Here is a 265,438-nt window from a genome sequence, read left to right as displayed (position 1 = left end):
ATTATAAGTCAGAACAAACATCAAAAGAAAAATTGCTGCAGAAAACCAGTAGTACAATATGAAGATTGCATTTATGGTAGCGTCACTGTTTTGTTGTTGCCATTAAAAATGTTAGAGTGTGATTTTATAATAAATATGCAGCGCTGTTTCTTTGATGGAGCAACATGCTAATATCTTTCCATCACAATTTCTCCAACATCTCTTTGATATTAACGTTGTAGCGACATGGGGCGTGAGCCGAAAGGGATGTCAGATAATCAGCTGATCGGAAGGCGCATGTCAATAGGGTTCGCGCTATGACCGCCAGGAGCGCTGTGAGACGCCTTCTCTGTGTTGCAGCGCGCGCTCAATGAATTTAATAATTTCCTTTGACTTTTTTTAGCATCCGTGTTACTGTTACCCTCACTTAGTTAGCAAATTCCGGTAATACTGGTTGCACTGGAAATGTTTCATAATGTTTCTCCTGCTGTTACGTGAGCATAAAATAAACTTCTCGTCTGAATAGTGTTGAACAGAATTGTCGCGCGTATCTTATTCTCGCTGCCGACAAGAACACGATAACGATATCGCTAGCATAACACACACAACTTGCGACAGTGGTGACCCCGACGTGATCGCAGCTAGAGGGGCAATAAATCAGCAGCACAAAAGGCTAGCACCGAACTTCACGAATCAGAAACTGGTGCGGGGACGGACCTACCAACCATATCAAGAGCGGTCGTGCTCCTACCGCCGTTTTGGTCCCACAACCCAGCATTATAGTTTGCACAGGTGGAAGCGAGTTTCCTCTACGCTAGAGTGACCGCCGACTCCACTAAGTTCGCACTGTTGGGCAGTTAGCTGGACCACCGCTTCGCAGTTGAGGTTCACGATTTTATACCTTCACCCCCGAACACGGAATCATAGGGGAAATTAAAGACTGAATTAATACGAAGTGTGCCTGCTTGACAGGCAGGTTCTCACACAAGAGGATGTCTGTGACAGAAAACCATCACAGTAATTTCTTTCATTTCAGAAGCAAGGTTGATGCACGCACGGTGCACACGTTGTGGAGCAGCCGTCTGCCGGAACAGGCGAAGGCCATTATAGCATCACAAACGGACATGTCACTTGGTGCTGTTGTGGACCTGGCGGATCGAATTCGAGATGCCATCGTACCGACCTCCTGCCCCGAAATTACGACGGGCGTGAAAATACCACGTCGGTGATAACGCGAGCGGATTACGACAGTCTCGCGAGCAAGGTCGACGCGCTGAGTAAGCAGATGGGTAACTACTTTCCGACAGGTACAATAGAGGACGATTCTGCAGAGGTTCTAGAAGTCGTTCCTCGGCGACCTCGGCCGTGGCTGAAGATTCAACCCGGGCAGACATGTGTTGGTACCACAGGAAATTCTGAGATCAGGCGCACAAGTGTACTTCGTCGTGTACCTTTCTCAGTTGTAAGCGACAGGCAGAAGTAATCGTTCCGGACTGCCGGTCGCCGTCCTTGCGTCTCTTTATGACAGATCACAAGACAGGGCGCATGCTTTTGGTTGACACGGGTTCCAACTTAAGTATTTTGCCACGGATCCAGTTACACAAGTATCGGCCAGACACCTTGTTTTGCCTCTCCGCGGCTAATAATTCAACCATCCCAACGTATGGAATGCAGCATACCGAGTTGGACCTGGGATTATGTCGCGCCTTGAAGTCGAATTTCACCGTGGCGGACGTAATCGAGACTATAATCGGAGCCGATTTCTTAGCGCATTATCAACTGCTGCCGGCCGTCGCCAACGTCCGCCTAATACACGTCAGGCGACCACCTGCCTATGGATTCCGACATAGCGTGGTAGTATACAACGCCAAATTGATCCAGTCGAAGAGCGACGAGTATACAGTACTTCTACAATAATTCCCGGCTATCACGAGGCATCCTGTGGCCCCATAAAAGGTATGTCAAAACACTGTACATTATATCAATACTACCACAGGCAGGACAGCTTCTTGTTGCGTCCCTTCGTCCGATTTTAGCAGGGTGATTTGTCGGCGCATCTTATCTCTGTGGCATGCCGATTGGGCTGCACTTACCGACAACAAGCTTCGGGCCTTAAAACCTCTTCCCGTGGCTTGGACGTCCTCCTCACGCCCTTCTCGGCGGGAGGAGGTCGTTTTAGCCCGGTTAAGAATTGGACACTGCCGGTTCAGCCATCGCCATCTGCTGACGGCTGCGCCGGCGCCGTTCTGCCCATGTGGGCACTTGCTGACGGTTCGACACATTTTAATGTCCTGTCCAGATCTTAACACACTGCGCCTCGATCTTAACCTGCCAGATACTTTCGATGCCATTTTAGCGGATGACCCACGAGCAGCTGCTCGTGTTCTTCGTTTTATCAATTTGACAAACCTCGCTAAAGACATTTGATGATGATGTTTTTTAATCCTATGCCTGTCAGTCTGTCTTTTATCGTGTTTTCCCATTTAGTTGTTGTGGTCAACTTGTGCCTCGCGGTGCATTCTTAGAGTAGTCAGGGCGCTAATGACCATTGAAGTTGTGCGCCCTAAAACCACAAAAAAAAAAAAAAAAAAAAAAAAAAAAAAAAAAAAAAAAAAAAAAAAACAGGCCCTCCGATTTCGTGTAGACCCAGGCGTCTTACTCCTTATCGATACGCTGTTGCCGAGGAGGAATTTAATACAATGTTGAAGGAAGGTCTCATTCACGAGTCTGGTGGGCTTTGGTAGTCACCCCTCCAATTAGTGACAAAAAAGAACGGTGCCTGGCGTCCTTGTAAGTATTACCGAGTATAGCATCCCCGGTGAAATAATAAGAAAAGACTTAAAAAAAACAGTATTTATAAAGAAGAGACATTTAAAAATTGAATAATATACATTTATCTCATGTATCCGTATTATAATAATTTCTCTGTGTAAGTTTCGAGGGCAAAGAAATATAACAAAATGATCTAAAGAGACGACAAGATACGCTCTTTTGTTAATTTTTTAGTTGTCTTCACTTCTTCTCTTGTCTTGGTTGCGTGTAGACGGACATGTTGCGAGGACTGGCAAATGTACTAATTAAGCAGATAATATATTGATTTAATATTATTGCTCACTTTTAATTTGTAAGGGGTGATCCCGATTTCATGTCCACCTTCCTTGAATTAACCTGCATTCGAGCAATTTACAGTGCAACAATCGCAGCGGCCGATGCAGCCGACGACGCCATTACTTGGCGATATTAACTTATAAAAATTAGCGGAAGCGAAAAACTCGCCCGCTATTAACATAATACACATTTTTCTCCACAGCCGCCCGACGTTGCAGAAAATACGTAGCTTTAAGATTCTTATTTTCAGTACCACAGCCGAGAGCCAGAACCAGGTCTCCGACTACAATGCAATGATTAACGGAGGTAAGAAGAAATACTCTCGCGCGTGTGTGGGTCGCAATTGTAATTAATAACTAAAGATTTTTGCTTTAAAGTGAACTGACTACCTGAGGAAATTAATATGAAAAGTTTATTCTATTGTTCAGCTTATATGTTCATGCTTTAAGATTCAGTGAGTCTAACGTTCATTAACGTAAAACATAATTTCCACCCAAGTTTAGTATTGTTAAAAAAAGAGATCTTCACAAAAGCATTTAATTGTAAATCAAAATTGAATGAAATATCGTTTTGATTAAGGCCCACCACGTAAGTCGGCAACAATCAACATTACCAATAAATAATATATTAAATTACGACGGCCGACGGACGTAAGAAGAGCCTTGAATACTAGGACAGTACCGGATCGGTACCCTGTTCCTCTCGAAAGATTATAATTACACATTATGTGGGAAAAAGGTGTTAGCGTATTAGACTGCGCAAAGGCATATTCACAGATTCCTGTTGGCGAAAGAGACATTCCGAAAACGGCTATTATAACGCCGTTTGGGCTGTTCGAAAGCCTGTTTATGACGTTCGGATTGAGAAATGCTGCCCAGACATGACAAAGATTTATAAATTCCTTTTTGCAACGCTTGCAGTGTTGTTGTGCATATCTTGATACTACACTCATCTTTTCAGCGGCCCCAGAAGAACACAAACACCATCTGATTGAGGTATTGAAATGCCTTGACGAATATGGAGTAGTGTTGAACACCCCAATGTGTGTTTTTGGCCAGACAGCGGTTACCTTTTTAGTCCACCGAATTTCATCGAAGGGTCCACTGCCATTACCGGAGAAAGTAGAGACTATATTGAGTATTCCACGGCCAAAAAACTGCTGACGATCTGCGACAATTCTTGGGAGCCTTCATTTCTACCGACATGACCTACCTCGTGCGGCAGAACTCCAAGAGCCTCTTACTGCAGCTTTAACTGGTCCTTAGGTTAGAGGCAAAACGTCGGTATTGTGGACAGAGTCGATGAAAAACGCGTTCGAAGCGGCCGAGAAAAGCATAGCAGACTTCTGGAGCACCTCTCACGCTGGTAGTAGACGCTAGCCAGATGGCAGCCTCTCGCATTCTTTTGACGAAAGCCATCTCCTGCGCAGCAACAATGGAGCGCCGACGACCGCGAATTGTTGGCGATTTATGAGCCCACGAAATATTTCCGTACACTGTTGGAAGCCAAAATTTTTGTCATTTTTACAGACCACAAACCCCTCACCTATGCCTTTCAGCAGAATAATGACAAATGTTCTCCGAGACAATGTAATCAACTGGAGTTCACTGTACAATTCACTACTGATGTACGGCATATATCGGGAATCGACAATGTCGTTGCACTGCTGGCTATCCTGGGTGAGCAGTATCACGAGGACTGTAGATTTTGCACAGCTAGCCCAAGCACAGGAGTCTGACCTGGAACTTCGAGATTGTTTACAAGATGCCACGTATGCCCTTCAAGTTCAGCCAGTCATCATTCCAGCAACAAACGCAAAGCTATATCGTGAGGTTTCAACTGGGAAAACTCGTCCGTTCGTTCCTACGGCGCTACGCAAGCAAGCCTGCGAAAGTCTACATAATTTATGTCACCCCAGCGTGAAGGCAACAATTAGACTAATAGCTAGCCATTTTGTTTGGCTTGGAATAAAAAAAAAAAAGATGTCGCACATGGTCTCGCGCATGCGTGCAGTGCCAGCGAAACAAGATTTCTCGCCATGTCTCTGCGCCGGAGGGCAAAATTCCAGACACAACAGCATGGTTTGCCCATGTTCATATTGATGTAGCAGGTCTGCTCTCCCCTTCAGAAGGACAATGTTACCCACTGACAGTAATAGACTGATTCACGCACTGGCCAGAAACCATTCCGGTAGATAACATTTCTATTGAGACGCTAGCCACTGCATTTGTGTCACACTGGATTGTCTGTTTCGGTTGTGCGCTTCGTATAACCACGAACGGAGGATGGCAGTTCTAATCTGACCTATTTGCCCAACTAAGTAAATTTTGCCGTGCATTGCATCACACAACAAGTTATCATCCTGCCAGTAATGGCAAGATTGAACACTGGCACTGATCACTTAAAGCGCCTTAATGTGCCGTGGGATTGACGGAGGACATCGAAAGGGTGCAAAAAGGGCAGCTCGTTTTGTATTATCACGTAATAGGGGAGAGAGTGTGGCAGATATGATACGCGAGTTGGGATGGAAGTCATGAAAGCAAAGACATTTTTCGTCGCGGCGAGATCTAGGCTATTTACGAAATTTCAGTCACCAACTTTCTCTTCCGAATGCGAGAATATTTTGTTGAGCCTACATAGGTAGGAATGATCATCAAAATAAAATAAGAGAAACCAGAGCTCGAACTTTTCCCGCGTGCTTTTCAGGAGTGGAATTGTAGAGAGATAGTATGACTGTGGTTCGATGAACCCTCTGCCAAGCACTTAAATGTGAATTGCGGAGTAATCATGTAGATGTAGATGAATCACAATGGACTTACACCTTACCACTAGTTTTGCTCGGCCTACGTAACATGTATAAAGCGGATCTACACACCTTACTGGCAGAACTGGTATATGGAGAAGTCCTACGGCTTCCTGGTGAGTTCATGGACCCACATGCGATTTTGTTGGATGACAATAATGCACCAGTATTTGTCGCCCACCTCAGAGAAAGGCTGACACAGATCTGATGGCGACAAGCATCACACAGTGGTACATCGCAAACATTCGTACCCCAAGAGTTACGATCCTGCATACACGTAATGTTGTGCGTAGAGGGCGTCAAACCGCCACTCGTACCACCATACAGGTGGTCCGCAAAATGTCGTCATTAGAGGTGACAAAGCATTTGCTATCATCGTCAATGGCACGATGAATACTGTTTCCATTGATAGAGCGAAACCAGCGTTCGTCTTTCTAGACTCTTCACATTCACATCTGCATTGCAATCAGGCGAAACCTCCACCGGCACCAATTGAACGGCAAGTGCGTTCCGGTCGACGGGTACACTCAGCACCCCCTCTATAGAGGGTGCTGGTACACTTCCTGGCACGCTTCAGTGATGTCACTTCTGGCTTCATCCAAGGACGGCGCTCTGCTTTCCCGACGGTGTCAGCTGAAACAGATGTCAGTTATAAGCTGATCGGCCGGTGCCTGTCAAGAGGGTTCGTGCACTGACCGCCAGGTGTGCTGTGAGAAGCTTTCTCCTTGCTGCAGTGCGCGCTCTATGAATTTAATCATTTCCTTTGACTTTTTTAGTATTACTGTTACTGTTTCCCTCACTTAGTTACCAAAACTGGTACTATTGGTTGCACTGGAAATGTTTCATAATGTTTTTACTGCTGTTATGTGAGGTTAAAATAAACTTATCATCTAAATAAAGTGTTGAACAGAATTATACGTCGCTTGTATCTTATTCTCGCTGCCGACAAGAACACAATAACGGTATCGCTAGTACAACATACACAGCTTGCGACAATGTTGTACATTATCACATATGCATTGTTCCCGCAATATTTGCACATGATATATTTCCCGTGAACAACCTCAGTATGTTAACCCCGCACTAGTATCATCTGGTTTTAAAACCATCTTTAGGCGGTTGTGAACTTGTCTTAGTAACACTAGTCAATCCGGCAGGTGTGATTCCAAAGCAAAACTCACCCAATGTACACTTGTTGATCAGCTGTTCCACATAAAGACAGGCAATTGCTGATAATGAGTATTGAAAACATATTTTATTCATCCAAGTCTTGTGTACAGAGGTGTATACCCGTAAGTTTCGAAATTTGGAAATTTGTGTTAATTTCCTATGGGACCAAACTGCTGCGGACATCAGTCTCTGGACTTAAACAAAACTAATATAACTTAAACCAACTTCTGCTAAGAACGACCCATACACTGATGCCCGATGATGATGATGATGTTTGGTTTGTGGGGTGCTCAACTGCATGGTTATCAGTGCCTGTATAAATTCCCAACCCTTGCTCAGTCCAATCTCGCCACTTTCAGGAGTGATGATGAAATGATGAAGACAACACAAACACCCAGTCATCTCGAGGCAGGTGAAAATCTCTAACCCCACCGGGAATTGAACCCAGGACCCCGTGCTCGGGAAGCGGGAAGTAGACTTCTCGATTCACCTTATCAGCGAGAAATTCGGTCCCGAGTTGACACAACTGTTCAGGCATGTACTTACATCCACCAACTTCGTCTTCAACGGCCAATACTATGAGTAAAGCGACGTGTAGCTATGGGGAGCCCTCTCTCACCAGTGGTAGCCAACTTATTTATGGAGAGTTTCGAAGAGGAGGCACTTCAAGCGGCCAAACGGAAAGCCATGTGTTTTTAATTATACGTGGACAACACGTTTGTCATCTGGCCCCATGGACCTGATCATCTATACACGTTTTTAGAACATCTAAATTTCGTCCACGACAACATACGGTTCACCATGGAGATCAAGAAGGAAGGGAAATTACCCTTTCTTGATGTACTCGTAGAGCGGAGATCAAATGGCAAACTGGGTCATAGCATGTACCGCAAGCCTACACATACGGACCTATATCTACATGCCTCGAGTTGCCACCATCCTGCGCAACCCAACGGGATGCTCAACACATTGGTTCATAGGGGATACTCGATATCGGATGAAAAAAGTCTGCACAAAGAGCTCAAACACCTAGAAAATGTGTTTCACAAGAATGGATACAGCAAACGACAGATTCAGACAGCCCTCAGACGACGGAAACACTGCAGAAACCCAGATGAAGAACAGTCTAAAGATGAGGAAACAAGCCTTGACTTTCTACCGTATGCGGGCAATGCGACATCAAAAATTGGGAGACTGTTAAAACAAAACAAAACTGACACAGTCTTCTGACCACCATCCGAGATACGGGCCCTACTGGGGACAGTGAAAGACGGATTTGGCCTCAAGAAAGCGGGTGTATATAGTATTCCATGTGGTTGCAGCAAATCCTATATCGGTCAAACAATCCAAACAGTCGAAGACTGCTGCAAAGAACACCAATGCCACACACGCCTAGGCCAGCCCACCATATTGGCACTGGCAGAACACTGCTTGGAAACTGTACACAATGCAAAATATGAAGAGACCGAGATTCTGGCTCCTACCAGTTTCTACTGGGGCAGCACCTTCAAGGAGGCCATTGAAATTCGTGTAACGGACAATCTCATAAACTGAGACACAGGTTTTCAACTAAGCAAGGCATGGCAACCATAACTTAACTCCATCAAGGAGTCACGCCACAAGCGGACACAAGACCCTTCTGTGACGCCCGCAGAGGACACTCGATGGGATTCTGCATCTTCCACCACCCGGCGTGACACCTGGGTGGGCGTGGACCTGGGTCGGCGCCCGCAAACGGATTGTCGGCGGCCACAATCGAAGCACCGGCGCTCGCAAACGGAATGTCGGCGGCCGCAACCGGACCGTCGGTACAGGGAATTGAAGCCCAGCTGACGGACATAAAAAACACTGACAATGATCAGACAGACCATTCCGTCAGAACCACCTAATGATGGCGGAAAGGTTATTCACCGAAATATCGTGCAACTTCAACGATCGTGTCCGGCTGGACACCCGAGAGCCCTGGAAACAGCATTAACTGTACCTATATTGACTGACCAAGTTCAACAAGCATGGATGGAACAATGCCATCCCACAAACTAGCATCTGGCACCTGAACAACACATGCATGCATGTTTGCATTCAACATTCTGGCCATTACACTGATTATTAATATACTAGCATTTCACACTTGCAGTGGCTTATCTCCGACTTACATTAATCTGTGATGTTGCAATGTTAATCACTTAAATAAGTTACACATACAAATAATTCCTGAAATTAAATTCCTATACATTAATTATGTTTGGTTGCAATTTTTTTCCATCAGTGTATTACATTAAGAGAGCCTAACACACTTTGTACTGTGTTTGTTGTATGAACATGAATAAGAACTATATATGAATTCTTAGTCTCTGAAAACTCAGGTCACTTGTGTTCAATGAGTAGGTTCTATAACACAGTTTGTTCTTACTTTATTTCTCTGGTTCTATCTTCTCCTTCTCAGCTGCTGGAAAATGCTATTTCCTAGTATTAATGTTATATGAACATGCAATGAGGGAAAGCACTTTCTTTACTCTTACGAGAGCAAAGGATAGATATAGTGTGTGTACAGCGTTCAATGGAAGGTGGACAACAGCTGTAGATATTAGCTGTATTGTGGTAAAAAGAATATTCTGGATGAAAGAATCTTATTTCCTGATGGAATTAAGAAAAGGCTTGCAGGTTCTAGCTGTCATCCACTATCTATTGTTCATATGTGATCTTAATGTAAGCCAAAGTGAAATGTTCATGTACACAGAATGACATTGATTAAGAGATGTATATCTTTTGTAAACAATGATATATTCTGCAGTATTTACAGCACAGATTCTGTATTTTACTTTCATGAGATACTGAATTCTCTGTCCGCAGAGGCAGGTTACCATATAACGTAATTCACTTTTTTTTACGGTTTGGTGCTTATACAACAATTACCCTATCCATGCTGGACTTCATATTTACTTTCAGCATGTCACTTGTTAATGAGTCACTTTTTTGTGTTGTTAAAAGAAGACCCCATCCATAATATGGAAATGCCAATAACATCAGCATTGTAATTTCTCTATCAGGATGTTATAGTCTTCATAACGAAATACTGTGGGAACGCTGGAACGAGGCAAACAGAATTATTTATCTTGCTTAATTCTACTAGAATTGATTTATGAGATTAAACATTGCTTTCTTTGCAGCAAGTGCCTTACAGAAGCTCAACTAGCTGCTATAAAAGGTTGTTATCAGAAAGGTGGTTGAATACCATTATAATCTCTTGTCTCAGAACTGACAATATAGGGTCTATAATTGTAGATCACAGTTTATCTGTTTTATAAGACATTTGTTACTAATGGATTAAATACCAATCAGTTTCATCTTGAGAGTGAAAATGTATCTCAAAATAGGGAGCAAGGAAAGGGACAACTGTGGGTTGGGACAGAAGGAATCAAAGGGGGGAAGAGGAGAGAAGATTGACAAAAACAGAGCAGATAAATTAATCTTTACAACAAAATATATATTGTAAAAAGTGAGTATTCCATAACAATACAATTCAACAATACAAAAATATTATTCAATAAATAAAAAATATATTCACATAGTTCACTAACATTACACAGTGATACTCTACACTGAATCAACTAATGTGTTAACCACAATTTCAATCTTAAAATATCAAACACATGTTGCAATGAAGGTGTAATAGTTTCAGTCCCCACAAGTCAGCATTTACTGACTCACTGATGTACATATCTAATGTTACTCTGCCTGTGAAATGTTGCTCTTTTTTCATATGAGCCTTTCTACGACATGTGAAATATCACATTCTTATGAGATGGGAGGTATGGGTTTCTTGTTGTAGTAGGAAAGAATAACTATTTGGGGTGTGGGGTGGAAAGTGTGGTGGGAGGTAACTCGGAAACCAGGAGGCTAAACGGGTCACTGCTTGCCATGAGCAGGAGAGGAGAAGGAGCAAAGCTAATACAGCAGCACTATGTCAGATTGAGTTTAAAAGATGGTAGACAGGACATGTTGAGAAACAAGGGAATGTATGAGTTTAAGAAAATGCAAAGTGGAATGAACAAAGTAAACATAGAAAAGATAGAATAGGTGGAAATGGGTTGCCTTCTCAGGGGGGAATAAATACGATCACACCGCTTAACCAAAATTTCTAACATATACCATGTAGGACAGGGAGTTACAGATGATGGGTTAATGGAGATTAAGTTCAGGAAGGTTAAAGTCGGGAAGGATATGTTGTTGGGAATTTTTGTCTCCAGGGTTCAGAGCTTAGAGGAAAGATTCAACTCATTCATGTGGTGTAACAGATAATTAAGTCTATTGAATCAAGCTGGTGATCATGTTCAGCAACTGTGTACCCAAAGCCGGTAGTTTCCTCTGTGACCACTCAAGTACTTGACCAGGATGGATGGGCAGAGGGTGTTGATCTTATACTATAGCCATCATTTAGTAAGGGCTTGTTTGGAATTCCACCCATAAGGAGGTGAAGAATGGGATGAAAGGTATTTTGAAAATATTCACTATTAAGGAAATTTTGGTATTCAAGTTCTCTTTCAGAAATTAAAGTATATGCTTCAGCATTTTTGGAAATTCAACCACTAATGGGAACAATGGTGAGTGACACCTTTTTTTTGGAAATAATCATTACTAAAGTTCTAATAAAACATTTTTTAAAGCTACATCTATGAAAATTTGTTTTAACTTCTAAGTAAATGTGTGTTAGCAGATGAAAATTTCTGTGGAAATATCATGACAAGAACTCAAAAGGCCGGATTAACAACGATCTCTGACTCTAGAAGTTGCTCTGCCTTTAGTATACTGGAGTATGTGTGTGTTGTGGGGAAGGTAATAGATGAGCTGATCTCATTTTGAGCATAACTTGAAATTGCATCCCTGGCAGAGTAATAAATTTTACGTATTAAACTGAGTGGGAAAATGGAAGACAAGACTGCCCCAGAGATTGGTTTGTAGGGAAGATCAGAGGGTTAACTGTGGTAGATGTGCCATTTTCTGGCTGGCACTTATACAAGTAATTCAGCGCAATTAAGTTTAAGAAATCTATACATTTCAGTTTTATGAAAATGCTTGTGCTCACTGGCTTTACAAAAATATACATTAACATGATAACAATAATCACAGCCAATATGAAGCTTCAGTTATAACACTGGGGTGAACATTACATGTTACTACTAACAGAGACCAGTTATGGGACACACAACAACAATTTGTAGCTTTCATAAACCCGTCCCTACTGCAGTAGCAACATTAAAAGTGATTGCCACATACTTTGTGATAAATAAGTAAATAAACAAAATGGCTGTGAATGTCCAACACCCATGCATGCTACAGATACTGTCGTCTGGACATACATGCACCGTTTAGTTTGACTCAAAACATTTTTACTATTAACAAGCGACAACTATACAGGTTCAGAGCCCTTTTGATGTTGCTAACATCTGTGATGTATTCATGCAGACTGAAGTAATGTATTAAAACTTATATCAAGACTGGGATTTGAATGCGGATCTCCTACTCAGTAGGCAGATGTGCTAATTGCTAATCCAACTCGGCACAGTAGCTTTGCACGACTTCACAGATTACCCTATCCCACCTCCCTCCCCAAGCCAGTTCGTCCATCTGCCCAGTGAGCAGGAGACCTGGGTTTGAATCCCAGCCTAGGTATAAATTTTCATTCATCACTTCAGTCTGCATGCATACATAATTTTTACTGGACATTTCACAGCTAACAACTAAATTTCATTTTTAATGATAGCTTCAGCTTTTCCTGGACAGTCACTATTAACATGACAAGATGGTGAATACTGGGGCAACACTGGCTAACTGAATAAATAACCTCAATTCTACATAAATTAGCCCCATCACAGCATCACCTGGATACCGAAGTCCCACTAGTATTATGAAATGTACAAATGACTTCTAAACACACATCACACAACAGGATAACAGCTGTCAAATTTATGAGTTGCAACATTTTATGCAAAAAAGTAAATTAACTTTCAACAGTGAATTTTCATTTTACAGCGGAGATCTGACAAGGAGTTTCAAAGTAAATTAAGCTCACCACTTTGTACTTAATATCCCTTTATCTGTAGCATTATTTTAGCATTATTTATTGCATTTACAGGCCTTTAAGGCCTACAGCAGAATAAAAAGGACACAAACCACAATATAAAAAGAATACAACAAACTGCATATTATAAAGATTTGCAAAGGTACACACTACAAAAAACAAAAAAGAAAAAAAAAAAAGACAGACAGTCACAATCTCAGCATAGGACACATGCATTGCAGATGGTGGTCCATCGCTGTCGGTCCCCGGCCTCATCATCTATCGCTGTCGGTTCCACTTGTTTGAGTATTGCCAGTACCCAATCCTTCCATCACATCCTCGGTTGTCCCTTTGGGTATCTCCCAGCAGGTTGGGAATGGAGAATGCGGTTAGGGAGTGATCCACTGGCTCAGAAGACGTAGCCTCTCCTGCCCCAATATTCGGCCAATGTGTGGCTTTACATACCACTAGTAAAGGTCTTCTTTTATTCTTCATTCCCATTTACCTTCCATGGTATTGTGGACAGGTCCATATATGTTTTGAAGTACTTTCCTCTCCAATGCACAAATTGCTTCTTCAGTTGTTCTGAAGTTGCCCAGGTTTCACAGTCATATAAAAGTACCGGCAGTACTAAAGTCATGTACAGTCGAATCTTGTTTTTTAGTGATATCAACCAGGATTTGAATAGAATGTTTAGGCTGAAGAAAATGCAATGAGCATTTGTTATTCCTCTGTAGCATGCTGCATAAAGTCAAAGCAAGAAAAAAATAACTATCACGAACACATTACTTCACAAAAGAAACAGCAGTAGCAACAAAACTAGGCTGTATATACGGATGAGGAAAAAAAAACAGATTTTCTGGTTAAAAAACCTCAGGTGAAAATACACAATCCCCAGATGAAAGTACATTTTTTTCTGTGTTAAGTGACAATATACTCTCCCTTGGAGCTATGAAACTTACAAATCCTTTGAATGGTGACGGTTTCATAAGATGGCGTAAAACTTGCTAGCACTTTAGGGGGGGAAAAAAAACAGCCAGCAAAAAACATGTTTGAGAAAGTGCTTTGATGTGCGGCGACATCTACACCGCATATTTTTGTACTACGACAGTATAAAAACCAAATTCCACCAAATACAGAACGGCAGCTTCCGAACCACTGAAATCAAGATTGCGATGCACTTTTGTTGGACAATCATAGCGCATGTCATTTGATCTTACCAACCAATGACAGCATATATTCAAAGCACAGAACATTTGATGTAGTTACCCAATAGTAACATCGCTACCAAGTAGCGCAAACACACAAATAGAAAAAGTTAATGGTTTAAATTAATACACATACACTGTAGCTACAAGGAAAGCTAAGCTTTCACTTTTAATATTGGTTGTCAAAAAAAATTTTCCCCCATTTCCAATGGCGTAGTTAGACAGAATCCTAAGAGCAAAGCTTAAATCGTAGCAGCCGAATATTTCCAAAATGCATGATTATTAATTTCACTGCTGTATACCAAACATTTCTTAGGTTACCTGGCTGAATAAATGTTCAATCTAGCTCTGCAACTTTTCCATAGAAAAGCCAATTACATGTGAAATTGCTCAAGAATTCACCGCAGACTTTTTTTCAAGTATAATTATACTTTTTGCCATCATTATTCCATAATTTGTAATATATGAAAGAAATAAAATAAATATGAAAAACTAGCCTTGGAGCTTAGCCTTTTTTAGTGTGTGTTACCCTTTAACATACATCAAAGGTGTGTCATTATTCTTTTAAATGCTGTCATAAATGGCTGGCGTTCTGGGCCCAAATTTTTCTAAGTGGCTGGTCCTCAAAGTGTTAGTTTTGAATGAGATAGTCTTCCTTCAGGGACTCACACCTAGTGAGTACGTGGCTGGCGACCACGGGGTCCCGAGCTGAGTCCTGGCATTGCTTCCACTTACTTATGCCAGGCTCCTCACTTTTATCTTTCCTATTTGGCCACCATCGACCAACTCTTGTTCTTTTCCGACCCTGACGCTATTAGGTTTCGAGGGCTAGGGGTCTTCCATTACCAACCTATACTTCTACTGAGCCGAATATCTCCCGGGATAAGGAGATTACCTTCTATCAAGTGCCAACGGCCTTCTAGGAGGGCGGATGAGCGGCTAGAAGGAAGGGCACTCTCTTGCCCTTGGGGTGGGAAACTGCTCCTAAAGGCGGAGGAGCCACAGGGTGGCCAACGGCATATAATGGAGAAGGCAACGGGAAACCACTCCATTAAAGACCCGGGCAGGTATCCCAAGTATCAACAGCTTATGATGGAAAGCTCTTTGGTTAAATTCTCCGGAGGTAAAATAGTCCCCCATTCGGATCTCCGGGCGGGGACAACTAAAGAGATACCAAAACCCAAAAGCATTAATGTAAGAAGGATAGCAACATGGAACGTCAACTCACTTCTTAAATGTGGTAAACTGGAAAACTTGAAAATGGAAATGAAACGAATGGATGTTGATGTACTGGGAGTCTCAGAAATGAGATGGCCAAATGCTGGCGACTTTTGGTCTGGGGATTACAGAATCATACACACTGGAACAGCACAAGACAGTCCCGGGATTGCAGGAGTGGGAATTATTCTCAATAAAGAGATGGGGTTAAGAGTAAAAGGATTTGTTCAACATAGTGAGAGAATAATTTATGTCCGACTGGAAACTAAACGAAGAGACACAATCATAATCCAAGTATACATGCCAACTACGAGGCACGAGGACGATGAAATCGACATGATGTATGACCACCTTGAAGAAGTAATTGGCAGAATTAAAGGAGCTAAAAACCTTGTCATCCTGGGAGATATGAATGCCGTTGTTGGGGAAGGTAAAGAAGAGGATGTGGCAGGGAATTTTGGATTAGGATTAAGAAATGAAAGAGGGGATAAACTTGTAGAATTCTGCCAAAGAAATAAACTTTGCATTACAAATACCTTCTTTAATCATCATCCAAGAAGAAGATATACTTGGAAAATGCCTGGTGACATTAACAGATACCAAATTGACTTCATATTAGTGAAGCAAAGATTTAAAAACCAAGTTAAGGACAGCATATCATATCCAGGCTGTGATGTGGAAAGTGACCACATACTCGTTATGACGACGACTGAACTAAAATTCAAGAACATTAAAAGAAGAAGTACATGTAAATGGGATTTGACAAACCTGAAAAACGAAAATACACTGAAGCACTATCAACTAGAAACAGACAAGAAAACAAATACAAAGGGCTGCAATGACATCCAAAGCAGCTGGGAAAAAATAAAAACTGGTTTTTTAGAAGCGGCAGAAAAAGTAATAGGAAAAGAAAGGACAGAGAAAAGAAAGGAACGGATCACTAATGACCTACTACATATGATGGAAGAAAGAAGGAAATTAAAAAATTCTGTGAAGAAGGAAGACCAAGAGAAATACAAGAGTCTGAAAAACAGAATCAACAGAGAGGCAAAACAAGCAAGAGAAAAATACCTTGATGATCTCTGTATTTCAGTTGAGGACAACATGAGCAAGGGAAATATCAACAAGGCCTATAAATGTGTGAGACATTGCTTTGGAGACAGAAGAAACAAGTGTAGGGCTGTGATGGATGAAAATGGCAATATGTTGGATGACGATGATGAAGTTGCAAGAAGATGGAAACAATATATAGGAAAACTGTACAGCGGACCAGACCTGTCTGAAAACATCATGGAAGAAGAAACAGAAGTAGATGCACACAACATAGGTGAACCTATATTAAAGGTAGAGTTTGAACTAGCTCTGAAAAAATTGAAAAACAACAAATCGCCTGGTATAGACAATATCCCAGCCGAACTTCTGAAATCTGGAGGAGCAAAACTGAATCAGGAGTTGTATAATCTTGTTTTCAACATGTACGAGCAGGGTAAAATTCCTACAGACTTTGAGAAAAACATTATGATCCCCATTCCAAAGAAGGCAAATGCTACAAGATGTGAAAATTATAGGACACTCAGCCTAGTTACTCACGCCTCTAAAATATTAACCTCAATTATCCTAAAACGCATAGAACAAAAAGTCGAAGCTACACTCTCCGAAGACCAATTTGGATTCCGGAAAGATAGAGGAATGAGAGAAGCAATATTTGCTCTAAAACTAATAATAGAGAAATGACTAGATAAGAACCTGAAAACATACATAGCTTTCGTAGATGTAGAGAAAGCCTTTGATAATGTTAAATGGGATAAGATGTTTGAGGTACTCAAAAAAGTAGGAATAGACCATAAAGATAGAAAAATGATATGGAACCTGTACAAAAACGAGACAGCAGTTATCCGTGGACGGACAAAACAAGAAGAGGTGCAGATATGGAAAGGTGTCCGACAAGGTTGCGCACTATCCCCTGTTATCTTTAACGTATACATTGAAGAGGCGCTGAAAAAAGTAAGGGAAAATTCACAGACAGGTGTAGTAGTTCATGGCCAACAGATAGATATGATAAGATATGCCGATGATATAGCTGTCCTGGCTGAAAGTGAAGAAGATCTTGTCGTCCTACTGAATAGAATGGATAAAGTTATGGGTGAAGAATATAATATGAGAATTAATAAAGCAAAAACAAAAGTAATGGCATGCGACAAAGAAGATCAAGTGAAAGTCCAAGTTCACGTAGGCAATGAACTGCTTGATCAAGTTGATAAATTTACTTATCTGGGCAGTAATATTACCAGGGATGGAAGGAGCAAGGCAGAAGTGAGAAGTAGAATAGCTCAAGCAAAGGCTGCTTTTAACAAGAAGAAAAACATATTAACATCTAAGAGCATCAGCCTTGAAAGCAGGAAAAGATTTTTGAAATCATATGTGTGGAGTGTGGCATGCTATGGGTGTGAAACATGGACTCTCGGGACAGAGGAACAGCAGAAGCTAAATTCTTTTGAAATGTGGTGCTATAGACGCATGCTCAAAATAAAATGGATTGACAAGGTCACAAACGAAGTGGTTCTGGAAAGAGCAGGTGAGAAGAGAAGCTTCTGGAGTTTCATTGTTAAAAGAAGAGTGCAATTTACAGGCCATCTATTAAGACATAAAGGACTCCTGAACACAATCATAGAGGGATATGTCGAGGGAGAAAGACCAAGAGGAAGACCACGACTGAGGTACATGGATCAAATCGTGAAAGATGTGGGATGTGACACCTATAAAGAAATGAAGAGAAAAGCTGAAAGACGCACAGAATGGAGAAAAGCTGCCATTGTAGCTGTTGCAAACCAATCCTTGGATTGACCACTACAGAAGAAGAGACAAACAGTCTGTGATTTCAAAAATTCATTGCACCGGTCAAAAAAATTTCAGCAATATCTTTTGGCACCTTTCAAAAGGAAACTTGGCAGGGTTTTTTTCTGATGATACTCTCTTCATTTCATTTCCCAACCCCCCCCTTTTTTTTGTCGAATGTAACTGTAGGACTATGACTTGGATGCGAATTGTCGTCCATCCATCCATCCATCCATCATACCACCACCACCACCACCACCACCACCACCACCACCACCACTATATCATCATCTCTTCCTCCTCCTCCTCCTCCTCCTCCTCCTCCTCCTCCTCATCATCATCATCTTCTTCTTCTTCTTCTTCTTCTTCTTCTTCTAGGAGCGTATTGGGGCAACTTGTGTAGAGGGTAGAGCTGCTGACGACAGATGACCTTGTCTTCTTCAAATGGGCTCAAGCAGTGAACAATGATAGCAAACAACAATAGTATAAGACTGGCCGAACCAATACATAGCTATTCAGCTGTGCCCCACATGGCAAGAAAATAATGTTCACAAATCACATATATAGTTGGTATCTGAGAAATCAAGTTCATTCGAGAACAAAAATGAGACATGTGTTGGCGGTTTTCTGAACCAGCTCCAGCTGCTAAAACTGTTCAGGAAAATGTGGCTCAATGGCATGGCATGACCTTCTGATCACACCGGATAGCGGTCCCAGACTGTAGCGCTTAGAACTGCTCGGCCACCCTGACCGGCTCAGCACTGGGACCTCAAGTAAAAATTACAGTAAGATCCTCTTCCCACAAAATTTCGTTATAGTTCCTAATGAAACCAACAAGCATATTCAGTGGATAAAGCACTTCGTTTTTCTTTCTCTTTATTTTACCATTCTTAAGTGTATGTCCTTCCATACTTATTTTATCACTAAGCTCTATTCTCGACATAACATTATTTCCTTTCTTTATTGTTATAATATCAAATAGCTTTGCCACATAATTATCAAATAATTTTTTATTACATTTTTCCATCATAAGTTGGATAATCTGTACCATCAGCTACAATAATACTGAAGCTCATGTAAAACTGAGTATGATTAGGATGAAGCCATCCATCTCCTATACTTATGTTAATTTCTGTATCCTTGTCAGAAATATTTAGATTATCTTTTGAGTTCTCATACACAGGGAATAAGTAGAACTGACAGCTCTCTATTTTGTTCATTGTTTATTAAAGATAAAAATTTATCAAGCCATTTCTAAAATAACTGTTACAGCAGCACCATTGAAGTCAACAAATACTCATTTTAATGAGTTAAAGTTATTTCTAATTCCTGTATAGTATCAAAAATTGGAATATATACAGGCTAATGTGGTTCATGAATTATTGGTCCACCAAATCTAACATCAGGCTCAGATGAAGCTATAATATTCGTTTCTCGATGAAAATGATCATTATGTTTCACAAACATTCCAACGGCAACATTAAAATTAATTCAAATGGAATACATTTAGGAACATCATTAACAATTGCCTTTTCATTAGCTTCAAAAGTCTGACCACTAAATGCAAACACACTTCCAATACTATCTTTTATATCCATACAATTTAACATCACTCTCAATAACACTTATATTTAAAATTTCATCTGCTTTAATGTGTACATTAGGCTTTTTGGAATGAATAGATATTTCCAAGCTTTTCAAACTACATTGGCCAACAGGAATTTCTATCGTTTCTTCATCACAATACAATTTATTATTGTTTTGTGTAATGTTTGGAGTTACTAATGTTGTCTAAAGACCAACTAGTGCAACATTGCTATAACTTTCTCGTACAGGTACAGTCAATCTTTTTTTGAGAACAGGTGACTTACCACTCAAATGAAATAGGTGACATTTCATATTAATAAAAATTTATGTAATTAAATGAAAATTGATAGAGATAAAAATTCCGGAGAAGAGATCAAAACATAAACAAGGTAAGCTTTTACCAAATTCTATTTGATGTGCTCTACATAATAGATCCAAGTAGTTGTGGAGAAACAACATTAATGATTGACAGTTATATTCTAGCTCTAGGATGATCAAACTGGATTAAGATAAATCACTTGTAAGTTTATTCAAAAAGTTTAGACCAACTGAAATATCAGGAATTTATAAAAATCAGTAAACAAGTTGAAGACAAAAATAATGAGAAGATTACTACGTTTATTGAAAACAGAGAGGAAATTACACCATTAGATCAATGCAAAGATAACTCGCTTCTGGTATTCGATGATTTCAGTCTTGAAATCAAGATGCAGTTACAAAATATTTTATTAGAGGAAGACATAAAGGAATAGATGGTCTTTATTTAGCCCAGACATATTCAAAAATACCAAAACAATTAGTAAGGGATAATCCAAATTTATAAAATATTTTTAGATAAGATAATACAAATTTAAATCATATCTACCATAAGTTTGTTGGTGGTGATTTAAAATTTGATGATTTTAAAGATATTTAGTAAATGTTGGAATGCTCAGTTTGGATTTTTTACAATATATATGACTAGAAAAACCTAATAAAGGGAAACACAGATATTGTATAATATATTTCCTTATTAAATGAGTTCTTTAAAAGATAATATTGCATATCTGTTAGACCATGATGATGGTATTTTACTTGAACATATAAATGAATTTAAAGAAGATCTTGAATATATAAAAGAACATGAAAAGTCAGAAAAAATAGGTCAACATCGTACTAACTGTTCATGGGCTAGGGAAATGCTAAATGTAAGCCAGATACAAGTGGTTGCTATTTTTTTTTATAAGTGTAAATGCAGAATGCATTATCTTATTAATTTTTATATATCCATACATAAAAAACATGGAAATTATAAAAAAAAGATCAACCTGCTATTGATGGAAATGAAAAAGTTGAAGAAGGAATCCGTCGTTCAGGTAATAATGTACTGAAAGTCATTGAAGATAATGAAGAAGTTGCAAACAAAGGGTTCCATATCATACACATTTAGAAGAATTTGTAGATGTACCAAGATATGCAAGTCCAAAATATGAATCCTCTGACGATCATCCTCTTAAGTATGACTATACTTTAAGTCAATCAGAAATACAAGATGCACTGAAGAAGAGATTAAAAACAGAAAAAAGATAGCTCAAGCTAAAAGTGTGAATAGAAAAATAAATATAAGTGAAAGACTGTTAAAGTATATTAATCATAGTGAAGATAAAGTTTATAGATTGAAACCTATTGGTATGTTTAAATACGCTGGCAATTTACCAGCAAAATTTAACGTAGATAAAGTAACTGTTAGTGGTAAAGAATATGAAGGTGCAGATGGATTAATGAATATGTTAACTAAAACACATATTACTGTAAAACGAAAACAATCAATTATTGACAAAATTATTTAATTTGACAGATAAAAAACCTACTCACCAAGCAGCGGCAGAACACACACATAAAAGATGGCTGTATTTGGCAATCTTTCGGAGCCAGTGGCTCCTTCTTCAGGCAGAAGGGTCAAAGGAAAAGGACTGGGGAGGTCTCGGAAAAGGGGTAGATTTTAAAAAAGTCACTCAGAATGATGGGTCAGGGGAGACTTAACGCACAGGATCAGAAGGAAAGACTTTCCCTCTCATCTGGTAGAGTAAATCTCTCCTGATCCGCAGTTCTGGGTGACTTTCCCGAAACCAACCCCTTGAGGGAAAAGTTCGGATCAGTTACACCAAACAATACTCCCATTTTGCAATAGTTCATTTATTCACCTCTTTACACAAGCAAGGCTTACAAAGAACTGGCATGGCGGTTTCGTTAAAAAATAATCTTAGTTTAGTTCAGACGATACTCAGATCGATGCTGGGGTCAACCTCATCGGTGCCACATAGCCCACCCCCCCTCCCCCTCAGTACGGAGTACTATTGAGAGGCCGGGGGGGGGGGGGGTGACCGGAGTACTATTGAAAGGCCAGGGGGGGGGGGGGTGACTATGGTGTCGACAGTGTCGTCGGGGAGCTGTGACGGTAGATGTCATGAAGGAATGTTCGGCCACCGAACCTGGAAGTCGAAGCGCACCAGGCGTTGTACTGGGCATGCTGGTTGTGCAGCGACAGGGACGCTGGCGGTTTGAGGGTGGAACGGAGCGACGATGACGATGTCTCCGGTGGGTGTGGCAAACACACAAAACATGTCCAGGTCAACGTCGGGCAAGAGGGGAATACATTCACCAGGTGGCAGGGAATGGCGGAGGTTGTGTCATGAGCACCGGATGAAGGGAAACACACGACGAACAGTGTGTCATCACGTAGTATTATAGAGGTGTCGTGGATTATGTCCGGGGGGGACAGGCACAAACACCTCGAGCGAGGGCACGTTCAAGATGGAGGGGTGTGAGAAACCTCGACAGAGCAAGTCAGGCGACAGGGGAGAGGTCGAAAGGACCGGCTAAGGGCCTGGCGGCGAGGGTGTGATCGCGGGTAAGCTAGATGTGGGGAGCATGTGATCACTCGACGGAGTGCGTGAGATCAGAGTAGAGGGCGAGCTTGGAGAAGAGTTTGACGAGTGGAGCTGGAACTCACTCAACCGAGTGTGTAAGTCCGACGAGGGCATGGTCGGAGCGTCATGAGCCACGACAGTGAGTGGCGTGGTCATGGCCTGAAGGAGGTCAGAAGCGGGCTAGATATGAGCAGGCTTAAGTCTGTTGAGAGAGACTGTAACAGCTGAATCTTTTATCTGGATGTCATAGGTGTTGACTGAGCGCCGGAGAACTCGGTACGGGCCGGTATATGGAGGTTGGAGGGGAGCACGGACAGTGTCATCTCGGAGCATGCCATATTCACAATTGTACAGAGATTTTGGGATGTGGACCTTAGGGTGGGAGTGGCTGGCAGGCAGAGGGATATGGAGGTTGGTGAAGTGGCGTATGACACGGTCCACGAAGGAAGGTAGGTCAGACTGCGGGAGAGAAGCGGAAGGGCTCACAAGTTCGCCAGGGAGAACAAAGTTCCGGCCGTATACGAACTCGGCTATTGTGCCTTTGAGGTCTTCCTTATAGATAGCACGAATGCCGAGTAGCATAAGGGGAAGAGCCTCCGTCCATAGAGAGTCGTGGCATCGAAGAGCCACTTTGGAAGTGTGGTGCCAACGCTGAACTAGCCCGTTACTTTGCGGGTGATATGCTGTGGTATGGATGTGCCGGATGCCACAAATGTTACAAATCTCGTAGAACAGGGCCGACTCAAATTGTCTGCCCTGGTCAGTCATGATGATAGTTGGACATCCGAAACGCGATACCCATGACTTGACAAAAGCTCGAGCAACAGTTTCTGCCGTAATATTGGGGAGGGGGGAGAGCCTGGACCCAGCGAGTTGTTCGGTTGATAGACGAGAGAACATAATGAAAGCCATTGGAGGGGGGGGGGGGGGGGGCGAGGGCCGACATTGTCAATATGAATATGCTGGAAATGCCCAGGAGGGATCGAAAAGGTGCCAAGGGGGGGGGGGGGGGGAGTGTGCTTGTGTACTTTGCAGCGCTGGCACGCGACGCAGGAGAGTGCCCATTGCTGGCAGTCCTTGTTGACATTTCTCCACACAAAGCGCTCCGCTATGAGGCGGGCGGATGCACGAACACCGGGGTGGGTTAAATTATGCAGTGCGTTGAAGACAGCTCAATGGAGCGTGGTTGGGATGAAGGGGCGTAACGTGCCCGTACTGTTGTCGCACCAGATCTCACCAGAAATGCCAGGGATGGTGGTGCGGATGAAGTTCAGTAAAGAGGTAGAGTCTGAAATCAGGTTTTGTGCGTCCTCGTCGGCAGGTTGGAGGTTAGGCAGTTCAGAGAGGTCTAACAGCAAGTGAACGGCGTCGACTCATGAAAGGAAATCAGCAACTATATTGTCAGCAGCCTTTGTGTGTCTGACATCAGTGGTGAACTGAGATACGAAGTCCATGTATCTGAAGCGGCGAGGAGGTGGGTCAGCTGGCGGGTTTGTAATGGCCGCAGCCAGGGGTTTGTGGTATGTTAAAACATAGAAAGGGCGTCCCTCAACGTCAGTCTTAAAATGCTTGATTGCTTCATAGACCGTGAGCAACTCCCTGTCAAACGCGGAATATTTCTGTTGTGCATTGGTGAGCTTGTGCGAGGAGAACTGCAGAGGCGAAGTTTGTCTGTCGACTGTCTGGTTAAGGTCAGCGCCGATGGCAGTATCGCTCGCATCTGTGGTGATGAAAAGTAGCTCATTGGGATGAGGACGCGCGATGGTGCAAGCCTTGGCAAGAAGATTTTTGAGGGCAGTGAAAGAGGCAGTCATAGTAGGGGTCCATGGAACGGGCTTAGATCCAGTAATGTTGGTGCCTGCCAAGGCATCCGTCAGTGGAGCCTGAATCTCCACAGCCCGAGGTAGATGTCGTCGATAATAATTAACCATCCCAAGAAAGCACTGGAGCTCTTTGAATGATGAAGTGGTAAGTGTAGTATTGTTTGTACTTTCTCAGGGAGCGGTGAAATGCAGTCTGCAGAGACCCGAAAACCAAGAAAAGTGACAGCGGGTTGATGTAGCTGCAATTTATCCTGGTTAGTTTCGATGCCTGCTGCCGTGAGAGTGTTCATAACAGTTTGCACATGTCGAATGTTGTCCTCGACGGAGGAGCTGAACACAAGAATGTCATCAAGATATGCAAAGCAGAATTTTAGTTCGAATAGCACTTCGTTGGTGAAGCGTTGCCAGGTCTGGGTTGTGTTTTTCAGACTGAAGGGCATGAATCAAAACTGAAATAACCCAGTCGGGGTGGTGATTGCTGTCTTCTCGGTGTCTTCAGGTGCCATGGGGATCTGGGGGTAGGCCCGTTTGCAATCAATGACAGAGAATGTGGTTGCACCTGCGAGGGAACTGGTAAAGTCGGCAATGTTGGGTATGGGGTAGGTGTCCATGATTGTTCGTGCGTTTAGTCGACGGTAGTCTCCGCACATGCGCCATGACCGGTCTTTCTTGGGTGTCATGTGTATGGGCGTAGACCAGCTACTGGCAGAGGGTTCAATGACGCTGGAGCTTAGTAGTTCAGAAATCTGTTTTTTAAGGTCGGAGAGGCGCTCGGGACAAAGCCGACATGGTTTACTGGAGATCAGGGGGCATGGCATGAGGTGAAGCTTGTGAACCACGCCGTTGGTGACGATGGAAATGTTGCCTGCGGCACGGGAGGCGGTTTGTTTACAATGTGTGGCAGGAGGGGCAGGCGAAGTGTGGTCATGGTGTTCAGAGCCACTCGGCGGATCCAACGGGAGCCGAGGCAGCGAAGTGTCCCAGGAGTCAACATGGCAAGATGGTCACCAGCCCGAAGCAGTGGCACCGTGGTTGGGTGGGCTCGGTAGAGCTCGTGAAGCGATAGTGAGTCCATTGTCCGAGGGCGCGCAGCCTGTGGCAGCACAGTCGTGGGCAAAACGCTTGGCGCGAGTGCACTGTTTGTGTTGTCAGTGGCGTTCGCATCTCGTGGTCGTGCGGTAGCATTCTCGCTTCCCACGCCCGGGTTTGATTCCCGGCGGGGTCAGGGATTTTCTCTGCCTTGTGATGACTGGGTGTTGTGTGCTGTCCTTAGGTTAGTTAGGTTTAAGTAGTTCTAAGTTCTAGGGGACTGATGACCATAGATGTTAAGTCCCATAGTGCTCAGAGCCATTTTGTTGTCAGTGGCGGTCGCATGGTGGCATGCAGGAGCCGAAGTTGCATTGTTTGAGGTGCGGTCCGCGAGGGGTGGGGTAGGAGCTGTCAGTTCGGGAACACATGACACTCATCGCGCACGCACACTTGTGTCCGTCCAAGTGCCAAACGCTGTCGTGTTAGGAGGGTGAGGCCCTGCGGAACCATCAGTACATGTTATGGCAGTCTTGATAACACAGTTGCGAGGGGTAGCGGGAGGTAAACACATGGAGGCTTGATTGCTGGGATTGCAACCAGATTCAGCACACTTACTGACCTTGCTTTGTCCTTGCTGTAGTGTCTGTAATTCCTTTGCTGCATTGGAGAGCTGGAGCTGTGTTTTGTGGAGTCGGAGGGAGAGCTCGAAGTTTTCCTTGTATAGGCAAGCACCGTGCTCGAACTCAACAAGGCACTTATATGTGGTTTCTTGTAACGTCGTCGAGAGAGACGAGCATGTACAGATCAGACGAGCCCAGATCGATTTGTCACGGGGGGTGGGGGCGGGGGGGGGGGATGGGGGGGGGGTTTGCTCGACAGAGCACAGGGGAAGCGAGTCTTGGAAGGGTGATGAAACAGTGTTTTTCACTAGGTCCGGTGAAAGTTTGTGGTGTCGCAAGAAGTCAATGCATAGTACAATTTCGTCAATTTCGCACACTAAAAAAAAAATCCACTCAAGTTTGCAGTTTGCGGAGAGTGAGACGACGTGTGAAGTTGAACCCGAGCATTGTAGTTTAGTTGAATTCACGGCTTGCAGTGAAGTATGATGAGGGCGTATGTTCGACGACGCTAAGGACGTGGGCAGCAGTGAAACATCGACGCCTGTGTTCACTAGGAAAAGGTATCCCGACAAAATGTCTTTAATGTGAAGTCGTCCACAATTATCCGGTCATTCCCGGACAGAATGTAGCACTGGGGAGTGCCTGTCATGTTGTGCACAGGAGACCTTTGAGAAGTAGCAGGGAGGTCTGCAGTTCCGTGCCGCCGCACCAAACTGTGTGTGGAAGTAACAGTGCGGTTGCATTTCCTGCGGAACGTTTTTTGTCAGTGGTGGTGGCTGAGGTTCGGTGGCCGCCACATGCTCAGTTGCAGGAGGGGGCGTGACCATGTGCGGAGCCGGTGACGTCCCAGTAGCTTGTTTACTGCTTCCCGGAGCGAGCAGAACGGTCGGCACAGTGCGGCCCCAGCCGCGTCTGGCCACAGGATGAGAGCCTGAACCTGAGACTTGTCAGGTAGGCAGTGGCTGGCGAAATAGAGCAGTGATGCATCGTCTAGCTCGTCAGCAATTGTCACTGTTTGTTCGACAGGTTCGGGAGACCTCTGAGCCAGAGCAAAGCGGATGTGAGGAGATAGTTTATCTGACCAGATGGCGAGGAGAGCTGTGTCAGAGAGTAGATCAGCGCTGACCAGGGCACGTAGCCGTCTCCAGAGCTGTGAAGGTTTGTCGTTGCCTAGTTGCTCGACGTGGAGCACTTACCGTATTGCTGCCTCAGTTGAATGTGCAAGCCGACGTAGAACTGTCTCTTTGGCTAGAGTGTACCAGGTAGACGAGTCCGGAGCGTCGACCAGGTCAGCAATCAAGTCCTCCTGGTCGTTCAGGTGGGTGATGATGCACAGAAACCTGGTTGACTCGTCAAGTTTGTAATGGTTGTCGTGGTCACCAGTGAGGGAGAGGTTTGGGTCAGTTACACCAAACAATACTCCCATTTTGCAATCGTTCATTCATTCACCTCTTTACACAAGCAAGGCTTACAAAGAACTGGCATGGAGGTTTCGTCCAAAGATAATCTTAGTTTAGTTCAAAGACGATACTCAGATCGATGCTGGGGTCAAACTCATCAGCGCCACACCCATTTCCTAGGCCTCTCCAGTACCTTTCCTTCGTCCCTATTTCTTCCCCTTCAACCCTTCTACCTAAAGAAGGAGCCATTGGTTCCGAAAGCTTGCAAATTACTACCACCTTTTATGTGTGTGTTCTACTGCGACTTGGCAAGTAGATTTTCTATCTATCCACTTAATTCAACATATTTCTATGGATTATATGGATGAAAAATTTGATGCTATTGATTTGTCAAATTATGCAGAATTATTATTATTCAACTCAGAAACATTATATTCTGATAATAATCCAAACAAAATAAGATCAAGTAAAGGTCAAAAATATAAAAGTTCGAGGAAATAAATTGCCGATGATTTTCCAAAAAATAAGACAACCACTTTCAAGTTCAGATTTTTCAGATGAAAAAAAGGTGAAGGCTTAATAGAGAAATATACAGGAAAACCCAACTGAATATATTTGAATGAATGATATTAGAGATTTAATCTATAGTTATCAGTTATTCATGGAGAAGAATTAACTGGAAATAAAACTTGTCACAACAAATAAGTCGTAATAACAAAAATGCGAACAAATACATTTTGTGATTTTAATATCAACAATCAAAAAGCAATTCCATATTTGATCAGATTTTTTAATAACTTGCCACACACATTCCGGCAAATTGAAAATTATGGAAGAGAATTAGTTAACACAAAACTTAATAATTACCTTTTGAAATGCTTCTAGCTGGCTACATAAAAGATTAGATAGAGGAGATCAAGGAACAAAATCACTAGATGAAGCTTTGAAAAAACACAATATTGCATAGAGCAACAATAAAGATTTAGAGAAAAGACATGAAGCAGATAAACAACTTCTGTTGGCTGCAAAAGAAAGAATGTATGCTTCTGATGCAGCAACTGGATAGTTAGCCACTAGAGCAGTTGGAGGAATAATGTCTGGAAAGAGAAAATTAGGAATGAGGATTGAACTTTATGATAATGGTTGGAGTCTATAAAAAGTATTCACTCTTATAAAATTTTTAATTACACTGAAGCGCCAAAGAAATTGATACAGGCATGAGCATTCAAATACAGAGATATGTAAACAGACAGAATACAGCTCTGCAGTTGGCAGTGCCTATATAAGACAACAAGTGTCTGGTGCAGTTATTATATCGGTTTCTGCTGCTATAATGGCAGGTTATCAAAATTTAAATGAGTTTGAACGTGGTGTTATAGTCGGTGCACGAGCGATGGGACACAGCATTTCCGGGATAGCTATGAAGCACGGATTTTCCCGTACGACCATTTCACGAGTGTACCGTGAATATCAGGAATCTGGTAAAACATCAAATCTCCAACTCACTGTGGCCGGAAAAAGGCCCTGCAAGAATGTCACCAATGATGCCTGAAGAGAATCGTTCAACATGACAGAAGTGGAACCCTTCCGCAAATTTCTGCACATTTCAATGGTTGGCCATCAACAAGTGCCAGCGTGTGAACCATTCAACGAAACATCATCGATATGGGCTTTTGAGCCGAAGGCCACTCATGTACCATTTATGACTATACAACACAAAGCTTTACGCTCCGCCTGGGCCTCATCGACACCAACATTGGACTGTTGATGACTGGAAACATGTTGCCTGATCAGACAAGTCTTGTCTCAAATTGTATTGAGTGAGTGGACGTGTATGGGTATGGAGACAGCCTAATGAATCCATGGACCCTGCATGTCAGAAGAGGACTGTTCAAGTTGGTGGAGGTTCTGTAATGAGTTTAAACACATCCACTGGTCATCAACGTCCCCAGTCATGAAAAATGCCTTGTAATGTGCTGTTCAGATGATATCTCTGCCCCCTCATACTCTTACGGATTTATGGATAGCCCTGCAGGATTCATGGTGTTGGTTCCCTCCAGTACTACTTCAGACATTAGTTGAGTCCGTGACACACCATGTTGCAGCACTTCTGTGGCTCGCTGGGGTGCTACACGATATAAGGCAATTGTACCAGTTTCTTTGGCTCTTCAATGTATATAAATGAATAATTTCAGCATTGATCATACTGTGCAACCTAGTGGCAAAACTAAACCAAAATCAGTTAAAATTAAACTCAATAATCAACAACTAAACAGTACTGACAACTTTTTTTAACTGATGCTTAACAGAGAGAGAGAGAGAGAGAGAGAGAGAGAGAGAGAGAGAGAGAGAGAGAGAGAGATTTTACAACACTGGGAAGAATTCTTTCTTTCTTGGCAGGAACTGTTGGTTCACTAGCTGGTAGAGCAGCTGGTATTGCAAAAGCAGTAATGGACAAGAAATAGGTGATACAGTATTAAAAGATCAAAAAAGACATAATTTAGCAATGGGGAAGAAAGCTGGGACTGGAATAAGAAAACTGCCAAAAGTAATTCATATGTATCCTAATGCATTAAGTAATTTTGACATACAAAGACTTGCTACACAATTAAAAATCAAATACTTTTGTGGTGTTTTTATGAGTGATGAACTATCTAGCCATCCTAGAGAATATGAATCTGCAATAGTTAATTTATATAAGTCTTATCACACTGGCTCACATTGGAAAAATAAACATATACAAATCTGTGTTTGATTCATTTGGAGGAAATATTTCTAAAGAAGTGGTTAAATATCATTGCACAGGCAACAAATAGAAAAATTTAATGAAGTAATTTTTGGCTATTTGTGTATAATTGTTTAAAAACTGAGTCAGATAATTACAATTTTAATGAAATTATAAATATAGTAAATGGACACTTTTGGAAATAAAAAAAAACTTAATGAATTTGGTAACATTGATCCAAAAATAGATAATTTCAGAAAGAATTATGTAAAGTTTTTTTAAAGCAACTAAAGGTTATATTGATTTTAAAGAATGGAGGTTAGTAGATTTAAAAGATCCAATAGGTGGTTATGGCGCAGTTACCAAACAATACTCAGAAAAAAATATGTTACGAAACCTGAATATACACATATTCTACAACAACTTAATAACTGTGTCACTACAACACATCTTATTGAAAAAATTAACCAACTTCGTAGTTATAACGCTATAATAAATTATTTTACAAAAAAGGAAGTAGAAAAAGCTTTTATAGATTATTTCTCAAACTCAGATATAACACCATACTTAAACCAGTTAAATAATCTTCAAGCAAGAATGTGTGACAAACAAACTGAAACATAAGTTTGCTACCGGTGTCAAAGTATGAAAATACACATTTAGGTATGATGTGAAAATCAAGAGAATTATTTTATTTGGAGCAATTGTAAATGGTGACCTGGCACCTACTAATTTTCAAGTAGAGATAAAAATATATAATGATGATGAACTACAAATCTTATATCCACCACAATTCAATAAACCATCACTTGAAATGAAAATGAAAGAAAAAATATTTATACCTTTAAATCAAACTGTTAAATCTGTAACTGTTTCAGGCGAATTACTCTTGTTGAACTGTTTTTAGAATCAAATAATGATAATATAATAGAGCAATAAATTTAAATCATTTTAAATTTTTTATCTACATGAATGGACAATCACATATGGTGCTTTAACTGTAGAAAATTTACTGAAACACAGAATCCTCAAAGACTAACAACTAAAAATGGAAGTCAAATGATTGAAGAAATCTGTACGGTTTGTAAAACTAAAAAAAGTACATTGGTTAAAATTTGTTTATAGGTATAGGGGTGAGTGATTCATCCAGACCAGAATTATTAATGAGTTACATAAACGAATGAGAAAAAAATTAAAAAAAGAAATGTTGTTTCTTTTGGACTAAAGAACTTATGGCAAGCGGATTTAACAGAAATGGATTCAGTTAATTTGAAAGGAATTTAAAAAATAAATAAACATAAATATTTAATAACTGCAGTCAATGGTTTTTTTTCAAAATTTGCTTGGTCTATTTCAGTTAAAGATAAAACAGGTAGAAATGTAGTAGATGCCTTTGAAAAAATATTTAGAGGGAGAGAACCGCACGAAAATTTACAAACTGATAATGCTAAATAATTCTATAATTAAGAATTTCTAGAATTTATGCAGAAATATAATATTAATCATTATTCAACTTTTACTGAATTAGAAGCATCTGTTGTAGAAAAATTTAATAGAATGCTTAAAGAAAAGATGTGGAAAAAATTTGGCTTAAAAGGAAATCATAAATGGATTGAACTAGTTGAAAAATAGGTTGATGAACACAATAACACAAACATTGAATAATAAAAATGAAGCAAGTAAAAGTTTATGACAAAAATTATAAAGCAGATGTCAGTGTATCTAATGCTAAACCTAAATATAAAGTCAGTGATAAAGTTAGAATTAATAAACTTTAAGGAATTTCTGAAAAAAGTTGTACAGCTAATTTCTAAGCAGAAATGACTTGGGATGGAGAAAAGGTAAAAGCAAATTTTTATGAGTGTGAAATACAGAACTTAAAATATCCAGATGTATATCTTCTTTAGAGAGTTTTAAGAATGAAAGGAGATAAAGTATTGTTAAGTGGTTGTGATATGATAATTCACATAATAGGTAGTTGAGTAAGTAAGGACAATGTCATTTTTATAATTTTTTATTTTAGAATTAAAGAGTATAGTCCAGACATAGTCTAAAGACTGCTTTAACTGTCACAGATTCATTAACATAAATTGCTTTTTTATTTTCATTATAACTTACATACAGTGAATCACTGGGCCTAAAATTATTTTCTATTAATTTTGTCTTTGTAGGCAATGTTAATTGGGGGGGGGGGGGGGGGGGGGGGAGGGGGTTGGGAGAGAGATGATTTGTCCTCCTTGAAGTTTCTCTATGTTTAGACCAGATTCATTGATAAATATTATTTATTTTTCATTACAAGTTAAACCTGGTGTTTTACTGAATCTAAAATTTTTTCATTAATATTCCAGTGGTGTTTTTCCCATCTATTTCTCAGTTATTCTTCTTCACTTGTTTTAAAATATCTTTATGCAATCTGTTATCATAAATATTTCACTTTTCTTCATCAAGATTAAAGTGATAAATTTACACTTCAATTGCTTTTCTATTAATTTTTGTCTTTTAATTTCTTCTGTTATATTTTGATCATTATGACAATTTTCATCACACTCAACTGCAGTTCTATATTTTGTGAAGTATAGATCAATTCTATATTTACCAATAGAGATCTATGTTTCACACTTTTCATTCTTGAAGCAAATGATGATGATTCTGCTAAATTCTTGTTCCTTTGTCTTTGTGACTAAATTAAGATTCAAATCAAACTTATTAGTAAGATTTTCTGTCATTTTTTTGCTGTTGTCCTGTGTTTATACACCAGCAGAGTAATTACATTTTTGTTGGTGCATACAGTGTGATGTTATATATTTTTAGACACACTTTAAGTCAATTAACACACTAAGTTTTCTTGTCTTCATAATTTACGTGGTCACCAATTGTCGTTTGAGGATTTTCATGTTCCTTCTTTTCTGCAACATCTTTAGCTTTAAACCATAGATTATTCTCTTTATCAATGATCACAGGAACTTCTTTATTGATTATTGGAATTTTAAAAAACTGCAGGAATACTATGAAATTGACACCTTTTTTCTGGATTTTTCCAGGATGAAAAAATTCCTGGTTATTTCCAGATCTGCAGGTTGTCCTGTGGCATATACGCCCTCAAAACACATGAGGCTCAATATTGTGCCTTTTTTCCCTTTTCTTTTAACTGACAGACCTGCAGCAATAAAGATGGTGCCACACTACCAGGGAAGTAACAGTTACACATTCACTGAGCAAAATGCAAATCAAAATAAACAAAAGTTACAAGCAATGACTTTAGGAAGTGTGATATTGAGGAAAATTGAGTGCAATTTTCTGCCACTACCTCCCCCTATTCCATTCTGAGACCACATGTTCTGGTGTCAGCTGGTGCACATAATGGGGTTTTCATGGTAGAAAGTTTAATTCTTTATGCCACACCTAACACACCGTATGCCTTGCAAGTCTGCTCTCACGAGCTACCCGGCATGTCGATTTCCCCAGGCTATGATTGAACACATTCTGCACAATCGCCACATTCTCAGGACACCAAGATGTAGATGGACGATCTGATTTTGTTGCATCCCTCACCGAACCTGTGGTCATTAGCTTTGCGTGACAATTTCTTTATTGTCTCCAGGCAAACTGTGGCATTCCTTCCCCTCACCATACACCACCATCTCTGCACAACAATGGTCAAATTCCACACCTCACAGTATAAAGTGCTCCGTGTTCATTCTCTAACTGTAGGGCAATCGGCCATCTTTGTTGTTGTGAAGTATATTGCCCCTCGCAGCCACTGTTGGTACTACACAGCATTAAAAAATCACTATCCTATTTAATGTTATTTCCAATATTATTCCATAAAATTTCGAACTTAACAGCCATTTAATGGTACCTAGTTACTTCCCACCCAACCTATACATCATACGAAAAAACTTTCTGAAATGTACTTTTCTCTAATGTAATCTAATTCTAGAAACTTCAAAAATACAGAATATTCAAGCAACAATTTAGACACTGGAGAGAATAAATACAGAAGACAACAACTTGGTGCAGTTAGTGTTGCAGTGCTCAATGCCACATCATGCCCAGCACGGCAAGCACCACTGCATTGAGCGTCCCGAGTGCAATGCACACTGATGCGTGCACTGTTATGGCGCATGCAGCAGTGAAAGAGTTAAAGGCCTAAATCACGCTTCCAATGTTTAAAATTTTCTGCCCCCCCCCCCCCCTTTCCCAATGCGATAACAGACAGTCTTTTCCCAAGGTTGGCAGCTATGCATCTCTAGAATAATTTATAATTATCTTACTTCAAAACACTTTTCGCCATTGTTAACATGACATTACAGGAAAGTCAATTTAAGGAGGAGGAGGAGGAGGAGATTAGTGTTTAACGTCCCGTTGACATCGAGGTCATTAGAGACGGAGCGCAAGCTCGGGTGAGGGATGGATGGGGAAGGAAATCGGCCGTGCCCTTTCAAAGGAACCATCCCGGCATTTGCCTGAAGCGATTTAGGGAAATCACGGAAAACCTGAATCAGGATGGCCGGAGATGGGATTGAACCGTCGTCCTCCCGAATGCGAGTCCAGTGTGCTAACCACTGCGCCACCTCGCTCGGTAAAGTCAATTTAATGATAATGTTACAAAGGCCACTAGTTTTAGTCTGACAGCATTTAGCTGTCCATTATGATGCTATGCTCAATCCAATAATGGCAGTTAATTTGATCCAGTTATACTGCTCCAGATGAAATACAATCAGTACTGTGTAAAAATCACACCACTTTTATATATCCTCTAAAAAGAGAACAGATATACTACTTTCATCCCAAATAATGTTATTACTTTCACTGTCACTGCTACTGCTGCTATCATCGTTACTATCTTTGTCATTCTCCCAACTGCCATCCTGCGATTCATCTGCATCGCCAGGCCCTGCATTCTCTTCATCTTCTTCCTCTGCGACTTGTGCGTCACTCTCCTGACCCTCTGTGTTGTAAGCTGGTATCTCCTCTTCAAAGCTGCTGTGGATTTCAAGGCTAGGCATCTGCTCAGTCAGCAGATTTGTGACATTAGGGTCACCTCTACACCACTGGATTCTCAGCTCCCTGTGATAAGAATGAAAACACTGCTGTTACTGTTACAATGTGAAGACCCAACTGAGATATTTTAATTATGTACATGTGAGCTCATACACTGACAGAAAAAAAAATTGCAGCACCAAAAAGGAGTTGTGCAACATAAATGCAAGCTGGTACGCATGTTTCTACATCTGAAACATGACGTACATACAAATTTCGTGCCAATCACATAAGAGTGGCATTATTAGCATCATTATAAGGATGCAAATCAGGTTTGCTCTAAATACACACTGTAACAGCTGTGAGCAGTAGTTAACTTTGAGATTGGATGTAGTGAGCTTGCATTTGAGGACTTTACCAACACCTCACAGAGTTTGAACAAGTTGTGTAATAGGAGTATGAGAAGCTGGAAGTTCCTTATGCAATACTGCAGAAAGATTTGTCAGGAATGTAGCCACCGTACACGATTGCTGGCAGCGGTAATCACAAGAATGTACAGTCGCAAGAAGACTGGCCTTCGGACGGCCATGTGGCACTATGAAGAGGGAATACTATGTTCGGTATATTGCTCTGGCACATTGTACTGCATTGGCAGCAGCAATTTGAGCTGCAGTTGGCACCACAGTGACACAATGAACTGCTACAAATCGGTTACTTGAAGGACAGCTCCGAGACAGACATCCTGCAATGTGCATTCCACTGACCCCAAATGACCGCCACTTGCTACTTCATTGGCGTCGTGTGAAAGCTCATTGGAGGGAAGGGTGGAGGTCTGTTGCATTTTCAGAAGAAAGCTGGTTCTGCCCCGGTGCCAGTGATGGTTGCGTGTTGGTCAGGAGGAGGCCAGTTGGGTAGGTCACTCTTGAGATTTTGAACTTTTTAGAAGGCAAGGATCGAGTGGCAAGAGGAAATTTATTAAAAATTTTGAGGGGATTTATTTTATGGGAGTTTCCTGTAATTGCTAGCCTGTGCCTTGGAATGTCAATGTTTGCCTTATTTCTAGTATCGTGTTTGTGAATTGTTTCCCTGACAATACATTCTTTAATGTTATTCCTGACAAAGTGCAGTGTTCTACAGCATCACACATTATACAAACAATTTTTTTTTGGACTTTTCAGATATTACTAATATGAGGAGAATGTCTCCATATTAGTAGGCCATATGATATATGTGATTGAAAGAGTCAAAAATATGCTATATGGAAATAATTGTTATTGACCATATCTCTCAGTTTCCATATGAGGTAGGTCACTCTTGACATTTTTTTGCAGATTTGGCTTATATGCTCTTCCCAAGTTAGTTTGGCATCAATATGTATTCCAAAGAGCTTGACATTTTTATTTCCTATATTCTCTAAGTACTCCCAAGTGAAAGTAATGCACAAAACAAAATATTTCTGTCATGTGGAGGTTTTAATAGTGGTTTGAAACACTACTGACAAACCATGTGAGCTCCAATTAAAATAAATGAAAATGTTATATCAGCTCTCAAGCACATTTTTTGTAAATATAAAAAAATTAATAATATCCAATTTAAGTCATTAACAAAGATTGCTGCATTAGTGAAGCCCAGTTACTAACAGGAAATCTGAAGTCCAGAAGGAAAGACATAATTAAAAAAATAATGTAATAATGAAAGTGATACTATGAAATGTTTGTTGCTTTTCATAAAACACTGCTTGAACATTACATTTCCATTGAAACCAAGGAAACCTGGAAACAAATGTAGAAGTAGATGAGTAACTAAAGGAATAAAATATCTCTAGCCAGAAAAAATGGTACCTAATGAATATGCAAAGCATTATGAAGTAAGTTTAAACTTACTGAAGATTTTCCTGTGCAAGCTACAAAAACTTAATACAACCAGCTAAGAAGTTATGTAACCAAATACTTATTGAGGTATGTAATAAGACAATGAAAGACATCTGGAACATTGCAAAAATGAAACAAAGAACAATGCACTAAAAAAAATTTTAATGATGTGATGACCTCAGATCCTGAAAAAAATAGTAAATGCTTTCAATGACTGTTTCAATAATCTAGCTGAAGATCTATCAAGAATGAACTACCACAGAGCTAATACAGTCACAATTTGTAAGTAGCAACCATCACGTGTGTCCACAGCAATGGAATATACAGGGTGATTATAATTAAAGTTAAACTTTCAAACTGATGTAAAGATAACACCACTGTTCAGAATGATGTCAAACTGCAATGGAATATTTTCGGAAAAGGGGGAAAACTTATGGCAAAAGAAAAATAAACAGTTACAAAATGTAGCAACAGATGGAGCTGTAAGCATCATAATTTAATAGTGGTCAACTCCAAATGACAAATGAATCATACGACAATGACTAAGGTGTACTGTTGACGTTAAACAAACTGTATTACTCAGTGTGCATGGGTGTACAGGTGTGATACTGTTAGTTACGTAAGCCCATCCACCACGGCATGGTCATATCACATCTGATGGGAAAAATAGGTTTTTAATTGTCCTGAGGCCAAAAACCCCATAAAAAGCATCACTCACATCAGTTTTTGATTGTCCTGAGGCCGAAAACCACATAAAAAGCATCAATCAAAATCAAATCAGATTATTAATTTTTGTGGGACATGTTCAATGCACTGTCCACCATTTTCTGCAACAACCTGAAATCGAGAAACAGCATGTTCCACAACTGATTGAAGTGTTTCTGGCGTCACATTCAGAATGTGTTGCACAATGCGTGACTTCAGTGCAGCTAAGTCTGCAATCGGAACACTGAACACAACATCTTTCAGATAGCCCCACAGCCAGAAGTCACACAGATTAAGATCACATGATTGGGAGGGCCAGGCTGTATGGAAATGGCAGCTGAAAATCCTAGCGTTTCCGAAATGGTGCTTCAGTGGCTGCTTAGCTGGAATTGCAATGTGCAGAGGTGTGCCATCTTGCATAAAAATGATCCCATCCACATATCCCCGCTGTTGGAAAGCTGGAATGACGTGGTTGACCAAAAGACACTCATAGCGCTTACTAATGATGGTACATGAGCGGAAGCACCTGTCTCTTCGATAAAATATGGCCCTATGATAAATGATGCCGTAAACCCACACCACACAGTGACCTTTTCAGGATTAAGTAGTACTGGTTGATTTGCATGTGGATTTTCTGTTGCCCATATTTGACAATCCTGTGTATTGACATATCCTGTCAGATGGAAGTGAGCTTCATCTGCCCACAAAATCTTCCACGGCCAATCACTGTCCACTTCCATGTGAGCAAGATATTCTAAAGCAAAGGTCTCTCTTGCCGGCAGGTCAACAGGAAGCAACTCGTGCACATGGCTAATTCTGAATGGATCACAAAGAAGGATGTTTCGTAGGATTTCACACACCGCGCTCATGGGTATGTCCAGTGTTCTGGCAATTCTCTGTGCACTACACTTTTGCATGCCACCACTTGTCTCCTCCTGTATTGCTGTGCTCATTGCTTTCACTGACATCGAATCAATTCGTTTCCTCCCTCTACCAGGTTGCACACCAAAAAACCCATCTTTTCAAATTTCTAAATCATTTTCTCCAGACCCATGGCAGTTATCGGACCAACGCCTTTTTTTAAACCTCTGCAGAGCGACATGTGCACAGTCATCATTCTTTTAAAACAGCTTTACAAGCAGAGCACAATCATGCATTGAGACAGTCACGGTGAACGTCGCAGACACGAAAGGAAGAAAAGCCATGCATCCAGAGGGTTTATACCAACTTCAATGGGTTGTGCGCATGACAGGTGTTTTCATTTACGTATTTTGACAAAGCACTATCTACTGATCAATTTTCACACCTTTTTTTCCCTTCTGCCATATGTTTTCCCCCTTCTCTGATAATATTCCATTACAAGTTGATGTCATTCTGACCAGTGGTGTTATTTCTACAGCATTCTGAAAGTTTAGCTTTAATTATATCCTGTATATGAAAAAAAAGGCTGAAGATGTGGTTAAGTTGCTCTACTTCAGTATGATAGTGGGTAATAATGGTCGGTTGGTTGGTTGGAGGGGGAGGTTACCGAACATCGAGGTCATCGGTCCCATGATTTAAGATGGCAGAAATCAAGGGAGGAACAACACAAACACTACAGTCGACCAAGGGGATAACGGGCGAACAAAGAGGAAAAAAGGAATGTCATGGCAGGAGGAAGAGCAGGTGTGCCCCAGAAACACTACATGTTGTGGGGCATCAGCACTACCACTGACCAGTCCTGATACCCACACTATACCATTATCACGACAGAATGGGGAAAGCACAAAACAAGGGGAAACAGAACAGCACAACAGATCAGCCAAAATGTAGGGAAAAAACTGAGGAGAACCTGCCTGTTGTGGAGGCAAGGTGAAGGCCTCCATAACCAATGCCTAAAGCTAACTGAGGGACTCAAATTCCAAAGGAAAATTCAAATTCCAAACCTGAGAGGACGAACCACTTTCATGAAGAAAACTGAGGACAGATGTAAGCATGCAAGGAGTGTCCACTAACATCTGAAAGAAGGAAGGTGGAAAGGTATATTTAGTATGAAGAGCCAAATGGCAGTGGCAGTCCAGCAAAATATGCATTACTGTGAAGGAAGCCCTTCAAAGGAAGGGGTCAACCTAGTATGGCCAATAGGAAGATGGCAGAGGATGGAGATTCCCGCCAAGAGAGGCGAAGGGAAGAAAGCCACGTGGTGGGAGTATCCTCAATTGCACAAAATTTATTTGACAGGGGGTAGATCCCCAAGAAGCTTCCCACATTGGAGCAGAAAGGGATTTAATATAAAGCCGCAAATCCATCGCCAGAGGAGTCACAGAGAATGGGAGGGGTTAAGATGCCATTACCAGCCAAACAATCAGCAAACTTATTACCCAGGATCCCTACATGGCTGGGAACCTAAAGGAAATCAACCAAACAAACAGCATCACAAAGATGAGTGAGAAGGTTGTGGATGGCAGAGACCAAGGAGTGGTGGGAAAAACTCCGGGTGTTAGCCTGAAGGCCACTCATTGCATCCATACACATCAAAACTCTGGTGAGAGAGGACTATTTAATGAAGCAGAGGGACCAATAGGGGGCCATCAATTCCACAGCAAACACCCCACATGTGATAGGCAAGAGAGAGTGTTCCGTACCAACAGAAGACGTGTAGGTATATCCCACATGATTGGCAGATTTGGAGCCATCGGTATAAAAAAACAACCGCAACCTGAAACTATCATGAGAGAATCTGGAACGAACAGTGGAACACCATGGAGGCTTCCAGGTTCCAGAAAATCCGGGGCTAAGGATCTAACCAAGGAAGGCTGTTTGGGAAAGAACGTGAGGAAGAGGCCAAGGAGGGGAGATGGAAATCATGGCAGAGAGAAGTGGGCAGAGCCCAACTATTAAACCCACTCAAAGGAGGACAGTGGATGAGTGACAGCCCGAAGCCACAAAAAGAATGCAGTAGGAAATGGTGAGCATGGGAAGAGGAGATAGTGATGGCACAGGAAACCAGGAGCTGGGACCGCGAAATCAAAAGGGGAGGGATCCCAGCTTCACCCGAAGACTACTGGCATGGCTAGTGCGAAAGGCACCAGTGGCTAAATGGATACCACGTTGGTGAACCAGGTCCAAGAGGAGCAGTGTGGACGAGACAGCTGATCCATAAACTTGACAACCACAGGCCACACAAGACAGAACTAATAGTCGGTAAAGGCAGAAAAGGGTCAAACCATCTACGCCCCAACAGATGTGGGCAAGGAAGTAAAAGACACTGAGTTTATGGGAACAGCCAACCTTCAGATGATTGATATGGGGCAACCAAACACGCTTGTTGTTAAAAAGAAGACCCAAGAAATGGAAACGCGGAATGGAATTATCAAATGACAGATAAACAAGATTTAAGTGTTTGAAAGAGTGCAGAAGGGATGTGCAAAATGATATAAAACAAAAATGTAGAGACGAAAGTTGAGTCAATAAATTGTGCAATGCATGAATATAGAGCTAAATGGAAGGACCATGAGGAAAGACAATCAAAATGGTGATTACCATTGCAAGCCACTAATCATGTAACACATGTAAAAAACAAGTCTCTGAAGACAAGTCATTCCAAATCAAGTGCTCAAAAAAAAAAAAAAAAAAAAAAAAAAAAAAAAAAAAAAAAAAAAAAAAAAATTGGTAGTGTGACCATCTCAGAAAAATTTGATATTCACTGGGTAAATTCCGTAATGTTTAGTGGGCTCAAAAACATTTTCTTTAAATTTTTTATTGTTTATCACTCAGAAACAGCGACCATTTTTGTTTCAGGCTGCAAACGGTTTTTTGCATTTACAAGCTTCTACAGTTTTTTAAATTATTCAGCAATGGGTTGTCCCAGACCTATCAAATAAGAAGTATTTAGTGCAGCACACACTGGACTACAAATTAAAACCATGATCGTCTAGCTGAATGTATTTCTTAGTATGTTTTAATGGCTCAAAGTTATTGGTCACAAATTAAAAAAACTCCATTTTTGAACAGTACTTTTCCAAAGAAGGAGTAATTTCTCAGCCTTAATGTCTTTTGTGCTCTTACATTACACAGTATAGTTACTTTTTATACAGTACCAATGGTGACAAGCTAGCACTTAAAAACATACGCTACTTAAAAAAACAAATTTTTTGTAGTTTTTTATCCTAAGTCTGCAGTATCTTTATTAGGGGACCAGATAAAAATCTGAAAATTACACACTTAATAGACCTTTATGGTATCAAACTTCAGTATAAAGGAAAGTTATGAAAAAAATTACAAATATGAGTAAAAAAATACTTTTTTTAATATCTGAAACAGAATTAATTATATAATTTAAACACACAAAAAACACATGAATTAAAGTAATAAATGATTATTTGTTGAAACAATCCTCTGCAGAAAGTTTCAGCAGGCTAGAAGATAGCGTCTGCAAGTCTGTACAGGCTCACAGACAAGCCTGTACAAATCTGTGTGTTGTCTTTCCTCTTCTGTTCATTCGGCTCAGTTAACAATGAACTCTTGAAGTGGGCAGTTTAACAATGGAGTCTCTGTGTTCTATTCATGTTATAATTAGTGAAGCATACCATAGGAGTGTGTATGGGGTGTTTCCTAAAGATATACTTTAATTGAAGATTACAGTGAAGGAACGTGTTGTTTAACTTACAAGTTGGCTCAGGGGTTAACTCAACTTCCAAGTACCATGAAATTAAATACTTAAAGAAATTTCATCACTCTTCTGGCCAGTCTTTCTTGGACACAGTTAAGAAACTTAAGAAGCCTATAACAAAAGGTCTGAGAGAAATAATGTTAGATTATTACTCTAAAAACGAATGCCCTTTTCTCAACATAATGTCAGGAAATTCATTGTGACCAACATGTTATTCTACAATATTTGTCATTAACAAAGAAAGAGAGAAAGAGTGATAATTCAGGTAAACAAATTTGTGACTCACCAGAAAATATAAAAAAAGTAAATTTAACTTGTGAAATCTTAGGTGCATCACCTGCTAGTAAAATTAGAAAAATAAGCAAAGAAAAAATATCTTTTACATTGAATGCAACAATTAAGAAAGTGGCAACTACTGTGAAAAAAAAATTTCGAAGTTCCATTTCAAAAGAAAATTTGCACTAAACCAGATGGAAGTCTGAAAATTCTCTGACCGAATATGACGACTTGAGAGAAAAGCTAAAAACTAAATGACATATTTTTTTTAAAAAAAAGAGGATAAAGTTACGATTATCAGTTTACTACCAAATTCTTGGAGAGGAGAAAAAGTTAATGGTGAATTTAATGTGTCAGAACATTTGGTTAAATTAACAAGGCAGTTAGTGAAAGAGCAGAGAATTCTACTTGCACTTAAAAAGAAAAATGAAGCTAATGAAAAGGTTGTTAGCTTTTATGAAGATGACAATAACTGTTGTTTGATGCCTGCCAAAAAATATTCTGTGTCTGTGAAAGAAAATGGTACTAAGGTTCAGAGACATGAAAGGGTAACATTGTGTAATTTAAAAGAATTATTCACTAAATTCAAAAAAGAAAACCCTGACATTAAAATTGGAAGGTTGAAATTTTTGTGAGTTGAGACCAAAATGATGTGTTGTTGCAAGAGTATCTGTCACCCATACAGTTTTGTTTGTTTTCATCACCAGAATGTAAAGTGAAAGAATGTAAAGTTGATGATGGATGGGGCCAATCTTAGAGTTGACTATAAAGACCATTTGGACAGTTACAATTATATGATAATGAGATAACTTCACGACTGTCCAGGCAAGCAAGCTTTACTTGGCATAGTTGAAGAATGAGAAGAAGGTGGTTTGATACCTGACAATACAGAATACAAACAATGGGTGACGCAGGGCAGAATGGAAATGGCAACAATTACAAAACCACGAGAAGAGTTTTTTGAAGTGTTGGTAGCTAACCTTGAAAACCTGAAAATGCATCCTTTTACTGCCCAAGTTAAGGGTAAATTTCTGGAAGACAAAAAGCAAATCTTGACAGTTGACGACTGCTTAGTTCTTGCCAACTGTTCTTGGAACTATTCGTTTGTTGTTCAAGAGGAAGTACGAAGAAACCACTGGGTAAACAAACAGGGCACAGTTCATCCGTTTGTATTCTATTATAAAGATTAACATAAACTAAAGAGTCACCGTTTTTATGTCATATGTGATCACCTTGGACACAACACTACAGCAGTGCTTTTCAACTACAATTAACAAACTACATAAAACAGCACCACCCTTAAATAAACAAACTGATCTTCTTTCCTGATGGTGCTGCAAGGCAATATAGAAACAAAACTTATTAACATCTCCTTCCTCAAAGAAGACCATGGACTTTATGCAGTATGGCACTTTTTGCATCATGCTATGGGAAAAATGTGTGTGATGGGGTCGAGGGTACAACAGAGCGAGTTGTCACAAAAGCTAGTCTGCAGCGGACCTATGAGAACCAGATCTTGACAACTCAAGAAATGTTTAAATTCTGTAAAGAATGGGTAAAGGGATTACCTGTGTTTTTGTAAAATGTGAGGAAATACAAGAACTCTATGCCAATGTCTTGGAGGAAAGATTCAACACTTGTCAGAAGATTAAAGGCACCCAATATGTTTTCATTGTTTTATACCTGAATTACACAACTTTCTCAAGTGTAAGTTCACATCAACATCCGCCAATAGTGGTAAACTTTTACCATTGATACTTTAAAATAAGGATATAGCGGCTCATGTTTAAGGCAAAAAGTGGTGGATTGCCGAAGTCGATAATATTGATTGTGAAAACCAAGATGCGCATGCTACATTTTACTACTCACCAGGGCCAAGGGACCCGTTTAAAAAAAAGTTGAAAAGGGTATAATCAGGATGCCTGTTAAGAATGTACTGAAGAAGCTGTCTCCTATCAAATTTATAACTGCAACTGGGCAAATTTTTAATCTAATGCCCAAACTGTGTGAACTCTGTTCAATGAAGAGAGTAGCAAAAACAAATAAGGTGTGAACAGGATAATGTAAGTATGTGGCTCATTTTTTTTAAAAAAAAAGTGACCATAGAAATGTTTAAATTATGTAACTTATACACACTACCATTAGTCCAAATATTGCAGATATTAAGACAGTACGACTCATATTGGTAATTTTTGTTCATAACTTCTGCTTCAATCTCACAGTTGAAATATGTACTGAAGTTTGATACCACATAGATCTATTAAATGTTTAGTTTTAAGATTTTTATGTGGTCCTCTAAGGATGTTATCACAGGCCAAAGAATGAAAAAATTCAAAAACTCCTTTTTTAAAATAGTTTATTTTTTCAAGTGCATTTTTCTCACCATTGATAGTGTCCACCCTGATAGCTGAGTGGTCAGCATGATGGATTGCCGCCCTATGGGCCCGGGTTCGATTCCCGGCTGGGTCGAAGATTTTCTTCACTCAGGGATTGGGTGGTGTGTTGTCTTCATCATTATTTCATCCCCATGCGGCGCACAGTGTGGTGTCGAAAGTAATAAGAACTGCACCACGGCGACCAGACCTGCCCCACAAGGGGCCTCCCTGCCAATGACACCAAACGCTCATATCCACTTACCATTGATAGTCTATAAAAAGTAACTACAGGATGTGGCACTTAAGATCAATTTGAGTTTTCCACCATATCATATTTCTGCCAGAGGTCGTGATTGGCATTCTTGAAAGCCATAGGCATCTGGTAAACAGTCAGAACCTCAAAATGGCTGAGCTGTTACACACAAGTGTAGAGTACAACCGAAGAGCTGCGATTATCTAAAGTCTTCGTGCTGGTCATTCGCCCACTGAAATAGTTTGATACTTTGGGTACCCAAGATCAAATGTTTATGATATTGTTGCCAAGTATAATGCTTTGGAGAAGTCTGGGGAAGGTTCCACCAACCCAGTGAGGAAACCTCATTCAAGGAAATGCATGTCACAAATTGCAGAAGTGATCAAAAAGGCTCAGGTGCTGATTTCGAAGAACCCGTGGCAATCATTGAGGAAATTGGCATCAGTAGTGAATGTCATGAGCCATTTAGTCCAAAACTGGCTCTCTGATAACATTGAAATGTTCTGGTCAAAGGAATTTTGGCTCCTGAATAGTCCACATTTGAACCCTCTAGAAAACTATTTTTGGAGTGTACTCGAAAGAGGTACCAATAATATGAGGCACGCTAATGTCACATCTCTATGCACTGCTATCAAAGCAGCATTCTCAAATATGAACAGCATTGTTTTAAAGAGTGTATGCAATTGCTTCAGGACAAGACTGGAATGCGGTCACTGTGGCCGAGGATTACATCGAATAATGTTACTCCTGAAAGATACCACTACTTACATGTAAAAGTATTTTCATTTTGATTTTGTGTTAATTTCTCTGGATTTAAGCAATGCAACCTGTACACTGTGAAGTGCAACAGCACAAAAAATATTAAGGCTGAGAAATTACTCCTCCTTTGGAAAAATACTGTTCAAAAATTAAGTTTTTTTTAAATTTGTGACCAATAACTTTGAGCCATTAAAAATATATTAAGGAATACATTCAACTAGGTGATCAGGGTTTTAGTTTACAGTCCAATGTGTGTGGAACTAAACCCTTGTTATTTGAAAGGTCAAGGGCAACCCATTACAAAATAATTTAAAAAATCATAGATGCTTGTAAATGCAAAAGAATGCTTATGGCCTGAAAGAAAAATGGCTGCTGTTTCTAAATGAGAACCAATAATTTTTTTTAAAAAAATGGAGCTATTCTACTGCGCAAAGCTGTAGTTGGGTGGCCTCTTAAATGCTTGATCCATGACACCAATTGTGGCTCAACTCAGAGGGTGCCGGTCGGCATTGCTGCCGAAACACAGCAGAACCTCTGTACCCGGAATGATTCCCCCGCTTTGTGGTGCCACATACTATGATACCACACTGATCCTTTAAGAAAGAACAAGCCTCATTCCTGAAAGTGAAGAAAATGATAATGTAATTGAACAGCAGTTAGCAGCAATTAAATTGCAGGGGAGGTTTTCAGATTCCGCTAAAAGATGGTCAAATGTTTTCCAACGTGGAAACATAAAATGCATTATCTATGCTATTGCATTTTAATTAACAGATAATCAGGCCATTTACCACTCTCCTTTTATGTGCTTGGGAGGAAGGTGGATGAGAAGTAGATGCAGGCATGGATCTGGTGTATAGGGGTGGAGAGTTGTGGGGTTATGACCCCCCCCCCCCCCCCCCTCCATATTTCATGGACGACAAGGAGCTCTAGAAATTACACGTTATGTTCGATTCTGATTTTGATCACAAGAATTTTCTTTCCATTCCAGTCATCTTCCAGGAGAAAAACCCTGTAACTGCTGGGAATCAAACTCCGGTCCAAGACTCAGCAAGTTGTTTGACGTCCCCTGCAGAAATATTGAGCCACACTGCTTCTACAGTCTTCCAATAATTAAATAGTGTTGCCAGTGCAAGATTTTGTGCAAAAACTGGTCTCTCTATTATGTCCCATTAATGTTTGATGGGATTCATGTAGGGCAATCTGGGTGGCCTAATCGTTTGCCTGAACTGTCTAGAATCTTCCTCAAATCAATCGCAAATAATTGTGACCCGGTGAAATGGTGCATTGTCATCCATAAAAATTCGTATTGTTGTTTGGGGCATGAAGACCATGAAGGGCTGCAAATGGCCTCCAAGTAGCAGAACACAACCATTTCCACTCAGTGATCAGATTATATAGCTGCTGCCGCCAGCTTGTACAGTTCCTTGTTGACAACTTTGGTCCATGGCTCTGTGAGGTCTGCACCACATTCTCTTACCAACTGAAATTGGGACTCGGCTGACCAGACCACAGTGTCCCAGTCATCCAGGGTACAACCGATACAGTCTCGAGCAAAGGAGAGGTGTTGTAGGCAATGTTGTGCTGTTAGAAAAGGCACTTGTGAAAATTCCTGGCAGATTAAAACTGTGTGCCGGACCAAGACTCGAACTCAGGACCTTTGCCAAGGAAGTTTCATATCAGCGCACACTCCGCTGCAAAGTGAAAATCTCATTCTGGAAAAGGCACTTGTGTCGGTCATCTGCTGCCATTGCCCATTAACGCCAAATTTTGCCGTGCTGTCCTAATAGATATGTTTCTTATACATCCCACACTGATTTCTCTGGTTATTTCACACAATGACATAGTGTTGCTTGCCTGTTAGCACTGACCACTCCACACAAATGCTGCTGTTCTCTGTCATTAAGTGAAGGTCATCGGCCACTGTGTTGTCTGTGGTGAGAAATAATGCCCAAAATTTGGTATTCTTGGCATACTCTTGACACTTCGGATTTCAGAATATTGAATTCCTTAACGATTTCAGACAAGGAGATCTATCTCCAACTACCATTCTGTGTTCAAAGTCCGTTAATTTCCACTGTGTGACCATAATCATGTCGGAAACATTCACATGAATCACCTGGGTGCAAATGACAGCTCCACCTATCACTGCCCTTTTAAATATTGTGTACACGACACTAGCGCCATCTGTACATGAGCATATCGTTATCCCATGACTTGTCACCACAATGTATAAATACATTCAAATCATCAGTCACACTTCTCACAGGTACAATAAATAAGTTAGGGTGGTAATTTTTGTTATGACAAAGGGATATCTTGCTGCAGCAATATCTCTTCACAAAATTATAATCATTAACTTTCTCCTCTGAAAACCAAAATATTTTGTTGACTCTGACCTATATAGCGAGAAATGACCAATACGATAAGACAAGAGAACAAAGAGCTTGAAGGAAAAGATTAAGGTGTTCATTTTTCCTACATGTTATCAGAGTGGAACGGTAGGGTAAGTGTGAAAGTCATTGAATGACTCTTCTACTTGGAACTTGAGAGTGAATTGCAGAGTAATCATGCAGTTTTAGATCTTTCCTTACCTGAGACTGACAAGCCTTCCTGGAAACTTATCAAAGGGCACTCCTGTAATGTTGGAAAAGTTGAGTATCAGGCATTGGATACCCGGCAACTGGAGGATACTGCTCAGACCTGGCTGCAAATTGGGAAACTCTATTTCCTCCATGACCAATTTGTGAAGTCGTGGCAGCCTGGCAAGGTAGGGAATCAGGGCTCCACCGAGCCCTGTGCAATATCACACGTCCAGTCTGGAACAAACCACAAGTGTCCTATCATTTGTATGGGAACAAGAGGGGAGGGGGAAACATAATGAATTTTACTTCTGGTAGTCATATATCACCCAGAGCATCTTTGATGTAAATCATAAAATTATGAACAACAACTAGAAAAGGTATCACAAAATTAAACTGCAATATAATATAGATTTCGGTGTCGAGGGGGTGAGGGTTCAGAAGAGCGTGCCAGACCAGAATTTGAACCCAGGACCTTTGCCTTACCAACAGAGCTATCTGAGCACAACCCACTCTCAAAGCTTTACTTCCACCAGTACGTCATCTCCTACCTTTCAAACTTCAAAGCTCTCCTGTATAACTTGCAGTACTAGCACTCCTGGAACGACTAGGCACTGCATCACCAATGACACCCTAAGACACCTTAAGACCAGGGCAATTCAGCTTTAGCAATCACTACCCAACAACACAACAACTCCTCCGCATAGTCGAACATCCTAACACATGGCTACAAAATGAACAAAGCCACAGTGGTCGTGTTCCTGGACATCAAGAAAGCTTTCGACCATCTCTAGTACAATGGCCTTATATGCAAACTAAGTGATGCTGGCTTCCTGATGGACTCGTATGGCTCATACTCATATCTCACAAACTGATGTTTCAACACTGACGTGCAGGGCAAACAATCGACACAACATGGTATCTAAGTTGGGGTACCCCAGGGAAGCATTCTGGAGCCCTTCTTGTTCAACCTCTACATTAATGACTTTCCAGCAACACAAAACACGACATTAGCCATCTATGTGGATGGCACAGCCATCCTTGTGCAAGACTGGAAACCATCAAATGTAAATTCATGAATACAGGTAGCTCTCAGAACTGCTGAGCCTTGGCTGGAACAATGGCGTATTAAAGTAAACGTTGACAAGTGTGCAGCAGTTCTGTTCACATGCAGACCGAAGCTACTGCACAAGCAGCAACACTGTAGACAGGAAACACTACATGCATGCCCAATATGTTTCCGAGAGAAAGCCAGATGCCTCTGTGTCTGGCTGGTCTGGAAATTTATATTGGGTGACCACATAGAATACATTGCCAACAGAATGCATGTGACACTCAAACAACTGTACGGAATGCTCAACAGGGACTTACACTGAATAGGAAGGTGTGTAGGTTCATAGACAAGGCACTGATTACACCTCTGATGATGTACACAGCTCACATCCGGAGATACACGGTTCCTACATGCCTGCAATCTTGCAGAACAAATTGCTAGGCATCATTAGTTGTGCTTCATGCTACACCTGCACTGTGGATCTTCACAATAAAAACTGCCTTGAAACCCTTAAGGAAGTATTCAAAAACTCACCACATGACTATACAGGAGCTCTTAGGCACTCTAACAATCCTTTCAGCCTTACTCAGGGAAACTATGATCACAACCATAGGTAGAAACATAAGTGGCCAAAAACACTGTTAGCAGAGGTGACAGAAGGTCTTTTTGGATGGTCACAACGCAACAGTGAGTGTAGAGAGGCTCCACTTAATATTTACAAAAGCACACACTACAGTTTAGAATGGCATTTCCCTTACTTCACCTGCCTTCAACCTGCACCACTACCGCTCTCCCCGGGCTTGCCCCGCCAACTGCGCATCTATCGGCCACATTATTCTGCGTGCACTCTACCTACATTTAGTGTGACTGCATTGAAATAATAATCATCTACATATCCAAGTAAGTAGTACACTATATATCACTGACAGCACTGATCAGAAATCTTTAAAATAATCACCTCGCAGTTGTCAGTACAAATACTGATAAATCTTACATCTTCAGTGTATCAAAAGGTTTAAGAAACAGTTGTCTTTTATCCCCCAACTGTAAAATATATATGCAGAACATGTCGTTAGGAATGCTCTTGATGGATGAATTAAAGGCATCTCAATTTGTGGAAGAACTATTAACAAACTCCAATTTGCTTATGACACCGTACTTTTACCAACAACAAAGATGAACTTGCTAAGGTACTAACAAAACTAAAGGACATTAGTCTACCATATGGATTGCACCTAAATCTGAGAAAATCCAGACTCACAATTCATTGAGGAGCACAGTTTCAACTCACAGCTTGATTATCGGAACTGGAAGCCACGCATTCTTTCATGTATATTGGGTCAACCATCTGTGACACAGGAAACTGAAGATGAAATAAAACGACAGATAATGCTAGTGTTACTGCCTATGGAGAAGCTCATGAAGATGTGGCAGAACAGAGCACAAAGGTCTGATTTGTTGAACACCTGCATTTTCTATCTTATTTTATGGTTGTGAAACATGGACACTTAAGCCCAGATACTAGCATACCTACGCATTTGAGCTGTGGTGCTCACGTAGTATGCTGCACATGAAATGGACCGAAATAAAGAACTAATGTGTCCATTATTGAGCACTTCAGTGTCTCAAGGTGCCTTTCTTCTCTTGTCAGCCAAAATTTTTTTCATTTCTTTGTTCACATTGTTAGAACAGATTGAGAAAACCTACAGAAAATAATCACACAGGCAAAGAACAAGGACAAGAGACTGAGGGGTAGAGCAGCAAGCAGGATTGATGACAATTATGTAGCTAAAAGACTAAACTGCTGGGTCATTAGTCCCTCCTTATCACGAGAGAAACACATAGAAAGACAGAAAATGGGGACTTGGCTGCTCAAACTAAATATAAGCAAGTAAAAGAGTTTAAAAGGGCATGACAGTGGTTTTAACACAATAGGTAAAAGAAAACAGAAATAATCTGCAGCATCTTGCACAAGAGAATCTAAAGACACAACAAGGAAAGAGGGGAGGAGAGGAATCTATGGTTGCTTGGTGGGTACCAGCCACAGGGGATGCTCTTGCCCCCACTTCGACCCCTAACACTTGAAGTGGAAGAATATTATAGGTTAGAATAAAATCTGATCTCCCTAAGGAAATGCAGATTTTGGTAGTGGCTGTCACACCATCTACAAGCATCTGAGGTAGCAAGGCAGGCAAGCTGAGAGAGTGCCGCAGATTGGCCAGCAGTGCACACTTGATAAGAACGTGCATTGTCGTCAGTAGACTACCGCAGCTACAGTGAAGAGGATCTTCCTGATGCAGAAGGAACGCGTGGGTAAGCCTCGTGTGGCCGATGCGTAGTCAACAGAATCGCACCTTTCCGAGAGACCTGGAAAGATGTATTCTACACCTTTCTCACCCTTAAATCACTTTCAACTTGTTTTGGGTCATAGTAGCCTGCCATTCCAATTCCCAGAGCCTAAAAATATTGCGTCGAAGTTCTAATCTTAAGTCTGAGCCCGACATTCTGATGTCAAGTTGATCTCCTGCAGTTGTGTCTTTAGCTAGATGGTCAGCAAGTTCATTTCCTGGAATACTTATTGGGCTCAGTGTCCAGATGAAGGTCGGTCACTGTCTTTCCAGAACTGTAGAGGTCAGCTAGTAGGTCCTGGATATTTCGACCAAAAGATTTTTGGGATAGCACGGGGTTATACCTTTTAAGCAACTCGTGGAATCGCTACAGATCAGAAAGTTCGTCATAGCCTGGGATTTGACATACCGCAAAGCCTGAGAGATGGCAACCAACTCAGCAGCGTATGCACTGCAGGCACTCAGCAGAGAGTGCTTCGCATGCCCCCTTGCACGTGCAAAAGCGAAACTGACACTGTCGTTGACTTTCGATCCGTCTGTGTAGATGCATACTGAATTAGAATAAACATGGAAGACTGAATGGAAAAGGTGTCAGGGAAGGGTAGTATCAGCATTCTTTTTGAAGCCACAAAAGAGGTCCATCCGTATAACAGGGCAGGGTACCGCCCACAGGGAGGGGGTGGAGGGAGAGGCACGGGGTTGTCAAGAGGGAGTTCTAAGAACACAGGCTAACTAACGGAGGCTGCTGGAGGTCCTCCAGCAGAATATCAAGTCGGATCACAGCCCGTCTTCCCAGTTTTGAGCGATACGCAAACAGTTTGAAATGCTGGTTGTGGAACAGAGTTGAGTGACGGGTGGGCAGTCATCTGACAGACTGTGACTACGTAATTTACCAGAAGCTGCTGTCATCTAACCCGCAGAGGTGGGACACCAACTTCCACCAGGAGGTTGTCAACAGTGCTCATACGGAAGGCCCCCGTTGCCAACCGCATGCCAGTGTGGTGAAGAATGCCAAGCAGGCTCAATACAGACGGTACTACTGACCGGCGGGCAACATATCCATTGTCCAAGTGGGATAAAATCATCGCTTTGTAAAATCTCAGATGAACTGTGTGCGGTCCACGCCCTATGAGGAATGTCTAAGTACAGCGATGGAAGGACTGCGGGACCCACTGCATTTACAATAACTTTGATGTCGATAGCAAACAGCGTTACCCTCAGAACCGATCCCCGAGGGACTCTAGTTTCCAGGACATACGGTTGCTGAGAGTCGAATCTATCTGCACCCGAAAAAAATCTGAGAGATAGGAAATTCTGGATAAAAATGAGTAAACAGCCCCAGAAACCCCACTCATGCAGTGTAGATAGGATGTGATGCCACCAGGTAGTATTGTATGCCCTCTGTACGCAAAAAAAACACAGCAATCAGATCTTGGCTATGTGCACAAGCATTGCACACTGCAGATTTCAAACAAACAAGATGATCTGTAGTGGACCGGAAAGCTCGAAAGCCACTTTGGAATCGTGATATATGCTTCAAGACACCAAGAAAGTCAGTGGTTGACCATTCGTTTGAATAGCTTACACAGCCCATTTGTCAGAGAGGTTGGCCAGTAGTTAGTAAAAATATGAGGAATAATGATATGTTCCTGCCATTGAGAGGGAAATATTCCCTCCTGCCAAATGTGATTAGAAAGCCCAAGGATATATTTCATGCTGTCAGCACAAAGGTGGTCTAGCATTTGGTTGTGGATGTTGTTGGGTCTATGGGCCATATCGTGACACTCAGCCAAAGTGCTGTGAAGTTGCCATTCACTAAAAGGGGCATTACATGATAGAGAGCTGTGTGCATGGAAAGATAGTGTATGGCATTTAAAAAGGTGTTTCTAGGTCGGGAAATGAGGATGGTAATTACTGTAATCAGTGAAGTGTGCAACAAAACATTCGGCAAGTACCATGGGATCAGCGCAGATGTAACCACTGACAAGGATGCCAGGAACCACTGTGGGTGGTGGATGGCCACAAATGCAGCAGAGTTGGGAGAATGGGGTGTGGGATTGTATGGTTGAGACACATTGCTCCCAACCCTCCTGCTTCCTTTTCTTTATTAAAAACCATGCTTTCGCCTGGAGTCTCTTGAATGCTATTAAATTATCCATAGAGGGCAGCGCTTGTGCCGTTTAAGCACCCTGTGACATTTCATTTCCTAATAGCTGTTTCTGTATCTTCAGACCACCGTGGCACTGGCAGTCGTCAGGACGAGCCAGAGGAGTAGGGTATTGTTGCTGCTGCAGCATGAGCAGTAGTATCAATAGTATCCTGTACCAGTTTGTCGATATCTGTCACATGACTGGCTGCAAAAGTGGCTGCAGAGGAGAAAGCCTGCCAATCAGCTTTCCAAAGTGACCAATGTGGGGCATGTTCTAGATGCCTGTGAATGGAAAGGGAGAGAACAATAGGAAAATGATCACTGTCACAAAGGTTGCCATGGATGCACTACTGAATATGGGGTAAGATACTCTGACTGCAAGGTCAACAGCTGAAAACATTTCGTGGGCCATAGTGAAATGTGTTGCAGCTCCAGTGCTGGGTAGGCAGGGGACATCAAATTCTGAACAAAGATGTTCCAGTATTCGGCCTCTGTGAGACACAGTGTCACCACCCCGCAGAGGATTACTGGCATTAAAGTCCCCCAATAAGACGGGGGTGGGGAGCTGTGCCACTAACTCTAACACCTTATGATAACAGAAAGATCCATCTGGGGGTAGATAAACATTACACATTGTCATCCAAACTGACAGGTAGACACTAACAGCCACGGCCACTAGTGCAGCGGTACAGGGCATCTGCTAATTGAAGTGTTTGCTGCAAAAACCAGGCAAGTCAGAAAATACACATTCTGAGAAAACTGAAAAACAAAGTTCGACATCTACAGAAGATGCGTATTTTTGAGAAATTATACAAGACAATGTTACTGACTTATAGCCCTGCATTTTATGTGCAATACATAAAATTTTGATTAAAAATATACACATAAATAAATTAAAATTGCAATTATAAATATTTGAACTTATCAGGTTTTTGCACCAAAGACTTTATAATCTGAAGTACTGCATGCAAAATTGGACATAAATAACATGAAAACAAAATAACAACAAATAATGACTCAATTTACTTTTTATTAATTATCAGACATTTTACAATATTTTTTGTCAGAAAAATTATACATATTTTTGCATGTCTTATAACGTAAACTATTCTGTCCCGAAGTAAATTTTTTAAGGCTATTATCATTAACCAAATATAAAATCTACAGTCTCAGAACATTTTGTTCACCTACTTGATTTACAGTTAAAGTACTTCATGGTCATTTTAAAATATTCTCACTCTATTTCATTTGGGCTGTGTTCACCATCATCATTTCCTGCAGAGGGTAACAGTTTTTCATAGAAACCCATATCTGCAGTAGGAATGTACTTTCTAACCAATTTTATGACATCATCACATTTGTGCCTTTTAAGAGGTAAAGGACCACCATACAGTGATTCCTCTGGGAAGGTAATGTCACCTTTTATTGCCTTCTTTAGTGGTGGAGACTCTGACTAACATTCATGTGTTGATTCTGGCTGGCTTTAAATATGTATTTGTGAGTATAACTGTACTGCAATATTTTATATTGTGAAATTTTGAAAAGCTCATTGTGTTTTGTTTTCCTATTTGTTTTAAAAAACTGTTTAATGTGGTCTTTGTAACTTTTGAACATGTTATGTTTCACAGGAACAACAGTAAAGAATTTAGACTTTTTCTAACAAGTGAATGCCACTCTTCAGAAAGGTGCAATCTATTTACAACCCTTTTCCTCTTTTCAACGTTCCTAAAGTACTTATCACAAGGCAAAAATGAATGTCACTGCTCTGGAAAGTAATGTGTAATTTTCTGAAATTTGTAGTATGTGCAAGACTGAAGAGGTACTGTAGAAGTGCAGCACAGTTATCTGAAAATAATACAATTTCATTTGTATCAGGGGGAATGACATGTTTAAAGTACCAATCTAAACAGGAAATAACTTCATCAGGACCTTTATTGCCATCACATTCTGTGTACATGAACATGTGAGCCTTTCCACTGCTACAACAGTGTATATTAAAGTTGTACATCCACAGTTGTCTCAGATAAAATACATCTGTTGAAGGGAGTACTGGAAGTGGCAAATTTTGCTGGTAATCAAATGTTAAACATGCAACAGCTTTATCTTCCCTAGCCCTTTTAGTTTCTTCCCCAAGTCGTTCATAGAATACTTCACTCTTTCGCAAATGTAGTTCCTTCTCGAGTTCAAGCTCTCTTTTGTGTTCCAAATCATCAGTACAATCTTCTATTAATTTCTTTAAAGAATCACACTTCTCACAAGTGTCACTTTTTGGGTGTCCAAATGAAATACTGAAATTAGCTTTAAAACATCTATAATAATAGTCATATGTTACCCTACAGTTTTGCACTTTTTCACCTGGTTTTAAGGCCTTAAAAACATCTGCCTCATGCTGTTCTAAATATAACTCATACATTATTTTTACATTCAATTCTGGAGGTAAAAATACTTTCTTGATATTATCTGCTCTACTGTAGTGGGATGTTTGTGCAGGAAACTGTTTTATGTGATTTATAACATTTTCTAAGTCATTATCACTCACTCAGTTAGGCCTGTTTTCATGTTTTCCTCTACGATCTGCGGGTGGACCAATATTTTTGGATGCAAATGAAGCCAGACATTCAACCCATGCCTTCTTTATCCCATAAAGGCTGCAGAAAGCTTTTTTGCATATTACATGTTGTTGGATTTTAAGCTGAACCTGGAAAGACATAAAATATTATTTCAAAAACTTTCGTGAATAAATTAGGTTTCCTCACTTTAAAAATACATATTATTTTGGGCTAAGATTACTTCACTGCATGTTATTACACAAATACATGTGTGTGTAAACGTATGAGAAGTTACGCACTTGTGAATCTTCACGTTTTCTAGGCCTTCGCCGATCAACTTGCTTTGGTGTAATCGATGCACAGAAAAACGCATCCTGAGCTTCTTTTGTTGAAAGTGAGTTAAACTTTGCCAGTATTTCCTGTTTTTCTTTTGTATCAAGTACATATAAACATTTTGTTTTGCAGTTGCATGCAGGCCCAGTTTCATAAGCTGGAATAACCTTGCCACTACATGTGACATACGACTCACCACATAGCCTTTTCAGTTTGTCTCTGTTTCTTTTCCATTTACTAGAATCACCTTTTCTTTTCCTAGTTACATGTTCATATTCACTATCACTGTGTGAATCATTGGAGGACATGTCTTAAACACAATATACACTACAGATAAATGCAGATAAACGCACAATCTGAACAACTTCAACTTCAACTTCACATGCAGCCATGTAAACAACACAACAGCCTGCCACTCTAGTGCTGCCACCTACTGGTGCAAGAACCAGCCAAGTCTAGGACTAATCTGTTTCTTCCACCAAATGCAACCATGCATATCTCATTCAGATCATTGAACAAAAGTCTGGTTGTTGCACCAAAAGATGCACATTCTGATGTTATATCTCATGCCAATAACATCTCATTTTTGACCAGAAATGGACTTACCTGGTTTTTGCAGCAAGCCCGTCAACTGGAAACATCACAACACATGAGGGTACAGACCTCACCAGATGTTCTCTCGACATTAATGTGATTGGTACAGGAGTGTTGGTAGTTTTTTAGAGCAGGGAGGTGTGTTGCTGTAAGCTGTGTTTCTTGAAGTTCTATGCCAATTACTGAGTAAGTAGCCATTAGGTGATGGAGTTTGGTCAAATGGTGATAGTAGCCATTACAGTTCCATTGAAGAAGTGCTGGAGTCAGATCTGAGTAAATGGCAAATGGAAAAGATGGGTGTGATTGCTTCAACACCAGGTCACGGTCCACCTGATTGCATGATCTGTCATCCATGTGCATAGGCTCGATGGCTGCAGGGCTGGGAAGTGGAGCATCAAAGCCTCAGAAAGTAGCTTATATATCTTCTTATCCTTCCAAGACTTGGATTTCTGTGAATATTTCCCCACTTTATCTTCCGGGAGAGAAGAGGACAGTACTTTTCTTGGACTCACAGGTTGTGTCTGTTGGTTCTTGTCTTGAGAGGGGACCACCTTGACAGGTGTCCTCACTTCTGATGCCAGATGATGACTAGCCATCTCAGGCCGCACCAGTGGTGTGGGAACAACTGGTGCTATGGGTGTAGGGAGAGAGCTGACATTCCCTCTCTCAACTGTGGTGCAGGCTCTGGAATACGACCAGGGCAGGGAGTGTCGTGCGAGACCTTGTCATGTATGAGGTGGGGACTGTGATAAGACAGCTGCAAAATTGGAGATCTTATTAGTCAAAAGAAATCTTTCAAACTTTTCCTTGCATCTTGGTAAGACAGGTGGTCTACTCTTGAATTTTCTTCTCCCTCTTGAGCACTGCACTGAACGAGGAGGTTCTGGACAGTTGACACATTGAGGTGGTTGCTCACAAGTGCTCCCCTCATGATACACCCATCCACATGCCCTACAGATAGCCTCATTAGAACAATGGGAGGACATGTGTCCAAACCTTTGGCATTTAAAACATCTCATCTGAGGCGGAAAGTAACACCTGACATCAAACCTATAAACCATGACCTTAATCTTCTCAGGTAAAATGATGCTGTCGAGGATAGGACAAAAACTCCAGTGTCCATTCTAGTACTCTCGGGTCTCTTCTGGATGTAGCGAATAAAATGGACTCCATGCCACACCAGATTAGTTACGCAGCTCTTCATCAGTTTGTAGCATTTAGGTCCCAATTGAATATAACACCTTGAACTCTACTGAGCTTGTTATCAGGAGAAATGGTGACTGGTATATCTCTTAATTTGACGCAGGCCTAAAGTGCTCATTGATTGGCTGACATGACGTTTTGATCAGCAAGGATCCATTTCTCACCTACTCTGTTGTAACAACCTCCCCAAACCCATCTTCAATATTTTCAATGAAGAACATTTGCTTCAACGAAGCCAAAGAGCTGCCGTCACTGCGGGAACAAACTAAGGACTCAGCAAACTGTACACTTCCATTTCTCCTTGCCTGGCTCTCATCTTGAGGCACAGTCAATGACACAAATGCCATATGAGTGTAAACTTCTGCATTAAAATCACTGTTCCTGATTGATAAGACGGTCATGTTGACACGGCCACCATTCAGTTAGATCCATTTCACTGCGGATCTTCCGCTGCGATGCCACTCACTACTATTGGAGTATCTCTCTGTGGACGACACCCTGCCAAGCCAAAGGCCACCTGGCACAGTAGCTGTTGCCTAAGAGTCCCGGTACCCCGAAGTGGACAGGGACCTACTCCTTGGCTGATACAGGGAAGTCACAGCAGTGGAATCGCTGCATTGTCAGGGGGTTACCATCGAGAGGGTACACGACAACACCACCACAACAGACTGGCTACTGCACTGGATTCTGGGTGCAGAGGTAGACCCACTTGGTTCGTAGGTGCAATAGATAACAGCGCACAGTGGGGAGGTAATGCACCACAGGAAGGCGTCCTTCCCCAAACAGCCCACACTTTGGTAAAATTGGGAAAGTGGGATCAGCATTTAAAATGCCAACGCATCAATAAAAGAAAATAGCAAAAACTTTCAAAAGTCTGAAGAACAATCACAAGACCAAGGTAAAAAAAAAAAACTAACCCAATAAAAAAAGACTCCTATCAGTTGCCTCTTACGACAGGCAAGGAAGGGCCACGAGTCTGTTCTAGCCCCCAACACCGCAGGGAGAGCAGCGAGCAGGTGACTTGATCAAATCAAGAAGATCTTTGGTCTACCTCTTCAGCAGGTTCTAAAGCTGCTTTCACACAGAGCTTGAAACATGTTCTGCAACAATGTTCGTGACTGGTACTGGACTACTGATGCTCGCAACACATTATCAACACAAGACCAGTATTCCATGGTTGAATCAGTACAGATCAAAGGAATAATACTGTTTGTGTCTTGCTACCACAAAATGCAGCACTAGTGTGTTTCTGCTCAGTTTGTAGTGTTGCTTCTTATCTTCTCATGTGTTCCTTACGAAATGGAATGGTCAAGAAGCAACATTTATGAACTTGTCACACTATGAGGCAGGGGAGTGCTTCTGGAATGTTTGAAGTCATAGTTATAAAAATAGTAAACAGGAGCATGACTCCCTACAAAAAATAGCTGCATTGCTTGGCAGTAGCAGCAGCAATGCAGTTAAAAAAATTAGATCTCCCATTTCTCAATAATCCAGCAACAACAACGAAAACGGCGGGATTCATTACCTGTCTTTGGAAAAATGTATCGTCAGCTAGTTACGTGAGCTACCACCCTATGAAATGGTGGCGGCGGCCACGATGATGATGACAATCACCAACAAAAACTTTTATGACTATTTCTACAAGGCAGAAATGAATGTAGGTAGGAGGCACCAGTCAGTAGTAAATGTCGATGTGGCAAAGGGATCATCTACATCACATTCCCCTGAGAAATCCATTGGGAGCGTGGGGTGACCTTGAGGCTAAAGAAGTTTTTCTTGTTCAAAATTATAATATGGATTAATTTGATATGAAAACAAAATAAATATATCATCAATTAAATGTGTTTCAGTGCTATTGACATAACTGAAGTACATTCAAATAATCCTTCAGTCCCTCAATCAAATCTTCAGAAACTGCAGGAACTGTTTGAGAAATGGCTGGCTTTGAAGTGTGGGATAAATATACAAGCCTTTGATAGTAATCTCCTGTTGTAAGGGGAGGGGGGGCAGGGATGATGATGACGACAGGAATTGCTTTTCTGAAATTTGTGCCCTTGCTTGAAACAACTGACCCTATAACATTAAGTACAATTTCAAAATCAGACCGCAACATCTTAGTGAAGTTACAAAAATCAGAACTGTCTTCCAGATTCTGCTCACACAGCACGTGATTCTCACCACGTCTTCTACAGTACGATTTTGTCCACCAATGATGACTACGTTGTTTTGTTCATCTGCTTATTTCATCTAATATTATTACTGCAGCACCATGTATCATTAAGTCTTCCTGTTCACTTGCCATAGCGTAGGCCTCTCTCTTAATGCAAATACACAATGTGATATGTTTGTTACCAGTTCGGCACAGTAGATGACGCGAGTACATATGTAGAAATGTTTGTCACTAGTGTAGACAGTGACGTGAACACTGAACAATGTGGCCCCCATGCTGTGAGACGAATTGCAAACAATGCTATGAACAGACACATGTTTTTAAAGCCAGTGTAAACGCAGCCTAAGATAAGCTAGTAACCATCCAAGATGGTGATGCTCGGATCTGCTGTGCCCCAGTCGATTCTGCTCGACCACGATTGATTCCAGCAACATCACTCGTAGATGACTTGTGGACATGCCCCATGGCTGGGGTTTTTCTTAAGCATCACACTACAGAGTGTGCAGAGGTTGCCAAATGAGGGGAGAGGTGGTGTGGGAGACTGTGGTGCTGGCAATAGTTCTGTGGTAGTGGGGAGTAAGTGCGACATATGGCCACAAAGTGAGCACTGCGTGCCAGATGAGACACCTCGTTTTGACGAGATGGTGTGTGCAGATGTCCTTATGAGGTATGGGACATTCTGTAGCAGCTTTGGACAACAATTAATATGGTGAGCTGGAACACAGAACTGTGGGGGACTGTACTGGGGTTGCAGCTCATTATAAATGTTATACATACCTTAGTCGCACCTATTGACTTTTGAATGTGTCCTCTTGGGCATTCCAAGGTTCTAATTGACAATGCTACTCACACCTTCTGGTCAGTCCATGTGGTCAAGAGGATTTTTTTCCCAAGTTTTGAAATTGAGAAAGAAAATAATATTATAAAAAGGATAGTTGCTACTAACCATATAACAGAGATGCTGAGTCGCAGATAGGCACAACAAAAAGACCGTCGGAAAATAAGTTTTCAGCCAACAAGGTCTTCGAGAAGTAGGGGATGGTAAGGTGCCACTTGTGGGAGCGTACAGGGATGAGGTGGAGGGAGGGTTGGGCAGCTAGGAGGTTACATGGTGGGGAGGGGGGGGGGGGTTGGGGGAGTTGGTGGGGAGGGGGGAGTGTGCATAGTAGTAAACGAGAAGTAAGAAGGCTGAGGGAGCATTGTTGGAACAGAGGGATGGCTGTGTAGTGCTGGAACGGGAACAGGGAAGGGGTGAGTAGCAGCTATCCTTTTTATAATATTGAAACTGAAAAAAATGCTGTTTTGTCAGTGTGGACATATTTAACTGCCAAGTTTAAATTTGTAAAAATAGTTATAAGACTGTTCTAGTCCCCTTCATTATCGGCCATTGGGCACATTGCACCCAATGATAAGTGCACATATAGAAGTGTTTTGTCATTTCAGTTAGCTAATTCCACTTCTCTATTTGTTGTAGAAGCCTGGTTATAGTCTGTGCATTGGTTCCTGTGCTAGCATGGGATTGTTTGCAATGGCAAGCAGCTTGGAGCGGATTTGACCACTATTGTCCAGTTGACAAAACGGTACATTTTCTGACTGCAGTTCTGTATTGGTGCCACTCTAATTTTTTGGGTTAAATTTCTAGAAAGAATTTTATTCTGCTTTGTATTTCTTTAATGGTAAGGGAACTATTTGTCAATGATTAGAAGTATTGATGTATACCAGTGTATAATTTTTAGATTGCTATTTATATGTTTTATAAACTCTAATGTAAGGTATTACTTAAAAGATGATTGATGCTTATCTTGCAAGGTTGTCTGTGGATGTTTGTTGATGACAAAAGTTGTGTGTCAGTGGCTTGAATTTCTGGCAGTAATTTCATATTATGGACTGAGATCCCATAAAATATGATTAATGTTAAGATAGGTTATGTGACTTGATGCACAAACACTTAAACAAAACTGTCTTTTTTATTAATAAAAAAAGAAAAGGTAGCCATAGGCTAATAGTTATCTTTTATTGCCTTTTACTGTGATTTGCAATTTTAATGGTCAGCAGTGCATTTCCAGTTAATGCCATGACTTAATAAATCTCAATCCTATTTCAGCCTCCACATTTACAAATAATTCAGACATGATCGTCAGCTGCTTCACCAGTTAGGGTTTGGTTTTTCATCCAATTACTGTATTTACTTACTGTATTTTCACTACATCTACATAGATACTCCACAAACCACTGTATGGCTTGTGACAAATGGTACTCCGTACCATTACTAGTCATATCCCATCCTGTTCCGCTCACACACAGAGCGAGGGAAACACAACTGTTTATACGCCTCCATACAAGTCCTGATTTCTCATATCTTATCTTTGTGGTCCTCATGCACAATGTATGTTGGAGGCAGTAGAATCGTTCTGCAGTCAGATTGAAATGCCAGTTCTCTAAATTTTCTAAATAGTGTTCCTCAAAAAGAATGTCACCTTCCCTCCTGGGAAGTTTCCGACATGTCCGTAACACTTGCATGTTGTTCAAACCTACCGGTAACAAATCTAGCAGGCTGCCTGTTAACTGCTTCAGTGTCTTCCTGTACTCCACACACTCGAGCAGTACTTAAGAATTGGTCACACTAGCATAAGAATAGGTCACACTAGCATACTATATGCAATCTCCTTTACAAATGAATTGCACTTTCCTAGAATTCTCCCAATAAACCAATGTCGACCATTCATATTGCCTACCACAATCCTTACACACTTGTTCAATTTAGATTCGCTTTGCAACATTATGCCAGATATGTAAACAACATGACTGTGTGAAACAGGATACTACTAAGAACATCATGGGTTTGTTTTTCCTACTCATCCCCATTAACTTACATTTTTCTACATTTAGAGCTAGCTGCCATTCACCACACCAACTAGAAATTTTGTGCAAGTCATTTTGTACCCTCGTGTAGTCACGCCACTTCAATACCTTACTGAACACCACAGATTGCTGCCCACCCTGTTAGCGAAATCATTTATGTATACAGAGAGTAACAGAAGTCCTATGACGCTTTCTTCGGGCACCCCTGACAATACCCTTGTCTCTGATGAACACTCATTGTCAAGGACAACATACTGGGTTCTATAACTTAAGAAGTCTTCAAACCACTCGCATATCTATGAACTTATTCCATATGTTCATACCTTCTTTAACAGTGTGCAATGGGGCACCATGTCAAATGCTTTCCAGAATCTGCCTGTTGCTCTTCATCCATAGTTCGCAGTATATCATTTGAGAAAAGGGCAAGCTGAGTTTCACATGAGAGATGCTTTCTGAAACCATGCTGATTTGTGTACCTACGATCTCAGTCTCAAAAAAATTTATTATATTTGAAATCAGAATGTGTTCCAAGGATTCCCCAGCAAACCAATGTTAGGGATATTGGTCTATAATTCTGTTGGTCTGATCTTTTGCCCTTCTGATATACGGCAGTCACCTACGATTTTCTTCAGTCCCCTGGGAATTTGCACTGAGTGAGATATTCATGATAAATATAAGCTAGGTATGGAGCCAATGTTGTAGAGAACTCTTTGTAAAACCAAATTGGGATTCCATCCAGATCTGGTACTTTCAAATCTTTCAATTGTTTCTCTACACCAGGGATCATTTATTACTGTGTCATCCACACAGGAGTCTGTCTGATGGAAAAATGATGGTATGTTTGTAGGATTTCCCTGTGTAACTGATTTTTTCAGCATGAAATTTAAAACTTTGGCTTTCATTTTGCTATTTTCAACTGCCACATCAGACTGGTCAACTAGTGATTGGATGGAAGCCCTAGGCCTACTTTGCAATTATACATAAAAACCAGAATTTTCTTGGATTCTCTGCCAGATCTTTTGCTAAGTTATAATGGTGGTAGTTGTATGCTTCAAGCATAAATCTTTTCAAAGATGCATGAATCTCTACTGACCTTTGTTTGTTGTCATTTGTGCATTCTCTTTTTAACCGATAGTGCAACAATCTCTGCTTCCTCAGCATTTGCCAAATATCATTATTAAACCAGGGTGGGTCTTTCCCATCCTTTATCTACTTACTAGGCACGTAACTCACCAGACCACGATTTACATTCTGTTTAAACTTTGCCCGTAATTCCTCTACATCCACCTTACTGGAACTAAGTGATGAACTGATAAATGAGATGCTGAAAACTGCTTATCTGCTCTTTCTGGCAGAAACTCTCCCCTAGCATTCTTAACTGATTTATTCACTTTTGTAACCATAGTTGCTATAATGACTTCACAATCACTGCAGTGTAACGTCAGCAACATTACTTACATTTCAAGATGTTCCAGGCGGTAGATCTGAGAGAAAGCCGCATTGGACAGTTGCTCAGCTTCTCTGAGAATGAGTTGCTGCAAAGCGGGGCACCCAGTGCTCACGGCGATTATCGTGTCATCGTCCAGGCCGTACCCTTGTCGTAGATCCAGCAGTCTCAGATTCGGCAGTCCACCAAATCTTCAAAACACAATCAGTACACAGTTTGCGATGTAGCAGATTATTTTGTTCACATAACGGGAAATATTAGAAAGAGCTGTCTGACAATACACTAACAAGCTGATGACAGCACATCCTGCCCACCAATTCCGACACCGACAGCACGCTACTTGCATGCCACTCCAAAGTAACTCTTGTGAAACGATTTTAAAGTAATTCTTGTGAAACAATTTAGGTCAGAACACTACACGTTTTTACATGTCACAATACACTATCTGATTTGGACTGTGTATAATTATTAAAACACTTAAATAGTAATGGTATCTGTAAGCACAATAGGCCCCAAATATCAAACATTTAATTTTGATAGGTTTTAGATATGCTATACTGCCCCAACAATTGTGAACACCTAGACAGGAATGTTATTATTATACAGGGTATTAAATACAAAGACCAAACAAAAACAAGAAGATGAAGTCAAAGCAAGGCAGGCAAATCAGACTAAGCAAAATTTTCCAGATAACCACAGATAAGAAACACAGCATTGTGGAACTACAGCTGTAACATGACAGCCAATCATCAATGAGAATATAGAAGTTTGTCCAGTAAGAGAATGGGTTTGGATGTGTCTAGCAGTGTAGTTTTGTTCAAAATGGCTGTTACTGTGCTTCTGATGACAGAAGTTCATTCACACTCTCTCTACATTAGCAAGACTTAAAACGCGGTCTTCATGTTTCATTATTAACAATGTTTTACCTTACATGCCCACTATCTTAGTTTCACACTATTTCTGCAGTACAGATTATTATTTTAACATTTACATCACAATACTACGCTCAGTCACGGTATATTGATAATTTTTACTTATGGACTGTCTGACAGCAACTGAATAAAACACAATTTTAGTGCCATACACGTTTCACCTTTATTTTCTGCAAGGCATAATCAGTGGCAGGTTGCGTGGACAATTTCTTACATATTACGCTCCTGTTGCATTTTTGGTGTTGTTGTTGTTGTTGTTGTTCTTCTTCTTCTTATGAATGCCAATTTGCATTTTTTTCCCCACATTCCACAGCACTATGAATTGAATGCTTGTTTGAATGCAATGTTTTGGTTTCTGTTGCCCCAGAAACGCGGATGGCACTATAATTGTGTTTTATTCAGTTGCTGTCAGACGGTCCATAAGTAAAAATTATCAATATACCGTAATATTACACGCAACTGAGGAAGACAGGACTACAAAAGTTGAAGACGTTACGGACAGTCAATTTAATTGTTAGTATTAGCCCCATTAAACATCACAGAACAATCATGTCTGATGTAGCTAGCTGCGGAAAGGAATTTAAGTTTGCTAGGTTTGACTGCTCAGCTGAAATCGACATCTCCATGTAATTTAAACAGTAACTGAACTCTTCAACATAACAGGTATTATCTGGAATAAGTTAGCCGAGTTGCTCACACTTCACTGACTAACCTTACTTTCTTTCTTTTTTTGACACTTCTCTAGAACAGTGCATTTCAGACCAACAGTTATTGAGGAATTTCTGCTCCTTTCAATGTCCCCTATCATGCTAGCTAACTGTGGCCATCACACTCAAGTGCCATGTGCATGATTTAGAGTTTTTCTTCCCTCAATATTTTTTACTCTATGGCAAGAAAAATAAAGCTGCCATAAAAAAATATATATTATTGTTTTAAATTAAACAAATTTTACTGTTAACAAGGAAAAGCTCTCAGCATACGTGCCTATGAAATTTGACGAATCTCTGTCCTCGGTGCATGCACAAGCCTTCTTTCTTTTCTCCCCCCCCCACCCCCCCCACCCCCCTCCTCCTCCTCCTCCTCACTACATAAACCTTTTTTAAAGAAATGTGAATATGGAAAAGTCAACCAAAAGCATAACATCTCTCTCTTTGTGTTTTGCAAAGACTCACTCATTTTCTTATTTCTTTGTTTGTAAGTCTACTCAGTACGATAGAAGGTATTCATTGTAGGAGCAGAGAAGGCAGAGAAACCCTCTGCACTATGGATGAAAGCTGTTTTCCAGCGCACAAGTACCCCCCCCCCCCCCAAATCAATATGTAAAGGAAAATTAACTTTTTTTATTTATGAAGACAACTCCTGGTAGATAGTTTTGTCATGTACCCTATTTACACTGATGTAGTACAAAATATTGAGATTTACAACTGATTATACACAAAGCTACAGACTGTAATGAAACTGGGCTTTGTTCAAAGTTTATTCTCATGCAAAAAAAAAAAAAAAAAAAAAATATATATATATATATATATATATATATATATATATATATATATATATATATCATGTTAATTTTTTTTTCCTCCAGCTTAGTCATTTGGCCTAAAATTGTACGTCTGTAGTCTCTGAATGTCATGACATTTTGTTTACACGGCGTAATTCTTATTAATGGTCAAAAACTCCTTAAGTGACGTAGATGACTAAGACAAGTAATTTAATATAAGACATGTGGGGCTACAAATGTTGGGAAGTATCTTGAAAGTTAATGAAAACTGTTGAACATGTGACATCCCCATATGACGTACCTCAACACACATGCAATGGTTGGGCTTGGGCATGAAGGGATGATGGACTGATGCAATACTTGAATTCGAGCAAACGGTGCAAATTTCTAACACCTTTTGTAAGTATGGTCTGTTGTAAAAGTAGAATTTACAAAATTATTGCCCTTACTGCTACCAAGAAAATCTATTCTTATTTTGTGTCTCTTTCCTTTTCTTCCTTCTTTTTCTGTTTACAGACATCAGTTAATAAAGAAAACCTGTGCCTCCTTCCTTTTCTTCCTTCTTTTTCTGTTTACAGACATCAGTTAATAAAGAAAACCTAAGTCATGCGCTGGTACAATGCAATTCAGAAGCTTATACTCATTTACTTGTGATGCAATACGGTAGGCTTTTTTGTACCAGCAAAGACTGCGAGATCGATACATAAAATAGTAAATCTTACCTCAATATAAGTGCATAATTGTCAAATGCGGTAAAAAAATATTGCCTGCCAGAAGCAAGACTTGAAACCTGAGCCCCATGCACTAAATATGTGCACATAGGCCCACAGCCACACTGAAGTGAATACTTGACATCAGTTGGTTTGATCTGGTGTGACAGACTGATGGGTTTAACTGCTGCACGTGAGGTGAGGTACGTCATCATGTCATCTCGTAACATCACGCCTTTGGGATGTTTCCCGATGTTAACGGCCTCACATTTCTTACATTAAATTACTTGTCTCAGCGACACCTACGTCACTTGAGAGATTTTTTTAAACATTAATGAGAATCACCCGGTTCACTCCATTCCGCTAGTCGTGTAGTTACATGCATTATTCACCGAACAACAAAAATTCCGCTAAGATAACATTTCACTTAGTATATTTCAATAATAATCATTCTGAGCACAGTGCTTTTATATGCTATCAATCATAACTTTATCAAGAGAGGTAATATTTTCTGCAAATTAAGATACCATTTGAATCCAAGTGTACTAGTAATCACAATATATTGTGACGCTGCTGAAGAGATTATACACAATACATGCAACATTTTAACTTAGCTTCTATCCACAATGTTCAACAGCAGCTCAGCAGGTACCACTGCGCTCAGAGTGTTGACGAAACACAAACATACCGTATCATCATTTCAGCCGCTGACACGTGAGCACCACTGTCATTATCTCGTGTACCAAATACCTTCACCTACATCCATACTCCACAAGTCACCGTACGGTGCATTGCGGAGGATATCCTGTACCAGTACCACTCATTTTCTTTCCTGTTCTAAACACATAATGCAAGGGAAAAAAATGACTGTCCAACAGCCTCCATACAAACCTTAATTTCTTGCATCTTATCTTCATGATTCTGACATTCATCACACCAACTAGAAGTCCTGTCCAAGATATCTCTTATACTCCTGAAGTTACTCAATGATGACACCTTCCCATACACAAAGCATCATCAGTAAATAGCTGAAAATTGCTGCTAACCCAGTCCTTCAGATCATTTCTGTGTATAGAGAATACAAGCAGTCCTATCAGACTTCCCTTGAGCACTCCTCACAAAACCATCATCTCTGATGAACACTTGCCGTCAAGGACAATGTACTGCATTCTGTTACTTAAGAAGTCTGAGCCACTCTCATATCTGGGAAACTAAACTGTATAGTCAGACCTTTGTCAACAGTCTGCAGTGTGGCACTGTGTGAAACACCTTCTGGAAATTAATGCATTCAACAGTGCTATCTCTCCTCTTTGACTGCGTAAGTGAAATGGATATTTTCTAGCAAATCTGAAGAGTAATTTCATAATAATGGAGTATCTTAGAGGCACACAAATAGCATCACTTGAAACCACATAATTTATAGATTAGGAAATATGCTTGCTTACATACAAGATGGCACCAGTACTGGTGTACTAAGTGTTGCCAAAAACAAGAAAAATCTACCCTCTGGAAAAGTTTTCTATTTGCTCACGAAGACTTCAAGTAGAAACAAAAACAAGCAACTAACTTCACAACAGCACAGTTATTTCATATTTTATTACAAAAATGATTATATGTAATTTATAAATAATTTAATTACAAATGATAGTCTTGAAAGCACCGTGGCACATGAAGTCCAATATTGTAGCCTCTGCACCACCATCTGCTTTCTTTCCTTATCTTGCCTGCCAGTCTCTTTCTGTCCTTTGACACAGCAAGCTTCAGCACATGGCGTTTACTTTGCTGCCAGTGGGTAGCACCTTTTTGCTTTTGGAAAATGGTGACCAGAATTTTGATGTTAGATCTTATTGCAGAATGCCCCCTCCTGTAGCTACCAAGCCCATGCTAACTTTTTTTGATTTTATTTTTTTGATTTTTTATTTTTTTTAAATTCCACTAGAGATATCTTTTGCTTGGCGACATATCTGTAGAGAAAAAAGCCATTCACAGAACAACACCAAAGAAAAGTCTTTTCCACCACTTCATTGTTTTGTTCACGAATGGGCTGTAGCTGTAAAGTTGATCATGTTCTGCACAAGTCTTTTTCATGTTATAATCTATGACAGTGTTAGCTTTATTGTTTTTGTAAGACTTCCTTTTAAAAATACAGAAACCTCTTTGGTGGTTGCTGATGTCTTGTGAAGAGGCAATAGACACCATGTTTATTTTTCCATTTGAACACTGGAATAGGATCCACCGCCGCCCCCCCCCCCCCCCCCCCCCTCCCCTTTGTGTGATTATATATACTTTCAGCTTCCCTTTTTTTATAACTTGTTCGTTGGCCCTTTCTTTTCTTCATAAGAGTTCCAACAGCTAGTTTCTGATTTTCCTACAATGTGTTTAGTACAGGTGCACTTTTATATTGAGCTCCGCTGCATCTAGTGTGGAAAATTTGAACTGCTACAGCTATCCTACAGCCAGCAGCTATGTAGCATGCGCAAAAACACATTTCACTAAATGGGACTGCTGCATCTGTATGGAATACAGTGGATATGTGTGTGCCTGTGTCACGTACTGGCAGAGTGCCAAATATGTTAAGCATCACAGTGCCTCCTTTCTGGGGAGACATAGGTATTAAGAGTTAAAAGATACAGCCAAAATATACTCTCTGATGAGCTGGATATAATTCCAAAGTTCAGTTTATTCAAATAGGCTTACCTAACAATTAAGTCATCTTATGAAACAGAGATAGAGAGAGAGAGAGAGATTTTGTACAGATACATGTAGTATCATTGATGAATATACAGGCAAAGTGAAAAGCCTGAAAATGGGGGAAAAAAAAGCACTGAACTAACAGAAATAAGAGTCATCGAGTCTCAACTGAATAATTTGAGAACTTTAAGTAGAAGATTTTTAACAAATTGCAAGCTAGCAAGTTTCATGAGAGAAAGGAAAAAGCCAAGAAGGAAACCCAAAAGGGTGTGGAAAAGGAAGCCATATGTACGGATTTTGGCAAGAATCTGCTTCTGCCTAACATATTAATCCAGTGAAAGTCAAATGCACGAGACGCTATACAATCATATGAGAAATGGTTATAACACTCACCATTATCCATCCACTGCCCACTTTATGTGTATGGACTTAAGGGTGTTCCTCTTGGCATTCAGGAAGTATCTCAGATCATCCATACCGACAATCGTGCATCTGAAGTCTACCTCGGTTAGTCGTGGGCATCCGTCACCCAAAGGTCGCAGCACAGGTGTGTGTTCCGGGGAGAGTGTCTCTAGAGCCAGCACACGCAGGTGCTGTAGACGAGACACTGCCTCTGAAAATTTCTCCGACTTCAGCAATTCACTGGGTATTCACAGTGTGCATAGTCTGGAGCACTTCTCAACCAAGTTCTTCAGTACCTGCAATCAAACAGTCCCCTACTATACAAACCTTTCCAAACAGAAGAATGGGAAATTTTGAGAGGGATGAAGCACCATTACTGGTTTAACCCATGTTTTCTGTGTGCTCTGACAAATACATATTATCAATTTTCATCAACGGAAGCAGTACAGCAAAATGACAGATGGATCATGGACAACTACATTGAGGGAAGTAAGTCAGTAATAGTGGGGAATAAAAGAAATGTAGCCACATCATCCACAATCATCAGACTGATTTACTGCTGAATAATAGATGTTGGTCCCGGGTCTGATTCCCGGCGGGGTCAGGGATTTTTCCTGCCTCGAGATGACTGGGTGTTGTTGTGTCGTCTTCATCATCATCATTCATCCCCATTACGGTCGGAGGAAGGCAATGGCAAACCACCTCCATTAGGACCTTGCCTAGTAAGGTGGTGCGGGTCTCCCGCATCGTTCCCCTACGCTCTGTAAAGAAGCATGGGACTTCATCATCATCATCATCAATAGATGTTGGTGCTCCCTACAAATAGGTTTCAGGCCCATCTGGCAAATCCTGAGTTAATTCTTACTGTGAATGTCGCAGCTGCTTCTTTTTCAGTCCAAGCAAATGTTCTGTTCAAATGTTCTACATTTCAATAAAGTCGAAGTCTACCTGGTTTTTAATTGGCTATGTGCCACCCACTAAGCATACGTACATCGGAACAAAATTTTTACTGGGAAAAAGCTCAACAATGGAACAATGTGTGTGTATGTGTGTGTGTGTGTGTGTGTGTGTGTGTGTGTGTGTGTTGTCTAATTTGGAAGATGGGCCTTTTGCCCACAGCTTACTCGATTGATAGTCTTTTTGTTGTGCCTGTCTGTGACTCAACGTCTCTGGTGAATAGGAATCTATACTTTTTATAATACTGTAATTTTTTTGTAAAATAAAATACAAATTATGTATTGAACGTTAACCTTCACATAACAACCTCCATTAAGTATTTCTCAGCTTCAGGAATAATCACTGAAATACTTAGTTTTGACATATGAAATAAATAAGTTCAACCTGGTATATCAGTCACCAGTTAGTAGCTAACGAAATGTTATTGCCAACCTTATCACTGCAGATTTCCAAGCAGCAAATCAAAAATCTTGCAGTGATCTTCTCCTGAAATTTGCAAATAAGACTTTGTTGTAACTTTGTATTTCTCACACCTCTGTTATTTAGACACTTCTTTATATACATCACTTTTCCGTTTTCTTTTTCTATCACCTTTTCTTTACACGAAAACATTCATGTTTACATGTATTTTCTACAAATTTTTGTGCATGCCCTTTTATTCCTGTGTGTTTGCCATTGCAAACAAGGAATGAGGTATCAAGTGAATATACCTTAATATTAATCTGGTGGCTACATTTTACTCAATTATTTCAACTAGCTGTACAATTACAGTCATTTTAGGTAACGAGCCGTAAGCGATAAATGGCTGGAAGAGACCAACACAAGGGTCCTAGCACAGCCTTCCTCTGCAGGCGACCAAATTTTAGGAAGGAATTTATAGTTCAAACACAGGTCTGGAACAACAAATTGTATATCAGCTAAGAAGCTAGTAAATGATAGGAACTGCTGAATTGTGGAACAATTGGCATGTTTACTTAGCCCCTTTTACTTATCTACACATATATAAAAGAAAAAACTGGTGGCAACAGAACCTCCAATATCAAGCAAGTGCACTTTAGAGAATGTAACACTTACCGAGTAGGTGAGCTTCTGTGCAACATGCAGACGCAGCTCGGACAGTCCCTGGCATTTGTAGTATAGGGTACAGAAGACACAGGATGTGGCTCCCCGATACATGCATACTTTGCGCAGGTTTGGGGCATTACGGAAAGTCTGTATCGCCTCCCAGTCAGTTCTGCCACCTTTACAAGTGTGTGTGTCACTGGAAGGCCAGTACCTGTCAGTAATTTGTTGACAGCTCATTCCAGAACAGTATCTCCAACATGTGGGAAAGACAATCCTTATAATGCCAATACTCTGGAGCAGCCTATCTTTAGCTTCTACATAATCAGGGGAAAAAAATAAAAATAAAAAAAAGGAGTGTACATTCTTTTACAGGTTTCCAATTCAATCAAGATTTATTGTTACAAGAGTACTACAGAGTATATGAAATGATTGCATTTACAGACCAATAACACAAGCAGTTCTTAGGTACCAGGTATCAAAACGTGCTGAAACACCCATTTTAGTAGGTTGTGTAGCGTCCATGGGCAGCAATGCAGGTGCTGACTCTGGTGACCAGTTTCTTGTATAGATGACAAATACCATCCTGGGATATGTAAAGCCACACCTGCTTGACCTGTTCACGTAATTCTGTAAGAGTTGTTGGTGGACTAGTCGCATAAGTCTGTTTTAGTCCCATTGTATCCCACATGTGCTCAACTGGAGACAAGTCCTGAGATGCTGCAGGCTGGAGAACTTGCTTCATGTCTTGCAGAGCATGTTGAGTTTTATGGGCCTTTATAGGATGCCATTTGTGGATGCCATTTGTGGAAAACATGCTGAGGATGATGAAGAGGTGATTCGCATAGAGAAGAAATGGCTTTGTAACCAGAAGAAGGAATGGCTCTGACAGGGCTTACACATCCTTGTGTCCCAGAGGAGGAAGGCCACAGAATGGAAAGGGAGTGTAGAGGAACCATCATTCATTCTTGTGAGTATGTTTCAACGTGTTCAATAAACTACTGTTGAAGGAAAAAAAATGTGGTGTATTACTTTCTGGGTGACCATTATATTTAGTAGTTAAATAGTATAGTGTGTAGGATAAGCAATCAAATATTATTGTCAGAAGGGTTGAATGTATTTGGAGAGAGAATAGTGCTCCTACACTATGTGATCAAAAGTTTCCGGACACTTGGATGAAAATGACTTACAAGTTCGTGGTGCCCTCCATCGGTAATCCTGGAATTCAATACGGTGTTGGCTCACCCTTAGCCTTGATAACAGCTTCCACTCTCACTGGCATATGTTCAGTCAGGTGCTGGAAGCTTTATTGGGGGAATGCTAGCCCATTCTTCACAGAGTGCTGCACTGAGGAGAGGTATCGATGTTGGTCGGTGAGGCCTGGCACGAAGTCGGCATTCCAAAACATCTCAAAGGTGTTCTATAGGATTCAGGTCACGACTCTGTGCAGGCCAGACCTTTACAGGGATGTTATTATCATGTAACCACTCCGCCACAGGCCGTGCATTATGAACAGGTGCTTCATTGTGTTGAAAGATGCAATCACCATCCCCGAATTGCTTTTCAACAGTGGGAAGCAAGAAGGTGCTTAAAACATCAATGTAGGCCTGTGCTGTGATAGTGTGACACACAACAACAAGGGGTGCAAGCCCCCTCCATGAAAAACACAACCACATTGTTAACACCACCATCTCCGAATTTTACTGTTGGCACTACACACGCTGGCAGATGACATTCACCGGGCATTCGCCATACCCACACCCTGTCATCAGTTCACCACATTGTGTACCATGATTCATCACTCTACTCAACATTTTTCCACTGTTCAATCATCCAGTGTTTACACTCCTTACACCAAGCGAGGTGCCGTTTGGCATTTACCGGCGTAATGTGTGCTTTATGAGCAACTGCTTAACCATAAATCCAAGTTTTCTGACCTCCCTCCTAACTGTCATAGTACTTGCAGTGGATCCTGACGCAGTTTGGAATTCCTGTGTGATGGTCTGGATAGATGTATGCCTATTACACATTACAACCCTCTTCAACTGTTGGCAGTCTGTCAGTCAACAGACAAGGTCAGCCTGTAAGCTTTTGTGCTGTATGTGTCCCTTCATGTTTCCACTTCACTATCACATCAGAAACAGTGGACCTAGGGATATTTAGGAGTATGGAAATTTCGGGTACAGATGCATGACACAAGTGACACCCAATCAACTGACCACGTTCGAAGTCCATGAGTTCCGCGGAGCGCCCCATTCTGCTCTCTCACAATGTCTAATGACTACTGAGCACAATGCACCTATTATGAAAAACGTATGGTTCTAAGGGTGTCCAGACCCTTTTTATCACATAGTGTAGGTACACCACAGATGTATATTAGTTAGGGGAAATCCCAAATGACTAGCCTGCCTTTTTCTAAAAGTTCTTTGATCCTAAGGGTGAGAAGTGATGAGGTGTCGATATCAGTGCTTGAAGAAAGCCTCTAACATACAGCCATATGAAATATCACTTTGGAGCCGTCAAGTAGGTTTTAAATTGAACCATCATCACGTATAATGTTGGTCACATATTCTACAGCTACTCAACAGCCAGCTTTTGCCAGAGATGACACAAACATCAAGCGGTTGTTTTATCTGGTTAATGGTCAACTGTACAAAGGAAGCACCTTATGTTGAGTCATACCTACTGGATGTAGCTTCATGCTGCTGTTGGCAGGACTGAGTAGCAGTGCCTACAGAGGTGTGAGGCTGTAAGTTAACAAGGTAATTGTGACCAAGTATCTTTATAACAAATGCTAAACAGTGGGAGTGTTGACAGAATGTTACCATACGAAGTTAAATGACATTGTTTTGTAAAGCCAAGCTCTCTTGCATGTGGGATAATGATCTTAATAATTACTTATATGTATCGTGCTTCTGTTATTACACATTTTCACTTTGTATATTGTGAATGAATCCCATTCCTCTATTTGTGCACTCCTTTGATTCACATTTCACAGGTCTATATGTTAATTTTGAAGCTACATAATATATTCTGGGTAAAGCAAACGCATTCCACTAAATGAATAAAACCAGCTTACTGTCAAGGTTTCTATGATGTGCAATACACAGTACAATGACCAAGTATCATAGATAACTGTTTATGTTAATTAATCCTCAGAGGATACACTATGATGAAGCTAATTACAGTGAAGACAGTTTTGTTAGTTATGTGTATTCAAGTAAAGGAATTTCAAGTTCAAAGTTTAAACTTTGGTGAAACATTCCAGTTAACTTAAATTTAGTACAATCACTATTATAAAATTTAGGTATTAGTAAATTCACTTCACCCTTTTATGGTGTTCACTCCTACTACCAGCCATCTTGTCGGAGTGCAGGTTATAGTGAAGCTAACAATTTGTCTATTCCCCCTCTATTGTTTTTTGATACAAAATCTATAGGTGTAGTACCATAAATGCATCGTTTTCTCATAAGATACAATTTGCAGAATTATATTACAAGCATCTACTAGACTATCATTTCAGTCCAATGCCTCGTGGTCAATTCAAGGTCACTGCTAATTAGGAACAGTTGAAACAAGAGAAAAGAATTGGTAACATCGGTCACCCCCACCGCCTTTCACATGGATGCATGCACAGCAGACTACTACTTCTCACACTGCGATGCTTTAAATTTAAATAAACTGTAAAATAATTACCGATGATTAGTAAGAACTTCAATATCTATCAGGTTGAGTGTAGATGCTGTTATAAATCACATACCCAACTACAGATGATTTAAGCTTTTCCATATAGTTTACTGTCCATTTAATCATTCACTGAACTGTTGACTGACTGTTGGTCGACACAAGTTATTATGTTGAATTAATAAAATGAGTTGCGCCCCCAACAGTGGATAATATCATACAACAAATTTAATAATTTAACACATTAACTGGAAAGCACCAGACTGTGTTCACAGCTATCACTGAAATACCCTCACCAAACATGGCAGAACATTCAAGTTCCACAACTGCACCTGAGACACCGTGCAAAATTAATTGGAGGACAAACAGTGCTAGAATATTTCTAAAGACCCACAGAAAGTGAAAATATTTTAAACTCCTAGCAAGTACAACTGGACCATCGCTCATTGCAGATTCGTTTGCCATGAAGACCTAGGCTGTCCTCCATCTGTCCAATGGCCAGCTTCACACATCCGTCCACATCAAACCCACCAACAAGCAACAGTACCTCCATTATGACAGCTGCCACCCATTCCACATCAAACGGTCCCTTCCCTACAGCCTAGGTCTTCGTGGCAAACGAATCTGCTCCAGTCCGGAATCCCTGAACCATTACACCAACAACCTGAAAACAGCTTTCACATCCCGCAACTACCCTCCTGACCTGGTACAGAAGCAAATTACCAGAGCCAATTCCTCATCCCCTCAAACCCAGAACCTCCCACAGAAGAACCCCAAAAGTGCCCCACTTGTGACAGTATACTTTCCGGGACTGGATCAGACTCTGAATGTGGCTCTCCAGCAGGAATACGACTTCCTCAAATCCTGCCCTGAAATGAGATCCCTCCTTCATGAAATCCTCCCCACTCCACCAAGAGTGTCTTTCCGCCGTCCACCTAACCTTCGTAACCTCTTGGTTCATCCCTATGAAATCCCCAAACCACCTTCCCTACCCTCTGGCTCCTACCCTTGTAACCGCCCCCGGTGTAAAACCTGTCCCAGTGAAATGTTTCTCTGCTCAGGGTAGCTTCACAATTGATCTGTGTGAGCACTCAAAACGGACTAATCTTTTTTTTTTTTTTTTTTTTTTTTTGACTCAATAAAAAAAAGATCCATTTACTCAAAGTAGCAGCTCTTGCTGTACTTTCAGACAATTCTATCTACACAAATCTTTGACTCAACAAGAGTCATTTCACCACCACATATGACACATTTTCAAGTCTCTTAATTTAATCCATGAAACATGAACCAATAGACGACATAGCCGTGCACAACAAAATCACTTAAATTAGTCCACTTTATTGCACTCGCTGCCATAATCACAAAATTTATCTCTTGAAACTTGCTAATACACCGAGAAATGGCAAACAAGAGAATGGTTTCAATTATGGCGCTAGAAATACACTGCCTCTGTTTTCGCCTCTCACTGGTTAAGTCAAAGAATCATCCCACTGGCTCTATGGAACTGAACCTATGAGCAGTAGATAAGCACCGCCGTGACTGCCATTGGCCCCAGTCTAGGCTTTAGCCCACATTATCAACCACACAAGCATACTGAATACATAATAGATTATATCTCTCACTAAATGATCCTAAAACTGGAATGCATTTTTAACATACAGTGAAACCAGATCACCAACATAAAATGAGCTGAGAGTCCTTTGAAATCTATTGTTTCCCCACACCTGTGTCAGAATAAAAGGAATAATAACACCCTATCTATGTCTTTCATGTAGAATAACTGTACAGTGCACATTTTAAGTATTATTAGATTTGTTACCGGATTTGGTATTCCTTGTCATCCCACATCTCTGGATCTTGGGACAGCCTTCTCCAACGAGGACACACTTTTTGTATAACATCTATGAGCTCACTGAAAGACATGTGAGACAAGATCTTTACCAAAATCTCATCAGGCATGTCATCAATGGTCACACGCCAGGAGTCTGTACTGCGTGCTGTGATGTCAGCTGCATCAGAAACTGCAATTTCCAACTGCTGCAAATTCGAATTAGTAGCAGTCACATCTGACAGCGAATGCACATTGTTGGTATTTTGTGAATCAGAAGTGACAGATAGCAGAGCTTCAGGCAACGCACTGCTCCGACACCCTGCAATGTCTTCACCAGGCATGCGGCATCCACTACTGTGCTCGGGTTCTGAAGCCGTTGCATTGTTGTGTGTCTCTTCGTATCTCCGGCAGTCGGAAGGTTCCGGGAATGGAGTTGTCGTGTGGACCTCCGTCAGAGATGCTTGCAGGCACTGAAACAGGCAAATAAAAATGCATATCCAAATCTGTATAATAAACCTAGAGTAAGATAAGTAAATGATCAAATTCGCATGGCTAGAAGCTGCCTTTCAAATAATTTTTTTATATGTGAAAATACAGCCCAGTCACACTAATGTGGCCACCAGCCAAATACCTGAACAACCACCTTTTGCAATGCGGGTCATTGCGAGATGTTGAAAGGTGGCTACACTGAGTCACAGCGCCAGAGATCGCGCCAAAGAGTATTATTCCACCGCCTCCACTGGCAGTGCTTGTTCAGAAGTTGTGGTGGTTAGTGCTTTTCTGAGAGGATGTTGATAGCTGTACTATTTGAGGCCATGTCGTGTGCAGTTGTTTTGATGGGCTAGACAGCAGACATTGTTCGAATGGAGATGTTGTAATGATCAGAGTGTATTTTTAGTCAATATATATGAAGGTAAAAAACATTTTTTTTTTTTCCCTAACTAACAATGCCTCTAGGTCACAGGTTCAGTCAACAAAGCATCTGGCTTGTGTTCATGTATTAGACTGTAATTCGGGTTTCTATGTGCAATTATAGTATTTCAGTTTTTTTTAATTAATTCAGTGTAAATGGTATTTAAAATATCTTGTCTTATTGAGGAAGAACCGTGCCAGATGTGTACGTTGAATCACACTTCCACACACAGAACAGTTACACTTGTGCTTTGTTGTTCCATAGTTTTTGTCTCGTAGCTTTTATAGTTGCTGGGGACTTAATTAATTAATTGTGGTAACGGAAATTTCCTTTCATTCTTTGTTGTCATTCTATGCAGTCAGATTGCGTACTAATAATAGTCAGGGCCAACCGGTTACGAGACTGCGTAACCGAACAGACAGCTACTAAATCAAAAAATTAAAATTATTTGCATTGTATATAATTAAGCCCCGATGCAATGTGCAGGGAGAGAGTCAGCGAGGTTGTGGAAGGTACTGACACGGATGTGGGGCTGTGCTGACTCCAGTGCCTCGGCCAGCTGCACCAGGTTTCTCGGTTGAGGATCCACAGCGCAATAGCGGTGGTCCCACAGATTGTCAGCTGGGTTTTAAATTCAGGTGGTTTGGTGGTGAAGGGAGTACAGTAAACTCATCCCGGTGCTCTTCGAACCACACACTTACACTGCAAGCTGTGTGACTTATTTCAGTGTCCTGCCGGTAGAAGCCATCAGGCCGACGAAAAACAAACGGAATGTAAGAGTGTGCAAGGATAGAGGCATACTTGTGTTGATCCACTGTGGCTTTCAGAATGAGATCACCCAGAAAACGCCACGAAAATATTCCTCAAACCGTAATATTCCTTCCTCCAGTCTGTAACCTTACGACAATTGTTGCAGGATGTTTGCTTTCGGACATTTTATGCCGTACACACCAATGGCCGTCTGTACAATGGAATATAAAATGTGATTCATCTGATGACACTACCTGTCACTACTCAGTGGACATCCAGTTGCAATACTGGCATGCTTGTTCCAGCCTTTGTCACCAATGAACAGCAGTCAGCATGGGAGCACGAACCGAGCACCTGCTGCAGAGACCTACACACAGCAACACTGGCTGAATGATCATTGAGGAGACACCGTTGGTAGCCCCTCGGTTCACCTGGGCAGTCAGTTGTTCAAAAGTCTATTAGCTTGTTTACATCTCTGCAGCCATCATTTGATGCTAAATCACAGTAAGACTCAGTTTTTACAGTTTCTAACTCACAATTCAACAAGAACTGATATTTTAATCAGACAGAATGGGCATGTTATAAGTGAGACGGAACAGTTCAAGTTCCTAGGCGTACGGATAGATAGTAAGCTGTTGTGGAAAGCCCATGTTCAGGATCTTGTTCAGAAACTAAATGCCGCTTTATTTACCATTAGAACAGTATCTGAAATAAGTGACATTTCAACAAGAAAAGTAGTCTACTTCACATATTTTCATACGCTTATGTCATATGGTATTATTTTTTGGTATAATTCTTCTGATTCAAAAATGGTATTTTTGGCTCAAAAATGGGCTGTTCGAGCTATGTGTGGTGTAAGTTCGAAAACCTCTTGTCGACCCCTATTCAATAGTCTGGGAATTTTGACATTGCCCTCACAGTGTATATTTTCTTTAATGTCATTTGTTGTTAGCAATATTAGCTTATTCCCAAGAGTTAGCAGCTTTCACTCAGTTAATACTAGGCAGAAATCAAATCTGCATGTGGAATGCACTTCCTTGGCTCTTGTGCAGAAAGGAGTGCAGTATTCTGCTGCATCCATTTTCAATAAGCTACCACAAGAACTCAAAAATCTTAGCAGTAGCCCAAATGCTTTTAAGTCTAAACTGAAGAGTTTCCTCATGGCTCACTCCTTCTATTCTGTCGAGGAGCTCCTGGAAGAGCTAAAAAATTAAGCAAATTCCAGTGTTACATTCTTGATTTTCTTTATTTAAACGCCCACGACGTGTCAGCTGAATATGTTTCTTATATTTCATTTTATCTGTTTCTACAATTGTGTTATAATTTCATGTATTGACTCGTTCCATGACCATGGAGACTTCTCCTTAATGTGGTCCCACGGAACAATAAATAAATAAATAAATAAAATAAATCTATGGACCGTGCTGCACCACAGTTGCTTTGGTGCTGGTTTTGGATACCATCATTTTGCCACGCATGGTATACTTTAACAGCAGCGGCACATGAACAGTTTACAAACTTAGCCATTTTGGAAATTCTAAAACCTTTGGCCCAAAAGCCAATGATCTTACCCTTTTGGATGTCCAATAAACTGGCTCTGTTTCCACAATATGACAATGAATGCACTCCAGAATGAGATATTCACTCTGCAGCAGAGTATGCACTGATATGAAACTTCCTGGCAGATTAAAACTGTGTGCCCAACCGAGACTCGAACTCGGGACCTTTGCCTTTCGCGGGCAAGTGCTCTACCATCTGAGCTACCGAAGCACGACTCACGCCCGGTCCTCACAGCTTTACTTCTGCCAGTATCTTGTCTCCTACCTTCCAAACTTTACAGAAGCTCTCCTATGAACCATGCAGAACTAGCACTCCTGAAAGAAAGGATACTGCGGAGACACGGCTTAGCCACAGCCTAGCCTAGCCTAGTTTCATATCAGCGCACACTCCGCTGCAGAGTGAATATCTCATTCTGGAAACATCCCCTAGGCTGTGGCTAAGCCATGTCTCTGCAGTATCCTTTCTTTCAGGAGTGCTAGTTTGCCATGGTTCGCAGGAGAGCTTCTGTAAAGTTTGGAAGGTAGGAGACGAGATACTGGCAGAAGTAAAGCTGTGAGGACTGGGCGTGAGTTGTGCTTCGGTAGCTCAGTTGGTAGAGCACTTGCCCGGGAAAGGCAAAGGTCCCAAGTTCGAGTCTTAGTCAGGCACGCAGTTTTAATCTGCCAGTAAGTTTCAATGAATGCACTGTTTCCCATGTCCCCCTGACATGCTTTGTATGTATACCCTCCACTGCTAGTGCTGCAACTTGCAATCTGTGAGTGGTTATCGCACATTAATGTCAACGTAGGCGGTGGCTCATTAATATGACTGGATCTCTTATCTATTTAAAGATTAACTTATACTGTGCTGGCATAATGTGATGTCATCATGTGGCAGTGACAAATCCCTCTCGAGACAACCACCGGCTGACACTTCATGAAACACAGAAACATTAGCAATATAAAATTTGACACATTAAAGGGACCTCAACAGGAATTGAGGGTTTTGGGACAGGAATGTTAATCTTATTCAGACACAATAAAAATATGAAAATATCGGACACAGAGGGAAAACAGAGCTTTTGATCAGGGATGTTAGTGGAACTATGGAATGTACAATATATGCAAAAAAAGATTGTTATGCCACATTGTTGTCTTTGCAAACTGCAAACCAACTGTTACCTTCCAACCTAAGCTGGCCCTCTGCTACACTATGGTTCCATTTCTAACTGCTGCAACTTCATCCAAAAGAATATTCCTCTCCCCCCCCCCCCCCCCCCCCACTGCATGGATCACCACCGCCACTTATATAAACATATTAAACAAACTTATGTAAGTGACCATCGAAAGAAATGAATTGCATACGGTTTGCAGGGCAATTTCTGTAATGTTTGGAATGTAAGAAATGGATCTTGTGGAGGAAAAGCTGTGAGGGTGGCTAGCGAGTCATGCTTGGATAGCCCAGTCATATAGAAATTGCTCGCAATACTGCACTTCAAAATACATACGAATGGCTCGGGTTCTTCATTAGGCCTAAAATTCATTCATTGCTCAACAAGCAGCTTTGAGTGCAAACAGACAATTTATCCCCTTCCCCCTTTCCTTATACTATATTCACAGGTCAGTTTAAAGAACATTGTTCAACTACTTATTAATGATGATCGTTCTAATTCATGTACATAACGTTGTTCAAACAACACTGCAGTGTAAATCCTGTTTTCTACTTGCTTTATGTGATTTGCAACAGATAGAACAGTGGAGCATTTGTAATCTCAACTTTGGCATCGTCCGATGCAGTTCCCAACAATCAGTCTTTCCTTCTCATCCCATATGGTAAGTCTCCCCTGACTCAAGGTTCTGGCCGACTTTCCCAAAATCTACCTCTTTTCCTAGACATCTCCAGTCCTTTACCTTCAACCTTCTTCCTTCCCCTTCAACCCTTCTACTTGAAGAAAGAACCACTGGCTCTGAAAGCTTGCCAATTACAAACATCTTTTATGTCTGTGTTCTGCCGCTGCTTGGTGAATAGGTTTTTTTTTTATCTATCCAATTAAATAATTTTGTCAATAATTGATTATTTACACCACCAGTTGTTTGATTTGCAATGTACTGCACACTGTGGAAGTATATACACAAGGAAGTGTTATTTGTGCAACTTGCACTATGGTCTTTGTTTAGCTATTGTATGCACTATGGCCTTTGTTTACTTATTGTAGCATTTTGCTCTGTTGATATTACTGATCGATAACCACTGTTTCATGATGCCAAAACAAGAGTTTAATTTCAACAGCAGTATAACGGCAATGAAGAAACTTTAGAATGTACATTGTGCAAATCAAACTTTGCAATTGGACATGGAGGAAGATCTGACATTGTGAATCACTTTAAGACAAAGAAATACTGCATGAGTGCTCAAATGAAATGCATTTATTGATAAAGTACACAAAAGTGAAAAGTACAGTGACAGAGTTAGTTGCTGAATTTCATGTTCTGAGGATCATTTTGCACAATAGATTGTAATGATGTGGAATGAGTCATTTCACATTCACATCACAAAGTAATTTGTACATATGGTTACATTCTGAACATTTTTAAGTTTTTTTCTTACAAAAATAAAAAATATTCAGATGTTGTGAGTTAGGAACAGAAATTCCTCTATGGGGCAGGAGTTGTAGAGGAGAAAATTTCTCAGTCCCTCTCCAAGATTTGCAATGATTCTGAGTCGCAAATGTGGCTGAACTAAGTTGTTTTAGGAGTTCCAATGTCTGCGTTTTCCAATTTAAATTATCATCAATGAGGACACGTAAGTTGGTGCAGTAACTCAGTAGATGAGTGTGTTGTGTCTTTTTATAATTGAGGGTGATAACACTCACAGAAAACCAGTCAATGATACTTTAAGAACTTTTATTATCATTTCTTCTGTTTCTGTATATATCTTTGGACTGATTACAATATTAGTGTCACCTACAAAAAGAACTAATCTCGTTTGTTGTATATTAGACAGAAGATTGTTTACAAATATGAGGAACAATAATGGACCTCAGACTGAGACTTCGGAAACCTCTCACGTGATTTCTTCCGTCAGAATTATCTCCGCAGGCTATATTTTTTGAATTACTAACTATAACTTTCTGCATGCTTTTGATTAGATATTGCTTATCCATTGGTTGGCTGCACCATCTTCCCAATGAAAACAACAATTTATCTAGGTGAATACTGTGATTCACACAGTCAAATGCCATAGATAGGCTGCAGAAAATACTGACAATGAAACTTCCTGGCAGATTAAAACTGTGTGCCCGACCGAGACTCGAACTCGGGACCTTTGCCTTTCATGGGCAAGTGCTCTACCATCTGAGCTACCGAAGCACGACTCACGCCTGGTACTCACAGCTTTACTTCTGCCAGTACCTCGTCTCCTACCTTCCAAACTTTACAGAAGCTCTCCTGCGAACCTTGCAGAACTAGCACTCCTGAAAGAAAGGATATTGCAGAGACATGGCTTAGCCACAGCCTGGGGGATGTTTCCAGAATGAGATTTTCACTCTGCAGCGGAGTGTGCGCTGATATGAAACTTACTGGCAGATTAAAACTGTGTGCCCGACCAAGACTCGAACTCGGGACCTTTGCCTTTCGCGGTAGAGCACTTGCCCACGAAAGGCAAAGGTCCCGAGTTTGAGTCTTGGTCGGGCACACAGTTTTAATCTGCCAGGAAGTTTCATATCAGCGCACACTCCGCTGCAGAGTGAAAATCTCATTCTGGAATATTGTCAATATTTTATTATTTAAAGCTTGTAAAATCCGGTGAGAACACGTAAATATAGTTCACAGTAGAGTAATCCTTCAGAAATCCAAACTGTGGTTTGCTATTGATAATACTGTTGCTAAGGTGAGAGACTGTTCTAGAATACGTCACCTCCTCAAGAATTTTGGAAAACGCCAGCAATGATACAGGTTGGTAGTTATTGACGTGTCTCTTATCACCTTTTTTTTAAAGAGCAGTTTAACAATGGCATATTTCAGTTTCTCTGGAAACTTGCCTTGAGTGAGTGATGCATTACAAATTTCAGATAGGACCAGGCTTACTGTGCGGGAACAAATCTTTAGTCCTCTATTGGAAACACCATCAAAACCAGATGAGCTTTTGTTTTTGAGGGAATGTATAACTTTCTTAATATCAGAAGGAGAAGTTGGTGATACATTCATATGACTGAATTTTATGAGAGTTACTTTTTCAACATACTGCTGTGGTTTTTCTCTGCACAGTAACTGTAAAAAAGTCATCTGGGATCTACTGAGTGTATGATGCAAAGTTTAAATATGTCTATTAAATTTTGTCAACACAATTTGTGTCCCTTTTTCCCCAAACCATGCCATATCTTTTTCTAAACTTTTCAAAATGTCCAGTTTTCTTTGAATAAAAATGGAAAGGTCACCCTAGCTTAGTCATTGCATGAACTCAGCTGGTCTTAAAAATGTGCAATAACGCTCTTCAATTTTAGTTTACACTTATATTTCTACTTTATGCAAAACAATGTTCTCTCCCCCTTTTCCTCTGCTCATACTTTTGTTGATATCTATGTCATCATCTATGAATCTCTATGGTTTCTGAAGACACACTCTCTAAAACATGGTTTTCACAGGACGGCACCTCACAATGTGACAACTTATCAGCTTTTTTTTTTTTTTTGTTATTGTGTATGGTTTGACATGTAAATTTAGTCACCACTCATTCAAAAATTTTGCCACTTCTCTGTCGTCTTGGATCACAGACTTTCATTAAGAAAACAAATTTAGTAAAACATGGCACCAAAGTTGTTGAGAGAGGATGTGCACACATGGAGCAATAACACAATAACACATATTTAGGGGGGGGGGGGGGGGAATTGGTTTGTTGAAGGTAAAGGATTTAAATAATAATAATAATAATAACAATAATAATAATACAAAATAATGATACCCCCCCCCCCCAAACACACACACACACACACACACACACACACACACACACACACACTCTCTCTCTCTCTCTCTCTCTCTCTCTCTCTCTCTCTCTCTCTCTCTCTCTTTCATCTGTTGTGACCCCATTCAGCTTTGCCACATATCCTATTTTAAAACTTCCTGGCAGATTAAAACTGCATGCCGGACTGAGACTCGAACTCGGGACCTTTGCCTTTCGCGGTAAAGTGCTCTACCATCTGAGCTGCCCAAGCACGACTCACGCCGCGTCCTCACAGCTTTACTTCTGCCAGTACCTCATCTCCTACCTGCACCTGCAGAGTGAAAATCTCATTCTGGAAACATCCCCCAGGCTGTGGCTAAGCCATGTCTCCGCAATATCCTCTCTTTCAGGAGAGCTAGTTCTGCAAGGTTCTCAGGAGAGCTTCTGTAAAGTTTTTCACTCTGCAGGTGCAGGTAGGAGACGAGGTACTGGCAGAAGTAAAGCTTTGAGGACGGGGCGTGAGTCGTGCTTGGGTAGCTCAGATGGTAGAGCACTTGTCCACGAAAGGCAAAGGTCCCGAGTTCGAGTCTCGGTCCGGCACACAGTTTTAATCTGCCAGGAAGTTTCATATCGGCGCACACTCCACTGCAGAGTGAAAATCTCATTCTGGTATCCTATTTTACTCTGAGCCTTCCTTCTCAGAGGGACAATGATATGGAAGGGCCCTCAGCGGAGGGATAGAGCCAGTCTCTCTGTCATTGACAGACAGCGTCAAAATTTTTACTGCAAATCATGTGACAGCTTTCTCCAACTGATCATCACCCAATACTAACATCAAACAATAGCTCTCCCAGTACACTTAATGTTCATTTGTCTGGCTTTGTTACCCCCAAAGAAATGACCATTTGTGTCAGACCCTTGCTCTGTGAACAAATCTGAGCATCCAAATATTACAAAAAAGGGGGTAAACTTTCTATCATCGCACTGCAGAGCATATACAGTACTCTTCATAATTTTAACAATTCTTGCCTTGTCTGAAATATTCACATTTTACGACAAATGTTAAATTCAAACATTCACTCAGAACAGGGCCATCGCATCACAAATTCTGAGGTCCAATGCACTTTTAGTGGCAAATTTCTTGCACATTGTGCTAGAGCAATGGCATTTAATATAATAGCTATCAAGAAACTGCTAAAAAATCAATTTTTCCAAATGCTACAACACATTTCATAACAAGATCTTTCACCCATGGGATAAGTTGACAAATCTCTTTTGTTTGAAGCTCTTCTGACAACTGTTAGAATAAATCCAATTCTCCTGCTGACAACAAACCAAGGTAGTTGAAAAATACACCGGTACTTTCAAGGGACCAAGTATAATCAAACTTTGAGAGGGAATGTGAAAACTTGAAGATCATGTGGTGTTAACACCCCTCTGAAAAACCTAAATTTGTAGTATTTTTGGCAAATCATGGTTGCCACCTGTCAGCAGTTTCTGCTTGTCTAATGCTGAGGCATATTTTTCCATGTAGAACATTGGCAGCTCTTGTATGCCTATTATTATATGCTAATATTTTGCAGTTTCACTTGCTGGTCGTTTTGGAAACAATGTCAGAGTGGACAGATTGCCATTAAAATGTTGCATCAATATACCTCCAGAACCTTCTGCAAAACATAATAGCCTATGTAGTCAGTGGCAATATCCATTATAAAAATGTGCTCCACTAATAAGTAGGAGCTGCACTCAGCCTCAGGACGTCAATTCAGGACCGAGTAGTAGCAGCTCCACAGTCCGCAAAGTCGGCAAAATGGCCAGGAGAGTAGTGTCCTGACCACATTCACCTCCATTCCACATCCTCATGACAGTGCAAGGCAGACCATGACACAGTGGTTGTAGGCCCCTACGCATCCCTTGGGACATCACGATCTGGATGGAGAGCTTGATACTCCATTAATAAAATTAAACACCTTTTAGAACACACCACTAAAAATTTACCTAGAATCCAAATATAGAACATTTCAGCCTTTCTAACACTTGGCCACACACAGTTTTCCCAAAATGTAGCTGACATCTTAACAACTGTGATCAAGGGTGATGAAAGGTTGCTGCTTGTGGCAGTTACTGCATTAGAAAATATGTCTGTAACCTCAAGTGCCGGAAGGAAGCAAAAGAGTTTGGGGAAGCACAAAGAGAATTGTGTAACACATATGACAGGAAAAAAAAAACACACCGCATCACCACCTACACCTCAACTCCTCCGTCACTCCCATGCTGAAAACAACATTCACTGTAAAACAGCTGCTTTACAGAATACCACTGCAGTTTATGTACTTTTCCTACATCAAATACAGAATGACATTATTCTCTAAACTCTATTGCAGCACACTTGCTCCACTGTCTAATAATCTATGCCTACTCCTCACAAACATTGCAAAAGAAAACATGATAGTTCATTTGTACCTGCTCACAAAACACTTCTAAAAAATTTGCTTTGACAGAAACTGGAAATGTTTTCTGATTTAAATTGAATTCACAGTGTAACTTTTGGTACATGTTTCACAACTGTTCACTTTCTTTGTCATTTGACAAAGACGCCTCGAAATATGCTCCATTGTCTATCTGAGAAGCTCTCACGAGGTAACTATGTACAAAATTTACTGAGAGGAATTTTTACACAGAAAGTAAGGGTTAAAATCAGTTGTGATTTACTACTTAACATTGCCAGAGACGAAGGGTATCAAATGGCACGCAGGTACGGTACCAGCATCACACACTGTACAGTACAGATCCCAAAGATTATCTTATACGTTACTTTAATTCGTAAAAAGTGTCCTCTCAAACTCCCGCATTGATCGATAAAAATGTGTGACATATGAAATCAAATAATTGTGCAATTACGATGCTAGTAACTCACATCCAGTTACATCCGCCTCACTGCTACTACTACGGTGTTTTCTCTTATGTTCTTCCGGTAGGCCTACTCCTCACTAATCACAGCTGCGCAACGTTCGGCATACTGACATCACTCCCATCGAGGTGTTCCCGATAAACACACCTTTCCGTGAACTCGACTGACCGATCTGCATTTTGTCCTACAATTCAAAGAAGAAAGCTGAAGATCATAACCACAGTGGCAAATCACTCCCACTACGGTCTTCTAGCAAGATATGGAACGTATTTTTGCGCAGCGAAATAAACACTCGTTCTAGTAATATGACGATTGGTCTTGTAGCGACTTTCTAGTATGTCCGAACTATAGAATAATAAAGCAGTTGTTCATAATAAGTTTTATTATTTTAACACTCGTAAGACAAACGACAAACATAAACAACTCTAAGTTACTATGCCGACAGCGGCAAAGATTGTGCCCTAATACGTCAGCGATACGATCACGCTAAACAAAGAATGTCGAGGTGTTGCCACAGACTCGTGATATTAGGTTATAGGGGGGGGGGGGGGAGATTAGTGTTTAACGTCCCGTCGACAACGAGGTCATTAGAGACGGAGCGCAAGCTCGGATGAGGGAAGGATGGGGAAGGAAGTCGGCCGTGCCCTTTCAAAGGAACCATCCCGGCATTTGCCTGAAGCGATTTAGGGAAATCACGGAAAACCTAAATCAGGATGGTCGGAGACGGGATTGAACCGTCGTCCTCCCGAATGCGAGTCCAGTGTGCTAACCACTGCGCCACCTCGCTCGGTGGGTTATAGGAAACAAGCATCAAAACAGCCAAGTGCTTACTATAGAGAGACATTCCCGTAATCTGCACGAACCACACATCGCACAACTTAAATCGCGGAACTCATCCTGACGTCGCACAGCGACAAAACACCTGAGTACCGCACTAGAAGAGCCAACATAAACTAACGCAAAAGCATTGTACCGTACAGTAAAAGAGCACTTGACGGCTGAATAATTTAGTTGATATATCTATAGTTGGCATGTGTTACAGAATGTGTTCAAGAGAAAGAAATGCCATATGTTGTTTCAAATTTTGGTATTCTTTGTTTGGTGACATTCTGCATGTCATATAGTTGGCAGTAAAAGATTTTGGTGGGCATTCGAAATTATTTGTAGGTTTTTTCTACTTTTAAGTTATGTGCATGATACGCATTTCTGTAGCTAACACATAATACAAATTATCAAGGAATTTCTTCCAGGAGTGCTAGTCCTATAAGGTATGCAGGAGAACTTTTGAAGGCAGGAAGTGAGTTCCTGGCGGAAAGCTATGAGGACGAGTGACGAGTCGTGCTTGGATAGTACTGTCCGTAGAGCATCTACCCGCAAAAACGCAAAGGTCCAAGTTTCAATTCCCGGTTCGGCACAGTGTTTTAATGTGCCAGGAAGTTTCATCTCTTCTCCTATTCTTCCACCTCTAAGAAGTGTGGAAAATTTAACGGACATCTATCAAGTTAAGAAATGTGAGTTTGTATCCTGATGAGTTGCATGCGGAATTTCCTGTAATGGAGCTTTGTTCTTTGTTGCACAATGATCGTGGTTGACTGTCACGAAATCTAGTGGAGAAGATGGGGACTTTTTCGTGGTCATTCGTCTTCTGACTGGTTAGAAGCAGCTTGCCGTGAATACCTCTCCCGCGCCAACCTATTAGTCACAGAGCAGCATCCGCACCCGACGTCCTTCGTTATTTGTTGGATGTATTCCAATCTCTGTCTTTCCCTACAGTTTTTACCCTCTATAGCTTCTTCTAGTACCATGGAAACATTCCCTGACGCATCATTAAACACATGACCTATCATCGCGTCCCGTCTTCTTGTCAGTGTTTTCCAAATGTTCGCATTTTCTGCGGATAACACCCTCATTACTAATCTTAACAGTCCAGTTAAGTTTCCACATTCTGTAGCACCACATAGTTATGACTACTACATGCGCAAACAAAGTTGACACGCGGTACTGTGGCTGATGGAAGCGACCATAACGGTATTTCCCACTTACAGTCACTCCCATAAGCCACCACGCCGAGTGTCAATTTTGTTTGCGTGAAACAAGGAGACATTGATTAACATTGCAAAAACTTATAATCTGCATGGCCTGAAATAACACCCACATCCGAGACAGCTCTAGTCCAAATTTTTGCAAATAAAAATAAACTTAACCCAACACTAGAAGTATACAGAGCAGGATTCAGCGAGCACCAAACTGTAATTCTAAAGGTCGATGTTAGCAAAGATAGCTCAAACCGAGTCCCACCTAAAACTTTGCGGTTTTTCACTCAAGATAAGTTGAACAAGCTAAATGCCCTTCTTAGTAAAGAAAAGTGGACAGACATGTGCGCACCAATGATATCAACATGAAATTCAACAAATTTCTTGACAAAATGATCCACCACTTTGAAGAGACTTTTCCACAAAAACCATTAAGAATAAATAATAATAAGAGAAACAAGACTCTGGATTACACCATCTACAAAAATCTCTTGTAAACATAAAAGAATATTCCACATGTTATGTAAAAAAAGTAGTGACTCCCCCCTCCCCCCAAACTAACAGAATACTATAAAAGCTAGACATGCATCCTAAGAAGTATGATAAGACAGGCAAAAAGGACAAAAATGATGTGTACATTGACGAATCCAGCAATAAAGTAAAAGCAATGTGGAATATCATAAAAAGGGAAAGGGGGGAAATGAAAGCTACACACATGAACATAGAAATCAAACTCAACAATGACTCTATATCTAATCCCGAAGTTGTGGTGAACTCTTTCAACAATTTCTTTGGTCAAAAATAATCCTAACATATACTACCAACCAGCAAACCAAAAATATCACATATGTGCAGAGTCAATTTTCGTTGCCAAAGTCACTGAAAATGATGTTGCAAAAGCCCTCAGAGAGTTAAAAAATTCATATTCAGCTGGAATTGATGGTATCCAGCAGCTGTAATCAAAAATTGTGTCCACACGATTGCTGAACAAGTAACTCACTTCTGTGACTGTTCTTTCCAGGCAGGTTCTTTCCCTGAAGCTCTGAAATTTTCTAAAGTAATTCCTGTCTTCAAAAAAGGTGATATGAAGATATGAGTAACTACAGGCCTATCTCAATCTCATCCTGCTTTTTTAAAGTTTTTGAAAAAGTAATGTACAAAAAACTGATAGACTTCATTGAAAAAAAAGGTTTACTAAGTTTAGCTCAACATGAGTTCAGAAGCAACAAATCTACTGAAACTGTAGTACATGATTGCATAAATTGCTATTATATCTGCTAGATAAAAAGACCATAACAGGCATATTTCTGGATTTGTCAAAGGCTTTCGACATTGTTGTCCACAAAATATTGCTGGAAAAAATAAACACTGTAGTATCAGAGGAATTGCAAACAATTGGATTGCTTCATTCTTAACCAATCGGATGCAGGGAGTCAGCATGAAATACACTAATAGACAAACCAACTCAGTAACCGAAATGCTATTGAGTAAAGTAAGGTGTACCACATGGCTCAGAATTGGGACCTCTACTTTTCCTCCTGTATATTAATGACTTGAGCCTGAATGTAGATGCACACAAAACAATAATATTTGCTGATGACACAACTGTACTCCTCAAGGGGGAGAACATAGAGGCTGTGCAAGAAGCTGTGAACTTGGCCACTGAACAACTCAGCAACTGGGCTAAACTCAACAGATTAACTATCAACACCAAAAAGACAGCTTCCATGAACTTTCACACAACACAAAATGCAAATTCCTCTCACCCACTTGTCACTGTAAATAACCAACCAATAGATACTGACACTGTTTTCAAATTCCTTGGTCTGTGGGTTCAAGATAACATGAAATGGAATACACATACAGGAAAGATAACTGCCAGAATTAGTATTGGCTGTTACGCATTGAGTGTACTGAAATTATGTGCTAGCCTGAAAACATTAACCAGCGCATACTACGCTTACATACAAGCCCACCTAAAATATGGGAAATTCTGGGGAAATTCTCCAACTGGCTTGAGCACATTCAAAATCCAGAAGAGAGCAATGAGGATTATTACTTGGAGAAAACCCAGAGGCTCCTGCAAACCCATCTTCAGAAAGTTGGAAATCCTTACACTGCCTTGCCTATACATTCTCGAGACTCTAAAATTTATCAGAAACCACGTAGTGCCAACTGACTCCAGAGTCGTAAAAAATAATGAAATACATAAACACAACACCAGGAGAAACTCAAATCTGCATGTTTTACGTACAAACACTCAACTGTGTAAAAAGGGAGCTTTCCACATGGGCCTCCAACTGTTCAACAATCTTCCCATTAGTATTAAGTCCATCAAAGACAACATAAACTTTAGCAAAGCCGTGAGTCATATTTGTTGTGTCACTGCTTATACTCTATAAATGAATACATAGAACAGTAATCTTGCTATTTATGTTAAATTGAAAACATTGTGCAATTGGAGTGAAGCAAACTTAACCAATCCCTCCGCCACACACCATCAGGTGGCTTGCGGAGTATGGATGTAGATGTAGATGTAGAATCTTTGCAATATAATCCATTAGGATACTATATGTTAATATATGCTAACAATATTAACTGATATTTTCCGACTTCTGCAACACACTGTGTACTATCAGATCACATGGAATAAATAAATAAATAAATTAATACAATTGATTTATTCTTCAGAGATCATATTTCACAATAATATGAGACATATCATGTTGCCATCTTTTTTATTTGTCATTGATACATAAAAACAATTTTTTAATATAATTTTAACAGGTAATCAGTGGGAATACACTATGACGATACCTACTAATAGCACTCCGTCTTGAGGTCACAAGTGGTCCATCGGGACCATCCGACCGCCGTGTCATCCTCAGGTGAGGATGCGGATAGGAGGGGTGAGTGGTCAGCATACCACTCTCCCGGTCGTTATGATGGTTTTCTTTGACCGGAGCCGCTACTGTTCGGTCGAGTAGCTCCTCAATTGGCATCACGAGGCTGAGTGCACCCCGAAAAATGGCAACAGCGCATGGCGGCTGGATGGTCACCCATCCAAGTGCCGGCCACGTCCAGCAGTGCTTAACTTCGGTGTTCTCACGGGAACTGGTGTATCCACTGTAGCAAGGCCGTTGCCCATACCTACTAATAGCCTGCATTAATTTACGCAAAAGTATTCTACATATAACGAAAGTAAACGAAGTTAATGTATTTGTTTTTGCAATATTGCTGAAAATACAAAAATACGTTTATGTAAACCAAAAATTACTTTTTGAGATCATGTACAGTTACCCAAACTGCAAAAAATTAGATATTTATACGTAGTGAAAACTCATTTGAATCAGATTTGCGCCAAATACACTTAATCTATATGTTTTCTTCTGTATTTCCATCATTACGCTTTTTCTTTCAGTAAATTTGTTTCCACTTAAAAAGGAAGTATTTTACACCATTTCCAAATTTACATTTGCGTAAGTCCTATGGATTGTGTCACCTTATACCAACATCAAGAGATGAGATGTTCCTTCAGTTTTCTTTTGAAGGTACTCAGTTCCTTTATGCTTCTTTTGCTAACTGGTAGTCTATTATAAAATAGGCTTCCTACAAATGTCGCGTTCCTACTGTCACTTTCAACCTTTTGCTGCAGATATGGTAATTTCTCTTGTTCTTGTGTTGTGGTCATGAAAATCTCTGTGTAGAGGTACTGTACGATTTACCATTAAAATAAGTATTGTCTATTCCTTTGTATTTGTTGTCTCAGGATTCCTATGGTGATAGTTTTACTATGCATATAATGGATTTCTTTTAAAGTTTTAAAATTCTCTGAAATTTTATTTATTTATTTATTCAATGATTCATCCATAGACAAATTTCTTTATTTGAATGTTGTCACTATACATATTTATATGCAGCATTTATAATAATATGGTGAGTAGGGTACACCTGTCACTCCTCCCCATATTGATAACATAGTACAATGTGTGTGGAAAAATAAGGCCATAGTATATTTTTAGCAAGATTTCAGTGCCCCCTGCATTGTTCATTAAGAATACACTTGTACTTATTTTTGAACATATTTTGTCAGTGCGGTTTTCCCACTTCAGCATTTATCCACTTCTATTCCCAAAAACCTATTACTGTCCACTTCTAAGTCTCCACCCCAACACACAGAATAAAGTCCTTTGAGCTGTTATTTCTGTTTGTATCAGATTTTGTACACATTGTTTTCTTCTTTGTTGTTTTCTTCTTCTCAAATGTTTCACTTCTCTTCTGTTACAGTTTCCCCTCAGTCCATGATTCTCTATCATACTATGTTGTGCTCCAAATGTACATTCTCAGAAATTTCTTCCTCAAATTTAGACCTATGTTTGATACCAGTAGACTTCTCTTGGTCAGAAAATCACTCGACATCTGTGACAGGCTGAGTTTTATATCATCCTTGCTTTATCTGTCATGGATTATTTAACTTCCAAGATAGCAGTATTTCTTATCTTCACCTACTTCGTTATCACCAGTTTTCATATTAAGCTTCTTGCTATTCTCATTTCCATTACTTCTCATTAGTTTCACCTTTCTTCAGTTTTCTCTCAATCCATATTCTGTACTCATTAGAGTGTTCATTCCATTTAACAGGTCCTGTAATTCTCCACATGCACTGAGGTTAGCAATGTCATCAGCAAATCTTATAATTGATACCTTTCATCCCATATTTTAATCCCACTCTTGAGCCTTTCCTTTATTTCCATCATTTCTTCTACAATGTGTAGACTGAAAAGTAGGGGTGAAAGATGGCATTACTTGTCTTAGTATGTTATCATGTATTGATTATACACCATGACTATTACTTGCTGCATTATTACCATCAATTGCTCTGAAAACAAATTTACATTTACAGTATTTCTGATATTCAGTTTTAATAAAAACATAATATTTGTTTCTATTTGTATTTTTATCTATTTTACCATCGATATGGAATTGATGTTGTCAAGTAACAGGAAGTTTATGATTTTCATATCTGCAAAATTTGTAACTTCGTTATCATCAATTACATCTAATAATCTTCATCTAAATAAATATCTCCAGAGAATAATATGTTTATTAAAACTAATAAATACTTCCAATAACAGAAGTTACCTTTATCTCATTTTGACTTACAGTAGATTCCATATTACATTGTTCTGGCACCAAGCACTTTTGAGTTAGTTTTGCCTTATTCAGAGTTACACTGGAGTTCATTAGATCATTTTCAGGCCATATTCAGAGTTGATTTAGGTCTGACTTGCATAGATCCACGTCAAGAAAATGTCTTTGGAATTGTTGATGAGTTTGGAAATATTATGTTTCGTTTTTATCTGTGATATTCTGGAAAAACTGTGAATTTTTATACGAAACGATTAATAAACAGCGATTTTTATCACAAAGTTGTTAAACTCTCTGCCTTATTGTTTCGAAGATCCCTGGACTGTAAAAGAGGGCATTAGGTCGTAATGTTCCTTTATATGCTGAAGCCATCTTGAAAAGCTAAGTACAATTTTTGTACTAATATGGAATGTTGCCAACTTTTAATCTAAGAAATCGTTGCTTATATAATGATGAACGATACTTAGCAATGTTATTCTGACATGTCAAATTTTGGACTAATTAAGGGAGGTGCATTATAACACCAACTTGAATAATTGTTGGTTGTCATATGCTTCAATGGGTTTAGGTATTCTCATGGAGTGTTTCTATTCCTTCTGCCTTGTTTGATCTGAGGTCTTCCATTGCTCTTTTTTTAAGTCAGACACTAATGCTGAATACCCTATTTTTCCATATTAGTTCCAATTCCTTCTTCTATCATTTTGTCAGACAGGTCCTACCCCTCATGGGTGGTGTACTCTTTCCACCTATCTGCTCTGTCCTATGTATTATGTGTTTAACAGTGGAATTCTCACTGCACACTTGTTTTTAATTCCATCAAATAGCAACATGAAATGGCATAAGGGGAGTAGTATTTGTTATGAATAGGAATGTTGGGCAGAGGGTGACTTACTGTGGTCATTCAGTGATAGTGTTGCTCTCAGATTCACTAGCAAACCAATGCTGACAATAATGGTTCATATATACATTGTGATGCCACAAGCAGAAGATGAAGAGACAGAAAAAATACATAAGGATACTGAACGGGCAGTTCAGTATGTTAAGGGAGATAAAAATCTCATAATCACAGGGGACTGGAAACCAGAAGGGGAAGAAATAGAAGAAAGGGTTACAAGAGAGGTATTAAGTAGGAGGAATTAGAGACAAGAATTACTAATTGAGTTCTGCAATAAATTCCAACTAGTAATAGTGGGTGATCATCCCAGAATCGCAAGAGCAAGAGCTATACTTGGAAAAGGCCAGGAGACATGGGAAGATTCCAACAAGTTTACATCACAGTCAGACAGAGATTCCGAAATCAGATATTGCATTGCAAGACACAACCAGTAGCAGATATAGACTCAGAACAAAATTTAGTAATGCTCTTCACTGTGTACACGCTGAGTTGCAATAAATTTACGTTTCACCCCATCTACTGTAAGTGCTGTAAAACTAGGGTTGTTGCGCTATAAGCCTGCGGTTTTGTGCCTCTTGAGTGTTGTCATTTGTTCGTACACTCCCACACCCCTTCCCCTCAATATTTAGAACTACATGATACATATGTAAATTCTGCCTGTTATTCAGCACTGAATCTTAGTTTATAGGATGATTTAAAATTTAAATGTTTTCTAAGCATAATTACTATGACATATGTTGAGTGCACACTTGTTGTAGATAGGCACTTTAGACATATGCTGTTTAGAAATTTACTACCTTTGTACCATTGGTAAATACATCCTCATCACAATTATGAACAATAATTTACTTTTAAAAAATTATCTGGAGGCCAACTTTCTCTGCAGTTTCTTTCATGAATTAATATGGTTTTGGGCTGCTGATGTGTAATGGGTTAATATTGCTCAAGTGAGTGTCGCTTGCCTCTGTCGTTTGCTCTCTGTCACTGATCTTCTAGAGCATGTTTGTGCCTGCGTGACTGCAAAGAAAATATTAGGGATTATCTCCCCATAAGATTTATCATATTACTCATGCACTGTTTTTACTGTCAACGGCTAGACCCTGTTTTAGTTTATAAGCATGTCTTCAAAGAAGCATTCCCAGCAAGAATGTGTCGCTCGAAATTATGCGAAAAGCTTTTAATAGTTTCCACAACAAAACCCTGTCTCAAAATTTGGCAGAAAACCCAGAGAGATTCTGGTCATATATAAAGTACATCAGTGGCAAGACGCAGTCAATACCTGCACTGTGTGATAATAATGGTGATGTCACTGCTGACAGTGCCACTAGAACAGAGTCAATAAACTCGATTTTCCGGAATTCCTTCACCAAAGAAGATGAAGTAAATATTCTAGAATTCGAATCTAGAACAACTGTCAACATGAATAACTTGGAAATAGCAGTTTAATTCCTTAATAAAGGCAAGCTCTCGAGTCGAGATTGTATACTAGTAAGGTTTCTTTCAGAGTATAGTGAAACAATAGCTCCACACTTAGTAATAATATACAACCGTACCTAAAGAGTGGAAATCTGCACTAGTCAGAGCAACATCCAAGAAAGAAAATAGGAGTAATCCACTCAATTACAGACCCTTATCACCAACCTCGATTTGCAGTAGGATCTTGGAACATACACTGTGTTCTAACGTTATAAATTACCTCGAAGAAAAGAATTTACTGACAAACAGTCACCTCGGGTTAAAAAAATATCATACTTGTGAAACACAGCTAGCTCTTTATTCGCACGAAGTAATGAGTGCTATCGACAGGAGATGTCAAATTGATTCTATATTTTGAGCTTTCCAGAAAACTCTTGACACCGTTCCTCACAAGTGCCTACTAATCAAATTGCACGCTTATGGCGTATCGCCTCAGTTGTGTGCCTGAATACGTGATTTCCAGTCAGAAAGATCACAGTTCGCAGTAACTGACCGAAAGTTATCGAGTAAATCAGAAGTAATACCTGACGTTCTCCAAGAAAGTGTACTGCTGTTTCCGATTTACATAAACGACATGGGAGACAATCTGAGCAGCCCTGTTAGATTATTTGCAGACGATGCAGTCATTTACCTCCTTGGAAAGTCAGCAGATGATGGAAACCAATTGCAAAATGATTTAGACGAAGGTATCTGTATGGTGTAAAAAGTGGCAATTGACTGTAAATAATGAAAAATGTAAAGTCATCCAATGAGTACTAAAAGAAATCCGTTAAATTTCGGGTACCGATAAATAACACAAATCCAAAGGTTGTAAAATCAACTAAATACTTAGCCATTACAATTACGAGTAACTTAACATGGAACGATCACATATATAATTTTGTGAGGAAAGCGAACCAAAGACAACGATTAATGGGCAGAACACCGAATATCCAATAGGTCTACTAAAGAGACTGCCTGCACTATGCTTTACTGTGCTTTTACGGATTATTTATGTGTGGTGTGGGATCTACATCAGATAGGACTATCAGAGGATATCGAAAAAGTTAAAAGGAAGGCCAGTTCGTTTTGTAATATCTTGAAATATGGGAGAGAGTGCCACAGCCATGTTACGTGAATTGGGGTGCCCATAATTAAATCAAAGGCGTTTTTCGTTGCGGCAGGGTCTTCTCGTGAAATAAAGGCGTTTTTCATTGCGGCAGAATCTTATCGTGAAATTTCAATCACCGGCTTTCTCCTCCGATTGCGCAAATATTCTGTTGGCGCCCACCTACATAGGGAGAAATGAACATGGTATTAAAATAAGATAGACTGGAGCTCGCACATAAAGATTTAAGTGCTCGTTTTTCCCGCGTGCCGTTGGAGAGTGGAACGATAGACAAATGGCGTAAAGTTTTTTTGTGAAGCCTCTGGAAGGCGCTTAATTGTGAATTGCAGAGTAATCACGTATATGTAGATGTAGATCTTGTGGTGGTTTTGGAAGAGCAAACATGCGTGCTTATGATTAAGAATATGGAGTTAGAGGAGCAGTTTGACCAATGGCGAATGTGGGCAGCTATGCTGAGTGTAGATTTCGGTTGTTGTTGATGACTTCACAGTGGACGAAAGTTTACAATAAAAGGTCAAGTATTGAGATGCACTTGGGTCATCTCTCCAATAATTTCAGTATGAGAAAGGAGGAGGTAAAATTCTCTATTGAAGATACAGTTAGTGAAACGAATAGCAGCTGACAGTCACAGATTCTGCTGGGTCGAATAGAATATCTCGTGGCCAGAAATATGGCAGAGTTAAGGGTAAAGCAAGAGCCAACGTCTATCAAGCAGATAAGAACGTGCTGCATCCTCATTTGACTGATAGTTTTGCAGCAGTTAACTTAACCCTCCCCCTTTTTATCGGAAAACCATCAGAGAATGCACATGTCTTTCTATGAAACCTCGCAACATTGATCAGATGTGCTCATGGCCTGATGGCCATCAGTTATATGTGACACCACTGATGTAAATTTAGTGGAAAAGTTAAAAAACATGTTCACAGTTTTAAGATGTTAATGAAATGATTACTGGCGAGGTTTTCAGATAAATGTGATGTCAATTATTATTGCAGTTGACATTCCATCCTTAGGCAAAAGAAAGGAGAGGAATTCGAAGTACACATGGTCCAAATACATACCATTTCGAGTTGAAGATCCATTCTGTGCAGAGACACAGCACGAAATGCAATTTTATTACAAGAGGCCGAGGGGTAAGCTGTGTATGCATTTAGTAAAGGAATAAGTCCACAAGTCGGGTGAAAAATCAGTGTGTCCCCACCCTCATCCTTACAGGAGGTGGTGTGTTTAGTGGTTTTAAGAGAGGAAGCAATTCGCTTCACTTCCTTTCCTTCCCAGGGGGGGGGGGGGGTGTCCCAATCACATACCTGCCACCAAATCAATACCAGGTGCTGCAAGCAGTCGTGCTACTCCGCAGATAAACATCAGGAAACCTGCTGTCTTTACTATAAGGAAATCAGTCATTAGAATGCCAACTGCCCCCCCCCCCACCCCACCCCAGCGAGAATTTCAGAGTTTTGGAAATGCCAAGGACAGGTGCACCCATCCCAACCCACCACACTGAAAACTGTAAACCCCATCAATTTTTGTGGAATACAAGAGGTGGAAAATATGATTGTGACTAACACTATGTGAGCTGTGCGGCTCAGCTCCCTTCAACTTCCCAGGATCTGTCTGTCTTTCGTTCGAGATTTTGTTCTGGTGGAGGCACTCACCTTGAGGCTGCAGCTCAATTTCAGCGCTTGTGGCTGCGAGAGGGGGTGATCGGCAGTAAGGCAGACGGAGTGATTGAGGCAGGGCAGACTTGTGGAGTGGGTCTGGCCAAATGGAAGTGCCAGTGTGAGTTAGGATGCAACCGCTGGAATGCGCGGGAGGAGGTCCCAGGCCCACAGGCATTGTGTTTGGTTGAAGGGGATCATTGTCCACCCTGCTCGTTTTTCCGCTACTTAGTGACGAAATTTAATTTCTGTTATTTGGCGGAGTGGCTGTAGTGCTACACTTCTGGACACGAATTTTGACCCTGGTTAATAACTGTCTGATGGCTTAGCTGTTTGCTTAATACAAATTCCTGAAAGAATGAGCCTGGATAGTGTCGCCTTGGTGGCAGTTGTTTCATATTTATTTGATTAATCTGGGAGCCCATCTGGTGTTCTGTTCTAGATATTATTTGACATCTTTGAGGTAATGGGTTTGTGTCGTTAACCTACCCTTGTACTCTTGATTTCTTCTCTGGCGTTGACCTAAGATGGGCAGCTGTTTGGTTTAACCTTGGTGGCTGTTGGCTACCACTTTAATTGTTCCGGGACCTCCGTAATTTCTCTCTTATGTTTTATTTTGATACAGCCATGTGGGGTTGCAGACCTTGGTTTCTACCTATTGCCTTTTGAGCCCCTAGTTGCTCAGTGCTTCCATATTAGCTGTGGTTTTACAAAGGCACTGTGCTATTTCCCACCGGACTTATATTCTCCTCCCATGTGTGTTTGTTGAAACTACTCAACAACAAGTGGTATGGAACTGGCTGTTAACATACGTCTTAGTGTGTTCTAGTTTTGCCAGGACAAGGGCCACGCCTTACAGAAGACGACGCTGGTCTGATGCCTGACAGGACACCCAGATCTGTGGCAACTGTGGGATGATGGCTCTGCAAAAGGCTCACCAAATCAAGAGCTACATAAAGCAATTACACATAACTGAAAGCTTGCCTTGAAAGTATATTCGGGGGGTATTTTTCAAATGGTTGTTTTTTATTAAAAGGATAAAACCTTAAAAAAATTGCAGTTGTTTTTTAACTTACAGAAACTGCGAGAGTCTATTAGATATGATGAGATCAGTGACAGTTTAATATTTTCAAACAGTTGTACATCATTGGAAGCTTGCATTGAAAGTATGTGTTGGGTGTGTCTCTTACATGGTTATTTTGTTAAATAGTTGATACCTTCTTTTTAAAAAACATCCTGTTGCTTTCTAACTGAGAGAAAAATATAATATCTTCTGGTAAACCTTGCGGGATGTAAGGTCGTGGTCCATGAAACTCTTCAGCTCCTAACGTTTCGTCCAGTGCTTCGCTGGACTTCTTCAGAGGGGTGTTTCTCCTCCGGTGAGTCTTGCCGACTCACCGGAGGAGAAACACCCCTCTGAAGATGTCCAGCGAAGCACTGGACGAAACGTTAGGAGCTGAAGAGTTTCATGGACCACGACCTTACATCCCGCAAGGTTTACCAGAAGATATTTCATCCGGTCGTGAAAGCCTTCATACTAGAAAAATATAAGTTTTGATAAACATTGTGGACTCATCGTGAGTTTAAAATCTGAAGGATGTGATACACATTTGCTAAGTTGAGAGGAATGCAAGCTTTTTTGGGGGAGTCTCTTAAATTGTTTTTTTCTCTTGTGTGGTTAATACTTCTTTTAAGAATTGGGCAAATGTGAATCTTTCTCAGGCTCTTGAGTCAGATTGTACTTTATGCTATATGTTTTTATTTAAACTGTATTTCTTAAAATACTAGGAATGTTTCCTTATTAAAACTTGGTCTTGTTCAAATAAAGTGTATAAACTAAAGAGTGAAAGATATGCTCCCTGAACCTTGCCTAGCTGTTCCAAGATCCCTTGACCTTGTTTACAAAAATGTTATGACGCTTTGTCTGGCCATGTCACTACGCCAGGAAGACCAGTCAGAATTTTGGGGGACACTGGTACACAGATTAGTTTACCTACCTCCTGCTGATAATGAGGTGCTGAAGCCACCACACTGTCATATTAGCGGTTTTGGGGCCGAAATAATTAAACCACTGGGAACCTGAAACTTCCTGGCAGATTAAAACTGTGTGCCGGACCGAGACTCGAACTCGGGACTTTTGCCTTTCGTGGGCAAGTGCTCTGCAAGGTTTGCAGGAGAGCTTCTGTTAAGTTTGGCAGTTTGGAGACGACGTACTGGCAGAAGTAAGGCTGTGAGGACGGGGCGTGAGTCGTGCTTGGGTAGCTCAGTTGGTAGAGCACTTGCCCGCAAAAGGCAAAGGTCCCGAGTTCGAGTCACGGTCTGGCACACAGTTTTAATCTGCCAGGAAGTTTCATATCAGCGCACACTCCACTGCAGAGTGAAAATCTCATTCTGGCACTGGGAACCTGTTATCTTGAACTGGTGGTCAATGAGAAAAAAATTGGATAGAAAATATAAATTTTGAGGAAGCGATGTCACGATTTGGATGTCATTTCAAAAAATAGTTTTCTGTACCAGTTCCAGGGCGTGATTGTCTACCGGTCACTAGCTGTCACATTTGGTGAAGCAGTTCACTGATTTGTTGCCAACAGCAACTTACAAAGACAATGAACTTCAGGGGAGGATACCATTCCGTGAAATTTTGGCAAACTGCATATTTTGGTATTAAGGGCAACTATCACTGTGGCAATAAATGGCAGCATGGGAAAAATTCTCTGAATGACAACCAAAGGCCTAGGCCGTAATGGAACTTCATGGCCGACCTGCTCATCCAGAATGAAGTTTTGGACAAACTTCAGATCCATACAATCCAGAATTTAAAAATTGGAGAGGTAGTGTCCCCATATGTGTGGATGATTTTAGAATGAGAGCTGCAGTATACCCTTTGGAACAGTACTGGCATGTATGCAGCAACCAGTTAGTGAGGAGTTATACACCATGAGTGGATAACAATTTCTGAAGAAAAATAAACAAAAGTTTTTGTCTGTTGAAGGAGTATGCACAATCATGCCACCCCATGAACAGTGTTGTAGGGAACACTACCACATTTAAATGAGTCAGAACATCATCTCTTACATCCAGTCTTAGAGGATTGTGTGTGGTTGTTGTGACTGAAACTATCCAGAAACAACTTGATGCAGGAGTTACCCAACTGTCTGTCAGAAAAAAACTATTGCCTGTGTGTGGATATGAGGGTGGTAAACAAAGTCACTGCCCCTGACACTTACGTTGCATTGATGACGCCTCGGACAGCTTGGGGAAACTATATAAATTCTTCACTACTTTAGATGTGAAATGAGGCTACCACAAAGTTTTGACAGCCTCTCAAGACAGGCGAAAGACTGCTGTCATACTATGTTCTGGATTGACTACGTTTTGAAGAGTGCTCGTTAGTCTGAGTAATGCACCGTCCACATATCAGAGATTTTCAGTCTTATTGTTACAGGAATTTAAGTCCACAACGTGTTTGTTTTACATATAAGACAGTGTAGTGTTTTCCAGCACCATTCAGGAGCACTCTGGTCGACTGAGAAATATGTTGTCAAAATTAGAAAGGCTTGAATTTGAAGCTACAGAAATGTTGTTTTGTAGAGTCACAAGTTCATTTCCTGGGGCATATCGGTAACTGTGTTTGTGTAAAGCTGGATCAATGACTGGTGGAAGCGGTAGACAGTTTTCCTACCCCTACTAATGTAAAAGAGTTACAGAGCTTCCTAGGACTGGTGAACTGTTATTCTCATTTTGTAGAAGATTGTGCTACAGCAACTAACAGTAACAAGGTTTTTGAAGAGGAGAGTAGTCTTTGAATGGTTCACAGACAGTGAAATTTCCATGAAACAAGCTAAAGTCATGTTTACAAGTTCGCCCTTGCTGGTATACCTTGACTTTGAAAAGCTGTTCATATTGTTGTGTGATACCTCAGATTTTGCCATAGGTTGTATTTTGATCCAGAAACATGATGACAAACCAGAACCAATTGGCTATCCCTCTCCCCAACTCAATAAGGCTGAAATTAATAATAGTACCATAGAAAAACATTTTTATTGCAGAAAGTTCACCATGGTGCCAGACAGTGCTGCAGTTTTATGGCTTCTATATTTGAAGGACCCCAGAAGCTGGCTAATGCATTGGGCATTGAAGTTGAGTGAATATATTATAAAGATACATTACAAACAAGCAAGGCAGATTTAATCAAGATGGAGATGTCTTGAATAAAAAGGTTCATGTAATGCAGATGGATGAAATATTTATTGCAGAGTTGAAGGAAGCACAGAGAGAAAATGCTGATTGTGAACAGTATACCACACTCACGGATTTTGTATGTGATTTAAAATAATCCATTATGGATTCGAGGTAGCAGTTGTCGTTATACTGGTCCAACATTTTCGTTATTTTATATGCTGGACTATTTCGACCGTTGGACCAAATTCTGAAAAAGACTTACGTGTATAAAAATAACTGTTCGGTGCGTGGAAGTATGACCATGATGGGTGAAATTAAAGATACGCCAGTCACTGACACTTCCCGTTTGGTTTCGTTGGATGTTAAGAACTTATACTCCAGTGTTGTGGTTAACGAAACTATAGAAATCATTAAGAGAAATTTCCTTAAATACGGTAAAATTTCAACGCAAGAGACAATTGAATTTATTGAACTCCTACACCTCATTACAAGTTTTAATTATTTTACATTTAATAACAAATTTTATATTCAGGACGATGGGTTAGCCATGGGGTCCAGTATTTCAGAAACTATGGCGGACATTTTTATCAATGACCTTGAAGATAAAGTTCTAAATTCTGACGATAACATTATGGATAAAATTGTGTATTACAAACGTTATGTAGACGACACTGATACTTGTCGATGGTTCCCGTGAGGACATTGAGGAAATAGTCTGTTCAACGACACACATAATAAAATAGAATTTACCGTGGAGTATGAAACTAACAATTGTTTACAGTTTCTGGACCTGAATATAAAAAAGCAGGGCAACAAACATGCGTTCTCCGTTTATAGAAAACAAACTACGACTGGTGCCGTGATCCCGAATGATTCATGCCATCCGCAGGCTTATAAAGAAGCTGCTTTCCGTAGTCTCGTGCATAGGGCAGTCAATATACCTATGAGTGAAAAAGATACGGAGACGGAAATTAATACCGTTAAGAGAATAGCGATGAATAACGGTTACAGAATAGATATGGTTAAAAAACTGTTACGGAAAAGTAATAAGCGCAAAAAGAGAGAGAAAGTGGAGAGAAAGTGAAAATTATCACGATGTGCATACTACGGAAAAGTCTCACAAAAGATAGCAAATATTTTTAAGCCATACGATGTCAAAATAGCTTTTCAGACTAATAACCTAGTGAGGTATTGTCTTAAGCACGATATTGGCGAGAAGAGAAATAAGTTTGAAAGATCGGGAGTTTATAAGATTCAGTGCAGAACTTGTGATGCAAAATATATAGGGCAGACAGGAAGACCATTCGGGATCCGGTATAAAGAACATAAAGATGCGTTCAGGTTAGGAAATTATGACAAATCAGCTGTTGCGAACCATATATATGAAACAGGCCAGCCCCTTAATAGCATAGAAGACAACGTAGAAATATTGCATGTAGAAAAGAAAGGGAGGAAACTTGATTTACTAGAGGAATTCGAGATAGCTATCCATGAAAAGAAACGAAGCAGTATTCTAAATGCACAAGATAATTTTAAAGAAATGAGATTTTTCAGCGGGTTTTTAGAATTATTTTAGGGCAGGTATGCGACTTTAAACTTGTAGCATGTCACTGACGGAGTTGCGAAAGGCTAACGATGGCAGACCAATGCAATAAGGAAATCAGGCGCCCAATAGCATAGCGTTACCATCAAGCACACGGCTGCAACCACGCCACAACACCTAGGCACGTCAGTCCACAACAGCTCCCGAGCCGGCGCAGTGCGACAGCATATCTGGTAGCTATGGGACGGCCATTGACTTGTGTCAACAACTTCCATGTAAGACGAGGACCCACAGTCCAATATACTTTTAATTCTGTTTTACTCTATGGACTTCCCAACTATTTGTGATGGTATTTTGTCTTTTTAGTCTGTTTAATTTCATGACATAGACTTTACAACCTGATGATGAGAGCATTGTCTCTTGAAACGCGTTGTTAAAATACATGTATAAGAATCGCGGTTGAATGCTAACAGTGATAACCTTTTGTATGTGAGTCAGTATACTACAGTGTAACATCGTTAGCGCGAACTCGCATAAGATGAACCCGCGGTTAACGCGAAAAAAATATTGGTCCCGACAAGAATACATTAGTTCTTATGGTATGTTTTATCAGTTAACACGAATTTCGGTTAAGGTGAATTACGAGCTCTGTTTCAGTTCCTAGCGTAATTAAATTTCACAGTAACACAAACGTCCGACCTTAGAGTATTCTAAAGCGTATTTTTTTCCGGAATGAATGTAGGTAATGTATCTACAAAGCTAATTATACTTATTGTTGACTCGTTTTTAACGTATTGTAGGTCGGTACCGGCGACTATCACCTCAACAATCAGCGTATGCTGTACATTGTAAGACATTCAGCAATGTGTGCAGCAGCATTTAGGAATGTACTCAGTGCCAGATTTGACAGGTGTTCTGTTAGTCGTAGCCGTATCGAGTTGGAATACTGAATAAAATTTCACTGAAGAGTCAAAGAAACTGGTACACCTGCCTAATATGGTGTATGGTTCAAAAATGTTTCAAATGGCGCTGAGCACTATGGGACTTAACATCTGTGGTCATCAGCCACCTAGAACTTAGAACTACTTAAACCTAACTAACCTAAGGACATCACACACAGCCATGCCCGAGGCAGGATTTGAACCTGCGACCGTAGTGGTCACGTGGTACCAAACTGAAGCGCCTATAACTGCACGGCCACACCGGCCGGCTAAAAACTACAGTTACAACCGCTACCGTAGCACGCGAAAATGGCAAAGAGGAAACAGACAGCTCTAAATGTACAGTTAAAGCTTAAGATTAGTGCTCAGAGCCAATTTTGAAAGCTTAAGATTCTAGATTAAGTGGACTGTGGTACCAGGAAAACAGCAATTGCAGAACAGGTTGTAATACCTAAATGTACTTTATCTACGATTATTAAGAATCGAGAAAAAATTATTAATGCTGCGGCATCAGGTTTTGGAAACAAATCTGAACGACTTCGTACCATCAAGTATGCAGATAGAATGGTTCAATCATATGCATGCATCTAACATACCTTTAACTGGCCCTGTGATTCAGTCAAAAGCAAATGATATTGCTAATGATATGGGCATGGAAGACTTCCGTTGTTCTGCTGGTTGGTTGTATCGGTACCAAAAGAGACATTCAATTTCATCTATACAAATTTGTGGAGAAGCAAATAAAGTTGACGAAGAAAGTGCGAACAGCTGGTTGCAAGAATTCAACCGAGTGAGGGAAAAGTATGCCTCGTGTGATGTGTTTAACATGGATGAAACTGGATTTTTCTACAATCTTTTTCCAAATCACACCCTGGGGATAAAAGGTGATAAGTGTCACGGTGGAGCACGAAGCAAACAACGTGTGACTGTTGTTCTGTGCTGTAATGCTGACGGCAGTGAAAAGTTTCGTCCCCGGGTTATTGGTAAATCCGAGAAACCACGTTGTTTTAAAAACATAGATATGGACACTTTACCTTGCATCTACTTTCACCACAAGAAAGCTTGGATCGATGGCACATCATTTCGCAAGTGGCTTCTTCGTTTCAACAGTCGAATGGTTGCTCAAAATAGGCATGTTCTTCTTACATTGGACGGATGTACTGCCCATAACGTTCATGATCTGAACCTATCCAAAATAAAGATTCAGTTTTTTCCACCCAACGCCACAAGCTGCCTTCAGCTTTTGGACCAAGGCAAAATCTCTCTCATAAAGAGAGCTTATCGTAAGCGACTTGTAAGAGCTGCAATTCGTGCTGCTGAAAACAACAGTGCAACTCCAAATTGGAATCTGCTTGACGCAATAAAAGCCATCGCAGCAGCCTGGAACTCAGTATCGCCGCATCATATAGGGAAGTGCTTTAACAGAGCTTGGATACATAGTAAACACTGAAGATGTCCACGAGTTAGAAGATGCCACTTTACCTGATGAATGGACAGTTCTGCAGGACATTGTGAACCCTGGGATTAGTTTCGAAGAATTCATTAGTGTAGACGATGATGTTGCCGTATGTGCTTCTGTGGAATCGGATGTGCCAAAAGCTGTGAAGGAGTTGCAAGAAGGACCAACAGAAGAAAGTGAAGAGGAAGAGAATACAGACACCATTCCACTTACCCATCAGGAGATGTTTACAACCTTGGAGTGTTTAGAACGGTTCGCTTCAACAATCGACGTTACTACTTGCTTTACAGACGCTATCATTACAATTGGTTGAGAAATTACAAAATATTATCGTTCCCATGAACGTCAGCCAACCATGATCGAATTTTTTCCATGAAAGTAACGTACATAATTTGTGAGTACTTGGGTTTTACAATCACTTTATAGTGTTATAAGTCTACAATAACGTGATTGATAGTGTAGTGTATTACATTAGTGTACTGCTGTACATGTATACTTATTAAAATCTGTGTTTTTCGCTTAATACGAATTTTTTTAACACGAACTCTTGATTTTTCGGTCCCTTCGGATTCGTATTAACGATGTTTTACTGTATATTGCAAGACTTCTCTTGCGACTTGAGTAATAAAGCATGTACCTCCCATGGGCACAGGCAGGCGTGACAAATGTGGCAACGAATTCCGTTACAGACCTTGCCAGCAGCTTCTAGGCCTTTTGAAACCATGGCTTTATATATAATAACACCCTTTTCTCAGACACAGCAGGAAAACAAATATATCTTGTTGATTATCAATCACTTTTCCCAGCACGTAGTGCTAGTGCCAATATGATAGCAAAGTCTGTGGCAAAAGCGTTTGTGAATCTCTTGGTACTACCTTTTCGTAGCCCTGACGGTGTATTGACGGACCAGAGTGCAAATATTATGTCCACATTATTTGTAAAAGTGCTCAAACTGTAAGGAACTAAAAAATGGAGAATAAGCTGCTTCCACAAGCTAATGGCCATGTAATATACATCCAGAAGACAACTGTTCAAATGTTATCCTCTTAAGTGAATAAGGCACATAATGACTGGGTTCATTATCACCTGTACATTCTGTCTGATAGCGGAATCCACGAGCGAACAGGGCATTCACCCTGCAAGGTAGTGTATTGTCATCCTATGAGTTCACCTTTTTAAATGGATAAATTACTCCTAGGTGATGAACTGAAGGAAATAAAGAGCTTGGCACACCAGCTTAAAATGATTTAAAGGAAAGTTAAATGGAATAATTTGAAAACAACTTCCAAAAAGGTGCACAGTCCCGATAAAGGAGCAGTATTACCCAGTGACTAAAAAGGGAAATTAAAGAAATTCTCTCTACATACCACAATCGCCTGCTGTATTTGTAGAACTGCTGACAGTTTGCACTATTAGAGGAGCACTAAAGAAGAAGAAGCCTTCTCCCCCAACATGGTCCAGCTATACCCTACCGTTGCAACCCCCCACCACCCCACCCCACCCCCGAGCTTAGGGATTCTAATACGTCAGAACAATTGAGAGGTATGGTTTAGGAGAGAGGGATGACTCACGCCGAAGCGCGCAGAGAAACACAGGCAAGTGTGTTGTTGACTTCATTACATCGAAGGTACACAGTGGACCTTCTGCTGAACTGGGCAATGGCGCCGCACACCGCGCCAATGACGGAATCTACAGCGTAGGCGTCTGGTCGCCCATCCTTTTGGATGCCGGCAGGACTGCCCGCTTTGAGCCTCCTGGCTCGCTTATTTATACGTCTTTTTCCTACGCCTGTGACGCAGTTCTTCTGGAGGGGACATTAAGTAGCACTGCACTTGTAATTATTAAATTAGAATGTCAGCTTTCCTCAGCCCACTTCGGCCCCTACACACAGGTCAGTATGCGCTGTTGTAACTGCAACGTATGCGTTCTTCACGGCATGTTGGTGTCCCGTGGTGCCCTGATTACTTCACATTTGTGTAGTGTCTGCCGGGCCGTGCCTTCTGCCTTGCGATTGGTGTCATGAACCTGCCTCACTCACTCATCTGCAGAATATCAACATTGCCTGCGTCTATCACCTGATGTGTCAATCATTCCCTTAACTACTTACCTTCCAGCCATAGCTGCGCGAAATTTACTAGAATTTCCCGTATCCACGCCTGTACATATTCGTGGCGCGGCATACCTCCTGCCTTCTGAGAAGATTCGTCCCGAACCTTTAACATCGTCCTGCCACTCAACTACCTCAGTTCTAATAATTTACATATCGTGTACGATCTCCCAAATTCACCATACAGGACTTCCACTCACACTTTACTACTACTGTGTATCCCTTATCATACCTTTACACACTAATTAATATCTCAAAACTAATTGCTTTCCCTGCCAGTCCTGATCAACTATTCCACGGGTAATTGCTGTGTTGGCACGTCCACAGCCGGTGCCCTCTTGCGTCTTACCCAGACATACAGTATGCAAAACCCTGCTAGCAACAAGCCAGAACTGGTGTCCGATATGCTCACCAGTAATACTTCGTGTTCCTATTCTTCCCCGAAATTGTGTACATGCAGCCACATTTATTTCATCGAAATTCCCCCTTGCTGGGACTGTATTAAATTGTCCAAGGGCGGAAATACCTCTGGATTGAGTGTGTTATTTAAATACTTTCAATTCTGGACGGGTAATACCCACAGAGAACCTTCTGACCAATACAACTTATTCCGTGACACTGTCACGCCTGTGGGCGTAGCCAGAAGATGAAATCCCTTCCCGACTGCCTCACAAGTCGTGTCGTTCATAATCATTATGCTTTCCCGAAGCTCGAGTTTTTTCAGACGTACCAGTCTGCCTCCTCCGTAGCAATACAACCATACATTTTCCACCGTGAATACGGAATGTAACCAATGAGTACCTACCCTCTGGAACTACGTTCGGGCTGGCAGAAGTTCCTTCCCACAACTCATCCCATTGACTTCCCCCCAGATACAAACTTGCTTCACATGTCTGCATATCAGTCCGTACTTGACTACCTGGACGCCGGCCGCAGTGGACGAGCGGTTCTAGGAGCTTCAGTCCGGAACCGCGCTGCTGCTACAGTCGCAGGTTCGAATCCTGCCTTGGCATGGATGCGTGTGATGTCCTTAGGTTAGTTAGGTTTAAGTAGTTCTAAGTTCTAGGGGTCTAATGACCACAGATGTTAAGTCCCATAGCGCTCAGCGCCATTTGGACTATTTGCAACTTGGACAGATTACAAACTACTCTATCACCCCTTTCCTCTTTCCAAGAACGTACAGTCCATAGGTAGACAATATCAGTAATAATGACATGAAAAAACAAACAACTCCCCCCCAAAAAAGAAAAACAACAAATATCCCTATGGCAAAAAGTACATACTCCCTGATATACTAAAGCAAAGTAGAAAAACAACAAATTACAAGTATCCAACTTACTTATACGACCTTAACCTATACAGCATATCAAGCACCTTATGTTGTTCACCAGTTCCAGGTTTCTTCCCTTTACCCTTTGTAACTTTCACCTCCTGATTGGCTGCCGCTAACTTTGGTATCCCCTATACCATTCCTTTAAACGGTTTTATGCAACTGACGTGTATAACAGACGTTTATGTGGGGAACTGTATCTTAATGTTGACTGACTGGTGAGGTCATTTCCACGACACAGTATGGTCCCTGGTATTTTGTTAAAAATTTCTTCGTTTTCCACTTTGACGTATAGGGACTAGTGACCATTACCCCTTACCCCAAGCGATATTGCGGCAATTTGCCCAAGCGTGTTTATCTGTACCTGGCGTTCCAGGAACGTCGTGTTTGCACATTCCTCCAAACTTCCCCAATTCTCCTGACAAACTTCCTCACCGACTCATCATCTGATCCTTATTTAGGAATCAAAATGTCAAAAGGAGATGGCATTTTCCTGCGGTACACCGCCACAAATGGTGACAAGCCTGTTGCGGAATGCACCTTCGAATTACACTCCTGAAAATTGAAATAAGAACACCGTGAATTCATTGTCCCAGGAAGGGGAAACTTTATTGACACATTCCTGGGGTCAGATACATCACATGATCACACTGACAGAACCACAGGCACATAGACACAGGCAACAGAGCATGCACAATGTCGGCACTAGTACAGTGTATATCCACCTTTCGCAGCAATGCAGGCTGCTATTCTCCCATGGAGACGATCGTAGAGATGCTGGATGTAGTCCTGTGGAACGGCTTGCCATGCCATTTCCACCTGGCGCCTCAGTTAGACCAGCGTTCGTGCTGGACGTGCAGACTGCGTGAGACGATGCTTCATCCAGTCCAAAACATGCTCAATGGGGGACAGATCCGGAGATCTTGCTGGCCAGGGTAGTTGACTTACACCTTCTAGAGCACGTTGGGTAGCACGGGATACATGCGGACGTGCATTGTCCTGTTGGAACAGCAAGTTCCCTTGCCGGTCTAGGAATGGTAGAACGAAGGGTTCGATGACGGTTTGGATGTACCGTGCACTATTCAGTGTCCCCTTGACGATCACCAGTGGTGTACGGCCAGTGTAGGAGATCGCTCCCCACACCATGATGCCGGGTGTTGGCCCTGTGTGCCTCGGTCGTATGCAGTCCTGATTGTGGCGCTCACCTGCACGGCGCCAAACACGCATACGACCATCATTGGCACCAAGGCAGAAGCGACTCTCATCGCTGAAGACGACACGTCTCCATTCGTCCCTCCATTCACGCCTGTCGCGACACCACTGGAGGCGGGCTGCACGATGTTGGGGCGTGAGTGGAAGACGGCCTAACGGTGTGCGGGACCGTAGCCCAGCTTCATGGAGACGGTTGCGAATGGTCCTCGCCGATACCCCAGGAGCAACAGTGTCCCTAATTTGCTGGGAAGTGGCGGTGCGGTCCCCTACGGCACTGCGTAGGATCCTACGGTCTTGGCGTGCATACGTGCGTCGCTGCGGTCCGGTCCCAGGTCGACGGGCACGTGCACCTTCCGCCGACCACTGGCGACAACATCGATGTACTGTGGAGACCTCACGCCCCACGTGTTGAGCAATTCGGCGGTACGTCCACCCGGCCTCCCGCATGCCCACTATACGCCCTCGCTCAAAGTCCGTCAACTGCACATACGGTTCACGTCCACGCTGTCGCGGCATGCTACCAGTGTTAAAGACTGCGATGGAGCTCCGTATGCCACGGCAAACTGGCTGACACTGACGGCGGCGGTGCACAAATGCTGCGCAGCTAGCGCCATTCGACGGCCAATACCGCGGTTCCTGGTGTGTCTGCTGTGCCGTGCGTGTGATCATTGCTTGTACAGCCCTCTCGCAGTGTTCGGAGCAAGTATGGTGGGTCTGACACACCGGTGTCAATGTGTTCTTTTTTCCATTTTCAGGAGTGTATAAGCACACAGTACATATGGTAAATAGGTACCTCACTCGTCATTTATGGAACCTACGTAATAGCTCAACATCTTTCCAAGTGTCTTGTGCACATTTCCATTCTCCCATTAGTCTGAGGATGAAACGGATTCGCCGTAACTTCCTTGTACACAATGCAGGGCATAGCTGCTTCGTTAAATCCGAGACAAAAGTCGTATCTTGGTCTGTAATTATGGTCTCATGCACCCCAAACTTTAACATCCAGTTGTTTACTAACGACTGCGCTACAGTACTAGCCTGTGCGTCTGGCGTCGGTATCATTGCCAAAAATCGAGAAAAATGATCGATGATCTTCAGAACACATCTATTTCCTGCAGGTGTTTTATTAAATGACCGGAGGACATCCAACTCCAACATCGGCCCTCTGCGCGCATGGCACAGAGTCCTTCACATACAGCTCCACGTCGTTCTTTCTGTTTCTCCACCAAAATTGCTCTGCTACACGACTTTCCGTCGCCCACCATGACCTGACAACGTGTGGTCTTGAGCTTGCTGCCAAACTTCCTTCCGAAAACCCTCTTGAACCACCACATGTAGTCCACACCTCGTCATTGTACACGACAAACCGTCGTGCATACTGAAATGTGACTGTGACTTAAATGCCTGGCACTCCTTATCCCTTGCCTGTGCCTGCTGCCACTCTTCAATGCTCCTCCCTAGCGTACTTAACATTGCTACCCTGCGACTTAACCAATCTGCGTTTGGGTTCAATCTCCCTCGCTTATGGATTACCTCATATTCGAATTCACTAAGCTAAATTGCTCACAGTGTTAATCCACTAGATGGATCTTTCAAACCAACCAACCACTTCAATTAGGCATGATCAGTGATGACTTTAATCTTCCTACCACACAGACAGCACCGAAAATATGTAACACCATATGTAACCGCCAATATCTCTTTCTCCGAAGTTGTGTAGCTACGCTCCAACTTGCTTAACTCCCTTGAAGCACAAGCTACTGGACGTTCCTGACCATCTACCATCTGTCCCAAAACAGAACCGATTACCTCATTTGAAGCATCACTCGAAAGGATAAACTCTTTCTCGAAATCCGGAAAAACCAGTACTGGATCTGAAATAACATTCCAGAATGAGATTTTCACTCTGCAGCAGAGTGTGCACTGATATGAAACTTCCCGGCAAATTAAAACTGTATGCTGAACCGAGACTCGAACTCGGGAATTTTGCCTTTCGCAGGCAAGTGCCCTACCATCTGAGCTACCCAATCACGACTCAGAACCCTCCTCTCCCCCCTCAGAGCTACAATTCTGTCAGTACTTTGTCTCCCACCTTCCAAACGTCCTACTTTCTGTGAAGCTCGGAAGGTAGGAGACGAGATACTCGCAGAACTGAAGCTGTGAGGGTGGATTGTGGGTCGTGCTTGGGTAGCTCAGATGGTAGAGCACTTGCCCGCAAAAGCCAAAGGTTCCGAATCCGACTCTCGCTCCGGTACACAGTTTTAATCTCCCAGGAAGTTTCATATCAGCACACACTCCACTGCAGAGTGAAAAATCTCATTATGGAAACATCCCACAGACTGTGGCTAAGTCACGTCTCCGCAATATCGTTTCTTCCAAGAGTGCTAGTTCTGCAAGGTTCGCAGGAGAGCTTCTGTGAAGTTTGGAAGGTAGGAGACGAGGTACTGGCGGAATTGAAGCTGTGAGGGCGGTTCATTAGTCGTGCTTGGGTGGCTCAGATGGTAGAGCACTTGCCCGTAAAAGGCAAAGGTCCCGAGTTCGAGTCTCGGTTCAGCACACAATTATAATTTGCCTGGAAGTTTCATATCAGTGCACACTCTGCTACCCAGGCACGGCCCATGACTCACCCTCCCAGCTTCAATTCTGCGAGTACATTTGATGATGCCACTATGGCTGCAGTACATTAGGACTTGGTTTATGAAATAGATCTGACGATGGTCATTATAGACCGAAACCGGTAATATGTTCACAAAAAGTTTGTGACCATAGATGTAAAGTAAAGGAAACTTAATGAATTACCTGTTTATGGCATATTCTTTTACCTAAGCAAAGCTTTTGATGTAACTGATGATGATATTCTGTTGCAGAAACCAAATAATTAAGGAATTCAAGGCCTACCAAACAGATGGATCTGTTCTTATCTCTATGATCATCACTAAATTACTCAAATAAAATACAAATATAAAGAAACACACAAGATTTTTTTACTGTTATTATAAACAAAAAAATCAGATGTGGAGTCTGTCAAGGCTCAGTTCTTGAGTTGATTGCCACCATTCTTTATGTTAAAGATCTAGAAGAAAAGATAACTAATGGGAACACAGTACTTTTTGCAGATGGTACATGTGATGAAGATAACCTACAATAAACAGCTGGAGTCATAATATGAAATTTAACACAATGGCCCAGAACTAACTGTACATATAATAAATTCTGAAAAACAGTGGCAGTCAATTTCTAAGCTGTACAGAAACTCCACCCTGCAACACCAATTTCTAGAACTGATGGAAAAACACAGAATTTTTTTTTGGTATATGTATTCAGGAAACCTTGAAGTGAGAGATGTATCTTGTCATATTTCACATGTTACAGGAATAATAATTAATTCAAAATTTGAGTTTGTTACTCAAGTGATGAACCTTTTTTATGGTTGTATGTCACGTTTTAGTTAATTTTACCAAAAGGTAATACACATTAAAATTGAAATCATAGATACTCATTTGATTTTTAGCGTTCTCCTCCAGCAAGATCTGGGGCATCTGTCTGCAAATCGCTGGCCTGGATAATTAATAGTGTGAATATGTTCTGTTATTAATGTAGATGACAACAGGTTTCAATTAAAATTTTCTGGCGTTTGTTACAATCACTGCTTTGCACAGAATAGATTTTAGATTCACAGAAATTTTAAAAGACTTGATGAAAATACTAGTTTTAGTGACATGTACGTTGACCAAATTTTGATGCATGTACAACAACCATGACTGCCTCTGCAGCTCTGCCTTTCAAACATATCAACAACTGACAAAGCTAAAATATATTGATTCCATTTACTAAGCTAATTTAGAACTATCAGTACTGACATTTTGTCCCTTTACATTCATTAGTTGATTACAAATGCATCTACAAACTAGTACATTATTTTCTATGTCATGAAATGCAAGATTTTTACAGAAAATTATTTCTTACAAGTTGTTTAACAAAACAATAAACACATGGTTAATCGCATAGTTAATCTGTTACAGCTGGAATGAGAAACAGACAAATTTTCAAAATCGGAAAGAAATGTTTAAAATGTTTTGGACTGGACTTTATTATTCAGTATTTAGTCATAAACATCCTGTACATAACAACATAATTAGTTTAATAGAAAATAGCTTATTTACAAAAAACAACATTATAATGTAACAAAATAGAGACTGCATTGAATTTCTATATAGACAAAAGCCATTAATATTGATTTTAATCAGTTGCATCATTCAGTTCTCAAGTTATTGGGCAGTATGAAGTTTTGTTTAAGTTCTTTTAATTGTTAAAGAAAGACGAAAGTTGCAATTGCAGAACCTTTGATTATAAATATGAAAATAACTTAAATAGCAAAGAGCACAATTTTCTAATACAAAAATATTAGTTCTCAAAAATACATACTTTCCTTAAAATCCAGGTTCTAATTAGAAACCAGTACCTAATTGAAAAGTGTATTTATTGAGAACATTCTTTTGTCAAACACTAACTTATAAATAGGTGCAAAGCGCACCAGTTCCATGTTTTGTCACTCTCTTGTTTTTTATGTATTTGGTTTCAGATTTTTGGCTGAGTCTGTATATTGTCAGTGATGAATTCAGTTAGTCATTCATTCCTCCATTTGGAAGTCTTTTGTTATGTAAACATCTCATTCTCAATTTTGAAATATGACATGCTTTAGAAACTGGATGGAAGAGAATAAAAGTCAAGAAATTACATGGTGAAAAGCGTCTCAATGATTCCAGTAACAAATCCATCCACACAGTCAATGAAATGGAAATGAGCTGCAAATGATCTATAAGAGATACGTTTAGCATACATAAATATTTCATCCCATTTATAACTATATAGTGCAATAATAGTTTCTTATTTTGCCAAAAGTGCAGTTATAATAATGTTCAATTTTATGGTTATAACAATTAAGGAAAATATATTAAAATATAGAGGAATGCTATGACATGTCTAGCTATTCTGGGAACGAATATTACAACAGCCAGTAACTGCCATTTCCTCATTGTTCAATGACTAACAGCGTAAGCAACCCAGAATTCATAACTTTTTATTTAGATTTAAAATACAAGGGTTAAAAGCAAATAAAAGAAAAGGAAACACTGGAGTATCCATTGTAGTTCAATACCCAGGACGAGTTTCAAGGAGTAAATATTACTATTTACTCCATTTTTACAAGAAAGTAAACAAAACAGAGGAGGTGTTCAAAATTCCTGCCTCCAGCACTACATGACACCTGATATCTGCATACCACTGACTGATATTCTCACTCATTGCTGCAACTAAATCCTCAGATGACTGTGCCAAGGGCATATGTCACATTCTTGAGACGACCACACAGAAAAAAGTGAAGCATGCTGTGGTCAGGCGAATCATGTGGATAAGTTACAGAGTCACATCAACAGACATCTGTGAGACATCCGTGAAGCTGCTTTGAAAGCCATGTCCCACACTTCACGTGCTTATGGATGTGTGTGTGTGTGTGTGTGTGTGTGTGTGTGTGTGTGTGTGTGTGCGTGTGCATATGGGTGTGTATGTGTGTCAAATGTCTCCAACACATCCTCTTCTGATCTTAATTTATATGGGCTTCAAACATGACCTCTGGTGTTTCGATTTCTTTTGAAATCACTTGTTTAACCCAGATGCTGATATATAATAGTGTGACTGTCTCCTATTTTGACCAAGTGTCTTAACTTTAAGATGGCAGACGTGTTCCCTAGTTCAAAGTTGCTAGAAGTTGGTAAAAGCCAGGAGGCTTTGGCTGGCAGCCATTTGTTTCTGCCTGCAATGAAAATTAGCTGGCTGACAGTACTGTTTGAGGCAGCCATTGTCGTCTTCTGCATTGTACTTCACTGTATTTCACATTGTTTCCTTTCCATGGAGTAAGTGTGTGTAACTGCTGCAGTTATGATCTTCATCAGTCCTAGTAATACCAATACATTTTGAACACAGCACATTACTGAGGAGGAGAAGGGTACGTATATTCTGCCTAAACAATTTGGGAAAAAAATTACTTAATTTTTGTTCACTTGAATTAACAACATAATTTTCAAAGAGGTACTGATGTGTAAATAAGGTCCACAACCTGAAAATGTCGTTCAGCAAAGCTCTTAGCAGTACCAACGGACATTCAGCAAGCTACAGTGACCATACGATAGTTTCTAGAGGGGGAGGGGGTTGGGTGTAGACCTGGTGGTACTTAGTATTTTTAATAGTCTGGAAGATGAATGGTGGCTTGTAAGTATTCATAAAAATGTTCTAGTTCTGACCCTATTAAAAACTTCCCTGATACCGTTTTTTAAATATTTTTTGATAGAAAAACAACTGACTACACTATACTTTTTCCTTTACCTGAGGGCTAGGGCACCCCCTTTCCCCAGCCATAGGCTCCTGTGTAAATAATGTGTACTACCAAAGGGGGTCGATGCTATAGTGCACCACAAAATAAATTTAAAAAATTCTGATTTTGTTAATTGTTGTGACATTTACACAACGTACTTTCTAATGATGTGTAAGTAAGGCCCTGAACCTGGAAATATTGAATGCGATGTTCGTTGGGGAAAGTGACATCGACTATTGAGTCTTAGGGGTAAGTTTATCTGAAAAATTTAAAATATATGTGTGGACTCTCGCAGAAGAATTTATTAAAATCAATAATATTTCTTTTCAAAATTTTAAAATATAAAATAAGTAACCAGATTATAATATATCCAACAGTTGAGCATCAAGTACCTTCCCTCACCCCCCACCCCCACCCCCACCCCCTTCGTATTGCATGAGTTAAAGGTGTCAATATGTAAGAGAATTTCAGTTTAATTTATAAACAATGTATAAGCTATGTTAGTTACTTCTGCATGTGACTTCTGCCTCTGTGGAATGATGAAATGCAGCAGTTCCCTCACACAGATGTTCACCCTGTGGTGCTCCAACCCAGAGCCAGTATCCAGAATACTGAAGACCAGTTTTAACAGCTGTGAGCCAGTTTGTCTCGGGATACAAAACAACAGTTTTGCAAACATCTTTTCAAAATGAATTCGTGCATATGTTCTGGCCAGAGGGGGTACAATGACTGCCAAGTTATTTGTAAATTTCATTTTATATTGGAATCACTGAAATATCATCACAAACCCTCTCAACCACTGAAGTTTCATTTTGTTTCCTCCTTCCCTTCTAGGTTCTTAACATTCTTTTCAAGCTATACAGTATATGCATACAATGTCCTAGAAAACCACTGACAAGCCACAGGTACAGATTTCTTATACAAAAACAAGAAAAAATCTGATAAATATGGGCTCTAAAACGAATACCTTACTTGCTTCTTTGGAAATGTGAAACATATCTCTTTTCCTTGTTCAGGAGAAGTGATGTGTTGCACACTTACAAAGATGAACAAGTGCACATAGCTCTTAAAAAATGCACCTGAGACCAACATGTTTACTGGAATTTTTTTCTTGGTTTGCTCCATATTACTTCCTCCCAAAATATTAAGAGCAAAGTCCTTACAGTAGAACACATATGTTTCTTAACTCTTAAGGTATGCATTTTGGAGCCCATGTTCGCAAGACTTTTTTTCCTGTTTTGGTGCAAGGAAACTGTCTGTGTGGTTCGTTTCTAGGAGAATAAATTCAGGACATCAATCCACGTCCACGTCCAACACAACGAAACGACACTTAAAGTGCAATACACCTGCCATTAGGTCAACCATTTGTCAGTAAACTTGAGTTTGCACATACACACTACAGGCCAAAATCCTCTTAATGGACTTGACAATACCTAGGATGTCAGATGCTTCTAATGCACCTGCATTTTTTACAACAATACATTAGACACAGTTAGTGCAGAGGCGTTAACGTTACAACTTATTTTTGCTGCCGATTGGGTGATACAAGGTCAGTAATTTCCCGTCAGAACATTGACGCCCTGTGGTTTTGTTGCATCATGTTTCTGAGCATGGGCTGTTATCCTCAATTTGTCCCTCAAGAAACCCTTACACCAGCCGGTCGCGCGGAATTAGCCGAGCGGTCTAAGGCGCTGCAGTCATGGACTGTGCGGCTGGTCCCGGCGGAGCTTCGAGTCCTACCTTGGGCATGGGTGTGTGTGTTTGTCCTTAGGATAATTTAGGTTAAATAGTGTGTAAGCTGAGGGACTGATGACCTTAGCAGTTAAGTCCCATAAGATTTCACACACACACTTACACCAGCCTGTTCGCACTTAATCCCAAGAGGCGTGAACACTTGTGAGTGCCCAGATCTTGCCTGCTGGGCCAGCACAACTGATGGCCTACCTGACACATTGCCCTAATGTATTGCATTCATGCCTCATTTTGCTGCACACACAAGACATTTACCCACCCCTATGGTGGGTGTTCAACCAATGCATTTGATTATGGAAGCTGTGGCCCAATTCCCTGACTGCCACACTTCAGCCATTTGTCTACCTGTGTCTGTGAGTCAGGCACTTAATATTGAGCAACCTGATCTACATGAAGAGTGTTTTTCTGTTCCGTCTCTCTTTCCTTTTATTGTTGGGGGAAGAGGAACTGTGAACACTTGACATAACAACAAGGGTTTGCAGACATCACCTCCTTCCATGCATTTCCAGAGTACCTTGCAGTTACCTTATTGAAAAGTTTTTGGCTTTTGTCACATCAAACAATTATAGCAAAAGCAAATTTAAAAATGATGTTATAAAACTACACAACTTTTATCTGCATGCCATACTGTTGGTCAGGACAATACATACGTCAGTAACAGAACTTGAAAAATGTTAAATTTTGATTCATTTTCAGTTCCAACTAAGCAGCGACTGTTATAGTTCCCTATAGATACTATTTCACCAATTTTTTTCCTCTGAAAAGGCAACAAATATGTCACATTGACACTTAGCCAACACTGTCTTCCTCACTCTCTGAACTGCCATAGTATGCTCCATCCGAGTCATCTTCGTCATATTCTGCTTCCACATGATCTATATCGCCCTCCAGTTCATCCTCAATCTCAGGTGGTTCGTGCTCTTCAATGGTGCCGTAGATTTTCAGGCTGGGCATCTGCTCTTTCAGTATATGCAGCGCTTCACTGTCCCCTATGCATGAGTGGACATACAGCTCCCTGTGACATGGAGAGAACATCTTCAACTTATAAAATACAGTCAACAACACACTGTAGCTATCAGGATGTAAGAAAGTTAGAGTACAATGCGCCTTCAACATAATTATACACAGAGTACATGCTCCTAACAGGCCAGGATTTGGAAGACACTGGACCACGGTATGGTTTAAGGAACTATTCTAGGAAATGACTTGTGTACACTGTCCAGTCACATTAATGTGACCATCTATCAAAAACTGAATAACCACCATTTCTAGCACAGACTGGTTTGAGACATACACAGAGAAAGTCATTGAGACTCTGGAAGGTACTGACGGGAATTTGGAGCCATGCCAACTGCAGTGCCACAGCCCACTGTACCAGTTCTCTCAGCTCAGGAATCATGCCACAGAGAGCCCTATCGAGGTGGTCCCACAGACTGTCGATTGGATTTAAATCTGGAGAGTGTGGTGGCCTGATGAGTGTGATAAACTCATCCCAGTAGTCTTCAAACCACGCACATACACTGTGAGCATTGTGCTACTCGTAGATGCCATGGTGGCAAGGAAAGACAAATTGCATGTGGTGGTGAAACGGTTCCCATGGATAGATGCATACTTATAATGATACACTGCGCCTTCCTGAATGATGAGATCATTCAGAGAACGCCAAGAAAACATTCCCCTTCCAACGATTGTTGCAGTGTTTGCCCTGACATTTTAGTCTGTACACGCCAATGTCCATCTGTCCAATGGAGCAAAAAGGTGATCATTTGAAAAGGTCTCCTGTCACGACTCAGTGTATTCCCACTTGCGGTATTAGCGACCAAATTCCAGCCTTCATCGCTGATGAACAGCAATCAGCATGGGTGGACAGACTACATGATTGCTTTGGAGGTCCATATGCAGCAAAGTTCACCAATCTGCCATTGAGGAGATACTATTGGTAGTCCCTCAGTTCATCTGGTCACTCACTTGTTCAACAGCTGCACATCTATTCCTCCATACGCATCTCTGCAGCCATTGTTCACTCCTGCCATCTATCTTCTGTGGAGAACCACATTGGCCTTGACACCAGTTTTGGATAGCACCATGTTGCCATCCAGTTGAACCACAATGACATGTGAACAGTTTACAAGCTTAGTGGTTTCTGAAATGCTTCCAGCCTTGGCCTGAAAGCCAACAATCATTTCCTTTTGGACATCAGATAAAGCACACCGTTTCCACATTGTGATTATGACTACAATGTTTTCCACATTCTCTGACATATTTTTATAGTCCTAGTGCTACCACCTGCCATCTGTGAGTGGCTGTTGCAATTTGACATCGAACATAGACAGTGGTGACATTTATGTGACTGGACTGTGTAGCTTTAGAGAAACCATAATGGAGCTGCTTTCAGATTGTAATTTATCTTTTGGATTAGATTAGATTTGCTTTCATTCCAAGTGATCCATAGTGAGGAGGTCGTCCAGGATGCAGAACATGTCAGAAAAACAACAATACATGACAAATATTTACAACTCAAACAAATAAGCTAATGAACCATTCCACAGGTCCCAAGTGGCATGGTTGTAATTTTTTAATGAACGCTATATGAAAGAATCATTTTGGAAACACAAATGCACTGAATTTAAAATAATTTTTTTTATTTATTTATCAGTTGGTTCCACTGAGAAATTCATCAATGGAGTAGAAGGAGTTGGCCACCAATAAATCCTTTAGGCTTCTTTTAAACTGAATTTCATTGGTTGTTAAGCTTTTTAAGGCTGCTGGCAAGTTATTGAAAATGTGTGTTCCTGAATAATGCACACCTTTTTGTACAAGACTAAGTGACTTTAAATCCTTGTGAAGATTATTCTTATTTCTAGTATTGATTCCATGAATTGAGCTGTTGGTTTGAAAAAGTGATATATTTTTAATGACAAATTTCACTAAGGAATAAATATATTGGGAAGCAGTAGTTAGTATCCCTAGCTCCATAAACAGTCCCTGTGACAGTTCAGCCAAGTGGATTGTTGCCTGAGTTATGGAGCTATCACACTGCTGAGCTATGCAGTAGAACTGGTGCCCACGCAACAAAACAGCATTGCTGAATATGTAGGTACATTAACCAGGGAATTCAGTTCTGCCTGCTCCGCATTCAGAAATCTCTCTCACTGTGGTGGTCTACAGGCAAGATAACTAGCATATTTCCACTCAGCTCCGTTGTTTGGCACACTCTTGTAGCTAAGATGATAAATAGTATTTATTCTACAGAAGCATGCAGTAAGAATGCTGTGTAAAGTTGGAAACTGAATAATGTGCTGAATAATGTGAACATTACATGTTACAATCAATAGATAAGAAATATATGACATGCTGGCACTAGGATATAGCTACCATATGAAATTACTTTACACTGAGGTGACAGAATTAATGGGATATCGTGTTGGACTTCGTTTTTCCAGCATAGTGCAGCAACTCGATGTGGCATGGACTCTACAAATCGTTGGAAGTCCCCTGCAGAAATATTGAGCCACGGCATCTCTACAGGCATCCATAATTCCGTAGGTGTTGCTGGCATAGGATTTTGGGCACGAAGTGACCTCACAATTATGTCCCAAAAACGTTCGATGGGATTCATGTCGGGCGACCTGGGGGGCCTAATCATTCGCCCCAACTGTCCAGAATGTTCTTTGAAACAATCGAGATCAGCTGTGGTCTGGTGACATGGCGTATTTCATTCATGAGAGGCCCATGAATGGCTGCAAATGGTCTTTATGTAGCCAATCATAACCATTTAAGTGTCAATTATTGGTTCAGTTTGATCAGAGGACCTGGTCTGTTCCATGTAAACACAGTGTGCACCATTACGGAGCAACCACCAGTTTGCACAGTGCTTTGTTGATAACTTGGGTCCATGGCTTCATGGGGTCCCAACTGAAATCGGGACTCATCTGACCAGGCCACAGTTTTCCAGTGTAGGGTCCAACCAATATGACCACGAGCTCAGCCGAGGCGCTGCTGGCGATGCCATACTATTAACATGGTACTTGCATCGGCCGCCTGCTACCATAGCCCATTAACACCAAATTTTGCCACTCTGTCGTAACGGATACGTTCGTCGTACATCCCACATTTATTTCTGCAGTTACTTCATGCAGTGTTGTTTGTCTGTGAATGCTGACACCTCTACACAAACCACTGCTCATGGTCGTTAAGTGAAGACCGTCGGTCGCTGCGTTGTCCGTAGTAAAGTAATGCCTAAAATTTGGCATTCTGGGCACCCACTATTACCGCATAAAAGTTTGTTAATTCCCATAGTGCGTCTATGATCACATCGGATGCATTTTCACATGAATCGTCTGAGTACAAATGGCAACTCCACCTATGCAATGTCCTTTTATATCTCGTGTACATGCTATACTACCACAATCTGTATATGTGCATATTGCTATCCCACGGCTTTTGTCACCTTGGTGGAAAAAGTAACCAAGGAGCAGATCACATTTGGCACAACATGACAGGTGTAATGTTTGAATTTTGGTGAAGAAGTGATTCGTGACAAGGATGAGAAAAATCAACAGTGACCATTGTTTGATAACAGTGAGTAACAAATACTACCGACATACAATGATTGTGCATATATGTGTTGTGTGTCATCACATTTTGATTAATCCAAAGAAGAATAGTAGCAGAATGTTCATGTGCAGCACATTGTATCTTTAGCACTCGGCAGAGAGAACCACGGTGAGACAGTGTGAGTGTCACACATAACTGACTGAAGGGCACAATATGTCATAGCATTGTGTAGCTGCTAAGTGCAATTCATAGTGTAATTTGTGTGCTCCATTTATCTGAGGCAGTATTGTTTGAATTTAAATGTTATGCTGTGCTAGAGACTTTTGCTTCTCATATAGCAATAAATTGAAGATGGAGGATAAAAAAAGATGGTTATTACCTTATGCATTGAAATGATCGAGGTAGAGGAATGTTCTTTATTGAGTAGTAACACAAGTGGGAGGGATAACGAAGAAAAAATTGCTAGAAATAAAAGTTTTGAATTAAAGTTGAGAATAAAATAGCAGGAAAGTTCAACAAATTCTTGTTAGTTGGAGTGTAGTCATTCTGAATTATAATTAGTATGAATAGAACACTAGATGTGGTGGACTGGTATGTATCCAAGTTGCTACTGAAAATTGATCAGTAGGAAGTGAAAATAGGCCAAATGGGGGGCAGGAGATATGTCTAGTACGATGCAAATAGTTTTACAGAGTATAAAGAGCTTTAGGAAAGAAAGACAAGCAATTGTTGATAAAAGTCAAGAAAGTCTTGCTTTTAAAATTGAGGAATGCATTGCCAAAACCCAGGGAAATTTTCAGAATGAGATTTTCACTCTGCAGCGGAGTGTGTGCTGATATGAAACTTCCTGGCAGATTGAAACTGTGTGCCGGACCGAGACTCGTACTCATGATAAACCACGAGGTCCCGAGTTCGAGTCTCGGTCTGGCACACAGTTTCAATCTGCCAGGGAGTTTCAAGGAAATTTTGTTAATGAAAGGGAAGACAACCCTAAGCCCTGAAAGTACCAATGAACTGTTTAAAGAAATACGGGAGAACACAAAAAAATTTACTAACCAGTTTAAACGTGATGGGGAAGTTATTATTCACCACCAAGAAGAAGTATTTAATAAGATGAGAAAAGAAATTTTGAATAGTCGAAACATTGCAGTAGATTAAGATCTTATGAATTTTAAAGATAAACAGGATGCTCTGCATACTAATAATCTGCCAAAGTAAATAACACAAGAAAGTATCTGAGGATATGTATTGTTGTACTGGAAGTTACTATCACAGATCAAGGTGTGAAAACAGCTGGTACAGATCCGAAAGCGCAGGAATTGGCCACTAAGTAATCCAAATTAAAGAACTAGTTATGAAACACATTCAGTGCATGGATATCCAAGCAGTATGTTTCAAAATCTTATTATTCAGTACACAGTTTGTAGTCCGCTAATAAAGAAATATTTAAAATTTAAGGCTCTCTAAAAGCACATGCACTGCAAGCTTTGACCACACTATAACTGTCTGCTTTGGTACATCTTGTCTAGACATGTCTGTTTTTGGACTAACATACCACATTTGAATGTCTTCATTCCCATACTGCTATAGACAGTTCTGTCTGTTCTGCAAACTGTGTAAATCAAAAGTCATCTATATTCAAGACTGTCAGTTTTAAAATGTTCTAATCTTAAAATGTAATACTTTCAAAATTTCTGTGGCACAGTCTTATGGCTCTAAATTTTCTGATTCCAAAAACCAATTAATATAGAGTACTCAAATTTCAGGAATACATTTGTCTATCTAACAGCGCAACACCACAGGTTAATGTAGGCGCGATATAAGTTGTTGCAAATGAAAAATACTGGTACACTAATAACCAGTGTCACCGCCACAATGTTGACTGCAAGGATGCAAATGTCTATGCATCATGTTTTTTACAGGTACCTGATGTCAGTTTGTGGCATGGAGTTCCATTGCTTTTGCACTTGGTCGGTCAACACAGGGACAGTTAATACTGGATGTAGATGACGCTGGAGTTGTCGCCTGACGATGTCCAATATGTGCTCGATTGGAGACGGATTTGGTGATTGAGCAGGCCAAGGGAACATGTTGACGCCCTGTTGAGGATGTTGTGTTATAGGAGTGGTATGAGGGCAAGCGTTTTCCTGTTGGAAAACAACCCCCACAATGCTGTTCATTAAGACAGCACAACAGGATGAATCACCAGACTGACGTACAAATTTGCAATCAGGCTGTGTGTGATAAACCACGAGAGTGCTTCTGCTGTCATAAATTGCACCCCATACCATAAACCCAGGTACAGGTTGTAATGGTCGCCTAGTCGTTGATATTGCTAATTGCTGTAATCGCACTATTTCACTCCCATTTACGGAGCTTGTTAGCACTTGATGTTAGGTTGGCGCCATTAAAATGCGTTGTAGTAATCGCTGCTGCTTGCTGGATCGCTGCTGTGTCTCGATGCTGATGCTGGCTCTATATCTGGTTGTCTAGGGTTAAAAACATGAACCCCCGTGTTTTTTATGTGCTTTTGATGATAAAGAACGAGCGAAACCAACAAATATGTAAACTTCAAATATTTATTACTCTGGTGGCCATCTTAATTCCACTGTCCACCAAAGACCATGACACAACACAAAATAGTACCTCCTTTACATGTTCTTTGCATTGTTTATCCACCTCAAACAATAACACACAAACACACTTTACCAAAGTGACATTCCGACTGCCTCCCCAACCCTTCTTGCTGCTCGTATTTATAACCTTGTCAAAGAACTACTAAAAAGAGATATAGTTTATAAGTCACATGTACATCTGTTATCATAATTTGTGCAGAAAAGTTATTAATTTGCATCGAGTGACATAATTTAACATGTTGTTAAAATGACAGACAGATTTGTTGACTTGACAGAATAATTCTCTGTTACAAAAAGGCCATTTTTTAGAAGTTTGTCAATTGACTTCTCTAATTTGCATAAATAAGTAAGTAACATGAATTATTAAGAATTACATTGGTTTTCGTCTAAAATAGGGTTGATTACGTGAATACTGAGTGAAAACGGTCCTAGTATACAAATAGGTTTCACTGGGTGATTTTTATTTAAGGAGATCCAAAATACCTAAGTTGGCCACTATTTTTCGTACTTCATATTAATTATTTAAGATGAACTTAGTGTTTTTACATGATGACATTTGCTGTATCAGTGATCAAGTGATATTAACTTTTGTGTGGGTCAGTTATTCAGTATAATTTAATGGGTTGACTGTTTATGGAGACCTGTTGTGCAATCATTGTTAACATACACAATAACTCTTCTATAATCATAAATACTCGTTAAACTGGTTGAATTTGGAGGGTATCGCATACTTCGGTACAGTAAAGCCTTTAATATGTTCCGTTACAAGGTGCAGCGTGTGTAGCATGCAGATAGGTTGGTTGCAGGCCCTCCACTAGCCCCCTTCTAACTAACACACCACCATCACTGCCACTTTGGCAGAACCAGCTTTTACCGGCAAACACGACAGACCTCCACCCTGCCATCCAATGAGCTCTCACTTGACACCTCCGAAGCCGCAAATGATGGTGGTTTTGAGTCAGTGGAATACACACTATTGGCCCACTGGCTCAGAGCTGTCCTTGAAGTAATCGATTTGTTATGTCTGTTATGACACAATGGTGCCAACAGCTGTCCACATTGCTGCTGCCGATGCAATATGATGCGCCAGAGCTGTACACCAAACACGATGGTCTTCCATCTCAGAAGAGCCATGTGGCCGCACAGAAACTGGTCTTCTTGTGAGTGTACATTGGCCTTCTAGTGACTATACACTCTCGTGACCACTGCTGCCAGCAATCATGTGCGGTGGCTACACTCCTCCCAAGTCTTGTTGCAAAATTGCACAAGAAATTTCCAGCTTCTCGTATCCCTGTTACACTGTCTGTTTTCAAATTCAGTGAGGTGTTGATAATGGTGTCTTTGTCGCCTTACAGGCATTCTTGACTGACATCAACTCACCACATCCAATCTCAAAGGCAACTAGTGCACACGACCGTTACAGCGTGTATTTGAAGCAAACCTGATTTGCATCGTCATAGTGGCGCTACTAGCACATCTCTTCTACAATTGGCGCGAATTTTGAATTGTCATCATCTTTCAGATGTAGAGAAACGCCTGCCAACTTCCTTTACGGTGTTGCGAACTTTTTCACCGAGCGAGGTGGCGCAGTGGTTAGCACACTGGACTCGCATTCGGGAGGACGACGGTTCAATCCCGCGTCCGGCCATTCTGGTTTAGATTTTCCGTCATTTCCCTAAATCGCTCCAGGCAAATGCTGGGATGGTTCCTTTGAAACGGAACGGCCGACTTCCCCGTCCTTCGCTAATCCGATGAGATTGATGACCTCTCAGTTTGGTCTCTTCCCCCAAACAACCAAACCAACCAAGCGAACTTTTTCCGTCACTGTATTTACTACACTACTGGCCATTAAAATTGCTACACCACGAAGATGACGTGCTACAGACGTGAAATTTAACCGAGAGGAAGAAGATGCTGTGATGTGCAAATGATTAGCTTTTCACAGCATTCACAGAAGGTTGGCGCCGGTGGCGACACCTACAACGTGCTGACATGGGGAAAGCTTCCAACCGATTTCTCATACACAAACAACAGTTGACCGGCGTTGCCTGGTGAAATGTTGTTGTGATGCCTCGTGTAAGGAGGAGAAATGCATACCATCACGTTTCCGACTTTGATAAAGGTCGGATTGTAGCCTATCGCGATTGCGGTTTATCGTATCGCGACATTGCTGCTCTCGTTGATCCAGATCCAATGGGTGTTGGCAGAATATGGAATCGGTGGGTTCAGGAGGGTAATACAGAACGCCGTGCTGGATCCCAACGGCCTCGTATCACTAGCAGTCGAGATGACAGGCATCTTATCCGCATGACTGTAACGGATCGTGCAGTCACGTCTCGATCCCTGAGTCAACAGATGGGGACGTTTGCAAGACAACAACCATCTGCACGAACAGTTCGACGACGTTTGCAGCAGTATGGACTATCAGCTCGGAGCCCATGGCTGCGGTTACCCTTGACGCAGCATCACAGACAGGAGCGCCTGCGATGGTGTACTCAACGACGAACCTGGGTGCACGAATGGCAAAACGTCATTTTTTCGGATGAATCCAGGTTCTGTTTACAGCATCATGGTGGTCGCATCCATGTTTGGCGACATCGCGGTGAACGCACATTGGAAGTGTGTATTCGTCATCGCCATACTTGCCTATCATCCGGCGTGATGCTATGGGGTGCCATTGGTTACACGTCTTGGTCACATCTTGTTCGCATTGTCGGCACTTAGAACAGTGGACGCGGCTCTACCCTTCATTCGATCCCTGTGAAACGCTACATTTCAGCAGGATAATGCACGACCGCATGTTGCAGGACCTGTACCGTCTATTCTGGATACAGAAAATGTTAGACTGCTGCCCTGGTCAGCACATTCTCCAGATCTCTCACCAACTGAAAACGTCTGGTCAATGGTGGCCGGGTAACTGGCTCGTCACAATACGCCATTCACTACTCTTGATGAACTGTGGTATGGTGTTGAAGCGGCATGTGCAGCTGTACCTGTACACACCATCCAAGCTCTGCTTGTCTCAATGCCCAGGCATATCATGGCCGTTATTACGGTCAGAGGTGGTTGTTCTGGGTACTGATTTCTCAGGATCTATACAGCCAAATTGGGTGAAAATGTAATCACATGTCAGTTCTAGTATAATATATTTTTCCAATGAATACCCGTTTATCATCTGCATTTCTTCTTGGTGTAGCAATTTTAATGGCCAGCAGTGTATTACTCGTAGGAAAAATAATTTAGAGTAACCCTGCAGGTAGGGAATATCTAACCACATTCAGGCAGCTGGTGGAAACTTGTAAAAAAAGAAATGAAATCTTTTTTTTTTAAATCATGGCTGCTGTCTCCCAGAAAAAGGCAGAATACACTTAGGCCTATAAGGAAATCCATTCACGATCCCACTTCAAGTGGTACTTGCTAAACAGGAAAAGAGAGTACGTATCTATTCACAGTACAAATATGTTCTGATTGTCTGCTACATGCATAGAACTTTTCTTACCTGAGATTCACTAGCTTGCCCGCAAACTTATCAAACGGCATTCCAATAAGAATCGAATCATTGAGCGTCAGGCAGCGGATACTAGACAACTGGAGGATACTGCTCAGACCTGGCTGCAACATTGGAAACTCCATGTATTCCATCACCAACGTGTGAAGTCGTGGAAGCCTGGCAAGGCAGGGTATCAGAGCTCCACCGAGACCTTCGCAACCTGACACATCCAGTCTGGAACAAACCACAAGCGTCGTATCGTTCGTCTGGGAATAACCTGGCAGAGAAAAATCTAATGAATTTTAATCCTAGAGATCATCTGTGAAACAGATGATCTCTTTCTTACGTGAAAGACGACAAAAAAAAAAGATAGTTTTCTATAGATAACGATCACCTAAATTACACTAAAGTCTAACTGTATCAAAAGGAAAGTTCTCCCGATAAAACTATAAAACTGCCTATAGACATGCCTAAGGAACAGAAACATTGTTGGACATAAAACACAGGCAATGTTGGACGCCTCAAACACAGTGTAGATGTAATAGAGATGGAATGGTATACGAGGGTGGTTTGAAAAGTTCTCGGTATCACCACGAGAGGTCAGCGCTAGCGCAACGAGTTGTTCATGTGATATTCATTGGACTGTTGCCTGTAAACACGTGCCACGTCAGTGGAAGAGAGCTGTGGCGGTGACGTGGCTCTGTTGTTGTTCCTGTGTAGTGATTGCGAAGGTGGAAAAAAATCGAGATTCGAGCAGCGATTAAGTACTTCATAAAGGAAGGTATGAAAGCAAAGGACATTCATGCCTATTTCCAGAATACACTGGGGGACTCTGCTCCTTCATATTCAACTGCTACCAAGTGGACAAATGAATTTAAATTTTGTCGGGAGAGCTTAGATGATGATCTGCGCAGTGGTCGGCCAAGACTACTCCAAAAATCATTGTAACAGTACGCAAAATGGTCGTGGAGGATCGCCGATTAAAAGTGTGTGAAATTGTTCATACTTGCCAGATGTCATCTGAAAGGGTATATCACATTTTAACTGAAGAATCAGAAATGAAGAAAATATCTGTGAGATGGGTGCTGTGACTCTTGACGCTGGATGAAAAACGAATGAGAGTGGACATATCCGAAAAATGTTTGGCCCATTTTAAGAAAAACGAACAAGATTTTTTGCGCCGGTTTGTGACCACAGGTGAAACTTGGGTGCGCTTCAGTACCCCAGAGGCAAAACAATAGTCAAAGCAGTGAAAACATGATGATTCTATGATTCTCCTCCACAAAACAAAGCATAGACGGTTCCTTCCGTGGGAAAGGTCATGGCATCAGTGTTCTGGGAATAGTATGCTAACCTCTTGGACAAATTGCAACAAAAGATACGCGAAAAAGGCCAGGTTTACCAAGGAAGAAAGACATCTTCCATCAAGACAATGCACACTCCCACACATGTGCTGTCGGCATGGCAAAATTACATGAACTAAGGTATGAATTGTTGCCAAGCCCGCCTTATTCATCTGATATGGCTCCGTTAGACTCCCATTTCATCCCAAAACTGAAAATTTATCTTGGTGGGCGAAGATTCACTTCGAACAAAGAACTAATAGTTGGAGTTGACAACTAATTTGCAGGCCTGGAGGAAACTCATTTTCGATATCGATCAAGGCACTGGAACATCATTGGACCAAGTGCATTTACCTACAAGGAGATTACATTGAAAAATAAAAAAAGTTTCAGTGATGTAAGTACTTTTTTTCTATTCCGTCCAGAGAACTTTTGAAACGACCCTCGTATTTACAAATAGTACAGCTTTCACTACATAGGAGGCAGGAAAACATATATAAATAACGTTCACATTTGTCATATGTCAGACTCCGAATATGACACTTTAAATAACGAATATGCCCTCATCGGGAACTAATGCACATTTTGCGCTTTTTATTCATGCTAGTATCCAAACTATTGAGGAGGCCTTGGAAATTATCTGCCGCTCCTCTCTCAAGCCAGTTTCCAGTTTTTTCATGGGTATGGGAAACGGAATTTCGTTGAGGAACACGTCTGCCAAGAGCATTTCAGGCATGCTCTATAGAGCTTAGGTCCAGTGAGTAAAGAGGCCACTCCATATGCTCGGTATCTTCACTTTCCAGTGTGTCGGACACCTCAGTGGTCCTGTGTGGCTGGGCATTGTCGTCCATAAACAAGAAGTCAGGACCTACCACGTCCCTAAACAGACAGATATGATCTAGAATCATCTCCCTACAATACTGCATTGCTGCAATTGTACCTCGTGCAAAGATATACAGCTGTGTTTGGCTATTGTGCATAATGACTTGAAATGCCTTTTTCCATAAAAGTGAATGAAGTTGAGTATTTTAAAACGTGCTCAACCTCTGTAGTATCAATATAACCATATTCTTTGTAAGTCGGTGTTTGAGACGAGAGATGTTGGTCTAAGTCAGAGAGTAGCAAGTAGTGTGTATTGGACAGTCTAGCAATGTACTCGGTCTGAAAAGGATGAAAGCTAGCGTTGCGTGTAGTGATGGTAGCACTATGTAAGAAGGATTTTGTAATAATATGTTTTGAGGAAAAATAGTGAGCAAATGAAATGATATGAATGGAAGAATGACAAAAGACAATTTCTAAGGTAATGTCTTTTTATACAGAGTCTGCCAGAAAAATGTATACACACTTTAAGGAACAAAAAGTATTACTTATCTGTTTATTTTGCACTTAATAATTGATCACACATTTTGTACGACCTTCAGTTTAGCACATGGTTACTTTAAATATTCAAAATGTTCACCATTGGCGGCTATACACATAACAGAACGACAAGCGGTCGCCGCAACTATGTCGGTCAATGTTACAATGGAGATTGCTGCACACTTCGCTGTAATGCCCTGGCGAAGTCCTCCAGCCTGCGTGGATTACGTCGATAGACGTTATCTTTCACAGTTCCCCACAAATAAAAGTCCATAGGTGTTACATCTGGCGACCATGGAGGAAACTCAATGGGCCCTCTTCGTCCAATCTAATGCCCTGGATAACTGTTATCCAGAAAAGCTTGTATGGCTAGATGGTAGAGTGGTGGTACCCCATCCTGTTGGTAGACCACTTCATCAGCTCCGTAAAGTGCACGTATACCTGACAAAACTGATGTGCCTTACATTTTCAGGTACACTTCTCAAGTGACAGTAGCATCGAAGAAGAAAGGTCCTACTAAGCCTCTAGATGATAGTCCACACGACACATGAAACCCTGGTAGATTGACCGCTTTATCCACATTATGCGGGTTTTCCGGTGCCCAGTAGACACTGTTGTACCGACTCACGGTTCCATTAAATTTAAATTGTGCCTCGTCACTCCACACTACCTTCGTCACAAATTGTTCGTCATTAGTTACCATTTGCTGATACCATTCACAGAATTGCATTCGGCGATCAGGATCGTCATCATTAATCACGTGCAGTAGTCGTGGAATGTAAACTTTCCACTTTGCAGCTTTCAGAATTCTTCGTTCACTTGTACTAGTAACCCCCACTTCAAGTGCACATTGCGTAGAAGACTTCTGTGGAGAATTAAAAAACGTTTCCAACACGAGAGCCGAAGAAGCAGGATTTGCAGCTGTACGCTGTCTTCCTGATCTTCCTTTGTGAATATCATAAATCGTTCCACGCAATTCAAACTTGTCAATGATGTGTTTAATTGGTTAGGCGGGTCGGCGGCTCTACGCTATTATCAAACTTGACAGACCACCTCACAATACATTTTCGTTGCTGGAATGTCAAGCGCACTCCAGCCATCTTGTTTTCTCAATACTTTGATGAAAGTACAAACATCTGTGGCGCCAAAGACCATACTACAACACACTCGTGACTGTTTCTTATTCTTACAGCATTGCGTATGGTTGAAGTTTGCTGTAGAAATTTTATACTGCAACATATGGTCTTGTCTTGTAATTAAAACACGCCAAGGAAGGCAACTGTACACAGGAAAGGTGTTAAGAAAAAATTTGCTGATTTGTCTAGATGTGAGAAATTTATCAAATCGTATGTTGTTGTCATAGCTTAATGATGCATAGTTAAACTTAAGAGTTTTTGTTCTCTCTTATCACTCATTAAGATTAGTTCCCTCTTTTTATTTACTTTCATGACTTGTTTGCACACTCATTTTGCACATCGCAAGTTGTCTACTGACAAGCATATTTCTATCATTTTGTAAGATATCATCTTGCATTACCCTCGCAAGTACAGCAAAGAAAAGTTGATTTTTGACAGTCTCATCATTATTCCTAACAGTGACAGGTTTCAGATCAGACGAACATTCCGTGCGCACATGTAGGCCAAGAAAATTAATTACAGTCAAAGTTCATATCCATTGTAAGGCACAGTGATTTTCATTGTGTTTTTCTAAGTATCCGTATCAGTTCGGAGGCTTAATACCAGTAAAAGATTTCAGTAAAGTGCTACTTTGTGAGTTTCCAAGCAGTTTTACGATAAAAGACAGATGCGTCAATTTTTATGTTTATCTGCTAAATAATTACAATAACAGTTCTGGTACAGTGACTGATTGCAAGACTAAAGATAAAGATTAGCAGTATTCAGGGTCGACATTTTAAACTGAATCATTTGGTCTTCAGTCAGATGGCGTATATAAATTTAATTCAAAACGGATTGCTTTCACGCAGACGAATTGTTTGATGTACAGACTGGTTTGGATTCCGCATCGTGTTGGCGTGAGCTCCATACATTTCCATTCGAAATTAAATTTTCATGTAGTTCTGTAGCCCTGCACCAAAATTTACACATTTCGATGTCAAAATAAGTTTTACACATTTCTCAGATACCAACTTGACACTTGTGGGACACGAGCTCAAGTTTTACACATTACCTTCAACCTGTCCACAGCACAATGCCTAGGCCATACCTGTGGCATTCAGGAACATTCTGTGGTATGACACCTGCAAGTCACTCATGAAAAATAAATCAGTAGTGCAGCAGATATATGACGGCAAACACCTGGTGTCTGTTATAAAGGAAGATCTTGAACTCCCTAAGGATGCGTTTAGAAGGCTGGAACTGACAAAAATAGCAAGGCAGTGGAGAACTTGGCGATGTTGCTGTTCGGGACTGCACTTCTGTCCGCGCAATTTACCCTGGGGCGTTGCCATGGTGATGTAAACAAAAGCTCACAGTCTAATTGGCTGTCGTGGATACGCGAAGCACGTGCACCAGGGCTGCGTCAACGGTCAGAGCTCTTCTCTATGGAGTACAGGAGTGAGAATGAAAAGAATATTTTCTTTGAACACTTTCACTTTTAAAATGTCAGATGATAAATTGTATTTACAAATTACAAAAAATACAATAAATTACAAAATTTTCACAAAGATCTTGTTAAACCGAATTAGTTCCACCCTAGACTCAGCCCAACCTATAGAACAAGCTGGATTCCGAAGCAATTTTAGCACTATTGACCACATTTTGACCGTTAGTGAAGTGATAAGCAGAGCGAATGAGTACCAACTGCCTCTCTGCATTGCCTTTGTTGACTTTGAAAAGGCATCTGACTCCGTTAGCCATGTAGCTGTCCTCCAAGCTTTGAGTGAGCAAGGAGTGGGAGCAGCATACATTGAAGTGCCCAGAAAAATCTACGAGAATTCTTCAGTTTATGTTAACATCGGCGAATCAACTCAAGAATTCCGCATCATGAGGGGTGTCAAGCAAGGCGATCCCATCTCCCCAAAACTGTTCTCTGCTGTATTGGAAATGGCTATGTCAAAACTCAGCTGGGAAGGTAAGGGAATTATAATTAATGGAAGAAGGCTTACCAACTTCAGATTTGCTGATGATATTGCCTTACTGGCCAAAGACTTCGCAGATCTCCAAAACTTAGTTACAGATCTTGCATCGGAATGTCAGCTGGTTGGCTTGAACATGAACCTTTCCAAAACAAAAGTAATATCCAACAAATGGGTCCCAGCTGGAGATGTGAAAGTCAAGGACAGTCTACTAGAAGAGGTCAGTGAATATGTCTACCTTGGCCAGATTATAAATATGAAGGGAGAGATAAGACCAGAAATCTATCGACGCATCAAGCTTGGCTGGCAAGCATTTGGGAAGAATTCAAAAGTATTCAGATAAAAAATGCCAGTAAATCTGAAGAAAGCAGTATTTGATCAATGCATTCTTCCTGTGATGACGTATGGCTGCGAGACATGGACACTGAACTCATTCACAAAAGAGAAACTTAGGACAGCACAGAGAGCCATGGAGAGATCAATGCTGGGCTATACAAGAAAGGACAGGAAAAGGGCAGATGACATCCGGTCTGTGACGAAGGTTAATGACATCTTAGAGAGAGTAGGTTCCTTGAAATGCTAGTGGGCTGGCCACGTCGCAAGAAGAAAAGACAACAGATGGACGAAGCTAGTACTGGAGTGGATTCCGAGAGAGCACCGGAGGCCTAGGGGAAGACCACCAGACAGATGGGACAAAGACATCAAGAAGATCGCTGCTAACACCTGGCAGAGAACTGCCCAAGACCGTCCCACTTGGAGAAGGCTTCTGAAAGCCTACCGGAATCCACGACTCGAAGAGGCCACATCATCTAATGATTGAATTGGCTGATGATGATGAAATTATATTTAGTTTTCATAGGTGCTTCATTACACCAAGTATTAGTGATTCAGTGTGACAATTGTTGCTGTTTATATCTATGAACATTTTTTGAAGAATGATGGAGCAATTTTCAGTCCATCACGAGTGCTATCTGTAACTCTTTTTCAGAAAAGAAAGCCAACTATCCACGCTGAGGACTGACACCTGTTACAAAACATTCTTCCTCTACACCACTCCCCTTCCTAGCGGCACTTGCATGACCTATTCTCTGTATTCTCATTTAAAAGCAGCCGAAGTACAATGTGTGCACTACACTTGAGCCTGCTGTCATACATCACTTGATTGCTGCACTCCTTACTCCCAAACTGGCAGAAACTGGAAGACATCAAGCTGTCACACTCTGTGCCTCATCACTGCCACTATCATCATTATTATTATTTTTATTGATACAGTGTAGGTCCTGCAACAGCTTTGTAGCCTGTTATGCTGTGCCGTGTATTGGTTTGTTTATTTTTACGAAAGGAATAAAGATGCAATTTGTGGTCTATTATGGGGAACTACCTACAACTCGGACAAGGTATTTTTATTTGATATGTAAGCATGTGTGACCTATACGTCACAATTTTACTGTCGTAGATGCAAGTCACAAAGTATGTATGTAGTGGATGAGCTGCGTGGGGAACATCTTGTTCATACTTTGGTTTCACAGCCTATAATACACAGCAGAGCCAAAGAAACTGGTACACGTGCCTAATATCGTGTAGGGACCCCACGAGCAGGCGAAAGTGCCACAACACGACGTGGTATGGACTCGACTAATGTCTGAAGTAGCAGCTGGAGGGAACTGACACCATGAATCCTGCTGGGCTGCCCATAAATCCGTAAGAGTACGAGGGGTGGAGATCTCTTCTGAACAGCACGTTGCAAGGCATCCCAGATATGCTTAATAATATTCACGTCTGGAGAGTTTGGTGGCCAGCGGAAGTGTTTAAAAAAATGGCTCTAAGCACTATGGGACTTAACATCTGAGGTCATCAGTCCCCTAGACTTAGAACTACTTAAACCTAACTAACCTAAGGACATCACACACATCCATGCCCGAAGCAGTATTCGAACCTGCAACCGTAGCAGCAGCGCGATTCCGGAGTGAAGCGCCTAGAACCGCTCGGCCACAGCGGCCGGCGGAAGTGTTTAAACTCAAACATAGTGATCCTGGAGCCACTCTGTAGCAATTCTCGACGTGTGGGGTGTCGCATTGTCCTGATGGAATTGCCCAAGTCCGTCGCAATGCATAGTGGACATGAATGGATGCAGGTGATCAGACAAGATGCTTATGTCCGCGTCACTTATCAGAGTCGTATCTAGACGTGTCAGGGGTCCATATCACTCCAAATGCACACACCCCAAATCATTACACTCCTTCCACCAACTTGAACAGTCCCCTGATGGCATGCTGGATCCATGGATTCGTGAGGCTGTCTCCATACCTGTACACGTCCATCCGCTCGATTCAAATTGAAACGAGACCCGTCCGACCAGGCAACATGTTTCCAGTCATCAACAGTCCAATGTCGGTGTTGATGGGCACGCCAGGTGTATAGCTTTGTGTCGTGCAGTCGTCAAGGGTACACGAGTGGGTCTTCGGCTCCGAAAGCCCATATAAATGTTGTTTCGTCAAATGGTTCGCACGCTGACTCTTGTTGATGCCCCAGCACTGAAATCTGCAGTAGTTTGCGGAAGCGTTGCACTTATGCCTCGTTGAACGGTTTTCTTCAGTCGTCGTTGGTCCCGTTCTTGCAGAATCTTTTTCCGGCCGCAGCGACGTCGAAGATTTGTTTTACTGGATTCCTGATATTCACGGTACACTCGTGAAATGGTCGTACGGGAAAATCCCCAGTTCATCGCTGCCTCGGAAATACTGTGTTCCATCGCTCCTGCGCCGACTATAACACCACGTTCAAACTCACTTAAGTCTCGATAACCTGCCATTGTAGCAGCAGTAACCAATCTAGCAACTGTGCCAGACACTTGTCTTATAATAGCGTTGCCGACCGCCTCGCCGTACTCTGCCTGTTTACATATCTCTGTATTTGAACACACATGCCTATACTAGTTTCTTTGGCGCTTCAGTGTATATACCACATAGTGTGACAGATTAATGCTGGCTTCTGACATTACATACCGATTTTGCGCTAAAACTTACGATTTGTGGAAAATTTTAACGTACAAGAGACGTTTAACTATCATACGCAAGAGGGTATCATGGATGCCCAGCTTCATAACTGTATTTTACGAAGCTTACTATTTAAAAAAGGAATAAGAGATGCCCTTTCCATATTACTTTATTACAAATACAATTTTATTTGTTTTAAAACACTTATTAAGTTGACAGTTTACATACAGCATTGTCTTAGATACAAGCGTGACCACTCCAGAAGTGCATTATCTCTGTCTCTCGTAAAAGTTGATTCTTATAAACGAATGTGCTTTCGAAAACGAAAAACATGTTTGTCATTGTCGCGTTGCGTTCTGATTAACCTAATGCTACTACTATAGCCTAATGCGCTTACTACAACTGAAAATCTTTGTTTTAAGTTATGTGGCCCTACTGGCAGTCTGTGATCTTTGCCCATCGTACAAGCAAGGATAAACATTCCGAATGCAAAGCACATTTTTAGAGGCGTAAAAATGTATATACAGGGATGTATAATAAATTCATGGTTATTATTTCATGACGTTTGGTTCACTTTTAGAGACGTTTCCTCTCCATTCCCAACGACTACACTTATTCCAAGTACTTTCATTATTTAAAACTGCACTGAGATGAAACAAATTCATGGGACAGCGATATGCATCCTTCCTGCTTGTTTTCAAACTTAGTTCAACCTGTTCCCGTGAGTGGCGCTGTCATAGCATGTCTTCAAGATGGCTGCTACACTTGACATTCGTCAGAAGCAACGTGCTGTCATAGAATTCCTGTGCTGTGGAAACGAGACAGTGGGAAACATCCACAAGAGGTTGAAAAAGATGTATGGAGATGCTGCTGTCTATCGCAGTACAGTTAGTCGGTGGACAAGCAGCCTACTTGATGAAAGTGGGCACGGCAATATTGAGGATTGTCCTCGCAGCGGCAGGCCTCGTACTGCACACACTCCAGGCAATGTGCAGAGAGTTAACGAATTGGTGACTGCTGACAGATGCATCACAGTGAGCGAATTGTCACGTTACTTTGGGATAGGGGAAGTAAGTGTTTGCAGAATACTGAAAGTGCTGGTGTTAAAAAAGGTTTGTGCCAGGTGGGTTCCCATGATGTTGACAGTGGCTCACAAAGAAACAAGAAAAACGGTATGCAGCGAACTTTTGGAACAGTACGAGAATGATGGAGATGAATTTCTTGGAAGAATTGTGACAGGTGATGAAACATGGCTCCATCGTTTGTCACCAGAGACGAAGAGGCAATCAATGGAGTGGCATTATGCAAATCCACCCAAGAAAAAAAATTCGAAACCACACCTTCTTCTGGAAAAGTTATGGCTACGGTGTTTTTCGATTCCGAAGGATTCTTGCTTGTGGACATCATGCCAAGTGGTTCCACCATAAATTCTGATGCGTATGTGATGACACTGAAGAAACTTCAAGATCGACTGAGTCGTGTTCGACCACATCGGCAAAAGCAGGATGTTTTGCTGTTGCACGACAATGCGCGGCCACATGTCAGTCAAAAAAGCATGGAAGCGATCACAAAACTCGGATGGACAACACTGAAACACCCCCCTTACAGTCCTGACCTGGCTCCATGTGACTGTCATCTCTTTGGGAAACTGAAAGACTCTTTTCGTGGAACAAGGTTTGAAGATGATGACTCCCTTGTGCACGCTGCCAAACAGTGGCTCGAACAGGTTGGTACAGAATTTTACCGTACGGGTATACAGGCGCTGGTTCCAAGATGGCGTAAGGCAGTTGAGAGTGATGGAAATTATGTGGAGAAAAGAAATATTGTTCCTAAAGGATATATTTACACACTGTAAAACTTTCAAACATGTAGAATAAAAGGTAGATTTTAAGAAAAATAGCGTGCATTTCTTTTGGAGTGACCCTCATATAAAAAAGCAGTGCATTCGCGCCCGCTCCCATTTGTTTATAGGTGAGTGATGTGAAAAGGCTTCCAACGTGATGATGTCTGCACGATGGGAATTACCAGACTTGGAGTGTGGATTGTTAGTTGGAGTTAGACCTATGGGATGGAAATCGTTAGGGAATTCAAGTACCAAGAGTGTGCCGAGAATACCAAATTTCAGGCATTACCTCTCCGCACAGACAACCTAGTGGCCGGCGGTCTTCACTTAACTACAGAGAGGAACCGCGTTTGCGTAGAGTCGTAAGTGGTAACAGATACGCAACACTGCGTGAAATAACCGCAGAAATCAATGTGGGACATACGACGAACGGATCCGTTGGGTCTATGAGGCAAAGTCTGGCGTTAATACGCTACTGGCCATTAAAATTGCTACACCACGAAGATGACGTGCTACAGACGCGAAAATTAACCGACAGGAAGAAGATGCTGTGATATGCAAATGATTAGCTTTTCAGAGCATTCACACAAGGTTGGCGCCAGTGGCGACACCTACAACGTGCTGGCATGAGGAAACTTTCCAATCGATTTCTCATACACAAACAACAATTGACCGGCGTTGCCTGGTGAAACGTTGTTGTGATGCCTCGTGTAAGAAGGAGAAATGCGTACCATCACGTTTCCAACTTTGATAAAGGTCGGATTGTAGCCTATCGCGATTGCAGTTTATCGTATCGCGACATTGCTGCTCGCGTTGGTCGAGATCCAATGACTGTTAGCAGAATATGGAATCGGTGGGTTCAGGAGGGTAATACGAAACGCCGTGCTGGATCCCAACGGCCTCGTATCACTAGCAGTCGAGATGACAGGCATCTTATCCGCATGGCTGTAACGGATCCTACAGCCACGTCTCGATCCCTGAGTCAACAGATGGGGACGTTTGCAAGACAACAACCATCTGCACAAAACAGATCGACGACGTTTGCAATAGCATGGATTATCAGCTCGGAGACCATGGCTGCGGTTACCCTTGACGCTGTACCACAGACAGGAGCGCTTGCGATGGTGTACTCAACGACGAACCTGGGTGCACGAATGGCAAACTGTAATTTTTTCGGTTGAATCTAGGTTCTTTTTACAACATCATGATGGTCGCATCCGTGTTTGGCGACATCGCAGTGAACGCACATTGGAAGCGTGTATTCGTCATCGCCATACTGGCGTATCACCCGGCGTGATGGTATGGGGTGCCATTGGTTACACGTCTCGGTCACCTCTTATTCGCATTGACGGCACTTCGAACAGTGGACATTACATTTCAGATGTGTTACGACCCGTGGCTCTATCCTTCATTTGATCCCTGCGAAACCCTACATTTCAGCAGGATAATGCACGACCGCATGTTGCAGGTCCTGTACGGGCCTTTCTGGATACAGAAAATGTTCGACTGCTGCCCTGGCCACCACATTCTCCAGATCTCTCACCAACTGAAAATGTTTTATCAATGGTGGCCGAGTAACTGGCTTGTCACAATACGCCAGTCACTACTCTTGATGAACTGTGGTATCGTGTTGAAGCTGCATGGGCAGCTGTACCTGTACACGCCATCCAAGCTCTGTTTGACTCAATGCCCAGGCGTATCAAGGCCGTTATTACGGCCAGAGGTGGTTGTTCTGGGTAGTGATTTCTCAGGATCTATGCACCCAAATTTCGTGAAAATGTAATCATATGTCAGTTCTAGTATAATATATTTGTCCAATGAATACCCGTTTATCATCTGCATTTCTTCTTGGTGTAGCAATTTTAAGGGCCAGTAGCGTAGGATATGGCAGCAGACGACCGACGCGAGTGGCTTTGCTAACAGCACATCACCTGCAGCGCCTCTCCTGGGCTCGTGGCCATGCAGTTTGGACCCTAGACGACTGGACAACTATGGCATGGTCGGGTGAGTCCCGATTTCATTTGATAAGAGCTGACAGTACGGTTAGAGTATGGCGCACACCCCATGCAGCCATGGACCCAAGCTATTAAGACACTGTGTGAGCTGGTGGTGGCTCCATAATGGTGTGGGCTGTGTTAACATGGAAAGCATAGGGTCGTGTGATCCAACTGAGTCGATCATGGACTGGAAATGATTATGTTCGGCTACTTGGAGACCATTCGCAGCCATTAACGGACTTCAAGTTCCCGTGGCAAAGTGCATGTCACTGGCCGACAGTTGTTAGTGACTGATTTGAAGAAAATTCTGGACAGTTCGAGCGAAAGTTATGGCTACCCAAATCGCCTGACATGAGTCGCATCGAACATTTGTGGGACATAATGGAGAGGTCAGTTCGTGCACGAAACCCTGCTCCCGCAACACTTTCGCGGTTATGGACCGCTGAAGAGGCAGCTTGGCTCGATATTTCTGCTGTGGACTTCCAACGACTTGTTGAGTACATGCCACATCGAGTTACTGCACTACTCCGGGCAAAAGGAGGTTCGAGACGGTATTACGAGGTATCCCATGTCACCTCAGTTTGTACAGGTGTGAAGGTTTCGCATGGATCCCCTAGTTTTCATTAAAGATCGTTACTTAACCATTTTTGAAAACAAGTTCAGTCGCCACTATTAACCGGCTCTTTGGAGCTTGCTGCTTCACCCATCATTCTTTTTCAATTGTTAATCCATTAATTACTGCTACTGCACTAAGGTAAGAAGTCGACAAAACTGCTTACATTTCAAGATGTTGCAGGCGATAGATCTCAGAGAAGGCAGCGTCAGACAGCAGCTCGGCGTTTCCGACATTAAGTTCCCGCAAAGCGGGGCACCCACGGCAAATGGCAATTACTGTCTCATCGTCCAGCCCGAACCCATTTCGCAGATCCAGCACTCTCAGTTTTGGCAGGCCTCCAGTCCTTAAACACAAAAGTAAGTGGCAGCTTTATTGCTACTGCAGAAGTTACGAGCGGAGCTGTCTCTATTGATCTACTGAATTCACAGCACCACAAAATAATTAACGTAAAATACTAAAATTTTGGGAATACATTTGTTTACGTAACATATTTAACATTAACATTGCAACTTCACACGTTAATATAAGCGAAAGATAAGGCATTGCAAATGTGAAATGCTGGTACATTAATAACCTGTGTAACCGGCAGAATGTTGAATGCAAGCATCCAAAAGTACCCAGGAAGCGGCTACGCATGTAGTGGGGGCTGTGTGGAAGGGGGACTGGGCGGTTTTTTAGGTTAGAGGGTCTCAGGAAACCACAGAAATGGCGTCGGTCTAAACGGGGGCAGGTAAAACACATTAAGTTAGTTGTACAAACGATCGGTATTGTAGTTGTAAATTGTCGTAACTGTGTTGGGAAAGAACCAGAGCTCCAAGCCCTAATAGAAAGCACTGAAGCTCAAATAGTTATAGGTACAGAAAGTTGGCTAAAGCCGGAAATAAGTTCAGCCGAAATTTTTTCAAGTGACCTAACAGTGTTCAGAAAGGATAGATTAAATGCAGTTGGTGGTGGAGTGTTTATTGCCGTCTGAAGTAGTTTGGCTTGTAGTGAAATTGAAGTAGATAGTTCCTGCGAAAGAGCATGGGTAGATGATATACCTGATAATCGGACTAAACTATTAATTGGATCGTTTTATCGATCCCCCCCCCGACTCAGAAGATATAGTTGCTGAACAGTTAAAAGAAAACTTGAGTCTCATTTCAAATAGGTACCCCACTCATACAATTATACTCGGTGGTCACTTCAATCTACCTCTGATACGCTGCAAAAATTATACGTTTAAACCCAGCGGCAGGCACAAAACGTCATTCGAAATTGTACCGAATGCTTTCTCAGAAAATTATTTTGAACAATTAGTTCATGAGCCTACTCGAGGCGTAACTTGTTGGGAAAGCATACTTGACCTCTTAGCAACAAATAATCCTGGTCAAATAGGGAGTATCATGACGAATACAGGGATTAGCGACCACAAGGGAGTTGCTGCTAGGCTGAATACCGTATCACCCACAACCATCAAAAAGAAACTCAAAGTACATCTATTTAAGAAAGCTGTTAAAAATGCTCTTAACGCCTTTTTAAGAGACAGTCTCCACTCCTTCCGATCTGATCACGAAAGCGTAGAAAAGATGTGGAATGATTTCAGAGAGATAGTATCGAAGGGAATTGAGAGATAAATTAAATAAATTAATAAGTGATGGTACTGATCCCCCATGGTACACAAAACTGGTCAGTTCACTGTTGCAGAAACAACGACAAAAGCATGCCAAATTTAAAAGAACGCAAAATCCCGAAATTGGCAAAGTTTTGCAGACGTTCGAAATATAGCGGGTGCTTCAATGCGAGATGTCTAGGAATCTGGCAGAAAACCCAAAGAGATTCTGGTCATACATAAAGCACACCAGTGGCAAGACGCAATCAATACCTTCACTGAGCGATAACTACGGTGAAGTCACTGACGACAGTGACACCAAAGCAGAGTTATTAAACACGGTTTTTTTATACTCCTTCACCAAAGAAGACGAAGTAATTATTACCGAATTCCTATCAAGAACAACTGCGAAGATGAGAAACATAGAAGTAGATACTCTCGGTGTAGCAAAGCAGCTTAAATCACGTATGTAATAAAGGCAAGGCTTCCGGTCCGGATGCTATACCAGTCAGGTTCCTTTCAGAGTATGCAGATACAATAGCTCCATATTTATCAATTATATACAACCGCTCGCTCACAGAAAGTTCCGTACCTAAAGACTGGAACGTTGCTCAAGTCACACCAATACCCAAAAAGGGAAATAGGAGTAATCCGCTGAATTACAGGCCCATATCACTAACGACGATTTGCAGTAGGGTTTTGGAACACATACTGTATTCGAACACTATGAAGTACCTGGAAGAAAACGATTTCTGACACATAGGCAACACGGATTCAGAAAATATCGTTCTTGCGGAACACAACTAGCTCTTTATACTCATGAAGTAATGAGTGCTATCGACAGGGGATATCAAATTGACTCCATATTTTTTAGAGTTTCAGAAGGTTTTCGACACCGTTCCTCACAAGCGTCTTCTGCCCAAACTGTGTGCATATGGAATATCACCTCAGTTGTGAGACTGGACTCGTGATTTCCTGCCAGAAAGGTCACAGTTCGTAGTAATAGACGGAAAGTCATCGAGTAAAACAGAAGTAATATCCGGCGTTCCCCAATGAAGTGTTATAGGCCCTCTATTGTACCTGATCTACATTAACGACTTGGAGACAATTTGAGTAGCCGTCTTAGATTGTTTGCAGATGATGCTGTCATTTACCGTCTTGTAAAGTCATCAGATGATCAAAACGACTTGCAAAATGAGATATCTGTGTGGAGCGAAAAGTGGCAATTGACCCTGAATAAAGAAAAGTATGAAGTCATTCACATGAGTAATAAAAGAAAGCCGGCCGGTGTGGCCGTGCGGTTCTAGGCGCTACAGTTTGGAACCGCGTGACCGCTACGGTCGCATGTTCGAATCTGCCTCGGGCATGGATGTGTGTGATGTCCTTAGGTTAGTTAGGTTTAAGTAGTTCTAAGTTGTAGGGGACTGATGACCACAGATGTTAAGTCCTATAGTGCTGAGAGCCATTTCAACCATTTGAACTAAAAGAAATCCGCTAAATTTCGATTAGGCTATAAGTCACACAAATCTAAAGGCTGTAAATTCAACTAAATACTTGGGGATTACAATTACAAATAAACTAAATTGGATCGATCACATAGATAATATTGTGGGTAGAGCAAAGCAAAGACTGCGATTCATTGGCAGAGCACTTAGAAGGTGCAACAGGTCTACTAAAGAGACTGCTTACACTACACTTGTCCGTCTTATTCTGGAGTATTTCTGTGCGGTGTGGGATTCGTATCAGGTGGGACTGACGGATGATACTGAAAAAGTTCAAAGAAGGGCGGTTCGTTTTGTATTATCGCGAAATAAGGGAGATAGTGCCACAGACTTGATACGTGAATTGGAATGGCAAACATTAAAACAAAGGCCTTTTTCGTCGCGACGGGATCTTCCCATGAAATTTCGATCACCAGTTTTCTCCTCCGACTGCGAAAACATTCTGTTCGTACCCACCTACATAGGTAGGAATGATCATCACGATAAAATGAGAGAAATCAGGGCTCGGACAGAAAAATTTTGGTGCTCGTTTTCCCCGCGCGCCGTTCAAGAGTGGAACGGTAGAGAGACAGCTTGAAGGTGATTCGTTGATCCCTCTACCAGGCACTTAATTGCGAATAGCAGAGTAATCACGTAGCTGTAGTAGCTGTAGATGTAGATGTACATGCATCGTGTTGTATAGGTCCCAGATATCGATTTCACGGCTGGAGTTTTGTGCCAGTCGCACTTGATTGATCAGTACGTGTACAGTTAATCCTGGTTGTGGATCACAGTGGAGTTGTCCCTCATGTGCTCGATTGGCTACAGATCTGGTGATCGAGTAGGCCAAAGCGACATATCGACACTTTATAGAACATGTAGGATTATGACAGCACCGGTCGGCGTGACCGAGCGGTTCTAGGCGCTTCAGTCTGGAACCGCGCGACCTCTACGGTCGCAGGTTCGAATCCTGCCTCGGGAATGGATGTGTGTGATGTCTTTAGCTTAGTTAGGTTTAAGTAGTTCTAGTTCTAGTGGACTGATGACCTCAGATGTTAAGTCCCATAGTGCTCAGAACCATTTCAACCATTTTGAATTTGATTATGACAGCGGTGTGTCGGCGAGCGTTATCCTGTTGGAATCACTCCCGTAATACTGTTCATGAATGGCAGCACAACAGGTCGGATCACCAGACTGATAATAGAAATTTGCAGTCTGGGTGCGTGGGATAACGGCGAGATTGCTCCACCTGTCATGCGGAATCACATTCTACGCCATGACTCCAGGTGTAAGTCCAGTGTGTCTAACATTCAGACAGATTGTTGCAGACCCTCCACTGGCCTCCTTATAGTCAACATACGGCCATCACCGGCACCGAGACAGAACCAGCCTTCATCAGAAAACAGAACAGACCTCCACACTGCGCTCCAATGAGCTCTCGCTTGACACAACTGAAGTCGCAAATTGCGGTGGTTTAGTGTCAGTGGAGTGTACGCTCCACGGCGTCTGACTCGGAGATATCCTTGAAGTAACCAGTTTGCAACATTTCGCTGTTTCACTGCGGTGCCAACTGCTGCTCACATTGCCGCTGCAGATGCAGTACGCTGCGTCAAAGCCGCACGCCAAACACGATGGTCTTCCCCGAGAGACAGAGCCACGCGGCTATCGGGAGCCCGGTCCTTCTTGTGACCGTACATTCTACATCTACATCTACATTTATACTCCGCAAGCCACCCAACGGTGTGTGTCGGAGGGCACTTTACTTGCCACTGTCATTACCTCCCTTTCCTGTTCCAGTTGCGTATGGTTCGCGGGAAGAACGACTGCCGGAAAGCCTCCGTGCGCGCTCGAATCTCTCTAATGTTACATTCGTGATCTCCTCGGGAGGTATAAGCAGGGGGAAGCAATATATTCGATACCTCATCCAGAAACGCACCCTCTCGAAACCTGGCGAGCAAGCTACACCGCGATGCAGAGTGCCTCTCTTGCAGAGTCTGCCACTTGAGATTCCTAAACATATCCGTAACGCTATCACGCTTACCAAGCATCCCTGTGATGAAACGCGCCGCTCTTCTTTGGATCTTGTCTGTCTCCTCTGTCAATCCGACCTGGTACGGATCCCACACTGATGAGCAATACTCAAGTATATGTCGAACGAGTGTTTTGTAAGCCACCTCCTTTGTTGATGGACTACATTTTCTAAGGACTCTCCCAATGAATCTCAACCTGGCACACGCCTTACCAACAATTAGCTTTATATGATCATTCCGCTTCAAATCGTTCCGTACGCATACTCCCAGATACTTTACAGAAGTAACTGCTACCAGTATTTGTTCCGCTACCATATAATCATGCAATAAAGGATCCTTATTTCCATGTATTCGCAATACATTACATTTGTCTGTGTTAAGGGTCAGTTGCCACCAAGTGCCTGTTGCTGCAGATCTTCCTGCATTTCGCTGCAATTTTCTAATGCTACAACTACTCTGTATATTACAGCATTATCCGCGAAAAGCCGCATGAAACTTCCGACACTATCTACTAGGTCATTTATATACACTCCTGGAAATTGAAATAAGAACACCGTGAATTCATTGTCCCAGGAAGGGGAAACTTTATTGACACATTCCTGGGGTCAGATACATCACATGATCACACTGACAGAACCACAGGCACATAGACACAGGCAACAGAGCATGCACAATGTCGGCACTAGTACAGTGTATATCCACCTTTCGCAGCAATGCAGGCTGCTATTCTCCCATGGAGACGATCGTAGAGATGCTGTATGTAGTCCTGTGGAACGGCTTGCCATGCCATTTCCACCTGGCGCCTCAGTTGGACCAGCGTTCGTGCTGGACGTGCAGACCGCGTGAGACGACGCTTCATCCAGTCCCAAACATGCTCAATGGGGGACAGGTCCGGAGATCTTGCTGGCCAGGGTAGTTGACTTACACCTTCTAGAGCACGTTGGGTGGCACGGGATACATGCGGACGTGCATTGTCCTGTTGGAACAGCAAGTTCCCTTGCCGGTCTAGGAATGGTAGAACGATGGGTTCGATGACGGTTTGGATGTACCGTGCACTATTCAGTGTCCCCTCGACGATCACCAGTGGTGTACGGCCAGTGTAGGAGATCGCTCCCCACACCATGATGCCGGGTGTTGGCCCTGTGTGCCTCGGTCGTATGCAGTCCTGATTGTGGCGCTCACCTGCACGGCGCCAAACACGCATACGACCATCATTGGCACCAAGGCAGAAGCGACTCTCATCGCTGAAGACGACACATCTCCATTCGTCCCTCCATTCACGCCTGTCGCGACACCACTGGAGGCGGGCTGCACGATGTTGGGGCGTGAGCGGAAGACGGCCTAACGGTGTGCGGGACCGTAGCCCAGCTTCATGGAGACGGTTGCGAATGGTCCTCGCCAATACCCCAGGAGCAACAGTGTCCCTAATTTGCTGAGAAGTGGCGGTGCGGTTGTAGTGGGACGAAATTAAGCGTCACCCATCCACCAATGTCAGCCCAGTTTGCAGGTGACTATAAGTTTAATTTAGTTTGTTTATGTGTTTTCTTATTATTTGTAATAGATGTGAATTATCTAAAAGTTTTGTATTTTTTTTTATGTGTTTCATGTACGGAGAGGGCGGCGCAACGAACGGAGACAGCATCTTCATTGCCGCGACCAGAGAGGAAATTGCTGGCCGCTATACGTCGCGGGTCGACAGCCAAGGAGCAACAGAAGATCCTGGAACCGAGTTGTTGCGTCGTGCTTCTAAAAAAATTAAAAATGAATTTTTTATACTCTTTTTGTACAACAATGACATCATATAGAGCTTAATCTTATTGAAAAGTTAGTCCTATCTTGTCAAGGCTCAGGTTCACGTCTATATGTATGAAGCTAATAAAGTAGTGTATACTACTATACGTGTTCCGAGAATTTATTTATGAAGAATTATGTGAATGAATTAATAATCTGTTTGACAAGATCATTAATTTTGACAACGTTCATCGCGAGTTTGAGTTTTGAAAGTTTATGCAATGTGGTTCTAATATTTATTAAATCAGATAACTTGCGTCAATATAATTTCTGAGGAGAAAAAAACGAAATTTAAATCGAAAAAGTTACAAAAACCAATTGGCCCAAGTGATGTAATTCTTTGCATACGACTCAACTGATGTTTTACAGTTTCGTTCAAGAACCATTCTATGACAATTTAAAAAGAATATAAATCATTTTGAAGTGGGTTGTAACTGACGTAGGTGACGAAGTCTGCACATGGTCATATATCAAACGAAAATCGGTTATAAAAAACTTACGTCGTTACACTGCACGGTCCCCTACGGCACTGCATAGGATCCTACGGTCTTGGCGTGCATCCGTGCGTCGCTGCGGTCCGGTCCCAGGTCGACGGGCACGTGCACCTTCCGCCGACCACTGGCGACAACATCGATGTACTGTGGAGACCTCACGCCCCACGTGTTGAGCAATTCGGCAGTACGTCCACCCGGCCTCCCGCATGCCCACTATACGCCCTCGCTCAAAGTCCGTCAACTGCACATACGGTTCACGTCCACGCTGTCGCGGCATGCTACCAGTGTTAAAGACTGCGATGGAGCTCCGTATGCCACGGCAAACTGGCTGACACTGACGGCGGCGGTGCACAAATGCTGCGCAGCTAGCGCCATTCGACGGCCAACACCGCGGTTCCTGGTGTGTCCGCTGTGCCGTGCGTGTGATCATTGCTTGTACAGCCCTCTCGCAGTGTCCGGAGCAAGTATGGTGGGTCTGACACACCGGTGTCAATGTGTTCTTTTTTCCATTTCCAGGAGTGTATATTGTGAAAAGCAATGGTCCCATAACACTCCCCTGTGGCACGCCAGAGGTTACTTTAACGTCTGTAGACGTCTCTCCATTGAGAACAACATGCTGTGTTCTGTTTGCTAGTAACTCTTCAATCCAGCCACACAGCTGGTCTGATATTCCTTAGGCTCTTACTTTGTTTATCAGGCGACAGTGCGGAGCTGTATTAAACGCCTTCCGGAAATCAAGTAAAATGGCATCTACCCGGGAGCCTGTATCTAATATCTTCTAGGTCTCATGTGCAAATAAAGCGACTTGGGTCTCACACCATCGCTGTTTCCGGAATCTATGTTGATTCCTACAGAGTAGATTCTGGGTTTCCGGAAATGACATGATACACGAGCAAAAAACATGTTCTAAAATTCTACAACAGATCGACGTCAGAGATATAGGCCTATAGTTTTGCGCGTCTGCTCGACGACCCTTCTTGAAAACTGGACCACCGCTGCCAGTAACCGTATACAGTGGCTACATCCCTACAAAGCCTTTCTTCAGTATCGCAGAAGGAACATCCAGAGTCCCGAAGCCCTATTACACGATATCGTTCAAACTCAGTGGTGTGTTGATAATGGCGTCATTTCGCCATAAAGACCTTCTTGACTAACATTAACTCATCACATCCAGTTTCAAAGGTAACTAACGTTCACCACCGTTACGACGTCTATTTAAAAGAAACCTGATCTGCATCCCAGTAGTGGCGCTACTGGCGCCATTCTCACACGACTGGCGCCAAAATTATCACAGACATCGTCTTTCAGATGCAGAAACGCATCTGCCAACTTCCGTTTATACTGCACAACTCCTTCTTGGTGTTGCTATTTGTCGAGACAACACCACCTTTACTATGGTTACTTAAGAGCAACAAGGCACCTGTTCTACATCTATATCTCCGTGACCACTCCGGATTTTACAATTAAGTGCCTGGCAGAGGATTCCTCGAACCACCTTCAAGCTACTTCTCTACCGGTCCAGTCTCGAACAGCCGCGAGGAAAATGCAAACGTTTAAATCTTTCCGTGCGAGATCTGATCACTCTTTTGCGTTATGATGATCATTTCTCCCTATGCAACTTGACACATACGAAATATTTTCGCTCCTGGAGGAGAAATGTACTATTTTCAATTTCAACAGAGATTTCGTAATGATAAACGCCTTCCTTTTCACAGCTGCCACTCCAGCTCACGTATCATGTTCGCGGTACTGACTCCCTTTTCCGTGATAATACAAAACGAACCGCCCTTCTTTGGACGTTTCCGATGTCCTCCGTCAGTCCCATCTGATGTTGTTCCCAGACCACACAGCAGTACTCGAGAACGGGGCGGACAAGCGTGGTGTAGGCAGTCTCTTTAGTGGACCTGCTGTATTTTCTAAGTGTTCTGTCAATAAATTTCAGTCTTTGGTTTGCCATCCCCACGACATTATACAATCTATATGTTATTGTTCGAGTTTAAGTTATTCGTAATTGTAATCCCTAAGCCAATAGTTGAATTCACAGCCTTTAGGTTTGTATGATTTATCTTGTAACCGCAATTTAGCGGAGTTTTGCGCACCATACAGATATCCTTTCTAAATCATTTTGCAATTGGTTTTGATCATCTGATGACTTTACAAGACGGTAAATGGCAGCAGCATTTGGAAACAATCTATAAGGCTTGCTCAAACCGTCTATTAAATCGTTAATATAGAGCAGGAACGGCAGGGGGCCTATCAAACATCCTTGGGAACACCTGACATTGCTTATGTTTTTCTCGATGACTTTCCATCAGCTACTACAAATTGTGACCTTTCTGACAAAAAATCATGAATCCAGCCGCACAACTGAAGACCATAGTCCATAGGCTTGCAGCTTGAGTAAAGTAGCATGTGCGGAACGGCACAAAAAGGAGTCTGTAAATCTAAAAATTTGGAATCAATTTGAAATCCTCTGTCGATGGCACTAAATACTTCATGAGAATAAAGAGCTAGTTGTGCTTCACATAAACGGTATTTTCTGAATCCATGTTGGCCATTTGTCAATAAGTGGTTTTCTTCAAGGTAATTCATAATGATTGGGCACAGTATACGTTCCAAAATCCTACTGCAAATTGGCGGTAGTGATATAAATCTGTAATTCAGCGGATTACTCCTATTTCCTTTCTTGAATATTGACGTGACCTGTACAAATGTTCAAATGTGTGTGAAATCTTATGGGACTTAGCTGCTAAGGTCACCAGTCGCTAAGCTTACACACTACTTAACCTAAATTATCCTAAGGACAAACACACACGCCCATGCCCGAGAGAGGACTCGAACCTCTGCCAGGACCAGCCGCACAGTCCATGACTGCAGCGCCTTAGACAGCGTGACCTGTACAACTTTACAGTCTTTAGGTACGGATCTTTCGACCAAAGAGTGGCTGTATGTGATTGCTAAGTATAGAGCTGTTGCATCACCATAATCAGATAGGAACTCAACTGGTATACAGTTTGGAACAGCAGCTTTGCCTTCATTAGGTGACTAGCTACAATACATGGCATTGCCCAGATCGGAATATATCGCACTATTGTTAGCATGAGGACTATTCTCCCTATCAGATATATACAATCGTATATTCCATTAAACACACGATGTACGTAGGGTACACTAAATTAAGTAATCAAGGATTCAGTATAATATTATTATTTAAATGACACACGCCAGAATCAAAAAGGTACTTACTTTAATAAGAAATTTATTTTTTATTTTATATATATATATATATATATATATATATATATATGTATATTGAGCAAGCAGTAAAGGAAACAAAAGAAAAATTCGGAGTAGGTATTAAAATTCATGGAGAAGAAATAAAAACTTTGAGGTTCGCCGATGACATTGTAATTCTGTCAAAGACAGCAAAGGACTTGGAAGAGCAGTTGAATGGAATGGACAGTGTCTTGAAAGGAGGATATAAGATGAACATCAACAAAAGCAAAACTAGGATAATGGAATGTAGTCGAATTAAGTCAGGTGATGCTGAGGGAATTAGATTAGGAAATGAGACACTTAAAGTAGTAAAGGAGTTTTGCTATTTGGGGAGAAAAATAACTGATGATGGACGAAGTAGAGAGGATATAAAATGTAGACTGGCAATGGCAAGGAAAGCGTTTCTGAAGAAGAGAAATTTGTTAACATCGAGTATAGATTTAAGTTTCAGGAAGCCATTTCTGAAAGTGTTTGTATGGAGTGTAGCCATGTATGGAAGTGAAACATGGACGATAAATAGTTTGGACAAGAAGAGAATAGAAGCTTTCGAAATGTGGTGCTACAGAAGAATGCTGAAGATTAGATGGGCAGATCACATAAATAATGAGGAAGTATTGAATAGGATTGGGGAGAAGAGAAGTTTGTGGCACAACTTGACCAGAAGAAGGGATCGGTTGGTAGGACATGTTCTGAGGCATCAAGGGATCACCAATTTAGTATTGGAGGGCAGCGTGGAGGGTAAAAATCGTAGAGGGAGACCAAGAGATGAATACACTAAGCAGATCCAGAAGGATGTAGGTTGCAGTAGGTACTGGGAGATGAAAAAGCTTGCACAGGATAGAGTAGCATGGAGAGCTGCATCAAACCAGTCTCAGGACTGAAGACCACAACAACAACAACAATGCATATTTCTGTTTTTATTATTTCACAACGCTTGCTTATGCACTTTATTTTTAGTTTTGTTGTTCGGACTATAGTTCGACAAATTTTGAGGTGATCCATCTCCTGAGCACAAAACATACAATTCACATTCTGAAAAGCATGGTTCTTTTAGGTTAACACCACACTACACACTGCGGAATGTTTGGCTCTGTGATTTGTTGGTTGTCATGCTGTAAACCAGCTTAACTGGAAATTGCAGTCGCATTAAACTGAAGGGCAATTCAGATGATATTAATGGTATCCACAGTGCAAATATTGTTTTGTCAGCTGCTGTGGGACTCAGGGAAGTTGCAATGGCTGGTGGTAGGAATCCAAAATAATCTGTAGGCCTACATATGCTTGCAGATAAATAGAATTCTATATTTCTAAAAACGAAAGAAACATACTTATCTTCTTGTTATGAAGTGGCTTCATGTGGTTCTAGTGCCTCCTGCATGCAATTAGTTTTATACATAATTACTAGTTGTGGAACGCAGGCTATGTATCGTCTTCATAGTAGTCAGTACTGATGGTCTCAAAGTCTGCAACCGAACTGGGGCCAACCAGCGATGGGCGGCTTGTTAAGTCAGCATTGACAGGGGGCGCTGAACTCTTTCTTCTCAGAGGTGTGGCGCTGCCTTCTCTTCCTACTGGCGCACGCGTCAGCGCCTTCTCGATGCTGTTTTGCGGCACTGCGCTGATCGATGTCCAGTCGATACTTTAGGACTGCACAAGTATCACCTGCCCTTTTTCTTTGGTAGTCATTATACTGGTTTCGATGATGTTATTCTACAGTTGTTTGCTGCAGAGTCTTGTACCAATACACAGTTCTGGCAAATTCAGTTTCCAGACTAGTGAACTGACCTTCAATCTAAACCAGTGTAACAGCATTCCTAGAACATTCAACTAATTTAAAAAATTAGTAGGAAAATTTACAGTTTCATTTTCATCAGTCATGGTATCGATTGACATGTAAATTTTCTTTGACCCTGAATCATTTCTGGAATGTTTTTGTTGATGTCGTCGACAATTTCGTTTTTCATTGCTACAATACCTCACTCAGATAATCATTCTAAATTGGTATGATTTTCGAAGCCTTCTGAGTATATTTCGCTTCTTCTGTTTCATTTCTAAGTGCCGCTTTTCGTTTTTGTGAATTCACATAATTCTGTGTGAACACTATATTACACTTTGACATTGTATCTGTAACAACAACTATGAAAAAGGTAGGACGTGATCAGTGGCTGGGTAAGCGATTTCATAGACTAGGGCCACCTGTCACCTGCCTCCTCTTCCTGCCCCCCTAGCTAGACCACAGAGGGCTCCCCACCGTCCCACAAGCGACTAGTCGCTCCCCCCCCCCCCAGCCCCTGCTCTGCCTTCCGCCCCACTCCATTCCTCACCCCACACCGCCCCACTCCACACCTCTACCTCGCCCAGTACACTCATCATGAGCCAGTAAAGAGCTGGCAGTCGACTCAGCATAATGTAGAGAGACAGATGTGTGCATGTGAGTGTGCGTGTGTGTGTGTTTGTGTGCATGTTTTTACTACAGCTAGAAAAAGGAAGAACATTCCGAAAGCTAGCCAAGCTCTGTGCCTTTTGTTTGTGTGCCTATCGATGACATTGCACTTCTGCTATATATACAGGGTGAGTCACCTAACGTTACCGCTGGATATATTTCGTAAACCACATCAAATACTGACGAATCGATTCCACAGACCGAACGTGAGGAGAGGGGCTAGTGTAATTGGTTAATACAAACCATAAAAAAATGCACGGAAATATGTTTTTTTAACACAAACGTACGTTTTTTTAAATGTAACCCCGTTAGTTTTGTTAGCACATCTGAACATATAAACAAATACGTAATCAGTGCCGTTTGTTGCATTGTAAAATGTTAATTACATCCGGAGATATTGTAACCTAAAGTTGACGCTTGAGTACCACTCCGCCGCTGTTCGATCGTGTGTATCGGAGGGCACCGAATTACGTAGGGATCCAAAGGGAACGGCGATGGACCTTAGGTACAGAAGAGACTGGAACAGCACATTACGTCCACATGCTAACACCTTTTTATTGGTCTTTTTCACTGACTGCACTGTCGGCGTAACGACAAGCGCTGGCACGACGATCAAGAACAGAAGAGCAGAGAAGGGTTGTGAGACGGCGTCAGCCAATAGCACGCTGACGGACCCCTCTCTAGGACGACACCGAGACAGGAGCGGCCTCTACACGAAGAGAATACCCTACTGGTCATTAAAATTGCTACACCAAGAAAAAATGCAGATGATAAACGAGTATTCATTGGACAAATATTTTATACTAGAACTGAGATATGCTTACATTTTCACGAAATTTGGGTGCATAGATCCTGAGAAATCAGTACCCAGAACAACCACCTCTGGCCGTAATAACGGCCTTGATACGCCTGGGCATTGAGTCAAACAGAGCTTGGATGGCGTGTACAGGTACAACTGCCCATGCAGCTTCAACACGATACCACAGTTCATCAACAGTAGTGACTGGCATCTTGTGATGAGCCAGTTACTCGGCCACCATTGATCAAACATTTTCAGTTGGTGAGAGATCTGGAGAATGTGGTGGCCAGGGCAACAGTCGAACATTTTCTGTATCCAGAAAGGCCCTACAGGACCTGCAACATGCGGTCGTGCATTATCCTGCTGAAATGTAGGGTTTCGCAGGGATCAAATGAAGGGTAGAGCCACGGGTCGTAACACATTTGAAATGTAACGTCCACTGTTCAAAGTGCCGTCAATGCGAACAAGAGGTGACCGAGACGTGTAACCAATGGCACCCTATACCATCACGCCGGATGATACGCCAGTATGGCGATGTCGAATACACGCTTACAATGTGCATTCACCGCAATGTCGCCAAACACGGATGCGACCATCATGATGATGTAAACAGAACCTGGACTCATCCGAAAAAATGAGGTTTTGACATTCGTGCACGCAGGTTCGTCGTCGAGTACACCATCGCAGACGCTCCTGTCTGTGATGCGGCGTCAAGGGTAACCGAGGCCACGGTCTCCGAGCTGATAGTCCATGCTCCTGCAAACGTCGTCGAACTGTTCGTGCTGATTGGTTGTTGTCTTGCATACGTCCCCATCTGTTGACTCAGGGATCGAGACGTGGCTGCACGATCCGTTACAGCCGATTCCATATTCTGCTAACAGTCATTGGATTTCGACCGACGCGAGCAGCAATGTCGCGATACGATAAACCGCAATCGCGATACGGTACAATCCGACCTTTATCAAAGTCGGAAACGTGATGATACGCATTTCTCCTCCTTACATGAGACATCACAACAGCGTTTCGGTTGGAAACTTTCCTCATGTCAGTACGTTGTAGGTGTCGCCAACGGCGCCAACCTTGTGTGAATGCTGTGAAAACCTAATCATTTACATATCACAGCATCTTCTTCCTGTCGGTTAAATTTCACGTTTGTAGCACGTCATCCTCATGGTGTAGCAATTTTAATGCCGGTAGTGTATAAGCGCCTCTCCGCATACCCGAGGCCGGAGTGGAATACGAGCTGTCAATACAAACGCTACAGCTGTGATTTATGAACTGTATTGGTTTGGTTGCATTGAAATTGTATGTACCAGAGGACATTGATTATTTGTATGTCGTCATTTCCTTGCGACACACCTTTGTGAATACGCAAAGTTAATTGTTGTCATTTTAACTTACTGTAATTAACGCCAGTAATATAATTCGCTTGAATTGTGTAGCGATCCGAAAAAACAGCTTCCAAGGTACCCTAAATTAGACGAGTGGGCAGATACGATCTACACAACATATTTAAAAGAGGTCACAGTTATTGTTGCCCATAAATTGTGTGAACCTAATCTTTAAAGATAGACTTAGTACCTTAGCAGAACCAATTAATATTATTCGACGATACTCAGTTCCTATGTTGGGTAGGGTGACAAGTGGCAAATTTAATTTAGGGACTGTTAGAGGGAACGCAATTGCCAACACCTTAAGTGGATGAGCCTTGATTGCTATATTAAACTTAGTACAAGAGTAGTGGTTTCACGTAGGAGTTTTGTTGGTGTTTTTGTTTTGTCTGTCCTATTCTGATTTGTGTGGCACTTAGATTTTGAATGTCACTCGTTCACATGAAAGTTGTATGTGAGATACTAATCTGATTCCAACAAAAAAAAGCCAAACCTAATTTCTGAGTTTGGACAGTAGAAAGGATTGAATCCCCCCTGAAAGATATACAAGTGGCGTAAATAATAAAGAACTAGATTGATGCAAAGTAGTCAAAAGTCAGTCTTGCGGAGATAAGTCCGTTATTCCAGGTCAAAGAACTAGAATCGAAGAATCAATGTATTATAGAGATGTTACTACAATTTAAAATCAGTAATTAGTGAAAAAGGATTTAATTAGATTTCATTTAAGGAAATGCAAAGGTATTAACTTCATTATTGACTTAATATTAAAAAAAAGAAATAAGGAAAAGGGACAGTAAGAAATAACGTTTACATATTGTTAGAGAGTTAATGGTATCACAGAGTTAATACCGCTACATCGCTAGTTAGCAATGAAATTATAACTTTGTTTGTTATGTTCTTAATTATCGTAATAAGTTTATTAAATTTAACTGAACAAGGGTGTACAAAATTGAGATTTCTCGTGAACATCTGTGGAAAGTGAGTCCTCTTTTTCGAAAAGTATAATTGCTTTAGAAAATACAGGTAAAGTTTCTTTCAAAAATTACAGAGAATGTTGTTAGTGTTAGTGAATAATCGTTTATTACGTCTTGATCGAAATTAGGGGCCGTGTTTTTTATTTGCGCTGTGATATGTAATACAGCTTTAAAACTCGTCACATCTTACAAGAGGCCCTGCAGCTGACTCCAAAGACAACCCCAGCACGAAATTGTGTAACAATATTTCAGTGTAGTCATGTTGAGCAATCTCGCTAAATGTTCTTAGTTCTTCAAAATTTATTGATGACGAAGAAAATTCTGAACGTTTTTTAAGATCTAGACCTTTTACATGATGTTTTAGAAACTTGAATCCATAATTAGCACAATGGTATAATTTTATACAACGATGCATTTCGATTAATTTTCCGTTTTCTTCTTTTAATCTAGCAAAGACAGAATCATACTTATCGAAATTAACTGAAGCATTGTCGGCTGAATAAAAATCTGGAATGTTTTGTGTTAACCCATTTTCCAGTAAGATAGATTTTAGCTAAACAAACACTGTTTTTGTCTTGTTTCAGAATTTTATTGTTAATGTTACTGCACAACCTAGTTTCCGGGTTATCAAGCCATTTTCAACCACATTACTGATTCCCAAAGATGATAATGCACAGATAAACATGATGGCAGGGCAAAGATAACATCTAAACATCTTAACATATCGATCCATAGCTTAATGTAAAGCTATGTCGATGACCATTTTTTAACAAATTAAATACATTATTACACAATTCAGCAATGTATTAATAACGCTCATTGACGTAATTTTACTTTAAGCTATCGATCGATACGTTGAGATGATTATCTTTGCCTCGACATTATGTTTATCTGTGCATTATCATCTTTGGGAATCAGTAATGTACTTGAAAATGGGCTTATAGCCTGAAACCTAGGTTATGCAGTAACATTAATAATAACATTGTTAAACAAGGCAAAAGACAGTGTTTGCATAGTTAATTTACAGTGTTTCACCAGGAACCCACAGTTGATTCAATTAAGATAGATTTTAGTTTATTTGAAATGGCTTCTTCAGATCAGTCATATGTTCATAGAAATCAAGAACCTGTTACATTTTCCCTTGTCTTTGAAGAAGCTTGTTACAACTGTTCAGTAATGTTTTTAATGCCCTTATTTGAAGCATCTGGACATAATGAAAACGGGACATTTTGCCTTTATTTGCTTATGGGGAGGACACAGCAAGTGCCATCATCGCTCAGTGAAAGAGGAGTCAAATTAAACAAACGTGTGTCTCTGCCGATCCTTAGATACTCCACTGTTTCTGAAAAAACAATGGCCAAGCGTCCTATGTTTTTTCTAGGTACGTTATATGTATTTTACTGCGCCATACTCTCGGATGAAATGGTGGCAAAATGGTAAGCATCACGACTTCGTACTTCTGCGTCCCATGTTCGAAACCCAATGATTGCTTTTATTTTGTTTCAAATAACTGTTTTCATTTATGTACCCATGACTGCAGAAGGACACCTCACGAACGATCCTTATCAAATTCGGAGATATAAGGATGTTACATTAATTGTAAAATTACAACTAGATTTCACAGTAAGCGTATTATTACGTAATACATGTGCTATGGTATGTTGAGGGGTTACACTCGTTTTAAATTCTCATATTCTGCTTCATTCTTATATAAATTCTCACATCAATTCTTATATTTCATTCATACGCTTATTCTTCAGGAAGACGATTAACTTCCAATTTATTTTCTGTCTGGGGCAGCATTCTTTTATCCCCAGTGTTGTAATTCAATGGCAAAACGCACACACACACACACACACACACACACACACACACACACACACTCACAATCCCTCTCCCTCCCTTGCTCCCTCAGGCCTCCCCGCTCTGTCCCTCTCCCTCTCTCTTTCTCTTACATACACACCCTGTCACACACTCATCCTTACTTACACATTCATTCTCTCTTCATTCTCTCAATCTCTCTCTCTCATTCTCCCCTTCTCTCTCTCTCTCTCTCTCTCTCTCTCTCTCTCACACACACACACACACACACACACTCACATTCAGAAGCAGCTGAAAGTGTGTGGCATTCAGACCAACTGGATTTGCTGGAAGCTTGAGGAATTACAATAGATCCTATTCCTATTAGTGTATACATTCGTAAAAAACTGTGTGGGTTCACCACATCGCTTACTCGAATGCCAGAGGAGCTGCACCAGGTGGTGCTGGATAGAAGATTAACATCTTGAGCTCCTGCAAGTTCTTCAAGGTTCCCAGGGCAGTGAATGCTTCCACTGATTCTTCCTCGTGTATGTTGTACTCTGAAAGTTCCAAACGTTCCAAGCTGTCAGCACAGACTGACAGTAATGGAAGGATGCACCTGTGTAACAACAGAAATTTGGGATGGTAGAATAATATTGTAACTGCTCCAGCTGGAAACAGGTCAATTGGTCGATACCTTTATTAGTGTGCATATTTCTTTTCCCATTTTAAAGCGTGTCTTTTCAGGCTGTTTAGTACGCATGTTCTTTGAAATTGTTTTTTCATGTATACTGAATTTACTAATAACAATAATAAGAGGCAATAATTTAGTAACACTGGTTAAAAATAGCTAAGTATGAGATACGTAACTTTAACTGGAGCAACCATTGTCTGCAGAAGGAGTAGAGGGAGTGACTGTTAAAAATAACTTTTTGAAAACAGCCGCAAAGCGACCTTCTATTTTTTATTTACCGGTTGCACTCTTCAAATCAACAAGAGCGTCATCAGAGTATATACTGTAACGGATACAAATTGCGACAATACTGAAAGCTTGCACTGATGTTATGTAAAGTACATATTCTATTTCCAGCATCATGACTTATTTTTAAAAGTTGACTGACAGCATTAAAGATTGCGTTTACAGTTGCCTGATAGGTCTAAACATTAAACTGCCTGTACTAGAACTTCCATTTAAACTACGTTTAAAATGTAGTAGAAAAGAAGAAAAACCCACAAAAGTCAATAAATGAACAGAACGAATTATCTTATGTGGGTCTGCCAGTTATCTGATGAAGTGTTGCAGATAAGCAACCAAAATATAATAAAGGCCATGTTATCCTAATAGAGATATTTCTAAAAACGTTTGTTTAGAAAGCGTTTTTGTTAAAGACATTTTTAAATATATATATTTTTTATAACATATTTTGAAAGATATTTTAATTTTTACAGATGAACTCGTTTTTTTAAAAGATAAGCAGATATGTATGGATATGAGGTGTCTACATACACACTCATAAGAGAGGTGATTAAAATGTAAATTTTGTTTTCTGCAGTTGTAAATTATCTTTAGAGACGTTACAACTACTGTTGTCCAGTCAATTTAATCTTTGGCGCTGTCAGTGTCAAAACTTATTAATGTACTTTAAATTATATTAAATCTAAGTATTAGAGAACAGATAGTTTAACGTCTAGAGCTATCAGCCAACTTTAAATGCGATCTTTAGTACTGTGAGCCAACTATAAACATAAGTCACCATATTGGAAATAGAATACTTACTGCACATAATGTCAGTTTAAGTTTTCCATATTATCTCAATTTGCATTTTACATTGGATATACTGAAGATGATCTTGTTCATTTGGAGAGCGAAACTAGTAAATAAAAAATACAAAGTGCAACTTGTGGTTGTTTTCAAACACTTAGATACTTAACTGTTAATGTTATATAAAAATTGACAATATTTGTTTGCTTCTTTATAAGTAAACCCAGATTGTTTATGAATTTAATTGCGTGGTACATTAGTGGCCTCATTTGGGTAAGTGCTGAAAGCCAATATTACTCACATCAATTCAATTACGTAAATATTATTCAAAGTGAATGTCTAAAATTGAATTTTGGCGAAATTAAAACCATTTCATTGGATGAAACTTGATTTCTCAATAAAATTAGTACTCAAATGACATACAATGTAACAAAAAATATCAAATATTGTAATGCACCAAAATTAATTGCATTTGATCTAAACAACAATGTAACATGTTAAGTTTGTTGGAACACCACCACTGACAATGGCCGTCATAGAGAGAAAACTCTCTGATTAGCGATAGCAACCTGGTGTGGAATATCTAAGGAGCTATGATTCAGTGTGCTTTATTCTAGCCATGAACCTCGACGTGAATTCGTCCTGTGTCAGTTACAAATAAAGTGCAAGCTACACCTAAATGTGTCATCACTACAAGTTACTTTTATCCCATTCTGGGGTAAAATTTACATTGGTGGCCCATGACGACCACATATGCCCCATCTGAACACTTCTATGTTTCCAGTTCAGATATTATGTCGACAATGGAGTCATCTTGCAACTGTCAGTTACCAAAATTCCTATGAAAAGACTGACTTTCACACAGGTGTGTTCAGTGCTTCGCAGTGAAATACTCAGTAACTGATCCTGTCAAGCAGAAAAATGATCACTCTCAGCCCCATGTCACCTGTTCTGACAATGATACCTATGGTGCCGAACAAGGAACACTACAGACAATCTGCTGGGTTACATTATTCTAGACTTTACTTTGCATGCATATCATTCACATACTGTGCACCAGCTTCTTGGACATGTAAATTCTCGAAGGTTCACTAATGCCATGCCTTTCGTGAGACATCCATCCGATCTTGAACACCCCATTCACACTGCTTACCTAGTCCAGACATTGTCCTAGCCTTCAGCACTATCGTGCACCGACTCCACCATTCAGTTTGGTTCAGCATGTATGCTGCCTCCATTCAGCCCAGACCAACCGAAAATGTGATTGGCAGTTGCTGAGTGCATTCTGGTCACCCACAGTCTCTTGGACAACAGTGCAAAATTCGTCGCTTTGCTCAGCCACCTCAGTGAAAACGCTAACATAATCAGTGATGTTTTTCTCCCAGATTGCGCCACAAAGTGTGCACTACTCCAATGCATTTCACAGACATTGGAGCAGTAATTAAAACAGGTCTTCTACAATGCATTTCACAGCTTTGGCGCCAGTTACCTACATTGGCTGGTACTAATCTTACGCTAGATCTATGGATGACAGCTATCACTGATACAACCGGTTTTCTGTTATATCAGTTTTTTTCCCACGTCACTTTAACCTGACTGTTAAAACCGCTTAAAATAACCGGTTTCTGAAATAACCGATTTTACGTTTATTATTCTTATTATTCTCTGTAATAAACGTAGGAATCGAACAAAGACTGAAAAATTTGACTCAGTTTCCGGATCAGTAGAGTCAAAATATCGAATTAAAATGGAAAAATAAAAGAAAACGTAGTCTATTCACATTTACCTACTTTTCTCGAAAAGTGACTAGTGGTTGAATACTACAAAAAATCCCGGTATTCTCACACTGATTTTAATTTTTTAAAACTCTGCTCAAATATCCTGTTGTAATCGGAGATCATACCACTATTTGGGTATTATGAAGAGCCAGTGCTAAAAGGTTAAAACTGAGGTAAAGGACTCTATTTTTCGTGTTAATCTGTTCGTTTTCAAGGGCTACTAGAAGATAGAGGCATATTATGAAGACACAGGCAACAGATCAGTTACTTTCTATTTTCTTTGTATACTATTAATGAATTCTTGTTAAGTTTTTAATTTATTACCGTAACCATAATTTCCTTCCTCTTTTGTTATTTCATAGAAATAGCAGAGAAATAGTTAGTCATTCAAAGCAAATGAAGCATTGTACTTCATTGCTACGACAGTTTGCAAAGATATTCCCAGGCTATGGCTGATGGCATTCTGCAACACAACGGATGTCTGGCGGCGACAGCGAGAGATCACCGTACAGACCAGGTGGGGGCAACTCTTGCATACTACACATATTAAAAGCGCAAGCAAACTTGACACTCGGCGCGGCGGCTGATGGGAGGGACTGCAAAGTCATTTCCCATATACAGCCGATCGCATCAGCAAGCACGCCGAGTGTCAACTTAGTTTGCGCGTTAAATACATGCATACCTTAAGCCACAACACATGGAAACAGGGACGTCATAGTCTCAGCAGTGATGTACCAATTCTTATGCTATGCAATTCTTGCAGGACAGTTCGGCATAGTTATTAAAATAGCCCTGGTCGCTTTCACCATTTTCTGTAATAACGCAATATTTAAACCAATGCAAATTTACGACTAAAAATTACTCCTATTTTTAAAAAGGTTTATTTAAAAACGAAAAGTTGTAGCATTGCTGCTATGGCGAACTGATATTTCAGTTTTTTATGCGGCTATTAGCAAAAAATAAAAAAAACTCCTGTTACAATCGAGACCAAACAAATATCGAAAAAACCGGTTATTCGGAACTAAAATACCGGCATCGGTTTTAACTGATCTGTTTTTCTCATCGCTAGCCGTACCACGCACTTTGGACTCTGTGGAGCGTCAGGCTCCCACCCAATACACAACTGGCGATAATTTTACACACATGCTAATCACTGTAAAGAAAGGCAGAAAGGATTTGTACACTTTTGCAACGCCAACAATGTATAAACACTAAAAACAACAATGTCCCCAACCATGATTCACTACAGCTACACCATGGCAACCAGTTAGATGCAGCTGAACCATACCAACCACAACCCACCACCACTGAGCGTGACACAACCCCTCCACAGTGTACAAGTCACAGCAGCTAACCACCTGGAACACTCACACGCCTGACAACCCTGCCTCCTGCTCTGACATTCCTAGAGTGGCCTCTGCTGGTCCCACACACAGTTCAGTGGCGCAGTGTGCAACTGCCAGCCACCATGTGATTTCACAAGCGAGAAGCGCAATCCACAGTGGGTGCAGTGGATCATGGCGACAACTGAAGTCGCCTCACCTTGCAATGCATCGGTGAAACGTCTCACACACCACTTTTTCAGCAGAATGGCAGACTCTGTGTCTTCGACTGCATACATAGACAGTATTTTGTTATCAACTTGGGTTCGTTCGTGAGGACCTCGCCTCCTGTACATTTTCCAGTGAAAAACAACATACCCATCATCCAGCTCCATGTGCCAAATGACTCCCCTATTACCGTGTATAGATCTCCATCTAATACCTTAGGTCTCGGCTTTGGAACTTTCTCATTACAGATGCCACTAAACTAGTACTAGGAGCTGACTCTCTCTGACACTTGCCTTTATTGCTGGATTTAGCACGTGGTACACTGCATTATGAAGATGGTGGCCACTCCATTCATCGTGTCATTGGTTATGGGCCCCACCAACACAGCAGGCTTCAACCACCTCTCTCAAAACGCCACATCACTGTCCCAACTGCAACGACTCCAACAATTTTAGGTTGACACAAGGTTTGAGTTATTAAATCTGTGGGACGAAAATGAAACCGTATGATGAGCCATTTGTTCAGTATTGGATGAATATGCTTCCACGCGATGCCACCGAGCCTCTACTTTGACATAACAATCTCATCCCACCGATTCCAACACATTATCCCAGCCGAAATGCCGTACGACAGGGACACTTACCATCACAGTACACACAATAACACAACCCAGGTTAGTAATTTACATCTTGAAAGTGATTTATTACACGAAAAAGAGGATGTTGATGATAGGAAAGCTGGCCAACCTTTTGTAAAAATAAGAGTCTATGGTAGGGAAGATAAAGCTCTTTTGGATATTGATAGTGAAATTAGTGCAGTAGCTGAAGAGTTTTAATATTGTTTAAACATGGTAATGTGGTGATGGATGCACCAGTGATACGATTGAAAATAATAGGTGCTACAGGTAAACTAAATGACGTTGTTAAGTGTCAGTGATGAGAAACCCCTGGTGGTTCACTATTCTTTAGTGAATATGTGTCACAGTGTGCATGGGGCCCAGAGCTGTAGCAGTGCTATTTCTTCTTTAATTTTCTGTGGTCCTACCTACTCTTTTACTATCCTGTTGTCTGTCTTAATTACTCTTTGACTATCATGCTATCCAGACTGTGGAGTAAGTAGAGATAATCAGATTTACTATTTTATATAAAGGTGACAATTTACTAATGATGACAGGATATGAGTTGAAGATAGAAGAGTGGTTGGGAAATCAATGAAAAGAGGTAAATTGTCAGGAGGATAATACCTGGTGAAATCAAATGAGGTACAGTTTTATGGGGCTTGTCCATAGGTAGATGTATTTGTCCACCAACTGGGAGTGAAGTAAGGAATTGATGCATAATGTTTAAGGCGCTTTGAGAACATAATTTACACAATTAAGTGAAGTATTTAAGGAAAAATTCTGTGTAGAAGAATTTTGTAATCTACTGAATCGAGATACTAATTTGCAGTGAACAGTAAGATGACTTGTGGTGTGAGATGTTTGGTAATATGACGATAATTTTAATCAGTTGCTTTAGAACTCAGTTAATGGGTGAATTCTAAAAGACATAAGAACAGAGAAGAAAAATTCAGGCAAAGTCCATTGGGAAGAGAAGAATTTAACAGGTATGCTAGAGACTGAACTAGACTCAATGATACAGAGACACAAAGTTAAATGGTTACAAGGACATTTCAAAGTGTGTTAAGAGTGTGATCTGATGTGGATAAAATTAGTCTCTAGGGATATTGTGTGAAATTATTGCGATTAGTTTATTGGACACCCGAGAGTGTCTAATTTAAAAAAAGTAAGTCTTTCCTGTGGACAAGAGACTAATGTGGTTAGAGTCCAGTGGTTCTGTACAAGATTGTTGTAACTATTGTTTAAGTAGCAATTCTCTTTTTTTGATACTATTCATACATTTCTGAGGGATGGATGTTCAAAATATAGAGAATAATCAGTGTTTAAATATTTTGCTTAATTAGTGTCATATTGTAAATAATTTTTTTGAAGTTCTGTGGTCACTGCTGCTAGACAGGTTTCACAGTATTCCATGGCAGATTTAAGTATTGATACAAAAAGTTGTGAGTAATAAATTCGAATTTTTCAGGTAGATACATGCTAGAATACTAAATAATTTTATAAGGCCTATAGTCTCACATGTGTCGAAGACATTTTGTCTTGAGAGGTTCATGGAAACATCTCATGATAAAAGGGGGGCATATGTGAAGACATCGCTAGTTGCGACCTATACACGAGCTATTCTGTTTTCTTTCTTGCTTTCTTTCTTTTTTCGTAGTTGTACATGAATTTCTGGCGATATTTCATAGTGCTCATTTTGTTCAATAATTTGATAAGTACTGTTTGTTGAAAATAATAAAATGCAAATTATATCATTTCCTTATTGGACATTAGTAATTAGGTTTTCTTGTTTATTGATTATATGAAATATTTTGATTCTTCGTTTATCATTTATTGCATTAAGTGTGATTGGAATGACTTTGTGAAGTTAAATGTATGCTGAGATATTGCACAAGAAGAGTGAGAGAGCGAGAGCCATCAGAATATCGATGTTCGAACCAAGGAGGAAGGAGGTTAAAAGTGTGCTGTGTAGTGTCGTGGAACAATCGGTACCAACGCAACTGATTAAGGATGAGATAAATATTTGCTCTTTCTTGTAATGGCAGGTAAGAATGTTTAAAGTGTACAGAGAAGTTGGATTGTGTAAAACTGCTAAGCGAACTGTGTCGTGTAACTACGACACTATAGCTATGGACAGTTATAGTGTTTGCTGTGACTGCGCCATGTGCATTTTAAATACTTTATAATATCAAGGCATATTCGGGCCGTCACTGACGACTGTGTGCATGAACTGTTAATTTGACACAGGCGTATAGAAACTGTTTACTATGAGTGTGCATGTTAGTTCAACAGTGGAAAGTATGAGGTTGCATTATTCGCCTGGTAAACCACGATCCAAATAACTTTAAAATGCTCTACTGAAGTGTGTTACTTCAGCGTTGTGCATGAGAGACAAAATAAATCGCACGTGCAAAGCTGGATGTTGGCAGCAACTGTAACAAAGTCCAACTGCAACAATAAGCTGTCGACGACGTTGCACCTCACCGCCTGCATCCTCACAGATAAGGATAGCTGCTTTAGTTCGCGTCAAAGACTAAAACAACTATTAAAATTGTAAACTTTCTATTTGGAACTTGTTCAAAGAAACTAATCTTTCATTTACTTCTTCTGCAAAATAAATGTCATATAATTAAATGTTTCCCTAAGACATTTAAGTCTCTTCATTAGCTACGATAATATTCGAAGGAGAAGAAATGAACTATGAGCCACAGCCGGGACTCGAACCGGTTCTTCTTGCTTGCTAGGCCGAAATGCTAACTATTGCACCACCACAGCACAATGGTCAGCATTTCTGCATAAACTACCCAAATTGAGTGCCCTCCTCAAGACAAACTTAAATTCATATCTTCTGCTTATTTTCTCTTACATCATCACTACCGCCAGGGCTCTCTGACATTGGAATAGCACCCCTGCGTTGCACGTAATGGGACAGCCCTGTGTAGTGTCACCGCCAGACACCACACTTGCTAGGTGGTAGCTTTAAATCGGCCGCGGTCCATTAGTACATGTCGGACCCGCGTGTCGCCACTGTCAGTGATCGCAGACCGAGCGCCACCACACGGCAGGTCTCGAGAGACTTACTAGCACTCGCCCAGTTGTACGGACGACTTAGCTAGCGATGCAACACTGACGAAGCCTCGTTTATTTGCAGAGAAGATAGTTAGAATAGCCTTCAGCTAAGTCAATGGCTACGACCTAGCAAGGCGCCATAGCAATTGATAGTTATCGTATGAAGCATGTCTCATCAAGAACGATGTATACAAATGAGGGATTAAAGTTAAGTATTCCAGAAGCTAAGTACTTTTCTTTATAGCATTCATTACGTATCCTGTTTCAGACCTCACGCCATCCTGCGTGAGCTTATAGCGTGCATTTCGGCCTTCTCTAGCAATATAACATCCTGAACCATAGGAAATCTTATAGATCTTCTTATTACATGTTTTCCTAAGACATTTAAGTCTCTTCATTATCTGTGATGATGTAAGGGAAAATAAGCAGAAGACATGAATTGAAGTTTTTGTTGGAAAGGGCGCTTAACTTGGGTAGTTTGCGTAGGAACGATTCCCATTGTGCTGTGGTGGTGCAGTGGTTAGCATTTCTGCCTAGTAAGGAAGACAACCCAGGTTCGATGCCTGGCGGCACCACAAATTTTAATTCATTTCTTCTGCTTTGATCATTATCATAGATAATGAAGAGACTTAAATGTCTCACCGAAACATTTACTTATGAGATCTATAAGATCTCCTATGGTACAGGACTTTCCCATTACATCCAACGCTGGGGTGCTATTCCAGTGTCGGAGAGCCCTGGCAGTAGTGACGATGTAAGGGAAAATAAGCAGAAGATATGAATTGAAGTTCGTGTTGGGGAGGGCACTCAACGTGAATAGTTTGTGCAGAAATGGTGGCCATTGTGCTGTGGTGGTGCAATTGTTAGCATTCTGGCCCAGCAAGCAGGAAGACCTAGGTTCGAGTCACGGCCGCGGCACAAATTTTATTTCATTTCTTCTGCTTTGATCGTTATTGTAAACAAATGTCGGCGAAATTTTGTTATTAATGTAGATCTTTTTCACTTCCATTAGTGTAGTTGTTTCCAAGCAGCATCAGCAGCAACACTCTGTCTTCAGGCCACAAATGGCCCATTTGGACCATCCGACCGCCGTATCATCCCCAGCTCAGGATGTGGATAGGAGGTGTGTTTGGTCAGCACACTGCTCTCCTGGTCGTTATGATAGTTTTCTTTGACTGGAGCAGCTACTATTCGTTCGAGTAGCTCCTTAATTGGCATCACAAGGCTGAGTGCACCCCGAAAAAATGTCAACAGCACGTGACAGCCTGGATGGTCACCCATCCAAGTGCCGGCCACCCCTGACAGCACTTTTCAGTGATCTCGCAGGAACTTGTGTATCCACTGCAACAAGGCGTCGCCTGGTTGTTTCTACTCCTATACCTATTTCTTTCATTCATAATTTTAGCGTTGCTGTCCTTGCCTGCTAGTTTAAGTACCTTTTGGATGAGTGTGAAACGTGTGCACTTTGAAGAAGGTCCCGAGTTTGAGTCTCGGTCCGGCACACAGTTTTAATCAGCCACGAAGTTTCATATCAGCGCACACTCCGCTGTAGAGTGAAAATGCCATTCTAGAAACAACCCCCAGGCTGTGGGTAAGCCATGTCTCCGCAATATCCTTTCTTCCAAGAGTAGCTAGTTCTGCAAGGTTCGCAGGAGAGCTTCTGTGAAATTTGGAAGGTAGGAGACGAGGTACTAGCGGAATTGAAGCTGTGAGGACGGGGCGCGAGTCGTGCTTCGGTAGCTCAGTTGGTAGAGCACTTGCCCGTGAAGGGCTAATGTCCCGAGTTCGAGTCTCGGTCCGGTACACAGTTTTAATCTGCCAGGAAGTTTCATGTGTGCACTTTAATTTCTGTGAATGAGTTCAATGTGCAATTATTTAGGCATTGTATTTGTTCGAATTGTGACGTCAGCCATTGAGCTGAATCCAACAGCCAATGGCAGCATAGCTGCTTACACCCGATTGGTGCAATATACACAGATGTGAGTAAACATGGTAACTAGTGTCATACTGAGCACTGTGTATTCACTTAGGAATAGATGTCCTGTTGCCACATCGTTACAACTGTATGTGCATACAGTTCTACCGTACTTAACTCTGTATGCAGAGATAAATAATAGGCAAAGTGGTAAAACTTTTGTTAGTAGAAATCAGAGAGTTTTTTTTTCCAGGCCGCATCATATTTGAAACGAGCAGGGTTGACCCAGAGTTTTAAGGTAATTTGGCGATAATTCAGGGGCAGGGCAGAGCCACGATCACTGCATATGGCTTGATTCATAACTGAACTAGATAGCATAGAAGGTTAGGTATTAATTTTGTTAGCCGTGAGTAGCTGGTTCACTACACAGCACAGCATGTTGGTGGTTAGGTGCAGCTGCAACTCGGTCGTTTTGAGATTCCAAAAGTTCGATTTCTGCATGTCCACATAGATCTGGTGAGGCCTCTTCCCAATATTGAAGGCTGCCGATATATACCCTCCGATTACGCGATGTGCTGTAAGGACGCCAGTCCTCTCAAGGATTTTACAGCAGAGACGAAAGCAAGAGCATTTGTCGACATACGGATTTCACATTTTGGCTGCTCGATCTCTGCAAACACTCACCAAGGACGGCAGATTGAAGCGGTCCTATTTAACAAACTATGCAGTGTACGATGTTACAGCATAATGGCCTACCATCCACAAAGCAATGGCACCATACTTTTAAAACTGTCATTATGTGTCACAGTGGTCGCCAGATGGAAGTATTAGGTTGGGTGCCTTAGGTGTTCACACTGCTCACAAAAACAATCTTGGTGCCTCCCTCACAGAAGTCCTCTGCAATGAGTCGCTCATTCTGCCTGCAGACTTTATGCTACAAGTACCCAACAGAGACCTCACAACTGGCCACTCTCGTCACATGAGTCAAACATCACATCATTCAGGATACCATCACCACAGCTGCACACATCTCTGAAAATCTTCGTCCATAAGGCAGTAGCAGACTGTGACTGTATCATGCTCCAGATTGTCACTACAGCTGCCTTCCTTACACTGGGTCTCACAAAGTCATCAGGTGAGGCACTAACACTTTCAAAACATTCCTTCACGTTGTGCCTACCATTGTGGCAGTCAACCACTTAAAATCAGTTGGACCTCACACAACGTTACCCATACCTACTATGTACAAATCACCCTGACCTTCCAATCCCTTCACAGCTTGTGACAAGTCGTCCAGGTGCAGCACTGACAGTACATTCATGTTCCAACTGGACATGCAGCACTTTCAACTGGACCAAATTCAGATCAAAGTAGACGATGATTTCATTGTGGCTGAGGGAATGGATCAGTCAAGTCGAGAATATTTTTCGCACCAACATTTCTCTCATAGTTAAAACATCCCAAGGGATGTGGACATAGCTACAATCACATCATGACTCTCACCTGAGTACTCCCTCGCCATCATGGTCCCCAGGACATTATGATGGCCTGCAACTCTTTTTTTGGATTCTGAAATGACACCTCCTCCCTCCTCCCCCCCACCCCAATGCTTTGCTATGTCCATGTTGCAATTCCACACTGTTGACAATCATCATCGATCACCCTCATTATTCTCATTACGGCCGAACTCACTGCCCTCCATCTCATCTCAGTGAATACCATCTATATGCTACACTACAGGATCGACATCATTGCTCCCTTCCCCCCATGTTCGCCAAGAAACAGTCCAAACGCACTCTGCTTTTCAGTCAGCCACGGCCTGGTTGGTCATTTCGCCATGTAGACAGGCATCAAAATGACTGCAATAGTGAAGCTCCCTGGCTATCTCCTCCCACAGTGCTCAGCTCTCCTGGGGGCGGGGGGAGGGGGGGAGGAGGAGGTTTCTGTTGGGACTCCAGCAGCGGCAGTGGCTGTCAGAGTGGAAACTCTGTGACTAGTGACTGTGTGCCAATTATGGAATAAAGTGCATGTATATGTAACTGTCATAACTACATGTTATCTTCATCCCATCCTGGGGCAAAATCTGCAAGTTATTTATCAAGACGTAGACATCCAAGGCTGCTGCTGCTGTATATTTGACTTTCAGTTTCATCAAGGACTCTGTCTTGCACCCAAAGAAAATGAAAAAAAGTTTGAAGTGGATGATGTTGAGTTGTTTGGAACTAAAACCTCAGTACCAGTTGATCCTATACCAACGATGGGGATTAATTATAACTTTAAAATGTTTATTTAATTTTTTTTGTCTTTGCCAACTCTGTCGCTGACATATAGACGAGATGTGGTTGTTGAGGCAAGTTAATCACCAGCTGAAATCATTTTTGTAAAATTTTTAATGTCTTACTTGGCCTGAAAAGTTAAAAACTGGGCTCTTTGGGACATAAGTCTGACACTTATAGTATATATAGTATTATACTACAGGGTAGTTTGAGAGAGTCAGATTGAATACGAGAATATTTCAGTTTAACATCTTAAAAGTGAGCATTTTTTGATTTCATCAGACACTACAACTCAGTTCCTACAGTCTCAAATTCTAGAACAGCTCTGGAATCTAATCTCTGCGGGCGAGAAAGGGGCTTGAGGGGTACTGTTGCACTACACAGAACTAAACTGTGTACTACAGTTAAAAACAGTGCAAACAATACCACAGTCAATTGGAGTTAAAGTAATTCTGCAACAAACACAATCAAAGATTTTGTCAGAGAGAAAGACAAGCTTAATTATACATTTTTCCTCATGAAAATGTGAATAAGCTGAAGGTATAGAGCTTGCAACACGAAGCTCTAAGATATCACATAGTCTGAAACGAATGAATAACTGCCAAGAGAACTAATCAACCAAAAATTAACTTGATGTACAGCTGTACTATCACTGGAGGACAGGTGGTAGCACTCACCTTCTTTCCATTGTCCAGTTTATGCATATAGATTTAAGGCTGTTCCTTTTGGCATTCAGAAAATATCTCAGATCATCCAGATCAACAGTCATGAATCCAAAGTGCACCACAGTTAACTGTGGGCATCCATCACCCAAAGGTCGCAGCAGAAGACGGTTCCCCATAAAGTGGTCTTGCAGTTCCAGCACACGGAGGTGCTGAAACTGCGACACTGCTTCTGCAAACTTCTGCAACTTCAGAAGTTCTCTGGATATCCTCAGTGTGTGTATTTTGGGGCACTTCTCCACTAAGTTCTTCAGCACCTGTAACCAAACAACAACTTCCTCCCTTATTAAAATTACCTAAATGTGGAACCTATAGAATTTCAGACTTCACTTTCTGTTACCGATTTATTTATTCTGTATTCAGTGGGTCCATACAGCGATGAGTTCGCCATGGATGTGGAATGCGTCAAAATTAAAATTGTATGTATTTACAAAAAGGGGAAAGTGGGGTAAAATGGACTGGACGGGAAAGTGGACATCGCATTTTTTTTCCTCTGAACGGTGGTGCTGTCAGCCAAGAAATGGTCACATTATATCTGATATACACAGTCACTGTTGTTAGTGAATCTGACAGAGGATGCTTGTTCTGTCAATGTTTAATCAAAACTTTTCTAATATTCAGCCTCCTTATATTATTCTTATTAGCTAACTTATACAGAGGGCAATTCGTATTTACAACATCATTGTTTAAATAAAGTGTTTTGGATTACAGACGTTGTTCAGTGTTGTTTCTTTCGATCTGATAGTTTCATCTCTGGAGCACTAATTACGACGTGCCATACGATCGGGAAAAGTGACCGCGCTACATGACAAGAAGGATGACTACTTCTTCCAACAGTTTATTTTCAAACTGTTGATCCCAAGTAGGAAAACTAGAGAACAAATGTCATGATATACAGGAATATATAACGAAGGAAACTATAGATTACTATCTACAGGAAAATTAAAGAAATATTTGGAGAAAAGAAGAGCAACTGTATGAATATCAATAGCTCCGATGGAAAACATTACTAAGCAAAGAATGGAAATCTAAAAAGGTGAAGGGAGTATGTGGAGGTCTGTACAATGGAAATGAACTTGAAGTCAGTATTACAGAGAGGGAAGAGGATGAAAACGAGATAATAGATATAATACTTCAAGAAGAATTCGACAGAGCACTGAAAGACATAACTAGGCCCCCAGGGTAGACGATGTTCCCTCGAAAATACTGATATTTCTGGAGGAGCTAACCATAAGAAAAGCAATCCATTTGGTGCGCAAGATGTATAAGATATCGAAATACCTGAGCCTTCAAGAAGATTATAATAATTCCATTTCACTAAAGCAGGCGTAAATATTACTGTACTATCACTTTAATAAATAGTGTTTTCAATATAGATGAAGTATTTACAGAACAATGGAAAAATTGCTAGAACCTGACCTCAGGGAATATCAGTTTGGAGTTTAGAGAAATGTAGGAACAGGTGAAGCAATAATTCCCCTATAACTTATCTTACACGATAGCTTAAGGAGAGGCAAACCTGTGTTTATAAAGTTTTGTAGACTAGGAGAAAACTTCTGGCAATATAGACTGGAATACACACTTTGAAATTCTAAAGGTAGCAGGAATAATATAAGGAGTGGAGGGTTATTTACAATTTGTACAGAAACCAGACAGCAGTTATAAGAGTCAAGTGGCATGAAACGGAAGCAATGGTGAAGAGGAGAATGAAACAGCATTGTAACTTATCCCCTGTGGTATTCAGTCTGTACAATGAGCAAGCAGCAAAGGAATCGAAAGAAAAGTTTGGCGAAGGAATTAAAGTTCAGGGAGAAAATGTAAAAACTTCAAGGTGTGCTGAATGACAATGTAATTCTGTCAGAGACAGCAAGGGACTTGGAAGAGTAGTTGAACGGAATAGACAGTATCTTGAAAGTAGGATATAAGATTAATATCAACAAAAGTAGCGGAACGTACTAAAATTAAATCAGATGATGCTGAAGGAATTAGATTAAGAGATGAGACACTGAAAGTCATAGATTTTTGGTATGAGGACAGTAAAATAACAGATGGTGGCAAAAGTAGGGAGGATATAAAATGTAGACTGACTATGGAAAGAAAAGCATTTCTGAAGAAGAGAAATTTGTTAACAGCGAATATAGATTTGAGTGTTAGGAAGTCTTTTCTTGAAGGTATTAGCCCTATATGTATGTGAAACGTGGATGATAAACAGTTTAGACAAGAAGGGAACAGAAGTTTTTGAAATGTGCTGCTGCAGAAGAACACTGAGGATTAGATGGGTGATCATGTAACAAATGAGGAGGTATGGAAAAGAATGAGAGAAGAAATTTGTGACACAACTTGACTAAAAGAAAGGATTGGTTGATAGGATACTATCTGAGATATCAAGAATGACCAATTTAGTAATGGAGGGAAGTGGGGAGGGGGTGGGGGAGGAATTGTAGAGGGATACCAAGAGATGAATACAGGAATCAGATTCAGAAGTAGTTATTCAGAGATGAAGAGGCTTGCACAGAATAGAGTAGCGTGGAAGATGCATGAAATCTCTTTGGAGTGAAGACCACAACAACAAAAACGGTCTTCCTAGTGAGACTTAGTTACTTCCATATATCATTTATAATACTACAGACTGACTTCTAAACAATTCTGTACACAAATCTATCACCTGTGACTCTATCCCTCTGTGACAGTTTTGAATTAATTAATTAACTGATTGTATTTAGAACTTCTCTTTTCCATTATATTTGGCTTAGTACAAGCATCCAATTCAAAACGGTCTGCTGAGCCACTTGGTATTGTTTTAGATAGTAAGACATCACATCAAGAAATCAAAGAAAGAAATATGTTATCCTGTTGTGAAGGAAAACGCTATTGAGTTGCTAAATAGAGTAGTGTAGAAGCTGCGTCAAACCACCGAGCCCACACAAGCGAAAAACCGTGCCAGACTCGGCAGTCAGTGGTATGTACTCCTGATGATGATGGTGAAGATAGTTATAGAAAGCTCGACTGTTTTATTAGAAATGACACAGCTTGGAAACTGAGTAGATTCCATCCAAACAAGGTACTACAATGGAACTGGTCAGTGAACCTATCTCACTTACATATCACAGAATACAATACCCATGTTAAATTCCAATGGAATCAAAATCCTAAGTCTTAAAACCTAAATTATCTTTACATTTTTTCGTAAATAGAGCTAATACAATGCACAAATAACACAATATTTATCTCCAATTAATTTTAAATTGCAATAATAATTTACAATTGTTGTCATTATTCCTATTTGTATAATTTACAAATGGAGTATTTAACTGTAATAGAGACAGTTTGGATGATAAAGATTAATGTATTTTATGATCTCTGAAATGCAACCTGTTGCATCTTTGCAGTTGTTGATTTTTGTGTATTAGTGAGTTATGGTATATGGTAGAAGTGGTAAGTCTGAAATGGCGTAAATTACAATGTGGTGCATTATAATGTGAGATGTTGTACACTATCTGTTGTGAAATTGTGATGTCAAAGCATAGAACCCAGATTTTTGGCATTCCACTTAAATTTGATAGAAAGAAATTAAAAGAAGTGATAAAACTTCATCCTACACCATTGTCCTTATTTGTTTACTACTAACCTGATCATACCTAACAGATCACAGTGAATATTACAGCGAGATCTGTTTTTGACGAAGATGTATGAGAGTCAAATGAGAACATTTCCTTAAAATTTTTAACTGTTATTTCTGACTTCCTTCTCACTTAAAATTCTTTGAGCTGTTATACATAAAAAAGTGCACGAGAACTATAGAAAATTTTTAATATTAACAGAGATGGGGTTCATGATAGTATGTAACTGTAAAGGAACTTTAATTGCCAGAAAAAATACTTCAACTAACAGTTAAAAGAAGGAAAAACGAAAAATACCCAGGAAAAAGAGGCAACAGAGCAATGAAGTCAATATGAAGTGCAAGGAAACTAAAACAAAATGGCTGCAGGAAAGATTTTTAAAAATCGAGAAGCAAATGGTAACAGGGAAAACAAATTAAATCCATAGAAAAATCAAAATATCTTTCAGAGGGCTCTAAACCAAAGAAATGTTCATTAAAAGTGCAAGAAATAATAGGTGTAAAGAGTACACAGCACACTTGTAGGAGGGAGAAGATCTCCTTGTGATACAAAAAGAAATGAGTACCTATTTGGAAGACATACAAGATTCAGAATTAGCACAAGATTTTGACTGAACATTTGAAGACATCCAATTACACAAGAAAGAAGGGACAGATAACATTCCAGTGGAATTCTTGAACTCTGTGGGGGAAGCGGCCACCAAATCATTATTCAAGTCAGCGTGTAAGCCCTGTTAGTCTGGGATTCATCTTTGGATTTTTGGAAGAGTATAATCCACACAATCCGAAAGCTAGCAAAGGCATTCATTGATTCATTCAGTGTGCTCAGTGGAGCCCATTAATAAAGAGAACCTTTTTGGGATGTGTCAATAGCCAATATATACATTAATGTGAGACATCATACAAACGCAATCTGTAAACTATATCCATACTAATAATAAATGTGTAAAACTTTCGTTTCTGTGTATTTGTCTGTTTGAACAAATGAAACTTCAAAACTACTAGACAGATTTTCATGGAATTTTTACTTATAATTTGAGTGTAGATTGAGGCAAGCCGGCCGCTGTGGCCGAGCGGTTCTAGGCGCTTCAGTCCGGAACCACACGGCTGCTACGGTCGCAGGTTCGAATCCTGCTTCAGACATGGCTGTGTGTGATGTCCTTAGGTTAGTTAGGTTTATGTAGTTCTAAGTCTAGGGGACTGATGATCTCAGATGATAAGTTACATAGTGTTCAAACAAATTTCGGGCTCGCAGCTGGTCGTCGTTCAATACTTCGCACAATATTTCAACTGGACACCGCCAGTCATGTTCAGGCGAGCCGTCGCAGACTGGTGAAAACATTTTTTTTTCTTTATTGTATTTCAATTCCCCATCGAGGCGGGCTGGCAGCAGCATATGCGCTGCTCTTCAGCCGAAAGACATAGAACAAACAATAGAAGACATTTAAAAATAACAAAGGAGAGAATATGGTGAACATAGGTATAAAAAAGGGGGAACATCATGGAAGGCAATAGACAAAAAACGGGGTGACTGTAAAATGGAGATAAAAAACTGTTGAAAAGTAGCACACACAAAAGGCCACACACTGCGACAATTAAAAGAACACAAGGTACAGTATGACTGGTGCATGAAAGGTATTGACGGATGGTGTAGCACATAACAAAGCGAACCGCAAGGCAGTACACAATTAAAATCACACCTCTTGACGCACAGGAGAAACAGCACTAAACACAACACTGATGTGGCACACTGACGATGATCAAAACAGAGGATCTGCCAGGAGCAAGGAGATGAGGGAGACTGGAAGAAGGGAGGGAGGGGAAGAGATGGGGAGATGAGTGGGGGGCGCGCTGAAGAGGGGCAGGTAGAGAGGGATGTGGGGCCGGCCGCAGTCGTCTAGCAGTTCTAGACGCTCAGTCCGGAACCGCGCAACTGCTACGGTCGTAGGTTCGAATCCTGCCTCGGGCATGGATGTGTGTGATGTCATTAGGTTAGTTAGGTTTCAGTGGTTCTAAGTTCTAGGGGACTGACGACCACAGATGTTAAGTCCCATAGAGCTCAGAGCCATTTGAACCATTTTTTGAGGGATGTGGGAAGGAAAGAGGCAAGTATGGGGTGCAGGGTCTCAGGGGAGGGGGCGGGAAGGAGGAAAATCCGCTCTGGGAGAAGGAGGGAAGAGGAAAAAAGGGAGCCCTGGGGAAGGGGGGGGGGGGGAACAAGGCCAGGTTATAGTTGGAAGGAAGGGTAGATGTCACAGCAAAGTTCGTCATCTGGGAGGGGGAGGCATTGGAAATTGCCCTGATGAAGGAGATGGAGGTGGAGAGAGGGAGGGATACAGTGATAGAGGTGCGGCAACGGGCGTGGGGTTGAGAGGAAGGAGGAAACCAAAGGGTGGGGGGGATCAAGCCTGCGGACAATGTAAAGGATGCGGAGATGTTGGAGGAACAGGAGGAGGTGGGGGAAGGGGATCAGTTCATACAGGAGCCGTGTGGGGGAAGGAAGGCGGATACGGAAGGCAAGGCGGAACATATGGCGTTCAAGGATTTGGAGGGCCTTGTAAAAGCAGGTGGCGGTGGAGATCCAGGCAATGCTGGCATAACAGAGGATAGGACGGATGAGGGATTTGTAGGTGTGGAGGATGGTAGAAGGATGCAATCCCCATGTCTGGCCAGACAGGAGTTTCAGAAGGCGGAGGCAGGAATGGGCTTTCTGCTGGATGGTCTGGAGATGAGGGGTCCAGGTGTGTCGGTCGAGGGTGAGGCCAAGGTATTTCAGGGTGGGGGTGAGCTGGATAGGACGACCATAATGGGTGAGGTAGAAATCATGGAGGCGAAAGGAGCGAGTGGTGCGGCCTATAATGATTGCCTGGGTTTTGGAGGGGTTGAGACGGAGGAACCACTGGTTACACCAAGTGGTGAACTGGTTAAGGTGGGTTTGGAGGGTACGTTGAGGCCGTTGAAGGGTAGGATAGAGAGCCAGGAAGGCGGTGTCATCAGCATACTGGAGAAGGTGGACTGATGGGGGTGGCTTGGGCATATCAGCTGTGTACAAGAGATAAAGGAGAGGGGAGAGGACAGAACCTTGGGGGACGCCAGCCGTGGGATAAAAGATACGGGAGTTGGTGTTGTGGAGGGTGACATAGGAAGGACAGTGCGAGAGGAAGGAAGCGACCAGACGGACAAAATTGATAGGCAGGGCGTAGGTTTGGAGTTTAAAGAGGAGACCAGGATGCCATACACGGTCATAGGCATTTTGGAGGTCAAGGGAAACAAAAATGATGGAGCAACGGGAGTTGAGCTGGAGGGACAGAAGGTGAACAAGGTTGGGGAGTTGGTCTTCAGCAGAGAAGGAGGGTCGGAAGCCACACTGGGTAAGGGGGAGGAGGTGGTGTTGAGCAAGGTGCTGATGGAGGGAGAGGATGGATTCAAGGACCTTACTGAAGATGGAGGTGAGGCAGATTGGACGATAGAAAGAGGTGACAGAAGGGGGTTTGTTGGGTTTGAGGAATAAGAGGATGCGGGAGGTCTTCCACAGGTCAGGGTAGAAGCCAGTAGAGAGGATGACATTATAGAGATGGGCGAGGACAGTCAGGAAGGAATAGGGGCTTTCTCGAAGGTGACGGTAGGTGACACAGTCGTGACCAGGGGCCGTGTTGCGTTTGGACCAGAGGATAAGTTTAATGTCTTGTGCTGTAATGGGAGTGTTTATGTTGGAAGGGGCAACTGCTCCAAGTACTGGAGACTAGGAGCAAGTGGAGCGACCGAGGTATCGGCACGTTCCATGATGGTGGAGAAAAGAGAATAATCAAAGTGGGGATCATTGGGGTTGGAGAAGACCTCGGAAAGGTGGGAAGCGAAGTGGTTGGCCTTACTGAGGTTGTCAGGAAGGGGGCGATCGTTATGGAGAAGGGGGTAGTGGGGAGTGGAAAGGGAACCAGTAAGGCGATGGAAGGCGGACCAGTACTTTGAGGAGTTGATAGGGAGGGTGGTGTTGAGTCGTGTGTAGGTCTGGCGCCAGTCTCGGCGTTTCGTTGCTTTAATAAGGTTCCGTACGTGTCGCTGTATTTGCCGGTGGTGGTAGAGTGTATCCCTGTCACGAGTGCGCAGGAAGGAGCGATAAAGGCGGCGGGATTCACGGATGAGGAGGACAGCCTGCGGAGGGAGAGTGGGATGGTGTGGGTGGATGGTTTTAGTAGGAACATGGGCCTCCACGGCGTCAGTAATTACCTTCTGAAGGAAGGACGAGGCGTGGATGATGTTGTCAGGATGGCGATAGGTAAGAGGGTGGGTTTCGACCTGGGTGGAGATGGAGTCCCGGTAGGCATCCCAGTTGGCACGGTGATAGTCATGGACGACCTTGGGAGGGGGAGCAGGGTGCGGAGCCGGAGGGGGGCGGTGAGCAGACGTTATGGTGAGAAGAACAGGGAGGTGATCGCTACCTGTGGGGTCAAGGACGGCGACAGCGATACGCCCAAGAAGGTTGGCGGAGGCAGTGACAACATCGGGGGTGGTGCGAAAACGTCGCCCGTTCCGCAATATATAGCGTACTGTAACTATTCTGCGCATGCGTCGAAAACTTGATAGTTGAACAACACTGCCCGCTGGCAGCGCCCTCGCTGGTGGAATAGCGGAACTCAGTCGCCCTCTGCGTTGCTGTTTGCCACGGCGGTCGACGCAATCTGTCGTCTTCGATAAGAGCAAATCGTGGAGATGATGGGATTCCATGCACTGTCCAACTGGTAGCTGCTGTCACGTTTTAACAGATTTTCCGTCAGTCGTATTTCTGCGGATAAAGAGGAGAACATGCCGGAACAATCTTTAGCTTTTCTTCCTTTCGTTGGCAACACTTCGTTTAAAGTAGCAAGAATACTCCAAAAATTTCAGGTAAAAGTGGTTTTCCGCCCACCATCGAAGATTGCGGACCTTGTGGGATCAGTTAAGGACAATCTGTTGCTACGAAAGGCCGGAATTTACAAGATACCGTGCCAATGTGGTATGGCTTACATAGGTCAAACCACACCCACCGTGAAAGAACACTGCACTGAACATCAACGTTACACCCGCCTTTTGCAGCCAAGCAAGTCCGCTATTGCTGAACATTGTATTTCTACTGGACATTCAATGGAGTATGAGAAAACAATGATTTTGTCCACAGCAACGTCTTTCTGGGACTCCATTATTAAAGAATCCGTAGAAATACGACTGACGGAAAATCTGTTAAACGGATATTAACGGCTGTACGTGCAATGAAATAGTGTGAGAAATTTCTTGTGGTTCAACTGGAACTGGATGACAAGTTGAAATGTAGTGAACACAGGAATAAACTAATCACAAAGCTCAAATTGGTAAACCTTTCCCTTAGAAGTGTCGCTTAGGGTGTTGTTGTGTACATAGTTCCGCGTAGTCAGCGCGTACACAACTTTCCCACTAGAGCGCGCCCCACTAAGCACAACAGCGCAGGTGCAGCACTCGTCTGTCTTTGCACTACGAGATGGCGCTGTCATAGAGACGGACCAAATTCTGCTTCCGCCGATCCGCAATGAGATTGCTGCTAATGTAGAACCTTTTCTCCTCGCGGCTCACACTCGCTCAGTGATACATGAACGTTCGAGTGTACAGACCTCTGATTAGTCAGTCTGCATTAGTCTGTACGAGTCTGCATTAGTCTGCGTTAGTCTATAGCCAAGTTTCAGTCTGCGCCTAATAAGATTACCATATTCCCGTACATAGCCATGAAGAGAAATGTATAGACACTTTGTCAAGAATCAGAGATACGTGAGAATAAGATTAACGTACCAAGACCAAAGGAACTTCAGACTGTCAATTGTAAGCAGCATCCAGAATCGTCTGACCTAACGGCAGAAGATAAACACGCCACGATAAGACCACGAGACATAGCTGACACTCGCCTACTTCGCTAGAGCGACAAGTCAAATAATCTGATGGTGTGTGTACCGAAGGTCTTATAGTACGCACACCACAGATGTTGATGGAGTGACCTGATCATCTGCTTAATCTGTGTATTTTCATTCCCTGTTTTCATATGAACCAAACACCAAAGCTCTATTCTCTGAGTAAATTATCAAATCTTTTCTAAAACAATGGGAAATCTGGTATGAGTTAATTTAGATTGCTACTCACAATATAGAGAAGGCATTGAGCAACAGACAGGCATGTTTAAAAGTAGATTGTCAAATACTGATCTACATGCATACGCCACAGACCACAGTATTGTGCATGGCGGAAGGTACCCTGTACCACTGCTAGTCACTTCTTCTCCCATTCCACTCATAACTGGAGCGAGGGAAAAACGAATATCCATATGCTTCCATACAAGCCCTAATTTCTCTCATCTTACCTCTGTGGTCGTTATGTGCAATATATATTGGCGTCAGTAAAAAAGTTCTGCAGTCTCCTTCAAATGCTGGTTCTCTACATTTTCTCAATAGTGTTCCTTGAAAATAACGCCACCTTTCCTCCAGGGAATCCCATATGAGTACTGAGTTATCAGAAAAACATTTATCAGATGTAGCCACACAGTCGCTACCCACACACACATGGTCACTGTCATCTTTGAGGAACAGTTCTAAAGATAATTCTGTTCCTACTATTTGATCTCCTGACATGTGGAAAGTAATCAGAGACTACCAACACAGGTGTTACAATTCTGCCTTAGTCACCATTTTGAAAATCGAATAGCATGAACTCTTTACTGGTAGAAAAAGTGAAGTATTCATTTTTTCCTAACTAGTTAATGCATCATGTAATGTAGTGTACATTAAGAAGGAGAGTATTCAGGGAAGTGAAATGAGTCAAGTGAAGTAACTTTCCTTTAGAAACTAAATCATATTAGTTTACTGCTTACTGGAATTTATGAGTATATCAGCTAAATATAGTGTTGTAAATCAAAAGGAAGTTGCTGGTTTGAAGGACGTTGCTTTATATACACTTAAACATAGCATTCTTCAAGGTTAATCGTCATATTAATTCATTTGAGACGGATAACAATAATTAAAATTTTGTTGTATAATTAATGTGGAAGTGGTTTTTAGCTTGGGGCTCATATAATACTTAAACATAGCATTCTTCAAAATTAATCGTCCTATTAATTCATTTGAGACAGATAACAGTAACTAAAATTTTATTGTATAGGAAATTAATAATCAATTTTTTTAAACATTCTGGTCAAAATGTTAGTTGCAACATGCTACAATGCAAATTTGAAAAATGTGGAATTTTAACACTTATATGTGGAAATTCGTTATTTAAGACTTAGTTTTCGCTGTGCTGACTAAAGTGACCAGTTTACTTCACTAAAAATAAATTATTTCAGCTGTAAGAAGAGAAAGCAAAAAGTAAACAAGATATCCTACATACATTCTATTTCAACAGAAAAATATCTAACAATCATTACATACCAAAATATAAGAGTGCTATCATCTTGTCAGCAAATATTTTATTTTGTTAAAGATGTATTTATTCAAACACAGTGAACTCTTAAGGTTTTAGACATTTTGGAACATTTCAAATTATAAACTTAACTATTTAAAATAAATATTTTTCGTAAGTTTTTCAACCCTTGAATCTACATAATAGGATAATTTGTAGGAATGGTTGTTGTTGTTGTTGTTGTTGTGGTCCTCAGTACAGAGACTGGCTTGATGCAGCTCTCCATGCTGCTCTATCCTATGCAAGCTTCTTCATCTCCCAGTACGTACTGCAGCCTACATCCTTCTGAAACTGCTTAGTGTATTCTTCTCTTGATCTCCCTCTACGATTTTTACCCTCCAAGCCGCCCTCCAATACTAAATTGGAGATCCCCTGATGCCTCAGAACTTGTCCTACCAACCGATCCCTTCTTCTAGTCAAGTTGTGCCACAAACTCCTCCACAATTCTGTTCAATCCCTCCTCATTAGTTATGTGATCTACGCATCTAATCTTCAGCATTCTTCTGTAGCACCACATTTCGAAAGCTTCTATTCTCGTCTTGTCTAAACTATTTATCGTCCACGTTTCACTTCCATACATGGCTATACTCCATACAAATACTTTCAGAAACGACTTCCTGACACTTAAATCAATACTCGAAGTTAACAAAATTCTCTTCTTCTGAAACGCTTTCCTTACCATTGCGCCTACATTTTATATCCTCTCTACTTCGACCATCATCAGTTATTTTGCTCCCCAAATAGCAAAACTCCTTTACTACTTTAAGTGACTCATTTCCTAATCTAATTCCTGCAGCATCACCTGATTTAATTCGACTACAGTCCATTATCCCCGTTTTGCTTTTGTTGATGTTCATCTTATATCCTCCTTTCAAGACGCTGTCCATTCCGTTCAGCTGCTCTTCCAAGTCCTTTGCTGTCTCTGACAGAATTACAATGTCATCGGCGAACCTCAAAGTTTTTATTTCTTCTCCGTGGATTTTAATTCCTACTCCGAATTTTTCTTTTGTTTCCTGTACTGCTTGCTCAATATCCGGATTGAATAACATCGGGGAGAGGCTACAACCCTGTCTCCCTCCCTTCCCAACCACTGCTTCCCTTTCATGCCCCTCGACTCTTATAACTGCCATCTGGTTTCTGTACAAATTGTAAATAGCCTTTCGCTCCCTGTATTTTACTCCTGCCACCTTCAGAATTTGAATAAGAGTATTCCAGTCAACATTGTCAAAAGCTTTCTCTAAGTCTACAAATGCTTGAAACGTAGGTTTGCCTGTCCATAATCTAGCTTCCAAGACAAGTCGTAGGGTCATTACTGCCTCACGTGTTCCGACATTTCTGCGGAAACCAAACTGATCTTCCCCGAGGTCGGCTTCTATTAGTTTTTCCATTCCTCTGTAAAGAATTCGTGCTAGTATTTTGCAGCCGTGGCTTATTAAACTGATAGTTCGGTAATTTTCACATCTGTCAACACCTGCTTTCTTTGGAATTTGAATTATTATATTCTTCTTGAAGTCTGAGGGTATTTCGCCTGTCTCATACACCTTGCTCACCAGATGGTAGAATTTTGTTAGGCCTGGCTCTCGCAAAGCTGTCAGTAGTTGTAATGGAATGTTGTCTACTGCCGGGGCCTTGTTTGGACTTAGGTCTTTCAGTGCTCTGTCAAACTCTTCACGCAGTATCATATCTCCTATTTCATCTTCATCTACATTCTCTTCCATTTCTATAATATTGTCCTCAAGAATATCGCCCTTGTATAGACCCTCTATATACCTTTCTGTTTTCCCTTCTTTGCTTAAAACTAGGTTTCCATCTGAGCTCTTGATATTCATGCAAGTGGTTCTTTTTTCTCCAAAGGTCTCTTTAATTTTCCTGTAAGCAGTATCTATCTTACCCCTAGTGATATGTGCCTCTACATCCTTACCTTTGTCCTCTAGCCATCCCTGCTTAGCCATTTTTCACTTTCTGTCGATCTCATTTTTGGGAAGTTTGTATTCCTTTTTGGCCGCTTCATTTAGGGCATTTTTATATTTTCTCCTTTCATCAATTAAATTCAATATCTCTTCTGTTACCCAAGGATTTCTATTAGCCTTCGTCTTTTTACCTACTTGATCTTCTGCTGCCTTCATTATTAATGAGGTAAATTTTAAATCAGGTTTTGAGCTGGTAATGATTCTCAGTTTTTTGCTTTGTGTTAGATGGGAGCGTGCTGAATACCTTTTCTTCATCAGAAAATCAGTAAACGCTGGAGAATTTCAATGCCGTTTCCCACTATTCCCTTCAGTAGAAGACCAAATTTTAAGCAAACAATTGCATTTACTACTAAGGGCAGTTACCAAATATTGTTTTACAGCTAGGAAGCAAACACAGGTGCTTGCTCTGTGTAACCGTTGATAGGATAATTTAACATAGGATTACGTATCAGTGCCAACAGCTTATAGAGAGAGAGAGAGAGAGAACAAAAGAGACTTGTTACAAAGGAGATATTCTCCAAAGTAGGCACCAGCAAGGACTTCCAAACTTATTTTAAACTTACCTCATAGCTGAGCTTCTGTGTGGGATGGAGGTATAGCTCAGAGAGTCTGTGGCACGTGTTGTAGAGTGCGCGGAAGACACGGGATTTGGCACCACGGCACATGACAAGGCTACGGAGGTTCGGGCAATCGCAGATAGTCTGGACTGCCTGCTGATCAGTCTTGTCGGCCTTCCAACAGTCAGAAATGACAATGCACCCCATTCTGTCACAAAATAATACAGTTTTACATGAGATGACTTCAGAACACCGCCTCTCTTTTTGGAAATGTCAGTGAGGAAGAAAAATGCAATTAGTTACAATATACAGTAGTGCAGGGTTCCACGAAAGTAATAGTACGATGTCTGAACCATACATTTATTGCATTTACTGTGGAAGTAGTAGATACATACTAGACATAAACAGTCACGATGGAATTACATCATTCATAACATGAATAACTAAATATGGTGTTTTCAGTTCATGGATGGAAACTGGCATAATGGCACCAACTGTCCTGTTGTGTTACTGCACTGCTGGTACTTTGTCCAACCTCCGTTCTTCTTAATTAGCTCAAAAATTCACTTCGGCGTTGATTCAGTTAGGATTTGTCGTTCCTGAAGTGAAACTCTCGTATCGCACTTTTCAGCTCACATACGGCCTCAAATTGCCTTCCATTGCAATAAACACGCGTTGCAAGTATTCCTTAAAGGTTCTTCAGGGGATTCAAATCGAGGCTACTTGCAGGACAGAGCTAGACATCGAAATCTTTATCTTCAAACCACATTTTGGTTGTAGCAGAAATATATACAGGCGCAATATATTGTTGAAAGATTAGAGTTTTGTTCCCCAAGTCTTCATGCATTCTAATGAGTTCTGTCTCTAGGATCTCAGTGCTCATGTTAGAGTTCATACCAGTGTTCAGTCAAGCAATACGTGACTTAGCCTTAGCGCAGAGAGCTGCCCGAATCATAACAGTTCCATCATCAAAACTTCTGCTCATTCTTAACTGCTGTTCTGTTCTCAGATCATGCCAATAATATTGAAATCCATCCCGTGCATCTAAATTGAACATCTTCTCATAACTGAAGACCACTTTATCGCATGCTGAAGTCCATGTTTCTCAGCAAACTCCAATGTAGCCTGTTTATGTTTGGATGTTAGGGAAGGTTTCTGCAGTCGGCTCTTGAATGCAAGAGGTTTGTCACGTGACAAAATTGGCTGCATACGTCTGGTAGTTACAGGCAACTGTGCGTCAGCAACAAGCTGAGAGGAACAACGATTTGTGGCCTCAGTTTAGCGACATTATCAATCACTGTACTTGAACAGTTGAACTTTTTGGCAATTCGACGATTAGTGAGTGGTACTAGATGTCTACGCACATGTCATGTAATTCGCATAGCCGGCCTTGTGGCCGAGCGATTCTAGGCGCTTCAGTCCAGAACCGCGCTGCTGCTACGTTCACAGGTTCGAATCCTGCCTAGGGCATGGATGTGTGTGATGTCCTTAGGTTAGTTAGGTTTAAGTAGTTCTAAGTCTAGGGGACTGATGACCTCAGATGTTAAGTCCCATAGTGCTTAAAGCTATTTGAACCATTTTGAATTAGCATAAATAACGGGCCTCTGATTTGAGTATGTGGTGATGGTGCCCAATAGCGACCCAGATGGGCTCCATAGGATTTACGTCAGGCCAATACGGTTGCCGTGACATCAATGTGGGTTCATTATAATGTTCTTGAAACTACTGTATCACGGTTCTGGCTCCGAGGCACGGACAATTATACTGCTGAAAGATGACATCGCCGTTGGGGGAGACATCAAGCGTGAAGGCATGCAGATGGTTCGAAGCTGACAGCCTGTCTTCAATTATTACCACAGGTCCCGTGCAAGCGCAGGAGAATGTCACCTATAGCATAATACTGGTCCCACCACACTGCGTCCGGGGCGCGCTGCACGTTTCGAGCCGCTGTTCACCTCAACGGCGGCGTTTGTGGGGACGACCACCGACCCAGTGTAGCAAAAATGTGATTCACCCGAAGAGCAGACACGTTTCCACTGATCGACAGTCGAATCCCGATGGTCCCGTGCCCACTGCAATCGTAACTTACGATGTCATTGGGTCAACATGTGAACACATAAGGATGGTCTGTAGCGGAACTACATGTTCAACAATATACTATGAACGGCGTGTTACAAAACACTTGTGCCACAGATCACTATCGATCCTACTTTACAGATCAGACAAGCCTCCGAACCCCGCGTTCTGTGAAGAGTCGTGGACGTCCAGCCATTTAGCACCTAGTGGTGGTTCCACTGTCCTTTTACCTCTTCCCATAGATGCTCACGACTGCAGCACGTGAACATTCGGCCAGCTTCGCCGTTTTCGAGTTTCTCGTTCACAGGCTCTGCGTAATAATAATCTGCCCTTTGACAGAGGTGCTTATCTCAAAGGATTTCCCCATTTGCAGCCCATATCTTCGCTAGGGTCATCCCCCACCTGTGTCTGCCCCGCTTACAAACTTTTGTTACCGTGCCACGATCCCACAATGCCACCAGGCAGTATCCAATGTTGTGACGGACAGAGGTCACAATGTTTTGGCTGATCAATGTATTTGTCCAGAATACAATCGCTGGAAGGCGCTGTACAGCGCCAGCGTCTCCACCTCCACTGCCAGGTCGCAAGGACCGTTCTGCGGAATGGATGATGTTGTCTCCTGTATTGTAGTGTACGCCACGAAGAGTTTTCTCCATTTTGGCGAATAGGTCGTAACCAAACGGACTCATGTTAGGTGAATGTGGGGATTCAAAAATGGCTCTGAGCACTATGGGACTTAATTGCTGAGGTCATCAGTCCCCTAGAACTTAGAACTACTTGAACCTAACTAACCTAAGGTCATCACACACATCCATGCCCGAGGCAGGATTCGAACCTGTGACCGTAGCGGTCGCGTGGTTCCAGACAGTAGCGCCTAGAACCGCTCGGCCACCCCAGCCGGCTCAATATGGTGATTGTTCCAATATCTCCCAGCCATATATGCAGGAGCTTCTGGACAGGATTCGCCATGCGGCATCGTGCACTGTCATGAAGGATGGTGGGATGAAGTCCATCTGCGACCCACACACAACAGGGAGGCAGCGAGTTCAGTCGTGATGTCCATGGGACGTTCATCCCGTCCCATCTCGGATGACATCCCTGGTATCCCGAAACACTTTCACTCACCACAATGCTGCATCACCACACACACCACGCATTCCCAGAAAACATTGTTTTGTGCTCTCGCCATGTGCCTCTTCAGTCTTGATCCATGCATGTTGTTGATGTTTCCTAAACATACTTTTAGGTCGCTCGAACTGAAGTCCCACCCTTTCAGACAGTACACACAGCAACTAACTCAAACACAGCAGTCGCCGCTCACTGCAGATGGCCTTTTGTTATCAGCTAAAGACAGCGCGCATGCCACTCTACGTACATCTTTCACGTTACAGTAATGTTTCCACTACTTTTTATCCAACTGTAGTATATTTAAATTTCACTGCAGAGTCAAAGAAACTGGTACACCTGCCTGATATGGTGTATGGTTCAAAAATGTTTCAAATGGCGCTGAGCACTATGGGACTGAACTTCTGAGGTCATCAGTCCCCTAGAACTTAGAACTACTTAAACGTAACTAACCTAAGGACATCATACACATCCATGTCCGAGGCAGGATTCGAACCTGCGACCGTAGCGGTCGCGCGGTTCCAGACTGTAGCGCCTAGAACCGCTCGGCCACGCCGGCCACCAATGTATGGTGTATGACCCCACCGGCATGCAGAAGGGCCGCAGAACGACGAGGTATGGACTCGACTAACGTCTGAAGTAGAGCTGGAGGGAACTGACACCATGAATCCCGCAGGGCTGTCCATAAATCGGTAAGAGTACGGGGGATCTCTTCTCAACAGGACGTTGCAAGGCATCCCAGATATGCTCAATAATGTTCATGTCTGGAGAGTTTGGTGGCCAGCGGAAGTGTTTAAACTCAGAAGAGTGTCCCTGGCATGGAGGTAAAAATAAGAGGAGTTGTCATGACGTCACAAACTTGAAGCCGACCCAAGTGAAGATCCGCCATGTTAGCTACCCCAAAACATTCGCTTCTGGTGGTTTGATTCCGTGTAGTCGTGAAGTGTTTTGATAAAAAAAAAATGCCGGCTTGCGTCGCCTATGGATGTACTAATCGTTCTGATTGTAGTCTAAAGTTTAAACAAATCACATTTCATTCGTAAGTGTACTTATTTAAGCGCTATTTTCGTATATATACTTGAAAAGGAGTTTTGCTATTTGGGGAGCAAAATAACTGATGATGGTCGAAGTAGAGAGGATATAATATGTAGACTGGCAATGGCAGGGAAAGCGTTTCTGAAGAAATTTGTTAACAACGAGAATTGATTTAAGTGTCAGGCAGTCGTTTCTGAAAGTATTTGTATGGAGTGTAGCCATGTATGGAAGTGAAACATGGACGACAAGGAGAGAATAGAAGCTTTCGAAATGTGGTGCTACAGAAGAATGCTGAAGATTAGGTGGGTATATCACTACTAATATTGAATAGAATTGGGGGGGAGTTTGTGGCGCAACTTGACTAGAAGAAGGGATCGGTTGGTAGGACATGTTCCGAGACATCGAGGGATCACCAATTTAGTATTGGAGGGCAGCGTGGAGGATAAAAATCGTAGAGGGAGACCAAGAAATGAATAAACTAAGCAGATTCAGAGGGATGTAGGCTACAGTAGGTACTGGGAGATGAAGAAGCTTGGACAGGATAGAGTAGCATGGAGAGCTGAATCAAACCAGTCTCAGGACTGAAGACCACAACAACAACATACTTGAAATTCTAATGCACTGTAAAGTTTTACGGTATGGTTTTATTTCTGTGATTTGACTTTAGATTTCCTATCAATCCAACACGAAGAGCTCTCTGGAGGTGAGCAATACACTTGGTTTTCAGTGTTTGGTTATTCCGAAGTAACTGAAATGTCCTGGCAAGAAACATCCTGGAAATGGGGACTAATGTTTTAAAATGCGATAATTTGATATAAAAGTAACGTAACTACATGTAGTTAATTAAATCTTCAGTAAAATGTGTGGAACACCTGTTACAGTGGTTAAATTATAAGTACTTAAAGGGTTGCATATTTGTTAAAGCTAAGTTCCCTATCTATGTCTAGGCTAATCACTGTGTGGTCGTGTTACCCTGTAAATTGCTGCTATTTGCCACGCTGAATGTGACTTGGAAGGCACAATTTAAGAACAAAGCAGATGTGTAAACTACAATGGGCCTGACAATCTTAAATTTCGTTCTTTTTCTTCGGAATTTAACGAATCTTTCATTTTGTGTCATGACAGCTGGCTTGTTTATATCATCCTTGCATACATCTATGGGACACCAAAGGAAATAAGGTAAGTAAACTCTTCCGGTCTAAGTTGCCGTGGTCGATCTGTAGAACTTCTTCTCCCTGACGTTTCGTTCTCAACTACGGAGAACATCTTCCGAGGTGAGTCGACGACTGGCTGCTAGGAGTTTTTTTTTTTTTTTCCTTTATTGAGTTTCAATTCCCCCCGAAGGGGGCGGGCTGGCAGCAGCTTAGGACGCCGCTCTGCAGCCTACAGGTTTTCTGACAAAGAGCAGGAGAATAAAAAATAATAAAAAACAGGCGATAAAATCGGGGACTCATTGAGTAACAAGGTGAAAAGAAAATGGGAAAATGAAAACAAACAACAGAGGGATGATGAAGCGAATAAAAATACATACGGAGCAGACAGGGGAAACAATAGACAATTAAAAAAAAAAAAAACACGGCGACAGTCTGGATTCTGTTCGCAAAGTATATAAAACGCACACCCAGCGACAGCATGGTTTCTGTTCGCAACACAACACTGAATAGTCACTAGAACACAGCACGAAAAAGTCGGCAAAGGTGACACCACAGTCGAGAGCAGGTGGGGGGAAACTGAACAGGAGATGGGAAAACAAAAAGGGGGGGAAAGGAGAGTAAAAGCGAAGGGGGGGGGGGGAGCTGCTAGGAGCTGGGGCCGCCGCTTATATAGAGATCGTAGGGGGCGCCACCACACGTCACATGGCGTCGATGTGCAGCTATCTCTGGCTATCGTCTGTTCTCTCGATTGCAGGCAATCGATTGTCACGTGATTGATGCAACGTCGACCGCCATATCTTATCCAATTTTAATCCTTCTTCTTTACGATTAAAATTGTATTGATGTTTGTGGATTTCAATTGCCTCTCTATACATACGTGTATAATAGTGCGACGTCCTCGCTAGCACGCTTGTTTCACCAAATTTTATGTCGTGATCTCCATCCTTAAAAACATGTTCCGCTACTGCCGATTTGTCGATATGTCCCAAGCGACAGTTTCTTTTGTGCTCCGTCAACCGTGTATTGATGCTTCTTTTGGTAGTTCCTATGTAAACCCTGCCGCAACTACAGGGAATTTTATATACCCCTGGGGTGGCTAGGGGGTGACGAGCATCTTTTGTTGATCTTAGGCATTCACTAATTTTCTTAGTAGGTCTAAAAATGGTCTCTACCTGAAACTTGGCTGGTACTTTTCCATTGCGATCCGTGATATTATGGATGAACGGAAGAAATCCATTTCCAGCTGATGGTTGTTGCTGTCTCCTATTTTTAGGCATTTTTCTATTTGGGTGAAGTGCTCGATTAATCTCGTTTTTTGTATAACCATTTTTCGCAAAGGCCATTCGTAAATGATTTAATTCTTCTTGTAAGTAGCCTGGTTCACAAATATTATTGGCCCTATCCACTAGTGTTTTTATGACCCCCCTCTTTTGCCTAGGGTGGTGGTTTGAGTTCTTATGGGGGTAGCGATCGGTATGTGTACCTTTCCTGTAGACCTTATGGCCTAAGGTCCCATCCGCCCGGAGAAGAAGTTCTACAGATCGACCACGGCAACTTAGCCCGGAAGAGTTTACTGATAAAGACGCCGGCCGTGAAAGCCTACATGGAATGAAGAAATAAGGTAAGTTTATTGCAAACTTGAACATTTAAAATTTGCATTTGACTTGAAAATGCAACGAATACAAATCGGTGCCTCTAAACTATCAATCATTGCTTTTGGAGTTCTGGCTTTATCAATTATCGACACAAACACAATGAAAGTGAATAGAAATGGATTACGAAAGAACGCTTTTCATAGCACATACTTCTCTTCTCGGTTTTTCGAAGTGTATAAACAAAAAGGAATTATAGTACTGAGGCCAGAAGCGCCATATTTTCGTGTCGTATTACTGTATCGAATACGCATTTAAGACCAGAAAAACGTTTGAAGTTGCGTTGCTTATGCTGTGTTGTTCTCTAAAACAGTGTAACATTTACTATATAACATAAATATCACGTGCACAAGACAGAAATAACGAACAAGAACCAATTGTAAACACTCCTCTGCTAATGTTTTGGGGGATCCAAGATGGCGGCAGGCGTCGCCCATTGGCTTCAAAACAATGTACGGCGTAAGTCTGTAGCGCCATCTCCCCTTATTCTACCTCCATAGTCCCTGGAGCCACTCTATAGCAAACTTTGGAAGTGTTGGGTGTCGCAATCTCCTCTTTGAATTGGCGAAGTCCGTCGGAATGCACAATGGACATGAATGGATGCAGCTGATCAGACAGGATGCTTACATACGAGTCACCTATCAGAGTCGTATCTAGACGTATCAGGGATCCAATAGCACTCCAACTGCACACGCCCCACACCATTACAGAGCCTCCACCAGCCTGAACAGTCCACTGGCGATATGCAGGGTCCGTGGACTCATGAGGTTGTCTCCATACCCACATACATCCATCTGGTCAATACAATTTGAAACGAGACTCGTCCGAGCAGGCAACATGTTTCCAGTCATCAACAGTTCAAAGTCGGTGCTGACAGGCCCAGGCGAGGCGTAAAGCTTTGTGTCGTGCAGTCATCAAGGGTACACGACTGGACCTTCGGCTCCGAAAGCCCATATCGATGACGTTTCGTTGAATGGTTCGAAGACTGACACTTGGTCCAGCACTGAAATCTGCAGCAATTTGTGGAAGGGTTGCACTTGTGCCCGCATCTCGTGGTCGTGCGGTAGCGTTCTCGCTTCCCACGCCCGGGTTCCCGGGTTCGATTCCCGGCGGGGACAGGGATTTTCTCTGCCTCGTGATGGCTGGGTGTTGTGTGCTGTCCTTAGGTTAGTTAGGTTTAAGTAGTTCTAAGTTCTAGGGGACTGATGACCATAGATGTTAAGTCCCATAGTGCTCAGAGCCATTTGGACCATTTGGTTGCACTTGTGTCACGTTGAACGACTCTCTTCAGTCATCGTAGGTCCCGTTCTTGCAGGTTCTCTTTCCGCCCGCAGCTATGTCTGAGATTTCATATTTTACCGAATTCCTGATAGTCATGGTACACTCGTGAAATGGTCGTAGGGGAAAATCCTCACTTTATCTTTACCTCGGAGATTCTGTGTCCTATCTCTCGTGCGCCGACTAAGTCACCACCTTCAGACTCACTTAAATCTGGATAACCTAACATTTTAGCAGCAGTAACCGATCTCAGTAATTAAAACTTCCGGGCTAAGAGGCCGTGGTCCAATAGCAGAAATACTTCTCCCTGACGTTTCGTTGCCAGCTGCGGGCAACATCATCTGAGGTGAGTCTACGACTGGCTGCTAGGCCGTGGAGGTCCTGTTTATATAGAGCGCGTAGAGGGCGCCACCACTCGTCACGTGTTGTCAACAGTAAAACTATCTCTGGCTGGCTTCATTACTCTCGATTAATTACTGAAGACGCCGGCCGTGAAAGCCTACACGCTATGATGAGTAACCGATCTAACAACTGCGCCATACACATTTTGTTTTATATAGGCGTTGCCGACCGCAGCTCCGTATTACGCCTGTTAACATATCTCTGTATTTGAATACAAGTGGTTCAAATGGCTCTGAGCACTATGGGACTTAACTGCTGTGGTCACCAGTCCCCTAGAACTTAGAACTACTTAAACCTAACCAACCTAAGGACATCACACACATCCATGCCCGAGGCAGGATTCGAACCTGCGACCGTAGCAGTCCCTCGACTCCAGACTGTAGCGCCTAGAACCGCTCGGCCACCCCAGCCGGCATTTGAATACACATGCCTCTACCAGTTTCTTCGGCGCTTCAGCGTGGGAGGCTCCCTGTTGCAAGATATGAAATGTTTCCAGCTTTTATTTCAGCTTTGCATTTCACAAAGCCCCATGTACAAAGCAAAAACAATGTGCATCTAACTGGTGTAATTAGTGATGACACTTGGCCTTAGTTCCATAACTTTCCATTTCATATTCGTGCTAGAAAAATTTATCACCAGAATAATGAATAGAAGTCAGGATGATTTCAACAACTTTTATTTTCCAATTCATATCTTTCATCTTCCAAATTTAGTACAACATGGTTCCCCATACATTTAAGGAGTTTATTTACTTCTGCCATGCATAAAATAGCACACAGCTCTTTGTTAGAATAAATGTTAAAAGCCTTATTTCAATGACATTAGCACATTTCTCTAATAGGAAAAGGAGGTTAAGCTGGCATAAACTCATAGGTTGGCTTGAACACTGCAAAGGCTTAGTGGCCCTAGTCCTACTGAATGTCGTACGGCTCTGCTTTCTATAAAATGCGCGTCCATTCTTATTATTTCCTCTTGACTCTTGTACATATTGTACACTCCTGGAAATGGAAAAAAGAACACATTGACACCGGTGTGTCAGACCCACCATACTTGCTCCGGACACTGCGAGAGGGCTGTACAAGCAATGATCACACGCACGGCACAGCGGACACACTAGGAACCGCGGTGTTGGCCGTCGAATGGCGCTAGCTGCGCAGCATTTGTGCACCGCCGCCGTCAGTGTCAGCCAGTTTGCCGTGGCATACGGAGCTCCATCGCAGTCTTTAACACTGGTAGCATGCCGCGACAGCGTGGACGTGAACCGTATGTGCAGTTGACGGACTTTGAGCGAGGGCGTATAGTGGGCATGCGGGAGGCCGGGTGGACGTACCGCCGAATTGCTCAACACGTGGCGCGTGAGGTCTCCACAGTACATCGATGTTGTCGCCAGTGGTCGGCGGAAGGTGCACGTGCCCGTCGACCAGGGACCGGACCGCGGCGACGCACGGATGCACGCCAAGACCGTAGGATCCTACGCAGTGCCGTAGGGGACCGCACCGCCACTTCCCAGCAAATTAGGGACACTATTGCTCCTGGGGTATCGGCGAGGACCATTCGCAACCGTCTCCATGAAGCTGGGCTACGGTCCCGCACACCGTTAGGCCGTCTTCCGCTCACGCCCCAACATCGTGCAGCCCGCCTCCAGTGGTGTCGCGACAGGCGTGAATGGAGGGACGAATGGAGACGTGTCGTCTTCAGCGATGAGAGTCGCTTCTGCCTTGGTGCCAATGATGCGTGTTTGGCGCCATGCAGGTGAGCGCCACAATCAGGACTGCATACGACCGAGGCACACAGGGCCAACACCCGGCATCATGGTGTGGGGAGCGATCTCCTACACTGGCCGTACACCACTGGTGATCGTCGAGGGGACACTAAATAGTGCACGGTACATCCAAACCGTCATCGAACCCATCGTTCTACCATTCCCAGACCGGCAAGGGAACTTGCTGTTCCAACAGGATAATGCACGTCCGCATGCATCCCGTGCCACCCAACGTGCTCTAGAAGGTGTAAGTCAACTACCCTGGCCAGCAAGATCTCCGGATCTGTCCCCCATTGAGCATGTTTGGGACTGGATGAAGCGTCGTCTCACGCGGTCTGCACGTCCAGCACGAACGCTGGTCCAACTGAGGCGGCAGGTGGAAATGGCATGGCAAGCCGTTCCACAGGACTACATCCAGCATCTCTACGATCGTCTCCATGGGAGAATAGCAGCCTGCATTGCTGCGAAAGGTGGATATACACTGTACTAGTGCCGACATTGTGCATGCTCTGTTGCCTGTGTCTATGTGCCTGTGGTTCTGTCAGTGTGATCATGTGATGTATCTGACCCCAGGAATGTGTCAATAAAGTTTCCCCTTCCTGGGACAATGAATTCACGGTGTTCTTATTTCAATTTCCAGGAGTGTATATTACCCGTCTCTCCCTATAGTTTACCCCTATTTTTCTCAGAATTTCGAATAGCTTGCATCATTTAACATTGTCGACGCTCTCTCCAGATCGGCGAATCCTATGAACGTGTCCAGATTTTTCTTTAGTCTTGCTTCCATTAACAATCGCAACCTCAGAATTGCCTTCCTGGTGCCGTTACCTTTTCTAAAGCCAAATTGATTGTCATATAACACGTCCTCAATTTTCTTTTACATGCTTCTATATATTATTCTTGTCAGAAACGTGGATGCATGAGCTGTTAAACTTATTGTGCAATAAATCTAGCACTTGCCAGATCATGCAGTCTTCCGAATTGTATGGATGATATTTTTCCGAAAGTCAGATGGTATGTCGTCAGACTCGTGCATTCTACACATCAATGTGAAAAGTCGTTTTGTCGCCAGTTCCCACCATGATTTTAGAAATTCTGATGGAATGTTATTGTTGTGACTTGGCGAGACAGCCAAGCCACTACGAAGTAGTCGAAAGGCACGCGTTTAAGCTCACGCAGGCTGGTGTGAGGTCTGGAAAACGACAAGGAAATTAGAACTTAGAAAAACGGACGCAGATGGTGAAATACTTAACTTTAATCCATAATTGGTGGACATCGGTCTGACGGTACATGCATCACAAGATGAATAGCAATTGATAATGGCGCCTTGCTACGTCGTAGCAAATGACGTAGCTGAAAGCTATGCTAACTATCGTCTCGGCAAATGAGAGCGTAATTTGTCAGTGAACCATCGCTAGCAAAGTCGGCTGTACAACTGGCGCGAGTGCTAGGAAGTCTCTCTAGACCTGCCGTGTGGCGGCGCTCGGTCTGCAATCACCGATAGTGGCGACACGCGGGTCCGACGTATACTAATGGACCGCGGCCGATTTAAAGGCTACCACCTACCAAGTGTGGTGTGTGGCGGTGACACCACAGTAATCTGTATTATCATACTTTTGATACAATTAGTCCTAATTTATAATATGCGATAGTGAGGTGGAAACGTGAAGGGACACATACAGCACAAAACCGTACAGGCCGACCTCGTCTGTTGACTGACAGAGACTGCCGACAGTTGAAGAGGGTCGTAATGTGTAATAGGCAGACATCTACCCAGATCATCACACAGGAATTCCGAACTGCATCAGGATCCACTGCAAGTACTATGGCAGTTGGGCGGGGGGTGAGAAAACGTAGATTTCATGGTCGAGCGACTGCTCATAAGCCACACATCACGCCGGTAAATTCCAAACGACGCCTCGCTTGGTGTAAGGAGCGTAAACATTGGACGATTGGACAGTGGGAAAACGTTGTGTGAAGTGACGAATCACGATACACAATGTGGCGATCCGATGGCAGGGCGTGGGTATGACGAAGCCCCGGTGAACCTCATCTGCCATCGTGGGTCGTGGCAACAGTAAAATTCGGTGTCGGTGGTGTTATGGTGTAGTCGTGTTTTTCATGGAGGGGGCTTGCACCCCTTGTTGTTGTGCGTCGCACTATCACAGCACAGGCCTACATTGATGTTTTAAGCACCTTCTTGCTTCCCACTGTTGAAGAGCAATTTGGGGATGGTGATTGCACCTTTTGATAATGCACGGCCTGTGGCGGAGTGGTTACGCGATAATAACATCCCTGTAATGGACTGATCTGCACAGAGTCCTGACATGAATCCTATAGAACACCTTTGGGATGTTTTGGAACGCCGACTTCGTGCCAGCCCTCACCGACCGATACCGATACCTCTCCTCAGTGCAGCACTCTATGAAGAATGGGCTGCCATTCACCAAGAAACCTTCCAGCACCTCATTGAACGTATGCCTGTGAGAGTGGGCCGCGCGGAGTGACCGTGCGGTTTGAGGCCCCATTCACAGACTGCGAGGCTCCTCCCGCCGGAGGTTCGAGTCCTCCCTCGGGCATGGGTGTATGTGTTGTTCTTAGTATAAGTTAGTATAAGTAGTGTGTAAGTCTAGGGACCGATAACATCATCAGTTTGGCCCCTTAAGAATTCACACACATTTAAACATTTTGAGAGTGGAAGTTGTCGTCAAGGCTGAGAGTGGGCTAACGCCACACTGAATTCCGGCATTAGCGATGGAGGGCTCCACGAACTTGTAAGTCATTTTCAGCCAGATGTCGGGATACTTTCTATCACATAGTGTATATTTCATGTAGCCATTTTGTCTTAGCTTCCCTGCACTTCCAATTTTTTTGTTCCTCAGCGACTTGTATTTCTGTATTCCTGAGTTTCATCGTACATTTTTGTACTTTCTTCTTTCAGCGATCAACTGAAGTATTTCTTCTGCTACCCATAGTTTCTTGCAGTTACCTTCTTTGTACTTACGCTTTTCTTTCCTACTTCTGCGATTGTCCTTTTTAGAGATGTCCATTCCTCCTCAACTGTACTGCCTACTGAGCTATTCCTCATTGCCGTATCTAGCATGACACGTAACTCCAAATCACTTGCTCCACCCATCCAGTATCCACTCTTTAACCAACTCAGGTGTCACTTACCACTAATTACAGAAATGTGAGGCTTGTGCTGCTCGACCAAAACTCCCAACATACGGCTATTGTGCTAGATGGACTGCCAGTAGCACTTTGGAGCACACGAGTGTTTCCTTCCACCGTTATCCTGTGATTTTTTTACAGCCACCCTTCACTATTCTCAGCGATCCCTGTCCATCTGTATATGAGGTCTACCTGGTCTTGGTTCAGCTGTAATTGTTCCTTTGTATTTCCAGTTCATTATCTTGTCACCAACAGTCGACTTAGACAGCATTTGCAGGGCCCCTGGTGAATGAATTTTTTACTTGGGTGACATCCGATGACCTGTCTACACTCAAAGTCACTAAGCTCTCCTGACAAACCCATGCTCTTGTTACTGCTTCTGTACTGACAACACAATGCTCCAGGTCTCCTTCAATACTGCTGGCTCAGTGGCTTGTGACGTGTAGAGGTTAATTCCACATTAAACAGCGATGTTGACGTAGGCTTGATCTGATAGTGTAATAGAAAGGTTCCTTTCACTTTCATACTGTGGTGATGGTTATTAATCAAAACAGGTAGTGATACCAAAGGACAGATTCTCAACAGCTGTTGACAACTGCATTCAAAAGACCGTTGAACTAACTTTTGGACTTTGTCTACTGAAATTCAGAATAATGAGTAGACCATTACAATTCCGAGGTTAGATGAATCACAGTCCATGAAAATTCCGCCAAAAATATTTGATGTAAAATTATAAATTAGGACTAATTGTATCAAAAGTATGATAATACAGATTACTGTGGTGTCACCGCCACACACCACACTTGGTAGGTGGTAGCCTTTAAATCGGCCGCGGTCCATTAGTATACGTCGGACCCGCGTGTCGCCACTGTCAGTGATTGCAGACCGAGCGCCACCACACGGCAGGTCTAGAGAGTCGTCCTAGCACTCGCCCCAGTTGTACAGCCGACTTAGCCAGAGATGGATCACTGACAACTACGCTCTCATTTGCCGAGACGATAGTAGCATAGCCTACAGCTACGTCATTTGCTACGACCTAGCAAGGCGCCATAGCATTTGATATTATTTTATATTGTGGTTATAACATGTACCGTCAAGAGAGATGTTCTACAATTGTGGATTAAAGTTAAGTATTACATCAACTACGTACTTTATTTGCAACTATTAATTCCTTTAACTGTTCCAGACCTCACGCCAATCTGCGTGAGCTCAACGCGTGCCTTTCGGCTTCCTCTCATTGTGACTTGGTTGTCTTGCCAAGTCACAACAATTACAATAATTAATTTTATCATAAGTCACCCATTTGTATTCATTTTCGTTGTTTTGGTGCCAACATTTCATGGCACATACGTTCTGAGGTGGACCTCATTGCAAGAAGTTGTATATGCTCGCACAGAGGTTACTGTAGAATTCATTTGAAATGAAAATATGAAATCCTACAATTTCCTACCTTTAATGAATTTTGTAGAGATATTGGACAACGAAGTGTGAAATGTAATAAAAGAAAGAAGAATGCAATTTGCACTTTGATTTTTAACCAAAGTGAGAACCCGATTCTTCCACATATGTTATTGGGAGTAAAAAAAGGGATTTCAGTGCCATCTACAAAATTGAAGGTAAATCAGTAAATGCTCAAGTCTAAAATTATGTGCTCAGGAAACTTTCGGTTTAAAAAAATAGTTAGGAAACATGTATTAAACAGATATGCGAATGTAAGGTGAGAGCAGTGATAAATTACGATAATCCGTACGCGTATGAAGGACAGCGTCCTGTCTTGACTGGCTCATCACCGCCCAGCCCAAAAACACTAAGAATAGAAACTTGAAATTTGGACAGAGTGTTGATCTTATAGTGCAGACGTCGCTTAAGAAGAAAGTATTCGAAATTTCACTCCTAAGGGGGTGAAATGGAGGAGGAAAGAATTTTGAAAATATGTCGCCATTAAGGCAATTTTGAAGCTAGATCCCCGAAAATGTGTATCTGTTTTCTCTACCGGAAATAATAAAATATATGTTTCACCTGATTTTGGAAATTTAACCTCTATGGCCGTGAAATAGTGCCTGAAAGTTTCTTTAAATAAGTCGTTATTAAAGAACTACTACAGTATTTTTAAGGCATATCTATAAAAATTGGTATTTGACTTCTTAGTTACAAAAAAAGTACGAGTTGTACTGGTTTTGGAAATCCAACCGCTAAGAGGGTGGAGTAGGGGTTGAAAATTTTTAAGAAAATATTTGGTTATATTACACTACTACCCATTAAAATTGCTACACCACGAAAATGACGTGCTACAGATGCGAAAATTAACCGACAGGAAGAAGATGCTGTGATATGCAAATGATTAGCTTTTCAGAGCATTCACACAAGGTTGGCGCCGGTGGCGACACCTACAACGTGCTGACATGAGGAAAGTTCCCAGCCGATTTCTCATACACAAACAGCAGTTGACCGGCGTTGTCTGGTGAAACGATGTAGTGATGCCTCGTGTAAGAGGAGAAATGCGTACCATCTCGTTTCCGACTTTGATAAATGTCGGATTGTAGCCTATTGCGATTGCGGTTTATCGTATCGCGACATTGCTGCTCGCGTTGGTCGGGATCCAATTATTTTTATCAGAATATGGAATCGGTGGGTTCAGGAGGGTAATACGGAACGCCGTGCTGGATCCCAACGGCCTCGTATCACTAGCAGTCGAGATGACAGGCATCTTATCCGCATGGGTGTAGCGGATCGTGCAGCCAAGTTTGCAAGACAACAACCATCTGCATGAACAGTTCGACGACGTTTGCAGCAGCATGGACTATCAGCTCGGAGACCACGGCTGCGGTTACCCTTGACGCTGCATCACAGACAGGAGCGCCTGCGATGGTGTACTCGACGACCCACCTGGGTGCACGAATGGCAAAACGTCATTTTTTCGGATGAATCCAGGTTCTGTTTACAGCATCATGATGGTCGCATACTTGTTTGGCGACATCACGGTGAACGCATATTTGAAGCGTGTATTCGTCATCGCCATACTGGCGTATCACCCGGCGTGATGGTATGGGGTGCCATTGGTTACACGTCTCGGTCACCTCTTGTTCGCATTGACGGCACTTTCAAGAGTGGACGTTACAATTCAGATGTGTTACAACCCGTGGCTCTACCCTTAATTCTATCTCTGCGAAAACCTACATTTCAGCAGGATAATGGGCGACCACATGTTGCAGGTCTTGTACGGGCCTTTCTGGATACAGAAAATGTTCGACTGCTGCCCTGGCCAGCACATTCTTCAGATCTCTCACCAACTGAAAACGTCCGCTCAATGGTTGCCGAGCAACTGGCTCATTACAATACGCCAGTCACTACTCTTGATGACCTGTGGTATCGTGTTGAAGCTGCATGGGCAGCTGTACCTGTACACGCCATCCAAGCTCTGTTTGATTCAATGCCCAGGCGTATCCAGGCCGTTATTACGGCCAGAGGTGGTTATTCTGGGTATTGATTTCTCCAGATCTATGCACCGAAACTGCGTGAAAATGTAATCACATGTCGGTTCTGGTATAATATATTAGTCCAATGAATACCCGTTTGCCATCTGCATTTCTTCTCGGTGCAGCAATTTTAATGGCCAGTAGCGCAAAATATTATTAAGCTAAAACTTTTCAAGTGGTATTTTTACTTCTTGGTTAGATAGAAAGAAGTGTGTGTAAGGGGATGATGGTTTCTATGGAAATATCACCACAAATCGCAAAAGGCACAACAAAAACCTTGGTCTCCAGCCACCAGAGTTGCTCTTTGATCATAAGCACAGTGGCAAAGGACCATCGTTGTATGCCTTTAATTATCGTGAATAGTTTAGAAGGTGTTGCAGTTTGTGAACAGCGAAAATATTCGCATGCAGATAAAAAAAACTCTGTACTGACCACAACAGCCTACGCAAGCGAAGCAACGGGCGCTACACCAGTCAGACATAAAACAAAAACCATTCATATGATTCACAGGACTGACTACAGAAGGTTGGTTTAAATGCTTTTCGTACAATTATAGAACTGAAGCTCATTTGAATATAATACAAAAATACTCGCAACAACCATCCCGAAAAGAGAGGATTTACACATTTCATATCTGTACCAGATTACAAGAAAATGTTATTTCTGAATATTCTCTCCTGGCATACAGCTATAAGAAATTTCATTTTATAAAGCGACAGATTTCTTACGTTATAAAATACGTCTTGTCAGACCACAAATATGCATCTTGTGACAGCCTCTTCCACCGTGTGCACACTTTCTGTATCACATCCACCAGCTCACTGAAAGACATGTGAGAAAAGATTTTTATCAGTATCTCGTCCGGCAGGTCATCAATGCTAACACGCCAGGCGTCCAAGCTGCACGCTGTGCTGTCAGGCACATCGGGAACACTCGCTTCCAACTCCTGTTGGGACCGCAGTTTGACTGCACCGCTGAGACCGGAACAGACAGCTGACAGAGATGCTTGGCTCGGTGTACTACTCGAACACGCTTCATCATCTGGCGCGTAACACCCTTCACTTTGTTCAGGTTCTGAAGCTGTATCACTGCTGAATTCACTTTCATCGCTCAGGGAGCTGCAACGTGTTGGGTAGGAGCCCATGACATGGACCTCCGTTAGAAATACTTGTTGGCACTGTAAATAGGAGAGAAAACATTACAAAAACATATTAGAAATAAAAAATGGAGAACTTACATAAATACTGTCGCTCTAAACACAGTGTCAAAGCACCATAGAAAACAGCAGTGCTAGCTATACAGACTGGCATCACCAGTGTACAGGTTGTGAGATAGTAGATTACACAATCACCTTCCTTTGGAGTTTTTGTAGGATGATATACACTGAGATGCCAAAGGGGATGGGATACCTCCTGATACCCTGTCGAACCTGCTTTTTCCCAGCATAGTCCAGCAAGACTACGTGGCATGGACTAAACAAGTCGTTGGAAGTCCCCTGCAGAAATATTGAGCCGTACTGCCTCTATAGCCGTCCATAGCTGCGAAAGTATGGCCAGTGCCGGATTTTGTGCACGAACTGATCTCTCCATTATGTTCCATAAATGTTCGATACGATTCACGTCGGCCAATATGGAAAGCCAATTCATTTGTTATAATTGTCCATGTTGTTGTTGTGGTCTTCAGTCCTGAGACTGGTTTGATGCAGCTCTCCATGCTACTCTATCCTGTGCAAGCTTCTTCATCTCCCAGTGCCTACTGCAGCCTACATCCTTCTGAATCTGCTTAGTGTATTCATCTCCCCTCTACGATTTTTACCCTCCACGCTGCCCTCCAGTGCTAAATTTGTGATCCCTTGATGCCTCAGAACATGTCCTAGCAAGCGATCCCATCTTCTAGTCAAGTTGTGCCACAAACTCCTCTTCTCCCCAATTATATTCAATACCTCATTATTAATTATGTGATCTACCCATCTAATCTTCAGCTTTCTTCTGTAGCACCACATTTCGAAAGCTTCTATTCTCTTCTTGTCTAAACTATTTATCGTCCATATTTCACTTCCATACATGGCTACACTCCATACAAATACTTTCAGAAACGACTTCCTGACACTTAAATCTATACTCGATGTTAACAAATTTCTCTTCTTCAGAAACGCTTTCCTTGCCATTGTCAGTCTACATTTTATATCCTCTCTACTTCGACCATCATCAGTTATTTTGCTCCCCAAATAGCAAAACTCCTTTACTGCTTTAAGTGTCTCATTTCCTAATCTAATTCCCTCAGCATCACCCGAGTTAACTCGACTACATTCCATTATCCTCGTTTTGCTTTTGTTGATGTTCATCTTATACCCTCCTTTCAAGACACTGTCGATTCCGTTCAACTGCTCTTCCAAGTCCTTTGCTGTCTCTGACAGAATTACAATGTCATCGGCGAACCTCAAAGTTTTACCCGACCGAGACTCGAACTCGGGACCTTTGCCTTTCGCGGGCAAGTGCTCTACCAACTGAGCTACCGAAGCACGACTCACGCCCGGTACTCACAGCTTTACTTCTGCCAGTACCTCGTCTCCTACCTTCCAAACTTTACAGAAGCTCTCCTGCGAACCATGCAGAACTAGCACTCCTGAAAGAAAGGATATTGCGGAGACATGGCTTAGCCACAGCCTGGGGGATGTTTTCAGAATGAGATTTTCACTCTGCAGCGGAGTGTGCGCTGATATGAAACTTCCTGGCAGATTAAAACTGTGTGCCCGACCGAGACTCGAACTCGGGACCTTTGCCTTTCGCGGGCAAGTGCTCTACCAACTGAGCTACCGAAGCACGACTCACGCCCGGTACTCACAGCTTTACTTCTGCCAGTACCTCGTCTCCTACCTTCCAAACTTTACAGAAGCTCTCCTGCGAACCGTGCAGAACTAGCACTCCTGAAAGAAAGGATATTGCGGAGACATGGCTTAGCCACAGCCTGGGGGATGTTTTCAGAATGAGATTTTCACTCTGCAGCGGAGTGTGCGCTGATATGAAACTTCCTGGCAGATTAAAACTGTGTGCCCGACCGAGACTCGAACTCGGGACCTTTGCCTTTCGCGGGCAAGTGCTCTACCAACTGAGCTACCGAAGCACGACTCACGCCCGGTACTCACAGCTTTACTTCTGCCAGTACCTCGTCTCCTACCTTCCAAACTTTACAGAAGCTCATCCCCCAGGCTGTGGCTAAGCCATGTCTCCGCAATATCCTTTCTTTCAGGAGTGCTAGTTCTGCATGGTTCGCAGGAGAGCTTCTGTAAAGTTTGGAAGGTAGGAGACGAGGTACTGGCAGAAGTAAAGCTGTGAGTACCGGGCGTGAGTCGTGCTTCGGTAGCTCAGTTGGTAGAGCACTTGCCCGCGAAAGGCAAAGGTCCCGAGTTCGAGTCTCGGTCGGGCACACAGTTTTAATCTGCCAGGAAGTTTCATATCAGCGCACACTCCGCTGCAGAGTGAAAATCTCATTCTGAAAACATCCCCCAGGCTGTGGCTAATCCATGTCTCCGCAATATCCTTTCTTTCAGGAGTGCTAGTTCTGCATGGTTCGCAGGAGAGCTTCTGTAAAGTTTGGAAGGTAGGAGACGAGGTACTGGCAGAAGTAAAGCTGTGAGTACCGGGCGTGAGTCGTGCTTCGGTAGCTCAGTTGGTAGAGCACTTGCCCGCGAAAGGCAAAGGTCCCGAGTTCGAGTCTCGGTCGGGCACACAGTTTTAATCTGCCAGGAAGTTTCATATCAGCGCACACTCCGCTGCAGAGTGAAAATCTCATTCTGAAAACATCCCCCAGGCTGTGGCTAAGCCATGTCTCCGCAATATCCTTTCTTTCAGGAGTGCTAGTTCTGCATGGTTCGCAGGAGAGCTTCTGTAAAGTTTGGAAGGTAGGAGACGAGGTACTGGCAGAAGTAAAGCTGTGAGTACCGGGCGTGAGTCGTGCTTCGGTAGCTCAGTTGGTAGAGCACTTGCCCGCGAAAGGCAAAGGTCCCGAGTTCGAGTCTCGGTCGGGCACACAGTTTTAATCTGCCAGGAAGTTTCATATCAGCGCACACTCCGCTGCAGAGTGAAAATCTCATTCTCAAAGTTTTAATTGTCCATAAGGTTCTTCAAACCAGTCACAAACAATTGCGGCCTGGTGACATGTCTGGGAACATGAGCTCTATGAATTGTTACAAATACTCTTCAAATAATCAAAAATAACCATTTCCAGTCAATGGTCGGTTTGCCAGAGAACCCACTCCACTCCACGTAAGCAAAGCCAACACCATTATGGTTCCTTGTGCAGTCTGCGTCATACTGGAAACCCCCCTTACCAAAGGAAAGCGGGAAAAATGTGACCAGGCCACGGTTTTCCAGTCCTCTAGCATCCAACCGATGTGATCACGAGCGCAGGTGGGGCGCTACAGGCGATGTCGTGCTGTTGACAAAGGCACTCGCGTTACTGCCACAGCCCATCAACGCCAAATTTCACCGCTCTGTCCTCACACATACGTTCGTCGTACGTCCCACTTAGATTTTTTCGGTTATTCCACGCAGTGTTGCTTGTCTGTTAGCACTGACAACTCTACGTAATCGCCGCTGCTCTCGGACGTTAAGTGAATGCGGTCAGCCACTGAGTTGCACGTGGTCAGAGGTAATGACTGAAATGTGGTATTCTCGGCGCACTCTTGACGCTGTGGATAGCGGAATATTGAATTACCTAACGATTTCCGAAATGGAATGTCCCATGTGTCTAGCTTCAAGTACCATTCCGCGTACAGAGTCTGTTAACTCCTGTCGTGCGGCCACAATCACGTCGGAGAGCCCTTCACATGAATCACCAGAACAAATGACAGTTTCGCCAATGCACTGGCCTTTTATATCTTGTGCAAGCGACACTACCCCTATCTGTACATGTGCATATTGCTATCCCATGACTTTCTTCGCGTCATTGTAGTATATCACCAATTTTATAAAAGTGTAACTACCTAACGCCTAATTACAGAGCCATCTCCTTCCTACCTGTATTCTCAAACAATTTTGAGAAGTTAATTTATAAACAATATTGAACCTCTTTTGTGACCCGCCAGGTTAGCCGAGAGCACTAATGCTCTGCTTCCTGGACTCAGGTAGGTGCGCCAGCCCTGGATCGAATTCGCCCGGCGGATTACCGACGAAGGCCAGTGTGCCAGCCAGCCTGGATGTGGTTTTTAGGCGGTTTTCCACATCCCAATAGGTAAATACCGGGCTGGTCTCCACGTCCCACCTCAGTTACACGACTTGCAGACATCAGAACACGTTCGCACTATTCCATGGATTACACTTTATGCAGACAGCTGGGGTACACCACATCCATCCTGGGGGGGGGGGGGGTACAGGGTGGCGACAGGAAGAGCATCCGGCCACCCCTTAAAATAACCTTGCCAAATATCCAGCCCTAACCATGCCGACCCTGTGAAACCACGCAACAAAGGCACAAGCAAAATAAGAAGAACATTCAACCTCTTTACTGATAATGAACTTTTAGGAACAACTCATTTGGCTTTCATAAAAGCGTCTATATAGTGAAGGGAATTTATACTCTCACAGACTCAATTCTCATCAAATTAAACAAAAAAATTACCCCTCTTGTCAACAAGATCACTGTTAACTCTTGTGACACAATTCTCATTTTCTATAAACTTTAGCCTTATAGGAGACACATTACTAAGTATCTTAAAGTAGGAGTGTCTCTGCCAATAAAATAAGGGATGTACGCTGCGTTTTTATTATAAAACTTGCTTTGTGCCCACTGTTTCACTCAAGAAGACTGTATGGTCCGCACAGTTTTTTTTCTTTTTCTTTAATCGAATTTTTACGTTGTTCACAAATTCTAACATCTTCTAAAGTTTTTTCGATAATTAGGTCCACAGACACACGGTCTTTGCCGAATGTACTTCTGACCAAAAATCGATTCTGGTAGCTGGAGTCCAATTTTTTTTGTTAATCATGCCTTTTGCGTTCTCATGGTGGTATTTCGATAGAAACTTCGTCACCTGACTCACATTTCTTTATATCTAATTGAGAAGTGAAATACCAATTCTCACAGTCTTATCTTTAAAATTTCTTTAATATAACAAATATATTCTTGAAAAGTTTCATTCCCTGTTGAATTTCCAAAAACAGTGATACGTGCATGTTTTTTTTCTAATTGAGGAGATAAACACCAATTTTCAAACATTTAGGTTTAAAAATGCTTTCACAATGAAATATTTCCATAAAACATTTCATCCTCTACTTCATCCCCCTAAGAGTTGAATTTTCAAAAACAGTGAAATGCGTATTTTTTATTTGTAACAGGTAGTAAAAAATAAATTTTCATACATTAAGCTTCAAAAATGCATGCCTATTGAAATGGTTCTACAAAAACTTTTATCCCATATTTCATCCCCTTAAGTGTTCAATTTCCAAAAACACTGAAACACGTTTTTTTTAGTTGAGTGAAATATTAATTTCCATAGATGTAGCTTTAAAAATACTTTAGTAGTTCTTTAATAATGATTTATTTAAAAAAAACTTTCACCTACTATTTCATCCCAAAGAGGTTAAATTTCCAGAAATGCTGAAACACGTATTTCTTTATTTCTGACTGAGAAACCAAATACCAATTTTCGTACGCCTTAATAACGTCATATTTCATTTTAAAAAACCTTAGGGGTGGAATTTAGAAAAATCTCTTCTTAAACAGTATAAGACCAACACCCTCTCCAAAGTTGAGGTTTCTCTCCTTAGCGGTTTGGGCTGAGGGGCCCTATAGATTATAAAACAGGATCAATATTATCTCTCCTAACAAAATGCTGTCTTTCTGGAATTATTACTCTGTTAGCAGTTTTCAGTATTCTTGTCAGAACCTTCAGTTTAGTTCATAAAGTTCTACAGAGGAAATGGAGATGTTATGAAATTAGCAGGAATCACCCTTGCATGGGTGGAGTCCTACCTCAACAACAGAAGCAGAGGATTACGTTAGTAAATCATACCACAGAAATAAGACTCAATTCAGATGAGTAGTTCACAAAATTCTACTGGAGAAATGCAAGTGCTATGAAATTAACAGAATCACACATGCGTGGATGTAGCCCTTTCTCAACAACATAAAAGAGAGGAGCACATTAGTAAATGACGCCACAGAAATAAGACTAAATTCAGAGCGAAGAAACTTTAAATATGGAGTCCCACAAAGTTTGATATTTCATCCACTCCTGTTCTCGAACTACACAAATGATTAACGTAAGCCACTGGAGAGTTCTCCAAAACCTATGTTTGCCGGTGACACAAGTACATTAATAATGGGCTCGGATATATGCATATTAAACACAGCTTTGGAAATAACGGAAGAAGCTTATAACTGTTTCACAGCTATCAGTTTAACCATTAATCTTGCAAAGGATCGTAGCATGCAATTCAAAACAGTTCAAAATGATTTACAGACACCAGAAGTAGAGAACGATCGCTGAATGGGGCTCCATGCGTCAGGTTCCTGGACACTCACTTTTTTTTTTCACCAGCTGCTTATATTTTATGACCCACCGTCTAATTTCTTGTGGTGGGTCGTATGTTGCCACTTAGCCGCTGTGACTGGGTCCGGGGTCCGGAGTGACTGAAAGTAACACCACCCCACCCCGGCTCCCGTCCCCACTCACACCGTTGCCCGTGTCCCGCCCCGTGGAGGCGGGCTCTATTTGTTTAGATCCATTTGATATCTTTTTTTTGTGCAGCATTAGAAAAACTTATAACTAATACATAATCAAGTAAGATATTAATATACAAAACGAAATTAAATATTTAGAAAGAAGGAAGGGAGAGAACTGAATAGAGAAGGGATAGGTATAATATTGCCCGTCACCGGGTTGTGGGCGGCGGCCCGGGTCTTGGAATGACCCTCAAGACGCTGGCCGTTGCTCACCATGCCTTTAACATCTACCATTCTAAAAACTAACTTAACTAGAAGAGATTAGAGTACGTTAAGGCTAGAAACTAAGACTAAGACCTCCATGTCCAGCCTGCTAAACTGTTTACGATATACAATAGAGAGGTAACTGATTTTGTGCTTGGCTCAAAGTTGCTAATTAAAGGGTAATTGTGGTAAAAGTAATAAGGTAATGACGCTAACGGTTTGTGTTGAGCCTACAAGGCTCCTAGTATAGTACATCAGGCGCAAGCACCTCCCGGCCCCGCCGACAACACGACCTGAACGGTGGTTTTCCCCGATCTACCATAGGTATCCGTCGGGTTGGGCTCAAAAGAGAGGAACCACAATTAAGATCCTTCCATCCAGGACGTGCGCCGTCTCTTATCAGGGGGCGTAGGTCCCTTGAAGAGGTGCCTAACTTTAAGCTTCAGATCAGAAGTTATTAGTGTAGTGGAGGTTGAGGTATAGGCTGTGTAGGTTGGTTGTACAAACAGTTCACGCTGAGCCAATGAGACTTACAATGATACGTAGTGTGGCAGTTAGCACCTTCCGGCCCCGCCAGCAACACAGCCTGAGCGGTGGTTTTCCCCGATCTACCATAGGTATCCGTCGGGTTGGGCTCAAAAGAGAGGGACCACAATTAAGATCCTTCCATCCGGACTGTGCGCTGCCTCTTAACGGAAGGCGTAGGTCCCTTGAAGAGGTGCCCAGCTTTAAGCTCTTATTAGACATGGAGATGCTGTTAACTATTTACATATAAGGTGCAATCTGTTTTTAGGATTGTGTGTGACTTGTGCACCTCTTGTCGGTTGTTCCACTCTGTTCTTTGAATTTGACTTGGTTGACACTATGGATCATTCGCGCTGGACGCTTCAATATCTGTGTTTGTGCCCTGGTCTGTATCTGTTTCTTCTTCATCACCCGTGGTGCTAATCATATCTGTGTCCCCCTGGGCATCGTGACGTCTGTTTGGACCGACTTGCCTTCGGTAGGGTCTGTTGCGCAAGTATTCTATTTGTTGGATCTTCGAGATTTCATCCGTTAGTTTGTTGAGTTCAGTCCACCTTTCCGGGTCGCGTATTATGGCATATAGTTCGTTCTATGTGTTCAGGCGATTTATGTGTACTGTGTGTCTTATGTTCGTGCGTTGTCCGCAGAAGAAGACAGTTTGTTCAGGGGAACCTTCTTCCCCGCATGTGCATCTATTAGTCTGCTGCAGACTCACGCGGTACAGGTGCGTGGGATAAGGGCTGGGATCAATATGTTTTAGTTTTAGTCTTTCCCGGATGTCAGGGAAGAAGTTGTAGACACGGCGGCCCTTATCGCTGTTGGCCCACTCGCTCTGCCAGGTATCCACTCGCCATGCTCTGAGTTGGCGTGTTGTCTCAATCGGTACACCAGTGATCTGCCGAACCTGGACATCCAGATGGATGAGTTAGCACCAGTCTGTGGCTACGTTAAGCAGAAAGCTCAGCTCCGTTTTGCACTGAGGAATCTCCCATTCTGCTGACCTACAGACTGGGTCTCTAGAGTGCTGCTTTGTGTACTTCCTCTCACTGCTGTCTTATAGAGCAATTTTACAGAGTAACACTCAAGGTTAAAAGAAGAAGCATGCAGCAAAATTGTTGTGCAAAAATTATAACTAAACAACTTGTAGAATTCTTTTCAAAGATGTAATGGTTCCTTACAGATACTGTTTAATGGTAATTATGGTTAATAGTGAGAGTGTTTTAGGATCAACCGTAACACTAGAAGTAGAAATAACTGTCCTGGGTTCAGAATGAAGTTTCTTATTCTGGAACAAATGCGGTGAAACTGGAAATCTCCATTTCTTCGTTACTACAGTGAAAGAGAGCCTTATATGAAACACTCCTTCCACAGTTTTCCAGAATATGAGTATCTGTACTCACAAGGGGAGGCCGCCAATTGTGAAATTCAGATTCGATTCATACTGCGCATAATAAAAGCTCATGGCCAGAGGTGTAATGTGGCAAAGCACCAAGATGCACTTCTCAGCCGTTGTCGAGAAAATCGACAGTTAAAAGAAACCGTTGCCGTGAAATACTCTCTACGATTTATAATTTCCCACAGCGTCGTGGCGCAGCAGTACGCGCTCGGGTTCGTAATCCGAAGGTCGCCGGATCGAATCTCGCGCCATGCAACATTTTTTATTATTAGTTTATTGTAATTCAAATATAACATGCATAAGCAATTCATTAATAGTTTATATATATATATATATATATATATATATATAACTATTAATGAATTGCTTATGCATGTTGGTGAAGGCGGATCGCTCTCCAATTGTACCGCCTCCATTTTTCCGTTTGTTTAACAGGGTGTACCAAAGCTCTCACGTCCGCACTGATTTTCGACGATGTTATAAGTTGCGCTAGGGACCGCATCTACCTTCTTTCGAAGTTAGCAGGCAACTACGCTGTTATGCGGCGGCTAGTTTCGGCCCATTCAACATCTGTCCTTCAAGTGTAACGAGCGAGTAACGGAGTTTATATTTCATACCTGCCACAGCAAATTTGTGTTCGTGGGGTTTCTATTCTAGTTCGAACGTTTGACTTACGCTATACGTATTCGTTTCGGAATATCGTTTCTACGTCTTCCGTTAACTATACGTGGTTAACATTATGAAGAAAATTAATAACATTTGTGAAATACAACTTTATTTGGGGAAAACATAATGATGTTCGAAGTCGCCAGTTTTTCCACGACAAACGACTTTCAACAACTTATTATATACATAATTGTTGCAACTGATTGCCGGGAATTATATATATATATATATATATATATATATATATATATATATATATATGTGTGTGTGTGTGTGTATGCATATATATACACACATTTGAATTACAAAAAACAAATACTAAAAAAAAAAGGTTGCATAGCACGAGGTTCGATCCGGCGACCTTCCGATCACGAACCCGAGCGCTTACCGCTGCGCCACGACGCTGTAGAAAATCGTTAGTCGTAGAGAGTATTTCACAGCAACGGTTTATTTTTAACTGTCGATTTTCTCGACAACGGCTGAGAAGTGCATCTTCGTGCTTTGCCACATTACACCTCTGGCCATGAGCTTTTATTATGCGCAGTATGAATTGAATCTGAATTTCACAATTGGCGGCCTCCCCTTGTCAGATATGAAAAATTTTACATTCATATTAAATAGTTTTTAACTTGCTGTCGAATCACCTGCATAAAGTATGGTATCTATACTTTCGTCGCATATCATTTATGTAGAATAAGGAGAGTAATAAGGCCAAGTGCTGTCCGTTGTGGAACGGCACAGAATTTCTCTTCCCAGATTGAATAAGTCCTGTCATCACTTTCCTGGTGGTTCATGGTGTGGGTTCCTGTTGTCATGTGCTAGTTCATGAACCACGGGCAACGTATGAGTGGCCAAGTAAGTGGTCCTGACAGTCGGGATACCAGTTACTTTTGAGTAAGGCTGGGCATCTCGGACATTTTCTGAGTCGTGGTCACCTTTGTGCTCAGACGGCAAAGCCTACCAAATCCACCGGTTAGTCCCTCAACCGTTAGGAGTAACACTCAATGGGACCTGGGGCAAGTAAGGCTAGCAACCTGCTTCCCTGGTACTTTAAATATGATGCTGGCAACAATCAGAGCAAAATGCCTCGGACCTTTGGAGGTGACGGAGTCCCACCTCTAATTGGCAAACCAGGGACTCCTAAGATACGACTTGGCAAGAAAATGGTAACGAGATGGGGCGCTATTAATATCAATGGGGGCTACTCTGGGAAGAAGGTAGAGCTGGCAGAGGCTGCAAGTAAGGTGGGGCTGGACGTTTTAGCTGTTAGTGACACTCGGGTAATGGGTGAGAAGGACGAGGAAGTGGGAGAATACAAGGTCTACCGGTCAGGAGTCAAAGCAGGAATAGCACAGTGGGGTGTAGGGCTTTACATTAGGAAAGAAATGGAACCCAGCGTAGTTGCAATAAGGTATGTAAACGAACGGCTGATGTGGATACATTTGACAGTGTCTAGCAAGAAAATTAGGATTGTTTCAGTATATCCGCATTGTGAAGGGACAGATCAAGATAACATGTATAGTTTTTATGACGCACTCAGTGATGTAGTTGTTAGAGTAAAGGACAAGAACAGTGTTCTGCTCATGGGTGATTTTAATGCCAGGATTGGAAATCGAACAGAAGGGTATGAAAAGGTTATAGGTAAATTTGGAGAGGATATGGAGGCCAACAGGAACGGGAAACAACTCTTGGATTTCTGTGCCAGTATGGGCTTAGTAATCTCAAACTCCTTTTTTAAACATAAGAACATTCACCGGTATACTTGGGAAGGCAGGGGAACCAGATCTGTCATTGACTATATAATAACAGATCAGGAATCCAGGAAGGCTGTGAGGGACACAAGTGTATTCAGGAGATTCTTTGATGACACTGATCACTATTTAATCTGCAGTGAAATTGGTATTGTGAGGCCGAAAGTGCAGCAGGTCAGGTCCATATGTAGGAGGATAAGAGTGGAGAAACTTCAGGATAGGGAAATCAGGCACAAGTACATAACAGTGATCTCAGAAAGGTACCAGTTAGTTGAATGTAGTCAATGGACAAGGTATCAAAAATGGCTACATACTAGAACTCAGGTAGACAGAGAAAGTTATGTTGAAGAAAGAAACAAAACCAAACAGATAATTGCAGCATCCAAGAAGAAATCTTGGGAAAACTTTGGAAACAGGTTGGAGACTTTGAGTCAACCTGGTGGAAAAACCATTCTGAAGTGTAATTAGCAGTCTTCGAAAGGGAGGTAAGAAGGAAATGACAAGTATTTTGGACAGGTCAAGAAAACTGCTGGTGAATCCTGTGGATTCCTTGGGCAGATGGAGGGAATATTTTGAAGAGTTGCTCAATGTAGGTTAAACTACGATCAGTAATGTTTCAGATTTCGATGTACAATGGGATAGGAATGATGATGGAAATAGGATCACATTTGAAGAAGTGGAGAAAATGGTCAATAGATTGCAGTGCAATAAAGCGGCTGGGGTGGATGAAATTAAGTCGGAACTCATCAAGTACAGTGGAATGTCAGGTCTTAAATGGCTACACAGGATAATTGAAATGGCGTGAGAGTTGTGACAGGTTCCATCAGACTGGACGAAAGCAATAATCACACCGATCTTTAAACATGGAAACAGAAAAGATTGTAACAACTACAGAGGTATCTCTTTAATCAGCGTCGTGGGTAAAATTTTCTCAGGTATTGTTGAAAGGAAAGTGCGAGTATTAGTTTAGGACAAATTGGATTAAAATCAGTGTGGGTTTAGGCCTCTTAGAGGTTGTCGGGACCAGATCTTTAGCTTACGGCAAATAATGGAGAAGTGTTACGAGTGGAACAGGGAATTGTATCTATGCTTTATAGATCTAGAAAAGGCATATGACAGGGTTCCTAGGAGGAAGTTATTGATGTTCTACGAGATTATGGAATAGGAGGCAAACTTTTGCAAGCAATTAAAGGTCTTTACATACATATTCAGGCAGCATTTAGAGTTGACGGTAAATTGAGTTCATGGTTCAGAGTAGTTTCAGGGGTAAGACAAGGCTGCAACCTGTCTCCACTGTTGTTCATATTATTTATGGATCATATGTTGAAAACAATAGGCTGGCTGGGTGAGATTAAGATAGGTGAAAACAAAATAAGCAGTCTCACAAATGCGGATGACTTAGTTGTGATGGCAGATTCGATTGAAAGTTTGCAAAGTAATATTTCAGAGCTAGATCAGATATGTAAGGACTATGGTATGAAGATTAGCATCTCCAAAACGAAAGTAATATCAGTGGCAAAAAGATATAAACGGATCGAGTGCCAAATAGGAGAAACAAAGTTAGAACTTATGACGCATATTCTCACAAGATGGCAATATAGTGAAAGAACTGCAAGCAAGGTGTAAAAAAGCTAATGCAGTGAGCACTCAGCTATATTCTACTCTCTTCTGCAAGAAGGAAGTCAGTACCAAGACTAAGTTATCTGAGCACCGTTCAATCTTTCGACCAACTTTGTTGTATGGGAGCGAAAGCTGGGTGGATTCAGGTTACCTTATCAATAAGGTTTAGGTTACGGATATGAAAGTAGCTAGAATGATTGCAGGTACTAGTAGATGGGAACAATGGCAGGAGGGTGTCCACAACGAGGAAATCAAAGAAAAACTAGGAATGTACTCTATAGATGTAGCAGTCAGGCGAACAGGCTTAGATGGTGGGGTCATGTTACACGCATGGGAGAAGCAAGGTTACCCAAGAGACTCATGGGTTCAGCAGTAGAGGGTAGGAGGAGTCGGGGTAGACCAAGGAGAAGGTACCTGGATTCGGTTAAAAATGATTTTGAAGTAATAGGCTTAACATCAGAAGAGGCACCAATGTTAGCACTGAATAGAGGATCGTGGAGGAATTTTATAAGGGGGACTATGCTCCAGACTGAACGCTGAAAGGCATAATCAGTCTCAAATGATGATGATGATCACTTTCCTGAGGAACTACTCTCCACTTTATACACTTTAAGCAAGAGAGACTTTCCCCAGAAGAGATATCTCATCACGCCAAAAGTTTCGACACTTCATTAATAAAAAAATAGAGATAATTTAAGATGATGGTCTTAATGCTCCAGGAGTTCTACATAGTCTTCCCCCACCCGAGTACAAAGCAAAGAACATTTGTACAGCCATATGAAAACGTCAGAAAAGTCCTCCTTTGGGATGTTGGTCAACTCACACATAACATCCACTCCTTCTTCGGCCTCGAGGAACCGTCAGAGACCCTTTATGTTCTTTGTCGTTTTGTGGTTCGTTCATCATTACCCGCAATGGTTTTTTCCGGAAAAGAACTGTCAATGTTTTTCATTTCAGTCAAGTCGCTGCAGGGAACCACGTGAAGTTTTTGTTTGGGTCTCAAGGTGTGTGGGACAAACTTTACACGCTCTTTTCTTTTCTTCAACGCGGTTTGAAAGAATGAAGTTTCTATTGAATATTTCAGAGATTTGCATGGATTTGCAATGATTTCACCATCTACCTTTAACTCTCATTTTTGTTGATGTTGATTACTCCTACAATGCTGAAGATTGTCTTGAAATTTGATTTCCAGATGTTGAGTTCATTGCTCGGTTGTGATTTGTAACATAACAACGCTGACACACTACAGCCAAGCGTCCACTGCTTAACACCGCTTACTCACAACTCACTGGTCAAATGCACGCCTGTTGTTTACAGTTGTTAATTCAAGCTGCCACCGTAGTTATTGTACTAATGTTGCTTATACATCAGGGATGAAATTAGCCTCGAAACCTTTTGAATGGATGGTTTAGGTGGCCATTTTGCAAAGGAAAAAGTCATGGTTTACCATAGATCACAAAAAGTACCTTTTATATACTTGTAGATCTTGTTTTCCAGGCGTCTACTTACTTTGGCGATAAGTTTATTAATGGCTTGTATTCTAAAGTGGTCTTTTCTGAAACCATGTTGGTTATCCAAAATAATTTTGTGTGTTTTATTATAGTTTTCTATTTGGTATATTCTGTCCTTTCGAATATTTTGAAAAATGTTTGCTGTAGAGAAATCGGTCAATAATTCCCTGCATCGTCATGTTTGCCTCTTTTATGGACTGGTTGTACTCCTGTATCAGTTTATTCGGGAAGGTTCCTTCTTTAATTGACCGACTGATGGTAAGAGAGAGTGGGTACAGTTTAGGTTGCTTGAGGTATTTATCATATTAACACCATTTTGTCATGACACATGTTTAAGTCTGAATTCAATAAAACTGTTCCGTATGATCAGGTTAAATTTATAGAGGGGAGCATTTTCTACTCGGTTGGAATGAATGAAGTTTCTATTGAACTCTTCACAGATTTTTATGGGATTTCCAGTGGTTTCATCATCTAGCTCTCTCTCTCTTTCTCTGTTTTAACAATAGGTCCTTTCTTGTCTGTTTATCTGTTCAGTACAAATTTTGCAGTTGATTCTAAAATAACATCCTGATGAGCTAGAGACTTGAAACATTGTACATAACTCAGAATTAGATGACAGCGCAATATTACCTCACTTTCATGTTTAGTGTGTGGCGGAGAGTACTTTGTTTTCCTGTCTGTTTGTTCGGCACAAATTTTGCAATTGATTTTAAACTAACATCGTGATGTGCTGGAGAGTACATATTTCAGAACTGGATGAAAGTGCCGTATTAACCCATTTTTTCTGGTGTTTTGCGGTGGGTACTTTGCTTTTCTGTCTGTTCGTTCAGCACATATTTTGTAGTTGATTTAGAACTAACTTCCCGATGAGTTAGAGAATTGAAACTTGCTACATTGCTCAGGACTGGATGGCAATACAATATTAACTCACTTTCGTGTCTGGTATGTACCAGATAGTACTCTGTTTTTACTTTTTGCTTCTTTATTATATTCTTTAGGAAAATAACAGGCCGCAGCTCGTGGTCGTGCGGTAGCGTTCTCGCTTCCCGCGCCCGGGTTCCCGGGTTCGATTCCCGGCGGGGTCAGGGATTTTCTCTGCCTCGTGATGCCTGGGTGTTGTGTGATGTCCTTAGGTTAGTTAGGTTTAAGTAGTTCTAAGTTCTAGGGGACTGATGACCATAGCTGTTAAGTCCCATAGTGCTCAGAGCCATTTGAACCATTTTTCAAAATAACAACTAAACATATTGATGTATTAGTAGTGGATAGTGTAGCATTGAACTCTTTCAGATAATATCAGGTGAAAAGACAATGAAATAAACCTTGAATGTAACACAGGTATCCGATACAAAGTCATGAAAATGTTTATAATCCATGAAAAAATTTCACACACAAAGGACAGAAAATATTTACTTCAGTAATTGTTTAATGTAACACGGTTCTAAAATGGACTAAAAAGCACACAATACTTTCTCCTAGCCCTATACAGATTTATAACCCCACAGATGTAGTTCTATAAATCAGTGATTGAAAATTTTTAATATATATGAAAATGCTCGTAAGATTTAAAACGGAAAACATGAGACGCAAGTTCAAACTAACCAACAGGAAGTGACGTCAGAGCAGCCGTTACAGTTACGTCAGTGATAAAAGCCAATGTCTTGTATCGGAAATACCCGTCAGTAGGGGAAATCAGCGCACATGAATAGTATTATCTGAGTAGGATTCAGCACCAGTAGCGTTGGCTCTACAGTGAAGTGACGCGGTCAGCATGTCAGTGCATGCTCTTGCCAGCCCTGCCAACTCATTCTCAGGCAAACTGCTTTAGTTCCTTTAAATGTACATGACGATGTCGATAACTGCTTCATTATGGTCATCACTTTCCGAGTGAGCAATCTCAGAAATATACAGAGTGACGTAACTGAGACAGGCCACCCAAAACGCATCTAAAATGATTGAATATAACGAGGTGCGATTTTCGCGAAGTTATAGCGAAAAATATGGCGAATTTCCGGACGTTCGCCAAGTAACTTTTGACCTTCCGTACGTCGGTCGCTAAAAAGGAAACCCTTGAAGGATAACTTTGTTTTCGTATGTCTGTCTGTCTGTCCGACTGTTAAAAACTCTTTTTCACAGAAACGGGTAGTCGTATCAAGTTGAACCTTAAGTCACATACTGAGGTCTATGATCCCTTGGCGTTGTAAATAAAACATTGAAGCTTCTAAGACAATGCAATCAAAGGATTCGGCTATTTATGTCGCACATTTTAATACTCGACAAACTCACTCGTCTAAACCTCTACAGTACTTCCCGTTGGCTTAAAATCATGAAATTTGGCAAAAAGGAAGGTTGTACAGTACAACCAAAGGAAAAAATCCGAAAACTGTAAATTTGTAATTGTTGTTGTTGTTGTTGTTGCTGTGGTCATCAGTCCAGAGACTGGTTTGATGCAGCTCTCCGTGCTACTCTATCCTATGCAAGCTTCTTCATCTCTGAGTAACTACTGCAACCTACATCCTTCTGAATCTGCTACAGCCAATTCATCTCTTGGTCTCCCTCTACGATTTGTACCCTCCGCGTTTTCCTCCAGTACTATATCGGTGATCCATTGATGGCTCAGAACGTGTCCTATCAACCGATCTCTTCTTCTAGCCAAGTTGTACCACAAATTTCTCTTCCCGCAATTCTGTTCAATATTTCCTCATTAAGTACGTGATCTACCCATCTATCCTTCAGTATTCTTCTGTAGCACCACATTTCGAAAGCTTCTATTCTCTTCTTGTCTACATCATTTATCGTCCATGTTTCCCTTCCATACATGGCTACACTCCATACAAATACTTTCAGAAACGACTTCCTGACACTTAAATCTGTATTAGATGTTAACAAATTTCTCTTCTTCAGAAATGCTTTCCTTGCCATAGCCAGTCTACATTTTATATCCTCTCTGCTCCCACCATCATCAGTTATTTTGCTCCCCAAACAGCAAAACTCATCTACTACTTTAAGTGTCTCATTTCCTAATCTAATTCCCTCAGCATCACCTGATTTAATTCGACTGCATTCCATTAACCTCGTTTTACTCTTGTTGACGTTCATCTTATATCCTCATTTCAAGACACTGTCCATTCCGTTCAACTGCTCTTCCCCCCAAGAACCATAAACCTTGCCATTGGTGGGGAGGCTTGCGTGCCTCAGCGATACAGATAGCCGTGCCGCAAGTGCAACCACAATGGAGGGGTATCTGTTGAGAGGCCAGACAAACGTGTCGCTCCTGAAGAGGGGCAGCAGCCTTTTCAATAGTTTCAGGGGCAACAGTCTGGATGATTGACTGATCTGGTAACATCAACCAAAACAGCCTTGCTGTGCTGGTACTGCGCACGGCTGAAAACAAGGGGAAACTACAGCCGTGATATTTCCCGAGGGCATGCAGATTTACTGTAAATTTGTAATTACGTCACACGAAAAAATTTTTTTTGGCGTTTCTTATCTGACTGTGTGTCTGTAGTCCGTATGTGGAGGCCTGTTTTCCTGAGGAACGGGTAGACGCATCAATTTGAACGTTAAGTCAACAAAGATGTAAATATATCAAACCGAGTACAAATAGTAGTAACTGAGCATTAATTTCTCCGTCGTCTTTTTGTAGTTACGTGAGTAGGAAGAGCCTGTGACGCTATATTGTATGATTTTATAGCATTCTTTTGTCGAGACTGAAAGAAGGACGCCATTAGGCATTGATTTGTAAAGGTGTGTAAGAATTTAATCTGTCTAAATGTTTTGAATAGAGTTACTTAGTGAAAACTTGTATTATGATTTGTGTGGTGTCACCGCCAGACACCACACTAGATAGGTGGTAGCCTTTAAATCGGCCGCGGTCCGTTAGTATACGTCGAACCCGCGTGTCACCACTATCAGTGATTGCAGACCGAGCGCCGCCACACGGCAGGTCTAGAGAGACTTACTAGCACTCGCCCCAGTTGTTCAGCCGACTTTGCTAGCGTTGGTTCACTGTCTACATACGCTCTCATTTGCCGAGACGACAGTTTAGCATAGCCTTCATCTACGTCATTTGCTACGACCTAGCAAGGCGCCATATTCAGTTACTACGAAAGTATTCTGAACAAATAATACTGTGAATCGTGTACCGTCAAGAGCGACGTTCATCATTAATGGATTAAAGTTAAGTATCAAGCTAATTACGTCCGCTTTCTGAATTCTAATTCCTTGTCATGTTCCAGACCTCACGTCAGTATAGTTCTTCCCTCCTCACGCCAGCCTGCGTGAGCTAAAACGCGTGCATTTCGGCCTCCATTCATAACACGGTGTTGGCTCATCTGACAACACAACAATTTGTAATAAGCTTGCCTGGTATTTTATCCCATCCTTTTAAGACATTTTCAGCTATTTAAATATTATTCGTGGTACAGAGCTGCGCTACGAACGAACGAGCCGCTGCCGCGGCGCATTCAAACTGCATTAAATGAAACCAATCATACCGCAAAGAAGCGGACAGGTAATAGTGAACTAAAATTATTTCTTTCAGCTTTCGGAGTTGCAGGGCAGAGCAGCAGATTTTATGTTTTACAGGTGGACGCGGGCTGCGGATGATGTTATATTATTAACAATGCAAAAAGGTAATTTATCTTCATGACATAAAAGGAATCTTGCTGTGCGTAGTTCTGGTCTGGCAACCATTATAGTAAAAAAAAAATTTCTCTGAAAATTGTTCTCGTGTTAGTCGTGGTACTTATTGGTGTTTTAATGTTAACAAAAATCCAGTGCAAAATTTTGATGTTGAACAGACATTGCGTATTGTAACATCAGTACTGATAACGAAATAATTTTCAGCAACCTTTTCAATAACTGTAAAGTAAGAAAGATATGTTGAACTTTATAGCGAGCTACAGTAACGAAACAATGTTCCTTTCATAGCAAGCCAGATCCAGAATAATAACATAATATATTTTGTTTTGTTGAAAATTAATGATCCAAAGAAAGTCACAGCACAGCATCCCTAAAAAGTATTTCAGGGCTCTTTTCGTAGCAACATATTTTATCTCATCCCTTTATCAATATATTAGTTGTTACGCGAGCAAAACAAAGAGAGCGAAAAGACGAAACGTGGTATGCTAACACTACTTGGGACATAGAAGGTGTGGCAGCCGTTCATTTCACCCCAAGAGGCTAAACTGTGAAAAGTGAGAACTATTATGATGTGTTGCGAACTAAACTGAAACGTGCAGTCAGATAAAAACGTCGCTGAAAACTGCGAAAAGGTGTCATCGTGCAGCGAGATAACGCTCGGCCACATTCTGCCAAACGGACGGCCGAAACAATAAAGGAGTTGGGATTCGAACTGCTGGAACACCCGTCATACAGTCCAGACCTGTCTCCAGGTGGTTGCCTTATGTTTGGACCATTGAAGAAAGCGATCAGGGCAAGAAGATTTGCTACTGGGGTGCAAAATTAGTTACAACTGCAACCAAAAACTTTTTTTTTCGACGAAGTCAAAAAAAATTATGGAACGTTGGACGAAGTGCGTTGTAATGCAGTGGGTTATGTAGAAAAATAATGTATGTTTCAGTTTTCTATCATTAGAATAAATATTCCTTTTCTACCTTTTGACTTCCTCTCGCATACAGTTAAGTTTGTGTGGAACCTTCAGTACGGGAGTCCTGTTAGCACCTGGGCAATTTTTATCGTTTATAGCCGACGAATTACAGCAATGACTTTTTTGTGATGGAACTAGTTAATTTTCCTGTGGCATTTGAAAGAAACTTCTAAGAAAACACCACACGGACTGATGGGCCTCAAGCGCACAGGTAAAGACAAGAACCATACCTGAGTTCCATGTTTGCTTACCATTCCTATAACAGCGCAGGCGTTTATGGAAATTCTTCTCCTGACCGAGGCCGATTCGTGTTATGTAGTAGAAGTTCGCTTTAAAGTTTCTTTCAAACGCCGCAGAAAAATGTATGTAGTTCGATTACGAAAAAGATTAGTGTCGTACTTCGTCTACTATAAATGATAAAAAAAAAGAATACTCGCGAGAGTCAGGAAATTCGCCATATAGTTCGCTACAACTTGGTGAAAACCACATCTCTATGTATTTATTAATTCTGCATACATTTGAAGTGGCCTGTCTTAACTGCCTCGCCTGTGTATATTGAACTAACTAAAAATGACATGGTTTGCTTCTTAGTTTGTTTTTTTGAACTGAAAATATATGTGCAGTTAGTCGTCTAATTTGTACAGCATCTAAGTTATTCAGAGTATATTGTTACAATGTTAGCTGCCTCGCCCTGTGTATGTTGAACTAACTGAAAGCTAAATTGTTAGTTGGAGCCACATAACCCCATGGTTCTTGCTTCAAACTTGTGATTATAAATGAACTACTGCGTGAATTAGTTGACGTTATTCATAAAAGAGAAAAACAGAATTTGAAATTATGTTTAAAGTTTGTTGGACGTCGCCAAGCGGACGAACCAACAAACACTCGAGGAATGTAGTTTGTGTGATTTGCATTCTCTTTTAAGCAGACGCGAGGTTTTCAACTACCTCATTGTTTATTATGTTGGTATCTCCTGAACCAAGTTTTGTAAAGTGATATAATAACCAGGGTGAAAAAGACTCCTACCACAGCACAAAAAAAGCGAATATGTCCCGGACAGGGTTGGAGGCCAGCCGCTGTGGCCGAGCGGTCCTAGGCGCTTCAGCCCGGAACCGCGCTGCTGCTACGGTCGCAGGTTCGAATCCTCCCTCGGGCATGGATGTGTGTGATGTCCTTAGGTTAGTTAGGTTTAAGTAGTTCTAAGTCTAGGGGACTGATGACCTCAGATGTTAAGTCCCTTAGTGCCTGGAGCCATTTGAACCATTTGAACCAGGGTTAGGGACGCGAAAGAAGGGAACTAGGTCTTCTACTTATCTGGCAGTTTCAAACACATTTAAATCAAAACATCCTAACAAATTTGCGCTTGTTTCTTGTTGGTATTGGTACCCATGTCATGCAATAAATTGCATCATATCAAGTGAAGTAATCCGTTTCCAGCTGCAAATTCACTCCAGAAATTTTGTCATCCTAGAAAACTTTTTTAGCTATTACATGTATGATCTTCATCCATGTGATGTTGTATACTGTTTATTATGGCCGGAGAGTCTTCTGGATTTTGGGCACAGGATCAGGGACTTAAGCCTATAAATTGCAAAATACAGGTGCGCCAACGCTTTGCGCTAACACTAAGAGAGGTTACTGCCCTGGGGAAGTAGGGTTAGCTCGTAAAAAAGCACGAATATATCAAGATGTTTGGTGTAAATGTCTCTGCAGCTGCCACATAAGTCGTCCCTAGCTTTGGCCAGAACAAATTCGCCTTTTATTGTAATATGATAGAAGCATTTTTAATTCTGGTTCCCCTGTCATAAGTTTGACATTAGACTGCTATAGCTTGGCGACTGGTATAGACTTTTCTTGAGATGGACAACTACTGATCAGGTATAGGTTCTTTTAATTGTCTTCCGAACCATGTTCTCACATCTTGGCATCGGATAAAGCCTTCACAAAACAACAGGACGATCCTTCACTGTACTATATGTATTTGTTTCCCTTCTTACAAAACTGGAACCGATTCGCACAAGTTTGAAACATACGAGGGTTGCCCAGAAAGTAATGCACTGCATTTTTCTTTTTTCTCAGCCGAAAACAATGCTACGAATGCGAAACGTTACTGAGCCGTAGTAAAATTTGCTGTTTTGAAGAGCACGCCGCAGCGCGTAGTGTAAAGCAGTCGCCCTCCGTTTCTGGCGGTGGCGCCGCTGTGGCAATCGCAGCTTTGGTGTCTCCCTCTGGTGGGAAAGATGAAAGGTTGCCTGTTCACGTGCATTTAAGGGGCGCTATCAGCTCGGCAGTCGGTTAGTCGCATGAAGTCAGTCGGAGGCAGTTGGTCAGCCAAGGGGTGAGTCTGTCAGTCTCGGCGAGTCTAATCAGTTGGTCAGCCGGCTCAGTGTGGGGCAGTCAGTGTCTGTTTGTCGTCTGGAGTGCTGGTATGTGTTAGGCCGCCAGTCTGCGCGAGCTTGTTTAGGCAGTGGTCATTGGCGGTTGGATCGATCGATTCATCGGTCGCGCACTGAGACACATGATGACTTGTCCGCCTTGAGCGTCGGCGCATGTGAGGTCGCCACGTGAGTCCAGTGAGCCGCGGCGTATAGCGAGGAGGGGTAGTGGCTTCGCGGTCGACACGAGAGCAACAGGAGTCAACCACGACATCGGTCTGGCCGGGGCGAGCTGCGACGCCGTGAGACGGGAGATCGGCGCGCCTTCCTGCGTCCGATGAAGAGGCTGCCAGCGGACGGTTCGGGAGAGCGTTTTGGAGGGTGCTGCGCCAGGTCTTCGCCAGGCATCGCAGTTTATTAAAGGTTAAGTGATTCGTGATATGTTGTTTCATTTACTTGTTAAATTCTACTTGTGTTCGTGGTCAGTCTCTCGTCTCCAGCTTGCTCGTCTGTCTCTCGTCCGCATTTGTTAGGCAGTTAGTGTCTGTCTGTCTGTCTGTCGGGCTGCCGTACGTTAATAGCTGCCTCTGTCATGTTTGTCGGATTCGGTGTTAACGCATTTATTGCTTGAAGATCGAATTCTTGAAATGTATTTCTATCTTGCTTATCATCTTGCGAGGTGATATATGTGTCATGTAGAGCATGTTGTACATTTTATGTAAGTCTGTATTTTATGAGTATTATTTAAATAGTTATTTTAGGTTATAAGCTTGCCACACTTCCACCGTAAGAGTCCTTTAAAAATTGCATTTTGGGTGGCAAGTAATTTGAGGGTTGTACCATTTCCATTCCTCTTACGGGGTGTATAGTTTACATGTTTGTGTGAGTTGTTAAAATTTTTTGTTTAAGGTAATCTGGTGCGCTGCAGATTTGCACCAGCGTAGTCTTTCAGAGGTTGTTGTGAGTGGTCATGACCACGGCCATGAGGAGGCAAGCTTCTCAGCCCGAAGGCTCCTACTGTTAATATTGTTCTTTGCCTCTAAAGAAAACTGTAACTTGATATTTCGAGGGTGCTTTTCTGCTTATAATTTTAAATCTGTTTTGAAAAGGCTTTTAGGAATAAATTCATATTTGTTAAAAGTAATTTTCCATCAGTTACTTCCTGGCAACTACTTCCACGCTCACCTAGTGTGATTAAATGTGTCAATGTTCTTGATGAATCGCCAGTAAATAAAGTAAATTCTTTGGTTCAGTTAAGTATGTTATATGATTTGAAGTCTCCTGAGTGAGCGCGCCAAGTTTCCGTCACTTGCGACAGATAGCGTAGCTGTAGGACAGTTTCAAAATGGCGTCTGTAGATCATGTGCCTTGCCGTCATTGAATTCCTCACTGCCGAGAAAGACGCTGTGGGGAATATTCACGAACGCTTGTGCAAAGTCTATGGAGCATCTGCTGTCGACAGAAGAACAGTTATTCTCTGGACACGGAGGGTGAGTTCATCAGAGGGCGGTTCGGCGGAGCTCCACGATTTGCAGCGGCCGGGGAGACCATCCACTGCTGTCACACCTGACATGTTGCTGCGAGCTGATGTTGTCATCCGCGAGGACAGACGCATTACGACTCGTCAGTCGGGGCTGTATCTGTCAGTCAGCAAAGGAACTGTGGACGCAATTATCCGCACTCTTGGGTATTCCTAAGTGTGTGCAAGATCGGTTCCGTAGTGTCTAACGGTGGATCACAAATCGCACAGAAAAAACATTTGTCTTGATTCCTTGCAACTTTTTCAAGCTGAGGGGGAGGCCTTCTTGTCCCAGATTGTGACAGGTGATGAAACCTATGTTCACTATTTTGAGCCCGACACAAAACGATAGTCGATGGAATGGCGCCATTCTCACTCCCCACAGATGAAAAAATTCAAAGCAACTGCTGCCGCTGGTAAGGTCATGATCACCGTGTTCTGGGACTGTGAAGGTGTGATTCTCATTGATGTGATGCCAAGAGGCGGTACCATTAATTCAGAAGCATATGTCAACGCATCGACACAACTCAAGACACGCTTCTGGCGACTTCGGCACCACAGCAACACAGGAGATGTTTTGCTGCAACACGATGACACTCGGCCCCACACATGTCTGAGGACTGCTGAACACGTCGCAAAACAGGGTCGGACAGCGTTACTCCATCCACCCTAAAGCGCTGACCTAGCCCCCTCGGACTTCCACTTGTTTGGACCATTAAAAGAAGCCATTCGTGGAAGACATTCTGAGGAAGGCGATGTGGTGATTCACACAGTGAAGCACTGGCTCCACCACCAGGACAAGGACTGATACCGACAGGGCATACACGCCCTTGTTTCGCGCTGGTGGAAGGCCATAGTACGGGATGGAGATTACATGGAAAACTAGGGTGTGTAGATAAAACACTATTCTTTCATTTGTGTAATTCTCATTATGTTCAATAAATAATTGTTGAAGAAAAAAAGTGTGGTGCATTACTTTCTGGGCAACCATCGTATAAGTGGCGTGCGCAAAAAAAATTACAAAAATGTGTTTCTTGCAAGTAAATCAGAATGAAGCTAAATTTTTGAAAACAAGGTTTCCATTTTATTGTAAGAATGCATTTTTTATTGCTTCGAATCATTTTAAACCGTTTCCTCGCATTCAGTTCAAGTAGGAGTGGAGTTTACGCACTTCATTTAAATGTTCAAATGTGTGTGAATTCCTAAGGGACCAAACTGCTTAGGTCATCGGTCCCTAGACTTACACACTACTTAAACTAACTTAATGCTAAGAACAACACACACACCCATGCCCGAGGCAGGACTCGAACCTCCAACGGGAGGGACCCACTACATTTACCTCGACATGAAACCGTCGCCTCTCGACAACGTATAAAGATTATTGTATTACAAAATTACATTTTGACTTAAAGCATTTATGTACCTTATGCATGTTTGAACCGATTCGTAAAAGTTTAAAGTACATAAGTGTTGCTTTTCAAAAACCTCCCAGAGAAACGTGCTTTTTGCACTTAATTTGAAAAATAGAAGTGGTGTGAGTAATAAAAACCTCACAAAAACGTTCTTTTACACGTAGAATCCGAATGAAGCTAGATTTTTTAAAGCGAGTTTTCAATTTTATGTACCAACGCATTTTTGTATGTTTGAATCTCTTTAAACCGTTTCAGCCCATTCAGTTCACGTGTTACATTTAGGTCAACTTTAAACCATTGTATCTCGACAGTGGATACTTGTTAATTTTGAATTTATTCATTTACCTACCTTGGTGCAAAGTTTGAACCGATTCGTACAAGTTTAAATTACAGAAGTGGCACGCTTCTAAATCCTTCCAGAAAAACGTGTTTTTTTGCGCGTATTCGCGCGTAAAATCCGAACGGTGCACATGAAAATAGTACGGGTATCTGAACATTAATTTTCAGCCCAATTAACATCTTTTGCAAAAGGACTTTATCGTCTCGCACAATTTGTCTGGGCACTAGGTCCTGTTAGTCGTTCAAACCTTGCTTAACATACTGTCACATAGCTTCAATACGGCATATGTTCGAATAGCTGTTCAAATGGGCGGTAGTCAGGGCTAAACGGAAAACTTTTTACGTTTAGTTGGATGTCACTAAGTACTCTCATTCTGAAATACTGAATGAATATATTGTGGGTATCTGCGCATTGTGGGATAGGCTGCCCTAGACGTATCCGTACTTTCTAACTGTAATGCTTGTCGTACTTCGTTAAACCTTTAATATAAGATTTAACCCGTTAATGATAACATTGTGAAGAATTTTATATTTTTGAATTCGGTCAATAACTACACGAAATGTTAAAAAGAAATTTTTGTTACCCCTGAAAGCCATGCAACCTGCAACTTGCATAGCGGACAATAAACCATGAACCGGATTAGCTGGTTGGATATATTAGGCAGGTGTAACAGTTTTTTTTTTTTTTTGCCTCTTCAGTGTATCGAAACAGAGAATGACAGAAAGAACACCTAAATACTAAATTCCTTTCTCCAAAACTGTTTCAGTGGTGAAGATTTTACAGCCGTTTCTCCTTTCAATCGTAACACGAACGTCAGAATCAAAGACATCGAATTAAGTGATCGCGGGAACGAAAAGCAATAGAAATGTCAGTGGAGGGAAGGTCGCTGGACCTGACGGAACAATTATACGATCCGACACAGAATATGCGAAACAGCCTGCTCATCTGTCTACTGGGGTTCTCTGCACAAACGAATATTTCCTAGTCATCGGAAAAACGTGCAGGTCATTCCCGTTTCCAAAAAGGGTTGTTAAACTGGCAAGTACAATTAAAGATCTAGGACACTGATATTATGTTGAAGAATTTTAGGATTTGTTTTCTGCTCGCGTATTATAAGATCTCTGGAGCCTGGAAACCTCCTCTGTAGGAATCAGCTTGGCGAAAACAACGATCGCGTGAGACCCAGCTCGCACTGTACGTCCACGAGACCCAAAAAGCGGTAAATACAGGCACCCTGGTAGATGCCGTGTTCTCTCACTTCTGGAAACAGTTCTATAAATTTCCACACTGTTACCTAATGAACAAAATAAGAGCGTACGGTATATCAGCAGCTTTGAGACTAAATAGAAGACCTGGCAGCAAATAGAGCACAGCATATCGTCCATATCAGATTTATCGGGGAGAGAGACAGAGAGATAGCCAATGGGAGATGAAAAGAGAGAGAGAGAGAGAGAAAGAGATCTTCAGATGTAAGAGTATTGGGCCTGTGCATCGGTTCGTAGATTTTTCAAGTTCAATAAAGGCAACAGTGTTGAAGTGAAGAAGAGAAGAACTGGAGGAACAGTGTGGACAGAAGACCGAAGGGAGCAGCACAGAGAGAGGATGAAGACATATTGGCAGAAGAGAAAAGAGGAGGAGCGCAATAGGAGAAATGTACATTGAAAAATAGTTGTTTAACGCGGTCCCTAGACGGCCAAAATCGGAATAAAAAAAAAAGGGCAACAGATACACATAAGGAAGCCTTTTTTCATAAATAATACACAGAAGCGCCAAAGAAACTGGTATACACGTGCTTATTCAAATACAGAGATATGTAAACAGGCAGAATACGCTGCTGCGGTCGGCAAAACCTATATAAGACAACAAGTATCTGGCGAAGGTGTTATGTCGGTTACTGCTGCTACAATGGCAGGTTATCAAGATTTAAGTGATTTGAATCTGGTGTTATAGTCGGCGCACGAGCGATGGGACACACCATCTCCAAGGTAGCGATGAAGTGTCGATTTTCCCAGACGACCATTTCACGAGTGCACCGTGAATGTAAACAGTCTGGTAAAACATCAAACCTCCGACATCACTGCGCCCGGAAAAAGATCCTGCAAGAACAGGACCAACGACGCCCGAAGAGAATCGTTCAACGTGGTAGAAGTGCAACACTTCCGCAAACTGCTGCATATTTCAGTGCTGGACCATCAACAAGTATCAGCGTGCGAACCATTCAACGGAACATCATCGATATGGGCTTTCCGAGCCGAAGATCCACTTGTGTACCCCTGATGAATCCACGACACAAAGCTTTACGCCTAGCCTGGGTCCGTCAACACCGACATTGGACTATTGATGACTGGAAACATGTTGTTTGGTCGAACGAGTCTCGTTTCAAATTGTATCGAGTGGATGGACGTGTACGGGTATGGAGACAACCTCAAGAACCCGTGGACCCTGCATGTGAGCAGGGGACTGTTCAAGCTGGTGGAGGTTCTGTAATGGTGTCGAGTGTCTACAGATGGAGTGATAGGGGACATCTGATTCGTCTAGATGCGACTCTGACAGGTGACACGTACGTAAGCATCCTGTCTGATCACCTGCATCCATTCATGTCCACTGTGCATTCCGACGGACTTGGGCAATTCCAGCAGGACAATGTGACACCACACACGTCCAGAATTGCTACAGAGTGTCAGACTTGAACATTAGTCAGCATACCTGGGATGCCTTCCAAAGTGCTGTTCAGAAGAGATCTCCATGCCCTATTACGGATTTATGGATAGTCCTGCAGGATTCATGGTGTCAGTTCCCTCCAGATGTTAGTCGAGTCCATGCCACGTCGTGCTGTGGCATTGCATGCGTGCTCGCGGGGGCCCTGACGATATTAGGCGGGTGTACAGTTTCTTTGGCTCTTCAGTGTATATTCCCCTTTACTGTTCAACAGTCTGCCAGCACTGGTTGTAACTTGTCAATTCCGGGACTGTAGAAATCACGTGGATTTGTGGAGAAGAACTCGTCATGTTCAGAGCTATTTTCCTCCGGAAAGGTTGTTCCTTGACGGTTGTTCGATAGAGGTGAAAATCTGAGGACACAAGACCACATGAATAAGGTGGGAGCGGAATGATTTCCCAACCTAACTTCTGAATAGCGTTTTTTATCAGTGCAGGAGAATGCGGGCTGGCGTTATCGTGGAGTGGCATCACTTAACGCAGTCCCTCTCTCTGGTCATTGCTCTTGGATGGCGTCCGCAAGACGTCGCAGTTGTTGACAATAAATTTCGGCACTGATATAGCTCAGGGAAGCAATCCGTAGAACACCAAACAGCCGGTGTTCCACCATATACAAAACGTTATCTTTTGTTGGATGTGCTCAGGTCTTTGCACGGGAAGTTGCTGTTCTATTTGGGCTCAATCATACCTTGTTTCCCATATGTTAGCATAAAGACACTTTTTTTCGTCGCCAGTAACGATACTGGATAGGAATGGTCGGCGTTGTTCACGAGTCAATTGATGACGAGCAACCAGATATGCACATATGGCGAGCCGCTGATGTCTGAGATTTTGGGTTAGAATTTGCTGTACCCGTGCACCCTAGTTTTGAACCTTTCTCATTGCAGGAAAGTGTCGCACGATGGTGGTATGACCCCAGTTCACCACATTTGCCAGTTCTCGAGTAGAATGAGTGGATCATTGTGGATTAATGCGTTTAAACGATCTTCATCAAACCCCAAATGTCTTCCTGCGCAAGGAGAGTCACTAATGTGAAAAGGATCTTCCTTAAAACGAGAAAACCATTTTTTTGCTTTGCTTTGTCCATCGGCGTTATCCCCATACAGGGCACAAATGCTTCTGGCTGCCTCTGCTGCTGCCACCTCTTTATTGAACTCAAATGGAAGAACATGTCAGGAATGTTCCTATTTCTCGAATTGACACTCCATTTTCCAGCGTCCACAGCTCCACCTGCTACTATATCTCCAAATGACAAAATGACGATGTGTAAACTCAAACAGCAACAGTGAACTACAAATAAAAAAAGACAATCTGAAAGGTCTCTGTTGGATTCCTTTCATGTTAGTTTCTTAAATCTGTTGTCATTTACGGCATACATTTCACTTCTAAGTTTACTGTGGTGTTTCTGACTATATCTGGGAGGAGACTGAGCAGTGGAACTTGTTACATTTACACATAATCAAGAACGATCTGTGACACTACTACACTTTAAATCACAGTTTATATGTAATTCATGTCACACAGTCTCATACAGAACCTACATCCGCTTTCTTTTATATACTGTATATGATAAGATACTGTCACCCCCCCTTCCCTTCTGTGTGAAACGATGAATGAACAAATGTATTTCTAGTTGCATGCCTGATGGTGGCAGACAAGCCTGTCTGCTAGATAACAGTAGGACCAACGTCGGAACAGGTAGCTACGCTTTCTAAAAGCAAAGAGGTTTCTATTCTTAGTATGGTCCTGTCCGTCCCTTGTCATGTTGGTATAGGAAGCTGCCTCTCTGGTCACTTCCGTTTTTTAATTATAAAAATTATTGTGCAGTTACACTCTTAGTGTAAACCAAGTTGACCACGAGAAGCATGTGGTGTAATCATCAAAGTAGCCCTCAGATATTCTTTTCGGGAAGATTTCACAGAGAGTTAGTATGAATTTAGTATACCAGTGCGTGGTAATTTCATGACGGACAGGATTGCGCTACGAACGTAACTTCTTTGGGTGAAAATTGAATCGGTTGGTTGTGGTTAATTTCCTTTTGCATGAGTTTCAACGTTCTTCGTGTGTTATTTTATGAATGCAGTGTTGTATGCAGTCTCACAATCTTGGCTCCATATTTGATGTGTTCCGTAAGATTACAAAATCACATTTTCACAATCCTAAATAAGGCACCAGTTTAGTTATGAATCAAGTTTAATATGCTGAAATTTTAACGGAACAGTGATCAATGTTAACATAAACGTCCAAATATAAACTGATTTATTTCTTTTTATTTAAATTCTCTTTTTATATATATATCACCGGTTGTCGTGAGATGACTATTAAAAGATTATAATTAATGTTAGTCTGGTTGGGAATTTGGTAAGCTAGACTGGATACCTGGTGAAACAGTTGCTCAGTAATGCAAGGTTAACTTCCCCAGATAGCTCACGGCTTTTAACCCGCTTTCATTGTCTTGAATATCAGCACCGCTTTCAGAACAACTTAATGCATCGACATTACAAATCGATTAACAAACCCGTAGCAGCTGGAATACCAACATGCAAAACCAAAATGCTACGAACTTATGCAGCAACCTAACAACTTCGGCCTTACCCTAAGGGGCAACCACTTTTCACAATATTCGTAAATGACGTAGCAGATAACGTCGGAAGATCTACGAGGCTCATCACAGTGGATACTATTGTATACAGGGAAGCCGCGACACTTGAAGATAGTGGAATGCCGGAATACCCTCAGAGGATCAACACTTGGTACAGGGATTGTCAGGTGACCCTCAAAATAAACAAATGTACCGAATTGATCTTAAATAGACACAAACAATAATTATTGCATGAATACACGATTGCAGAGCAAACACTGGAAGAAGTGACAGCTCTTAAGAGGAACATGCTCTACATGGAACCAAAAACTCGAAATTTCTTGCTTTTTTTGTCATTTCAGACGCTCCGCAGGTTTTTTGTGTAAAATGAACTCTCTTTCATGAAAATCTGATAAATTATTTTCGAGATATTGACAGTTTTACAATACGTTGCACGTCCACGCCGATTTCCGCGTTCCTGTTATTTTTCAGGCATATGGCTTCGTGCTGTCTCCACGTGATGTAACCATAGACTTGTGTCCTCGGAGTCTTTCGCGACGGCATACATGAATAAAACGTTCTCGGTTTTCCAGCCGCGTCAATTCAAATAAAAGCATTTTATTTGAATTGACGCGGCTGGAAAACCGAGGACGTTTTATTCAATCATAGACTTACTAAACAAAAACTAGACCGCGCATTGGCGCTAGTGCTGCGTCCCCACATTGAACGTGATAGAAGCCGCAATTTGGACGAAAACAGTGCGTAAACATGGTTCGTTCGTGTGCTGCTTTTAATTGCAACAGTGAGAATGGAAGCAAAGACGAAGACGGAAACAATGTTACATTTCACAGGTCAGTCATTTCTGGTTGTTTGTTACTTTCTGTTACTTGTATATAGTATTTTCATGGAGAAATAATACATCATGAGCGTTTGTTTTTGTTTAGATTTCCGCTTACAAATGATTTTCTAAATCGGAAATGGATTGTTGCTACTCGGAGAGAGAACTTCCAAACGGCAGCAAATCATTTGCTGTGCTCTCTTCATTTTGAAGATAATTGTTACATGGAAAATTATGTAAATAGACGTCAACTGAAGGACGACGCTATACCGACAGTATTTGTATTTCCAACTCATTTGAAAGAGGTATAGTGTTTGCAAAGCCAATTAATTCAAATGCTAAATGTAGTTGACAGCAGATTGTTCTATAGCCTAACCTGATGTCGATATTTACACCTTATACTGTATCTAATAAACTTTCTGCCACAAAAACTGCAAGCTACATAGGGAAAAAGTTGCAGTGTTAGATTACAGACAAAGGTACTTTGTTGCATGTCAAGTACTTATATTGTATTTGCATATAAATTACTAAAAATACTAACAGTGTTAATGTACTAACTTGAACTAAATGAAGAAGTAGGCACATGATAGGTATTTAAATTTTTAATCAAATATATATGAAGTATGAATTAGAGGTACGTCGAATAATTGCGTTTAGATACTTAATATGTGTTGTCAGGTGGTGATTATACTTCGTAAATGGTCAAATATTTTATCAAATGTTGCAAACTCAACTACTTCCACTAATGTGCGAATAAAATTCCTACGGTATTTAAAGTCATATGGGTTATTACAATTAATCATACCAAAATTCGAGTGTAGACAATACTGTGCTAAACAAAAGTAAGTGTGAAAAATGTACACAGTAGTCGGCAAAAATGAAACAGGACCTGACAGGAAAATTACATGAATTAAACAATAATCATACTGTCTGCTACTTTAAAAGTTTCATGTAATTATCTAATGCAAATGACTCGATGTAAATTCGCTCCATCTTGTCAGGGAAGAACCTTACATTCTTAAATTTCGCGTCTCTATGCAGACGTATTTCGGAAATTAGGAAACCATTCATTTACGTATACTTTTAAAATAGACTCGAATACTCAGTATTTTTTAAACAAACATGTGTTTAATTTGTACTTCAATTTGCTCCTTTTGGTCTCATATACTTCAAATCACAACCCCAGTACTAGGATTCATCCCTGCAAATGGCGGCGATCAGCTGCTTCAACTGGGGGACAGTTGCGTCGCTTCTCCGCTACGGCGTGGTAGGGGCTTGGATGTAACCATCTCTGATTTATATTTCAGTAGTTTTCCAGCCTGTAACCTAGGTAACATTTGAATGTCGTTTGTCGATACGAGGTGAAGATATGTTTCTTTTGTTTATTTGGGGAAAAAAAGAACGTCTCACTAATTCTGAAATAGACAAGCTGCAAACTTATTAAGGGTTAGCCATAAGAAGGAACTTCAATGATTTAGAAAGTATGAGAAGAGCCGCAGGCGCCATTTTTTCCGTAAGTACACACAGAGAGATTCAACGTGGAACGATTAAGACCCACAACACATCCGTTACCCAAGCGGTCCTGAATGTTGCAGCGAATATAAACGAGCATTATATTCTGTCGAAAATTATGAGCATAAACACTTTTCCGCTAGCAGTTACGTGCGCAATAAAACCTATATTTAGTAACCGTGCTAATGATGATATGCTCAATCAAAGTCCGAATTCTAGAATTTCCGAATTCTAGAATTTGTTTGTACACCATCAAACTTTAAAATTTGGTGAATTGGATGCTGTTTTACGCTTTAATGACGGCATATCAAGAAAAATTGCAATACTGGAGAGACTAGGAATCTATTCAGGTGCAAACACAAGAATGGGGTTACGAAATATCGATTTTTCATGAATTCTTAAAGCAGACATGTTGTTGTCGTGGTCTTCAGTCCTGAGACTGGTTTGATGCAGCTCTCCATGCTACTCTATCCTGTGCAAGCTTCTTCATCTACCAGTACCTACTGCAGCCTACATCCTTCTGAATCTGCTTAGTGTATTCATCTCTTGGTCTCCCTCTACGATTTTTACCCTCCACGTGACCCTCCAATACTAAATTGGTGATTCCTTGATGCCTCAGAACATGCCCTACCAACTGATCTTCTAGTCAAGTTGTGCCACAAGCTCCTCCTCTCCCCAATTCTATTCAATACCTCCTCATAAGTTATGTGATCTACCCATCTAATCTTCAGCATTCTTCTGTAGCACCACATTTCGAAAGCTTCTATTCTCTTCTTGTCTAAGCTATTTATCGTCCACGTTTGACTTCCATACAAGGCTACACTCCATACAAATACTTTCAGAAACGACTTCCTGACACTTAAATCAATACTCGATGTTAACAAATTTCTCTTCTTCAGAAACGCTTTCCTTACCATTGCCAGTCTCCATTTTATATCCTCTCTGCTTCGACCATCATCAGTTATTTCTCTCCCCAAATAGCAAAACTCCTTTACTTCTTTAAGTGTCTCATTTCCTAATCTAATTCCGTCAGCATCACCCGACTTAATTCGACCACATTCCATTATCCTCGTTTTGCTTTTGTTGATGTTCATCTTATACCCTCCTTTCAAGACACTGTCCATTCCGTTCAACTGCTCTTCCAAGTCCTTTGCTGTCTCTGACAGAATTACAATGTCATCGGCGAACCTCAAAATTTTTATTTCCTTTCCATGGATTTGAATACCTACTCCGAACTTTTCTTTTGTTTCCTTTATTGCTTGCTCAATATACAGATTGAATAACATCGGGGAGAGGCTACAACCCTGTCTCACTCCCTTCCCAACCACTGTTTCCCTTTCATATCCCCCGACTCTTATAACTGCCATCTGCTTTCTGTACACATTGTAAATAGCCTTTCGCTCTCTGTATTTTAACCCTGTCACCTTCAGAATTTGAAAGAGAGTATTCCAATCAACGTTGTCAAAAGCTTTCGCCAAGTCTACAAATGCTAGAAACGTAGGTTTGCCTTTCCTTAATCTTCCTTCTAAGATAAGACGTAGGGTCAGTATTGCCTCACGTGTTCCAACATTTCTACGGAATCCAAACTGATCTTCGCCGAGGTCGGCTTCTATCAGTTTTTCCATTCGTCTGTAAAGAATTCGCGTTAGTATTTTGCAGCTGTGACTTATTAAACTGATAGTTCGGTAATTTTCACATCTGTCAATACCTGCATTCTTTGGGATTGGGATTATTATATTCTTCTTGAAGTCTGAGGGTATTTCGCCTGTCTGATACATCTTGCTCGCCAGATGGTTCTTAAAGCAGACATAACTGCACTCAATTGCACAAAAGAGGTGAGGAAGGAAACAAGAATTACGGATATAAAAGAGGAGATGTCTACGAGTCGCATGACGTTGAATAACGATCAGGAAAATATTAATCATAAATAGTGTTGCAAGAATTTGTAAATACACTCCTGGAAATGGAAAAAAGAACACATTGACACCGGTGTGTCAGACCCACCATACTTGCTCCGGACACTGCGAGAGGGCTGTACAAGCAATGATCACACGCACGGCACAGCGGACACACCAAGAACCGCGGTGTTGGCCGTCGAATGGCGCTAGCTGCGCAGCATTTGTGCACCGCCGCCGTCAGTGTCAGCCAGTTTGCCGTGGCATACGGAGCTCCATCGCAGTCTTTAACACTGGTAGCATGCCGCGACAGCGTGGACGTGAACCGTATGTGCAGTTGACGGACTTTGAGCGAGGGCGTATAGCGGGCGTGCGGGAGGCCGGGTGGACGTACCGCCGAATTGCTCAACACGTGGGGCGTGAGGTCTCCACAGTACATCGATGTTGTCGCCAGTGGTCGGCGGAAGGTGCACGTGCCCGTCGACCTGGGACCGGACCGCAGCGGCGCACGGATGCACGCCAAGACCGTAGGATCCTACGCAGTGCCGTAGGGGACCGCACCGCCACTTCCCAGCAAATTAGGGACACTGTTGCTCCTGGGGTACCGGCGAGGACCATTCGCAACCGTCTCCATGAAGCTGGGCTACGGTCCCGCACACCGTTAGGCCGTCTTCCGTTCACGCCCCAACATCGTGCAGCCCGCCTCCAGTGGTGTCGCGACAGGCGTGAATGGAGGGACGAATGGAGACGTGTCGTCTTCAGCGATGAGAGTCGCTTCTGCCTTGGTGCCAATGATGGTCGTATGCGTGTTTGGCGCCGTGCAGGTGAGCGCCACAATCAGGACTGCATACGACCGAGGCACACAGGGCCAACACCCGGCATCATGGTGTGGGGAGCGATCTCCTACACTGGCCGTACACCACTGGTGATCGTCGAGGGGACACTAAATAGTGCACGGTACATCCAAACCGTCATCGAACCTATCGTTCTACCATTCCTAGACCGGCAAGGGAACTTGCTGTTCCAACAGGACAATGCACGTCCGCATGTATCCCGTTCCACCCAACGTGCTCTAGAAGGTGTAAGTCAACTACCCTGGCCAGCAAGATCTCCGGATCTGTCCCCCATTGAGCATGTTTGGGACTGGATGAAGCGTCGTCTCACGCGGTCTGCACGTCCAGCACGAACGCTGGTCCAACTGAGACGCCAGGTGGAAATGGCATGGCAAGCCGTTCCACAGGACTACATCCAGCATCTCTACGATCGTCTCCATGGGAGAATAGCAGCCTGCATTGCTGCGAAAGGTGGATATACACTGTACTAGTGCCGACATTGCGCATGCTCTGTTGCCTGTGTCTATGTGCCTGTGGTTCTGTCAGTGTGATCATGTGATGTATCTGACCCCAGGAATGTGTCAATAAAGTTTCCCCTTCCTGGGACAATGAATTCACGGTGTTCTTATTTCAATTTCCAGGAGTGTAATACACAAACAAAATTATAAGAATTTAAACCAAGTTTTCTCAAACGTATATTTTCCCCCTATACGTACCATTATTTAGAACTATATGTCACAGAAACTTGAAGTATTCTGCAGTTGTTCCAAGACAACAAACTAACAGACAGATGGACATTTCGCTTTGCAAGTGTTTTGCTTTTGGTCCAGGCTCAAAAACAAGTTTCTGTTCTTTAATTATAAGCCAATTTTTTAAACAAATGTCAACAGAACTCTACAAATTCAATGTGCCTGAATCTGCACAATATTAAAGCAATGGTTACTGGAAATTCCATTTCCAAGTTTCAGTGTTCTACCTTTAATAGTTTGTTCAGAAATAGTACTTGAATGCCTTGAAAATCTGCATTGCCGACATAGGGGAAATGGCGCGAATTCGCATAGAGAGGTTCAAGATGGAGCGACTACATACATCTAAATACGGGTAAGGCAAAAGCCAGACTGCGATTTACGGGAAGACTCCTCCACCCACAAGAGAAGGTAGGTCTCAGCCGCAAGAGGTCCGAAGAACTGAGCATCTAACACACTATCGAAAAAAAAATCCGTTTATGTAAAAAAAAGTTAAGACAAATTGGATATTTTCAATTTGATATTCCAGCCACACGATGCTATTCTCAAATTGCGACCGCCCGTACGGTACTTGAAACCGTACAGCCTCGTTCTCATAACCGACCGATCTGACAGACGCGTTTGTCTGTTATCTTACGGCTACTTCGGTTCTATTTGAGAAACTAGAGATTTAGAGACGTATAATGAAACTAATTTACGAAAATACAAGGATATTCCATGTTATTTCTGTACGGTTATGATAAAGAACGTTTTTCGCCATGGTTCTGATCACTACAAGTCGGTAAAGTTAGAAATATTCATGCGGATTGGAGTTACTGCCAATGTTTGCTATCTGACGTGTTGTATTTCTCTTATAACGGGTTTGATTTGATATCATATCCTTTGCTACAAATAAGAATCATATTTTAACATGAACGTCTCTACAACGCACTTTCACGAAATCTTTTTACTTCCGTGTGAAGTTGATCGGTACAAAGAGATAAGCTTAAATTCAATTCAATTTTTTCATTCACAACCCACGGGCTAACTTCCTGCGGGACTGAATCAATCGTCAATTCCCTTCAGAAGTCTGGATGCTGACTGTGGGGATATCGTATATTGCACAGGAGGAAGGTGGCTCAGTCGAGGCCAGGTGTTAAAAAGATTTGATAGCACAACTCATGAAATCAAATCTTTCATGATATCAGAAGCAAAATCTGTACCAGAAGTTGACGATGCCAGCAGGGAGGTAGATTTAGTATTTTTGGTAGATTCGACAGTTCATTTAGGTGACTTCAACAGGCTTTTTCAATGTAGAAACCTCCTTATCGGTTCAAAGTTTCAAACAATAAACGCATTCTAAATAAAACTGAAATTATGGCAAGCACAAGTACAAAGAGTTTCTTTCATTTCGACGCGTTGGCCAAACATAATCCTGAGGACGGGATGAAATACGCAGCCAAACTTTTCGATTTGATGCAAGAAGTTGAAAACTGATTTCAGGATATCGAAAAAAAAATCAATATTTTTGTGTTTTTGCGGGACATTTTACAAACAATATACGAGAACGTACAAACACTGCCAGAAAATTTTCAGATATAATGCGTAGAGATGCACTCTGACAACCAACTAAAGCAAAAATTTGATCGAGTGACACTCTTGGACTCTTGCAAATCATTCCCGCCCAGAGACAAATATCCCTCGCTGCACAGTCATGTGTTACGTAATGTCATCTTTGTTTGGAGGCCCGTACGTTTGTGAAAAGTTGTTTTCAAGAGCAAATCATATAAGGAGTAAAAGTAGAACCTAAGTCTGAGACGAACACCTTGAGCTCATCGTGAGAACTGCAACGACTTCGATCGAACCTGATATGGATACATTAGTTTCCCAAATTTAAAGTCAAATGTCACATCAATTCTATGATTTGTAATTATTTACGTATAAAATTATTAATGAAATCTCATTTATAAAATGTCAAATTAATTCCATCTTGCTTTTTTAGGATACAGAATCATAAATTAATAAATTCTAAATTACTTAAATGTGGTAATTGTGCACCTCTGACATTTTTTAGGGTTCCTTGGCTCAGTCCGAAAAATCGGAACGCTTATAGTACCTCCATATTGTCCGTCTGGCTGTCTGGCTGTCCGTTTGTTAAGAATCCTTTCTCTCAAGAACGGGTAGACGTATCAAAGCCAAATTTATGTCACACATTAACGTCTATGGTCTCTTGGCGGTGAAACACTTTTAAGTTCGTAAGTCATTTCAGTCAACAGATACGGCAATTTATGTCACATATCTTGTTAATCAAAAACTCACTATCAAAACCTATAGACTGCTTCCCGTGGACTGAGAATAATCGAATTTGGCAAGAAGCAAGGTTTCATACTAGAAGTAAAGGGAAAGTTCCGAAAAGTGTTTACTTGTAATTGTATAACACGATAATTTTTTTTTTGTCATTTTTATCCGTCTGTGTGTCTATTTGTCTGTTAAGATCCTTTTTTTCTGGAACAGGTTGGAATATCAAATTGAAATTTGTATCACATACTAAGGTCTATGATCGTCTGTCGGTGTAAAAATTTTTAACTTATAAGTAAATACAATAAGAGATACGACAATTTATGTCACATATTTTGGTATTGGAAAGCTCACTCATGAAAACCTATAGTGCACTTCCAGGTGACCTAGAAACATGAAATTTGGCAAGAAGGTTTTACAGTACAAGTAAAGTAAAAATCAGAAAAATCGTTGTTTTATTATTATATCACACGATATGTTTTTTCATTTTTATATAGCTCTGTCTGTCCCTTTCGTCTGTTAAGAACTTTTTTCCTCTAGAACAGTTTGATGAATGAATTTCAAGTATGTGTCACATACTTAAGTCTATGGTTCTTTGGCGATGTAAAAAATTTAAGCTCCTAAGTCAATGTGATGAAGTTATTCAGCAGTTTGTCACACGTTTCGAAACACGTAAACTCACTCATCAGAACCTATAGCATACTTCCCGCTTTGCTAGAACAGTGGTTCCCAAGCTGGGGGTAGTTATACCCTGAGGCCTAAGGGGTCAAACGTGATTTTCTGATGGGTAAAAACAAAAGGATTCGACTGCGTTTTGGTCAAAAAACTAAGTCATTTTTCAAGTATCATTACTATTATCACTCATCTTCCTCACATAGTCCAACCAATACACCCGTACTTTGGATTTTGCACCATGAGTCTATGACAGCAAAATGGAGACACATTCATCAAACATTAGCCACCGGCTACTTGAAACTCTCATCAGAGAATGGCATCGTAACTCCGAAATCCAAGAAAATAAAAAAAAAAATGTGTAGAGAGCATGCCCCGACGCATAGAAGCTCTTACTACAGCAAACAGTGGCATCACTAAATTTTGAAATTTACTGTATTAAATTTTTGTCAGTGCTAATATTACTTCTGCAGAATGTAAAAAAATAATTTTACCTGCATATTTTGTTGTTTTTCTGATCCCAACAGAATACTGACACAAATAAATAATAGATAAGAGACCTACAACCAACAATTTATCAGAAAAATACCATTAAACTAGAAAATGCAAAAGTCTGACTACTGCTCCTAATAATACGGCCGCCTACTGTAGGTTAACTTACGTTGACCAGTGAAAAAATTACACTCTCAGTACGGAAACTGTGAAATAATGATAACTTACATAGTTCCGCGTCTGACTCGCTGGTAGTGCAATACAACGCCGGTATGAACACGCTAGAAAAATCGCGTTCCTTTATATTCTCCTGCCTTCCCGCTACACACTCTATCGCACATCTATACCCCGTATCCAGTGTCGATCACATGACTCCCTCCGACGTTTTCGGGCACTATCACACTATCTTCCATGAGTGACGGAAGTTCGTTTTATCCGAATACAGATAAACTACTGGGGACCTGACGCAAGAGAAGCCAGTTCACATTTCTTTTCATCCTCGAGCCGTGTAGTTCAAAATTAATGTGTGAATGGCAAAAGAAGCCGTTAGTTTACACTACTGGCCATTAAGATTGCTACACCGAGAAGAAATGCAGATGATAAACGGGTATTCATTGGACAAATATATTGTACTGGAACTGACATGTGATTACATTTTCATGCAATTTGGGTGCATAGATCCTGAGAAATTAGTACCCAGAACATCCACCACTGGCCGTAATAACGGCCTTGATACGCCTGGGCATTGAGTCTAACAGAGCTTGGATGGCGTGTACAGGTACAGCTGACCATGCAGCCTCAACACGATACCACAGTTCATCAAGAGTAGTGACTGGTGTATTGTGACGAGCCAGTTGCTCGGCCACCATTGACCAGACGTTTCCAATTGGTGAAAGATCTGGAGAATGTGCTGGCCAGGGCAGCAGTCGAACATTTTCTGTAAGCAGAAGGGCCCGTACTGGACCTGCAACATGTGGTCGTGCATTATCCTGCTGAAATGTAGGGTTTCGCAGGGATCGAATGATGGGTAGAGCCACCGGTCGTAACGCATCTGAAATGTAACGTCCACTGTTCAAAGTGCCGTCAGTGCCAATAAGAGGTGACCGAGACGTGTAACCAATGGCACCCCATACCATCACGCCGGGTGATACTCCAGTATGGCGATGACGAATGTGCGTTCACCGCGATGTCGCCAAACAAGGATGCGACCATCATGATGCTGTAAACAGAACCTGGATTCATCCGAAAAAAAATGATGTTTTGCCATTCGTGCATCCAGGTTCGTTATTGAGTACACCGTCGCAGGCGCCTGTCTGTGATGAAAGTCAAGGAGAGTCGCAGCTATGGTCTCCGAGCTGATAGTCCGTGCTGCTGGAAACGTCGTCGAACTGTTCGTGCAGATGGTTGTTGTCTTGCAAACGTCCCCATCTGTTGACTCAGGGATCTAGACGTGGCTGCACGATCCGTTACAGCCATCCGGATAAGATGCCTGTCATTCGACTGCTAGTGATACGAGGCCGTTGGGATCCAGCACGGCGTTCCGTCTTACCCTCCTCAAGCCACCCATTCCATATTCTGCTAACAGTGATTGGATCTCGACCAACGCGAGCAGCAATGTCGCTATACGATAAACCGCAATCGCGATAGGCTACAATCCGACCTTTATCGAAGTCGGAAACGTGATGGTACGCGTTTCTCCTCCTGACACGACGCATCACAACAACGTTTCACCAGGCAACGCCGGTCAACTGCCGTTTGTGTATAAGAAATCGGTTGGAAACTTTCCTCATGTCAGCACGATGTAGGTGTCGCCACTGGCGCCAACCTTGTGTGAATGCTCTGAAAAGCTAATCATTTGCATATCACAGGCTCTTCTTCCTGTCGGTTAAATTTCGTGTCTGTAGCACGTCATCTTCGTGGTGTAGCAATTTTAATGGGCACTAGTGTACTTCCGGATCGTAATAAACTTATTTTGCCGATCTTTCTAGTACGTTCACCGTGGTGGCAAAAGTCGTGGCATACCTCGCAATACCCTGAAGGACACCCTTTCGGCCGGCATAGTACAGCAGCTCGACGTGTCACGGACTCAACAAGTTGGAAGTCTCATCTAGAAGGATTGAACGATGCTGCCTTTATAGCCGTCCATAATTACGAAAGCGTTGTCAGAGCAGTATTTTGTGCACGATCTGACCTCTCGATTTGTCCTATAAGTGTTCAATGGGATTCATGTCGGGCAATCTGGGCAAGCTTGCTCTGCTGCTTTGCAAATTTTAATAACGTCAGCAGAAGGTGTAACTAAACCTCCCACATTCTTTCTTCTGATTAGTCCAATGTCACTGTCCACTGCCCCACATAAGGAATTAGCACATTCTGCACAATGTACTGACTTAGTCAATTTACGCACAATGAATCCTGCTATGTATGCAACAACATTCCGTACATAATTTGACAGCTGTTCAAATGAGACAGCAGGAATGCTGTATGAGTGATCATGAGAGACCGATGCAACATCTAGGCCTAACTTTTCTGAATTACAATTGATAACTGATGTAAATGGGTTAGATTGGGTCACATCCAGTCCAGAAGATACACTGAGAATGGAACAATCTGCAGCATCCAAAGTAGATCCAAATTCTGACTCTCTTACCTGCTGATGGATAAGCAATCGTTTGTAGGCTGCTTTGAATTGAGCTGCTGTGGGATTTTTGTTATCACCACCATATCTTCTGATTGAGCTGCATTTTTCCATCGTTCTGTTTTGGAGAAGATGCTAGTTGTGGTACAAGGTACCCTCCGCCACGCACCGTATGGTGGATTGCGGAGTATGTATGTAGATGTAGATGTAGATGTGGATGTGGTCAAATCATTCGCTCCAATTTTCCAGAACATTCTTCACAACCAACTGCAGACAACAGTTGCCCAGTGACATGGCGCATTGTCATCCACAAAAATTCCATCGTTGTCTGGGAACATGAACTCGATAAAGGGCTGCAAATGGTCTCCAAGTAGCCGGACATAACCATTTCAGATCAATGATTGGTTCAGTTGAAACAGAGGATCCAGTCCATACCACGTAAACACAGCCCACACTGTTATGGAGCCTCCACCAGCTTCCACAGTGTCTTGCTGACAGCTTGGGTCCATGCCTTCGTGGTGTCTGTGCCAACCTCAAACCCTACCATGAGCCCATACCAACTGAAATCGGGACTCACCTGACCAGACCTCGGTTTTCCAGTCGTCTAGCGTCCAACCGATATGGTCACGAACCCAGGAGAGATGGCTAGGCGGAGCAGGTAGCAAAGGCACTAGCGTCGGTCGTCTGCTGCCATAGCCCATTCATTAACTCCAAAGTTGGGTGCACTGTCCTAATGGATATGTTCGTCGTACGTGCGATGTAGACTTTCGCGGTTATGCAGTGTTGCTTGTCTGTTAGCACTGACAACTCTACACAAACGCCGCTGTTCTCGTGTCGTGTCCTGACATAGATGGGAGAGGGAGAAAAGGGGTTTCCGGTCAGTCTGCACTCCCGAATGGTTACAGAGCTGTACCTGGGTTTTCTCTTTTGATGCTAGTCAATTGTCAGGATGAGCATTACTGCAAAGGGCATTTGATTCTAAAGCATTACGTCAGGGTGGAAAACAGTAAATAAATTACTTTTTCTCTCTTAACCACATGTGGGCAGGGTGGGTTCTTCCCTGGCTAGGGTATGAGGTAGAAAAATGGTTCAAATGGTTCTGAGCACTATGGGACTTAACATCTGTGGTCATCAGTCCCCTAGAACTTAGAACTACTTAAACCTAACTAACCTAAGGACATCACACACATCCATGCCCGAGGCAGGATTCGAACCTGTGACCGTAGCAGTCGCGCGGTTCCGGACTGCGCGCCTAGAACCGCTAGACCACCGCGGCCGGCTATGAGGTAGAATGAAACAGTATTTTTACATAAGATAACTTTTATTCAAAGATTTGTACATGGTTTCCTTACTGGATTGTTCTGGCTGGGAGAGCGGCAGCTGTGTCGTTTGCGAAGCCTTCTACTTGCGTGAGCGGCAGCGTCTGATTACGCGTGGCGGTGTGTATTTCGTGTCGCCGTCTCGCCCAGTTGACTGGAGACTCGCATCGTTAGGCGGCCCGTTTAATTACTGAGAACGAAGTCGTGAATCGGATGATGATACCTTGGATGTGGCGTCCCAATGTTTCTCTTTTCTAAGCGGCCGCGTGTGTCAGTGTTGTGCGTCTGCCAGCGGTGCGGTGCGGCGGGGGAAGGCCAGTGTCCCGGACTCCAGCCTGCCAGTCTTTGGCTGTCAGATCTTCATCACCAGGTGACTGCTGATGTGAGACCGTCTCCTTCCCATCCTCACGAGTCACCCGGGTACGTAAAAATCAGTCTTCAAATACCTTCTGGCGGCGAGGCTGCGGCTTGCTTTTCCATCACAGCGGCGGACTTGGTGCTTCTGTGTACGATGTAGTCTCTTCCTGCATGACGGTCTTCAGCTCCAAAACTGAACTGAAAACTACTCCTGTCAGGCCCACTGCGTCTCGCGTATTTATTCACTTTTCACTTGAGGTGAACGACTTCACGGTCATTACGTCTTCTGCACGTTGAAAAACTTCTCGAAGAATCTTCTTAACGTCGGTCATTGGCTCTTGGAATGTTGGCGAGGGCCTTCGATCACATGTGACAGTTGAGAAACACGTGAGCCGGTCGGGCAATGCCCTGACGGCTGAATCGACAGCTTCCGCTTGTGTGGGGAGGGCGATGGCTTCTCCTGACGTGCTGACTTCATGGTCATTGGCTCTTCTGTCACTGCTGCTCTGCCCGCTGTTTGCCAGTGTGTAACTCTCTAAACTAAACTAAGTTTTTCATTTATTTTCTAATTTCTACTTCACTTCACATTGATTTCACTAATTTATTTACCTATCTTAAGTACCACTCAACAGAGCAGAAGGCAGGATGACAATTCGCAGTGAAGGTATTTGATTTTTTCTTCCATCTGAGCCAACACTGGTAGAGGCATTTACTAGAAATGCAGGTGGTGAGGTTTGGTAGGGAACTCGTTGTGGAGACTCTTGGACAAGCAGCGTTTTGAAATAATTGTTTATTCCAGACAGGACTAGCTAATATACTGGAGGCTAGTTCTAGGGTTAGAAAAAGCATGAATAACACTGTTACAACAGAAGCCAGTGCAGAAGTCCCAGGAGTGGATGCTAACCACAGCAGAAAACACTAGCACCATCTTAAGGCAACAAATTAGTTGCAAAACAAAACATACTGAATGTGACACTGTTCACTGAGACACTCCAAGTGAGAGAGCAGACTTACGCGGAGCTGGACCGAGGCTGGAGTCGACGGACGCGGATTCGGCGCCCAGATCGTCTGACTGAGAACTCCGCCAAAATGAGGAATCTAGGAGTTTTCAAGAGTCGCGTGGGGGCACTGTTTTACCCACTTAAAGCCACCCAGCCAATGCCGCAGGTCTCTTGCAGGCGCCTGCCAATCACGGTTTAGTTAGTTCCTCTCTACTGCTCATAAGGCGGTGATGTTAATGCAGCTGCACTAACTAAGTCCGCATTTGGTATCAACATTGTTCAGCTGAGAGCTAAACGTAGCTGCTCTGCCAAATAAGGCTTGCAACATTATAGCTATACGTCATTTAGCCCCGCCCCTCAGGCTCCCCGGAGTAGGGACTGCTGGGTCAACAGTTTTTTGGCGTTTCCGCTCTCTTTCTAACTCCTGTGAGCCTACTGACGTTGCTGTTCTCTGGGCTGGTATCAAGCTGGCTTTATACTCTAGTACGTGCCTGTTGGTTACAAAGTTCTACGGTGGCAACCTACTACAGCGTCTACACGACATATGAAGTTACAAGTTAATTACTTGAAGAGTAACTAGCGCCCTGGGACCGCGTCTGGGGGCGCCTGCATTTTCGCAGGGCTCTCCCCTTACGGTTTACTTCATGCAACAATATCTCTTCTAGTTTCGTCTGCCCTCAGCATTGTGTCTGCTTCCGCGCCTGTACTCCTTTCTCACAGCTTCAAGATAACACTACAGTAGCAAGGAATAAGCAGTATATTACACTCGGTCGTTAAACGAAAGAAGTCGGCCGCTGCGTTGTGCGTGGTGAGATGTAATGCCTGAAATTTTGTATTCTCGGTACACTTCTGACGCTGTGGATCTCACAATATTGAATGTCATAACTATTTCCGAAATGGAACTCACATGCGTCTAGCTCCAACTACCATTTCGCGTTGAAAGTCTGTTTATTACCGCCACTGTGATGTATCTTTTGCATTTCTTACTTTTATCTTTTCGTTTTGTTTAAAGGTAAAGAGGAAAGGTGAAGCGATAGTTCAGCGTAGAGCCTGCGCCTACCGCCATGTATTTTTGATTTTCAAATGTTGAAAAAACATAAGATGTTTTTCCTGTTCCTCGGTAAGAGGGAGAACTCGCTCTCTGCTAATGAACGAAGGTACACACACGTTATTGTAGAGCGTGATCTGTGGTAGTCATTTTGGGTTGAGAGAATAAGTAAAAAAGTCTGTATTTTTGATGTGTGTACAAGAAATAATACATTCGTATTTCGCTAGTGAAAAATTGAGTTATTATTCCAAGTAGTACTGTGTAATAGTATTTCTGGCTTATTCAGCCATCATATTAGGCTCCAGGAAGCTACTTCCAGGGCAGTGGAGATGCAAGATGCATAGAGATGACGCAGTGTGGGATGTTAGATTCGGTACCGTTCGCGTAAGAAAGACCGCCTGCATGATGCTGCTGCTCTGTGATTGGCTGCTGTGTTCGGCGGTAGGACGCCAAAACGTTAAACTTTAGTTGCTATTATTAATTAAACCTGTCCTCCAAATTACTTCATTTTTTAAAATAAACATCTCTCAACAGCAAGTTATCAATCAGTCATTTCAAAATTATTAAAATTAAAGTATTACTAAAACAAAAGACTGACCACATTACTGCCGATGCACTTCAGTGGCGTTCGGGTCACGCCTTGCTGGCTTGGCGCGCGAAATGTTTCGGGCAGTCCGGCTCTCCAGTTCTGACCGTTCCAGTAGACAGACATGTTGTCTGTTATAGCAGTATCTGTTTCATGCAATTTTATTTACTACAGTTCCGACCGTCGCTTGGACAGACATGTTGTCTGTAATAGTAGTATTTGATTCATGTAATTTTATTCTCCAGTTCTGACGGTTCCAGTAGACAGACATGTTGTCTGTGGCAGGATGTATTTCACGTTATTTTAGCCAGATATATAATCACTGTGGAAAGATATGTTCAATGCGTTGTGATCAAGAATAGTTTCTCGTGTCTGTATCAATAAAAACGCAAGTAGCGTCCCAAATGAGTTATAGTTTATTCGCAGCAGCAGTTCCTTGCGAAGTTAATTTCAGCCTCAAGAAAAAGAATCCACGACCTGCTTGCTGTTTTCTGCGCTGGGGACATCATCACCATGAAGACAGCAGTTTAGTGAAGTCTACAAGAACTTATGAATTCCACACAGGGCAGTGGAAACAACTAGGCACCTCACGTGTACTGCATGCATAGTACAAATGTGCTCAGTGACACGTCATATGCAGTAATGCAGAGGAGGTAAAGAAGGATGAAAGTATTAACACTATCTCACTTTTAATCCTTTTTTCTTGCCGTAACTGTAGTAAAGAATAATTTAAGAAGCCTACCTATGTACTTCGGAGCCAATACGAAGATCCGATTACAAAAGGAATGATGGACACGGTCATGATTTTGTTGGTGGTTACGGCGATCGGACGTAGTATTATTAATTGCTAAGCATAAATCTACAGCAAGAGAAAGACTATTTCGCCCACGCAGAACTAATATGAACTAATATTAACCCATTTACAGGCATAGCCCAACTTAGTGTGCTTGTTCGAGCGCCGAAAAATTAATCTCATTATATCCATATATCTAAACATCTTTTATGTTGTTGTTGTGGTCTTCAGTCCTGAGACTGGTTTGATGCAGCTCTCCATGCTACTCTATCCTGTGCAAGCTTCTTCATCTCCCAGTACCTACTGCAACCTACATCCTTCTGAATCTGCTTAGTGTATTGATCTCTTGGTCTCCCTCTACGATTTTTGCCCTCCACGCTGCCCTCAAATGCTAAATTTGTGATCCCTTGATGCCTCAAAACATGCCCTACCAACCGATCCCTTCTTCTAGTCAAGTTGTGCCACAAACTTCTCTTCTCCCCAATCCTATTCAATACCTCCTCATTAGTTACGTGATCTACCCACCTTATCTTCAGCATTCTTCTGTAGCACCACATTTCGAAAGCTTCTATTCTCTTCTTGTCCAAACTAGTTATCGTCCATGTTTCACTTCCATACATGGCTACACTCCATACAAATACTTTCAGAAACGACTTCCTGACACTTAAATCTACACTCGATGTTAACAAATTTCTCTTCTTCAGAAACGATTTCCTTGCCACTGCCAGTCTACATTTTATATCCTCTCTACTTCGACCATCATCAGTTATTTTACTCCCTAAATAGCAAAACTCCTTTACTACTTTAAGTGTCTCATTTCCTAATCTAGTTCCCTCAGCATCACCCGATTTAATTCGACTACATTCCCTTATCCTCGTTTTGCTTTTGTTGATGTTCATCTTATATCCTCCTTTCAAGACACTGTCCATTCCGTTCAACTGCTCTTCCAAGTCCTTTGCTGTCTCTGACAGAATTACAATGTCATCGGCGAACCTCAAAGTTTTTATTTCTTCTCCATGGATTTTAATACCTACTCCGAATTTTTCTTTTGTTTCCTTTACTGCTTGCTCGATATACAGATTGAATAACATCGGGGAGAAGCTACAACACTGTCTCACTCCTTTCCCAACCACTGCTTCCCTTTCATGCCCCTCGGCTCTTATAACTGCCATCTGGTTTCTGTACAAATTGTAAATAGCCTTTCGCTCCCTGTATTTTACCCCTGCCACCTTCAGAATTTGAAAGAGAGTATTCCAGTTAACGTTGTCAAAAACTTTCTCTAAGTCTACAAATGCTAGAAACGTAGGTTTGCCTTTTCTTAATCTTTCTTCTAAGATAAGTCGTAAGGTTAGTATTGCCTCACGTGTAACCATATTTCTACGGAATCCAAACTGATCTTCCACAAAGTCGGCTTCTACCAGTTTTTCCATTCGTCTGTAAAGAATTCGCGTTAGTATTTTGCAGCCGTGACTCATTAAACTGATAGTTCGGTAATTTTCACATCTGTCCACGCCTCCTTTCTTTGGTATTGGAATTATTATATTCTTCTTGAAGTCTGTGGATATTTCGCCTGTCTCATACATCTTGCTCACCAGATGGTAGAGTTTTGTCATGACTGGCTCTCCCAAGGCCATCAGTAGTTCTAATGGAATGTTGTCTACTCCCGGGGCCTTGTTTCGACTCAGGTCTTTCAGTGCTCTGTCAAACTCTTCACGCAGTATCTTATCTCCCATTTCATCTTCATCAACATCCTCTTCCATTTCCATAATATTGTCCTCAAGTACATGGCCCTTGTATAAACCCTCTATATACTCCTTCCACCTTTCTGCCTTCCCTTCTTTGCTTAGAACTGGGTTTCCATCTGAGCTCTTGATATTCATACAAGTGGTTCTCTTCTCTCCAAAGGTCTCTTTAATTTTCCTGTAGGCAGTATCTATCTTACCCCTAGTGATATGTGCCTCTACATCCTTACATTTGTCCTCTAGCCATCCCTGCTTAGCCATTTTGCACTTCCTGTCGATCTCATTTTTGAGACGTTTGTATTCCTTTTTGCCTGCTTCATTTACTGCATTTTTATATTTTCTCCTTTCATCAATTAAATTCAATATTTCTTCTGTTACCCAAGGATTTCTATTAGCCCTCGTCTTTTTACCTACTTGATCCTCTGCTGCCTTCACTACTTCATCCCTCAGAGCTACCCATTCTTCTTCTACTGTATTTCTTTCCCCCATTCCTGTCAATTGTTCCCTTATGCTCTCCCTGAAACTCTGTACAACCTCTGGTTCTTTCAGTTTATCCAGGTCCCATCTCCTTAAATTCCCGCCTTTTTGCAGTTTCTTCAGTTTCAATCTGCAGTTCATAACCAATAGGTTATGGTCAGAATCCACATCTGCCCCTGGAAATGTCTTACAATTTAAAACCTGGTTCCTAAATCTCTGTCTTACCATTATGTAATCTATCTGATACCTTTTAGTATCTCCAGGATTCTTCCAGGTATACAACCTTCATCTTTTATGTATTTTTAATATATTATACCACGACGGACATTTTACGTGAATCAGCTGAGTACAAATGACAGCCCCGCCAAAGCATTGCCCTTTTGTACCTTGTGTACACGATACTACCACAATCTGTATATGTGCACATCGGTATCCCATGTCTTTTGTCACCTCAGTGTGGAGCAATAATTATAAGAGGTTGAGGGACCCATCATGTGGACTGTAGTTAGTTGCAGACCGTGTGATGAGTAGTCCAGTGATTTACCTAACATGAGGAAGGGATCCTCTTTTACTGTTCTTCCTTTCGTGTAGGGAGTTACTTTCCTGCTTATCTATCTCCAATGGGGGCTGCGTTTTCTTTGTAACAAAGTGATTTTCTCCTGGTAACGATCTGACTCCGTCAATCTCCCCTATTTACCATTCCATTCCTTGTTGAGAGACTTGATTGCGTAAGTTTTGTTAGGCTAATCATGTTTCTTTATGACCAATACTGAGGTTTTGCTGTAATAAATTAACGTTGTAAATTCCTTCCTTTAGTGACACACAACTCTAACTAAACAGTATATGAAAGACACGCAATTGCAAAGAGCCCCTCATGGCCTCCGTAACGAGAACAAATAAGTTCGTAGAAGCTGCATTTGGTTTTCGTACCGTTGTCACGGTTCTCGCGTTGTCGTTATGCTACTGGTTTGGCAAACGAAACCTAGAGATCAAGGTGTTACATTTCAACATCCGTTCCGACCATTGCACTTACGAAAGACTAGTTGAATATTGTTCCTTCTAGTAAAGGAAGCATAGTGTCGTTTTGCTAGAAACGAAATAAAATTTCAGTTGACGTGGTGAAAGGGGATGCTTCCCTTTGCAAGGTTATAATTATGCATTTATTACTTGATTCCTTTTCATTACGTAAACTAATTTTTAATTGACAGTAGTTAGTGGAAAATTTGGAAAAAAAGGTTTATAAAGTATGTCATTAATGAAAATAACCAACGGTCGCCAGTTCCTCACCTAAACAAGAATAATTAAACTGAAACTGAACTTTATACTCGTAAGCAATCTTACGTAAGAACAGTTATTGCCGTCATAGCATAGGAACAGTATATTGCTCCCTCGTACGTATATCTCGCGAGGAGACTATGCGGATATAATCAGAGATTAGAGCCCACACAGAGGCATACCGACAATCCTTCTTTCCACGAACAATACGAGACAGGAATAGGAGAACCGATAGAGGTACTCAAGGTGCCCTCCGCCACGCATCGTCAGGTGGCTTGCGGAGTATGGATGTAGATTTAGATGTAGATGTAATGCAAACTTTCAAGTACTTCATACCACTCACGTCACAGAAGCCAAATAATAATCCAATAGCAAACACATACAACATATTATATTAATTTTCGAAGATGGATTAAAGTAAAATTGTTTGCTGGCTGTGGACAGAAAATTTTTGTTACGTTACTCATCGTAATACTGACTGTAGTGATTGTAGCGATTCCTGGTTAGCCCTCCTAAAATTTGTGACGAAAAGTTATCGTCAATGAAACATAACCTTTCCCTCTTGCTTTGTTAAATAACGAGTCCCAGCAAAAACCTATTTCACACAACCAGACATCTCTTTTAGTAGCGTCCCGTTTCCACTTCGGAATCACGCCATCACCAGTCCACTTGCGCTGAAATTTCTCTGACGGATTTGCTAATCAGGTGACATCCAGTGAACCAGTCCACTTTCAGATTCAGTGAGCTCTCCTGACCAAACCACTCTGTTGTTACCGCATCTCTACTGACAACACTTTTTTTTCACTTTTCATTCACTGCCAGGAGGGGGCAGAGCGGGCAATTTTAGGGCTTCCTGTTTCCCCTTTTGAGCCACAGGATTTTACAACTTATTATTTTATAATTATTCTCTCTTTTTTGGAATACAGTGCATATTTCAGTCTGAGATTATAACAACTTTACAATGATAATCTGGAGCTTGTTATAATTTTACAGTATAATCATTCTGGCATGACCATATTGCAACTAGCTCTTCTACCTGGCGAACTTCGTTCCGCCTCTGAAAATCTTTATATGTTATAGCTGCTACCTAGTTAAACTTCTCGGTCTAGTTACGTCGATTCAAAGAGGGATATTCGAGTCGTTGCTTTTGGTACGTTTTCTTCAATTACCTATCTATCGAATAGTGAAAGACTATCACCGGCAGACAGCTGGCGCGGATAACTGATCAAGTGATAACTGATCAGTTATCGACCAGGGTTGAAAATTATTAAATTACTAAAATCGCTATTAAAAAATAGGGGTTGGTGGCAGAAGGGTGAAAATTTAGGGTTGCGTGTATTTTGTAATGCCACATCATAAAGAAATAACAATAAAAAGTTATGTCCGAAAAATAAGAAAAAAATTTTTGGGGTGGACCACCCTTATCACTTATGGGTATTAAAAAGTAGATTACGACCGATTCTCAGACGTACCGAATATACATGAAACTTTTATCAAAATCAGTCGAGCCGTTGATCAAGCGATAATTGATCAGTTATCGACCAGGGTTGAAAATTATTAAATTACTAAAATCGTTATTAAAAATAGGGGTTGGTGGTAGAAGGGTGAAAATGTAGGGTTGTTTTTAATGCCACATCATAAAAAAATAAAAATTAAAAGTTCTGTCCAAAATATAAGAAAAAAAATTTTGGAGTGGTCCACCCTTATCATTTAGGGGTATGAAAAATAGATTACGACCGATTCTCAGACCTACAGAATATACATGTAAAATTTCATCGGAATCCATCGAGCCGTTTCGGAGGAGTATGGCAACTAACATTGTGACACGAGAATTTTGTACATAGGGAGGAGGATGATAATTCTTTGGAACTTGTTATAATTTTCAATGTAATCATTTTGACATTACCATATTGCAATGATTCTTATGAACTTGTTATAATTTTGCTGTATAGTCAATGTACTCTCATCTGGGTGTGGCGGTGTGATAGTGTTTGGTGTGAGTAGTTCCAAGGTGAGGGTCAGGTTTGGGTACATTTCAGCAGTGTTCTGGATTACTGTGCAGGGTGGGGTCATGTATCTGAACCTAAGATTTCGGTGTGTTCTGTGGTTGGTCGAAATTAGGTACTCCACATCGGGCCTTTTATTTAAAATGTGTTTACCACACCTTGCTCTCAGTTTGGCTAACCTAGTCTGGACGAGTTCTGCTCTGTTTGTTTGGTACACCTCAGTACTGTGGGTAGTATATAGTAGTTTGGCAATACAAAATACTCCCCGCGTCTTTTTCTACTGGTGGGTCTGTCTCTAGTGACATCTGGTGGTAAATTCTGCATTACATAGGAGTGACCGGACACTTCGGATCAGATAGTGTAGTCAGTACTGTTAGTGGCGTTAAGAAACGGCTGAAATTATAACCCTCCTACCTCTCCGGCTAATTAGGCTTTTCAGTATGACAGTGTATGTCAAGTCCCTAATTTGTGGGGAAAAGGCATCTACTCCGAAGAAAAGTGCAATACCAAGAGAATTAGATGAAGTTAAAACTGAATCGCCACTGCTCAGTACTTTAGAAATGACGATTAGAAACAAAGTTCGGTTAACTTTAAATATTTTCATACGTAAACTAATTTTTAATTAACAGTAGTTAGTGGAAAATTTGGAAAAAAAGGTATTTAAAGTAAGTCATTAATGAAAATAACCAACGGACGCCAGTTCCTCACCGGAACAAGAATAATTAAATTCAAACTGAACTTTATACTCGTAAGCTATCTTACGTAAGAATAGTTGTTGGCGTCATAACGTAGGAACAGTACCTAACGCACACTTTCAAGTACTTCACACCACACATGACACAGTAATCAAATAATAATCCAGTAGCAAACACATACAACATATTATATTAATTTT

The 265,438-nt window shown here is 41.7% G+C and overlaps 3 protein-coding genes and 1 non-coding gene across 4 annotated transcripts; all 4 read right to left on the bottom strand.

Moving 5' to 3' along the window:
- Window positions 1-34,989: 34,989 nt before the first annotated feature.
- Window positions 34,990-65,827, bottom strand: LOC124552579. Its single transcript, XM_047126901.1, has 3 exons — window positions 65,648-65,827; window positions 48,940-49,164; window positions 34,990-35,545 (listed from the first exon to the last, which is right to left on the bottom strand). Exons 2-3 carry the CDS (start codon window positions 49,080-49,082, stop codon window positions 35,224-35,226), a joined length of 465 nt encoding a protein of 154 aa, XP_046982857.1. The 5' UTR covers window positions 49,083-49,164; window positions 65,648-65,827; the 3' UTR covers window positions 34,990-35,223.
- A 6,059-nt stretch (window positions 65,828-71,886) lies between these two features.
- LOC124552578 (putative F-box protein At4g05475) lies at window positions 71,887-82,735 on the bottom strand. Its single transcript, XM_047126900.1, has 3 exons — window positions 82,641-82,735; window positions 79,395-79,876; window positions 71,887-72,168 (listed from the first exon to the last, which is right to left on the bottom strand). Exons 2-3 carry the CDS (start codon window positions 79,745-79,747, stop codon window positions 72,162-72,164), a joined length of 360 nt encoding a protein of 119 aa, XP_046982856.1. The 5' UTR covers window positions 79,748-79,876; window positions 82,641-82,735; the 3' UTR covers window positions 71,887-72,161.
- Window positions 82,736-122,358: 39,623 nt separating this feature from the next.
- On the bottom strand, window positions 122,359-251,602 carry LOC124552701 (F-box/LRR-repeat protein 7-like). The gene is made up of 8 exons (XM_047127041.1): window positions 251,533-251,602; window positions 210,818-211,266; window positions 192,965-193,166; window positions 179,319-179,620; window positions 166,106-166,291; window positions 147,766-147,945; window positions 134,367-134,591; window positions 122,359-124,689 (listed from the first exon to the last, which is right to left on the bottom strand). Exons 2-8 carry the CDS (start codon window positions 211,231-211,233, stop codon window positions 124,464-124,466), a joined length of 1,737 nt encoding a protein of 578 aa, XP_046982997.1. The 5' UTR covers window positions 211,234-211,266; window positions 251,533-251,602; the 3' UTR covers window positions 122,359-124,463.
- Trnas-cga lies at window positions 212,537-212,611 on the bottom strand. Its single transcript has one exon. It is a non-coding gene; the product is annotated as a tRNA-Ser (tRNA).
- Window positions 251,603-265,438: the final 13,836 nt, after the last annotated feature.

This window comes from Schistocerca americana, chromosome 10 (genome assembly GCF_021461395.2).
Source record: "Schistocerca americana isolate TAMUIC-IGC-003095 chromosome 10, iqSchAmer2.1, whole genome shotgun sequence".
Lineage (NCBI taxonomy): Eukaryota > Metazoa > Arthropoda > Insecta > Orthoptera > Acrididae > Schistocerca > Schistocerca americana.
The sequence above is the reverse complement of the archived record's forward strand: the minus strand, read 5'-3'. Positions and strand labels throughout refer to the sequence as shown.

Coding starts and splice junctions, on each gene's coding strand:
- LOC124552701 (XM_047127041.1), bottom strand. CDS start 211,233: ATGGGCTCCTACCCAACACGTTGCAGCTCCCTGAGCGATGAAAGTGAA. Junction 179,621..192,964: donor CACAGAAGCTCAGCTATGAG/GTAAGTTTAAAA, acceptor GTTTGGTTACAG/GTGCTGAAGAACTTAGTGGA. Junction 134,592..147,765: donor CGCCTGCAACATCTTGAAAT/GTAAGCAGTTTT, acceptor GGTTTGTTCCAG/ACTGGATGTGTCAGGTTGCG.
- LOC124552578 (XM_047126900.1), bottom strand. CDS start 79,747: ATGCCTGGTGAAGACATTGCAGGGTGTCGGAGCAGTGCGTTGCCTGAA.
- LOC124552579 (XM_047126901.1), bottom strand. CDS start 49,082: ATGGAGGAAATAGAGTTTCCCAATTTGCAGCCAGGTCTGAGCAGTATC. Junction 35,546..48,939: donor GGAAGGCTTGTCAGTCTCAG/GTAAGGAAAGAT, acceptor TTCTTATCACAG/GGAGCTGAGAATCCAGTGGT.